The sequence below is a fragment of the Microcaecilia unicolor genome, chromosome 13 (assembly GCF_901765095.1).
Source record: "Microcaecilia unicolor chromosome 13, aMicUni1.1, whole genome shotgun sequence".
Taxonomy (NCBI): Eukaryota; Metazoa; Chordata; class Amphibia; order Gymnophiona; family Siphonopidae; genus Microcaecilia; species Microcaecilia unicolor.
Window position 1 is genome coordinate 96,006,331 of NC_044043.1, and position 288,358 is coordinate 96,294,688.

General features: G+C 45.8%; 1 protein-coding gene across 1 annotated transcript; it reads right to left on the bottom strand.

The window, feature by feature from the left end:
* Window positions 1–26,101: 26,101 nt before the first annotated feature.
* LOC115482471 (ephrin type-A receptor 8-like) lies at window positions 26,102–220,732 on the bottom strand. The gene is made up of 17 exons (XM_030222244.1): window positions 220,657–220,732; window positions 189,060–189,124; window positions 137,448–138,111; window positions 62,585–62,740; window positions 61,036–61,371; window positions 60,394–60,518; window positions 59,082–59,244; window positions 54,936–55,032; window positions 52,001–52,068; window positions 48,249–48,374; window positions 45,340–45,525; window positions 43,709–43,770; window positions 40,842–41,051; window positions 36,648–36,797; window positions 32,912–33,102; window positions 26,315–26,470; window positions 26,102–26,216 (listed from the first exon to the last, which is right to left on the bottom strand). Exons 1-17 carry the CDS (start codon window positions 220,715–220,717, stop codon window positions 26,102–26,104), a joined length of 2,931 nt encoding a protein of 976 aa, XP_030078104.1. The 5' UTR covers window positions 220,718–220,732.
* Between the last annotated feature and the right edge of the window lie 67,626 nt (window positions 220,733–288,358).

Genomic DNA, 288,358 nt, shown 5'->3' on the forward strand with positions numbered 1-288,358 from the left:
CCCCCCCCCCCACTGCTGCCACCACCACCAACTTTGACCCCCTCCCCCCCGCCGATGACCCTCTCGACCCCCCCTCCCGCCGCCAACCCTTTCCCGCCGTCGCCATCGCCTACCTTTGCTGGCGGGGGACCCCAACCCTGCCAGCCGAGGTCCTCTTCTTCCTTCCTTCTGTTTCTGAGTCGGACGTCCTGCAGCTGGGGTAGTGGAGATTCAGGAATGTACGTGCTGACCTTTTTGTGTTCCTGGTTGGTAAGTCTATGAGGTCTGACATGTAGACATGGTTTAGATCCACTGATAATGGAGACTGTGAGCTGTTCTGACGTAAGGGGTTATACGTTTGATATACAGCCTTCCTGTGGTACAATCAAAGCTGTTTCTATATTACATACAGGTACCTTCTCTGTCCCTGGTGGGCTCACAATCTAAGTTTTGATCTGCCATAGTGAAAGCATAAAGTGTGCTCTGCCTTTCCTATGCCAGGAATTGGTCGCACACAGAGCTTAATAAAAATTTCCAAGGTTTGATTAATTTTGTTGTATGTGGCCAGGCTACTCTGGCCTGTTGTATCCCTGACAGATGTAATAAAGTTTGTGCCTTTTTCATTTCTAACTCTTGCAGCTGGCTTTCTTCCAAGGTTATTCCCAAACAGATAATATCTCTGCTTTATAATACATTGCTCTCTGATACAATATACAGCATTTCTGCTGTTCAGGTGCTACTGCTGTCTAGTTGGGGAATAGTACCAGTCTAGAATTATCCTTTTCAAGTTGAACTTTGAAGTGTAGAAAGTTTTTGCTGTCATCCCTTTTCATGGTAAAATATTTTTCACCAATCCAGTTGTGTCTCTCAGCACTAGCTCCCAAGTTGCCCTATGTGATTCAACCAGAACTGGGTTCAGCCCATTGCATTTGTAGACTCGTAGACCTTGCTTAAGCACATAAGCATGCCATACTGGGAAAAGACCAAGGGTCCATCAAGCCCAGCATCCTGTCTCTGACAGCAGCCAATCCAGGCTTCGAGAACCTGGTAAAAATCTCCCCCCCCCCCCCCCCAAAAAAAAAAATTTTTTTTCAATAAACTTCAATGGACTTTTCCTTCAGGAATCTGTCCAAACCCCCCCTTAAACTCCTTAAGGCCACCTGCTGCCACCACATTCTCCGACAACAAGTTCCAGAGTCCAACTACACGTTGCAAAGGGAAAATCAGAACTACAGCTTCCAGCATGCACTGGGGTAAACCCAGACTTGGGTCTGCCTTGATGGGTGAATCGGGAGGCAGTTAGTACCCTTCCCTACTCCACTACAATATTCCATTTGCCCCATTCTACTGTCAGCATCTGGGGGCAGGACTGGTGCTGAATGTCTTCTGTTTGTTATCAAGGTTCATCCACCCATCACAGCTCCTGGGAGACTCAGTTCTTCCGTGAGGTCCTACTAGATGTTCAGAAACATCTCGACTTGTCTAATGTCGGACGGTAAGTGTTTGATTAAAAGGCTCATTAGCATGGTAGTTAGGATGTTCTATTTAGAAACAAATTTTGTAGTTCATAGTCTTCATTTTTTAACTAGGCATGTGACTCGTTTAGAATTTGGCACGAATATTATCTAGGAAAACTGTGTAAATAGTTTCTCCTTTTTTTCTTTAAACAATAAATGTCCATTGAGGATTTTGAGAAACAAATACAGAACAAGACTGTATAATTCATAGTAATATACCAACACCAAAAATACATCCCCAGTCAGCACAACAATCCTCACATTCCCCTATACCCAAAGCTCCCACCACAATCCAACTCCCCTCCCCCAGAACCAGTAAAAAGACACAATAAACCTCTAAGCACTCAATGGACTGTTCAGAGTGCCCAGCCAACAACGACCCCCCCCCCCCCCCCAAACCACCAAAAATCATGTCTTCCCCAGCAACTGTTAAGAAGCGTTAACTAGGAGATCAAGGTGAACCCATTCATCTTTAGGAGCATAGCGCCCAAGCCTATGTCCATGAGCTTGTCCAATTCCCCAATGGGCTGAAGATAGGACCCGAAGTGGTGAACTGGATTAGGAACTGGTTGACGGACAGACTCCAGAAGGTGGTGGTTAATGGAATTCGCTCAGAGGAGGGAAAGGTCAGTAGTGGAGTGCCTCAAGGATCGGTGCTGGGGCCGATTCTGTTCAATATATTTGTGAGTGGCATTGCAGAAGGGTTAGAAGGTAAAGTTTGCCTATTTGCGGATGATACTAAGATCTGTAACAGAGTGGACACCCCGGAAGGAGTGGAAAACATGAAAAAGGATCTGAGGAAGCTAGAAGAATGGTCTAAGGTTTGGCAATTAAAATTCAATGTGAAGAAATGCAAAGTGATGCACTTAGGGAATAGAAATCCACAGGAGACGTATGTGTTAGGCGGTGAGAGTCTGATAGGTATGGACGGGGAGAAGGATCTTGGGGTGATAGTATCTGAGGACCTGAAGGCGACGAAACAGTGTGACAAGGTGGTGGCTGTAGCTAGAAGGTTGTTAGGCTGTACAGAGAGAGGTGTGACCAGCAGAAGAAAGGGGGTGTTGATGCCCCTGTATAAGTCGTTGGTGAGGCCCCACCTAGAGTATTGTGTTCAGTTTTGGAGGCCGTATCTTGCGAAGGATGTAAAAAGAATTGAAGCGATGCAAAGAAAAGATACGAGAATGGTATGGGATTTGCGTTACAAGACGTATGAGGAGATACTTGCTGACCTGAACATGTATACTCTGGAGGAAAGGAGAAACAGGGGTGATATGATACAGACGTTCAAATATTTGAAAGGTATTAATCCGCAAACAAACCTTTTCCGGAGATGGGAAGGTGGTAGAACTAGAGGGCATGAAATGAGATTGAAGGGGGGCAGACTCAAGAAAAATGTCAGGAAGTATTTTTTCATGGAAAGAGTGGTGGATGCTTGGAATGCCCTCCCGCGGGAGGTGGTGGAGATGAAAACGGTAACGGAATTCAAACATGCGTGGGATAAACATAAAGGAATCCTATTCAGAAGGAATGGATCCTCAGGAGCTTAGCCGAGATTGGGTGGCAGAGCCGGTGGTGGGAGGCGGGGCTGGTACTTGGGAGGCGGGGATAGCGCTGGGCAGACATACGGTTTGTGCCAGAGGCAGGGCTAGTGGTTGGGAGACGGGGATAGCGCTGGGCAGACTTATACGTTTTGTGCCAGAGCCGGTGGTGGGAGGCGGGGCTGGTGGTGGGAGGCGGGGCTGGTGGTTGGGAGGCGGGGATAGTGCTGGGCAGACTTATACGGTCTGTGTCAGAGCCGGTGGTGGGAGGCGGGGCTGGTGGTTGGGAGGCGGGGATAGTGCCGGGCAGACTTATACGGTCTGTGCCCTGAAAAAGACAGGTACAAATCAAAGTAAGGTATACACAAAAAGTGGCACATATGAGTTTATCTTGTTGGGCAGACTGGATGGACCATGCAGGTCTTTTTCTGCCGTCATCTACTATGTTACTATGTCACTGCATGGAGTTGACTCAGAGTGGTCGTAATTTATCTACACACATGACCAGGTTGCAGAAGTGCTGCTGTTGCTGCATGTGGATCCTGGCCAAGGACTGTCAGGATGGTGACTGGGTCAGTGGGTGGAACTTGTAAAATAGCTAAAAGGTCTCTGGGAAGCTGCGGCAAAGCCTCGGGATGCCAAGCTGGAGTATAGGCTGCTTCCAAATGAGCTGGAAGCCCAAGGAAGCAGGAGAAAACTGCTGCCAACCTTGCCCCAACATCTTCTTTCTATATAGGGATCCTTTGAATTCTGTCACTGTTTTTATCCCTACCACCTTCCTGTGAAAAAGTATTTCCTGATGATGCTGTTAAGTTTACCTCCCGGCAGCTTCATTTCATGTCCTCTAGTTCTACAGCTTCCTTGTCTTTGAAAAAGATGGGTTTGTACATTAATACCTTTCAAGTATTTAAACATTTATTTAAGTCATGTCCCCTGTCTTTCCTTTTCTCTAAGATATATATATTCAAATCTTCCTGCCTCTTCTCAGTGGTACAGACTCTGCACAAGACATATGAAAAGAGATTTGAAGACCTGAATGTGACCCTAGAGAGAGGAGGGACGGCAGTGAAATGATATAAACGTTTAAATGCTTGAAAGACATTAATTACTCCTGCTGGAATTCTGCACCAAAAAAAAAATCAAACTTCTGTGCACAAAACTTGCAAATTCTGCAACTTCATTAGTCATAATTTAACCAGTATTACTGCCCCCCTTCCTGTACACAGAGAGCATCCATATTTTTCCCAGCATTCATGTTTTTTCTAGCCCCCTCCCTGCACACACACATATCATCCACTTTTTTTATAGCCCCTCCCCTCCATAGCAGGCACTTTTTTTACAGCTCTCCCACCCATATAGAATCCACCTATTTTTTCTTACAGCCCCCTCCTTGCCTCCCCACACCCACACACCATCTATTTTTTTCAGCTGCCTCTGCACTCACCTGTGAGATAGGAACAGGATGAGCTGCATGGGAGTGCCTCGTTGGGGCAGGAAAGAACCCCACTCTTTCCCGCTCGCTACTGCTACTCTGGACTGGTGCCGCCGCTTTTTCCAAATGGCCGCTGAGATTTCCTGTCTTGGTGGCCATTTTGAAAAAGTGGCTGCACTGGCCCAGAGCATGGGCAGGAAAGAGTGGAGTTCTTTCCTGCCCCTGACGAGGTCTCTAGACAACCAGGGCATACACAGGTAGGCCCAGGAAGGGCCCACCAAAGCTCGGAGGGGAGGGGGGTGGCAGCGAGAGAGAGCCAGCAAGCCTTTACCGCAGGCTAGAGAGGCCAGCCAATCAATCAATTCCCCTTGGCGTGCAGATTCTGCGCAAAAATGTTGAATTCTGCACGGCTGCAGAATTCTGCGCTCCGCAGTCACACAGAATTCCGGCAGGAGTAATTAATAGTAGCCTAGTGGTTAGTGCAGTGGACTTTGATCCTGGGGAACTGAGTTCAATTCCCACTGCAGCTCCTTGTGACTCTGGGCAAGTCATTTAACCCTCCATTGCCCCTGGTACAAAATAAGTACCTGAATATATGTAAACCGCTTTGGACGTAGTTGCAAAAACCACAGAAAGGCGGTATATCAAGTCCCATTTCCCGTTCCCTAATACACAAATACATTATTTTCAAAGGCGAAGAAACTATAAACTAGAGGACATGAAAGGAAGTTCCAAAGAAGTAAATTAAAAACAACATCAGGAAATACTTTTCCATGGAAAGGGTGGTAGAAGCTTGGAACACCCTCTTGTCAGAAGTAATGGGGATAAAATTCGGCGATGGAATTCAAACAGGCATGGAATAAATACAGAGGATCTCTCTCCAGCACGAGGATGGGATTAGAGAGCTGTACAGGAATGGGGAATCATGGGAATCCTGTGGGGATGGAAGCATTTGCCATGGGATTCCCACGGGAGTATAGTATAGTCAAAATCTCCGACAATGCCAGAATGATGCTCGGAATCCACTGATAGAGGCAATTGGAGTGCTAGAATGAGGCTTGGAACACCCAGAGAGATAGTCGGAATACCAGACTGAGGCTTGGAACACTCATTGGTTGAATAGTGAATCCCACCCAAAAGACTACGGGAGGCTGTTGGGATCAAGAGGAAAAGGAGGGCTGCAAGAGAGTAATACCGTTGACTCCTTGCAGGCATAGGTGGGGATGGAGAAGATTAATCATGAGGATGGAATGGATTTTAGCAGGTACAGATTAGATTCCAGTGGGGACCGGCAGGGAGGGGTGACATTTTTGTTGCCATGGAAACTCTCCAGATAGGATCAGAGGAAAACAAATGACAGACTACTACTACTACTACTTATCATTTCTATAGCGCTACTAGACGTACGCAGCGCTGTACACTTGAACATGAAGAGACAGTCCAGAGTGGTGTAACCTACACCGATACAATCCTAAACAAATATACAGAAGTGGTAACCTTGATGTTCTGCACAGACCAACAGGTAACACTGAAGCATATTTTCAAAGCACTTTGGGAGGCTAAGTGCTTTGAAAATGAGCCTGTAGTAACATAGTAGATGACGGCAGAAAAAGACCTGCACGGTCCATCCAGTCTGCCCAACAAGACAAACATATGTGTAAACCTTACCTTGATTTGTACCTGCCTTATTCAGGGCACAGACCGTATAAGTCTGCCCTCCACTATCCTCACCTCCCAACCACCAACCCCTCTTCCCCCCACCTGCTCCGCCACCCAATTTCGGCTAAGCTTCTGGTCTTTTCCTGCTGTCTTTTGGTATGTTACTGTGTAATTCAGAGCAAGGCAGTTAATAAATCTCAATAAATAAATTAACAAAATAAAGTTCTCTAACATTGTCTAGAACATAGGTTGTAGTCACACGACAGGGTAACTTGTCCATGACCTTTTACCATTGCCTGATACCCGAGGTCATGTATGATATAATTCATAGATTAGGTAAAATCCTCCACTCACACTGAACAAGGCCCAACATTCCTGCAGAGACAGGAGCCTGTGAAGAGGGAACCCTGATCCACGAAACATTCATTAAAACCACCTGCTAAACTGGGACCAGGACAGTTAATCCTGCTCTTCACCACCGGCCAGCAAATAAAACAGACAAGGAGTTTGAAAGGGTTTGCCAACATCAAGATCAAAGAGAACCCAATGATTTGTGTAGGCCAAATGTCAGCGGTTGCCGCTGTCAGCAGGGACGCGGAGGGAGTTATCAAAATTCAGGAAGTTTTCTGCAGACTGGACTGAAAAATCTCATAGTTCCTCCAGCCTCGGGAGGGTCGGAGAGGCGGGGAACACTGACAGGCACTTTGCAGAGACAGAGAGAAAATATTGAAAAAAATATCCACAAGCTTTCCTCAATCAATTTCTCTTCTGGCCTGTTGTGAGCACATGTGATGGGAATACTGAACAGGAGGTGGGAGAAATGTAAGCATACCTATGGTGGCCACTGACACTTCTCCAGGATACAGGATGGCCACTTAGCAAAAACTGGTGTTAAGAACATAAAATAACATAAGAATAGCCATACTGGGTCAGAACAATGGTCCATCTAGCCTAGTATCCTGCCAATCCATGTCACAAGTACCTGGCAGAAACCCAAATAGTAGCAACATTCCATTCTACCAATCCCAGGGCAAGCAGTGGCTTCCCCCATGTCTATCTCAATAGTAGACTATGGACTTTTCCTCCAGGAATTTGAACAAACCTTTTTAAAACCTGGATACACTAACTGCTCTTACCACATCAACCAGTTCCAAAGCTCAACTATTTGTTTTGTGAAAAAAATATTTCCTCCTATTTGCTTTTATAGTATTTCCACGTAATATAATTGAGTGTCCCCTGGTCTTTTACCCATTCTACACCACTAAGGATTTTGCAGACCTCAATCATATCCCCCTTTCCCAGCCACCTCTTTTCCAAGCTGAAGAGCCCTAACCTCATTAGCCTTTCTTCATACGAGAGGATTCCATCCCTTTCATCATCTTAGTCGATCTTCTTTGAACTTTTTCTAATTCTGCTATATCTTTTTTTGAGAGACAAAGACCAGAACTGAATGCAATACTACTATTGCTACTACTACTATTAAACATTTCTATAGCGCTACTAGACTTACGCAGCGCTGTACAAATTAACATGTCGAGTGAAGAGAGCGAAAGCCAGATTGGAGCGGGTCAAGAATAGCTTGAGATGAAAGGAAGTCGAGGCAGCGGCAGTGAACAGCACGTTCAAGTATCTTGGAGAGGAAAGGGAGGAGGGAGATGGGCCGATAGCTAGAGGGGCAGGTAGGGTCCAGTGAAGGTTTTTTTAAGGAGCGGTGTGACTACAGCATGTTTTGAAGGCATCAGGAACAATCGCAGTGGAAAGCGAAAGATTGAGGATATGACGGATAAAAGGGATACGCAATACTCAAGGTGAGGCCACACCGTAGAGTGATACAGAGGCGTTATAGTATTCTTGGTCTTATTTACCATCTCTTTCCTAATAATTTCTAAGATGCTGTTTGCTTTTTTTGGCTGTCGCCACACGCTATGGAAAAGATTTCAGCCTATAGTCTACGATGACACACAGATCTTCTCCTGAGTGTTGACTCCTAAAGTGGACTCCAGTATCTCTGAAGACATACTTCTTCAACAAAGCCTACAATGAGAACCAATAACCTCAATAATCCACCTCACCAACCCACTCAGTTATTTTATTTATTTATTTTTGTTACATTTGTACCCTGCGCTTTCCCACTCATGGCAGGCTCAATGTAGCAGGCAATGGAGGGTTAAGTGACTTGCCCAGAGTCACAAAAAGCTGCCTCTGCTGGGAATCGACCTCAGTTCCTCAGGACCAAAGTCCACCACCCTAACCACTAGGCCACTCCACTTATGAAAGCCCACCTTCTATAACTACCCTAACCACTCCCTCCTCCTTCTCTCTTCCCTACTTAATCTCTGCACAATACTAACTGTATCTGATATCCTGGAATGACAATGTGCTGCTGCGGCTAGGAAAGCGAATAGAATGTTGGGTGTTATTAGGAAGGGTATGGAGTCCAGGTGTGCGGATGTTATAATGCCGTTGTATCGCTCCATGGTGCGACCGCACCTGGAGTATTGTGTTCAGTACTGGTCTCCGTATCTCAAAAAAGATATAGTAGAATTGGAAAAGGTACAGCGAAGGGCGACGAAAATGATAGTGGGGATGGACGACTTTCCTATGAAGAGAGGCTGAGAAGGCTAGGGCTTTTCAGCTTGGAGAAGAGACGGCTGAGGGGAGATATGATAGAAGTGTATAAAATAATGAGTGGAATGGATCGGGTGGATGTGAAGCGACTGTTCACGCTATTCAAAAATACTAGGACTAGAGGGCATGAGTTGAAGCTACAGTGTGGTAAATTTAAAACGAATCGGAGAAAATTTTTCTTCACCCAACGTGTAATTAGACTCTGGAATTCGTTGCCGGAGAACGTGGTACGGGCGGTTAGCTTGACGGAGTTTAAAAAGGGGTTAGATAGATTCCTAAAGGACAAGTCCATAGACCGCTATTAAATGGACTTGGAAAAATTCCGCATTTTTAGGTATAACTTGTCTGGAATGTTTTTACGTTTGGGGAGCGTGCCAGGTGCCCTTGACCTGGATTGGCCACTGTCGGTGACAGGATGCTGGGCTAGATGGACCTTTGGTCTTTCCCAGTATGGCACTACTTATGTACTTATGTACTAATGTTAACAAAACTATGTAAGCCACATTGAGCCTGCAAATAGGTGGGGAAAATGCGGGATACAAATGCAATAAATAAATAAACAAAAGTATCAGGTAACTATGATTCAGATTATTCTTCCCAAAGTGCATCACTTTGCATTTGTCTACATTAATTTCATCTGCCATTCGGATGCCCAGTCTTCCAGTTTCCTATGGTCTTTTTGCAATTTTTCACAGTCTGCACGTGTTTGGACAACGTTGAGTAGTTTTGTGTCATCTGCAAATTTAATCACCTCACTTATCGTTCCCGTTTTTCAGACCATTTATACATTTGTTAAATAGCACCTGTCCCAGTACAGATCCCTGCGGCACTCCACTGTTCCACCTCTTCTGTTGAGAGAAGAGACCATTTAACCCCACCCTCTATTTTCTGCCCAATAACCAATTCCTAATCCACAGAAGGAAATTGTCTCCTAGCCTATGACTCTAATTATTCTCAGGAGTCTCTCATGAGGAACTTTATCAAAAGCTTTCTGAAAATCTAGATAAACTACATGAACGGGCTCACCTTTCTCCACATGTGAATTCACACCTTCAAAGCAATGAAGCAAATTGGTGAGGCAAGACTTCCCTTGGCTGAACCCCATGTTTATCTATGTCTGTGTTAAATGGTACCATTATTATTAGGATTTATTTACCGCCTTTTTGAAGGAATTCACTCAAGGCGGTGTACAGTAAGAATAGATCAAACATGAGCAGGAGGAAAATTAGAGCAGTAAAAATATTCGAACAACAATACAAAGTATGGCATGGTATAGTAGCAATGTCAACACAATACGTAATAGAACATTATAATTGGTAGTGAAGGGTAAGGCAAAGTTGTAACATATAGATGGGTAAGAAAGTAGGAAGAGTTAGAAAGTAAGGTGATTAATTTGAAGAACGTTGCACATGAGGTCAGAGAGATGGTTAAATATTATCTCAGCTAGGGTAGGAGTGGATAAACATGTCCCGCTGCAGTATGTGCAGCCCAAGTCAATCCTTGTGTGTGTGAGTGAGACAAACAAGTTAGTTACTTCTTCCGTTAAAGGCTTGGTTGAAGAGCCAAGCTTTCACCCGCTTCCTGAAGAAGAGGTAGTCTTGTGTTAAGCGGAGCCTTTCAGGCAATGCATTCCAGAGGGTGGGGGCCACTCCGGAGAAGGTCGACCATGACTAAAAGGTGGACCTTCCTTGAACTCCCTGGTAGTGGCAGTCAGCTCAGTGATTCAGAGAGGGCAGGCCAATAGCTTAGAAACATGCACGTGTGCAAGGCAGTCTCTGTAGAGACTGGGTAAAAGCTGGATGCTCTGGATCCTGCATATTCCACCTTAAATTTGGGCAGTGTATCGGTGGATCCAGAGAATGTGCCAGATCCACCCACTGGAAAGTATAGGATTTCAAGGATCCTGCTCCCTTTTCTTGTGTGCACTGATGAAGCCACACTGGAGCTGCACCGGATCCTCTGACTGGGAATCCAATAAAAATGCAACAATTAAAATCTTATTTGTAGGGCTGTGGGTACAAAGTCCTGCATTTTAAATATTGCTCTCCCAAATGAGAGGTAAGTTTGGTGGGGATGGGGGGGGGGGGGGGGGGGGGGGGGGGGGGGGGGGAACAGTTTGAGCATTTCTTTTCATTAAAAGCTGTTCTGTTGACTGGTTATAGAACAGACAAGCTCTGTAGTAACAAAATATTTTCTGGCAAAATAGAAGGCAGTAGAGTCCCTAATTCAATGTGACTTCTAATCAAAGATGGGATGAAATATTCTAATGTCCCATCACATCTGTAAATCCTGCCCATTCTCTGCGCATTAATGGGATAGTCTGCATTTTCATGATCACGAACTAGTGTTGAATTATGATGTGCTATAATTCCTCTGAATGCCAGAAAGTCTCCAGGTTTTAAGGATTAGAGAAAACAGGAAGGTCCAGGTTTCTGGGTCCAAAAGCCACAAATATGCAAAGATAAAAAAAAAAAAAAAAAATCCCATCCCTACTGAGAGTTCTTGTCTACCCCTTGGGTTCATCCTGGAAAGCTAGTCTGGATAAGACACCAAACATAAGTGGAGGAGTGGCCTAGTGGTTAGGGTGGTGGACTTTGGTCCTGAGGAACTGAGTTGGGTTCCCACCTCAGGCACAGGCAGCTCCTTGTGACTCTGGGCAAGTCACTTAACCCTCCATTGGCCCACGTAAGCCGCATTGAGCCTGCCATGAGTGGGAAAGCGCGGGGTACAAATGTCACAAAAAATATATATATATATTAACATAGTAGATGACGGCAGATAAAGACCTGTACGGTCCATCAAGTCTGCCCCATACAAGATAAACTCCTAGCATAAGTTGTGATGTGATACTACAAATGCATACCTGTTCTTGGATTCGTCCCTGCCATTTTCAGGGCACAGACCGTAGAAGTCTTGCCCAGCACCAGCCCCACCTCCCACCACCGGCTCTGCCACCCAACGTCAGTTAAGCTTCTGAGGATCCTTTCCTTCTCAACAGGATTCCTTTATTTTTATCCCATGCATGTTTGAATTCTGTTACCTTTTTCATCTCCACACACAAAAAAGCAACACTAGGCCTTCAAGAGAGAGATAACAGCCGTCCTTTATTATTACAAAGACCAGACACGGGCCATGTTTCGGCGCACAAGCGCCTGCCTCTGGGGTCAGCTAAGGTCTTCGTATTGTATAAGAAGCAGTAATCAGACAAATGTATGAAGCCGTCTGGTTCCAAATAGAGTAGTTAGCTCATGCCAGACGTGCATTCAATCAAACTGGACGCTGTCTTGAAAAAAACGCCAAAGGAAAGCCAACAGTGCTGGAGGTGGGTGTAATGTGTGCCATGCTCACCTCCTCTTCCTCTCCCCAAAATTGGCTGCCTTAAGCGGCCTAATGATAAAATTTCTCCCGTGTCATTGGTGTGTATGATGACAGTATTTGATCAATAACCTACCTTCAGTCTATGCCTAATATCTCTGAGACCTGACCTCCTGATACCAGGGGCGTAGCTGCGTGGGGCCACGGTCCCCCACAGATTACGCCCTGGCCCCCTCTACATTTGACATCCCCACCACTGCATCAGGTACCTTGTTTGCTGGCAGGGGTCTCCAATCCCCACCAGCCGAAGTTTTCTTCAGCGCTGGTTGACTCCGGCGCCTTCGTTGTGGGATCATCTGTTTCTGACGCCTTACGTCCTGCACAGGGCTACATGCTGCTGCGGGGGGGGGGGGGGGGTTTGTGATGGCGGCTGCGGTCCAAAGTGGCGGTGGCAGCGGCAGGGGGTCCAAAGTGGCAGCAGCGGGGGGGGGGGGGGGGGGGGGGGGGAGGCGGCTAAACAGTGCACCCCCCACCTCGGGCTCTGCCCCCCCCTCCCCCACTGAAGTCTGGCTACGCCTAGGGACCCCAGGCTATACAATTCTGCACTGAGGACATTTACATCCTTAGTGATTGGAAGGCTGACTAGCCCATTGCCTATAGAGCACAGGCCATAGCTGACTGCAGGTTCCACTCCTTCCTCTCCCCCCCCCACCCCCCCCCCCACTGAGGACTGCCATGACAGGAAAGAATTCATCTCATCTACCTCCTGGTTGTTTCACTTGTTCAATATAGAATAATTATTTTTGCATTCATAAAGCAGTTTAGACCTAATCTCCCAGCAATAAACACTCATCATATCTTTCCACAATGACTGGAAAACTCACCCCTCCCATTCTTTAAAATCTTTTATTCATAATCTTTCCCTGGTGCAGACACTTTCATTTGGTTTATAATAGGTCAAATATATTGTTCCCTGCAATTTTGTTGTTGGTGATTTATACACACTAGAACAACCTGTAAAGTCAAAATGTACAAGAATTGAAAATTTCCAAAGCATTGACCCTTTGTGAGTGGCTCCTGGTTAGGAGGGAAAATGAAGAGCTTTAATTATTTCTCTTTGATAATGGAGGGAGAAAGAAGGGGTGGGGTGGGGTGGGAGATGGGGGCAAGGGAACCTGGTGTGTGCTTGTGGTTGTTGGGAGTGAACCCAGGAGAGCACACTTGAGCTGTTACGTTAATGGTCTGAAGTAGGCATGAATATACCCAAAATTCTTTCCCCAGCTCTGGTTTAATGCCAGTGAGTAAAGGTATTCAGACAATGACAAGGTGAATAGGTGCCCTTGCATTCCCCTCTCCCTCCATACCAAACAAGTCCTACAGTTGTAATGATCCCAGAGAAAATGGGACTCACCTGTTTAGCCTACAAAGCGATAATCCTTCTGGAACTGCTCCCTAGCCAAACTACAGTTAAGGCACTTCTTGGTCCTGTGGTTAACCAGGCAGTGATTCTTCCCCTCCCCCCCCCCCCCCCCCCCCTTATGCAAACTGCCTCTGTCTGTCCACTGTTGACATCTGGAATAAGGTTGTTAAGGACCAGATTTCCTTCTTTTTTGCCCCATGTAAAGCACCCTGAACAGTGTGAACAGGCAACATTAATAATGGAGGGCCTTGGTCACCTGTGATTCTACAAGGGAAAGGCTGCAAATCATGATCCTTGCTGTGGAACTGTCCGATCCGGGTGGCAATCCGTAAGGCATCAAGGGAAACCATAAGGGGTGGTGACTGGTCAGTAATGCGAAGAGCAAACCTGTTCTGGAGTAGCCTAGTGGTTTGTGCAGCGGACTTTGATCCTGGGGAACTGGGTTCAATTCCCACTGCAGCTCCTTGTGACTCTGGGCAAGTCACTTAACCCTCCATTGCCCCTGGTACAAAATAAGTACCTGAATATATGAAACTGCTTTGGACGTAGTTGCAAAAACCTCAGAAAGGCGGTATATCAAGTCCCATTTCCCTTCTCTGCAGGCACAGGACCGCTTCATGCCAGTATAGCCTCTTGCTGTGCCCGATCAGTGCATCAAAGTGCATGGCTAATCCAGGAGTCCAGCCCAGGCAACAGTGGAAGGAAAATAAGGACATGAAGCACTCCCCTCCTCTTCCGTGCTGGTTGGCCCAATTGGGGGGGGGGGGGGGGGGAGTGGGGACACTTATCTCTCATCAAACCAGCACACTACTAGGGTTACGCAGCGACAAAGATGTAGTCAACATACTGACATAAAAGCAACACAGTAAATGAGGCAGGTAAAGTTCCATCCAGTCTTCTCAGCTGAGATTCATTCTCGTTGGATAAATGCAGTAGGTATGAATTCTACGAAAAGGTCCTCACAGTACAGACAGGCCAAAGAAAGAAGGGGGTGCAGTTGCTCCCAAATACTCAGAGGTGGCCCCTGTCACTTTAAGGGCCTTTCGGGGAAAGGGACACCTTACTCAGACGTTCAAGGTGAATTTCATGCAGGTACACTAAGCCCTCCAGGGACAGGGAGCTAACGGGTCAATATTCAGTGGGCAGCAACAAGTGTTTCTTAAGTTAGAGCTGGCTAGTCCGTATTCAGACTTTTTCAGGCAGCATCAGTTATGTTATGTTAGGCACTGCTTATATTCCGCAAATACCATGAATGGTTCAAGGCGAATCGCAATAAAAACCATAATAATCTAAACACAAATCAGAATACACAATCTAGAATTAAAATCAACTCGTATTAATTCCGTAAATAAAGATGTTTCATGAGCTTTCTTAAAAATATAATAATTGGCAAGATACAAAGTGTAATGTAACGTGTTCCATACAGAAACTTGATAATAAAGAGAAAAATTAAATATCCTAAATTTGGTAACACGTCCAAGAAAAGGGAAAAGCCAATAACATGAAATTTCTAGTTGTAGTAGCTCCAGTTTTCATATGTAGCAACGTAATCCAATCTGTCAAAGAAAGAGGGGCCTCAGTATCTCAACTGTCCATGTGCAAAGTTTGAATTCAGATCCTGTATATATGCACCAGTTCTGAAGCTGAATCAAATCTACTTAACAAAAAAAAAAAACCCAACCAAGCAACTGTATTCTGGACTAACTCTTTATCAAAGGTTTAGTACAACAACTATAAACGATATTACAGTAGTCTAGCTTAGAAACTAGTAAAGCCTGAACCAACAGTCTGAAAGTATTTGGTTCCAAATATTTACGAACTATTCTTAGCTTCCTTAACCTCTATAAGGAGCTCTGAAGCAACGATGTCACATGAATATCTGGGTCTTTGATCACAGCTGGAAGTTACGTGGATACAGCCAATATTTTTTATTTTTATTTGTTACACTTGTATCCCACATTTTCCCCACCTATTTGCAGGCTCAATGTGGCTTACATAGTACCGTGGAGGCGTTCGCCAACTCCGGTGATGAAACAAATACAAAGTGATATTATGGTCGGATAAGATTCACGTGTTACAGACACATTAGGGAATCGTAGAGGAGTTATATTGTTCATTACGGGCTTTGGGTTCGCTGTATTGCCTGATTCGGGCACTTAGGTTGGGTCGGTAGGGTATGCCTTTTTGAACAGGTTGGCCTTTAGTGATTTACGGAACTTGAGGTGGTCGTACGTTGCTTTCACGGCCTTTGGTAGTGCATTCCACGATTGTGTGCTGTACCATACCCATATGACTGACTGTGAAAAGTTAGGACCGCCTTCTGTGCGGTCCTACATGCCCAGTGCCGCATCACTCCCAACTCCGCCCCAGCCTTAACCAGCAAGTGCAGTGGCACTCACACCAGATTTTCAATGACACCGTGCAGTTAACTAGACGGTGATATTCTGGTGGTGCAGGATTTCTAAGCAGTCTTTCACACGGTGGATCATATCATACCAGGGGCGTAGCCAGACCTCGAGGTGGGAGGGGGCCAGAGCCCAAAGTAAGGGGGCACAGTTTGGTCCCCCTCCCTGCCCCCACCGCCGCTGCTGCTACACATACTTTGGCTGGCGGGGATCCCTAACCCCCACCAGCTGAAGCACTGCCATCACCGCACATGCCTTGGCTGGCCGGGGTCCCCACCTTCCGCCAGCTGAAGCGCGTTTTCCAGCGCCACCGCGTTTCTTGCCCTGCTCTCTCTTCCCCTTATGTCAGGGCCAGCATGCTCGTTTTTAATTAATTTCACTAAAACGCGCATGGCGGATGTGAGGGGAAGAGAGCGCAGGGCAGGAAATGTGGCGGTGCCGGAGACCAGTGCTGGAAAAAAAAAAAGCTTCAGCTAGCAGTGGGTTGGGGACCTCCAACAGTCAAACCAGGGGCACAGATTCAGTTTTGGGGGGGCCCAGGCCCCCATGCCCCCACCGTAGATACGCCACTGTAGAATGCTTATACAGCTGGCTGAAACAGGTATCAGCGGCACAAGATTTACACAGTTCAAATCCTATTTGTCACACAGACAATCAGTCCTGTTCAGCAACAGCACATCATTACCTTGGGCACCGAGCTGTGGGGTGCCACACGGATCCATACTGTCTCCCATTTTATTTAATATCTACCTCAAGCCTCTGGCTGAGCGGCTTCGGTCGATGGACACAAAATTCCATATCTATGCTGATGTGCAACTACTTGTATGTACTGAACAAGATCTACCCACAGTCTTGAATAAATTGACTGCCTGTCTGACCAGAGCTCAGGAATAGGCAAAAAAAAAAAGACGACAAACTGTCTGAACCCAAGCAAAACGCAGATTCTTTTTTGGAAGTATGAACTCCATCTACAATCACAAGTCAGGAACCCTGGGATACTGCTAGACTGATCACTCACCTCGATCGCACAAATTCGTACAATCTTTAAAAACTCTTATCACCTGCTGCAACTATAACATTTCTCTCAATCTATAAAAAAATATGAGTCTGATCACACAGGTCCATGCCATGATCATGAAAAAACTGGACTACTGTAATGCCCTGTGCACTGGTCAAACCAAAAAGAGTTTGCACCAGGGGCATAGCCAGACTTTGGCGGGAGGGGGGTCCAGAGCTCGAGGGGGGCACATTTTAGCTCCCCCCGGTGCCGCCGACCCCCTCCCACCATTGCTGACTTTGCCCCCTCCTGCCGCGACCCTCTCGACCCCCCCTCCCGCCGCCAACCTGCCGTCGCCTACCTTTGCTGGCGGGGGACCCCAACCCCCGCCAGCCGAGGTCCTCTTCTTCTCACAAAACGCTTCCTTCTGTTTCAGGACGTCAGAAACAGAAGAAAGCCTTTTGCGAGAAGAAGAGGACCTCGGCTGGCGGGGGTTGGGATCCCCCGCCAGCAAAGGTAGGCGACGGCGGGTTGGCGGTGGGAGGGGGGGGTCAGGCAGGTCATCGGCAGGGGGTCCAGGGCCAGATCTACGGGGGGTCCAGGCCCCCCAAGGCCCCATGTAGCAACGCCACTGGTTTCCACCAGCTTCAACTAATTCAGAATGCGGCAGAACGACTAACAGAAGGATGCAAGCGACATGACCACATCACCCCCTTCCTGCAAAAACTATACTGGCTACCAGGCCCGTGCCAAGGGTCTATGCCGCCCCCCCGCAGACGAACTGTTGGCGCCCCCCCCTCGCAGAAGAACAGTTGGCGCGCGTGCCCCTCTCCCCCCCCCCATGAAGATGATCGCTGCGCGCCCTGGGGGCCTTTAAATCTTTTACTTGCAGTCGCAGCAGCATCTGTGAAAGCAGAGCGCTGCCGACGTCTCCCTTCCCTTCGCGCTCTTGGTTCCCTCAGTGTCCGCCTTCTTCTGACGTCAGAAGAAGGCGGGACACTGAGGGAACCAACGAGTGCAAGGGAAGGGAGACGTCGGCAGCGCTCCGTTTTCACAGACGCTGCTGCGACTGCAAGTAAAAGATTTAAAGGCCTCAGCGGCGCGGGGCGAGGGTAAGCACTGCGGCGGCGCCCTCCAGAGGTGGGCGCCCTCCTGCGGTGCTTACCCCGCTTACCGCATCGGCACGGCCCTGCTGGCTACCCGTACCTTACAGGGCTAAATTTAAAACTCTGCTTGATTTTCAAGGCCCTCAGACAAAGTGGGCCACAGTACTTAAAGAATGTTAGCCCTTTACTCACCTTTGAGGTCATTAAGGTCGTCTCAAGGAGCATCACTATCTGTCCCCTCATCAAAAGAAATTGTACGATGTGATACCCGCCAGCGAGCCTTCTCAGGAGTAGCCCCCACGCTCTGGAATTTACTCCCCGAGGGGCTACGTCTAACTCAAGACTACCCTCTACTTCAGGAAGCAGGTGAAAGCCTGGCTCGTCTCCCAAGCTTTTAATATATTTTACATTTTTGATTTTACTTGACATACCGCTAAATCAAAAATATCTCTAAGCTGTTTACAACTAAAAGATACAAGAAGAAAGGACAGAACATACAGCAGAAACAGGTGGCCCAGGATGCAATGGGAATACTAATTAACAACAATATCATTAATATTAATAGGACAGATTACGAGGGCAGGTAACACAGATAGAAAATACACATAGAACGCAGGGTGCATATCCCAGAATGCAACAAATTAATCTGGGAAAACCGGGCCAAAATAAGTTTTTCAGAGCCAGTGGCTTGGGGGGGGGGGGGGGCGGTGGGGTGGTCCACCTCGGGTGCACACCGCTGGGGGGGGGGGGGGGGGGTGTTGGCTCCCCTGGTTCCCTGCTCCCTCTGCCCCAGAACAGGTTACTTCCTGTTCTGGGGCAGAGAGAGCAGGGAACCAGCGGAGCTGACGCAGCTCCCAGCGACATGCACTCGGGGCGGTTCGGGCCTCCCGCCCATCCCTCACCGCTTTCCCATGTAAGTACGCGCTCCGGGGGGGGGGGGGGGGTTGCACTCTGGAAGGGGGAGGGTGCGCCGTGCTGCACTTAGAGGGGGTGCGCAGCGGCAACCCTCCCCGGGTGTCAGCTGCCCTCACTACGGCACTGTTCAGAGCTGTTCTGAATTTCCTATGGAAAGTCTCAAGATGGATATCCAGAGACAAACTGTTTCAAAGGGTTGGATCTACTACACTAAAACAGGATTCCTACTGCAAAGAAGGCAGAACTGGTGAACAGAGAATAACCAGAGCACGTTGAGAAGAGGGGAGTACGAGTCTCAGTTTGTAGTTTAAGCAAACTAAACAGAAAAAGAGGGCGATCCAGAATAAAGGGCCTGATGAGCATCGGCAAGAATGTTAAACAGAATCCAAAAGGAAAACGGGGACCAATATTCTTGGATCGGAAGGAGAAAAATCTGATCATATTGCCAGATATTCAAGTGATTTAATCAGGCAGGAGAGCTTCCTGCCTGGCTCATTCGCTTCTTCCTGCATATCAGCTGATATTCAGAGATACTTAACCAGACAGTCAGCTGAATATCATCTCTAACTGCCAGGGCCACCGAGAGACTGGACTGGGCCCGGGGCAAGGCCGCCCCTGAGGTCGCCGCACGGCAGTCCCCACCCGCCCACCCCAGCCCCGTCGACAGCCCCTCTCCGTCCGCCACCGGGCCGACTGAAGTTACATTAGATGAGGGCGGGACACAGGGAGGGAAGGCCCAAAGAGAGGCGATCTGCACTGTAGTTTGAATGCAGGGAGCCCGGCCCGGTGGCGGACGGTCGACAGAGCCAAGGGCGGGCGGGTGAGACCGGGGACTGTGGTGCCAGGCCCCCCTTGGAGGCCCGTGGATTTTTGTCCCCCCCGCCCCTCCCTCTCAGCGGCCCTGCTAACTGCCCCTGCAGTGTCCGGTTAGAGCCGGGCCAATCCAGGAGTGGAGCCTGGGCAGAGCCAGTACTTAATCCAGGAGTTTTTAACCCAGTTCTCGGGGGGGAAAACCCAGCCAGTTGGGGATTTCGGGATATCCCCGTCGTCCTAAAAATTTGCACTCACATCTCGCTGTGCGCTATTTTATAAGGCATGGCATCTAACTTCAATCGCAAGTGTCTGAAAAGGGGGCGTGACAGGGGTGTTCCAAAGATTTGGGCACAAATTTACAGAGTTTACCGAAAAGCGCTCCTAAGTTAGGTGCCAGTGATTAAACCTGATTCTAGCAGGCACAACCTACAGCACCCAAAAGTTAGGCGCAGGGTTTTCGCTGACTGCTGTTCTGTAAAGAGCGCGTTCCCTTCGGCGCTGTTTGATGAATTCCCTTCACACTGTACGTATCATCCATCCTAAATTTAGCCGCCCGTCCATTTGTCCCAACAACTTTGTTCTACTCATCCTGGCTCTGTGTCTTTATGTCTCAACTGCTCTTGCCAAGATATTTCACTATATTGTACCAATATCGTACAATATAACAACAACAACAACAACCATTTCTAAAGCGCTACTAGGGTTACGCAGCGCTGTACAATTCAAACATAGAAGGACAGTCCCTGCTCAAAGAGCTTACAATCTAAAAGACAAGAGAACAAATTAAAGACAAGTGAACAATCTAGAGGACGAGTGAGCAGTTAATCTGATAGGGTGGATAGATTGGGGTATTTTATATTTCTCGAGCGGTTAGGCGCCGAAGGCAGCATTGAAGAGGTGAGTTTTAAGCAGAGATTTGAAGATGGGTAGGGAGGGGGCATGGCGTATGGGTAAAGGAAGATTGTTCCAGGCATAGGGTGAGGCAAGGCAGAATGAGCGGAGCCTGGAGTTGGCAGTGGTGGAGAAGGGTACAGAGAGGAGGGATTTGTCTTGAGAGCGGAGGTTACGGGTGGGAACATAGGGGGAGATGAGGGTAGAGAGGTAGTGAGGAGCCGCAGACCGGGTGCATTTGTAGGTAAGGAGTAGAAGCTTGAATTGTACGCGGTATCTGATCGGGAGCCAGTGAAGTGACTTGAGGAGAGGGGTGATATGAGTATATCGGTTCTGGCGGAATATAAGACGTGCGGCAGCGTTCTGAACGGATTGAAGGGGGGATAGATGGCTAAGTGGGAGGCCGGTGAGGAGTAAGTTGCAGTAGTCAAGGCGAGAGGTAATGAGAGCGTGGACGAGAGTTCGTGTGGTGTGCTCAGAAAGGAAAGGGCGAATTTTGCTGATGTTGAAGAGGAAGAAGCGACAGGTCTTAGCAGTCTGTTGGATATGCGCAGAGAAGGAGAGGGAGGAGTCGAAGATGACTCCGAGGTTGCGGGCAGATGGGACGGGGAGGATGAGGGTGTTATCAACTGAGATAGAGAGTGGAGGAAGAGGAGAAGTGGGTTTAGGTGGAAAGACGAGGAGCTCGGTTTTGGACATGTTCAGCTTCAGGTGACGGTTGGACATCCAGGCAGCAATGTCGGATAAGCAGGCCGATACCTTGGCCTGGGTCTCCGCGGTGATGTCTGGTGTGGAGAGATATAGCTGGGTGTCATCAGCATAAAGATGATACTGAAAACCATGAGACGAGACCAGCGAGCCCAGGAAAGAGGTGTAGATTGAGAAGAGATACTGAATGCCCTAATGTGTATCATACCAACATTGTTTTTTTAATCATATTTATTTTCTACAAATGTTCTAATATGCTGCATATTATTGAGTTTCACTTGTATTGTGCTATTTAACGTGTATATTTTAGAATTCAATTTGCCATTTCCAAGTTTACCTCATTGATCGTATTTATATGTGGTCATTTTAGTATTTATTTACCGCCTTTTTGAAAGAATTCACTCAAGGCGGTGTACAGTTAAGAATAAATCAATACTGTTATGCTGTTAACAAAACTGTCCCTGCTGTGAACTGCCTTGGGTGAATCTCTTCATAAAGGCAGTTAGTAAATCCCAATAAATAAATCCATTAATAAACAGAAGCGCAGGTGGCATAAGGTCAAATTAACAGCCCTCTTATGGCAGCTTCGGAAGGGTACCTAAAATGGAAGTTAGCTCAGGAAATCTGGGAATGGATGCATATGGGACCTCCCCCCCACCCCCTTCTTCCCTGGGACCTTTTCAAACAGGACGTAAGGCATCCCTCCACCCTGCAAACATAAGAACGAGCAAGGCAGTGAGGCAACAGTTTATTAAAATGGAAGCAGTCCAAGCAGTGTCCATTTCTACGACAAAACAAAGAGACAGACACAAAATGAGAAATGGAGTGGGGAGGGGAGGGGAGGGGGAGATGTGTAATGGTTCAAATGATTGGAAAAATTACAGCAGACCGACCCTGTGGTGTGGTACCTGAATTAAACTGGGTTCCCATACAACATTACAGTGAATGAATGACAATGTTTGATAAGGTGTGTATGAATGGGGTGGTGGTGGTGGGGACATAGTGATGCAAATTAAGAAATAAAATACGTTATAGCTTACAAAAGGCACTTCCATGGGAAGAAGTAAATGTTCATATACAGAATTTCAGAACTAAAAGTGTGCATAAAATAACAGCAAACTGAGGAGTTCACGGTTGAGCTGAGGCCGAATATTGCTGTCAATAGCCTGGCGTGATCAGACCACTTGTTTCTGCTTACCCTGCTAGGATTTTCCCTGGGGAGGGGGTTACACTGTATTCTACATTGGCGGTGGCAGCTCTGTGTGGGGGGGGGGGGGGGGGGGGGGGGGGGTGTCACATGCCAGGCAATACCACCACCACCCACACCAACCTACTCCATGGAAACTAAAGTTAATTGCTCTGATGTTCCTAACGACTATGGCTATGAATGATTGACCTCTATCGCCTATTTGACAAGACATGTACCATGCTGGCCCCAGTGCAGCGTTATGAGCCACAAAAATCCACTGGAGCAGCCTTCATGCTGGCCTTGGTGGGGGGGGGGGGGGGGGGGCTGTAAGCTATGGCCCCCTATGTCCTGCCCCCAACCCCCACGGCTATGCCACTAAAATTCTACAGACTCATCCCTTAATATTCTTAATTGACTTAATCAAACCTCAGTGTGCTAAATCTAGTAGGATTCTGAATATGAAATTGTAAAATGCATATTTATAAATGTGGAAATAAATATTCAGAATACTTAGTATTATAAATACTAAGGGGCCATTTAGATTTTATAGATTCTATAACGTGGTATTTGCAAAACTAATGTCTACTATGGGGGGGGGGCGGGGGGCATGCCCAGCTTTTTCCTATATAGGTCCCACATTAACATTGGAATTAGCATGCAGTGATCCGGTTGATGTTAGCGTGGACGCACTTATCCCTGGACTCTATGTAAGGCACGGCAAGTTGCACATGTTAAATTGGGAGCACGCCCCATTTGCGCATGCACCTTAATTAACATGCCAATCAGCGCTAATAATCAGCTGATAAACAATTATCAGCACTAATTGGCATTAATTGGAATTTACGCATGCATCTTTTGGGCGTATTCTAAAAGGAGGCGTGTATAAATTCTAACGTACATATCTGAAATGGGAGGCGTGTGGGCATGTCAAGGGCGTTCTTCAAATTTACGCGTGTGGCTATAGAATTCAGGGGGACCGTGCCTAATTTGAGCGTGGGTTATTTATACCAGGTTTTCAGTGGCATAAAAGACTGCGCCTAAACACGGGCGCATTCCCCTGCCCTATGCGCTAGTCTATGGGCCTTATTTTAGGCGTGGTTTATAGAATAGTACTAAGCGCTATTTTTGGACACGCCTATTTTGTAGACGCCATTTACAGAATCTGGCCCTAAGCACCTCCTACTTAGGAGGCCGCAAGTGGTCCCATGTTAACAGTATGCTAGATGATTGGCACACAGTAAGCGCAACACATTAACCCTCCAAAGTTGCGCATAATCTTGAGTTGCGTGTGCAAATAAATTTGTTAATAAGCACCAATAACTCTTCCTCTCTACGATTCCCCAGTGTGTCTGTAATCACATGAACCTTATTCGAACATAACATCACTTTGTATTTGCTTCTCTACCGGAGTTGGCGAACGCCATTACGGTATTATGTAAGTCACATTGAGCCTGCAAATAGGTGGGAAAATGTGGGATACAAATGCAACAAATAAATAATTTTTTTAAGAAAATGTCCTGGTGGAATTTGAATCGGTGGGCAACAGCACTCCTCAATTTGGGAACAGATCCGTAAGAAACAAAAATCATACCCCCAAAAAGTACCAGCAGGGATATGAAAATGCAACCCCCGAAAATACTTCTCCTCCCAAACCCTACACACATCTCTCCTCTGCTACAGGCTGTTACGGCCCAGGTACTGACTTACAGCAGAGGAGGGAATAGTATTAAATGTGCAGAGAGGAGCTAGGATATACATTTTCCAAATTGTCCCACTACACATCACTCTACCCCTCTCTCTGCAACTCTGAGGAGTCACTTTCTCTCCCTGTGCCTCAGTCCCTGACTCTGTGTGTTACCCTGGGGGAATCACTTTACCTCCCTGTCTGACCCTCAGGGAGTCAACTTCTGAGGGAGTCACTGTGTGACCCTGGAAGAATCACTTTCTGTCCCTGTGTCTCACTTACTCTCTATGTGACTCTGGGGGAGTCACTTTCTCTGCCTGTCATTGACTGTGTGTGACCCTGTGGGAGTCACTTGCTGACTTCTCTGTATGACTCTGGGGGAGTCACTTTCTCTCCCCGTGTTTCACTCACTAACTCTGTTTGACCATGAGGGAATCACTTTCTCACCCTGTGCCTCAGTCCCTGACTCTCTGTGTTACCCTGGGGGAATCAATTTACCTCCCTGTCTGACCCCCAGGGAGTCACTTCTGAGGGAGTCACTGTGTGACCCTGGAAGAATCACTCTCCATCCCTGTGTCTCACTTACTCTCTATGTGACTCTGGGGGGAGTCACTTTCTCTGCCTGTCATTGACTGTGTGTGACCCTGTGGGAGTCACTTGCTGACTTCTCTGTATGACTCTGGGGGAGTCACTTTCTCTCCCTGTGTTTCACTCACTCTCTGTTTGACCATGAGGGAACCACTTTCTCACCCTGTGCCTCCATCACAGACTTTGCGTGACCCCGGCCTCAGGAGAGCCCCTTTCTTTTCCGGTGCTACTGCTGACTACATAGTTTTTCTAAAGTGCCTTAGAACTAGATACATTTTGGATGGCCAGGGGAAGTCCAGGGATTGGGTCTACATTTATCAGTCTCTCTCCAGGTAAATGTATCTATTTCAGTGGACCACTACACGGCGGTACTCACTGTGAATGGGTAAATTCACAACTTTAAATCCACAGTTAAGTGGTCCTACCCAAATATACAAGTCCCCGACTATCAGACATAAAGACGAGCAGATTTTAGTAGTGGCAGGGCTGCATTTTGTCCCCAAATAAGAAAATATAAAGAACTCCAGGCTGGCTATATTGGATCGTTTCTGTTCAGAGATCCTGCAATATAGCGTCTCATGTCTACCTTTGTATCATGGCAGCTGCTGTAACTAGACAGGTTGGATCTGTTACGGCCCTGCATCCATCAAAGTTGAGTATGTCCACATCAATGTGCATATCAGAAGGGAACTCACTCTCTTAGTTTAAGTGCTCATTATACTTTTGACTAAGTATCATTCCCCCCCCCCCCCAATTAAAGTCATCGAATCACATTTTCATTTTGAAGCGAGTAATAAAATCGCACCTCTCTATCCCAATGAAGGAAACGAGCGCTGCTAATATTTGTTTGAAGAAATGCTACAACAGGAAAATGAACTGTGATATCCAGAGTTTGTCATTATACAATACTGGTACAGTTTTGGCAGGGACAATCTATCCCTCCCCATGTGATAGAAACTTCAGTGTGTCAATGGTGATGTCAGCTACCGACGTTGTCCCTGCATCACCCATTACAGACTCTAAGACATGGAGCCTCTAGTAGGAAATGGGGGTGGGGGGTGGAAAGGATAGTTTGGGCATCTTGTTCCGAAGCAGCACCTTCAAATCTCATGAGGCAGGTTCTGAAATCTCCGCTTCATCCATCTTTGCCTTCAGGAGTAGAAGTTAAGAGATAAGTCATTCTGTAACCAAACTGTTTCCCGCATTCCCTTGGCAAGCGTTGCTGGTTTTCCGTTGTGTACCCTGTGCAGAGTCATGTGTTCTCCTGCTGCCGCTCTCATGCATTGGGACCTCCTCGGCCCCTGGAGCATCACACAGTTACACATTCATGCGCAGGCTGCCGGTGTGTAAGAGCTGGGCTCTCATCCGTTGGATGCTGTTTAGGATCTTCTTCTGGTGGCCGATGAGGGAGATTCCGAGCCGCTGAATGTCCCTGGCAAGAGAAAAAAAAAAGTCAGCCACTAAATTTCTGGATGCAGCAATGACTTGGCAGTTAAGGTAGGGAGCCCTCTCTCCATCCCATCTACTCACTCAATGTTCATCCGCATGACCATGCCCAGTGAGAAATATCCGCCCAGTGCAAAATGCTCCTGGTAGCGACTCATTTTGATGGATTCCAACCAGTCATCCACCGTAGCACAACTGGTGAAGGAGAAGAACCCTTTGTCCCGGGAAGGGTAGGTAAATCTAACCCAAAGAGAGACGAGATAACAGCTGTATTAAGTAGAGAAGGTGGAACACATGATCAGCATTGGCTTAATTTGGGGAGGGGGATAAGAGGTAGAGAATTTAAACTGGTGAGTGGAGGGGTGTGAACCTCCCCTGCTGTGCCCACCGACTTGCTCCCCCTTCTTACCCAAACTCCAATGCTTTCTCTCTTCGTCCCTCCCTCTCCTCCCAGTCTCAAATCTTCTTCCTCTTCTGCCCACCCCTTGTAATATCTCTCCCTAGGGAAATATCTTGTGTGGTCCTACATACCCAGTTATCCTAAATAGTGCCAATGCCCAAATCACTCTTGGCTCCTCCCAGCATTAACCCCGTTTTGTCTTGCAAGTTCTGCACCATCTCTCCCTCTTCCCCCATACCCTATCTTGCAACATCTCCCCTTCTCTCTCCAGTGGAGTGGCCTAGTGGTTAGGGTGGTGGACTTTGGTCCTGGGGAACTGAGGAACTGAGTTCGATTCCCACTTCAGGCACAGGCAGCTCCTTGTGACTCTGGGCAAGTCACTTAACCCTCCATTGCCCCATGTAAGCCACATTGAGCCTGCCATGAGTGGGAAAGCGCAGGGTACAAATGTAACAAAAATAAAATAGATACTATTGGAGATTCTACATGGAATGTTGCTACTATTGGAGATTCTACATGGAATGTTGCTACTATTGGAGATTCTACATGGAATGTTGCTATTCTTGGAGATTCTACATGGAATGTTGCTATTCTTGGAGATTCTACATGGAATGTTGCTATTATTGGAGATTCTACATGGAATGTTGCTATTCCACTAGCAACATTCCATGTAGAAGGCTGCGCAGGCTTCTGTTTCTGTGAGTCTGACGTCCTGCACGTACGTGCAGGACGTCAGACTCACAGAAGCAGAAGCCTGCGCGGCCACATTGGTGATCTGCAAGGGCCGACTTCTACATGGAATGTTGCTAGTGGAATAGCAACATTCCATGTAGAATCTCAAATAGTAGCAACAGTGGAGGAGTGGCCTAGTGGTTAGGGTGGTGGACTTTGGTCCTGAGGAACTGAGTTGGATTCCCACTTCAGGCACAGGCAGCTCCTTGTGACTCTGGGCAAGTCACTTAACCCTCCATTGCCCCATGTAAGCCGCATTGAGCCTGCCATGAGTGGGAAAGTGCAGGGTACAAATGTAACAAAAATAAAATAGATACTATTGGAGATTCTACATGGAATGTTGCTACTCTTTGAGATTCTACATGGAATGTTGCTATTCCACTAGCAACATTCCATGTAGAAGGCTGCGCAGGCTTCTGTTTCTGTGAGTCTGACGTCCTGCACGTACGTGCAGGACGTCAGACTCACAGAAGCAGAAGCCTGCGCGGCCACATTGGTGATCTGCAAGGGCCGACTTCTACATGGAATGTTGCTAGTGGAATAGCAACATTCCATGTAGAATCTCCAATAGTAGCAACAGTGGAGGAGTGGCCTAGTGGTTAGGGTGGTGGACTTTGGTCCTGGGGAACTGAGTTCAATTCCCACTTCAGGCACAGGCAGCTCCTTGTGACTCTGGGCAAGTCACTTAACCCTCCATTGCCCCATGTAAGCCGCATTGAGCCTGCCATGAGTGGGAAAGCGCGGGGTACAAATGTAACTAAAATAACAAAAATAAAAACCCTCACCCCATGCATATGAGCCAGTTCGGTGGGGGCTTGAGCACCCCCAATATTGGACAAACTCCTTGACTGTAACCAGGAAGGTGTAATTTGCACCTTCAATCGCTTTGAAAAGTTGGCTCCTAAGACCCCCACGCTTTATACAGTCTCCTACCCCTCCCACCACTGCCTGTCACATCTCTCCTCTCTTCTCCCACTTCCCATTCTCCTCAGCACCCTTTCCTCTTCCCACATCCCTGCCCTGAATATCTCCTCCTCTTCCTTCTCACTCTACTTCCCACTCTCTGCCCTATTAGTCCTGCAAAACCTACAGGCTTTGCAGTCCTCCCTCTATCTCATTCCCATGCCCTGCCCAGCAACCCCTGGCACTACACCTCTCTCACACTTCCCTTTTCCCATTCACTTGGTTTAATCAGGACCTCAGTGCAGTGATGCCTCAATGTTCACATTGAAGCAGGAACAAGGACAGATCATTACAGGGCCTGCAAGCTCTCAGTTCCTGTTCCTGCCCCCTCTTGTTATCCAGAAAACCCGTGTAAACGGGTGGCCCCAGCAGGGCCTGTGCAGTCTGCAGGTCCCATGCTGACTTTCAGTGCTTCGTTCCTGTCACCATAGGAGGAGGACCAGGGCTGCCGAGAGCCGGGAACGGGCCCGGGACAAGGCCACCCCCCCCCCACCCGAGGTCGCCGCCCACCTGAAGTCGCCGGGCCCCCCCTCCACCCGCTACCGGGCCTGGAACTAACCTTAAGGCTCCTTCTTTCACTTTGCGCAAGCAGCAGCAGGGCAGACCTCTCCTCCTTCCTTCCGTGCCCCGCTCTCGCGGACGTTACGTCAGGCAAAGGCAGGACACGGAAGGAAGGAGTGGCCTGCCCTGCTGCTGCTTGCGCAAAGTGAAAGAAGGAGGCTTAACTTGCTTAAGGTTAGTTCCGGAGCGAGGCGGGCGGGCCACACTGCAGCGGCGGCGCCGGGCACCTCCGGAGGCCCGGGCACTTTTGTCCCCCCTGTCCCCCCCCTCTCGGCGGCCCTGAGGAGGACATCCGATGCCTCCAGCTTCCTGTATTGCATTTAGGGGGAACAATCTTCAAGAAACACTGCCCAAGGTGATAAGAGAAGCTGTGAGGAGAGGATAAGGGAGAGATGAGATGGAAGAAGAAAAGTTGATGGCAAGAGATGATCCAAAAAAAAGGAGGTGAAAGAGGAGTTGGGAAAAGGAAGAGAAGTAGAAATGGGCAGTGGCGTTCCTAGGGGGGGGGTGGTCCGCCCGGGTGCACGCCACAGGGGGGGGGTGCTGCGCGCGCCTGTCCTCCGTTGGTCCATGCTTCTTCTCTGCCCCGGCGGGGGGGGGGGGGGGGTTTCCTTCACGGGGGTGTCCTTTCGCCAGGAGGGTCCGCGCTGCATCGGGGGGGGGGGGGGGGGCGGGGCGCATCGGTGATGTGCCCCGGGTGCCAGCCCCCCCAGGAACGCCACTGGAAATGGGTTGAGTTTGTGGCTCAGTATAAGGCTCATTTTGGGACTGCTGCCTAAAAGTACATAAGTAGTGCCATACTGGGAAAGACCAAAGGTCCATCTAGCCCAGCATCCTGTCACCGACAGTGGCCAATCCAGGTCAAGGGCACCTGGCACGCTCCCCAAACGTAAAAACATTCCAGACAAGTTATACCTAAAAATGCGGAATTTTTCCAAGTCCATTTAATAGCGGTCTATGGACTTGTCCTTTAGGAATCTATCTAACCCCTTTTTAAACTCCGTCAAGCTAACCGCCCGTACCACGTTCTCCGGCAACGAATTCCAGAGTCTAATTACACGTTGGGTGAAGAAAAATTTTCTCCGATTCGTTTTAAATTTACCACACTGTAGCTTCAACTCATGCCCTCTAGTCCTAGTATTTTTGGATAGCGTGAACAGTCGCTTCACATCCACCCGATCCATTCCACTCATTATTTTTATACACTTCTATCATATCTCCCCTCAGCCGTCTCTTCTCCAAGCTGAAAAGCCCTAGCCTTCTCAGCCTCTCTTCATAGGAAAGTCGTCCCATCCCCACTATCATTTTCGTCGCCCTTCGCTGTACCTTTTCCAATTCTACTATATCTTTTTTGAGATACGGAGACCAGTACTGAACACAATACTCCAGGTGCGGTCGCACCATGGAGCGATACAACGGCATTATAACATCCGCACACCTGGACTCCATACCCTTCCTAATAACACCCAACATTCTATTCGCTTTCCTAGCCGCAGCAGCACACTGAGCAGAAGGTTTCAGCGTATCATCGACGACGACACCCAGATCCCTTTCTTGATCCGTAACTCCTAACGCGGAACCTTGCAAGACGTAGCTATAATTCGGGTTCCTCTTACCCACATGCATCACTTTGCACTTGTCAACATTGAACTTCATCTGCCACTTGCACGCCCATTCTCCCAGTCTCGCAAGGTCCTCCTGTAATCGTTCACATTCCTCCTGCGACTTGACGACCCTGAATAATTTTGTGTCATCGGCGAATTTAATTACCTCACTAGTTATTCCCATCTCTAGGTCATTTATAAATACATTAAAAAGCAACGGACCCAGCACAGACCCCTGCGGGACCCCACTAACTACCCTCCTCCACTGAGAATACTGGCCACGCAATCCTACTCTCTGCTTCCTATCTTTCAACCAGTTCTTAATCCATAATAATACCCTACCTCCGATTCCATGACTCTGCAATTTCTTCAGGAGTCTTTCGTGCGGCACTTTGTCAAACGCCTTCTGAAAATCCAGATATACAATATCAACCGGCTCCCCATTGTCCACATGTTTGCTTACCCCCTCAAAAAAATGCATTAGATTGGTGAGGCAAGACTTCCCTTCACTAAATCCGTGCTGACTTTGTCTCATCAGTCCATCTCTCCTCTCTTCTCCCACTTCCCATTCTCCTCAGCACCCTTTTCTCTTCCCACATCCCTGCCCTGAATATCTCCTCCTCTTCCTTCTCACTCTACTTCCCACTCTCTGCCCTATTAGTCCTGCAAAACCTACAGGCTTTGCAGTGCTCCCTCTATCTCATTCCCATGCCCTGCCCAGCAACCCCTGGCACTGTACCTCTCTCACACTTCCCTTTTCCCATTCACTTGGTTTAATCAGGACCTCAGTGCAGTGATGCCTCAATGTTCACATTGAAGCAGGAACAAGGACAGATCATTACAGGGCCTGCAAGCTCTCAGTTCCTGTTCCTGCCCCCTCTTGTTATCCAGAAAACCCGTGTAAAAGGGTGGCCCCAGCAGGGCCTGTGCAGTCTGCAGGTCCCATGCTGACTTTCAGTGCTTCGTTCCTGTCACCATATGAGGAGGACCAGGGCCCGGGACAAGGCCACCCCCGGCCTCCCCCACCCGAGGTCGCCGCCCACCTGAAGTCGTCGGGCCCCCCCTCCACCCGCTACCGGGCCTGGAACTAACCTTAAGCCTCCTTCTTTCACTTTGCGCAAGCAGCAGCAGGGCAGACCTCTCCTCCTTCTTCCGTGCCCCGCCCTCGCAGACGTTACGTCAGGCAAAGGCAGGACACGGAAGGAAGGAGTGGCCTGCCCTGCTGCTGCTTGAGCAAAGTGAAAGAAGGAGGCTTAACTTGCTTAAGGTTAGTTCCGGAGCGAGGTGGGCGGGCCACACTGCAGCGGCGGCGCCGGGCACCTCCGGAGGCCCGGGCACTTTTGTCCCCCCCCCCTCTCGGCGGCCCTGAGGAGGACATCCGATGCCTCCAGCTTCCAGTATTGCATTTAGGGGGAACAATCTTCAAGAAACACTGCCCAAGTGATAAGAGAGGAGAAGCTGTGAGGAGAGGATAAGGGAGAGATGAGATGGAAGAAGAAAAGTTGATGGTAAGAGATGATCCCAAAAAAAAGGAGGTGAAAGAGGAGTTGGGAAAAGGAAGAGAAGTGGAAATGGGCAGTGGCGTTCCTAGGGGGGGGGGGGGGCGGTCCGCCCCGGGTGCACGCCGCAGGGGGGGGGGGGGTGCTGCGCGCGCCTGTCCTCCGTTGGTCCATGCTTCTTCTCTGCCCCGGAACAGGTTCCTGTTCCGGGGCAGAGAAGAAGCATGGCCCAACGGAGGGCAGGCGCGCACGTGCGCAGCATCCCCCCCCCCCCAGCGGCGTGCACCCGGCGGGGGGGGGGGGGGGTTTCCTTCACGGGGGTGTCCTTTCACCAGGGGGGTCCGCGCTGCATCGGGGGGGGGGGGGGGGGGCGGGGCGCATCGGTGATGTGCCCCGGGTGCCAGCCCCCCCAGGAACACCACTGGAAATGGGTTGAGTTTGTGGTTCAGTATAAGGCTCATTTTGGGACTGCTGCCTAAAAGCACACTCACAATTAAGTGCTCTTTACAGAATGACATCTAGTGGCTGGATAAAGAGCAGCACAGGAAGTAGCTCTGACCCAGCTGCATCCCTTTGTCTTCTAGGTATACATATTCCTTTCATTTAATACGTGTAACATTTTTACGTGCATACATTTGATTTTTCTCTCATAAAATTGATGTATATGTGTGAGGAAATGAAAGAAAAGAATTAACAAAAATGTAAAAAAGTAAAATGAAAGAAAAACATTATAATGACAGAATGTTACTGCTTTTTTTTGGCATAAATATGGCCTACGACTGATGATGTGCTTAGGGATCCTACAGAGGGAGATCAAAGGTAAAGCACTGATGAAAGCCCAAGCTGGAAAGGGTAAGGAGAGGCCTCGCAAGGACCAGTAAAGGGGAAGAAGAAAAACGGTGTTTCTCTTTCAGGTACGCACCGGTGGATGGTCGCCGTCACCTTCAGATTCTCAGGACTGCGGATCAGTTTATCGAGGATGCTGACAATTTGCGAGAAGCGTGGTCTCTCATTACGATTCCTCTGCCAGCAGTCCAACATGAGCTGGTGCAGAGCACTGGGGCAACCCATAGGTGCAGGCAGGCGGTACCCCTCCTCTACAGAATTAATCACCTGAAATGCCAACACAGGTCTATCGCTAAGTGTGCAGGACCACCCAGCATCCTCTCTCTCATCCCCATGTCTTGTGCAACTGAATAACTCAGTATAAGATTCACAGCATTACAAAGGCTATCTACCAGCCCAGGTGGCCATAGGGAAATGAGTTGGTCGTCTCAGTCCAGTTCCAGGGGCCTCGGTGGCTTCTGCCAGATTCTCAGGTACATTTTCAAAAGTCTAGTCCAGTGGATTTTCACCACTGAGTGCATATTGCAGGTGAATTTGGTGGCATGAAGTTATTTATCCTAACTCAGGGGTCCTTTTTTTCTCGGCTGCGGTGGAAGAGGGCCTGCGCTAGCTCCAGCGTGCGTTTTTGATGCGAGGTCCCCTTTTACCGCAGTGGGTAAAAAGCTGACCAATTTTGGGGAAAAGAAATGGCCGTGTGGTATGGCAGCCCTTACTGCCACTCACTGAGATAGCGGTAAGGGATCCCGTGCTAACCCGGTGGTAACTGGGCAGCACCGCCGGTTAAGTTCCAGCACTACAAAAATCTAAAAAATTACTTGTTCCCTCTTGGGAATTTTGTTGCTGTTTGCTTTCAATTTTGTATTTTGCTGCATCTGTTACATTCTTGGTTTTTTTTTTATAATGTCTCTAATTGTTTAATAAAGACTTCTTTAAATTTCAAAAAATTACTGTAGCATTGGAAATGAATGTTAGAAATCTCAAACCTAACGCAGACTATAACCACACCGTATAAGGCTTTATAAGCATGTGTTCTAATGTCCTACTTCTACTTATAAAACTGTTAACAGTTCTTCCACTAATGTTGTAAACCGCACTGCAGAAGCGTAGCCAGACTCGGTATTTTGGATGGGACCAGAGGTAAATTGGATGGGCCCTTCCATGCACACACGCCTCCTCCCCCCCCCCCCCCCCCTCCAACAACACAACACAAATTTCTTCCCGGAGATATTTTTTAAGAACATAAGAGGGGTTTTTTTTCACCTACCCCACATCTTCTCCCTCTCCTCTGCGGCAGGGGCGTATCTGCGTGGGGCCACAGGTGCCTGGGCCCCCGTAGATTTTGGCCTGGACTCCCCTACCGCCGCCAACCCGTCGCTGATCTTTGCTGGCGGGGGACCCCAACCCCCGCCAGCCGAGGTCCTCTCTTCCGTTGCAGCAAGCTGCCTGCAAGCTGCAAAGCTTCCTGTTCTTCTGAGTCTGACGTCCTGCACGTACAACGTGCCGGACGTCAGACTCAGAATTCGAAATTGAGTCTGACGTCCTGCGCGTTATACGTGCAGGACGTCAGACTCAGAAGAACAGGAAGCTTTGCAACTTGCAGCCTGCAACGGAAGCGAGGACCTCGGCTGGTGGGGGGTTGGGGTCCCCCGCCAGCAAAGGTAAGTGACGGCAGCGGGGGAGGGTTGGCGGCGGGAGGGGGGTGGAGAGTGTCGTTGGTGGCAGGGGGGGGGTCTTTCAATGGTGGCGGGGGGGGGGGGGTCGGTGCTGGTGGTGGCAGCAGCGGAGGGGGACTAAAATGTGCCCCCTTCCTCTGGCTCTGGCCCCCCCTACCGCCGGAGTCCAGATACGCCTCTGCTCTTCGGCATCCCGGCATCTGCGCTCCTGTCTCTGAACTCCGTCCCTCCCCTATGTCGGTACAGGCATCCTTGGCGCCTGCAGCAATTCATTCTGACCGCTTGCACGGGCCCCACAGGCTTCCGTCTGCCATGTCCCGCCCTCGCTGACATCATTGCCTGTTTCCTGTCCGGCTGCAGCTGGGTGGGCCTGAGCCAAGATTGGGTGGGCCTGTGCCTACCCAGGCCCACCCATAGCTAAGCCACTGCCGCACTGAACCCTAAACAAGGGACGTTAGCGGAACATAAGGCCCGAAATGAATTGAAAAGGGAACTTGCTTTGAATTTTGTTTAAAAGTATGCTAGTAGCCAGCACTACGCAGAACGTTTGCCATCGTTTTGAAGCAAGTATAGGTAAGCCCTGCTCTTGCAGCCTCTTCAAGCCCAATTTATGCAGGTACCTGGTGTTTGTTGGGTGCGGGCTTAAAAGTACATGTGCAATGCAGCAATTAGGAAAACGACTTTAAATTTTACCCGTCTTTAAAAACCTAATAAATACGTCAAAATGCAAGATTCCTTTGATGTGTGAGGAGGAGGAAGAGTCCTGAGTGGTCCAGATCATCAGGCCGTATTGTAATGTAGAATACTGTGCTATACTTGGATTATTGTTTGAAACTTTTTACTGCCTTGAGAGAATTCCTTCAAAAAGGCGGTAAATAAGTTCTAATAAATAAATAAATTTAAAGTATCAGATTTACTCAGACACTTGGTTATTACTTTCTCTGAGTTAATTTTGTTTATTAGAAGCTAATACTATAATCCCTCTCTGCTTCCATCATGCAAATTAATACCATAATCTTTTGTACTTCTAATATCCTGGAAAATGTTGAATTGTGTGTTCCACACGTGGAAACCCAGGGGCATCAGACAGGAGAGAGACTGTTGGTTTTATACGTCGGTCATCTAGGCTTCTTCTCACTGCTGGCACCACCACTCAGGAGACGGATGAGTGGAGGAGTGGCCTAGTGGTTAGGGTGGTGGAATTTGGTCCTGAGGAACTGAGTTCGATTCCCACTTCAGGCACAGGCAGCTCCTTGTGACTCTGGGCAAGTCACTTAACCCTCCATTGCCCCATGTAAGCCGCATTGAGCCTGCCATGAGTGGGAAAGCGCAGGGTACAAATGTAACAAAAATAAAATAGATACTATTGGAGATTCTACATGGAATGTTGCTACTTTTGGAGATTCTACATGGAATGTTGCTATTCCATGAAGAAGGCTGCGCAGGCTTCTGTTTCTGCGAGTCTGACATCCTGCATATACGTGCAGGATGTCAGACTCACAGAAGCAGAAGCCTGCGCGGCCACATTGGTGATCTGCAAGGGCCGACTTCTACATGGAATGTTGGAATAGCAACATTCCATGTAGAATCTCAAATAGTAGCAACAGTGGAGGAGTGGCCTAGTGGTTAGGGTGGTGGACTTTGGTCCTGGGGAACTGAGTTTGATTCCCACTTCAGGCACAGGCAGCTCCTTGTGACTCTGGGCAAGTCACTTAACCCTCCATTGCCCCATGTAAGCCGCATTGAGCCTGCCATGAGTGGGAAAGCGCGGGGTACAAATGTAACAAAAAAAAATAGATACTATTGGAGATTCTACATGGAATGTTGCTATTCCACTATTCCACGTACGTGCAGGACGTCAGACTCACAGAAGCAGAAGCCTGCGCGGCCACATTGGTGATCTGCAAGGGCCGACTTCTACATGGAATGTTGGAATAGCAACATTCCATGTAGAATCTCAAATAGTAGCAACAGTGGAGGAGTGGCCTAGTGGTTAGGGTGGTGGACTCTGGTCCTGGGGAACTGAGGAACTGAGTTGGATTCCCACTTCAGGCACAGGCAGCTCCTTGTCACTTAACCCTCCATTGCCCCATGTAAGCCGCATTGAGCACAAATGTAACAAAAATAAAATGTACTTACATCTTGATTGGTCATGTTCCAATAAGGTCTCTCCCCATAGGCCAACACCTCCCACATGACCACGCCAAAGCTCCAGACGTCACTGGCGGAAGAGAATTTCCGGAAGGTGATGGCTTCGGGAGCGGTCCATCGGATTGGGATCTTCCCTCCCTGAAAGATAACCATTCCGGTTGTTTAACAATGACAGCGAGCAGCGTGGAAGGAAGGAAATGCAAAAAGCCAGGTTTACTTATTTATGAAATTTTAGCAACTTAAATCCAAGCAATTTCACTTGTACAGAAAAGTGCTTCTAAAGGTAACAAACTCTTACAAAGCAATTCTCAAACAAGGAGAAAGAAAATATAATTACACTCAAGTCCACAATATTGGATCCAAGACTTAATAAAGAGGGAAATATAGGAAAAGAAAATTTAAAGGCATATTATACCTAGATATGTACTTTATGAAGAGCCTAATTGTTCTCCTGATAATCTCTTAGTTGCCAAAAATGCTGACAGGTGAGATGATTCAAAGAAAACATATTTTACACCTTTATATCTAACTAGTAAAAAAAAACCCATTTCTGATGCAAATGAAATGGGGGCTAGCAAGGTTTTCTTCAGAGTGTGCATGTGGGAGTGTGTGTGTCCCTGCCCTCTGCCCTCTCTCCCTTCTCCTGTGCTGTCTGTCCCCTCCCCCTCCTCCCTCCGAGTCTAGTCCTTCAGTGTTAAGTTTCCTGCTGTGCTGTGTTTGTGTTACAGAGAGAGTGAGGGCATCTCTCTCCTCCCCCCTCTGAGTCCTTCACTGTTACAGAGAGAGGGATTTCGTGCTGTGCTGTTTTCCTTCACTCATGGGGAAACCCGATATCTCTGGCGCTTCACACTTCCGGCTGGAGGCTTCAGTGGTGTCTTTTATATATATAGATGATACTTTTACACGGATATCTTAGAAAAAAGGTTCCACCTATTTGTAAAACCCCAGGATTCAACAAAAGAAATTGCTTACGTCTACGCTGGGCAGGGGTGTGCTGGTAAATTTTTAACAACAGGCTCTTTCTCCGGACGTAGCCAGCTCTGCAGTTGGAAGGGCCAGGGGTGGCCGGGGTGGTTGGGGGAGCAACACTTGCCTCTCTCTCCTCCCTCCCTTCGTGGGGGCATACCTTTGCTGGCAGCCAATAAATGGACTGCCACCACTCCCACCATCTCTGAGCAGCATGCTGAAACTTCTCACACATGCTGGAGAAGTCCCAGCCTGCTGCTCAGAGCTGGAAACAAGGAGCGGGGAGCAGCAGCAGTCTACTTACTTGGCTGGCAGGGCTCAGCGTCCCCACCAGCAAAGTAAAAGAGAATTCAGCAGGGGGCCCAAGCCCACATTTTGGGAGCCAGTTGTTAAAGTAGCCATGGAGGGCCCTACTTTAACAACCGGCTCCCAAAAGTCTTAAAAACTTAACAACCGGCTCTTGCGAGCCTGTGAGAGCCTGCTCCAGCACACCACTGACGCTGGGTATCTCTTGATACATCAGGAAAGAATTGAATCTTAAAACCTAGGATTAATTTCTATTTTTAAAGAACATCCTCAATGGCCATTGTTTATCAGGAGGTAGCCACCGCAGCGACACTGATTGCTTCGGTGGCACTATTTCTGAATCCGAAGTTTCTAATATTGCGGAAACATCCATAGGCTCTTGTTGGTGCCCCTCAGTTTTCCTCAGTAGATAATAAACTTGTAAAAAAGCCAGGTTTACTTAAGATGAGACTAAAGGTCCTAGTTTTACTGTTGCGTGAACTGCCGTGTCCGTGTTACGTCCCCGAGTCCAGCCAACCATGGACTGTCCATAGTTCTCCTGTATGTGTCAAATGGATGTCCTGGTGAACTGTAGTCATCCTTAGGTCCGTATTCAAAGGAACCGGTTCAGTGAGCATTTTACAGTTAGCTGAATAAAGTCTAACATTTAAAAATCTCTTCCCTGCCCCCTTACTCACCCCCCCCCCCCCAGATGAACTTTACCTGGCAAATCATTGTTCACAGTACAATTTATCCAGCCAAAAAAGGCAGCACCTGCTCAGGGCATGATTTCACTTTACCAGTCAATGCTGGTGGTCCCAGTTATTTGGTATCTGGTAGCTTTAGACAATGTTCAGCCCAGATATTTAGATAAAGGTAAGTAGACAAAGGCCTCAAATAGTTTTGTTTGTGTCGTTACTGTTTTGGCCTCATTCACTCCCTTTCTCTGTCCGTTATCTCTCCTCCTCAGTATATGAAGGTTAAATGCTTTGGGAGATATATTTAGCTGGAAGTAGTAAACGTTTACTTTAACTGCCGCAGGGCGACACCATATACAGATAGAACTGACTTAACGTAGGCAGTGAAATGCTGAATCTAGGCACTTAACCACATATGTGCCCCATGAATATTGACCCCTTGTAGGTAGGATTTAAGTAACTGCTTTGTATGAAGATACTACTACTACTACTTATCATTTCTATAGCGCTGCCGGACGTACGCAGCGCTTCACACTTGAACATGGAGAGACAGTCCCTGCTCGATAGAGCTTGCAATCTAATTATGACAGACAGACAGGACAAGTAAGGGATAAGGGTTAGGACAGACAGGACATATCAGGGATAGGGGACAGTTGAAGGTTTAGGTTTAGGAGTTAAAAGCAGCATTGAAGAGGTGGGTTTTTAGCTTAGATTTGAAGATGGCCAGAGATGAGGCCTTCAGTAGATAATGTTAACAAGTTAAATAACTGGCCTAAAATTTACGAACGTTGTCTGATTAACTTCAGTCTGCTGTTTAACTGACCAGAATAACCCGGGTAACATCAGCTACCCTCATTGAATATTAAACTTTAAACTGTACCCCAGGACTGTCCTGTGGCCCCTCTTTTAGACTGGCTACATTGGGTGCAGGAAACCATTTGCCCTGATAAAACGGAGCTGGTCAGTAGGGAGTGGGAATTTGGACAGTCTGGGTTGTCCAGCTAATTTCAAAAATGATCTTTCAACATCAATGCCCATGTTGTTTCTATTCCTATGCAGTCTCAGCAGGGTATCCTCCGACTCTAGCTGGTAAAGCAGGAGAGAGAGGTGCAGGGCCTCCCCCCCCCCCCCCAGCCCATCTGGGAATTGCAGTCGCAGAGCTAAAGGACATTTGTCACACCCTTCCCCCCATGATCTAAATGGCGAGTTATTTATGTGTATGCTGTTACTTCATATATCGAGTTATGTATGGCTTAGATCAAATTAGAAATTCTTTTATTTACTAAGCTAAAATAGAAGATTTACAAGTTTGGAGATCATTCCCATAGGACAGACTGGAATTGCGTAGCTGCAGGAGGGCGCCAACCCAGATTTATGCCAGTCTCTGGCAGGACTTTCCAAACCTGTCCTGGAAACCCCATAGGCAGTCAGGTTTTAGGATGTCCACACTGACTAGCTTGAGATAAATGAGAATAAATTGGGTGTGCGACGTTTATGATACTTATCTCAGGCACATTGATTCCTGATATCCAGAAAACCCAACCCAAGACAGCTTTGAAAAGCCCCGGAGTGAGCCCTGCCAGAAACACAAGACATTTATGAATTTGGAAATGATTGTTTCTAGAAGGGACTGTGGGAAGAGTCCAGAGGGACCACCTTTGAGGACTACTACTACTACTACTACTTAACATTTCTAGAGCGCTACTAGGGTTACGCAGCGCTGTACAATTTAACAAAGAGAGACAGTCCCTGCTCAAAGAGCTTACAATCTAATAGACAAGTGAACGGTCGGTCCGATAGGGGCAGTCAAATTGGGGCAGTCTGGATTCACTGAACGGTAAGGGTTAGGTGCCGAACGCAGCATTGAAGAGGTGGGCTTTAAGCAAAGATTTGAAGACGGGCAGGGAGGGGGCTTGGCGTAAGGGCTCAGGAAGGTTGTTCCAAGCATAGGGTGAGGCGAGGCAGAATGAGCGGAGCCTGGAGTTGGCGGTGGTGGAGAAGGGTACTGAGAGGAGGGATTTATCCTGTGAACGGAGGTTACGGGCTCCTTCTGAATGCAGCCGATACCATTTGGGGGACTCGGCAAAATATTTTCTCTTTTTTGACTGTTGCGGTTGGAGGTTTCGGCTCTAATTTGTCCTCAAGAAGAGAAAAATAATTCATTCTGGAAAATCAAGCTATTTTCATGTTTTTGAACAGATAAAATAAACATTCCCTATGATTTCTGACTCACGGTGGTAGTATATGCAGCATCGGGGTCATCCTCCAAGACCCGGGAGAGGCCGAAGTCAGAAACCTTGCAGACCAAATTACTGTTGACAAGGATGTTACGAGCAGCCAGATCCCGGTGTACGTAGCCCAGATCAGCGAGATACCTCATGCCAGAACCAATCCCCCTCAGAATGGCCACCAGCTGAATGATAGTGAACTGTCCGTCATGGCTCTGAGAGAGAGAAATTGGTGATGAGCAATTTGAAGTCTACTACAGAGCACAAACAGGGCCATTCTAACAGGGCCTCTATATTTAGGTTTCCAGAGGGCAGGGCCGGATTAAGGCCAACTGATGCCCTAAGCACAGCCCAGCAACGGTGCCCCTTGACCCTTCCATTGCTTAACTGCAAAGACATTAAGACTCAGTAAATGCTGAGAAACAAAACATCATATATATTTATAATAATTAGAAAAACACTAAAATTCATGTTGGATAATGGGTGTGGCAGATGGCAGTGAAAGAGTTAAGGGAACGTGGTAACAGCAGTTAGTGTATCTGGCTTAAAAAAAAAGGTTTGGACAAGTTCCTAGAGTGGAGGAAAAGTCCACAGGCTGCTATTGAGATAGACGTGGGGAAGCCACTGCTTGTCCCTGGGATTGGTAGAATGGAATGTTGCTGCTCTTAGGGATTCCGGAATGTTGCTGCTCTTAGGGATTCCGGAATGTTGCTGCTCTTAGGGATTCCGGAATGTTGCTGCTCTTAGGGAATCCGGAATGTTGCTGCAGACTGGATGGACCGTACAGGTCTTTATCTGCTGTCATTTACTATGTTACTATGATACTGGGCTAGATGGATCACTGGTCTGATCCAGTATGGCTAGTCTTATGCTCTTATGAATGCCAGGGGAAAAAACTCTGTGGTGCCCTCTTTCCCTTGGTGCCCTAAACATGTGCTTATTTTGCTTATTGGTTAATCCAGGGCTGCCAGAGGGAGGCTATTTGACACAGGAATGGAAGTACCCGCTTTCTTTTATAGATCACTACTGTGACTGAGTTAAACACATGTAGCATTTGGGCATGAGAGCTTATGCCAGACACACAGCCGGTGTGAATGCTGGCATCTAAGTGCCACCCATAAGCGGGAGTTCCGCCCCTTTGTACAGACCCTAGCAAGTGTGCACTACCCAAGATAGGTGGATATTTAGGTGGAATATTAGCAGAAAGTGACAGAGCCTGATTAGGCCAGAACAGGGGGAAAGGAAGCGAGTTGGTTAAAACCAGTTAAAGCAATAGGGACCTTTTTTCTCAAAGGAAGCACCAAGCAAAATCCTGTTACCTTCTGCATCCAAACCCACTTTGCCCAGCATATGAACGTGAAGTAATGCACTTGAACTGTGAAGATCTTTGATAAAATAAGTTTTGTTTATCTCTGTCCTTTGTCATCCTACTTCCATTGCAAACCCTCCCCCCATCTTTCCACATATTCTCCCGGAATAAACTCAAGCTAACATCATCTGAACTATGCCACATTGCTCCTCCCTGACCTTTGAACTCTATGCCCTGCTGTTTGGAGTGGAGGTGTCATCTAAAGGTTGGAGCAGCAGCCTGAAAACCAAGGAAGTCAAAAAAAATCCCGCTCTGGAACCTTCTGATCTTGGACAAGCCACTTAAACCTCCACTGCCTAAGGTACAGACCGAAACCCCCCTGGGGCCAGGAAAATGACCTTGAGTCAAAACGAGAAAACAAGCATGAGCAAAATCCAGAAATCTCTTCCCTTAGTTGCTTTCATGGAAACTATTCTCTTTACACAGAATCTCAGTCTAGTTTCTATCCCATCTCCAACCTCCCATTTGGTTGTAATAGTGAGGAGAGCTCAGCTTAGTGGCAGTGAGTGAGGGATCCATGAGGCTGTGATACTGGGGAGAGTTTAGCTTGGTGGCAGTGAGTGAGGGATCCATGAGTGTGATACTGGGGAGATCTTAGCTTGGTGGTAGTGAGTGGGGGATCCATGAGGTTGTGATACTGGGGAGAGTTCAGCTTGGTGGTAGTGAGTGTGGGATCCATGAGTGTGATACTGGGGAGATCTTAGCTTGGTGGTAGTGAGTGTGGGATCCATGAGTGTGATACTAGGGAGAGTTCAGCTTGGTGGCAGTGAGTGAGGGATCCATGAGTGTGATACTGGGGAGATCTTAGCTTGGTGGTAGTGAGTGGGGGATCCATGAGGTTGTGATACTGGGGAGAGTTCAGCTTGGTGGTAGTGAGTGTGGGATCCATGAGTGTGATACTGGGGAGATCTTAGCTTGGTGGTAGTGAGTGTGGGATCCATGAGTGTGATACTGGGGAGATCTTAGCTTGGTGGCAGTGAGTGAGGGACCCATGAGGCTGTGATACTGGGGAGATCTTAGCTTGCTGGTAGTGAGTGAGGGACCCATGAGGCTGTGATACTGGGGAGATCTTAGCTTGGTGGCAGTGAGTGAGGGACCCATGAGGCTGTGATTCTGGGGAGAGTTCAGCTTGGTGGCAGTTGAGTGTGGAATCCATGACTGTGATACTGAGACGTACAGGACTTCATGGCTGTGCTCTTCCCAATTGCATTGATCAGTAATAAAACTGGCAATAAATCTTCCACTTTGGTGGTCTTGTCAGAGAAGCAAAAGAACAGACAGAGCCCCCCCCCCCCCCCAAGACTGTACTTCTGCCTCCCTCGTACATGGGTCTTTCCCAGGTGTGGGGCAGTGTTGGAAGAAACCTGGCCCCACTTCTTCATGAACAATTCCCTCCCAGGAAGAGACTCAGGACTTCATGTTTCAGTGCCAGCCAGCAGGACCTTTGATGAACACAGAAAACGTTACTGAGATGAAAGAGTTTGAATTACGAACACGCCTTACCCTGAGGAATGAATCCAGGGACCCGTTCTCCATATACTCCGTAACAATCATTACCAGTCTACCTAAACAATATGGAAAAGTGAGTTAATCTGACAGCCTGGAGAAGGTCCGGGTGACGTTCCATCCTGCTTTTAGCAACAGTCTTCGGGAATTTGTTACTTGAAAAAAAAATCTATTTCACTTCTGCTCCCACCTCCACATATTACTTGTGTCATTCCAAGATATCCTCCACCTACAGTCCTGCCAATGGGGGGCGATGTTTCACTATCACATTTTCAATAGTGAGGGACAGGCAAGCTCTGCAGAACTCCAGAGAACCTAGTGATTGAAAACGCAATATTAAAACACCGCCCCCTGCTGGTAGCAATGCAGTTGGAGGACTCCTGCTCAGGCTTTTTTACTAAACCGCGTTAAGTGCTAACTACGCAGGAAAAAAGGCCTACCGCGAAACATATTAAAGCGCTTCATGCAGAAATGTAGCAAGGTTGTGACGCGAGGGGGGGGAGGGAGCGCACGCAGTGCATAGGTGCAACTGACCGCATGAAAAATATTCGCCGGCACCGTCTGAAGTCCATGTGGTGCCCCAGCTACCTACACCACTGGTTTCATGGTACTTTGCCTTTTAACGCGCATGGCGAGAGGGGAACAGCAGCTGCAGGGCAGGCAATGCAGCGGAGAAAAGCGCTGGAGGAAGGCTTCTGTTGGCAGGGCTTGGGGAACACACCCCCCCGACAGCCAAATCAGAGGCCCCAAAGCCCTGTGTCTGCTCCTCCCCCAGCCTGTAAGGGGGGCCTAGCACTGGAGTTCTCTTTCTTCTGCTCCTGTCGGGATGCGATCGCCAGGGTCTCGTCAGGAGCAGAAGAGAGAGAGATCCCAGCGCCGAGCCCCCCCCCTCTCGGTGGCCTTGACAGCAACCTTACCATTAGGCCACCTGTGGCAGAGGCCTCAGGCGTCTCTCTTTTGGAGCGACCTCTACAATGTACTTTCAGTTTCCTCAGAAATGGGGGTGGGACGCAGTAGAGAGAACGGACTGGGCTGGTGGCAGGACAGCATATGGGAACCGCTGCTGCTGACTTTTGAAATTCGGGGAAGGAAGGGGGGAGATGCCATTGTCACACTGGTGTGGGGGGGGGGGGGGGCAGAGCTGAGCCAGGGCAGCAGACCATCCCCTGCCTCACGCGGAAGACTGTCTTGGGCCGTCCCTGGCCACACACGTCCAGTGACACCCCCTCCCCCGCACGAGACAGTGAACTCCGTTTTATTAAATTCTTATCTACCCCTTCTATCAACACAAAGTAGTTTACAAAAATTCACATTCATAAAAGATAATAAACATAGCACTTTGGCAAGGCGCATGGAGCGAGGGCCGGCAGGCAGACATGGGACTTTTCCATTTCTTTTTTTTCAAAACCTTTCCCCTCTTACCTCTTCTGCTTAACACAATGGCATTCCTTTTCTTACTTTTTCTTTTTAACTTATTATTTCATGTAAACTGATTTGTTTTGTTTACAGATACATCAAAGGTGATATAGTTATGGATATCTGTATTTGATGTAACTCCTCAACGCTCACGTAAGACTTACACAAACAAAAATAAAATGACCAGCACTGCAAAGTTATATAACACATACTTCTGGTGACAACACCCTCCAGGTGGATGACGTTGGGGTGGTCAAACTGTGCCATGATGCTGGCCTCGCTCAGGAAGTCCCGCCTCTGCTTCTCTGTGTAACCCGCCTTTAGAGTCTTGATGGCGACAGGGATCTCACGCTTGCTGGGAAGCTTTAAGCGGCCGTAGCAAACCTCCCCAAACTCTCCTGCCAAACAGAGAGGACGTGCACATGTCAGTAACAATTATGCATGCACTCTTCCAAGAGTCCCGGAATAGGACACCCTAACAGGATTCAGCAAGGGTGCAAGACCAGCTGACAGGGCCCCCAGGATAAAAGATCAGCTCACAGAGCACAGGCACTCTGATAAGAACCAAGCATGGCTCAGATTACAGCTCACAGACCGGTGGCACAGCCATGGGGGGCCTTGGTCCCCTCAGATTGGATTCTGGCCCCTCCCCCCTAGGTCTGCTGGTTTGACTGGCAAGGGTTCCCATGCTCCGCCAGCAGAAGTTTTCCTCCAGTGCTGTTTGCCACCATGCTGCCTGCCCGGATCCCCCCCCCCCCTCACATGCATACTCGGTTTTAGTGGAATTAAGCATGGGTGAACAGCGCTGGAGGAAGACCTCTCCTGGCAGGGCTTCAGGACCCCCGCTAGCCCAGGTAAGTGGGGTTGAGGCAGGGGGCAGACAGCAGTGGGGGAAGAGGGGCAAAATGTGCCCCCTTCCTCCACATTGAGGTCTGGCTAGAACCATCCTGATAGAACCCTGGTGGGGAGAGAGAGCACATTTCAGAAAGCAGAGACAACCGTATGTATGATTGGGAGGCTTTTTGTTCATTTTCCTCTATCATCCATCTCCCCCTCCCTGATGGCAGGCACAGTTGACTCCATGAACCCTTTTGCCAGTTTTCTGGACAGCTGCTAACTGGACAGCGAGCTCAGGCTGGGCAGGAAGGGGTTTTGGGTGAGATCAGCACTTCTGCTTCCGATCAAGACTTTGGGCAATGCTGATTTCTTGATGAATGGAAGGGAAGGGTTCAGAGGGGTCGACACAAAAAGCCACTGTGAGCAGAAGCACGAGGTTACCACGAGGTCTACGCACACATTACTGGGTGCCCACTGCATAAAGGAGTCCAGAGCAGATGTCCATTTGTGTGGTACACACGGGAACACAGTATTTCAACATACATGGTAATCAGTCGTTAGGCACTTGCACCACAATGTGAAGTAAAACAAAGAAACATGGGAAAGAGGATGCGATTTAATACACCGCCTTTCTGTGGTTACAGTCAAAGTGGTTTATATATTATATCCAGGTCCTTATTTTGTACCTGGGGCAATGGAGGGTTAAGTGACTTGCTCAGAGTCTCAAGGAGCTGCAGTGGGAAATCAAACCCAGTTCCCCCAATTCTCAGGCCACTGCACTAACCATTAGGCTACTCCTCCACAGTATGCACAACGCAAGAAATGCACCAACAGGTCCGAGGTAGTGCAGAAGGGTTAATTGACAGAATTTAATGCCAGATTTTTCTTTTCTTTTTTTTCCTGCTACCACAGCAACTGTAAAAAGACAGAACAGGAGGTAGCAGCTCGGAGCTCAGGTCCGAAGAAAATTAAAGTACCAGTACACATCTGTGAATGAGCTGCAATGTTCTTCTGCACATAAATATCAACCTTGCAATAAAGTAAGTGCAAGAAATTTCTGTGAGGCTAATATTTATTTACTAGTAAAAGAGGCCCATTTCCAACAGAAAGGAAACGGGCGCTAGCAAGGTTCCAGGGCCCCCTCCCTCCCTCCACCCTCCCTCCGAGTTCCAGGCACACAGGCTCGGGTGGAAGCGGATGGGAGGTCATCGCTCGCTCCCTCGCTGGATAAGGTGTTGAAAGTGGCCCTGCTCTCTATTCAGGGGTCCGCCCGTGCTTGAGAAGGCGTCGCGGTTTCCCCGGCAACACGGTGACGTCACTGGAAGGCTTCAGACATTACGAACCGGGCTTCAACTTCCTGGCAGTCAGCTTCAGAACGTTGGAGGTGCAAATGATTATAGTAGATTGGGATTTATTAGCCGCTTTTATGAAGGGATTCACCCAGGTACAGTTTAACATTAAATCTTACAATTTTGTTAACAGCGTAACAATAGTAAAAAAAACAAGAATAAACAAAAATACAGTACATAAGGTAAATTGAAAACTTTTGCACAGACCACCAACTCCAGTTCAGTTGTAGATGTGTACGGTGGGCTTTCCCCAATTAGCATGCAAGTTCTGTGTGTGCTTTGAATTTAACGCTCATTAGTGAACTGTATCGCCACGGTTTATTTTCTTACAAACTTCACGGTAGAAGCCACACGCTTAGCCATCGGCATTGCAGCTCTATGTTGTGGCTTTCAGCATCGGCCCTAGAGGGAGTGGATTCCATCGTACATGAAATGACACGACCGTAGGAAGCTCCAGAGACACGTGGCTTCTTGTGCTCCCTGAAGAGATCTCCAGAACACAGGACCACACATCGCTCTCTGCCCCCCCCCACCCCGCTTACCAAGCAGAACATGAACAAGAATGGGTTGCAGGTCACTCGTGTCACCCTACAGGAATGCACATCTCTGCTGTACCAAGGGCAGGGTGGTGGAGGCGGTCTGTCCCGGGTACGGGCAGCAAGGGGATCCCGTTCATCAGTCGTGCGGCTGTCAGCTCTGACGGTCCCCTGCCCCCTCCGATGTCAACGTCCTGTTCCAGGGCAGGGGGCCGGCAGATCCGACAGCCTTACTCTTATCTCTCAGTGCACCCCCTTGCTTTGAGGCGGGAGGGCGGGGCATAACTGGAGGAGGAGGTGCTCCGGGTAGCAAGCAAGCTAGGTAGGCCACTGATTCTTAACCAAATTTTACAAGAAATAACAGGAAGTGGCATGGAAAGAAAGACCGGTCTCACTCACCTGATCCAATGACTTTTTCAATCTTAATTCTAGAAGCTTCTATTTCTCGAGCAAAGTCAAGTACAGCCTGGAAGGGGTCTTCATAGGTATGGGGGTCCACGTAAAACTTAGACTCTGGAAACATAACTGTTATTTTGTCATGGGGAGAGAAAAAAAAACACATGGTGCAGAGTTAATGATGGGAGAGAGAATGTATAGCACTTAGACACACGGGGGGGGGGGGGGGGGGGGGGGGGGGAGGGGAGCAGCCAAACAATATGGATGCAAAGCCTCTCTCTCGCTTGGTGCTCACTGCAATGTTGGGTTAATCGCTTGGGGAATAATTTTACAACCATACAGATGTATAATTAATATGTGCAGTTATCCTCGTGTGGCTATAGGCAAGTTTTGTGCACACTTTTGCTTTGAAAATCACCTCAGGAAATTTATGAAAATAACAGCACTCATAACAAATAAATAGCTGGGTGTCCTAATAATGAACTTGGCTCACAAACACACCTATGATAGAGCTATAAAATAATCATGCAAGAAATACGTAGTGTGATAAATATTCTTTGCAAACAATCACATAATACAGGTATTTTGAAACATCTCGTGAACAAAGTGAAAACGATAAATGTGCACACTTTTTAAGACACTTTGAACACAAATCTTTCTGAAGGATTCTGTGAACAGATGCAACAAAGTTTCCAAGTTTATTTCAAATTCGATATACTGTCCATATAGATCTTCTAAAAAGAAGTGGGAAAGGAAAGCCATAATCAATAGAAAAAGTGAAAGCCTCAAAGATACAAGTGAAAAAGAAATTAAAACCACTAAGAATAAACATATTAACATTTATATCTTGTGCTGATTAATCTGGCTCCAACCGATGGGCCTACAAACAATTGGGAGGAAGGGGTGGGGGGGGGGGGGGGGGGGGGAGGAGGCGAACTAAGCTCCAAAATCATCCTGGAAGAAAAAAGGATTTGAGTTGTTTTGGGGGGGGGGGGGGGGGTTGACTCCTCCAACCACAAATAAAGAGGTATTGCATTCCAGAGGAGCGATCCAGCCACGCTAAGGGGCTCATTTACACTTACAAAGTTACATAGAGGTGTATTTTCAAAGCACTTACGGGAAGATGATCAAAAGCAAACACGGACGCAAACGCTATAGGCCAACAGCACCGGAGCAGCGCCTGCGTTTGCTCCTGCCTGACAATCAGAGTTGGAAAGCGTGTGAACAACGTGCTCGCTGGCTCTGAACGCAATGAGCATGCAAATGTATGCTAAACAGGGCATTAACTATTCCTCCCCAATGCTTAGGGGCAGTTTCACCAAACAAGGGCACTGCTCCTGCGGCAAATACTACGGCAGCTCAGAGTTAGGGTCTGCAGAGCATTGGGGAGGAATGGAGAGCCCTGTCCAGCATGCATCTGCATGCTAGCAGGCCTCCCCATCCCACCTCAGGCAGAAGACCTGACTCCCCCCCCCCCCCCCCCCCCCCCCCCCCCCCCCGACAAAGGACCCAACACCCCCCCCCCCCCCCCCCCGGTGATCAAGTGCTTTCCAACTCCCCCTCCCCCCAACAGAGGCAAACCTGATCCCCCCTCCCCAGAAGCAAACCTGATTCCCTCTGGCAGGGATGGCTCGAGGGTCGGAGGTCCAGCCCCCTTGTACCTCAAAACAACAGAGGAGGGAGTATAATGCCAATGCTCAGATTTCAGTAAAGGAGTAATGAGATAATGTTTCCTGGCAGGGCCCCTGAGAGACTGGGCTGGGCAAGGTTGCCGCTCCACTCCTCCACCCCCCCCCCCCCCCCCAAGGTCACCACCACTCCCCCCCCCGAGATCGCCGCAGCCATTGCTCCCCCTCCACCCCCCCCCCCCCCCCGAGGTCGTCGCTGCTCCTCCCCTCCATCCGCCACTGGGCCGGGCCCCCTGCATTGAAATCGCAGTCTCACCTCCGTGAAAGCAGCGCTGCAGGCAGCAGAACGCCTCTCTTCGGCCCTCCTTCCCTTCTTGTGTCCCACCCTCGCGGAAGTTACGTCAGACAAGGGCGGGACACAGGGAGGGAAGGAGGGCCGAAGGGAGGCGTTCTGCTGCCTGCAGCGCTGCTTTCACGGAAGTGTGACTGCGATTTCAATGCAGGGGGCAGATGGTCGACGACGGAGGGCGGGTGGGACTGCGGCGCCGGGCCCCCCCTTGGAAACTCGGGCCTGGGGAATTTTGTGCCCCCCCTCTCGGCGGCTATGTTTCCTGGAATACCAACTTGTCTGGCATTTTGTCGTTGCTTGGAGTGAGTCTGTGGACTGGCCTTCTGACTTTATACCAGATCTTCAACTTGGTCGAAAACATCGGCAGTGCGTACACGCATTGCAGCCAATCACACCTGAGCAACGATTGAAATCACCAGGATTTTGCAAATAAGTTTCCCCAGTCCTCTAGGTGACCGTTGTTTCAGGAAATATTTGAAGAAACTTTTTTTCCCCACTCCATAATGTTTTGTTTACCTCGGAAATTTTATTATCCTGCTAATTCTCTAGTGAAAAACAGGTGTTTTCACAGAATTCCCTTCTCAATGTCTGGGTAAATGTGGCCATGAATGCTGCTTGTGCAGAAATTTCCCTGGACTCAGCAGAGGGGTTTGCATGTATCTGCATTCTTCAGAAAATAAATACCTGTATGCATGAAAATTAACCCCAAGAAATTTGTCTATGCAAAGAGCTAGTGTAAATTATATACCGTGTTTCAAAATAACAAGACCCCTTTTACATTTCTCTCTAATAAATAAACGGCTGAGTGTACAGTAATAAAAAAGGGCTGCGATAGAGCTATACTACGATTGTGCTACAAATATGCAGTGTGATAAATCATCGCAACTCATGATGCAATGAAATTATCTACAGGTGGTGAACAAGGGGTTGTGCAAATAAAACAGACGGACTGAAAGCTCTCTGGAAAACACTCATGAAACCAGCATGCAATTTGTGGTAAAGTGGCCTGGTTTAGGGTAGCGTAACCATGTGTTTCATACTTTCAGGGCAATGACAGATACGCAGTAAGAGCAGATGTACAAAGAATTCTATCACCGCACCTCCTGATGCATTGTGGGACCTGCAAATGAAGAAGCAGGACTACAAATCCCAGCACGCACTGTGACTGCACGTTCAGAATCCCCAACCAATTCGTGAGGACAGCCCTGGCCTGTTTTTCCCATGCTGCAGACACATCTTAAGAGATGGACACTTACAAAAACAAAGAACACCCTTAAATGAAGAAGAGACAAAGGGGAAGCCACTTGAGATTGGTAGCATGGAATCTTGCTGCTCTTTGGGATTCCGGAACCTTGCTGCTCTTTGGGATTCTGTCAGGTACTTGTGACCTGGATTGGTCACTACTGGAAGCAGGATACTAGGCTAGATGGACCATCATTCTGACCCAGTATGGCTATTCTTATGTTCATAAAAAAAATTCTCTGCCTGGGGTAAATGAAATTGGTATAGGAGGGTCCCACAATAGGGAAAGGCCAGCATGACCCTAAAAACAATCCCTAGTTCTTGACCCGTATTGCCAATGAAACTGCAGGCAAAGTTCATTTGTGAGCAAAACATCGACTTTGACCTTAATCTTCCTCCTGTACCAGCTATACTCCAGGGCAGATTTTTGGAAAGGATGGGGGTGTGATGCCTGAGGAAACTGCTCACCAGGGCATGGTGTGGCGTGGTCGTGCCGGGCTTGTGGGAAAGACCATTTGGGTCGTGCCCGCACTCACCCTGTCCGTTCTCGTAGTGCCTCTTCTCCTCGTCGGACTCCTGAAACGCCTTGCTGTAACCGCAGCGCCTATGAGAAGAGAAAATAGGAGGGAAAGACTAGTACAAGTGATCACGGAGAGGCCAATTTTCAAGCAATTTACACCCAAAAACTATCCTTTCTTACAGGCAGATGATCAAAAGCAAACGCCGGCGCTAGAGGCTGTTAGCGCCATACTAGCGCCGGCGTTTGCTACCACCTCATGATCAGAGTCCTCAAGCGTGTGAAACAACGCGCTCGAGGGCTCTTAGCGCAAGTAGCATGCAAATGCATGCTAATCAGCGCTTAACGCATTCATTCCCAATGATCAGCGTCCAGCGCGCCAAAGATTGGGTCGCTTGCCACGACAAACCCTACGCCAGCTCCGAGCTGGCGTTAGGGTTTGTAGATCATTGGGGAGGAATGGTGAGCCCTGTCCAGCAGGCCCCCGTTCCCCCCTACAGCAAACCTGCCAGCGAGGGCAGTTGAGAATGTCCAAAATTTGTACGTTTCTGTGACGGGGCAGTTGAGGAAGTCCAAAATTTGGACGTTTCTGCGATGGGCAGTTAAGGACGTCCAAAATTGGATGTTTGTATCAGAAAGATGTCTTTCTCATAGAAACATCCAATTTTGGATGTCCTTAACTGCCCATCGCAGAAACGTCCAAATTTTGGACGTCCTCAACTGCTCCATCGCTATACCTTCGACACTCCCTTGAAATTTGGCCGTCCCTGCAACAGGGCAGTCGAGGACGTCCATCTTCCGATTTAAAGATGGGCGTCCTTCTCTTTTCATTGGTCTCCAGCCCTGTCAAACAAGTGCGGGAGGATTGTGCTGAGCGCATGCTCAGGCACAATTCTCCCGCACTTCTACCCCATGATCAGAGATAATTGTGCTGCTTAAATTTACATGCATTATCTCTGATCATAGGTCTAATAGCGCCCCGCGCTGTTCCAGCGCTATTTTAGAGCGCTGTTTGGAACGGCACGGGGCTTTTGATCATCTGCCTGTCAGTGTTCCTATATTCTTTAGGTTGTTCCATAGCCACACTGAGAGGAGGTGTTGCTGGGAAGGTATTTAGATTCAAAGAGGAAAAATACAAGTTTTGACTGCACTCTTACATCTTCATGTGCACTACCTAGCAAAATTCTACCTACAGGAAAGGCAGGTGCTGTGTCCTCAAGACAGGTTTCACAGCAAAATACACACATGCCCTGTTGCTTTGACACAAAGCTATGTTCCATTACAGACAGCCTACAAATTACCCTATAAAAGGACTGGCAGTGGAGACCAGTCCTCACCGCATAGCTCTGGCCTCCAATCCTGCTTCTAAACCCACCATGTCACTTAGAGCTGTTAAATCTGCACACGCAGTCCCATATCCCACTGCTGCCACCATGTCTCCGTGTGACCATCAGCAAGTCAATCATTACTTCTGAAACATGCTGGAGGCAAACTCTGTGGTGGTTCCTGCCTGTTGTCACATTGTAAGTAGCTTTATTCTTATTGTTGTCTGTCCTTAAATGATTTATGTCATTTTTATTGAGCTTTTTAAAGCAAATTATGGAGCCGTATAATGTGGAGAGAAATTTTACAAAAGGTTGTCTATGTGTGGAGTTTCCCTGTGCTGTTGTTCTGAGCATTGCACGGAATTGCTAATGAGCTCATTTAATACAAAATGAGCTCATCAGCGTAAGACCTCTGGTCACTGCTTCTGTGCATCAGACTGGCTAAAACCAGTCTAAATCAGGGGCATAGCTACGTGGGGCCACGGGGGCCTGGGTCCCCGTAGGTTTGGCCCTGGACCTCCCTGCCGACGACCCTCTCGACCCCCCCTCCCGCCGCCAACCCGCCATCGCCTACCTTAGCTGGCGGGGCACCCAATCCCCTACGTGCAGGACATCAGACTCAGAAACTAAACGAAGGAAGAAGAGGACCTCGGCTGGTGGGGGTTGGGGTCCCCCGCCAGCAAAGGTAGGTGACGGCGACGGAGGGCTGCGGCGGGAGGGGGGGGGGGGGTCAAAGTTGTTGTTGGTGGTGGCGGTGGGGGGCTAAAATGTGCCCCCTCACCTCGCGCTCTGGACCCCCCTCCCGCCGGTCTGGCTACGCCCCTGGTCTAAATGCAACTTCGAAAGCCCAGTTTGCTTTGAGAATTGGGCCCACGGTTTCCCCGCCTCCCTCTTAATTCCCCCATAATACCTTTCCCATCATTCCTCCACTTACAGTCTCCAGTTACCCTGCACAAGCCTTTCTCCATTCTCACCCTCTCGCCTTGTCGCTCTCCTGCCGCAGTCTCCCCCTGGTCTCTCCTTCCACCCCTGAGGCAGATATTTCAGGAGAAAGAGCCTGTGACTGCAAGGGGGGGGGGGGGGGTTCAACTACCACTGCCAGCTGCTAGTGACTCCAAGCAAGTCACTTAACAGAAAGGCGGTAAATCAAATCCACCCCCTCCCCCTTTCCCCATGTTACAGCCAGGGTTCAACAAAGCTTCCAAACCATTCCAGGCAGCAGGAAGTGTAATGGGTGAGGGGGCTGAAGATCAGGGGAATGGGCACCACCTCCAGGCATGCCATGGAGTGAAACCAAGACTGGCTCTGTTTAACTGTATGCAGTTGCCTGGCTACAAACAGATACAGATTGTCATCATTTCCCAGCAGATGAGACTGTGGGACAGATGCACAGAAAGACCGACTGTCTGGACAGATGTGCAATGCATGGTAAGTTGGTACAGCACAGAGGACTGACCCTGAGGTCCGCATGCTGTATCACCTAGCCAGATGTTTAGTCCTAGCTATGCAATCCTGCCAGATGTGTGGTAACAGATATCTCTATCCTGTGCATGAGTCACTACAGATGTGCCCTGTGTCCTGCCAGCTGTGCTCTACCACATGCCAGTATCTGCAGGGCATTTCACACACCTCTTCCTGCAGAGCAGAGCCAGGAGGAGAATCACCAGCCCTGTGATTAGAGCCAGGCAGATCCAGACGATGGTAATGGTGTCATAGCGCAGAATCCCTGCCGGAGAGAGAGACAGAGTGAGAGCAGAAAGCGGCTGCATCAGACTGCAGTGCACAGTGGGGGAAGAGCGCAGCCAGTGCATGCTTTGACTGGCAAGAGAGATGAGCCTCAGCAGCACTGGCAGTGACAGCTCAGACAAAGAAACCTGGAAGTGCATATGGTGACTAGAGAGACTTAAATGAGACATGTGCAGTCAGTGACATGCGAAACAGAGAGAAGCATGCAGTCACAAGAGAGACTGCCAGGGAGGAGTACACACAGTGATGTCTGAGACAGACGGAAGCCTGGTAAGCACAAGGAGTGACATGTGAAATGGGAGAGAGTGACAGGAGCAGTCACAAGCTAGACTGTCAGGGAGGAGTACACAGTGACATTTGAGATAGACGGAAGCCCAGTAAGCACAAGCAGTGACATGTGAAATGGGAGAGAGTGACAGGAGCAGTCACGAGTGAGACTGTCAGGGAGGAGTACACACAGTGACATCTGAGACAGACGGAAGCCCAGTAAGCACAAGCAGTGACATGTGAAATGGGAGAGAGTGACAGGAGCAGTCACGAGTGAGACTGTCAGGGAGGAGTACACACAGTGATGTCTGAGACAGACGGAAGCCCAGTAAGCATAAGCAGTGACGTGTAAAATGGGAGAGAGTGACAGGAGCAGTCACAAGAGAGACTGCCAGGGAAGAGTACACACAGTGACGTCTGAGACAGACGGAAGCCCAGTAAGCACAAGCAGTGACGTGTGAAATGGGAGAGAGTGACAGGAGCAGTCACAAGAGAGACTGCCAGGGAAGAGTACACACAGTGACGTCTGAGACAGACAGAAGCCCAGTAAGCACAAGCAGTGACGTGTGAAATGGGAGAGAGTGACAGGAGCAGTCACAAGAGAGACTGCCAGGGAAGAGTACACACAGTGACGTCTGAGACAGACGGAAGCCCAGTAAGCACAAGCAGTGACGTGTGAAATGGGAGAGAGTGACAGGAGCAGTCACAAGAGAGACTGCCAGGGAAGAGTACACACAGTGACGTCTGAGACAGACGGAAGCCCAGTAAGCACAAGCAGTGACATGTGAAATGCGCGAGAGTGTCAGGAGCAGTCACAAGCGAGTGTCAGGGAGGAGTACACAGTGACATTTGAGATAGACGGAAGCCCAGCAAACACAGGCAGTGATAAATGAAATGGGGGGCATGGGGAGGAATACACAGAGTGACAAATGACACAGACAGAAGCAGTCACAAATGAGACTGCCAGGATTCCAGGGAGGCGTCCACGGTAAAATATGAGACAAGACAGTGAGCATAAGAAGGGACAGGAGAGGAATACACAGTGACAGTTGAGACAGGAAGGAGCAGTCACAAGCGAGTGTCAGAAATACAGGGAGGAGTGCACAGTGACACATGAGACAAACAAGAGAGTGGTCTGGTCAAGCTCTGATAAACCAACAGACTGGACCACAGCAGTTGATGTTTCTTGATGAAGTGATGTCACACACTTGTCCAAAGGAAACCAGGCGTCTCCCACTGGCCCTCATTCAGCAAAGAACAAGGCACAGTGTCTTCTAGTGTTTGGCTCTGCGCTCCCTGTGATGAAACCACTCACCTCCTATTATCTGTGACACGTGGCATTCAGATCCTTCTACAATAATTCATATTTGTTCACTGTCTTTGTGCCTAAGAACTGAGCATAAACTGGGGGGAGGCTAAGGTGGGGGGGGGGGGGGGGGAATAGTCACACACTTTTCACTATTAAAATAGGTTTTTACCGTAAGTCCATGGGGTTAAATCTCCCCACCAGTCTGCCACTGCTGTCCAGCTCAATTTTGTGTGGATAACTCCATACACAAAAATGCTTATCCTAAATGTGGTGGATTTAACCAGATATTTGGCCTGCAACTCCAGCAAATGCTGTGTTTTGCAGCCCCTGAACGACAACCCCTCAGTATCACACAGTGATCAACGGAGAGGGAAATGATACTGGGGTCTCCAGTTTACCCAGTTCTGTGCTGGAAGTGAAGCTCTGTAACTGTTACACAACTACCCCCTGCAGATGGCAGGATTGGAGGCTATGGGAAAGTAAGGCCTTAGCAATGCCATACCGGTCCCAGCAGCTCCCTGAGGATGGCAGTCACAGAAATGAGATATCCCCAAAGTACTAGTGAAGAGCTGGACTATCTATTTGCACTGCACCTAGTCAGATGTCAGAGGAGGTTGGAGAATCTGGAATCTGCAGGGGCTCACTGGATCTAGAATAGGCGCTCAGCTCTTCCAGCCTGTCATTCCAAGCCTCTGCCCTGTGTCTCAAGCCTTCTCTAGCCAATCAGGATGATATCAGAATGAGCTCTGCAGAATAGGTTGAACCATGCTGCTACGCAGAGTAGCTCGGGGGGGGGGGGGGGGGGGGGCTCCCGATTCCCATGAGAGTCCCAGGCAAATTCACTGTCAGCACTGGAGCTGTCATGGCCACATCCTCAGGGACAGACACCTTCTAGTGCTCCACACTGAATCACCATAGCCCTCAACCTTATCCTTTGTATGAATGGTGGGAATTTTTCTATGTTCTCATGATCCTAGTACAGAATTCCCAAAATTTCCACATGCTGCTTTCCTGTGGCTCCTCACTTCCCCACATTTTCCACATACTGCTTTCTCGTGGCCTCTCACTTCCCCACATTTTCCACATACTGCTTTCTCATGGCCTCTCACTTTCCCACATTTTCCTCATACTGCTTTCTCGTGGCCTCTTCAATTTCCACGTACTGCTTTCCCGTGACCCATCACTTCCCCAAAATTTCCACATGCTGCTTTCCTGTGGCCCCTCACTTCCCCACATTTTCCACATACTGCTTTCCCGTGGCCTCTCACTTTCCCACATTTTCCACATGCTGCTTTCCCGTGGCCCCTCACTTCCCCACATTTTCCACATACTGCTTTCCCGTGGCCTCTCACTTCCCCACATTTTCCTCATACTGCTTTCCCATGGCCTCTCACTTCCCCACATTTTCCTCATACTGCTTTCCCATGGCCTCTCACTTCCCCACATTTTCCTCATACTGCTTTCCCATGGCCCCTCACTTCCCCACATTTTCCACATACTGCTTTCTCGTGGCCTCTCACTTTCCTACATTTTCCACATGCTGCTTTCCCGTGGCCCCTCACTTCCCCACATTTTCCACATACTGCTTTCTCGTGGTCTCTCACTTCCCCACATTTTCCTCATACTGCTTTCTTGTGGCCTCTTCAATTTCCACGTACTGCTTTCCCGTGACTCCTCACTTCCCCAAAATTTCCACATGCTGCTTTCCTGTGGCCCCTCACTTCCCCACATTTTCCACATACTGCTTTCTCGTGGCCTCTCACTTTCCCACATTTTCCTCATACTGCTTTCTCGTGGCCTCTTCAATTTCCACATACTGCTTTCCCGTGGCCCCTCACTTCCCCACATTTTCCACATGCTGCTTTCCTGTGGCCCCTCACTTCCCCACATTTTCCACATACTGCTTTCTCATGGCCTCTCACTGTCCCACATTTTCCTCATACTGCTTTCTCGTGGCCTCTTCAATTTCCACGTACTGCTTTCCCGTGACCCCTCACTTCCCCAAAATTTCCACATGCTGCTTTCCTGTGGCCCCTCACTTCCCCACATTTTCCACATACTGCTTTCTCGTGGCCTCTCACTTTCCCATATTTTCCTCATACTGCTTTCTCGTGGCCTATTCAATTTCCACATACTGCTTTCCCGTGGCCTCTCACTTCCTCAAAATTTCCACATGCTACTTTCCTGTGGCCCCTCACATCCCCACATTTTCCACATACTGCTTTCCCGTGGCCTTTTTACTTCTCTGCAATTTCCACATATTGCTTTCCTGTAGCACCTCACGTCCCTGCAATTTTCACATTCTGCTTTCCCGTGGCCCCTCTTCCCCATAATTTCCACATTCTGCTTTCCTGTGGCCCCTCAATTCCCCACAATCGCCATATACTGTTTTCCTGTGGCCCTTCAATTCCCCACAATCGCCATATACTGTTTTCCTGTGGCCCTTCACTTACTCACTGTCCCTGTTTCCACCTCCAGGATCTGGCTGAAGCGGCCACAGCCGGCAGAGGTGCGGGCACGCACCTGGAAGAGATAGCGGGTGGAAGGCTTGAGGCCAGACACAGTGGCACTGGTGGCCTTGGATTTCAGGGTGGAGTAACTCTGCATTTCTTTGTCCTGCAGGGACACAACACAGCAAGGTCAGCAGGGGACCCCAGAAATAACCAGGACTGGGGCAAAAACACCCATCTCCTGGGATTATAACACAGCACAGACAATAGGGAAGCCCTGAAATTCCTGAGCACGACATAACACGAACGTTAACGCACTGTCACCTTATTTCTCACGCCGGAAATGAACTGATTATCTAACTTACTCTATAATTAACCCTATCATTTATGAACTTTAACGCAATACCACTTTGTATTTCTCATTCCGGAAATGGCGATCGCCATTACGGCATAATGTAAGCCACATTGAGCCTGCAAAAAGGTGGGAAAATGTGGGATACAAATGCAACAAATAAATAACAGTACTCTCCTTTCTCTTACACTGGTTAAAGATTGTCTTCAGAAAAGGAATGTACTTGTAACAGACATTACTATTCTAGGAAAAAAAAAAAAACGAGCCCGGAGAGTGGATATTGTTACGGACTTCACATTTCAAGACAGGAATTCTCTCTGGCACATCAGTGTTACAGAACTGCCTAAGCTTTGGCAGTAACAGATTGAACTCAGGTTCTCCCACCCCATAGAGGGGGCTGTGTAGTAAAAATGAGAAAGAAGCTGGCAATTTGTTCAGGTATGAGCTTCTGAGGATTAAGAGTCCGCTTCCTTGTGCAGTGATCACTAGAGCAGATGAATGCTCCCATATCAAACCCTCTTTTAAACAAACACTGTCACGGGTTCCTTGTGCAAGCATTATACAGAAGGAGGCTGTCATGCGATTTCATTGGCACCGCTTGGGGGCTGAGGGCTTTAAGCTGGCCTCTTCCCCGAGAGGAAACTACATATCTGCTGTTGTGAAAAGAGGGGCAAAACTCACAATTAGGGTTACCATATGGCTCCAGAAAAAGGAGGCCACATTGATCCAGTCTGGGTTTTGCTTCCATTGAAAGCAATGGAAGCAAAATCCAGACTGGCTCAATCTGTCCTTTTTCTGGAGCCGTATGGTAACCCTACTCACAATTAATATGTAGTGAACAGTCCATGTGCTGCTCAAACCAATCCAGCAGTGTGTGCAGACAATAACAAGCTAGAATGCACTGCGCTGCCACCTAGAGATCGAAGCTAACACTTACATGTCAGAATGAGGAACAGCTGTTACCTTTTCAAAGTACTTGACCTCATACTCCAGGATGATGCCATTGGGCTGGTCTGGCTCATGCCACAGCAGTGACACACTGTTTTGTCCTGTGCCCTTCTGACGAATAAGCGTCACCTGTGACGGAGCTGCAGAAAGAATAAGAAATGAATTTTAGCAACTTGTATCGTGGAAGGTGTTTACCATCTAGCTCCAGACTGACGTCACAGGGTTGATTCAGTCTTGGTTTCACCCCACTAAATGCAGGGATTTGTTGCTCTGATTTCCTGGTTCCATTCCCTCCACCCTAAAATGTTAAACTATGTCCATTTGTGGAGGAGTAGCCTAATGATTAGTGCAATGACATGAGAACCAGGGGAACAGGGTTCAATTCCCACTGCAGCTCCCTGTGACTGTGGGCAAGTCACTGAACCCCCTCCCCCCCCCTCCCCCCACTGCATTAGGTGCAAAATAGATACCCGTATATAATATGTCAACCGCAGAAAGGTGGTATATCGAACCTCACCCTTCCCTTTTCCCCCATGCATGCAACGGAGCACAGCCAAGACTGGATTAACCGGTTAGTGAACACAGAGGCTTTTATACAATAGTGGGGTGTACTGCAGTTAACTTCATTAGAGGGGGCTGTAAATATTTGGAGCCTACCTGCCTGGTTCGTGGTAATGTTCACGGTGGCAGATCTGCGTGGCTCCAGGCTGAGGTCTGACACACCGTTGACGGCCTCGATCCAGAAGGTGTAGTTCATGTGAGCCAGAAGATTCGTCACAGTGACGGAGGACTGCCAGAGGCCCATCTGCTGTGGGACGAAGCGGACCCCGGCGCCACAGGCCTCGCACTGCCCCAGATCCCACGCACAACGCCTGCAGATCACGTCGTACAAGGTATCACTACGCTCACCCTTGTCCAGGGGAGAAGACCACTCTATCGCCACTGAAGTGCCATTCACGCTGGAGACCAGGCTGACCGGAGCCGATGGGGGACCTTGTAACAGAAGAGAGATGTAAAGAGAGGCAGTGAAGACCCCAGCCAATCACACAATACACTGTAAAAATGGACCAGTAGTATCGCGATCTCATTTCTGCGGGCTCTCATCAGATCATCACCACGCCTGGCCTCTTTCCTAATGACAGGGTCTTTATGCTTAGCCTTTTATTCTTAGGAATTGTCATATGTGAAACTCTTTCCTTTCCTTGTGACTGTTTCCCAAGAGATACTCATCTGACACCTTCATTTCTTCACATCATATGCTCATTAGAAGAGCAGTAGGCTCACGTTTTACAAAAATCATGTTCAGTGAGAGAACCAGGACTGTCATAAGTACATAAGTGTTGCCATACTGGGAAAGCCGAAGGACCATCAAGCCCAGTATCCTGTTTCCAACAGTGGCCAATCCAGGTCACAAGTACCTGGCAAGATCCCAAAAAAACGTATTGATTCTGGCAAGATCAATACATTTTATGCTGCTTATCCCAGAAATAAGCAGTGGAGTTTCCCCAAGTCCATTTTAGTAATGGCTTATGGACTTTTCTTTTAGGAAGCTAGCCAAACCTTTTTAAAACCCTGCTAAGCTTACTGATTTTACCACATTCTCTGGCGATGAATTCCAGAGTTTAATTACATGCTGAGTAAAGAAATATTTTCGCCAACTCATTTTAATTTACTACTTTGTAGCTTCATTGGAAAAAGACCTGGACAAGGGGCAGTCCCCCCAGACCCTCATCTGCCCCCAACATACTCCACATGATTATGTCTCTTTCACACTGTCCCCAAATCTCATCTCCTCCTACACACTGTTCTGCTAAATTTATTCAAGGCCCTTCCTTTTATCATTTTGTCTTCCTCACGCTATCTCCCCTTCATCCCACCAAGCAGACTGTCCCTCCCAGTCAATTAACCCGCACCACTGTCTTCCAAGCCTTATGATGAAGACAAGCCGAACAGTATCCATCTCGTATTTTCATTTATTCATCTCATCCCTATCCACATTTAGGTGGAGGATTGTCACCAGGGCGGTGGAGGATTGTCACCAGGGCAGTGATGGCCGTAGGAGTTGGCAAGCGTGGCAACCAACCCTGGCCCTGTCCTCACACCACTCCCATGCTCAGACACTCCAGGCAATGCATGGCTGCTGTACAGTGGTATCTCACAGTACGGAAGCAGCTTAGTCTCTCGTTGGGTCGTGTTGAATACTTACGAGTACAGGAGGCAGAAGGGGAGTCCAGGGCAGCCCGATAGTAATTGGCATCACAATGGCAAACTTGAGCAGCTCGTACCTCCGAGTGACTATGTGACGGACACTGTGTGCATAGCTGATCGCCAGGAGCAGACTTGTAAAAACCAAGTTTACAGGCTGCGGGAAATACGAGAAGCAAAACACTTTTCGTTAGTGACATTTAGTGAGGCACAGTGAGCAATCAAGGAAAGTCATCCCATCTAGTGAATGCCACTGGGACTTCAGGGCTTCTTAAAACATCTCCCACTGCAGTTTTTGAAGATTTCCTTAGTGCCTTTACTCCAGTTATTAATTCAAATGTGATCATGTTATCATTGTTGTTGTCCAGCAGAGCCAACACCAGTACCTCCTTGCCCAGTTCAGGGCCGCCGAGAACAAAATTCCCCGGGCCTCCAAGGGGGGGCCCGGCGCCGCAGTCCCCTCCACCCGTCCACCACTGGGCCGGGCCCCCCTGAATTCAAATCATAGCATCTCACCTCAACCTCGCTCCGTGTGAAAGAGGCGCAGCAGCGGCAGTCTGCAGATCATCTCCCTTCGGGCCTTCCCTCCCTGTGTCCCGCCCTCGAGGGAGGCGATCTGCGGACTGCCGCTGCTGCGCTTCTTTCACACAGAGCGAGGTCGAGGTGAGGCGCTATGATTTGAATTCAGGAGGGCCCAGCCCGGTGGTGGACGGAGGGGGCGGCGGCGACGACAATGACCTCGGGGGGGCAGTGGTGGCCCAGGCCCGGCCCAGTCTCTTGGCAGCCCTGGCCAAGTCCTGCATTCCACTAAGGACTAGATCTAAACCCAGCTGCTCCATGAAGCAGTCATTTATTTACCTAGGAAATTTATGGGCCGACGATCAGAAGCAAACTCGGGGGCTAGAGGATTATTTGCGCCACACTAGTGCCTGCGTTTGCTTCCGTCCCATAATCAGAGCCCCCGAGAATGTGAAACAACGCACTCATGGGCTCTGACCACAAGCAGCCATACAAATGCATGCTAATCAGGTTATTTTACTTTTCCTCCCCAATGATCAACTGGCAGCGCGGCAAACCCTACGCCAGCTCGGAGCTGGCGTTAGGGTTTTCAGAACATTGGGGAGGAAATCCCTCCACGCAGGAGCCCCCCCTAAAGGAACCCTGATCCCCCAACCCCAAGCCAGCAACATAGGGGCTGGAGGACCTCCAGTTCCCCCCGACCCCCCTGACACAAGTTCACAGGGGGCTGGAGATCCAGTGGATCTCCAGACCCCCTAACCCCACTCCCACCCCAATAAAAAAAGCTCTGGTGACCCAGTGGGCTGCAAACACAAGCCCCTCAACCTGGTGGTCTAGCGGCTCCATTCCCTGCCCCTCCTGTACTTGAGTGGTGGAGGGAGTACTATACTCCCTCCTCTTCCAGCGCCGCCTTGAAAATGGTGGCACTCAGCCTATCCAGTGCATCGTGGGATGTGCTGGGTGGGGCTTCACCACCATATAAGGACTGGGGGGGTTGGGGGACTGCTCCTGTATTGCTGGCTTGGGGTTGGGGTGTGGGGAGGCACTAGGCCACCAGCATTTTGCATTGCAGGGGGGTCTTGGGGCAGTGGCATTCCTAGGGGGGCTGACACCTGGGGCGGATCGCAATGTGCTCCGCCCCCTGGAACAGCGCGATGCCCCCCCCCCCCCCAGCAAAAGAACCCCCCGATCTCCCGGTGAAAGAACCCCCCCCACGGGTGCACGCCGCTGGGGGGGGGGGGGTGCCGCGCGCCTGCCGGCTCTTCGTTTTCATGCTCCCTCTGCCCCGGAACAGGAAGTAACCTGTTCCGGGGCAAAGGGAGCCTGAAAACGAAGAGCCGACAGGTGTGCGGCACCCCCCCAGCGGCGTGCACCCGGTGCGGACCGCCCCCACCTTGGTACGCCACTGTCTTGGGGTCCCACAGACTTCCAGCCCCTTTGTTTGTCAAGCAAGTGTGGGAGGAGTGTGCTTAAATTTGTAGGCTATTATCTCTGATTGGATTACGCTGTTACATATGAAAACTGGAGTTAGAAGTAGGAACCTAATGTCATTAGCTTTTCTTTCTGTTAGACGTGCTATTAAACATAGTATATCTAATTCCTCTCTCCATTATCAAGTTGCTTCTATATGGAATACATTGCCATTACAACTTCGGACCTTGCCCAATTATTTATTTATTTATTAGGATTTATTTACCGCCTTTTTGAAGGAATTCACTCAAGGCGGTGTACAGTAAGAACAGATCAAACATGAGCAGGAGGCAATTAAAGCAGTAAAAATATTCCAATACAAAGTATGGGATAATATAATACATAACTCAAAAATAAAAAAAAGCAAAAATGCTCTAACAAATAATATATATTATATATACAACATATATTGTATAAACAATACATATTTATATATATTTTTCTGCTGTGCACATGTTTTTCAATTGCTATCCGAGCGTTCCAGTGATCTATTTTAAGAGATTTGTTATTGACTTAGGACTTCACTATTGAGTTAAAAATCTTCCTCTGTTTTTTTGGCTACAGTGGTTTTTTCTCCATTAGTTGTTTTACACTGCAGTTGTTTTCAGAGGTTAAATTGAAACCCAATGATGTGAGTCTGTTAAAGGGAAGACCATCTCTGTAGGCAGTGGCGTAGGAAGGGGGGGCGGTCCGCCCCGGGTGCACGCCGCTGGGGGGTGTCGGCTCCGTGCTGGTGCACTGGCCTCTCTGTCCCGGAACAGGTTACTTCCTGTTCCGGGACAGAGAGAGCAGTGAACCAGTGCGGAACCGACACAGCCCAGCAACTTGCAGTCGGGGCGGATCGGCCCTCCCCGGGTGTCAGCTCCCTTCGCTACAGCTCTGTCTGTAGGCACCCTGGACTCCAGAGGTTTCCTTTATTTAAATTTATTATATGTTTGAAACCCTGAGTCAGTAACTTATTTATTAGAGACATTTTTGAGGTATAGTATACTACTTACAATGTCAACACAATACGTAGTAGAACATTTTCATCAATAGGGAAGGGTAAAGCAAAGATGGAACATATAGATAGGTAAGAGAGTAAGAGGAGTTAGAAAATAAGGGGACTAATTTAAAGAAAGGCGCACATGAGGTCAGAGAGATGGTTAAATATTATCTCAGCTAGGGTAGGAGTGGATAAACATGTCCTGCTGCAGTACGTGTAGCCCGTGTTGGTGTACCTCAGGGATCTGTCCTGGGACCTCTTCTTTTCTCCATCTATACTTCTTCCCTTGGTACTCTGATCTCATCCCATGGTTTTCAGTATCGTCTTTACGCTGATGACTCCCAGTTCTATCTCTCCACACCAGAAATTACAGCAGGAGTCCAGGCCAAAGTATCAGCCTGCCTGTCTGACATTGCTGCCTGGATGTCTTACCACCATCTAAAACTAAACATGACCAAGATTGAGCTTCTTATCTTTCCCTCTAAACCAACCTCTCCTCTTCCTCTTCTCTATTTCTGTGGATAACACTCTCATCCTCCCTGTCTCATCAGCTCGTACCTTGGGGTCATCTTCGACTCCTCCCTCTCCTTCTCTGCACATATTCAACAGACTGCTAAAACCTGTCGTTTCTTTCTCTATAATATCAGCAAAATTCACCCTTTCCTTTCTGAGCACACTACTAGAACCCTCATCCACGCTCTTATCACCTCTCGCTTAGACTATTGCAACTTGCTTCTCAGAGGTCTCCCACTTAGCCATCTCTCTCCTCTTCAGTCTGTTCAAAATTCTGCCGCACAACTTATATTCTGCCAGTGTCGTTATGCTCATATTAGCCCTCTCCTCAACTCACTTCACTGGCTCCCTATCTGCATACAGTTCAAACTCCTCTTATTGACTTATAAGTGCATTCGACTACATCAGCCACATGGACACCTGAATGCGGAGTTCCACAGGGATCCCCCCTCTCACCAACCTTATTCAACTTAATGATGATACTCTTGGCCAAACTACTATCAAACCAAAACCTCAACCCATACATATACACAGATGATGTAACGATCTACATCCCATTTAAACAAGATTTAAAGGAAATCTCCAATGACATCAACCGAAGTCTACATATCATGCATTCATGGGCGGATGCATTTCAGTTGAAACTCAATGCAGAAAAAATCCATGCCTAATACTTGCCTCTCAACACAACACAAACAAATTCACCACCATTAACACACCAACATTGAGTCTCCCAATTTCAGACACCCTAAAAATTCTTGGAGTCACCATTGATTAGCACCTGACACTTGAGAGCCACGCGAAAAATACAACCAAGAAGATGTTCCACTCAATGTGGAAATTAAAAAGAGTAAGACCGTTCTTCCCTAGAAATGTCTTCCGTAATTTGGTACAATCAATGGTACTCAGTCACTTAGACTACTGCAACGCAATCTATGCTGGCTGCAAAGAACAAATTGTCAAGAAACTTCAGACAGCCCAGAACACGGCAGCCAGACTCATATTCGGCAAATCAAAATATGAAAGTGCTAAACCCCTATGAGAAAAGCTACATTGGCTCCCTCTAAAAGAACGTATCATGTTCAAAATATGCACCCTAGTTCACAAAATCATTCACGGAGACGCTCCAGCATACATGTCAGACCTGATGGACTTACCACCCAGGAATGCTAAAAAATCATCCCGCACATTCCTTGATCTTCATTTTCCCAACTGCAAAGGTATAAAATACAAACTAACGCACGCATCAACCTTTTTCTACTTGAGTACACAATTCTGGAACACATTACCGCGCAACCTAAGAACAATCTATGAACTAACCAACATCCGCAAACTACTGAAGACCCATCTCTTCAATAAGGTATACCGCACAGACCAACAAATGGGAATCCTTCAATAAGGCATAACGCACAGACCAACAAATGGGAATCCTTCAATAAGGCATAACGCACAGACCAACAATTGTGAATCCTCTATATAGATCCAGAATTATCGGTTATTTGCTTGTTATTCTAATATAATGCTTTTTCATTATCATGTTACCAAGAGCCTTCTGTAATTACTAAAAGCTATTTCTTGTATACCTCCACTACTCATGATAATTGTAAGCCACATTGAGCCTGCAAAGAGATGGGAAAATGTGGGATACAAATGCAATAAATAAATAAATAAAAATTCACTCTGCAGCTCCTCAGTACCTCTCCACTCTCATCTCTCCCTACATTCCTCCCCGGGAACTCTGTTCACTGGGTAAATCTCTCTTATCTGCAACCTTCTCCTCCACTGCTAACTCCAGACTCCGTTCCTTTTATCTTGCTGCACCATATGCCTGGAATAGACTTCCTGAGCCACTACGTCAAGCTCCATCTCTGGCCATCTTCAAATCTAAGCTAAAAGCCCACATTTTTGATGCTGCTTTTAACTCCTAATCCTTATTCACTTGTTCAGAACCCTTATTTTATCATCCTCACTTTAATATTCCCTTATCTCTTGTTTGTCCTGTTTGTCTGTCCTAATTAGATTGTAAGCTCTGTCGAGCAGGGACTGTCTCTTCATGTTCAAGTGTACAGCACTGTGTTGCTGCGTACGTCTAGTAGCGCTTTAGAAATGATAAGTAGTAGTAGTGTTGCTCCTTGTGTGTGTGTGTGTGTGTGTGTGTGTGTGTGTGTGTGTGTGTGTGTGTGAATGAGACTAACAATTTAGTTCTTTCTTCTATTAAAGGCCTGGTTAAAGAGTCGAGTTTCATCTGCTTCCTAAAATAAAAATAGTGTTGTGTTAAGCGAAACCTTTCAGGCAGTGCATTCCAGAGTATGGGGGCTACTCCGGAGAAGGCTCGCTTGCGGGTATCACATCATGTAATTATGTGCACATGGTATGTTTTTAGGGAAGCTCTTAAGACATTTTTACTTATGGAATTCATCTCAGATGATTGTTAAGTTAGTTGATTTGTATTAGGACCTACATTGGTTCTTGTAATTCTGATTCGCAATGAACCATCCGTGGTATTTGAGGAATAAAAGCAGTGCATAACATGGCATCTTATATAGCAACTTTGGGGCAAACGCTTATACCAGCTCCATGGCTGGTGTGAGTGGTTGTTCCTACTTTCCTTTACACACTAGATAAAACTACTCTCCTTGTGCCCATAGTAATTGTCGCTCTGTATCAAGCAAAACTGGTGCTGGGTAGACTTCTACGGTCTGTGTCCTGAAAAAGGCAAGGACAAATCAAACTCATGTATAAAGTATCACATACCACGTAAAATGAGTTTATCTTGTTGGGCAGACTGGATGGACCGTACAGGTCTTTATCTGCCGTCATTTACTATGTTATATCATTGTAAGTACCATGCTATGCCAAACTTTGTATTGTTACTTGAATATTTTTACTGCTGTAATTGCCTGTTGCTCAGTTTGATCTATTCTTCCTGTTTCTTCTTGCCTTGAGTGAATTCTTTCAAAAAGGCGTTAAATAAATCCTAATAAATAAATCAAGCGGACAGGCCGTACCAGGCCTGTTTTCACTCCATTGCATCTACAGATTTATGACTCCAGTTCTTCTAGGAAAACAGAAACAGCCTCGCCCTGTCCAGCTGACCTAATGCCTGTCTGTAACCCTGATTTATGGCTCTCAGGAGATTCCTAGGGAACCTACAGCAGCTCATGTCGGAGGCCCATTGTGATGTCACTAAGATCCTCGCCAGCTCCTGCCATCCTGCAGCTCAGGGCTGGCCAGGTCACTTGCTTAAGAGCCTGGCTTTACTTTTCACCATGATGTCACACAGGTGAGGTTATTACAAGCTAGAATAAGACAGGTCATGTCAGTGGGGCCACTGAGAGTAGGGCCAAGTGAGACCATTTCCACTTTTTAACCCATCTGTTCAAAGCCAGTGGAGGAAATGCTGAGAAGAAGCCAAAGGCTCTTGCGTCTTCGACAGAGAGAGAGGGAGGTAACGAGTATCATCTCGCTCTCTGTACCATCTTTAGGCAGGTATGGGAGTTTGAAATCTCAGCTCCTCTCACTTTTAACAGCAGAGAGCTCTATAAACAGCCACTAGGTGTCATAGACGCCGACTCCGTGGGTGCTGTGGGTGCTCAAGCACCCCCAATAACTGAGGCAGTGGCGCATGGGCATAAAGTGCCTGTCCCTCCCGCTCCCTGCACCATCCCACTCCCTGCCCTGTACTGCTGTCCGCACTCCGCTGTCCTTCAATGTATCCGGCCCACCGCGCCGTCAGTGACTCAGGGCCAGATGCACTAAACACACTGCCTTCGGCGGTCTGGAAGCTTTCCCTCTGTTACAGCTTCCTGTCCCCCACTGGCGGGATGCTGCGGAGGAGGAGAGCGGGGGAGTGGGGAAGGAGGGGGAGGAGGAGAAGGGGGGAGAGGAGGAGGAGAAAGGGGAGAGGAGGAGGAGAAGGGGGGAGAGGAGGAGGAGAGGAGGGGGGAGGAGGAGGGGGAAATGCTTCTCTGGTATTTATTCTTAGGTTTCCTCGCTTTTTTATGGGAATGGTAGTGGCATTAGATATCCTGATTTTCCTAGCTCTCAGCCCACTGCTGTAACACCCAGGCTAGCATTGAGCAAAACAAGTCTGAGTCTAGGACGTTTAATGACAGGAGATGGCATGAGCCTATCTGGCCCAATATGTGGGCTGAAGCCAGTAGGTGGAGTTTTTCATCCTACCAATTTCATTGTTTTGGGTGTACCAAGATAACGGCAGCTGCACTGGGGAGAATTACTACTACTAAACATTTCTAGAGCGCTACTAGGGTTACGCAGCGCTGTACAAGTTAACAAAGAAGGACGGTCCCTGCTCAAAGGAGCTTACAATCTAAAGAACGAAATGTCAAGTTGGGGCAGTCTAGATTTCCTGAGTAGAGGTCTAGTGGTTAGAATTAAAATATGGTTGGGTGGAGACCGGCTTCAGCCTTGTGACATCATGCTGTCTCCTGTCATCAAACCTGCTTGGGCTGACCGCCTGCCAATCCTTTTACAACCTCACCTCAACTGTTTTCTTTTTCTAAATAACTCCAGTTTGGACAGACTTTCAGCACCTTTGAGGCTTGTCTACCAGCTCTGCCCTTCTTTGTACGTCTCTGAATACGCAATTGTCTGTTCATCACATGGACTTACATTACAAATCGCCTCTGTTATTTTCCAGAACTTCAGGAATCAGAAGCTTCAGAACGAAAGACAATGCTATGGACTCCGAACAGCAAAAGCAGTCGAACCGTGGTAAAATTTTATATTTAAATTCTTTTTTTATTGACAGAAATAAAACAAAATATAGAAAAGAAAATAAGATACCTTTTTATTTTAATTGGACTAACTGGATTAGCTTTTGAAGGGCAGAGGAGTGGCCTAGTGGTTAGGGTGGTGGACTTTGGTCCTGAGGAACTGAGTTTGATTCCCACTTCAGGCACAGGCAGCTCCTTGTGACTCTGGGCAAGTCACTTAACCCTCCATTGCCCCATGTAAGCCGCATTGAGCCTGCCATGAGTGGGAAAGCGCAGGGTACAAATGTAACAAAAATAAAATAGATACTATTGGAGATTCTACATGGAATGTTGCTATTCCACTAGCAACATTCCATGTAGAAGGCTGCGCAGGCTTCTGTTTCTGTGAGTCTGCGTCAGACTCACAGAAGCAGAAGCCTGCGCGGCTACATTGGTGATCTGCAAGGGCCGACTTCTACATGGAATGTTGCTACTGTTGGAGATTCTACACGGAATGTTGCTATTCCACTAACAACATTCCATGTCGAAGGCTACGCAGGCTTCTGTTTCTGTGAGTCTGACGTCCTGCACGTATGTGTAGGACGTCAGACTCACAGAAGCAGAAGCCTGCGCAGCCACATTGGTGATCTGCAAGGGCTGACTTCTACATGGAATGTTGCTAGTGGAATAGCAACATTCCATGTAGAATCTCAAATAGTAGCAACAGTGGAGGAGTGGCCTAGTGGTTAGGGTGGTGGACTTTGGTCCTGAGGAACTGAGTTCGATTCCCACTTCAGGCACAGGCAGCTCTTTGTGACTCTGGGCAAGTCACTTAACCCTCCATTGCCCCATGTAAGCTGCATTGAGCCTGCCATGAGTGGGAAAGCACAGGGTACAAATGTAACAAAAAAAAAAAAAAAGGTAACTCTTCTTTTTCAGATCAGAAATAAGCAAATGTTGGCAAACACCAGTCAGTCTCTCTCTCTCTCTCTCTCTCTATATATATATACTAGTAAAAGAGGCCTGTTTCTGGAGCAAATGAAAAGGGCACTAGCAAGGTTTTCCTCCCCAACACTCCCCCTTCTCCCTCCCTCCCTATCTACCTACCGACCCCTTCGTCGTTCTGACGCCATCGCTCCGCCCTCGGTGTGTGACGCCACTGCTCCGCCCTCGACGTCATCACGTTTGACGCGAGGGCGGGGCCCGGCGACTTGGCGATTTCGGTGGCTTCACCACCACGAACCCTTCGAACCCTGAAGGAAGTGACGGAAGTGATGTCAGTGTCTTCAGAACGTTGAGGGTGAGTTTTATTATACAAGATAAGTACTTATCTTAAAAGCTACGAGAATGGTAAGGGATTTGCGTTACAAGACGTATGAGGAGAGACTTGATGACCTGAACATGTATACTCTGGAGGAAAGGAGAAACAGGGGTGATATGATACAGACGTTCAAATATTTGAAAAGTATTAATCCACAAACGAACCTTTTCCGGAGATGCGAAGGAGGTAGAACGAGAGGACATGAAATGAGATTGAAGGGGGGCAGACTCAAGAAAAATGTCAGGAAGTATTTTTTCACAGAGAGAGTAGTGGATGCTTGGAATGCCCTCCTGCGGGAGGTGGTGGAGATGAAAATGGTAACGGAATTCAAACATGCGTAGGATAAGCATAAAGGAATCCTGTTCAGAAGGAATAGATCCTAAGGAGCTTAGCCGAGATTGGGTGGCAGAGCCGGTGGCAGGAGGCGGGGCTAGTGCTGGGCAGACTTACACGGTCTGTGTCCTGAAAATGGCAGATACAAATCAAGGTCAGGTATACACAAAAAGTAGCACATATGAGTTTATCTTGTTGGGCAGACTGGATGGACCATGCAGGTCTTTTTCTGCCGTCATCTACTATGTTACTATGTTATTTTTGCCATCATTTGCTTATTTCTGAGCTGAAGAAGGGTTACTTTTGAAAACTAACCAAAAACTGTATTACGTTAGTCCAATAAAAAAGGTATATCATCATCTTATTTTTTTTCTCTGATTTATTTTATTTCTATTGATTACCTTGAAAAGTGGACGAACACAGCTACCACATCACTTTATTGAAGGTAAAAACACAGAGTAACATAGTAGATGGGACACTAACAATACAAGCAAGAGCTCAAATAACAACAAATATGAATCAAATCAAACATATAAACGGCGAGTGACCGTACTCACTCGCAAATGCGCAGTAGAGACTTCCCTCTCTGCCCCGCCCCCGCTTCAATACGTGATGATGGGGGTGGGACAGAGAGGGAAGTCTCTACTGGCATGCTGCAGACGTCGCAACCGCTCCCCCTCCCCCGGAGCCGCCCCTCCATCTGGCCCGAGCACTGTGAACTTACATCAGCACGCAGCAGCAGGCACATCAGCAAAGCTGCCGTCGGGCTTCCTTCTCTGCCTTTGTCCCGCCCTCGCCGATGTTACGTCACACGAGGGCGGGACACAGGCAGAGAAGGAAGCCCGCCCCGACGGCAGCTTTGCTGATGTGCCTGCTGCTGCGTGGTGATGTAAGTTCACAGTGTTGCTCGGGCCGGGTGGAGGGGCGGCGGCAGCGACTCCGGGGGGGGGGCTCGGAACCCCCCCCCATTCCAAAAGTAGCCCGTTTTCACGCGCTCAACGGCTAGTAGCATCAGAAAACATACACACATGGTACCAACCAATAACATAGGTATCCTAGATTTCCACAATTTCTCCCCTACTCCCGCATCCAACCCCAAACCTTAATCTAACGTCCCATACGCGATGGCAACTAACACGTGAACTCCACCCACCTAACCCCACTGTACCACTACCAAGCCCAATGTATCCCTCAAAAACAATGCACAGAGAGACACATATCCCCACTATAATGAGACATAATTATACCAGAAATTGGGTGAAATTAATAGGCCACCATCCCGTGTACACAAATATTTTTTTTAAAAAATGCTAAATCGCAGATTAAGAGATCCAGACCAACTAATATTACTTGTAAGTGCCCCCCCCCCCAAAAAAAAACCAACAACTCCTCAAAGAAGTAGCTAAGTACCCACACTGGCTAGGAGAATTTGAATAAAAGTTTTTGCTGCCTCCACAGATGTTAAAAAAAAGAAAAAATATGTATTTGACCATCATACAAGTCTTAAATTTCATTCATCATTCTAAACTGCTGACGGTCTTACTCTTCATAGATACAGAGAAAGCTTTCGACCGGGTCTCTTGGCCATATACATTTCAAGTCTTGAAGTGATATGGACTGGACCCCCAGTGGATACAATGGATCAAGGAAACATCATGTAGCTGCTGCAATTTCGCATCCAAGGCAACTTCCATCGCAGCCTATACCTCTGTCACGATCTCCAAAGTCCAAACAGAGCTTACCGAAGGGCTCAGTGGAGGAGTGGCCTAGTGGTTAGGGTGGTGGACTTTGGTCCTGAGGAACTGAGTTTGATTCCCACTTCAGGCACAGGCAGCTCCTTGTGAATCTGGGCAAGTCACTTAACCCTCCATTGCCCCATGTAAGCTGCATTCAGCCTGCCATGAGTGGGAAAGCACGGGGTACAAATGTAACAAAAATAAAATAGATACTATTGGAGATTCTACATGGAATGTTGCTATTCCACTAGCAACATTCCATGTAGAAGTCGGCCCTTGCAGATCACCAATGTAGCCACGCAGGCTTCTGCTTCTGTGAGTCTGACGTCCTGCACGTACATGCAGGACGTCAGACTCACAGAAACAGAAGCCTGCGCAGCCTTCTACATGGAATGTTGGTAGTGGAATAGCAACATTCCATGTAGAATCTCCAATAGTATCTATTTTATTTTTGTTATATTTGTACCCTGCGCTTTCCCACTCATGGCAGGCTCAATGCAGCTTACATGGGGCAATGGAGGGTTAAGTGACTTGCCCAGATTCACAAAGAGCTGCCTGTGCCTGAAGTGGGAATTGAACTCAGTTCCTCAGGACCAAAGTCCACCACCCTAACCACTAGGCCACTCCTCCATTCAGCATTTGTGTCTTTATCCATGAGTGTTTGATAAGGTGCTATGGCATACATCGCGTGAAAGTTATTTATGTGGAGTTTTTTTTAAGACTTATGATTAATGAGGTGCCCTCTCTAACTAAAAAGTGTGTCTTTTAAAAAGAGGTGTTGCCGGTTATACTGAGGTCTTTCTTTCTCCACGATTTTTCACGTTTGAGACTCCATATTCACCTTTGAACACTTTAACAATTGTAGAATTTTTGAATTTAGTGGGGATTATATTCTACATATTCCAACTTTCACGGTAATTGAAATCACCCATTATTATAGTGTTGCCCAATTTGTCAGCTTTTCCTAATCTCTGACCACAAAATATTTTAAGCAGTAGTAATTTTGATTTTGGGATGATAAACTGCTTTCTCTCCTTGCCCCAAACGGTGCTGCTTCCAGGCCCTGAATATACTAATTAAGTGACAGCCTAACAAGGACTGTACTTTCGGACAGTGGTCAATAGACCAGGGCTGTGGAGTCGGTAAAAATATACCAGCCTGAAAATATTTTTTCTTTTTTAATAAATCTTGTTTATTGATGTGCATAACAGGATACAAAGGAAAGGACTTCACAGCATCAGTCAGAAAAAAAACAGTATCCATACAGACATAATAAACCGCTAATATAGACGTTGATTTTTATCCCAAGAATCCTTCTATCAGTTATCTGTTGGGAGCAGATTGGTGAAAAGGCGCGTCGTTTCATGGTGAGAGCAGCAGAGTAATCTTGAAATATCTTAATCGAATGTCCTTCAAATTGTATATCTTCAGGCTTTTTTTTATACAGGCGCAAAATTTGAGCTTTTTGTGAGTAACAGTGAAATTTCGCTATGACCACCCTGGGCCTGTCGTCTGAAATACGAGTAGGCCCCAAGCGATGTACTCGATCCAGATGAATGACACCTTTATCCCACACCAACGGGAATTTTTCCAGCAACCAAGACTCTAATGCAGTAGATGAGGAGGATTCTTGAAGTGATTCCGGGAACCCAACAAATCTCAGGTTTTCATGGCGGGCTCTGTTCTCCAAATCCTCAATTTTCGCCTGTTGGGCGCGGGTTAGAGTCTCCAAGCGTTCTATATCTGCGTTGTGAGACTGAAGTGTATGTTCCACTTCAGAAACCCGACGCTCCAGCTCGCCGGTCCGTCATGTTAGATCCGAGGCAGTCTGGCCAATCCTTGCAATTTGTTCCGAAAGTTGCATGAACTTAGAATCCGGCGCTTTAACGACCGCTTCGGTTAGTTCTGGTATGAATTCTGATGCGTGAGACGTCGATGGGGGAGACGACGCCATCTTGTCCTCTATTGGGTGGGTCCGATCCTGGCCTGGCCTCTCCGTGATGATTTCAATGACGTAGAGAGCGTTGTTCTATTTATAAATTTGTCCACAGGCTCCCAGATTAATAAGTATAATGGATATATTTTTTAAAACGCCACGCGTTTTGTAAAAGGAGTCGAAGGAAGAGGGTCCCTGAGCAGCCAGTTTAGTGTACGTCCACCGCTGCTCACAGCATCACGTGACCTCCTGCTTAAAAATAATTTAAAAAATTATAATATATGGTACGTTTATTATTTCATACTTATATGCTTTGTCCTGGATCTAAAGTTATATTTACCAGTACTTTAGATCCAGAACACAAAATTTAAATCCTAATATCAGTAGGAGTCTGAGTGGGACAGTAGAAAAATAGAGTCAGAATCAGAATCAAAGGTTTGGTGTACTGACTCCACAGCCCTGCAATATACAAAGACTACACCTCTACAGAGTTACTCACGTGCCTTCCAGGACTGTAATGGAAAACTGGAGAGGCAACATGTTAACCACAAAGAAACAGCAGACAAGTGACGTGGGTTCAGAATCCAAAAAAGATAAAGTCACTTATACACCCTCCTGTGATTTTGTTCTCAGAATGCTGTCGATATCCCACCGTAAATCATATTGCCCGAGAATTATCAGTGCACCATCTGACATCATATCCCAGACAGCTGTAGATGCACCTCCTAAGATGTATCGATGTACCACCCAACAAGGGGGTATTCTCAGAGCATTATTGTATCAAAAGACAGTAAAGATAACTTGATCTCTGACTGCCAGAACCTGTTTCTCATCTTGTTCTCTAATTTGTTTACCCCAGGAATGTTCATGGCCTTCCTCGTGACCATCACTCTGGTGAGCCTGTATCTTCTGGACACCCTCGGTCTAATGACAAGGTATCTGCAGAGTCGTAACATCATCCTTTTTTGCTAGGCTTCCTATGAGGAAATCTCTTAAGGTGGTAAGACATCCAGGGCACATTCAGAGGTTTGCAGCAGGTCAAAGCATTAGGAAAAGGGCTCCCCAAATATTCTGGAAGAGATTTTGGTGACTCGTTTTTCATACAATTGGTTTTTATTTTTTTTGGGGGGGGGAGGGAGGACTGTGATTAATTATCCTTCCATATCCCTCATTCTCCTCCCCATCCATTAGTAGTTAGCCACACCCACCTATACCACCCCACCACTCAGTTTGCCCATTACCCCTTTCCATGCTTTCAGACCATTCCCCTGTGCCATGTTCCTGCTATTTGTCAATATTCTTGTGATCTGCTTTCCTTAAGCACCAGTATAAAAAAAGCACCAGAAGTTCTGTGAAATGCAGGATCTGGAGATCAGAACTGAAATCCAAAGGGTTTGCCCAGCTATTAGTTACCAACAGCAGCTGCAAAACATAGAGATTTTGTGTATCGGCTGCCAGGATTTTAACTGTTTGATCGGTTTTGCTTGTATAGAAGACGCTTTTCTCCAGCTGCACTGGTTTCCTTTGCTATGAGATTCTGCCTTGTTTACTGCAGCTGTAACTGCAGAGCTGCCATCTCTTAGCGGGAGATATTTGACCCATCCTGGTTTGTGAGCTGGCATCCCAATGTTTTGTGGGAGGTGTAGTCCTGCATCTTCTGGCATCAGCACAAAAAAAAAAAAGCACTAGGAGAAGGGTGCGAACTGTGAAGAAACCAGGGTTGGTCTAAAGTCTCCCTCCAGAAACTGGGTGATTTGGCAGCTCTGTACGCGAGACCCTACAGAGAAAAGCCCTAGTACATTTAGGGGTCCTTTTACTAAGGTGCGCCGAAAAATGGCCTGCGCTGGTGTCGACGCATGTATTGGGCACTCGCAGGTCCATTTTTCAGCGCGCCTGCAAAAAAGGCCTCTTTTTCTGGGGGGGGGGGGGGGGAGGGAGCGAAAACAGATGTGCGGCAAAATGAAAATTGGCGTGCGTCCATTTTGGGCCTGAGACCTTACTGTCACCCACTGACCTAGCGGTAAGGTCTCACGCGTTAACTGGGTGGTAATCGTCGGCGAGCATACAATGTCGATTACTGACCGGTTAGCAATGTGTGCCAGATAATTTAAAAAATATTTTCCGGTGAACATAACATGAAATTACCACTCGGGCCACGCGGTAGCCAGGCGGTAATTCAAAATTGACACACGAACGAGGCTTAGTAAAAGGGCCCCTTAAATACTTTTATTACATAGTTCCATTCTTGGTTGGGCTGAAGGAAATGCTGATGTACTTGGAGTTCACCCTTCTGATTACCAACACTCCGCATAATCAGCTAGGCTGACTTCCTTGTTTGCTCGGAATGAGAAGCTGGCCTCAGGAATTTGAACACCCACTGCTTCCAAGTGCCTACAAACCAGATGGGCCTGGGAAGGCTACCACGTTTTATTGAAGAAAAGCTAATTCAGTCCTGGCTTTGATCTGATGGTATGGATTTACTTGTGGCTCAAAAGACCAAAATATAATAAATCCATGGTTCCCAACCCTACCCTGATCGACCCACAGAATTGATCCCTCATTTGAAATTGAAATTTATTATTTCTAGTCCATGCAAAGGAGGGAGACAAATTTAAAAGTAACAACATACACAAACATTACAAAAATGAGCAAGAACATTTGAGGTTTATTCAAGTACTAGTAAAAAAGCCCCGTTTCTGATGCAAATGAAACGGGGGCTAGCAATGTTTTCTTCTGTGTGCATGTGGTGGGAGTGTGTGTGTCCCTGCCCTCTCTCCCCTCACTGTTACAGAGCCAGGGATTTGATTTCGTGCTTTGCTGTTTTCCTTCACTGACTGTGTTACAGAGAGGGCGGGGCAGACACTCATAGGGAAACCGGATATCTCGCCCCCTTCACACTTCCGGCTGGAGGCTTCATAGAACGTTGGTGTTGCTTTTTATATAGAGAGATATTTCATTGCTGTTCAGCACCATAGTCTGGACAGTTCCCAAAAAATAAAACTATACTGATACCAGTAACATTTTGCGAAATTTTTAGAAGACATTTAGCCCTGGATTCTATAAATGGTGCCCAAATATCCACACTCAGATTTGAGTGTGATCCAGAGATGTGCACACAACCTAACTGATTAACGAGCCAACAATAAGAACATAAGAACCACCATACTGGGAAAAGACCAAGGGTCCATCAAGCCCAGCATCCTGTCTCCGACAGTGGCTGATCCAGGCCTCAAGAACCCGGCAAAAACCCAAAAACAAAACAAAAATGTAAATTAATAATGTTCAATGGACTTTTCCTTCAGGAATCTCTCCAAACCCCCCCTTAAACTCCATAAGGCCAGCTGCTGTCACCACGTTCTCCGGCAACGAGTTCCAGAGTCCAACTACACGCTGAGTAAAGAAAACCTTTCTCCTATTTGTTTTAAATCTACCATATTCTAGCTTCATCTTGTGTCCCCTGGTTCTATTATTGTTAGAAAATGTAAACAAACGCTTCACATCTATCCGCTCCATTCCACTCATTATCTTGTAGACAATGGACAACAATTATTGCTGTTAATTGGCAGCAATTAGGTGTTGTGCGTGCATCTGGCTGCATACTATTCTGTACGCCTGAGTGCCCAAATTCTATAGCACACAGCTCATAAGGGGGCATAGTCATAGGAGGGCATGGGCAGGTTGGAGGGCGTTCTCAAAGGATGCGGTGTTATAGAATTCCGGGGATCTGTGCTCAACTTGCGCGTCAGGATTTACACCAGGTACCAGCTGGCATAAGTCCTTGATCCAAAGTGGGGTGTGGGAATGCCCCGCTAGGTGCTATTCTATAAAGGATGCTCATTCCAGAGTGCCCTTTAAAGAATAGCGCTGAGTGCCAATTTTTCAGTGCCAGTTACTGAATGCGGCCTAAGTTTCCAATATTGTCTCAGTCTCACACATACAACCTTGGGCAAGTTGAAGTATACAAGATTTCAGAGAGACCGATCAGTTATAAATACCACCGAGCACACATCTGCTTACGGTGTCACGAAAATGATTCCTTTCCCTTCCTACTTTTCACAGACAGATTAACAAGATTCACAGTAGCACTATTCATCCTGGGAATTAGTCTTTTCGGTAGGTATTTGTACAGAAGAACGGAATGGGAGCTAATTCTGCTCTCCTCTGCCGTATAGAAGCTTTTGGCTCTCAATGACACCACGTCATCTTAAACTTCCTTTTCACCAATACGTTGTGCCAAATCATAAAATATGGGTGACGCAGCCCTGACTTTACAGCTTGTGTTTCAAAATAACATTATGATTTTCTCAATTAAATAAAACAGTTGGAAACAGAAGTTGGGAAGCCAGACTAAGATGTCATGGCCAGACTAGTGGAACCATGCCTGTTTCCTCAACAATGACATGGGCCCTAGGAAGGCTGTCATGTAAGCTTTTTTTTTCCTCTCTCCCCTGTCCTCCCCTCCATGTCCAGCGATTCTCCTCTTCCCTGCCCTCCCATCCGTGTCCCGCGATTCACTCCTCTACTGTCCTTCCATCCCATCCATGTCCATCAATTCTTCTCTGCTCTTACCTCCCCTCGATGTCCTGCGATTCTCTCCTCCCCTTGATTTGTACTTGAACGTTCTCTGGCTGGCTGGCGCTGGCTTCCGTTCCGTTCGTAACATCCCTCCTGACATCAGCTCGCCTCCAGCGTTCCCTTCTCTCTCACTGTTTCGCTCTCTGACGTCATTACATATTGATGCGAGGGCGGGACAGTGAGGGGGAATGGAACGCTGGAGGCTGGCTGACGTCAGGAGATGTTACGAACCCAGGCAGCCTGACATGGAACGTTGGAGGTGCAAATTATTATATAGGATTTTCACTGTATTCTGGTCTTTATCATCCCGCCAATGGTCCCTGCTCAATAAATCCAAGCCAACAAAGACACGTCTTGCTACGTCTTGCAAGGTTCCGCGTTAGGAGTTACGGATCAAGAAAGGGATCTGGGTGTCGTCGTCGATGATACGCTGAAACCTTCTGCTCAGTGTGCTGCTGCGGCTAGGAAAGCGAATAGAATGTTGGGTGTTATTAAGAAGGGTATGGAGTCCAGGTGTGCGGATGTTATAATGCCGTTGTATCGCTCCATGGTGCGACCGCACCTGGAGTATTGTGTTCAGTACTGGTCTCCGTATCTCAAAAAAGATATAGTAGAATTGGAAAAGGTACAGCGAAGGGCGACGAAAATGATAGTGGGGATGGGACGACTTTCCTATGAAGAGAGGCTGAGAAGGCTAGGGCTTTTCAGCTTGGAGAAGAGACGGCTGAGGGGAGATATGATAGAAGTGTATAAAATAATGAGTGGAATGGATCGGGTGGATGTGAAGCGACTGTTCACGCTATCCAAAAATACTAGGACTAGAGGGCATGAGTTGAAGCTACAGTGTGGTAAATTTAAAACGAATCGGAGAAAATTTTTCTTCACCCAACGTGTAATTAGACTCTGGAATTCATTGCCGGAGAACGTGGTACGGGCGGTTAGCTTGACGGAGTTTAAAAAGGGGTTAGATAGATTCCTAAAGGACAAGTCCATAGACCGCTATTAAATGGACTGGAAAAATTCCTCATTTTTAGGTATAACTTGTCTGGAATGTTTTTACGTTTGGGGAGCGTGCCAGGTGCCCTTGACCTGGATTGGCCACTGTCGGTGACAGGATGCTGGGCTAGATGGACCTTTGGTCTTTCCCAGTATGGCACTACTTATGTACTTATGTACTTATGATTTGTGGTCCTGCTTTGGTCAACACCACAGAAACGGAACATGAAAACAGATAAGGACTGTATGTCCCATTCAGCGTCAAACTCACTTCCTTTAATGATATCGGACTAACGTCTTTGTGGCTTTCCCCTCACTTAAGCTTAACCAAGGCTTTCTTAAATTCTGCTGCTGTTTTAGACTGCAGCATCTCCGTTCACCACACTTTCCATGAAATAATATATTGTATTTTGCCAATGACCTAGGCAGATCATAGTTACACATACAGTCACAATTCTAAAACCACTTAAAACACAAATTAGCATGTACAGTGTGTCTGGAAAAAAAAGGTACCCCCTTGCATAGTTTCAAAAAAACTTTGCAATCATTTAACATTTAGTATTACCTTTGAAACCACATTAGTATTTTTTTTTTTTTACTTTGTCAATTCATAATTTGTGCTCAAAGTGTCCTCCTTCAACCTTGACACATTCACGAAGTCTTAAACACCACTAAGCTGTTGGTTGAATGAATTGGGGTTTCATTAATTAAGAGCTCGGCTGTTTTGTTAGCTCAATGTGCTGGGGCTCCATTCTGTTGAAAAATAACGTACTCAGAAGTGGCTCGAATTTCAGGCAGATGTTTCTGCTGCAGTCGGATGTTTTGGGGTTATTTGGAAAAATGTTGGGGGGTCCCGTTTTTTCTGAACACCGTGTACATGTACATACGCAATACAACCGCATCTAGGAGGATTTATTACTACTACTACTATTTAGCATTTCTATAGCGCTACAAGGCGTACGCAGCACTGCACAAACATAGAAGAAAGACAGTCCCTGCTCAAAGAGCTTACAATCTAATAGACAAAAAATAAATAAAGTAAGCAAATCAAATCAATTAATGTGAACGGGAAGGAAGAGAGGAGGGTAGGTGTAGGCGAGTGGTTACAAGCGGTTACGAGTCAAAAGCAATGTTAAAGAGGTGGCCTTTCAGTCTAGATTTAAAGGTGGCCAAGGATGGGGCAAGACGTAGGGGCTCAGGAAGTTTATTCCAGGCGTAGGGTGCAGCGAGACAGAAGGCACCAAGTCTGGAGTTGGCAGTAGTGGAGAAGGGAACAGATAAGAAGGATTTATCCATGGAGCGGAGTGCACGGGAAGGGGTGTAGGGAAGGACGAGTGTGGAGAGATACTGGGGAGCAGCAGAGTGAGTACATTTATAGGTTAGTAGAAGAAGTTTGAACAGGATGCGAAAACGGATAGGGAGCCAGTGAAGGGTCTTGAGGAGAGGGGTAGTATGAGTAAAACGACCCTGGTGGAAGACGAGACGGGCAGCAGAGTTTTGAACCGATTGGAGAGGGGAGAGTACAACAGTTCTAATGTTGCTACTGGATCTTACACTCTTGAGCTCTCATTACCAGTCTGCTTATAGATGGGAGTTAAAATCCACACGTGGTCTAGTGGGGGCAGGACCAACTCCCACTTGCTCCTGTCCCTAGTGGCAGAAAAGATAGCTAATATGGTAAAATTGGGGGACAGGATCTTTTTCAGATATGTAAGTGACAAGAGGAAGTGCCATAATAGCATTGTGAGTCTCAAAGCTGAGGGAGAGAAACATGTGGAAGATGATAATGATAAAGCTGAACTGCTTAACAATTATTTTAGCTCTGTGTTCACGAATGAAAGTCCGGGGGTAGGGCTGCAGAAAACAAAGGCTAAAGGGGATGGATGTATGGTAGCCCAAGACCAATTTACGGAGGACTGTGTTCGTGAGGAGCTTGCCAAACTAAAAGTAGACAGAGCGATGGGGCCAGATGGGATACAGCCGAGGATGCTTAAGGAACTCGGAAACGTTCTGTCGGCTCCGCTGACGGACCTCTTCAATGCTTCCTTAGAAACTGGAGTGGTACCGGTGGACTGGAGAAGGGCGGATGTGGTTCCTTTGCACAAGAGTGGAAATGTAACCACTCGCCTCCACCTACCCCCTCCTCTCTTCCTTCCCGTTCACATTAATTGATTTGATTTGCTTACTTTATTTATTTTTTGTCTATTAGATTGTAAGCTCTTTGAGCAGGGACTGTCTTTCTTCTATGTTTGTACAGCGCTGCGTATGCCTTGTAGCGCTATAGAAATGCTAAATAGTAGTAGTAGTAGTAGTAGTCTGACCTCGGTGGTGAGTAAGCTAATGGAAACGCTTCTAAAGAGGAGGATTGTGAGATTTCTTGAACTAAATGGAATGCAGGATCCGAGGCAGCATGGCTTCACTAGTGGCAGGTCGTGTCAGACGAATCTGACTGTCTTCTTCGACTGGGTGACCAAACAGTTGGATGTGGGAGGGGCGCTTAATGTGGTTTACTTGGATTTCAGCAAAGCCTTTGACACGGTTCCGCACAGGGGACTGATAAATAAATTGAGTGCCCTCGGTATGGGACCTAGAGTAACTTGATTGGGTTGAAAATTGGTTGAATGGTAGGAGACAGAGGGTGGTGAGGATATGCAGATGAGCTGCAAGTCCTCCACGGCATCTGAAAGGCAGCCGGTGGGAGAGCTGGGCACCTCTCAGCCAAGGAAAGGCTTACCAGGGGTTAGGCCGAAGCCAGCATTCCTCCCCCCTGAGGGTCATATGTAACTAAGCAACAGTCCTCTCCAAATGATAATATAACAATCATTAAATTCAAAATCAAAAGAACCACGAAGTGGAGTGAGCTTTTGTTCCACAAGCCCTGATGAAGGTTGCGAAACTTTGGCCATGGTTGGCCATGGAATAGAGTTACTCGATTGAAGAGTCAGCACATCTTTAAGAGTCGAAAGTTAAGTAAAAAGCTCTCTTGAACAGATGAATAAAACTATTTGGGGGAGGTTTTTCAGCCAATGATGACTATATGAACTCCCAGAAATGTTTGGCATGTAGCCTTTGAGGAGTCAGTTGAGGCTTTTCCTCCCATTTTTATGAAAAATTCTAAAAATTATAGAAATAAGAAAATATAAAAATCGAAACATTATATGAATGTAATGATTGTTATATACTCATTTGGAGAGGATTACTGCTTAGTCTCCATGGGTATTCCCAGCCCTGTGCTTTCTCCCCCTTCCCCCCCTCCCTGGCTGAACCACGGCTTTCTGGCTGAGCTTCCTAGGCCTTTAAAGTAGCCCTGTGAGGGAGTGTGCTTAAGGGTGGACCAGTATCTTCCTATACCTTCTGTCAAGAGTCCAGTTGAATAGCAGATGACGTGTTAAGAGGCTTCTGGGACCAGCTTATCACTCACAAATAATGCAAGCTATGAAGGCTCTTAGCAAACAAAATCAATATCTTGACATCATTACATCAAACTTGTGAGGTATTTGCAATAAATGTCTTTAGCACTCTGCATTTCATCTACAGAAAATGCCCCTTTTCCACCGAGTTAGTTTAGCCAAAAAGGGAAGATCCTAACTTTTACAGTAAAGAAAATAGTTTCACTATTGCTTTAAAGAACTTAAAGATGCAATCTTGGTCAGGGTCCAAGACCAAGTTCACAATCAATGTTTGGGGGGGGGGGGGGGGGGGGGAAGAGCCAGAAATTCAGCAGCGTTCACCAATAAAAAAAAATTAAAAAAAGATAACTCCCAACTATGAAAAGGTTGTTGAGAAGACCCAGCTGAACTTGACCTGACGCCTCCTTCTTCAAAGTGCGAAGACAGAAAAGACTGTGGCAGAATTTTTAATGTTTCGAGTAAATATTTTTAAATTATGCCTTAGGGCGAAAATTGCCTTTTCTGTCAAACTAATTTTCGCCCTAAGGCATAATTTAAAATATTTACTCAAAACACTAAAAATTATGACAAAATGCACTCCTGAGGTTCCACTGTATTCTCAATATTTTCCAGTTTAAGAGACATACGACCATGAGCTAAGAAAGAGTGAACAACCTTCAGATTCCCAGTTTTGACTTCCAGCTTTTCTAGCCACCCCCCCAACATTCCAGATTCAGTTTACCAGACGTCTCATATAACTGACCCAAAATTCGGTCAACTTGGCCAGAGAGATATCTGCCAAGTCACTGAATTCCTTTCTGTAATTAACCTATTTCTCAAACCTTTCCAGGGTGGCCAGGTCCACAGAGGCTACAATGTGCCCTTAAATCCTACCAATACCTTGCTATCTTACATAGTAAATGACGGCAGATAAAGACCCGTACGGTCCATCCAGTCTGCTCAACAAGATAAACTCATTGTATATGGTATTTGATACTTTATATGTATACCCGGCTGAGTTTGATTTGTCCTTGCCTTTCTCAGGGCACAGACCATAGAAGTCTACCCAGCACTGTTCTTGTACTAAGTTCTGAAGCTAACGTCGAAGCCCCTTCAAATTTACACTCCAGCCCATCCCTATCTATTCAGTCACGATCAGGGCGCAGACTGTGGAAGTCTGCCTAGCTCCCATTTCGTTTCCCCAATTACCAGCGTCACCACCCAATCTCCGCTATGATTCCATGGAACCATTCCTTCTAAACCGGATTCCTTTGTGTTCATCCCACGTATGTTTGAATTAAGATAATTCCATTATCTTTTTCATCTGCTCTTCCTTCTCCTTTCCTATTGTTCCCACTGAATATAAATGTTATTTCTTCTAAATTATAAACCAAGGGGCTAACCAGATCAAATCTCGGAGGCGACTGAAGATTCCTTACCCTGGTGCAGTTTACACTCTCCAAGTGAACTCCTCTGAACCAGGACCTAGTTCTCTCATTGCTATGGGAAGAACCGGATTATCACCAGCTTCTTCTCCTGAAGAGTCTTTCGTTACAGCCATGCTTGCGTTGCTCTGTTTCTAGCAGTACCCTCTCCTTTCAAGGTTTCCTCAACATCATTGGTAGGGGAGTTCACCTTAACACATCATGCAGAGCTACTCACAGCTGGGTTTGACAGCCAAATTTCTTAATCTACACTTCCCCAGCTGTAAAAGACTAAAACACAAGCTGATACATGCAACTACCTTTTCGTACATGAGCACGCAGTTGTGGAATGCTCTACTTACTGCCTTGAAAACAATTGATGAAATAACCAACTTTCGCAAATCTCTGAAGACATATCTATTCAACAAGGCCTACAAAGAGAACCCATAGCCCAATAAATCACTTCGCCAACCCACCCCTGTAGGAAAGTCTTCCATCTATCCTCATCCACCCCAATCTTTTCTTTTTCCCATACTTAACCTTTCTGTATCACCAATTGTATCTGATATCCTGGAATGACAAATGCCATAACAGGATTCTGTAAGCCACATTGAGCCTGCAAATAGGTGGGAAAATGTGGGATACAAATGCAATAAATAAATAATAAAATCTCCCATCTCAGAAAATGTTGCTGGCATAGCGTTGGTGGTACAATGAATTACTGCCCCCCCCCCTCTCTTCACCCCACCGTGGCATCATCCACATACACTGTGCAATGAACAAATGAATCCATGAAACTAGCGGAGAGCTGAGGTGCACAAGATAAACCAGCTTTGAAACTGCAGATAATATACATTCCATGTGGAAACTTAAAAGAGTAAAAAACCTTTCTTCCCGAGATCCATTTTTCGCAACCTGGTACAGTCAATGGTACTAAGCCACCTGGACTACTGTAACGCACTTTACGCCGTCTGTACAGAACAGAACGTCAAGAAACTTCAAACAGCCCAAAATACCGCAGCCAGACTCATATTTGGAAAGACAAAATATGAAAGTGCAAAACCCCTAAGAAAAAAACTACATTGGCTTCCACTTAAAGAACGGACCACATTCAAGATCTGCACGATTGTCCACAAAATCATTTGTGGAGATGCTCCAACTTACATGTCAGACCTCGTGGACTTACCTCCCAGAAGTGCTAAAAGATCCTCCCGCACACTCCTCAACCTACACTTCCCGAGCTGCAAAGGATTAAAATACAGACAAACACACGCTACCAGCTTCTCTTACATGAGCACGAAGGTGTGGAATGCACTGCCAACAAATCTGAAAACAATTAACGAAATCACTAACTTTCGCAAATCTCTGAAAACCTTTCTCTTCAACAAAGCCTATCACGAGAATCAATAGAGTAACTATAACACCTCATCACTCCACCACACTCTGAACAACGCCCTTCTATAACTGTATGTGTAGCTCTTCTATATCAACCTCGACCTCATTGTATTACCAAATGTATCTTTTTATCCTGGAACGGCAATGACATTACAGGTCTTTGTAAACCACATTGAGCCTGCAAATAGGTGGGAAAATGTGGGATACAAGTGCAATAAATAAATAAATACATACATACATAAACCTCTTTGGTTGTACCCACAGAAAGGCAGTATATCAAACCCATGACCCTTTGACCCCTTTGTGAGATGTGTGTGCAGTATATATTACGCAAAGAGGAAACAGAAAAGAAAAACATAGAATCAAAAGGCTCAATGTGCAGAAAGCTCCTTGTAAACCACCACTTTGGACCATTACCAAGAGATCACCGTCTTGTTTTTCCACCCACAAAACTATTTATGCTTCAAAGAACTGACTTGATCACTGCAGCTCACACACAAAGAACTGGGCTCACTCATCAGAATCTTTCGCCAGAATCCACCAATTCGGCTCTTGTCACCACAGCACGTCACTCGTTCATCAAGCTCTCCCTGCAATGCATTTATCTGCCAGCTCCCACCTCTCTATGCTTCCTGGAAACTGTTGCTCCCAGCTTTGTTTCTCATAGACCTTGAAGGGTGCTCTGCAGGGGTGTAGCCAGACACCCAGTTTTGGGTGGGCCTGGGCCCAAGATGGGTGGGCAGAACTTTGCCTTGTCCCACAAGTGATTTGGTCTCTCCCTCTCTCGCCTGCATGCCCTATGGTCTCTCAAACATCCCCCTCCCCCGCATACCTTTTAAATAGCTGATTTTCACTGGCAGCGAGCAGCAACTAATACACGCTGCTCATGTTGGCCCCACAGCCTTCCCTCTGATGCAACTTCCTGTTTCTGCATAGGCGGGAATACATCAGAGGGAAGGCTGTGGGGTCGGTGCGAGCAGTACGTATCAGTCACTGCTCGCTGCAGGCGAAGATCTACTATTTACAAAGTATACAGAAGGGACAGTTGGGAGTTTTTGGCTGGTGGGGCTTGGTGATCCCTGCCAGTCACATCATAGGTGTGCTGCTACTGGGTGGGCCTGGGCCCATCCGGGCCCACCCTTGGCTACGCCACTGGTGCTCTGCAAACAGATACATCTTAGTAATCTTCTAATTTTCAAAATTTCCTTCCTTAAGGCAAAAGAACAGTGAGATTGACCAACACATCCAACAAATTGTGCCCCTGAAAGAGAAGCTGGCCTTGCTACTGACAGAGCTGCAGGCAGAGGTTAGAGCCCTGAAAGAAACCGTAAGAGAAACAGCCCAAAAAGCAATAAGCGAAAATATGGATAAAGATTGGGCTGCAGGAGCAGTCAGTAGGCAGGTAAGTACATAAGTAATGCCACACTGCGAAAAGACCAAGGGTCCATCGAGCCCAGCATCTTGTCCACGACAGCGGCCAATCCAGGCCAGGCCAAGAGAGACATCACCCTGTAGGCCTCAGATCCCTCCATCCCAGCAGCCTCTACTGCATAGTGGTCTACCAGCCATGACCCCTAACAGCTCTATTAAGACGTCTCAACCAACCCTACTATTCCAATGCTAAGGACCTCTCCAGCCAATGCCTTTCAACTCACATCCTGCCGCACCCTTCCTATTCCAGAACAGAGACCACCCCCTCTCACCCCACACACAGCTATGACAATATACCTCAGTCCTGTCCCACAGCATGTCCTTCTATTGCAAAAACCTCCCCCCCCATACACACAGTTAGAGCTCTGCTAATGCACTTCATCCCTACCTTGCAGCACCCCTGCTCTTCCAGGATGGAGACACCCATACAAGATCAGCCAGTGCACGGACTCCTGCCCTTGCTATCCCAGTACCGAGCCCCAGTCCTCTCCCCCCTCCCCGTTACTAGACTTGCTTTGTTTCCTCATGTTTGTGTTTTCCTTGAATGACTTCTCGCGGGTTTCTTTTTTTCCACAGAAAGTTCTTGAGACCTTGAAGGATGCTTTGCAACAGATACAGGAGGACCACGTGCAAGTGGCCGACTATGCCTTAAAATCTTTAGGTGCGTAGAACCAGCTATTAAACTTGATCTTGAATAGGGGGCTACATTCCGTAAATGCCTAAAGGTAGGCACTGAAATGATATATGCCAAGCTACTTTTCTATAAAGGGAAAGGGAAATGGGACTTGATATATTGTCTTTCTGAGGTTTTTTGCAACTACATTCAAAGCAGTTTACATATATTCAGGCACTTATTTTGTACCAGGGGCAATGGAGGGTTAAGTGACTTGCCCAGTCACAAGGAGCTGCTGTGGGAATTGAACCCAGTGCCCCAGAATCAGAGTCCACTGCGCTAACCACTAGGCTACTCCTCCACTAGCAACATTCCATGTAGAAGCCTGCCCTTGCAGATTAGCAATGCGGCCGCGCAGGCTTCTGTTTCTGTGAGTCTGACATCCTGCACATCCTGAGGTGCGGCGACCAGAGATCAACCCAAACTTCTAGGACTGTACAACTCATGCTTACAGACAGCTGAGTCGCAGTGGGGAAGCAGAATCCCGCTGTAAGCATCACTATAATTGCTAAGCTTTGAGGGCCAGAAAAAAGCACTTGGTGGGCCTGCAGGGTTAAACATGGGTATACATGGGTTAAACACACAGGGCTAGATTCTATATATCACGCCTCGATTTCCAAGCGGAAAATCAAAGCATATTCTATAAAGTACACTTTAATTTAGGCATATGTTATAAAATACGCCGAGTGTTTCTCTGCGTGACTAAATTTAGTCACTGTCAATTACGCCAACTAAAACTTGGTGTAAATCCAAACGCCCAAATTAGGCGCGGAGTGAGTGTATTCTATAACAACACGCATAGATTTTAGAAACACCCACGACCCGCCCATTCCACTCACGTATCCACGCCCACTTTTCAACTGTGTGACTTAGAATTTACGCGCACCACATTACAGAATATGCACAGTAGTGGGCACAAATTCTAATTAATGTCAATTAGTGCTAATTGCTCGTTAACTAATTAAGTTATGCACATTTTTATGGACTATGTTCCGATTTCTGCATGGAAATCAAGGCGCGATATATAGAATCCCAGGGATATTGCTGACATTTAGGCGTACACATTTACATCAGCCTTGTATATACCCGGTTAAGCTAATCTAATAATTCGCACCTCCAACGTTCTGAAGCTGACTCCGTGCCAGCGTAGCAGTGAAGCCGTATAGTGTTCGTAGGGTTCGTAATCGCCCCGCCCTCGAGGGAACTCTGTATAGTTGCCAGGGAAACAAACGCGATGTCAGAAGGAGAAGGGACCAACCACCACAAGCAATCACACTCACTCTCATTGCCCCACCCTTGGAGGGAAGGGAAGGCTACATATAATATTCACCCACCGGAAGTTCGTTCCCTCCCTCCGAGTTCCAGGGTCATCGTCCGTCCCCCCCCCTCCCAATTCCAGAGTCCCCCCTCCCTCCCAGTTCCAGGGTCGTTGTCCCTCCCTCCGAATTTTAAAAGTCATCCTGACTTACCTCATGCGGTAAAAAGCGTGCAGACTCGGCACTTACTTCAGTTTTCCCTTCTCTGTCTCTCAGCTCTGGTCCCGCCCTCATTTCCTGTTTCCGCAAGGGTGGGACCAGAGCTGAGAGACAGAGAAGGGAAAACTGAAGTGCCGAGCCTGCACGCTTTTTACCGCGTGAGGTAAGTCAGGAGGACTTTTAAAATTCGGAGGGAGGGGGCCTGGAACTAGGAGGGAGGGACGACGACCCTGGTACTGGGAGGGAGGGGGGACCCTGGAACTTGGAGGGAGGGACGATGACCCTGAAACTGGGAGGGAGGGGGGACCCTGGAACTGGGAAGAAGGGAGGACCCTGGAACTGGGAGGGAGGGGGGACGCTGGAATTTCCCTTAAAAACATTAATGGCAGGTGATTACCTTGCTAGCGCCCGTTTCATTTCAATGAGAAACGGGCTTTTTCTACTAGTATTCTATAATGGACAGTAGGTATTCTAATTTCCTTTTCAGAATAGGCTCCTACCAGATGTACCCTTGTAGACTGAGTACGCTGTAGATTAGGCTTGTCCAACCTATGGCCTGCAGGCCCACCAAGTGCTTTTTTTCTGGCCCTCAAAGCTTAGCAACTATAGTGATGCTTACAGCGGGATTCTGCTTCCCCACTGCGACTCGGCTGTGTTGTACAGTCCCAGAAGTTCGGGTTGATCTCGCAGTTTCAAGTCTCACAAGAATTGTGACTTTATTGCTGAAAGAGTTAATGTTAATTTCAGAGGAGAGGAGACATGCTACTTTCTCACAGGTGCTATGTTACTGATGAAAATTATTCCCCTAGAAAGGGAGGGAAGTAAGTAAGGTACCCATGAAAAGATTCATGCCAAAGCCTCAGCATTTCTTAAATACCGATGTCATTTCCACCACTTTAGCGATAAGGCGAGTCTGGCTCATAGACAGCCAAGGATGGACTGGAGTCTTCCAGCAGAATTCTATTCAGCTTTACCAGCCCCCGTGATGGGCCTTTTTCAATAAAACATTTAGTCTTAGAAAAGAGAATGGGAAAAAGTAATTTTAGAATAAGGTTTCAGGTTCATTAAAGGCTTGTTATCTCACACATAAAAAAAAAAACATAAAATAGGGAGGAGATAGAAAAAGAAATGTATGAGAGGTGTCTCTTTTGCTGCTTGATGTCCTTATGGGAATTTCAGGTGCGCGGATCGTACAAAAAACAAACAGCAAGATGAGCTGGAGAGATACCATTAGTCACTTCTTCCATATCTTCTCCGAAAGGACTTCTGAGCCCCAGCCAGATGTCATTCTGCAGGTAGGACTCTAACAGACAGCATGATGAAACCCAACACTCCATGTGAAGGAACATCAGCCAATAGTGATATGTGAACAATAGATACTCTGCAAGGGGCGGGGGGGGGGGGGGATCTGGCTTGTATAGCTGACAGATGCAAGATATCCTTAATAGAGCGGGTGGCAATAAGGGAAGGAAGGGAAATGGGACTTGATATACCGCCTTTCTGCAACTACATTCAAAGCAGTTTCATATATTCAGGTACTTATTTTGCACCGGGGCAACGGAGGGTTAAGTGACTTGCCCAGAGTCACAAGGAGCTGCAGTGGGAATCGAACTCAGTTCCCCAGGATCAAAGTCCACTGCACTAACCACTAGGCTACTCCTCCACTCATTCCACCAATAAGAGCCAACCTCATCAGTGATGTCACAATGGCTTGATTGCCCGATACTTGGCTCACTTCTGATATTGTGATGTCATAAGGGAAAGGGAAATGGGACTTGACATACCGCCTTTCTGAGGTTTTTGCAACTACATTCAAAGCGGTTTACATATATTCAGGTACTTATTTTGTACCTAGGGCAACGGAGGGTTAAGTGACTTGCCCAACGTCACAAGGAGCTGCATTGGGAATTGAACCCAGTTCCCCAGGATCAAAGTCCACTGCACTAACCACTAGGCCACTCCTCCACTAGCAACATTGCATGTAGAAGCCTGCCCTTGCAGATCAGCAATGCGGCTGCGCAGGCTTCTGTTTCTGCGAGTCTGACGTCCTGCACATATGTTTTGACAACTACTCCTTAATAGTAATTATATAATCCTGTGAACCTCCCTTTAAGGTCTCTGAACGTAAATTTAAATGTTGATTTTGCCTTATATTGTGCCTTGTCTCTCCTCCAATATTGTGGATTAATACAAGATGACTAAAGCCTGTTTTCAAAAGTATTAACAATGTTCTTCGCTACAATATTGCGAATATAATCCTCTTATTTCTGTACAAGATATGTTCTTGGAATTGTCAAAAGAAATATAAATAAAGAATTTTAAAAAAAGATTTAATCGAAGTAAAAAAAGTTTGAACTTGAGATTGTTGAATTTTCCTCAGATTTTAACAAGATTTACTTTGTTCCTGTTTCGTCCAAAAAGCTCACTCACTGGCTGTTCGTAAAAACTTGGACAAGCTAATATTTCTTCAGAGAATTTTATTTAACTAACATTTTTGTAGACATCTGTAAAGGAAGTGATTTTCTGCAGGACAAGGAAGCGTAGTTCTGACTTTTCTTTAGACTTAAGGACTGTAATTATTTGGGTTGGAAAATGTCTATTTTTCCAGATGTCTCTCATTGGACTCAGACACACAGGAGTAATTTTTTGTCTTATCATTCTAAAGTATTGGAACTTGGTGCAACTTTTCAGCTGTATTATCCAAGTAAATGCACGATTTCCTTAAATAATGTGAAATACAGTTCTTTCTTGAGGGAAAAGGTGCAATGACTTCTTGACCTCAAGAGTGAGCTACATCTTTATAGCGGTTATTTCGTATATATCTATATCCTCCTAGGTATTACTTTCTTGGTGTCCCTCATATGTGGACTTTAATTATAAAATATTTAACGGCTATGTTGAATGGTTTTCCTTGTTAAGGATGTGATATTCTGTGTTTATTCTTTGCAAAGTTTTTCTTTGTTTAATTATATTGGATATGAATTTTTTTTTTAATTGTGCGTATAAATGAAAAGTCCGTCCAGATCCACTCCACAGATGTGTGTACTGTACATGAGTAAATGTGCAAATTTTAGGGCTCATGGGTCTACTTTTTTTTTTTTAATAAGTTTTGACTCATAACAGTGATTAAAGAAAAATCAGCAAAATAGTAATAAATGTATTTATTTATTAATTGCATTTGTATCCCACATTTTCCCACCTATTTGCGGGCTCAGTGTGGCTTACAATACATTGTTTGTCCACATATGTTTGTCCACAAAAAAGGAGAGACAAGTATAGAAATAAACCAAAGGAAATTAAGATGACAACAATTAGAAAGTACAATCCTACAGCCAGCATTTAGCCTTAAGGTTGGGAAGATAAGCCAAGAGCCATAACAGCCTCACGTTGAGCCAAAAAACCCCAACTCATCACATAATTCATGTGCCTACCTGTTCCCACATATCTGCTTTACCTGTGGGGAAAGCCCGTTAATATTATCCTCCTTACACTTGGCCTTGTTTCATGTGGTTCTGCCAAAGTCACTTCATCTGTGGGCACGGTGAAAACTAATCACTTTTAAATAGATCAGTGTAATTCACGAGCAGGCAGACTCAAAAGAGAAAAATCAATCATTCCAAATGTAGTTTGGGCAGGGAACTTTGCCCATGTATTACTCTTAAGCTAAGTGGGTTTTATTTTCTGGTCCCCTGCTTTTCATCACAGCTTGGCTTTTATGCTTTTCTTTATTCTGTGTACACTCTAACAGCATCCACATCTCATGCCAAATTATATGGTGAAGCTGCACTTTCAGGGGAAGAAGCATTCTGACTTATCACATGTCTTTTGCTCCCATTCCAGCCAAACATCCATCCTGGAAACTGCTGGGCCTTCCCGGGATCCCAGGGTCACGTGGTGATCAAGCTTCCTCTCAAAATCCGTCCAGCTGCGGTCACCCTGGAGCACATACCCACGGTCTTATCACCCACAGGGAATATCAGCCAAGCTCCAAGACACTTCTCCGTCTATGTGAGTAATGGGAGGAAGTACTCAATCATGTCCGCTCCTTTCCACGTACTGGTTTGCCTAAATTCAACACTCATCCATTCACTGTGTTTTCTGTACGCAGTAGACATCTATCTGAGACCATCCACTCTTGCTCCAATGCAGGGGTGGACTGACGATTGGGATAACAGGGCAGTTCCCAAGTGCTCACAACATATCCTCTATCAAATGTAATCATTTTTCACAAGTGGTTAGGGGCTCAACAACCCTTATTGCATGGGGACCCGGATCACTTCAATGCAGTGGCTTAGCCACAGGTGGGCCTTGGTGGGCCGGGGCCCACCCACTTAGGGCTCAGGCCCACCCAACAGTAGCACATGTTTAGCAGTAGCTGATGGGGATTCCAAGCTCTACCAGCTGAAGACTTCCCCCTGATGGTAATGAAAATGGTCTGCTCCACGTTAATGGCACCTGTGAATGCTGAGTTTTCAGCGCATGCCTGCTGCAGACTGCCAAGGTGGAGAGAAACATTTTCCCACCAGCATAGATATTTTTTGGGAGGGAGGGGGAGAACACTTGGTGCCCACCCACTTCTTGCCTAGGCCCACCCAAAATCTGCTGTCTGGCTACGCCCCTGCTTCATTCTGCCTCTGTTCTACTCACATATCTGTGGTTATCGTTTATTTATTTACTATACTGTTATTTATTGCATTTGCAAAAACAAAACAGTTTACACTTTATAAATTATATATATATATATATATATATATATATCCACACTAACACACATACATTAGAAATCCATTATTCAATAGTAAAGCACAGCAAACAATCATCCATACTAGAAAGGTAACAGTTACCATGCTCACTCATACTGCTATTAATCTGTACTACATATCAAATGTAGTATATTTAATTCATCTAAAATTCATTACCATATATTATTTCCAAATGTATCATTAAAAAATATGTTTTTAAAAGTTTTCAAAAGTTGGTAAAAGATTCTTCTAATCTAATGTTTTTTTGGAAGACAGTTCCAAAGTGTTGGAACCAAATAAAAGAAAGCGGATACTCACGTAGATTCCCATCTTGCCCTCCTTAACGGTGCTAGAAGTTTATTTTAAAATATTTCTATACCACCTATAACTCGGTGGTTTTCAAAAGAACGTTCACATCATTCATATCACAAAACATAAAAAAACAGACCACAATAATAATTCCATCTTCAGAATTAAGAAACAAAACACCGAGACATTCGTTCCACTGTCCATCGCACACTTTGTCTTAGGGTTCCTCACACGGAAACCCCTTGTCCCACCCATTCTGCATTGACCATCAAGTTTTGAGATATGCATTTTGTCCTTGGCATTGGGCATTTAGTTGAACCATGTCATGTGCAGATTGCAAATAATTTTATTGTATTTATTTATTTAGATTTTGCTCACACTTCTTTCATTAGTAGCTCAAGGTGAGTTACATTCAGGTACTCTGGATATTTCTCTCACAATCTAAGTTTGTACCTGAGGCAATGGAGGGTTAAGTGACTTGCCCAAGATCACAAGGAACAGCAGTGGGATTTGAACCGGCCACCTCTGGATTGAAAGACCAGTGCTCTAACCACTAGGCCACTCCTCCACTGGCAACATTCCATCTAGAATCTCAAATAGTAACTCCATGTACAATCTCGGACAACAGCAACATTCCATGTAGAATCTCAAATAGTAGCAACATTCCATGTGGAATCTCAAGCAATAGCAACAGAATCTCATATAGTAGCAACATTCCATGTAGAATCTCAAATAGTAGCAACATTCCATGTGGAATCTCAAGCAGTAGCAACAGAATCTCATATAGTAGCAACATTCCATGTAGAATCTCAAATAGTAGCAACATTCCATGTGGAATCTCAAGCAGTAGCAACAGAATCTCATATAATAGCAACATTCCATGTAGAATCTCAAATAGTAGCAACATTCCATATATTTAATTTATTTAGATTTTGCTCACACCTTTTTCAGCAGTAGCTCAAGGTGAGTTACATTCAGGTACACTGGGTATTTCCCTCTCCCTGGAGGGCTCACAATCTAAGGGGCCCTTTAGGCGCACCTACACGTGCCCAACGTGCGCCAAATTGGAGTTACCACCTGGTTACTGCGTGGCTCTTGCGGTAATTTCAATTTTGACACGTCGGCTACGTGAATCTGAAATATTTTTTATTTTCTGACGCACACAGACTATTACCGCCTGGTTACCGTGTGAGATCTTACCGCTAGGTCAATGGCTTGCGGTAAGGTCTCACACCTAAAATGGATGCGCGGCAATTTTCATTTTGCCGCACATCCATTTTCAGCAAAAATTTTAAGAAAGGCATTTTTTGTAGGTGCGCTAAAAAATAATTCTGCACATGCCCAAAACACACATCTACACTACCATAGGCCAATTTTTCAGCGCACCTTAGTAAAAGGACCCCTAACGTTGTACCTGAGGCAATGGAGGGTTAAGTGACTTCCCAAGATCACAAGAATCCCACTTTTATATCTTCTGGACATATTCCAATCATGCTTCTGTTGCTGTAGGGACTGAAGGAAGAAGATGATGCCAACGGCACCTTATTAGGAACCTTCACTTATGATGCGGAAGCCGACCCAGTCCAAACATTCCAGCTGAAGGTACGTTCGAGGACTGGCTGAACAGGCAGTTGAAGAATTTTTAAGGGCAGGTTGAGAGTTACTGTAATCGGTGAGGGCTACAGGTTGGGAGGTTGGAGATTTTGTGGTGGAAGGACTGGAGAATCAAGCAGCTAAAAGTGATGGGCAAGATAGGGTTAGGAGGGCATGGATAGTGATCGCAAGTCACAGGAAAGGACAGTTATATAAAAGGCTGCCTACTTGAAGTCTATTCTGTAAAGAAAAGTAGGCATAACACGCCCCAAAATACACCCTTATTCTGAGAGCTGGTGTCAGTGATCATGTCTAGATCGCTACAGAACACGCACGGATGATAGGATTCTATGATCTATGCATGTCAATGAACACTACACCCAAACTCCACCTGTGTGAATGTCTACCTGTGAAGTATGGGATAGTGGATTTAGTCGGCATTATACAGAATAGCTCAATACCGGAATATTGGCATTTAAGTGAATATGTGCACATATAAACATGAGCAAAACAGCGAAAATGACCAAAAAAAATGAAAAAAATAAAAAATAAATAGTAAAACTAAAAAAAAACAATAAAAAAATATAATAAAGACAACACTTCTAATTTAAAATCTTTATATTTCAAAAGAGGGTAGATAGAGAAATAACGGAAAATGTTAAAACTGCATGTGGAATATGTAAGTTGGTCTCTGTAAAGAGCATGGAATCGTGTATTATTGCCTTCTTCTTTCAATAAAAATGATTTAAATTAAAATATTTATATTTATTAACCATAAAAAGTAATCCAAAAATAGGTAGAAAACTCGACACTGCTGTGTGAACAACTCTCCGGTTGTCTCTTCTAGGATCTTGTGGTGCTAAAATTGGTTCACACCGACGGTTTAAAAACATTTCATTCATAAGATTATCTACATACCAATACAAAAATCATCTGAGACTCTATATGGTGAGAAGACTCCTGACGCAGGACTGTACGGCTGAAACACAGCTGTGTCGAGTCCTTTTCTACCTATTTTTGGATTACTTTTTATGGTTAATAAATATTTTTAAGGTTTTAAATTAGAAGTGTCGTCTTTATTATATTTTTGTATTGTTTTTTTTATTTTTACTATTTATTTATTTTTTCTTTTTTTCAGTCATTTTCTCTGTTTTGCTCATTGTTGTTTTTTTTTTTTTTTTTTTTGCGAAGACTGGTTTCTTTTGTTTTTTTGTATCACATATAAACATGTAAATGCAAAAGTTTATGTTACTTATGCAGGTCTTGTGGTCCTCACAGAATTACTGCCAGAAGGCTGGGCTATAAACACAATTTAACCCGCTGTTTGCTTGGCCTGCTCTCAGTTTAATTCACATTCCTGTACTCCCAGGGCTGGTAGACCTCCCAGGGCTGGTAGACCATGCCTGTGGCACAGAAGGCATGCATATAAATTGGGGGGGGGGGGGGCCACAGCTGTAGCTTATGGCCAGCTGATCTCTGAAGGATAGCTGCAAAGTTTGGGCTATTTCAACTGGCATTTCATGTCCCAGAATCTCAGCCTGGCCAGTGTGAGTCATGGCATTTCAGATGGCAGGACAAGAGCAAGAGGGGCGGGTTGGTTACTCTGAGGCAGTTAGAATGATGAAATGCTCATATGCATATTAAGTATTTACATAAACCATTTAAAAATATAAAGTGGATTTTGCAGGACAGTATGTGATGTTTATTTTAATTTACTGAACAAGTGTCTTAGGTACAATGTGTTATGTACCTGTTTGAGGATAGACTGTAGAGTGGTGTGGTAGCTGTGTTAGTCCACTCTTAAGGTTATCAATAGAAATCAAACAAAATAAAACATGGAAAAGAAAATAAGATGATACCTTTTTTATTGGACATAACTTAATACATTTCTTGATTAGCTTTCGAAGGTTGCCCTTCTTCGTCAGATCGGAAATAAGCAAATGTGGTAGATGACAGTGTATATAAGTAAAACATCCAAGCATTTCATTGATAATCTAACAGGGTGGGGGGTGGGTAGGAGGTATGCATGAGAACATCAAAGCATTTCAGAAATAGTCTGGGGGGGGGGCGTGGATAGGTGAGAGGAGGGTGATAAACATAGCAATACAACTTTATGGTTTATAATGGGCTAGAAAACCCAGATCCTTGTTAAGTCCTGTCTGTTGGGTGTCAAAATATTCAATCATTCTGACTTCAAAGGTCTTACGTTCTTGTATTGTTTTAAAGTTACCTTTCAGGATTCTTACTATGAAGTCACTGGTACAGTGATCTGGTTTTGTAAAGTGCTGGCCCACAGGGGTGGGAACCCGGCTAGCACGAGTATTGTTCATGTGATGTCTATGTAAATTAAATCTTGTCTTTTGATGCTAAAGACAAGATTTAATCAAGAAATGTATTATGTCCAATAAAAAAGGTATCAGGATAGACTGTGTAATTTGTGCTTGCTGTTTTATACAATGGCATAGTCAAGCTGTGTGAATTTTACTGCACGGTAATGGGATAAAATGCATGATGGTTGTAAATGGCTGCAAGCTTGTATGTAGCAGCAATTGATAAAATGCTCAAATAATAAGCCAGGTGTTGGGGTTAAAATTCCAATCATGCAGCTGGCAAAAATCTCCCGGTAGAAGCAAGTTATTGCTGCTCAGAAAGATGGCCCTGCTGTCTGATTAAGTGTAAACTCACTTGGAGAAAAATAAATTGAATAATGAAACAGACAATACAAGAGGGCTGGGCCAGTGACACACGACTGGGTCTGATTACAAGGGCCTCAAGAGTCAGCTTCTCCGTTTCTCCTTTCCAGGGGGAGGCGGAAACTTCGTATCGGTTCATCAAACTCAGAGTGCTCAGTAACTGGGGGGACAAGGCCAGGACCTGCCTGTACCGCTTCCGCGTGCACAAGGAATTACCACCTGCGCTAAAGTCCTGGAAGTGAGCGGCAGGCCGGGCCCTGCAGGGGGCGCACCGCCTGTTGGAAGTCTGAGGAGTCCACGATGACCACGTGTGGCCCTTTACTTGAGGCAGTGCCACGTGACCTGATCAGTTCCCAGGGGGCATGGGAAGCAGAGAGGGAAGTCTTAAGAATAAATAAATCTATTAAGCAGAATTGTACCCAGAGGTTTGCTGCTTTCTTATTGATATAAAGGGTTTCGACTAAGGCTGGAGCTGTGTCACTGCAAAGTGATTGTGGATTTTTAAATTTTTTTTTTTGTGCTTTATGCAGCCACCGATAACAGGTCTCCACGATCATACACAGCAGCAGCAGCTACTACTACTACTAATATTTAGCATTTCTATAGCGCTACAAGGCATACGCAGCGCTGCACAAACATAGAAGAAAGACAGTCCCTGCTCAAAGAGCTATGTAATAAAAGTGAGCCAAGTATAGGACAATCAAGCCATTGTGACATCACTGATGAGGTTGGCTCTTATTGGTGGCCTGAGGCATTATGACATCACAATATCACCTCTGATTACAAGAGACTACTACTACTACTATTTAGCATTTCTATAGCGCTACAAGGCGTACACAGCGCTGCACAAACATAGAAGAAAGACAGTCCCTGCTCAAAGAGCTTACAATCTAATAGACAAAAAATAAATAAAGTAAGCAAATCAAATCAATTAATGTGAACGGGAAGGAAGAGAGGAGGGTAGGTGTAGGCGAGTGGTTACAAGTGGTTACGAGTCAAAAGCAATGTTAAAGAGGTGGGGTTTCAGTCTAGATTTAAAGGTGGCCAAGGATGGGGCAAGACGTAGGGGCTCAGGAAGTTTATTCCAGGCGTAGAGTGCAGCGAGACAGAAGGCGCGAAGTCTGGAGTTGGCAGTAGTGGAGAAGGGAACAGATAAGAAGGATTTATCCATGGAGCGGAGTGCACGGGAAGGGGTGTAGGGAAGGACGAGTGTGGAGAGATACTGGGGAGCAGCAGAGTGAATACATTTATAGGTTAGTAGAAGAAGTTTGAACAGGATGCGAAAACGGATAGGGAGCCAGTGAAGGGTCTTGAGGAGAGGGGTAGTATGAGTAAAGCGACCCTGGCGGAAGATGAGACGGGCAGCAGCTGATGAAAGACAGTCTGGGTGAGGTCTCTGTAACCAGTAGAGAATTTTCTCTATCTTCTCCTCCTCTTTATACCCATTTTCCAACCCCCCAGAACTACCAGAACCGTCTGCCAGTTCACTCTAACTTTTCTGGAATCCCCTTGCTTTTGCCATGACTCCATACCAAGTCCTTAGTTTTAGTCAGTGGCGTACCAAAGGGGGGGGGGGGCGGTGGGGGCGGTCCGCCCCGGGTGCACGCCGCTGGGGGGGGGGGGGGTGCCGCGCGCCTGTCGGCTCTTCGTTTTCATGCTCCCTGTGCCCCGGAACAGGTTACTTCCTGTTCCGGGGCAGAGGGAGCATGGAAACGAAGAGCTGACAGGTGCGCGGCACCCCCCCCCCCCAGCGGTGTGCACCTGGGGGGGGGGGGTTCTTTCCCCGGGGGGGGGGTCACGCTGCACACGGGGGGTTATTTCGCCAGGGGGGGGTCGCGCTGTTGGGGGGGGGTGCTGCACCCGGGGGGCGGGGCGCATCAGAGATCTGCCCCGGGTGTCAGCGCCCCTAGGAACGCCACTGGTTTTAGTCGTCCCACTGTGCACTGTAGATTTCAGATATTTCCCTGCTAGTGGCCAGGCTTTAGGCAGAAACTTTTTTGCCTGCCAACTGATATCAAAAAGATAAGGGTCACACAGAAAGAGGATAATTGTAAACAGAAGGCGGCAGCATAGCGTCAACGATTTCTTGAATTGAAACCTCATCAACTTGCAGTGGGAGCTTTTTTTTTTTTTTTAGTTTCCTTGCAAGTATTTGATTACTTTTCAGTGGCGTAGCTACAGGTGGGCACAAGCCCACCCATTTTTGGCTCAGGTCCACCCAGTGGTGGGGCCTAACTCCTCTCTTCCTCTGCTAGCTCATATCTGAATCCCTCCAGTCCGTCACAGGCGTCTCAGCAGCCACAGTGATTCGTCTTCGCTGCCTGCGCCGGACACTGCAGGCTTCCCTCCTGCTGTATTCCACCAATGAGGAAACAGGAAGTGACATCAGTGAGGGCAGAACACAGCAGAGGGAAGCCTGTGGGGGCAGCAAAGATGAAATTCTGTGGCCACCAGGATACCTGTGAGGTACACCAGGGAGGGATTGAGAAGGGGCAGATGCCGGTGTCTGGGGGCAGGGTGATTGGGAAGGATAGACAAAACGCTGAGGTAAGGGGGGGGGGGGGGGGATCGGGAAGGATCCACCCAAGTTAACTGCGGGCCCATCTAAAATAGTAGGTTTGGTTATGCCACTGCTACATTTGGATTTATTTACCGCCTTTTTGAAGGAATTCACTCAAGGCGGTGTACAGTAAGAATAAATCAAACATAAGCAATTGACATTGCAATAAAAATATTCAAATACAAAATATGGCATAATATACTACATGAAAACTCTAACTGCTATAGGAGAATACAAACTCTATAGAAAATATATACCAACCTACCAAAAGGAGTTTGATTAATATATATGAAGATAGTTTGGAGGTGTCCCTTTAAATTGGTGAAAAACAGATTCTTTCACCCCATATACAGCATTAAATCTTAACAAATGGAACCTCAAACCTCCTGCTATATATTTTGGTAGGATAGGATAGAGAAGGTCTCTTTAAATATCTATTTGAGGCTTTATGTTATCTTTATTTGAACTTCAGGCTTTTCTCCTCCCAGGGGGGCTTCTTTAGGTAGTCTTTTACTGGCTGGGGTCAGTTTTGGGTAGTTTGGTTTTTTTTGGTGTCCGTTTAATTTATAATTTATACATATTTTTAAGAGGGAAAGAGAGTTTTTTTATCCCACATGGTTTTCTCATGTAGCATGAGTTTTTGCGTTGGGGTTTTTTTCTCTTTTTCTCCCTTAAATAGAACCTATGATAGTAACTTACTCCTGTTTATACAAGGGATTGGTAATACTCTGGTATTGTTCCTTGTTAGGAGGTTTGAGGTTCCATTTGTTGAGATTTAATGCTGTATATGGGGTGAAAGAATCTGTTTTTCACCAATTTAAAGGAACACCTCCAAACTATCTTCATATATATTAATCAAACTCCTTTTGGTAGGTTGGTATACTACATACAATGTCAACACAACATGTAATAGAACATTTTAATAGACAATTATATCTTTCGATCCTGGCCAATTGGAAAATGACCTATTGTAGACCATAGGTAAGGGTTAGTAACTCAGAGATATCTAAAGATGCAGCAGTGCTGATATAAGTGGGCTTGAGACTTGTTTTTTCTGTTTTCCTTTGCAATGATTTTTCTTTTACTTATGTATAATTTCATTGCTTTTTTTTTTTTTTTTTAAAAAGACGTTAAAACGAAAAGAAGGCAGTAGAATTTTATGTGGCAAATAGAATTCTCCTTCAAGACTTTGTAATTCTATTCACTATGTAAGCCACATTGAACCTGCTATGTGTGGGAAAGCGCGGGGTACAAATGTAATTAATAATAATAATAATACCAGCATAAACATATGTAAATGCCATAAATCTCACTCTACACTCTTCTGTAAATACACACATACCTTATATACACATTATTCAAAGCATTGCAAGACTGACTGGACACCCAAATGTCCTGTAATTTCTCCTTCTGCCAGCGCTCACTTTATGCGAATGCAGCAGCTGTGTGGGCTCAGTTAGATACACTTCCCTCCTACTCTCTCCAGGAGTGATGGCCTTGGTAACCAGAGACCCTCTTCCTTTTAGTGGATGTTTTCACTAGGGAGGACAGAACCAATCCTCTTCCCCTTGCAGTAGTGATATAGCGGTTAGGGGGCTGAAGACAAGGGCTACTGCAACTGGCCTTAGTATTGATATCAGCACAAAAGGGCCTCCAGAACCGGAACAATGGTACAATCTTTAATGGATTGGACCAGACACAGGCCATGTTATTGGCGCTCGACTGCGCCTGCCTCGGGGGGTCAAAACAGGTATGCTTAAAGGTTAGAAAAAAACAAAATGTCCTTGTCTAGGAATTTTCAAGTGTCCAGTAGATTGTACCAGACCCTTCCAACCGCTGTAGTAAGGGTCTGAAAAAGAAAGGGTTTTTTTGGCGTTTTTTTCAGACCCTTACTACAGCGGTTGGAAGGGTCTGGTACAATCTACTGGACACTTGAAAATTCCTAGACAAGGACATTTTGGTTTTTTTCTAACCTTTAAGAATACCTGTTTTGACTCCCGAGGCAGGTGCTGTTGAGCGCTGAAACACGGCCCATGTCGGGTCCAATCCATTAAAGATTGTACCATCGTTCTAGTTCTGGAGGCCCTTCTGTGCTGCCTTGTTCTGTGTACTTTTGGACCCTCTTTTTGCTCTCGTAGTATTGATATCAACATGGCTTCCCTCGAAAGTGGACCTCCTCATAGTAGGAAATGTCAATCTGCCGTAGAAGAACCGTCCTCTGTTCTAGAAGCTGCGAGTATTCCAAGTCGAAAGGTCACATAGCTATTTCTGGTGGAGACACTAGAGGACTCTGCTGAGCAATTGTTATCCTGGAAAAGGGAGCTGTGTTTGTGGAGTAATTTTTAGAAGCAGAACCCGAGTACCCCCCTGTTAATCAGTTAGGCTGTATGTGCAATTTGGACATGCAGCCAAATTATCGCACACAACTTAAGGCGCCATTTATAGAATTTGGGTGTAACTGAACATTTAGAACTTTCCATAAGTATCAAAGTTCACTTAAGCTGCACTTGAGGCCTGCCAACACCCATCTAACCAGCAGACCTGCTCCAAAGATCTTGCTGTTTGAACCACACAAACGTGGTTGTTCCAGCAAAATTACAGGGCACCACATGATTCAAACAGATATAAGTGAGCCTTCTCCAGAGTAGCTCCCACACTCTGGAATGCACTGTCTGAAAGGCTCCGCTTAACACAAGACTACCTCTACTTCAGGAAGCAGGTGAAAGCTTGGCTCTTCAACCAGGCCTTTAATGGAAGAAGTAACTAACTTGTTAGTCTCACTCACACACACAAGGAGTGACACCGGCTACACATACTGCAGCGGGACATGTTTATCCACTCCTACCCTAGCTGAGATCAGGGGTGTAGCTACGTGGGGCCACGGGGGCATGGGCCCCCACAGATTATGCCCTGGCCCCCTCTACATTGACCGCCCCCGCCCCACCGCCGCATCAGGTACCTTGTTTACTGGCGGGGGTCCCCAATCTCCGCCAGCCAAAGAGTCTTCTTCAGCGCCGGTCGAGCCCCGTACAGGACGTAAGGCATCAGAAACAGATGATCACACAACGAAGGCGCCAGAGTCGACCGGCGCTGAAGAAGACTCTTCGGCTGGCGGGGATTGGGAACCGCCGCCAGCAAACAAGGTACCTGATGCGGTGGTGGGGGGGGGGGGGGGGGTTGTGGTTGCGGCGGAGAAAGTGAAAGTGCCTTGGTGCTTTGTAGCTTTTACTATATGAGACGTGGGGTAAGGAATAATATATTGTAGAGGAATATATTCGAGTTATTCCCCAAGTTTTCCACGTCATCACTGTGACCCCTGACGCAGGTGCTAGTCACCGAAACACGGCCCGTGTCGGGTCTTTTTGTCAAGGCTCATTCATTAAAGAACTGTGTTCCATTTTTAAAGGCCCGTGGTGCTGGGTTTTTTTTTGTTTTTTTTTTTTGAGATAACATTTAACCATTTCTCTGACCTCAAGTGCAACTTTCTTTAAATCAGTCATCTTACTTTCTAACTCTTCCTACTTTCTTACCTATATGTTACATCTTTGCTTTACCCTTCGCTATCAGTTATAATGTTCTATTACGTATTGTGTTGACATTGTAAATAGTATACCATGTCATACTTTGTATTATTTTTGAATATTTTTACTGCTCACGTTTGATCTATTCTTACTGTACACCGCCTTGAGTGAATTCCTTCAAAACGGCGGTAAATAAATCCTAATAAATGAATAAATAAATAAATAAATAAATAAATGTGAGCCTGAGCAGCTTAGCACGAACTCTGCAACTGGCTGTGATTTTATTAAATATGGATTTTCTGGTTACTAATGACAAAATATTCCGAGATAAGCTTTTATTTATTGCATTTTACAACTTTTAGCCAATAAGATCAAGGTGAGAGCCACACACAAAGTACAAAAATTAACCTATCCCCCCACAACGGTTCTACATGAGATGCCAAAGCCTCTACCTAACAATCAGAAGATGAGTCAAAGCACAAGCTTTTCATTTTTCTTCCTACACAAGATAATTGAATTCCTGTAGAGGTTCCAATGGGAGAGATTTCTATAAAAGCTGGCACAAAACAAGCAGATGCATAATTCTGTAGAACAGTCAATATAACTCGATCTAATCCCAGCAATTTTAACACCTGCTGGAAGGGAACAGAGCACTTTAACAAGGACTGTGGGGCTTACATTCTGCAAAGCGTTATAAACGTAAATACTTAACAGCAAACATTACGGCACAGTAAAGACAAGGGCTGTGCAGTAAACACTGGGGGGGGGGGGGGGGGGGAGCTTGCCCAGCATGTCCTCTGCAGTTACCCACAGAAACGTGCTTTACTGCATATTAAGCCTATTTGTAGTTAGCAGAGAAGCACTTAGGGGGGGTGGCCCAACACAATAGCCACCCCTGCTCCTCCTCTGCCGCCCCCACCCCTTCCTACTACTACTACTTAACATTTCTAGAGCTCTACTAGGGTTACGCAGCGCTGTACAGTTTAACAAAAGGACGGTCCCTGCTCAAAAGAGCTTACAATCTAATAGGCGAAATGTCAAGTGGGGGCAGTCTAGATTTCCTGAATAGAGGTATGGTGGTTAGGTGCCGAAGGCGACATTGAAGAGATGGGCTTTGAGCAAGGCTTTGAAGATGGGCAGGGAGGGGGCCCTTCTTCAAATTTACCTTTTTTTTTTTTAAAAGGCAGCAGTGACAGTGGCAGCGATTCCCAGAGGCTGCCCTGCCACTACTTCTGGCCCCTTCTCTCTACTGCAACTTCCTGTTTCCTCCAAGGCGGGCCATAGTAGAAAGAAGGGTCCGGGCTGGCGGCAGGGCAACCTATGGGAATCGCTGCTGCCACTGTTGCCAATCACCTTTTAAAAAACAAAAAAAAGAAAAGGTAAGTTCAAGGAAGGGGGTCGGGGAAGGAACGGAAGGGAGGGGGAGATGATAGGCCCCTGCCTCAAGAGGCCTAAGGGCTGCCACTGGGAGATTCTATAAGTTACGCTGGAAAAGACCAGCACTAAGGTTATTCCTATAAAGGGCGTGTGCCTTTTATATAATAGCACTCAGCATCAGTTTCCCAACTCTGGGCGCCAGACTTCTACCTAATGAAACCTGGTGTAAATTACAGCACCCACATTGGCCACGGACACCCCTCATTCTATAATACCGTGCGCAAGTTTCTGGAACACTCTGCCCTTGCCCCTCTCATGGCCATGCCCCCTTCTGAATTGCTCTAGAAACGAGTGCAGCCAGACGTGCGTGCAAATCCTAATTGGTGCCAAGGAACATCAGTTGTTGTTAGCATCCAATTTTGACAATTGAGGGCTCGTTAAGTAATTACGTGGCACAAGCATCTTAGCAGTGTGCACACAGTTGTAAGCGTTACATATAGAATCCAGGGGTTAATGGATAATTCTATAACTGGTCACCTGGTAGGAGCCTATTCTGCAAAGGAACGAAGACGCCTACATTGCTTCAACGAATACTAACGTAACAGTGAAAATACACGTCTATAAGTTAGGTGCAAGCACTTACGCCAGCCACTCAGTAGGTGTGTGCGCAACTAAGTTCCATTAATATGGTCATAACATATAGTATTCTATAAGTTACATGCATAAGGGTGAGTCCTAGAGACAAAGGCCATATGCCCCATCCGGTCTGCCCATTCATATCATCCACTTTCACTTACTCCCCCAAGAGATCCCACATGCCTATCCCATGCTTTCTTGAATTCTGATAAAGTCCTTGTCTCCGCGCCCTACACTGGGAGGTCGTTCCACACATCCACCACCCTTTCCATAAAGGAATATTTCCTTACATTACTTTTGGGTCGATCCCCCTTCAACTTCATGTTATGCTCTCTCATTCCAAGGCTTCCTTTCAGTTCAAAGAGACCTGCCTCCTGTGCATTAATGCTGTGGAGATATGATTGACACACTTAAATATCTCCTCTCTCTTCCCTTTCTTCCAAGGCATACATGTTGAGGTCTATGAGTGTCTCTGTATGCTTCAGGATGAAGACCACAGACCATTTTGAAGGTCTCCAGAACTGCACATAATACTCTAAATAGGGCCTCAGAGTCTTATACAGGGGCACCATCATCTTCTTTTTCCTGCTGGCCATACCTCTTCCTATATAACCACGCATCCTTCTGGCTTTGGTCATCACCCTTTCTACCTGTTTGGCCACCTTAAGATCATCAGAAATGATCACCCTCAAGTTTCACGCTTCTTTCGAGCACAGAAGTACCCCCCCCCCCCCCCCCTCTCCACCACAAATGGTACTGCTCCCTTGGGTTTCTGACCCTGAATTATTTAGCATGTTCCACCCAGACTGTGTAGGTCTAGCTGTAAATTAGGTAGAATTTTGGCATGTAACATAGTAACGGCAGATAAAGACCTCAATGGTGCATCCAGTCTGCCCAACAATCACATTCATTACCGATTCAAGATTAAATCAACAGTACACTTGATATTACATACTTGAACATGGTCTTTCTTTGGCGTTTCTGGGACATAGACTGTAGGAGTCTGCCCATATCTGTCCTTATGTTCTTACTACTGGAGTTGCTGTCAAAGCCCATCCAAGCCTATCCGAATCTGTCTTGTGGGACACAGTCCATACAAGTCCGCCTGGCAAATTACTGGAGTTTCCGTCAAAGCTCTCTTCAGCCCATCCTACAACCGGATTGCTATATGAGGGACTCGGACCGTATAAGCCAGCCCAGCACTAGAAAGAATATGCATGAATATTTGTGCATATATACCATTATTCTAATGAGTTACTCGTGCAATTAGTGCATACTGTACACACATTCTTTACAGAACTGTCCTCTATGGTGGAATGTGCACCTGCACTAATTACACGTTACAAAGCACAATACTTCCTGCAGTGTGCAGTCCCCACCCATAACTCACCCGGTTCCTGCCCCTAAGCCAGTACGCAATTAATGTGCAAATTAGCACAGGAGCACAGTAACTGTTACCGCAGTTGCAATAACAGCATGTACTAATTTGCACATACAGTAACTGCTTGCGTACTTTAATACCTGGCCCAAAAGCAGCTTAAAATGTAACCGAAATGCCAACAGCAGCAAATGAAGACTTCTTAAAAAAAAAAAAGGAGTCACACAATCTGCCTTTTTCTAAAACCCAATTAAAAAATAAATAAATAAAATAGAGGTAGGCAGCTGTATTTTGTAATAATTGAAGTCAAACCTCTTTGGAAGACCGACACAAAATCCATTACAATAATCAATGCGGTTAGTGATAACGGCAAGTACAAGAACGGCCAGATCTTTCTGCTTCAAAAAGGCCTCACTCATCACACTAAACAGAATTGCGAAAGATGAATGTTTGATTTTCCATCGTCTGATTACTATCGAGCAAGACTCCTGGGCTATGAACAGCTGTTTTGTGTTTTAACCCAGTCTCACAAATAGTTGAAACATAACTGCGTCTTTAGACAACTTCTGCCACAGAGTTTCAGATTTCCCAGTGTTCAATAACGAGTTATTCTTGCGAAGCCATACGCACGCGCTATTGGACGCCAAGCGCAGAACGGGGTTGAGAGTGTGGGTTTAACGTGTGCAGAAGACACAGCCGAACATTCCATTAAAATGTACGGTAATGAGCGCATTTAAGTATTTAGGTATAACGCAGAAGAGGAAGCAGTGGCTTCGGATGCACACGTAACGAGAGAAGTTTTTCACCAGGTCTGAGGCTGCATAGAAGTGTTAGCAGAGAGGATTTCATGCCAGGTTTTGAGGTTTTACTGCCAGTTTTGTCTCCTTTTCTAACCAGAAGGGCCTGAAAGTTCCAAAAGCAGACGGGATTAAGCAACGTGTGTGTGTATTTGAACAAAACTGAAAGTGAAATCACATTGGTGAGCAAGTGTTCTTTTGCACCTACATATGAACCTTGTAATAATTTCTTGCCCATACGTTTTCACAACACTCGTATTTGTATATAGAAAACAGAAGCCAATAATACTGCTCGCACTTCTGGTTTTGTCCACACATGCGCATGAAAACTGCGCTTACCACAAAACCTTTTGTGTGCATGTGTCTGCTGCCCCCTCTCAATAAGCTACAGGTTTTCTGCGCATGAAATCTACATATATTTAGCTTTCTGCATGGCACAGTATTACACCCGCAGTTGAAGTCATATGCTCAGACATTTGCGTATGACCCTACCGCGAGCCTTTCTGTCATCAGCCCCTCTAGGGGTAATTCTATACAGCTTTAATGCATGCAAAGCTTCTTTTATACACAGAAAAGGTTTGTTTGGTTTTTTTTTTAAATACCATCTTTATTGAAGCTCAAAGTAACAACAGAACAACAAGTTTACCAATACCCAACCCAGAATACCCCCTACCCCTATCCCCTCCCACTCCTTTGTACAATTGAAACCAGACCCAGTGTTCTCTTATCCAGGTCTGGAATACTTGAAAAAAAAAAAAAATGACGAGTGTACTGAATGATGAACAATTTAAAACCCAACTCCTCATTCTATGCTGCATAACAGTCCAAAATTGTTGCCAGATAGTTGAAAATCATCTCCAATGACCAGGATGGTTCCAGCCTGACTTGTGAACGCTCCAAGATCATAAAAACATATACCAAGTTCAACCATTGGGTCACACATCAGTTGGTGCAACTTGTAACCAATGTAGAAGGGTAACATGACGGGTTACCATAAATAAATAAATAGTGTAACAGTGTTTCTTTTTGTTGGGTTTGATAGCGAGGCCAGTGCAATCATCAAATATACTTGTGGTCGTAAAGGCTAAATAAACTGGAATATACCCTGCACCCGTGATTGTACTGCTGTCTAAAACTGTATAATTGACCTGCATGACCAAAACATATGTCCCAGGGTGGCTTCCGGTTCTGAAAGTTTAGGGTATGGATTATGGTGCGCAATAAGAACATAACATAAGAATAGCCATACTGAGTCAGACCAATGGTCCATCTAGACCAGTATCCTGTTTCCAAGTGGCCAATCCAGGTCACAAGTACCTGGAAGAAACCCAAAGAGTAGCAAGGTTCTAGAATTCTAAAGAATAACAAGATTCCATTCAGAATGTAGCAACATTCCATGTAGAACCCCAAAGAGTAGCAAGATTCCACTCAGAATCCCAAGTACATAAGTGTTGCCACACTGGGACAGACCAAAGGTCCATCAAGCCCAGCATCCTGTTTCCAACAGTGGCCAATCCAGGTCTTTGGGCAGAAACCCAAAGAGTAGCCCCATTCCATGATACCAATCTCAGGGAAGGCATTGGCTTCCCCCATGTCCATCTCAATAACAGACACTTCTACTACTACTTAACATTTCTAAAGCGCTACTAGGGTTACGCAGCGCTGTACAATTTAACATATAAGGACAATGTTAAGTAGTCTTCGTACTTTTGAAAGAGTAAACATTGATTCGCTTCTACTCGTTCTACACCACTCAGGATTCTGTAGACCTCAATCATAACTTCTTTCCAAGCCACAGAACCCCAAGTTCTCCAGCCCCTCCTCATGTGAGAGAAGTTCCATCCCCTTTATCACCCATCCGAAAAGCTTTAGGTGAAATATACTCCTGGAACAAAAATTTATATCGCTGTTCTTGATGCACCATAGAAGCAAGATAAACTAAATGTTTGCATACCAGTTTTTTCAAATCCTCCTCCTTAGTCTCAACACCCAAGTCTGTTGTCCACGCAGCCACCCCTCTTTGAAAATCCAGCGGGGGCAGCCTAGCCTCAATACTTTGTAATTAAAAAGCAGCACACACAGAAAAGGTTTTTCTAAAACTGCACAGCCAGATACGCATGAAAAGAGCACATGCATGGCTTACTTTTATGCAATCTGTGAGTAGGCGTTTCTGGAAACAGTCTAGACACAGCTGCAATGCCTACATGTAGTTTACAAAACATGTAAACACAGAGTAATTACAGGTAATCAATAAAAATAAAACAAAACACGGAAAAGAAAATAAGATGATACCTTTATTGGACATAGCTTAATACATTTCTTGATTAGCTTTCGAAGGTTGCCCTTCTTCGTCAGATCGGAAATAAGCAAATGTGGTACATGACAGTATATATAAGTGAAACATCAAAGCATTTCAGTGACAGTCTAACAGGGTGGGGGTGGATAGGTGACTACTTGTTAGACTATCACTGAAATGCTGTGATGTTCCCATGCATATCTCCTACCCACCCCCACCCTGTTAGACTGTCACTGAAATGCTTTGATATTTCACTTATATACACTGTCAGCTAGCACATTTGCTTATTTCTGATCTGAGGAAGAAGGGCGACCTTCGAAAGCTCATCAAGAAATGTATTAAGTTATGTCCAATAAAAAAGGTATCATCTTATTTTCTTTTCCATGTTTTATTTTGTTTGATTTCTATAGATTCTACATGGAATGTTGTTATTCCACTAGCAACATTCCATGTAGAAGTTGGCCCTTGTAGATCAGCAATGTGGCCGCGCAGGCTTCTGCTTCTGCGAGTCTGACGTCCTGCACGTACGTGCAGGACGTCAGACTCACAGAAACAGAAGCCTGCGCAGCCTTCTACATGGAATGTTGCTAGTGGAATAGCAACATTCCATGTAGAATCTCCAATAGTAGCAACATTCCATGTAGAATCTCCAATAGTATCTATTTTACTGTCATAGTAATGCTTGAATGTTTTCACTTATATACACTGTCTGCTAGCACATTTGCTTATTTCCAATCTGAGGAAGAAGGGCGACCTTCGAAAGCTCATCAAGAAATGTATTAAGTTATGTCCAATAAAAAAGGTATCATCTTATTTTCTTTTCCATGTTTTATTTTGTTTGATTTCTAGATTCTACATGGAATGTTGCTATTCCACTAGCAACATTCCATGTAGAAGTCGGCCCTTGTAGATCACCAATGTGGCCACGCAGGCTTCTGCTTCTGTGAGTCTGACATCCTGCACGTACGTGCAGGACGTCAGACTCACAGAAACAGAAGCCTGCGCAGCCTTCTACATGGAATGTTGCTAGTGGAATAGCAACATTCCATGTAGAATCTCCAATAGTAGCAACATTCCATGTAGAATCTCCAATAGTATCTATTTTACTGTCATAGTAATGCTTGAATGTTTTCACTTATATACACTGTCAGCTAGTACATTTGCTTATTTCCGATCTGAGGAAGAAGGGCAACCTTCGAAAGCTAATCAAGAAATATATTAAGTTATGTCCAATAAAAAAGGTATCATCTTATTTTCTTTTCCATGTTTTATTTTGTTTTACTTCTATAGATTCTACATGGAATGTTGCTATTCCACTAGCAACATTCCATGTAGAAGTCGGCCCTTGTAGATCACCAATGTGGCCGCGCAGGCTTCTGCTTCTGTGAGTCTGTTGTCCTGCACGTACGTGCAGGACGTCAGACTCACAGAAACAGAAGCCTGCGCAGGAATGTTGCTAGTGGAATAGCAACATTCCATGTAGAATGTCCAATAGTATCTATTTTACTGTCATAGTAATGCTTGAATGTTTTCACTTATATACACTGTCAGCTAGCACATTTGCTTATTTCCGATCTGAGGAAGAAGGGCAACCTTGGAAAGCTAATCAAGAAATGTATTAAGTTATGTCCAATAAAAAAGGTATCATCTTATTTTCTTTTCCATGTTTTATTTTGTTTGATTTCTATAGATTCTACATGGAATGTTGCTATTCCACTAGCAACATTCCATGTAAAAGTCGGCCCTTGCGGATCACCAATGTGGCCGCGCAGGCTTCTGCTTCTGTGAGTCTGATGTCCTGCACGTACGTGCAGGACGTCAGACTCACAGAAACAGAAGCCTGCGCAGCCTTCTACATGGAATGTTGCTAGTGGAATAGCAACATTCCATGTAGAATCTCCAATAGTAGCAACATTCCATGTAGAATCTCCAATAGTATCTATTTTACTGTCATAGTAATGCTTGAATGTTTTCACTTATATACACTATCATCTACCAACATTTGCTTATTTCCGATCTGAGGAAGAAGGGCGACCTTCGAAAGCTAATCAAGAAATGTATTAAGTTATGTCCAATAAAAAAAGGTATCATCTTATTTTCTTTTCCATGTTTTATTTTGTTTTACTTCTATTGCTTACCTTTAATAGTGGACTAACACGGCTACCACACCTCTCTACTCAAGAGTAATTACAGAAATTCCCTCCTTTCTCAGAGCAGGTTTAAGTTTACACACTGCTCTTGGATCCTATTTTTTATTATTATTATTATTATATTTATTTATTTCTTTCATCATTTTTCATTAGGAAATACAGGCATATAGATTATTCATTCATACGTTTAAGAACAATTATTAAAGCCCTCTTTAGACCACAAAATTGGAGGGGGGAGTGACATATTCAGGACAGAACCTAAAAAAGAAAATCAATGTATATAGCATAACACACATAGACCTGACCCATTTTACATACTCAATCTTGCTTAAGACTGGAATCAAGTTGTCCCATCTTTTTATGGTTAATGAAAACGCCTAGTTGTTCAGGTTGGAGAAAGATATTTAAGCCCCAGATGTTTTATGACACATTTGCAGGGATAATTTATATAGAAAGACGCACTCAATGCCAGAGCCGTCTTTCTTTAGGGCTAAAAAAGTTTGCTTCCTTTCCTGAGTTGTTTTAGTAACGTCCGGGTACATCCATATCTTCTTTTTCCCATAAAATAAGGTTTGTGAGTTTCTGAAGAACAGACATAGTAACATAGTAGATGACGGCAGAAAAAGACCTGCACGGTCCACCCAGTCTGCCCAACAAGATAACTCATATGTGCTACTTTTTGTGTATACCCTACTTTGATTTGTACCTGTGCTCTTCAGGGCACAGATCGTATAAGTCTGCCCAGCACTATCCCCGCCTCCCAACCACCAGCCCCGCCTCTGGCACAGACCGTACAAGTCTGTCCAGCATTATCCCCGCCTCCCAACCACCATCCCCGGCACAGACTGTATAAGTCTGCCCAGCACTATCCCCACCTCCCAACCACCGGCTCTGGCACAGACCGTACAAGTCTGCCCAGCACTATCCCCGCCTCCCAACCACCGGCTCTGGCACAGACTGTATAAGTCTGCCCAGCACTATCCCCGCCTCCCAACCACCATCCCCGGCACAGACTGTATAAGTCTGCCCAGCACTATCCCCACCTCCCAACCACCGGCTCTGGCACAGACCGTACAAGTCTGCCCAGCACTATCCCCGCCTCCCAACCACCAGCTCTGGCACAGACTGTATAAGTCTGCCCAGCACTATCCCCGCCTCCCAACCACCAGCCCCTCCTCTGGCACAGACCGTACAAGTCTGTCCAGCATTATCCCCGCCTCCCAACCACCATCCCCGGCACAGACTGTATAAGTCTGCCCAGCACTATCCCCACCTCCCAACCACCGGCTCTGGCACAGACCGTACAAGTCTGCCCAGCACTATCCCCGCCTCCCAACCACCAGCTCTGGCACAGACTGTATAAGTCTGCCCAGCACTATCCCCGCCTCCCAACCACCAGCCCCTCCTCTGGCACAGACCGTACAAGTCTGTCCAGCATTATCCCCGCCTCCCAACCACCATCCCCGGCACAGACTGTATAAGTCTGCCCAGCACTATCCCCACCTCCCAACCACCAGCTCTGGCACAGACCGTATAAGTCTGCCCAGCACTATCCCCGCCTCCCAACCACCAGCTCTGGCACAGACTGTATAAGTCTGCCCAGCACTATCCCCGCCTCCCAACCACCCACCCGCCTCCCACCACCAGCTCTGGCACAGACCGTATAAGTCTGCCCAGCACTATCCCCGCCCCCCAACCACCCACCCGCCTCCCACCACCAGCTCTGGCACAGACCGTATAAGTCTGCCCCGCACTATCCCCGCCTCCCAACCTCCAGCCCTGCCTCCCACCACCGGCTAAGCTTCTGGGGATCCCTTCCTTCTGAGGAGGATTCCTTTATGTTTATCCCATGCATGTTTGAACTCAGTTACCGTTTTCCTTTCCACCACCTCCCGGGGGGGAAGGCATTCCAACCATCCACCACTCTCCATGAAAAAATACGTTGTTTTACTGCTTCTAGGTCTTGTTCAAACACAAAAGAGACTAATAATGTCATTCTTTCAGAATTTTCCGATTAAATGGGGGTATAAGATCCAAGGAACAATTCAGAATTTCTATTAAATGTTTTTTTAAGGCTTCTAAAGGACTAACCCCCTGGGTTTGAGGAAAATTCAGGAAGCGAAGGTTCAGTCTGCGATTGTAGTTTTCAATCTGTTCAATTTTCCAATCTTGGATCCTATTTTAGAAAGGCAAATAGGCATCCAGTTATAAAATCAAGTCATCGATGCACAAACCTTGGTCTATAGAAGGACAGAATGAATACTGATATACCTTGCACACCATATTCCAGCTAAGAAGGCTTTGAATATATATTAGAAAGCAAGGGGATAAGGGTAGAGCCCTGGGGAACAGCAATACACACAGGGCCGGTTTTAGTCATGGTGGGGCCCAGGGCAGAAATTAAGGAGGGGGGCCCTGATCCCCCTCTCCCCCTGATCTCCCCACCTGCATTGTTACTACGTGGTCCGGGCATCTTTTCCCCTTCTCCCCACCAAAGTCCGTCTCCCTCCCTTCCCCTCACCTTGCGGTCGTCTTTAAAATGATTTCCCTTCTCAGAGGGGCCCCGATGCAGCAGCCACCCTCATAAGCTGCCTCTGGCTGTCCCGAAGCTTTCCCTCTCTGTCACGATCTGCCCAGGTGGAAACAGGAAATTGCGTCAGAGGAGGGTGGATCAGGGCAGAGAGGGAAAGCTTGTGAGAGTGGCTGTCACGCCGGGCTCCTCTGAAAAGGGAAATAAATTTTTAAAGAAGACTGGGAAGGGAGGAGGAGGCTGACTGTGGTGGGGAGAGGGGGAAAGAGATGCCCAGAGCTGTGAGGCCCAGGGAAGCTGCCCTGTTTGCCCCCTCTCCTAACGCCAGTCCTGCACCGACGGTCTGACGCCGAACACGTGGGCACAGGGGCATGCTGTTAACACTTACAATCTACAAGGTCTGCTTCATCTGGAAGAAATCCCAGCTATTCCCTGATTTCAGTCAGTGTGAAACATGCTGATAATACAATCTCAGAGTTTAATGTGCCTTACATGTTCTTTCTGGATAACTTTAAATGAAAACAGTTAAAAGCAGATCGGCATCACTGCCATAGCAGATCTGTACAATAGTTTCTCATGGTTTATTGATTTTAATATACTGCCTTTCGTAAGTAACGGCAAGGTGCTTTATAATAAAAACAAATTTAGTAGTAGGAAAGGAACTACAAAATTTAAGATAGGAAAGATAAAGGCAGAAGAGATAAGACGTAAGTAACTAGGAAAGACAGACGGAGGTGGAGATGCTGCTAATTCAGAGAACACAGAGGTAAGATGGACGATGGAATTTGGACTCAAATGCATTTTGAAAACAGGTGTGTGTTTTCAAACCATCTTTGAATTTTGGAAGAGACATTTCTAAGCGGAGGTTAATTCCAAAGGGAAGGTACGAGACGATAAAAATGCAGACTCCAAATGAGCGGAAGAAAGAGGGAGAGAATGAAAGTGCCACGATTCCCGTGACAATGCAAGAAATGCCTCCTGCTGATTGGGGAGATTAGGGGCCAAAACCGTACAAGGACTAGGGGACACTCAATGAAGTTACATGGAAATACTTCTAAAACAAAGAGGAGGAAATATTTTTTTCACTCAACGAATAGTTAAACTCTGGAACTCTTTGCCAGAGGAATGTAATAACAGCGGTTAGCATGTCTGGGTTCAAAAAAGGATTGGACAAGTTCTTGGAGAAAAAGTCAATTTCCTGCTTAGAATGGAGGTCCCCAGTACTGAGCCTGGGTTAGTATCAATGCAGTTAAAAACATTCCTTCCAAGGTGTCTCACTGCAGAAGCTCGTATATACCTGGAAGTGATACGGTCCACCAGTACCATAGAGGGTGGAATTAAAGAGACATGTATGGAGGGTTTTGCCTTCTTCTGGCTTTTTAAAAGATATACCTATTGTACAATTAGAAAAAAAAAAAGATTGAAAGTTCTAGCCTCCTTGATCTTCTTTTGGTTTAACTGTATGTCCGTCTACTTTTGCAGAATTTGCCAATATAAGGATGCTGTGCTGTATTAAGTCCCAGCCTGGGACTTTAATATTGCAGAGTGCACTCTCCTTCTGAACTCTTGTCAAATGTGACTAGTGAACCTACTTTATACAATGGACCCTGGACGTTGTGGGGAATGGGACTGGAGATGAAATTTACCCTTACCTGATCATTTCCTGTCCTTGAGTCCTGCTAAACCAATCAAGACAGGTTATGTTGCCTTACCAGCAGATGGAGGCAGAGACTCTGAACTGTTTAAGGGCATTTGTCAATGTAGAGGGTGATGCACCCTGGAACATCAGTATGCTAATGCTGAAGCCAACAAAACGGCAGTCAGATGACAGAGTTATATGCAGACAAGGTTCCTGTCAAAGAAAACACTGAAACGGGGGAGCTGTAGAACCAAATTCTATTTCAGATAAAACATCAAAACAAATCGGTAACAATTTATTACTGACCCTGCCATGGAGTCCTGAGTGATACATTGATTGTATAGCAGATTTATTATCACTGAACACCTTTAAAACGTGCAATTATTTGGCACACACACTTTCCCCCAGATTTGGGCGTACTCCCGAGATGCATATACAACTTAATTGGCTAACAAGCTCAACCATCAAATGGCTGTTAACCAATTAGACATTAATTGATGCTGAATAAGATTTTCACATGCATCTGGCTATGCAGTATTATATAATGCTGGGCCCCTACATCCCATAGCATGTATCACAAAAGAGGACACGGCGATGGGAGGGGTATGAGCATTCCACAAAGCTGAATGCGTTGTTTCCGAGGAATGGGTCAGAACGTCCAACTTGGGCACCGGGTTTCAGCAGGTGTAAATCTGGTGCCAAGCACGATTTTATAAAGGATGTGAAACTTTTATAAAATCAAACTTTTATAAAATCAAACCTAGCGTCAATCTTTTCCGAGTGCCATTTATAGAATCTGGCCCTTTCCCCCAGATTCTATATAGTGCGTGTAAAGCCAGACATATTTAACCATGCACATAGATTGTTTTAGCAAGCTGTTAAGCATTGTCAACAGCTCTTAACAAGCAATAATGAGCACTAATTGGCAAAAATTAGAATTAATATGCGTACGTTGCTAAGCGTATTCTGTAATGTACTGCGCCTAAATTCTAATGCGCACAGGCAAAAAGAGGCGTGGTTAAGGGCATCTCGTGGGCATTCCAAAATCTAGTGTGTGTAAATCTATACGCAGGGATTTATACCAGCTTTTCATTGGCGTAAATGGATGCAAATAGCTTCAGTTACATAAACTACACCTATGCATATTCTAAATACCGTACATAGATTTACACACAGTATTTAACAAAATAACACATGGAAAAGAAAATAAGATGATACCTTTTTTATTGGACATAACTTAGAATACGCTTTGGTGTGATTGCCTACCACGTGTTAATTTTAGGAACCATATATAGAATCGGTCCCTTTATGTCTATATACCTATGTTGAGAAGTTATAGGATGTGAAAAGAGAACTGAAATAAAAGCCCTAAGACATGTGTGTGTGGGGGGGGGGGGGGGGGGGGGGGGTCCTTTCATCATTCTAGCTCTATAGACTGCTATTGAAGCGAGTTGTTCTTCTACTGATATATCATAAGTATTGTCATACTGGGACAGACCAAAGGTCCACCAAGCCCAGCATCCTGTTTCCAACAGTGGCCAATCCAGGTCACAAGTACCTGGCAGAAAACCCAAATAGTAGCAACATTCCATGTAGGACCCCAAAGAATAGCAAGATTCTAGAATCCTAAGAGTAACAAGATTCTATGTAGAGCTCCAAAGAGTAGCAACATTCCATTCAGAATCCCAAGTACATAAGTACAGAAGTATTGCCATAATGGGAAAGACGAAAGGTCCATCAAGCCCAGTATCCTGTTTCCAACAGTGGCCAATCCAGGTCACAAGTACCTGGCAAGATCCCCAAAATGTACAATACATTTTATGCTGCTTATCCTAGAAATATATCCCTAACACAAACGTTATATAACTTTATAAATGACTAGTAAAAAAGGCCCGTTTCTGACACAAATGAAACGGGCGCTAGCAAGGTTTTCCTCGGAGTGTGTATGTTTGGGAGAGTGTATGTGAGAGTGACTGTTTGAGAGTCAGAGTGAAAGTGTGAGTGTGTGTGAGAGAGAGTGAGTCTGGGTGTGGGTGTGTTTGTGAGAGAGTGTGTGTGTGAGAATGAGAGTGTGTGCAAGTGTGTATGTGAGACACAGTGTGAGAGAGAGTGTGTGTGTGTGGGCGAGAGAGAGAGTGTGTGTGAGACACAGATTCTCTGTTTGAGTGAGTGTATGAGACCAAGCGAGTGTGTGAGTGACTGTGTGGCACATAGAGAGTGAATGTGATACAGTGTGAGACAGAGTGTGTGAGAGTGAGAGTCAGAAAGACATTGTATATCAGAGAGAGAGTGTGAGCCGTGCCCTCCCAATCCATGGCCATCTGTCCCCTGGCCCCTCCATTCATCCTTTTCCAGCAATTCCCCTCTCTCCCTGAGCCCTGCCCTCCCAATCAATGCCCATCCATGCTCCTCTGTCCCCTGCCCCCTCCATTCATCCCTTTCCAGCAATTCCCCTCTCTCCCTGAGCCCTGCCCTCCCAATCCATGGCCATCCATGTTTCTCTGTCACCTGCCCCCTCCATTCATCCCTATCCAGCATTTTCCCTCTCTGCCTGAGGCCTGCCCTGCAATCCATATCCATCCATGCCCATCTGTTCCCTCCATTCATCCCTATCCAGCATTTCCCCTCTCCCTGAGTCCTGCCCTTCCAATCCATGCCCATCCATGCTCCTTTGTCACCTGGCCCCTCCATTCATCCCTATCCAGCAATTGCCCTCTCTCCCTGAGGCCTGCCCTGCAATCCATATCCATCCATGCCCATCTGTCTCCTCTATTCATCCCTAGCCAGCAATTTCCCTCTCTCCCTGAGTCCTGCCCTCCCAATCCATGCTCCTGTCCCCTGCCCCCTCCATTCATCCATTTCCAGCAATTCCCCTCTCTCCCTGAGCCCTACCCTCGCAATCCATGCCCATCCATGCTCCTCTGTCCCCTGCCGCCTCCATTCATCCTTTTCCAGCAAGTCCCCTCTCTCCCTTCCATGACCCCCCCCCCTCGCATCCATGCTCCTCTCTATCCCATGTCCCAGCCTGGCCCGCCCTCTTCTCCTCCCCCCCTTCGCATCCATGCATCGTTTTGGTTTTTTTTTTCTTCTTTTTCAATTTACCTCCGTGGCGTTTCCGGCAGCGAAGCGTCAGGGAAGGAGGCGGCGCTCCCGACGTGTAGCTTTCCCTTCGCTGTGTTCCGCCTTATTTTGAAGGCGGAACACAGCGAAGGGAAGGCTAGACGTCGGGAGCGCCGCCTCCTTCCCTGACGTTTCGCTTCCGGATTTGTTTGTTTTGTAGCGAGGGCGGGGCAGAGACGGCTGGCTGGCTGGCTTGAAGGGAGGCTTCACACCACGAATCCACGAACCCTACAGCTTCAGTGACGTCAGATGGCTTCAGGGCTTCAGGGCTTCACAGAACGTTGTCCTCATTAGAACGTTCACGGTGCGTTTTATTATATTAGATGTTTTTTTCTGTGTGTAACACTTGCTCTGCTTTTCTTCAGCATTTATATTTTTTTGAGGTATGCCACATGTTGTGTTTTTTTTTTTAATGAAGTGAAACTTTTTTTTTTTTTTTAGGTCATCAGATTGGTTTCTCTCTTCCAGTAAGGGGAGGTTTTTTGTTTTTGTGTAGAGAACTAGAAAGGCAGCCTGAATCCAGGTGTGCTCTGAACTGGTCTAGCAAGTCTCAAGGAAAGGAAATCATCAAGTAAGATTAAACTTTACCTTCCTTATCATCCTGCTAGACTGGCCCAAGACTGAGAGGATGTACCAAAGCTTTATCCCTCATGATGGGAGGAAGACAAGGCCCCTCGCAAGACCTGCTCTGCCAAAGGCATTATGGCCCCTGGCTTGGACATAACCTTGGAACACTTTACAAAAGAAAGCACAGACAACTATGTCACCGCTCTGCAGATATCTTCTAGGCGGACTGCCTGACCTTCTGTCCAGGAAGTTGTTTGAGCTCTAGTCGAATGACCTTGCAAACCTACTGGAATCTGCTGGCTGAGAATATAACCTGCTTCTACCTGCAACTTAATCCAAAGGGCAAAGGCTTCGTGGCCGCTTCCCCTTTGCACAGCACAAAACCAAAACAGGATTATAATAATTTATCTCTTGCCACATAAATCCTGTGCAATGCTCAAAGCCAATTTGTTAAGACGAAAAGGTCTTTAAATGATAGTGTGAATAGGAGGAACCCTCTTTATCAGATTAAGCCATAAATGCAGCCTTTAAATGACATTGCCTGCTTAGGCTAGACTTCTTGTCCTTCGATTATCATCGCAGGGAAAACCTCCATTCATTAATATGCAAAAGCGCAATTGTGCTACAGTGAATATTTCAAGTCACTCATATAAAAATACAGTCTACAAAAGCCTGTCTGACTTTCAAAAGGAATTCACCCTCTTCAAGTACCATAAGAGAATTCTGCTCAAAGAGAGGATTGGCTAAGGCTTGAGGAGCAACCCCCCCTTGCAACAGGGGCCAAATCTGCTTAACCACCCAGTGGAGGAGTAGCCTAGTGGTTAGTGCAGCAGACTCTGATCCTGGAGAACTGGATTCGATTCCCACTGCAGCTCCTTGTGACTCTGGGCAAGTTACTTAACTCTCCATTGCCCCTGGTACAAAATAAGTACCTGAATATAATATGTAAAGCGTTTTGAATGTAGTTGGAGAAACCACAGAAAGGCGGTATATAAGTCCCATTCCCTTTCTCCCTTTCCCTAACAATCGACTCATCTGCTTGCACAGTCAAAGAGAGATTGTTAATTGTATTGTGAAGCATGAAAGGGCCACCAGTTGAACTTTCGGGAAATTAAATGCTATGCCCTGATCAAGACCATGCTGTAAAGAGGCCAGAATCGAGGACAGGTCTGTGCACTAATCATTTAATGGTCCGCCAGTTGTGGACATATGCCAAGGAAGCTGAAGGCAGGCGTACATGAAGCAACGCTGCAATAATGGAGATGGACTAGCTTCTCTTGTTTCAAGGGCTGCCTCTCAAGGGCCAAGTAGAAAGCCAAAAGGGATCGACATTTTCCATCAGCAAGGGCCACTTGGAAGCGGAACTGAGGACCCCATCAACAATTAATTGAGGTTCACGTGCTATGGACACCAGAGACCATTTGGAGCTGCCAGGATCACCAGAAAGAGATGTTTTGCCACTTTCCAAAGGGCCAGCATGATCAAGGACCACAGAGGGAAAGCATACAGAGGTTCCATCTCCAGACAGGGCATCAATACCCATTGAACTACATTTCCTTCTGTGACTGGAAACGCTGCAGGCACTTTGCATTCCGGCTGAAAGTCTTAGATCAAACAGAGAGAGCCCCCAACAGTCCAGCAGCATTTGAAGGGCTTAGAGGTTCCACTCCACTTTCTCCTGGATGTAGACAGCATACCCTGAAAATAATAAAAGCCTGATGCATATTGTTTGCCCCTGCAATGGTCTTCATTGACATTGTTCTACTGAAAAAAGCATGTTTCTGAACACAATGTGCCAATGCCCACTTATACGTGACTAGAATGAAGGGTATCTTGAACAAACCCCTGTACCTTATATTGTATGGAAATCCATAGCTCTTAAAGAAATAACACCACAATCATAAAATGTTCATTTAATCTGCTTATGATAATCATGAAAAACAGGAATAACTATAGAAAGCTTGTTGACCCCCCTGTTATTAAGCTGCAGGTACGAAAAGGCATTGTAAGTGACAGCAGATAAAGACCTCAATGGTCCAGCCATTCATTATCAATTCAAAATAAAACCAACAATGAACGTGAAATTATATACTTGATCAAGGTCTGGTTTTGGTGTTTCTGGTGTTTCTTTTTTCACTTGTACATTTTGGCTGCATCTAGCTGAATGTGTTTTTGGACTCCTCGTCCTGAGACTTGTGCTTCGCTAGCACTCCAAGTTCAGCAGAGGACTCGTTTATCGAGCCCTGAAGAAGGCTTTTTCTGCCGAAACACGGACCGTGTAGGGTCCCAATAAACTCTGTTTGGAGCTCTTACTTCTGTGTTTGGGCTGGTCACTTGGACTTGGTTCTCTTCCACCCTGTGTTTGTTTTGCTTGCGTTATTGTGGAAGGAGTGGACCCCCTTTTTCTTATTTGCTTCCTTTGGAGATTCTCGGACATAGCCATAGAAGTTCGATCGGTTCTGTCCTTATGTTTCAACTACTGGAGTTGCCGTCGAAGCCCACTCCAACCTATCCAAATCTGTGTTGCCCTGAAGGCGGAAGAGGTCACTAGACCAGGGCAGTAGTAAGTTAGGGGTTGGAGAGGCTAGCAATCTGCCCGTTTGTCCAGAAATCCGGACAAACGGGCAGATTGGCAAAACCCGCCCGGTTATGTTCTCAAAAAGAGGACATGTCCGGGTAAATCCGGACATATGGTAACCCTAGTTACCACTCCCTCACTACCAGCTATCCCCTTACCTGTACAGGGGTCATTCAGTGTCTAACCCAGTCTGACGCACAGGCCTTCACATTCATTGTAGTAATCCTGAAAATTCAAACGGCCAGGTGGAGCAGCTCTGCCCTAGAACCCACATTTCTCATTGTCTGTTAGGCTTCTGCTATTCCATTAAGCCTCATGGTCTTCCAGGGACACTCAGCAGTGTAACTTCTTGTCCCCTGACAATTCAAGTTTACAGTTGGTTTCCTACCTCTTCTTATTCAGCATCTTTTGGTCTTTGTATGCTTAGGAAAATCCACTTCTTTTTCTTGGGATGAAATCCATTGCACTCTTTTGGTATCCTGCCAGGCTCTTGTGGCCTGGATTGGCCACTGTTGGAAACAGGATACTGGGCTTGATAGCAAAAATGCTTTTGTACTTGTACGCATCTTTTGTTGAAAAGCAAGATTAAGGGGGATTAAAATACCTCAGGATGAGAGTCAGGAAACCAGAACAGGTCTATAATATCCAGTTGGTTTAGCAAGCGTGCCTCAGGCTTCGCGAGTACAGCTAAGAGCCTAATTTACTCAAGGGGTTTCCCCATTTTGGGTCTATGGGAAAAAGCTTAGGACATCAGGCCCTAATCCTAGCTTGCATCAAATGGGTAACATTTTAATTAAATCAATTCAGATTTTATTTCATGAACTCCCTTTGGGATCTTTTTACTAAATCCCAAGCTTACTTATAACTTGTTTCTCACCCTATTAATGATCCCATTTTAATTAACAGTAACTAAATATGCCCATTCCAAGAAATGTAAGGTTTCTTTTGGGGATTCGTAAGAGAGAAAGCTGTTAATTCGCTCAGAGTTCGCGACAATTACCAATGTACTACAGTACAGAGGCCCAAGTCACCTGTATTAGATAAGCAACAAAATAATTCAAAATACCACTGCAAGACCGAATCTCAAAAAGGCAGGGAAATATTCCGATGCTTTGCCTCTTGTGATTCAGGGTTTATGTCCCAACAAATAAGACAGACACTAGAAGAATAGATCAGATGTATAGAATGTTTGTACGTTTGGGAAGCTTGCCAGGTGCCCTTGGCCTGGATTGGCTGCTGTCGTGGACAGGACGCTGGGCTCGATGGACCCTTGGTCTTTTCCCAGTGTGGCATTACTTATGTCCTCTACTTGGCTCACTTTTATTACATAGAGCAGTGATTTAACCTATTGTGATGTCATAGTGGCTCATTCCACCAATAAGAGCCAACCTCATTAGTGATGTCACAATGGCTTGATTGTATAGAATATTTGTACGTTTGGGAAGCTCGCCAGGTGCCCTTGGCCTGGATTGGCCGCTGTCGTGGACAGGATGCTGGGCTCGATGGACCCTTGGTCTTTTCCCAGTATGGCATTACTTATGTACTTATGGAAGGGTCACTGATATCATCTGATTGGATATGGCTCATCAAATATCTCCATTATTAGAATTCTTTGGCTACTATGGTGGTAAAATTTGTTTACGAGTCCAACAGAGATAAGGTGCTGAGATGGTACTTTTTAACACAGGCAAGCTCTGCTCTACGATTCTCATTTCTGTTTCCTGATGTAGCAAGTGTCTTCCAAAAAAGGAAGACGTGATTCCTTATTATGTAGCTCAGGGTTCAGGGTGTCCTTTTTTTTAAATCCCTACAAATGTTTGGTTCCATACAGGAATGTGAAATCTACATTTTTTTTGTCCCCCTCAATTAGCTTTCTTCTTTAATGATAAATGCCCTCGTCTCCCACAGAACTTTTGCCCTGCTACTTCTAGCGGTGCTTCAATGTAAACTGACGTCTTTCAATGTTGTATGATGTACATACTAAACATTTTCCTTGTATATTTACACAGTTGTACAGCTGGGTTTTTCTTTTTTTTTTACTTATGTGCCCCCTCACACTGTGAACTTCAGTTACAAATCTTTTCTCTCTTTTATTGTACCAGGGCTAAATACTAACATCCATCTTTTTGGACATACACGTCCTTCCTTCACATGTCCTTCCTTCTTAAATCAGAGTTGGATATCCATACTTTGATCCCTCCCTAGCCTGTCCACACATCCCCAGACCACACTGCCCTTGCCCTAAGGACATACTGAAGTTTTACATGTCCATATCCCAAGTTTATAACATCGGATTTGGATGGCCATGCAATATGGATCTCTAAATGCTATGCTCATATTAGCCCTCTCCTCAAGTCACTTCACTGGCTCCCTATCCGTTTCTGCATGCAATTCAAACTCCTCTTATTGACTTACAAGTGCATTCACTCTGCAGCTCCTCAGTACCTCTCCACTCTTATCTCTCCCTACAATCCTTCCCCGCCCCCCCCCGAACTCCGTTCATTGGGTATATCTCTCTTTTCTGTACCCTTCTCCTCCACTGCTAACTCCAGACTCCATTCCTGTACCGTACGCTTGGAACAGACTTCCTGAATCAGTATGTCAAGCTCCAGCTCTGGCCGTCTTTAAATCAACAAAATCCTGAGTGGTGTGGAACAGGTGGAGGTGGATCAACTTTTCAATCATTCAAAAAGTACAAAGACCAGGAGACACTCAATAAAATTGCATGGAAATACTTTTAAAACAAAGAGGAGGAAATATTTCTTCACTCAATGAAGAGCTAAGCTCAACACCCTTGCAAAGACAATATCTCATGCGCAACTCTCTGCCATAAATATTAACCCTTTCATCTTTACTGAAAACATAATTAGGCCAGAGAGAGTGATATATACCTTTTCATCTGAATGGCAGAAAATGAAAAATTGCCAGCATAGCCGAAGCTGGAATGCTATTCTGTCTATTTGGCAATTAAAATTGCTCATTTTCAATTCCAGCTGATTTCTGAATGATGACACTCAATGGGAAGACAAGTTTCATGGTGAAAAATGACTTCTCCGTACGAATTAAGGCATGAAATTCTGTGTGTAATTACTTCTGAACACTTCTTGTAGTGCGTGAAATGATATACAATGTAAAGTACGGAAACATCTGTGTGCAGTAAGACAGGGATATAACACCACATGGAGACAGATGTGTTGCAGGTCAAATATTTTCCCATGTTGTTAGTGCGAAAACCCCATTTTGTTTGTTTTTTTGAAAATTTCTCTCATTTCTGGGGCAATTTCCCCAGTAACACTGTTAAGTGACAGAACACGCTATTGACGACACGGTGCAAGAAACAAAATGTCAAGTTTCTTCTTTTTTTCAGGCTAGAAACGACAGGAAACAACATGGGAAGTGTTATTTCAAATGAATGCACCAAACATTAGAGCTTTGTACAGAGTCAGATGCGTCTATAAAATTAACTTGGTTCAGATATATACATTGTAAGAAAAGTTTGTGAAACCTCCAGAACGGTGTGTTTTTAACACAATTTGAACTCATAACATGGTTAGATCCTAATGTAACAGCAAAACGAAGAGTAGGATAATCTGGGTCCTTCAATAACCCAGGGAGACGTATGAAGTCTTTATTATTGGTCAGCAAATGACTCGACACAGCAACCGTGTTTCGGAGCCTGTGCGCCTGCTTCAGGAAGGAGCCAGATTATCCTACTCTTCGTTTTGCTGTACTACTGTAACGTAGGTTTTGAGGGTTCCTCCACCTTCGGCGGTCACTCCTCATCATAGATCCTAACGTAAATCTTGAAAAGAAAGAAAGATTAGTCAACTGAAATAAACTACTCAAGACGAAAAGGATATTTTTGATGACCTATTCAACAATAAATTACATAGCTATTCTTCTGTGAAAAAGTAAGTGAACCCAGATTGTAAGCTCCTTTGAGCAGGGACTGTCCTCTGTGTTAAATTGTACAGCGCTGCGTAACCCTGGTAGCGCTTTAGAAATGTTAAGTAGTAGTAGTTTCCTTAGCAGATTGTCTAATTAGAATCGGGTGATTAAATAATTGGGTAACATAGTAAATGACGGCAGATAAAGACCTGAATGGTCCATCCAGTCTGGCCAACAGTCACACTTATTATCAAGTCATGATTAAACCAATAATGAATGCGATATAAAATACTTGATCATTGTCTCTTGGGCATTTCTGGGACATAGACCATTGAAGTCCGCCTGGCCCTCTCCTTAGTTTCCAACTACTGAAGTTGCTGATGAAGCCCAATCCAGCTCATCTGAATCCGTCTCGTCAATTCTGAGACACAGACTGTTTCGTGAGAAACTACGCTGGCTTCCAGTAAAGTAACGAATTACTTTTAAAATTTGCACCCTGGTCCATAAAATTCTTTATGGTGAAGCCCCAGGTTACATGGATACCCTTATCAATCTGCCATCTAGGAATTCTTGCAGACCATCCCGTTCATATTTAAACCTCCATCATCCTACCTGGCCGGTTAAATAGCGCTGAAGCGCCTAACCACGGCCATTCAGAGGGAGATAACTGGCTATCTCCCACTGAATATCCTGGTACTGGCTATATCATGCGATATAGCCAATTAGGGGCAGAAAATTCAGCGCCAAACCAGCTATGCTGAGCGATCAAAATAAGCCACTTAAAAAGCAGGCTTATCTTTGACCGCTGTTGAAGCTGAATATCGGCATAGCCGGTTAAGTTTTTAGCGGCCAAAATTAACCCGGATATTCAATGCCGGTGGCTAGAAACTGCCCAGCATTAAACATCCAGGTTTAACACCAGCGGTGGACAGCAAACGCATTGCCCAATGCCAGCTGAATATCAGGGGACTAGACCAGGGCTGCCGAGAGAGGGGGGGGGGGCAGGGGGGACAATTCCCTGGGCCCGGGCCTCCAAGGGGGGGGGCCAGCGCTGCAGTTCCCGATCTCACCCGCCCTCGGCTCCGTCGACCGTCCGCCACCGGGCCGGGCCCCCCGCATTAAAATCATCACAGCGCCCCCACCTGTCACCTCCATGACTGAAAGCACAGCAGCGGCAGATCGGATTCGCCTCCCTTCGGGCCTTCCCTCCCTGTGTCCCGCCCTCGTCTGATGTAACTTCCGCGAGGGCGGGACACAGGGAGGGAAGGCCCGAAGGGATGTGAATCCGATCTGTCGCTGCTGCGCTTTCAGTCACGGAGCGAGGTGACAGGCGAGGCGCTGTGATGATTTCAATGCAGGGGGCCCGGCCTGGTTGCGGACAGGGGGGGGGACAGGTGGGGACTGTGGCGCGGCAATGACCTCGGGGGGGGGGGGGGCGTGGGGCGGCCTTGCCCCGGGCCCAGCCCAGTCTTTTGGCTGCCCTGGACTAGACTGCCACTAGGCTATCACTCCTTCATTCTCCACAACTCTGTCTGGGTCATAACCCCAAGATTTTTCTGGTAAAAAGCCATGTTTTGGTGTTTGCACAGTTTCCAGTGGATTGTCTCTCTCTTTACACTGACCTTTTGACATCAGCACATGACACCCAGTGCTTTGTAACTGCTTCCAGTTCAGTCCTACAGAATCTGCGGCTGTGCTACAGTTGTCACCCTCTCATCTTAAGTTCACGTCACGTTCACCATTCCTGCATCAGGTCTGATCCACGTGTGGTTTCTGAAATAACCTCTCTATGTCCCACTATACTTGTGTTATTTCTTGTTTACTGGTCTCAAGTTTTATAGTTTTTTTTTCTCTTGATTTGCAAACTATTTTGATTCTTTTCCTACGTGTGCTGGTCCAAGTTTAATGACTCTGGCTGTTTACTTTCATACTTTGGGTTTTAAATCTATCGATGTTGCCAAGTACGTCTGGAAGACTATGATTATAGCTCTGTGCCGGTTAACTTCATCATTTTTATAAGACCTATACCATCAACACAAATACATACACAGTTTTATACAGACCACCTGGCCAGTCAGGATATCCACAATGAATAAACATGAGAGAGATTTGCATACCAAGAAGGCAGTGCATGCAACTCTCTCATGATAATCATTGCGGCTATCCTGAAAATTCAACAGGCCAGGTGATCTCCGACAACTGGGTTGAAAACCATTGTTATAGACTACCTGGTTGGCATGGAGGAGTTTTCTTGTTGATTACATTCAAAGTTTTTAAGGGACCAATCTATAATTCCAAAGCTGCTTTAGAATATGGGGATTGCAGACATCAGTCAAACAAATGTGTATTTTTTGATCCGGCTCAGTTAACAGCATTTCTTACCTCAAGGCAAAATAGGGGTTCTTAGAACATCTTTGCCCTTTAATTGAAATTGTAACACTGTATAATGCTGGCTGTTATCATTTGTTGCTCTATCTTTGATAATTTTAGTTATATTACACATTCCATTTCTTATCATTTTGTTCCTAACATGTGGACTTGAGCAAGAAATTTCAGTATTTCTCCTGATTTGTATTTTCCTTAAATAAAAGTTGAAATGTATTGCTTTTCAAACAAGCGTTTGCTTGATATAAATTTATTTATTTATTTTATTGCATTTGTATCCCACATTCCCCCACCTATTTGCAGGCTCAATGTGGCTTACATAGATTTGTTGACATTGTCATATCAGGATATTAGATACAGTTAGTCATGTGTAGCGATCAATGAAGGGAAGAGGGAAGAAGGGCGGGAGCGATTATGATAGTTATAGAAGGTGGGATTTCATATTTGAGTAGGTTGGTGAAGTGACTTGGTGAAGTTATCAGTTCTCATTGTAGGCCTTGTTGAAGAAGAATGTTTTCAGAGATTTTCGAAAGATAGTTGTTTCGTTGATTGCTTTCAAGTCTGTGGGTAATGCAAAATCTTAAAAATAAAAATAATAAAAAAAGAATATGGGGAGTGCAAGTTGATTTATGACTTGTGTTATATTACTCTGTGCTACTGAAGCAGTTTTCAATATCAGTGTTGGTCTTCTATAGTTTTCTTTGCCGATCTTTTCTCAGTACTTTGTGCTGACGTCTTGTATTTTCTGCTCATTTGCTCATGTTTTTATCCTACAGAATTGAGTCAGAAAGATATCAGTTTTGCTTAGTTTTCCCGTTAAGAAAGTTGCTTTGACACATTTGTCTCAGCCAAAAGTCATCCCAATATCATTTGAAAAACCCTTCTGTACTCAAATTTGTTCTAGTCACAAATGCAGTAAGGTTTCAAATCATCTACAGTTAAAAGATGAAATATTATTTGGGGGTTAATATAGTTAAATCTATAACCAATGAGGAGTTATATGCATTTGGTGCAGACAAAAAAAGGATTGATAACAAGGAATTTCTCTATAACTGCATAGCAATCAAGTCTACTGGAACGGGTCCTGGGCATACAGCAGTGGTACATTATCCAAAATCCCTAGTCCTGGTCCTGGGGAAAAGGTACAGACATAAGTAGGTTGTATCGTCATACGCATCCCGTAAGCGAGGCTGGTTGAAAGCAACGCTCCCGTCCTTCAGTTATCAATGGCTGTATATCTGCTTTATTCCCGAGTCCCCACATTTTCCTCCTTCTCCGAGTGACGTAGGAGGTACTTGTATTTAGCCTCGCTTTCCCTCCTTCACCCACTGGCACTGATCACCAGTCTTACTGTGCTGGGACTACTTGTCTACAGTTTGGAAGCCAGGAGGTAGACCCGAGAGAAAAAGAAAACCAAGGACGCCCCGTTCACTGCTCCAAAATGCTATTTAGCAAACAGGAGCAAGCAGCGCGACAATACTGTACTTTTTGTGATAGCCCGTGCCATGGCATAAGAACATAAGTATTGCCACACTGGGAAAGACCAAAGGTCCATCGAGCCCAGTATCCTGTTTCCAACAATGGCCAATCCAGGTCACAAACACCTGGCAAGATCCCAAAAAAGTACAAAATATTTTATACTGCTTATCCCAGAAATAGTGGATTTCCCCCAAGTCCATTTAATAACGGTCTATGGACTTTTCCTTTAGGAAGCCGTCCCAACCTTTTTTAAACTTCGCTAAGCTAACCGTCTTTACCACACTCTCTGGCAACGAATTCCAGAGTTTAATTACACGTTGAGTGAAGAAAAGTTTTCTCCGATTCGTTTTAAATTTACTACATTGTAGCTTCATCGCATGCCCCCTAGTCCTAGTTATTTTTGGAAGGCGTGAACAGACGCTTCACATCAGTATATCAAATTTTAAATAAATAGTAAATGCAAACTGCATTACAGCTTGTGTTTTAGAAGCATAGGAGACAATTTTCAAACTTGACTGATGCTAAGTCAACAAGTGCTGATCTTTGGACCAGTTTTCAAAGTGAAAATGTGCATGTACTTCCAGTTAAGAGAGTGGCACAGGTACAAAGTACCCTTGGATACTTGCACCTGCTTTTTCCACGGGTATGTTCTCCATGGATAAATGCAATCTGCATGTATTATTGTGCTCCCCTGACTGAAACACATTCCTGGAACACCTCCTTCTCCGTATGACACAAGGGCATGTGTTGAGGAACAGCATATGGTTAAGCGTGAGCAATTTTCAGAGAACCCTTGTATCCAGGTTCATCAGTATTTTCCTGGGTAAATGGCTTCGACAATTGCATCCACTGAGAATTACTCACCGAGTTATGTTAGCACACCACTAGAAACCTCAGCAAGTGCAAACTAAAACATTTTTAGCATGACATGTTAGTACAAATGCCCATAACATTATTGGGTAAGGTAATACAACTCAGACTATCAACCAAAGCCTCAGAGAAGAAGAGAGGGATATAATAGGTCTTCTCAAAACACCCAGAGACACAGGGTGCCAATGCCACTCCTAGACCCTGTATAAAATGAAAAGTATTTCCGACTTCAGGTCCAAGCTTCTGTGAAAGAGCTGTCACGGAGAAACAAGGGCAAATGCCCACAGAGCTGTGAAGGGAGGCCAGCTTTATCTTCATCCTTGGTCTTCGCTCCCAGTCCTTGAGGGCTGCCAATAGGTCAGGTTTGTCAGGATATACCTAATGAATATCCACGAAAGATTTGCATGCAAATCTCTCTCATGGATATTACTAAAAAACACTGTAGACCAAAGCTTCCTAAAATTAAATCCCATACAGTTTCCCCCAGCTGCTAATAACATCTACACTCATAAACATACCATCAAACAATCACATAAACTCTCTTCTATGACTAAAATAATCTTTCGCTCAATTGGGTTTGATGCCAGTTTTCACCGATGAACAAGTTGGGTTTGATGTCGGCTTTAATTGATAAACGAAAACCGACAAGAGTGCTGTAAGGTTGTATCAACACAATAAGAACACGATTTGGTGGACTTAAGAGTTTACCACTCGACCACCGAAAGAAATAAGGAGTACTAGACTTTGTGGTGGACCAAATATTTAACAAAAATTGGGGTTTGGATGAGCCAGTTACTCATTTGGATAAGTTAATTATTTTGTGGATATGCATTCGATTGGTCGTCACGCATAATGAATAGAGGTTTTATATTTATTAGGATCTATTTACCGCCTTTTTGAAGGAATTCACTCAAGGCGATGTATTTTGCTGTTTACATCTGAGCAATAGAAAGATACGGTGTGAAATTGTAAGAATTATTTTGTTTATTGGAGGATCAGCATTTGCATCTAACTTGTTCCTTCAGAAGAAAGACCAAGTGAGAAATCATTTTAGTAATAGAAAAGAGTTATTAGCGGCTGGGGGAAGCTGTATGGGATTTATGTTTAGGAAAGCTTTTGTCTTTTAGTAAATAAAATTGACTTGAGAATAGTGTTTATAGTTACTTTTTGGGAGAGACAAATATTTGTAAGTCGAGTGAAATTAAGTCACTCATTAAGAAGGGAAGATGGACATTTATTAGAGATATCTTGAAAAACCGGACTGGAAATGAGGGCCAGGGTTCTACATAGAAGCAGCTTTGCCTCCCCTCACGTTCCCTAAGTTACAGCAGGACAGGGCTGTGTGTATCCTAAACCTCCTCTGTGAGGCACCTGTTCAAACTCAGTGCACCCCGTCCAGAATACATCCCAAAAGCAACTGTGGTCACTGCCTGACTCATGCCAAAGTGACTTCTGCAGCTGCTGGAATGGTCAGGTGATGACAGACACACTCCCAGCAGCAGACCCCAGCAAGGACAATGTACAACAGAGGTTCAGATATGTGTCCATCCTCTGGGATCCCTGGAGATTAAAACCCCTCTCTAGGCTTCCTTTCTACACCCCTCCTGGCTACCTTGAACTGAGTTATCAAGAGCATCTGACCGGGATGACCCAAAGAAAACCTACAATTTCCTCAAACTCTCTCCCCTAAAGTTTGGGTGTGTTTTCATTTCACTCAGAGGCTGACAAGTAGCCTAGTGGTTAGTGCAGTGGACTTTGATCCTGGGGAACTGGGTTTGATTCCCACTGCAGCTCCTTGTGACTCTGGGCAAGTCACTTAACCCTCCATTGCCCCTGGTACAAAATTACCTGAATATATGTAAATCGCTTTGAATGTAGTTGCAAAAATCTCAGAAAGGCGGTATATCAAGTCCCATTTCCCTTATGACATCACAATATCAGAAGTGAGCCAAGTATCAGGCAATCAAGCCATTGTGACATCACTGATGAGGTTGGCTCTGATTGGTGGAATGAGTGGAGGAGTAGCCTAGTGGTTAGTGCAGTGGACTTTGATCCTGGGGAACTGAGTTCGATTCCCACTGCAGCTCCTTGTGACTCTGGGCAAGTCACTTAACCCTCCGTTGCCCCTGGTACAAAATAAGTACCTGAATATATATATATATATATTTTTGTTACATTTGTACCCCGCACTTTCCCACTCATGGCAGGCTCAATGCGGCTTACATATTGTATACAGGTACTTATTTGTACCTGGGGCAATGGAGGGTTAAGTGACTTGCCCAGAGTCACAAGGAGCTGCCTGTACCTGAAGTGGGAATCGACTCAGTTCCTCAGTTCCCCAGGACCAAAGTCCACCACCCTAACCACTAGGCCACTCCTCCACACTCCTCCATATATGTAAACCACTTTGAACGTAGTTGCAAAAACCTCAGAAAGGCAGTATATCAAGTCCCATTTCCCTTCCCTGACATGCCAGGCTACCTGCACCTGCCTATTCTAAGGCTTCCAATTTCTATAAGCTTAGTTTAGTGCTTAGAATACTTTTTCTGCAACCATTTACTGACAGAGGGATTGAACTTTCTGGAACAGGCACTGGCCAATTCCCATCCTCCTATTCACACTGTGTGGCTGGCTATACATCAGAGACAGAAATTGCTTGATCTCCTTTTGCTTACTCATCTATCCTTAGTCTTTCTCTTCCCCTCCCCCCTCCCCCAAAAAACGGAGCAACAAGCTGGTAAATAAAATGTGGTTTCACTTCCATCCCAGTAATAGCCTAGTGGTAAAATGATTCAGGCCTCTCCTATAAGCCACAAACAACAAAGAAAACACCCAGGGGAAGGCAGGGTACAGGAAGGTTTGGGACTCACCTATGCAGGCGTCCCTCTGCTGCTCGTAGCCTGCACTGCACACGCATTTTCCGATGGGGACAAGCCACTCCCCTTCAGAGCTACAGTACATTTTGGGGGTGTCTCTTTCCTCAGAGTGCGCCACACATTGTCCCTGCACCTCCACCAGGGAGGAAGAGTCGGCACCAGTCACGGCTTCCGAGAAGGCTGCTAAGTTCCTCACCAAAGCAGGACACTTCTTATAGTAGATCCTGACAGAGATTATAGCGATGCAAGCCCCTACGTCCTGGAAGGCAAGGTAGAAGCCCCGCTTGGCCAGAGGCCCGACTCCCCGCACTTCTGTGTTCAGTCTGAGGCGACGGACCCCCAAGTCTACACCAGTGAAACTCTCGTCTGCGGCGATGGTGTCGATCTTTAGGAACTGGCTCTCTCGGATGCTGCTGCCAAGGTCCCGGTCGGACTCCAGGTAATAGAGGTTGAAGGTCTCCTTGCACGTACCCAGCACACCGGGCATGCTGTTACAGTCCCGCAGTGTGAATTTGATCTCAGCGTACACCCGCCACGCCCCCTCCCTTTGCACCCAGTTTGTCCGCAGCCAGTTGTTCTGGTTAGGAGTCAGGACGTTACACACCTGGTAGGTGTGGATGGGAATGAAACGCTCGTCCATCTCACTGATGGAATCCCACTGCAGAGAAAGAACAGGGAGAGACGGAATGGGAAGAGGAAGGAAGGAATGAAGAACGGACAGAAATGAAAAGGGGGAAAAAAACGCAGGAAGGAAGGAAGAGGAGAAAGAGGAAAAAACAAAAGCAAAAAAAAAAAGGAAAATGGAGATAGAAAGATTACAGGAGAGAAGTAAATATAGGATGTAACAAGGAGAGACAGAGAAGGGAGATGCAGGGAGAGACAGAAAACAAGTTAAAAACGAGAAACTTGATAGCTACAGACCTGAGAACAATTATGCAAAGTTAGGCTCAAAGAAGCCAGCAGATCAATATAACATCAGAAAGATTTTATTGAAAATACCGCATGTAAACAAATTGCCCGACACAGGCCGTGTTTCGCCCACCAAGGGCTGCGTCAGGGGCTAATTTGAAACCTTCTGAAAGGAGCAACTCTAAAAACTACTACTACTATTTAGCATTTCTATAGCGCTACAAAGCGTACGCAGCGCTGCACAAACATAGAAGAAAGACAGTCCCTGCTCAAAGAGCTTACAATCTAATAGACAAAAAATAAAGTAATCAAATCAATTAATGTGAACGGGAAGGAAGGGAGGAGGGTAGGTGGAGGCGAGTGGTTACAAGTGGTTACGAGTCAAAAGCAATGTTAAAGAGGTGGGCTTTCAGTCTAGATTTAAAGGTGGCCAAGGATGGGGCAAGACGTAGGGGCTCAGGAAGTTTATTCCAGGCGTAGGGTACAGCGAGACAGAAGGCGCAAAGTCTACTACTATTGGAGATTCTAGATGGAATGTTGCTACTACTACTATTTAGCATTTCTATAGCGCTACAAGGCATACGCAGCGCTGCACAAACATAGAAGAAAGACAGTCCCTGCTCAAAGAGCTTACAATCTAATAGACAAAAAATAAGTAAAGTAAGCAAATCAAATCAATTAATGTGAACGGGAAGGAAGAGAGGAGGGTAGGTGGAGGCGAGTGGTTACGAGTCAAAAGCAATGTTAAAGAGGTGGGCTTTCAGTCTAGATTTAAAGGTGGCCAAGGATGGGGCAAGACGGAAAACTTGTGGTGTATAATAGATTGGAAAAAACCAGCGCATACAGCAGATGCCTAAAATGATGTGACTCTTAACACAACGCAAGCAGATGCACTGCTGTATGCGCTGGTTTTTTCCAATCTATTATACACCGTTTTTAGAGTTGCTCTTTTCAGAAGGTTTCAAATTAGCCCCTGACGCAGCCCTTGGTGGGCGAAACACGGCCTGTGTCGGGCAAATTTGTTTACATGCGGTATCTTCAATAAAATCTTTCTGATGTTATATTGATCTGCTGGCTTCTTTTTCCACATTGGATTTTGCAGATCGCTTGCCTTGTTGTTTTTTAAGTTAGGCTCAAAGAACCGTTTTGGGGGTTTGTAGAGAGACTGGGAGCTTTTGGGCCTTACAGCTGGCAAATCTCACTCATATCAAGACTATTAATTTGTACCTGAAGCAGGAGAATGTTCTCCCCCCCCCCCCCCCCCCCAAGATATTTCAGTAGCAATAACATTAGAGAACTGCACACAAGACTGCCCCCGTTAACTGTTAACTGAGCTATCAAGAGTGTCTTGGCAAAGAATCTACCAGGACTTTCACTTGCAGAGGATGAAAAGGCTGGACTGGACAGAATTAGTCCTATTACTGGTTCAAATGAAAGAGACAAAAGGCAAAATCTTCATCAAATGGGGGAATTTTAACAATACTGATACAGTAGAGGAACAGACATGGACCAGCTGGCACTAGCCTCTCTGCCCAGTGGTTCACATCTCTACTGCTCCAGCAAGGGATACTTCTCAGCTGTTAGCCAGACAGGCTTGTCACCTTTACCCAGGACTCCCTGGTCCTTTCCCACTGAAGAAGACAATCATACGTTCCTATATTAAAGAAATGGAATTTAAGAAATACATAGAAATACTTCATCAAGGCAACACTCCAACCGGGAAACCCAGGAGGACACATTCTGTTAGGCCTTTAGATTTTCTTGCAATTACCTTAGTGCAGTGATGGGCAACCTTTTGAGCTTGGTGTGTCAAAATTCGCCAAAAAAAATGAGCATAACTCGGGAGGTGTGTCACTTCGAGAAAAATCACTGCTACTAGGACCGCCCCCGGGCCCCCCCCCTACCCGAGATCGCTGCCCACCCGAGGTCGCTGGGCCCCCCCTCCACCCGCTACCGGGCCCAGAACTAACCTTAAAGCCTCCTTTCACGTCGCAGCAAGCAGCAGCAGGGCAGACCTCTCGTCCTTCCTTCTGTGCTCCGCCCTCGCGGACGTTACGTCAGGCGAGGGCGGGACACGGAAATAAGGAGTGGCGTGCCCTGCTGCTGCTTGCTGCGACGTGAAAAGAGGCTTTAAGGTTAGTTTCCGGGAGCGAGAAGGGAGGGCGGACCACACTGCGGCGCCGCCGCGTGTCAGTGCTGACACGCGTGTCATAGGTTCGCCATCAGGGGTCTAGTGGAATGATACATTGTAACTGCTTTATATTTTTGCCTTGCTGGGTGCTGTGTATGGGGCAAAGCATAAATACAGGAACACAGGAAATGACAGCAGATAAAGACCAGTACAGTGGCTCGACTTGTACCTGCCGCTCCGTGCGGGTTACGGCCCCTCTTCGCCTTGCTCAGGTAGTAAAGTTTTGTAAAGAATGGGCATATTACTGTTAGCCACAAGAAAAAGATATCATCCATAGCCAATCAGACATTGGGGGGGGGGGGGGGGGGGGACAGCAGGACTTTAAATTTAACATATTTATACCTACCCTTCAGAAAACTGCTGAAGACTTACCTCTTCAAACAAGCCTACCCAAATGACCAATCCTAAACCCGACCCAAATTCACACCACTAGCATCACCCACACTACAATTCTCTCCCCACACCTATTACTTTTGTCCAGTGGCGTTCCTAGGGGCGCTGACAGATCCGCCCCGCCCCCCGGGTGCAGTGCCCCCCCGGCGAAATAACCCCCCAGGTGCAGCGCGACCCTCCGGCGAAAGAACCCCCCCCCCCCCGGGTGCACGCCGCGGGGGGGGGGGGGGGGGGGTTCCGCGCGCCTGTCGGCTCTTCGTTTCCATGCTCCCTCTGCCCCGGAACAGGAAGTAACCTGTTCCGGGGCAGAGAGAAAATGAAAACGAAGAGCTGACAGGCGCGCGGCACCCCCCCCCCCCCCCCCCCAGCAGCGTGCACCCGGGGCGGACCGCCCCTACCTTGGTACGCCACTGCTTTTGTCCTACTCTATGTAACGTTGTCATCTATGCGATACTTTGTACCATACTTTGTAAGCCCGCACTGAACCTGCTATCGAGCGGGAAAGAGCGGGGTATAAATGCCACAAATAAATAAATAAATAAACAAACATTTATAGAAGAAAAATGATTGCAGAATTGTGAAATCTCAGTACTGCTTGCATTTCCAGTTCCAAATATCAGGTAACACAACTCTTATACGTGATAGGTCACAAAACGCATTTGCAAACTCTAATTTTAAAGCAACTGTTTCTGTGGAAACGTTCCTCCTCGGGCCTGTCGGTATAGTCAGCAGTGGATCAGTTTGTGAGAGGCCTGGGTGGAGACCACCTCCTTATGGAATTCCCTTTATCTTCAGAAAGGACTTCTGGCCCTCACCTCCCTTCTCCTTAGGAACGGATCCTACTGCAGTTCAAAACCAACAAGCAGGCCGATTACAGACTTAAGAACATAAAGCCCATCTTGATCCAGCGTGTCTCCTCTCTCATAACAGCGGGCAAGGATGCTCAAGGGAACAATTCAGGATACGAGGAACATACCGAGTTGTCTATCTCCAGTCAGACCCTTCCGGTTTCTTGCAGTCATGATTTACTTGTGCGATTCATCTTTCTAGATGTTAGTGGTGAAGATGACCTTCCATTTATTTTCATCTCTGGCAGTCTGTCAAGAGCTTGGGTTGGCAGCTCAGCCAACACATTTAGTTACTAATGTTATTCTTACATTTATGTCCATCTTCCCTTGTTCATTACTACAAGATTTTCTTCTCTAACGAGATTTTTCACCGTTTTTCTAGTGGGGGACAGTTTGTGAAATAAACTTCAATGTGAGAAAAAAAAAGATTAACCTCAGACAATGCATCAGACACCCTGTCAACCTCTACCCCCACCCCCTTCAAGTTGATTCTTCTCCCCCTATACTTTCGCTAGAGGACTGTTTTAGTCCAGCATCGCATGGCGCGCAGTAAATTGGGGGCTCCACCTGTCTTGGGAGAATGGAGTGGTATTTTGGGCAGCCCACAGCTCAAACTCAATGAGAGGTTAATGGTACAGGTATTAAACACAGACCCCCCTCTCGCCCCCCCCAGATATTTAGCGCTATTTAACTGGCCTGGTTAAATAGTGCTTAACTGGCTATCAACAAATACTCAGAGGGAGATGGCTGGTCATCTCCTGCTGAATGTTTCTGGTCAGTGCTTAGAGGCTAACCGGTTATATTCAGTGCACTGCCGGCTAAGTTTGGAGGCCAAACTGGGGCCGCTAAAATAGCAGGGCCTATCTTTGGCTGGTTCAAACGTAACCAGCCAGTGCAGAATATTGGCTTGGTCAGTTATGTTTGAACCGGCCACAAATAAATCGGATGATGTTCAATGCTGGTCACCGGAAACCTTGAATATCAGGTCTCTCACCTCTGTCCGCGGGCGTTAGCTGGACTGGTTCCTATGGTCTGAATATCAGCCTCGATAACTTTTATGGCGGTATTCCAGCAGCCAGAGTGAAGGAAAGGTGGAGATTGTGTATTGGGGAAAGAGTCAGAGGGCAACACACAGGGTTGACGGAGGCCACCACTGGCCCTCGGGCCTTGCAATGAAGAACACAGCTCTAATGTATCCTGAAAACTGACCTATTATTAAATTACTTTCGAGAACTTCTTGAATTCTTCTGTCTAAGATATTCTCAGCATCCTACTAATATTGCACTCCTCCGCTATATTTAGTCTACCTTGCAAAGCTTTCCTAACTCCACCTATACTGAATTAACCAAAAACTTTGCATTTCAGCACACGTATTTTAGTCACCGCATACAGTTCAAGCTTCTCCTACTAACCTACAAATGCACTCAATCTGCAGCCCCTCACTACCTCTCTACCCTCATCTCCCCTTACGCTCCTACCCATAACCTCCGCTCAAGACAAATCCCTCCTCTTAGTACCCTTCTCCACTACCGCCAACTCCAGACTCCGCCCTTTTTGCCTCGCCTCACCCTATGCTTGGAATAAACTTCCTGAGCCCCTACGCCAAGCCCCCTCCCTACCCATCTTCAAATCCTTGCTCAAAGCCCACCTCTTCAATGTCACTTTCGGCATCTAACCATTGTGCCTCTATCCAGGAAATCTAGACTGCCTCAATCTTGATAGACTGCACTTTTTGTCCTTTAGATTGTAAGCTCCTTTGAGCAGGGACTGTCCTTCTTTGTTAATTGTACAGTGCTGCAGAAATGTTAAATAGTAGTAGTAGTTATTAGATAAAGACTTAGATGGTTCAGCCAGTTTGCTCAGATGTTTAGACTCTATATGTTAGATCTTCTTGTAGGTTGGGTGGTTGCCCTCCATCGGTGATGCTGAATTGGGGGGGGGGGGGATCATTGTTACGCCCTATATTGAAGGATGTTAGGGAATCGGTGGGAACGGCCACAAATTACAGGCCAATCGCATCGATACCTTTGTTTCTGAAATTAATGGAAGCTTTGATCGCATCTCCATTGTCACACTTTCTGGAACAGAATGGAATTCTTCATTTTTCATAACTGGGGTTTCGATCAAATTTTAGTACCGAGACTGTAGTGGGTCCTCTATCGGATACAGTCACGCTGGGGTCAGTGAAGGGGGGAAAAGCACTGATCTTCCAATCTGATTGATTGCACACATTTGAATTGGTTGATTTTGATATCAATCAGGATTACAGGTGTAATTATATCCTGGCTCTGGGGTTTTTTTTCTCAGTAGGAAAGTATAGAGTTAGTATGTCTGCGGGACTTGTCAGGTTGTTGGAGCAATGTACGTGGGGTTCCACAAGGTTCTCTACTATCCCTCTTGTTATTTAATTTATACATACATTCTTTGGGTTTTGTATTGGAGAAATTACGGGTTGTATTTATTTATTTATTAATTATGCTGATGAAATAACTGTCCTTCTCCCAGTGCAGGTGGAGGTTTCACCTGAGTTGCCTATTTTGCATATGGTTTTTGGTGCTGTAGAACACTAGATGACAGTTCATAGATTAAAACTGAACACCGAAAAAACAAAGCTATTATTAATTACTGGTTCTGGGGGGGGGGGGGGGGGGGGGGGGAACAGAACCTAACATTGTGATTCATCGACATGTTTATTCTTTTTTCCTCCTCTGTGAGAGCTTTGGGAGTTTTTCCTGGACTCAACAGGCTCATTGGAGCTTCAAGTAAATAAGGTGGTTGAGAAAGCTTTTTTCCTTATGGGCAAATTACGTCGTATTCAAAAATATTTTAGAAAACATCAGTTTTGGTTGCTGGTTCAGGCTTTATTGCTTAGTTCTTTGGACTACTGCAACGTTGCCTATCTGAATTGTTCTCAGTTATTGTTGAGGACGTTACAGACGGTTCAGAACACAACACCGAGGCTGACCTCTCTGAAACAATCTGATCGGCTCTCGGCATATTATGCCAAAGTTCATTGGTTGCCAGTATGTTCTAGAATTTTTATTTCAATTTTCATGTATAAGATTTCTTATGGTCTGGCACCTTTTTTATTCAATGCAATGTTTTTGTTTCGTTGAACTTAGCATGGTCTACTCAATTTGTAAATTTGTCTTCTTTTCCAACTACGAAAGGGTAAAGCAAGGAACAAATGTACCGATTCTATATTTTCTTATCAGGCAGCTAAGGGGTCCTTTTACAAAGCCACGGTAAAATGTGGCCTGCGGTAGCATGGGTGCGTCTTTTGGGCACGTGCCGGGCCACTTTTTACTGTGGCTGGAGAAAAGGCCATTTCTTTTTAACGGGCTGGGAAATGGGAGCGCGCAAAAATTAAAACTAGCGAGCGCCTGTTTATGGACCGAGTCCTTACTGCCAGCCATCGATTTAGCAGTAAGGGCTCACGCGCTACCTGTGCGGTAACCATGCAGAGCGTGCCAACGTGATTGCGCTGCCGATTACCACAATGCCTCCCCCCCCCCCACGGGATTCAGCACATTCCACACTCAGAATTACCACCAGGTACACATGCCACCCTGGTGGTAGTGTCAATTTGGCGCATGCTACCCACTCGTTAGCCGTCCCGCGGCTTTGAAAAAGGGCCCCTAAGTTAGGTAAAGACATTTCTTCATTGATAACAGAAGCATCAGATTACGTAAGTTGTAGACGGTCGCTTAAAACAAACGGGTTTCAAAAATGCGATAGGAATTGATTGTATTAGTTTATCTCTGATTGTGTTTAAAATTGTAAGTCCTGGCTTGTCCGGCTTCTTTGCATAGAACCCACATCGAACTGCAAAATATTGAAGACTATAAAAATAAAGGCCCCCCCCCCCCCCCCCCCCGTTTACAAAGGCATTGAAGTACTTTGAATGGACTGTTTCAGCAATGTTGCCTGGCTTTGTAAACAGAGGGAAAAGTGTTGCGTTATGCAGGGGCGTAGCCAGACTTCGGTGGGAGGGGGTCCAGAGCCCGAGGTGAGGGGGCACATTTTAGCCCCCCCCCCACCACCAAGTTTGACCCCCCCCCCCCCCCCCCCCCCCCCGCCGATGACCCTCTCGACCCCCCCTCCTGCAGCCAACCCTCCCCCGCCAGCCAAGGTCCTCTCCTTCTGGCGCAAGGCTTCGTTCTGTTTCTGAGTCTGACGCTGGCCACCGTCGGCTCAGGGCGGCAAGTGGAGGACCGCATAGCGGAGGGCAGCATCCAGTGAACACCGTTCGATTTAAGATAAGTAAGATAAATCGGATAGTGTGTTCAAATCACGGTGTATTATGCACGGATAACAGTTTGTTTTTGTGTATCAAAAAAATAGAAAAATTTTGAAAAAATTACCACAGGCATTTAAAGTTTCTAGATCTGTGGAATCGGGGTTTTTGCCTATGATGAAGACAGAACAGTTTAGTCCATTTTAGCTCCGTCAGATCAAGTTTATGTCTGGGAGCTCTTTGAGGCTTTTCCCCTGAATAATGAGCCATTTTGGATTCTGTGGAATTTGTTGTTTCTCTTTGATTTACTACACTTAGTATGAGTTGGAGTCTGGGACAGACAGCAGAAAAAAAAATAGAGTCAGAATAGAAGGATTCAAGTAACAACTCAACAGCCCTGACTAGAACAACCTTTTGTCTGTCCTATGTTATCCGGATGGCAGACCCAATATGGAGTGGAGGAGTGGCCTAGTGGTTAGGGTGGTGGACTTTGGTCCTGGGGAACTGAGGAACTGAGTTCGATTCCCACTTCAGGCACAGGCAGCTCCTTGTGACTCTGGGCAAGTCAATTAACCCTCCATTGCCCCATGTAAGCCGCATTGAGCCTGCCATGAGTGGGAAAGCGCAGGGTACAAATGTAACAAAAATAAAATAGATACTATTGGAGATTCTACATGGAATGTTGCTATTCCACTAGCAACATTCCATGTAGAAGGCTGCGCAGGCTTCTGTTTCTGTGAGTCTGACGTCCTGCACATACGTGCAGGACGTCAGACTCACAGAAGCAGAAGCCTGTGCGGCCACATTGGTGATCTGCAAGGGCCGACTTCTACATGGAATGTTGCTAGTGGAATAGCAACATTCCATGTAGAATCTCAAATAGTAGCAACAGTGGAGGAGTGGCCTAGTGGTTAGGGTGGTGGACTTTGGTCCTGAGGAACTGAGTTCGATTCCCACTTCAGGCACAGGCAGCTCCTTGTGACTCTGGGCAAGTCAATTAACCCTCCATTGCCCCATGTAAGCCGCATTGAGCCTGCCATGAGTGGGAAAGCGCAGGGTACAAATGTAACAAAAATAAAATAGATACTATTGGAGATTCTACATGGAATGTTGCTATTCCACTAGCAACATTCCATGTAGAAGGCTGCGCAGGCTTCTGTTTCTGTGAGTCTGACGTCCTGCACATACGTGCAGGACGTCAGACTCACAGAAGCAGAAGCCTGTGCGGCCACATTGGTGATCTGCAAGGGCCGACTTCTACATGGAATGTTGCTAGTGGAATAGCAACATTCCATGTAGAATCTCAAATAGTAGCAACAGTGGAGGAGTGGCCTAGTGGTTAGGGTGGTGGACTTTGGTCCTGAGGAACTGAGTTCGATTCCCACTTCAGGCACAGGCAGCTCCTTGTGACTCTGGGCAACTCACTTAACCCTCCATTGCCCCATGTAAGCCGCATTGAGCCTGCCATGAGTGGGAAAGCGCGGGGTACAAATGTAACAAAAATAAAATAAATAAATATTGCCACTCTTCGAATACGTGGCGGAACTTCCCTGGCTCCGCTCATGCTCGGTCCCACTCCTGCCTCTGAAAATTCTGGTGAGCAGAGGCTGTTATCTGTGAAATCTGTATGTGCGTTGTCTTTTTGTACTGCTTTCCTATCACAAATGGATTTCAGAGTATGTTTTACTTACTGTTTTAATATTATTTTAATGTTATTTTATATGGTAAACCGTTCTGATTTACTTTTGTAATAAGTGATGGTCTAGTAAATGAATAAACGATAAACGATAATTGCTTTTGAATATTGGCCTGTATATACTTTTTCCCTGCCAGACGGCTTAACAATGAAAGTAGATATAAATTTGCTTTTCTTGGGTTTAAATTTTTTTTTTATTCAGTTTCGTTTATTGTACGATCAGTATTATGTGACTGTGATGTACTTCGCTTTGATCTTGTGTGTAGAAAGACAAATTTTTGAAAACTCACTGACTGCTGTGCGTAATATAAGGGGCAGAGAGGTCTCCCTGCGGAAGCGACAGATGTTTCCAGCCTCCTCAGGAAATGCTTTGAAGTTCAAGCAGCCCCTGACGGTTTCTGCTATTACTTGGTGAGATTCTATTTGGTAGGAAGTGACCCAGAGATTTCTCCCTCTTTCCTTCTCCAGGCTAGAAAGGAATTATTTTTACCTGTATGCCACAATTGGATTAATTATCACAAGGATTTCTTTTTTGCTTTGGCTGCCTCTACTTCACCACAAGAGAGGACAGTTTGACAAAGGATGGACGCTATCATAGGAGCCGGTTCTGTGGGGGCTTGAGCACCCCCCCCAATATTGAGAAGATTTTGTGTGTCCAAGAAGGGGTAATTTCCATTGGGCTTAGCACCCCCAATAATTTTGAAACGTTGGCTCTTAAGGACACTATCGCCTCAATCTCACTCACAATTTTGGGCCTGTACATCCCAGACACCTCTTTCAACCATTAATACATGCATGTTACATGTACCGAGAGGCAGTTCTGTGCAGACTCTCTTTACATAGTAACATAGTAGATGACAGCAGAGAAAGACCTTCACGGTCCATCCAGTCTGCCCAACAAGATAAACTCACATGTGCTACTTTTTGTGTATACCTGACCTTGATTTGCATCTGCCATTTTCAGGGCACAGACCATAGAAGTCTGCCCAGCACTAGCCCCGCCTCCCAACCACTAGCCTCACCTCCCACCATCGGCTCTGCCACCCAATCTCCACTAAGCTTCTGAGGATCTGAAAAATAATTTTTTTTTTTCTGGCCTGCATCAACTACGCACGCAAGTCATTACCACCTGGTTAACGCATGAGACCTTACCACTAAGTCGATGGCTAGCGGTAAGGTCTCAGACCCAAAATGGATGTATGCTGATTTTTATTTTGCCGCATGTCCATTTTTGGCAAAAATTTTTAAAAAGGCATTTTTTTGCAGGTGCGCTGAAAAAATGAATCTGCGTGCCACTAAAACACGCGCCAGCATGAGGGCAGTTTAGTAAAAGGACCCCATTAGTATCATTGTTTATTGGGTAGTAACGAAACACTGGAAGTGGAGTGGAGGAGTGGCCTAGTGGTTAGGGTGGTGGACTTTGGTCCTGGGGAACTGAGGAACTGAGTTCGATTCCCACTTCAGGCACAGGCAGCTCCTTGTGACTCTGGGCAAGTCACTTAACCCTCCATTGCCCCATGTAAGCCACATTGAGCCTGCCATGAGTGGGAAAGCGCAGGGTACAAATGTAACAAAAATAAAATAGACACTATTGGAGATTCTACATGGAATGTTGCTATTCCACTAGCAACATTCCATGTAGAAGGCTGCGCAGGCTTCTGTTTCTGTGAGTCTGACGTCCTGCACATACGTGCAGGACGTCAGACTCACAGAAGCAGAAGCCTGCGCGGCCACATTGGTGATCTGCAAGGGCCGACTTCTAGTGGAATAGCAACATTCCATGTAGAATCTCAAATAGTAGCAACAGTGGAGGAGTGGCCTAGTGGTTAGGGTGGTGGACTTTGGTCCTAGGGAACTGAGTTCGATTCCCACTTCAGGCACAGGCAGCTCCTTGTGACTCTGCGCAAGTCACATAACCCTCCATTGCCCCATGTAAGTTGCATTGAGCCTGCCATGAGTGGGAAAGTGCGGGGTACAAATGTAAAAAAAAAAAGATGTGGATTAGCTGCATCTCAGATCATGTGATCCTCAGTCTTGTAAAATGCCATTGGGAGGTTTCTACTCCATTATTCATTCCAGGACGGATAATCACAAAAATATAACTGTACTGTCCCTCCCTTTGTTCAGTGACCGACTCGTTTAACACAGTGAACAGATAAACAACTAGAATTTTATTCTACTATAATTCATACCATGCAAGTATGAGATTTGTTCTCCCTTCTGCTTAAATTAGCATTGTTTTGGCTTGAAGGCAGATTTGCACGTGGCTTTTGCATAGGTTGCCGAAAGTTGAGTTCACAATTTCGGGCACAAGCGCTAATTGGCCGTTGTCGGTAGTTGCGTGCGGATCTGCCCTATAACCTATCACTCACAACGCCAAAGGGGGCATTGCCAGGGGAGAGGCATGGGTGGCTCGGGGACATTCCCAGCATTTAGATTTGCAGTTATAGAACACTTGCATTTCTGCACCTAATTGACAATACTTGGGCGGGAAAGGAAGTCCCTCATGCCCAAAGTTAAACACGAAATTGCGTGCTAAGCTTGTATTTTGTAAACATGTATACCCTGGAGGAAAGGAGAAACAGGGGTGATATGGTACAGGCGTTCAAATATTTGAAAGGTATTAATCCGCAAACGAACCTTTTCCGTAGATGGGAAGGCGGTAGAACTAGAGGACATGAATTGAGGTTGAAGGGGGGCAGACTCAAGAAAAATGTCAGGAAGTATTTTTTCACAGAGAGAGTGGTGGATACTTAAAATGCCCTCCCGCAGGAGGTGGTGGGAGATGAAAAAGGTAACGGAGTTCAAAAATACGTGGGATAAACATAAAGGAATCTTTGGTGTGGGTCGCTTTGATAGTGTAACACCTATTCTTAATAAACTCCACTGGTTACCAGTATGTCGACGTATTAAATTTAAGATATGATGCTTAGTTTTCAAATCACTTTTTGGATTAAATGCAGAGGGGTCGGTGGATTAGTCGTCTATTCCCTCTTTGAGGAGAAACCTTTATTTCCACAGGATTTTAACAATAGGTTACCCTACAGTGAAATGTGTCAAGATTAAAATCGATTATGGAGAACTCTTTCCATTTTCAGGGGGGAACGTATCTGGAACACATTTCCTGTTAATATGAAAACTCTCTTATTTAGTTTTTAGGAAGATGTTAAAGACTTATTTATTTGATGATTAGCTATGAGTTTGTATTCATAGGCTGCATTATACTGGCTTTGAAACTTTTGTTATTCTCTCTATGTTGCACACTCTTTGCAAAAAGAACCCACAATTTAAAAAAAAAAAAAAACTTAAAAAAAGTACATGCTATTTCCAAAAGAACTCACGCTAATGACATTGCTCTCATAATGAAAAGATGCCCAAAACTTCTTGGACAAAATGAACATTCCCATAAATGACATGGGAAATGAGCAGAAATGGTTCTGGCCATACACCCCTGAGGAATATAGGAAAAGTAACAGTGAACAGCTCTAACGGACAACGCTCAGCATTACATGTAAACCAACAGAATGAACAAAAGGGTATTTTGGGGCCTGCCTAGTGGCAGAGCTGTGAACTGCCACATGGAGGTAACTGGTTTGATTCCCAAGATGGGTCTTTGTCACAGCCAGGGGGGCAGAACCATAGTCATCCTCATTAAAAAGTAACACCTAGGGCAGTGGGTCCCAAACCTGGTCCTAGAGGCAGCCCAGCAAGTCAGGTTTTCAGGATATCCACAATGACTATTCATGAGATTTGAAAAAGCCCCCAATCCAATATGCTCGCTGTGAGATGGAAGGCTCTGGGACCCTTCTTGCAGACGGCTTTTTCATCTTCACAGGCAGCTGCTTCGGCATGCCAAGCACCATACAGACCAAAGGGTTTGCATCTGTGAATATTGTGCCCGCGCCTTCAGGAGCTCCCATAACCTTGCTATGCATAGAATGATTCATACAGGCGAGAAACCTCTACAGTGCGAGATCTGTGGTTTCACCTGCCGTCAGAAGGCCTCTCTGAACTGCCATATGAACTGCCTCTGGTGACCACTACCACTCTTCAGGCCGCATACTGCTGTTTCTTCTGCTCTTCGTCTGCGCTTACTGGGTATTGCTACAGTTCCCAATTGTGGATCGCCTTGCCGAGAACTGTTCGTACCACTCTGGTCCATCTCAGCATCTGGATTACCACCGTCCATCTTGGTCTCTCTTCCCTTTCCCTTCTCCCCTATCTAATGTAATTGTAATTGATTCACCTGTGCATTGTAAGCCACTTTGAGTCTGCTTCATGTGGAAAAAAGTGGGGTATAAATGTTCATAAATAAATAAATACCGTATTTTTCGGACTATAAGACGCACTTTTTTCCCCCCAAATTTGGGAGGAAAATGGGGGGTGCGTCTTATAGTCCGAAGGTAGACTTCTCCCTACTCACGCGATCTTCCCTGGTGGTCTAGTGACGTCGGGGCAGGAAAGAGCCTCCTCTTTCCTGCCCAGCGCGCTGCTCTCCATCTTCCTGTATACAGCCTGACGGTCTCGGCGAGATTCAAAATGGCCGCCGAGACTTCAATTCTCGGTGGCCATTTTGAATCTCGCCGAGACCGTCAGGCTGCATACAGGAGGATGGAGAGCAGCGCGCTGGGCAGGAAAGAGGGGGCTCTTTCCTGCCCCGACGTCACTAGACCACCAGGGAAGATCGCGTGAGTAGGGAGAAGTGGTGACAGGGCCGGGGAGAGGGCGGCATTTGGACAAGACGCACCGGAGCACCTAGGTTTTAGAGTTGGGAAAAAGGAAAAAAAATTTGTTCCTATTTCCCTCCTCTAAAACCTAGGTGCGTCTTATGGTCCGGTGCGTCTTATAGTCCGAAAAATACGGTACATACAGTGGAGGAAGTGCATTGCCAATCTCTCTCATGACTATTCATTGTGGATCTCCTGAAAACCTGACTGGCTGGGCTGCCTCCAGGACCAGGTTTGGGAACCACAGACCTAGGGGTAGATTCAATAAATGACATGCAAAGTTAGGTGCTAGCATTCTGTAAACGCCACTCTGCATGCAATGACCTTTATAGAATACTAGTTTAGCATGTATTTCGCGCCTAACTTTGGCCGTGAGCATTTACGCCGGACACACGCCAACTAAGATGTTCTGTAACACCTGGCCTAAATTCTAGGAAGGCTCCCGACCAGCCCATGCCCCCTCGAGTTGTGTGCTATGAAATTTAGGTGTGCATTTTCTAGAACAGGACACAGGGCAGATCTGAATCTAATTCCTAATCACTGCCAATTAAGTGCTCAGAGTGATGCATTTGGGGTGCAGAAACCCAAAAGAGAGATACCGGATAGGAGGGGAGAGTTTAGTAAGCTCGACTCAGGAGAGAGACTTTGGGATGTTGATGTCCGAGGATCTGAAGGTGAAGAAACAATGTAACAAGGCGACGGTCGTGGCCAGAAGGATGCTGGGTTGCATATAGAGGGGTATAACTAGCAGAAGAAAGGAGGTGTTGATGCCCCTCTACAAGTCGTTGGTGAGGCCCCACTTGAAGTATTGTGTTCAGTTTTGGAGGCCGTATCTTGCTAAAGATGTAAAAAGACCGGAAGAGGTGCAAAGAAAAGCTACAAAAATGGTATGGGATTTGCGTTGCAAACCGTACGAGGAGACCTGAACATGTATACCTTGGAAGAAAGGAGAAACAGGGGTGACATGATACAGACGGACAAATATTGGAAAGGTATTAATCCGCAAATGAACCTTTCCGGAGACGGGAAGGTGGTAGAACTAGAGGACATGAATTGATGTTGAAGGGGGGCAGGAAATATTTTTTTCACGGAAAGGGTGGTGGATACATGGAATGCTCTCCTGCGGGAGGTGGTGGAGATGAAAACCGTAATGAAATTCAAACATGCGTGGGATAAGCACAAAGGAATCCTGTTTAGAAGGAATGGATCCACGGAATCTTAGCGGAGATTGGGTGGTGACGCCGGTAATTGGGAAACTAAATGAGTGCTGGGCAGACTTCTACAGTCTATGCCCTGATCGTTAACTGAATAGATATGGATGCGCTGGAGTGTAAATTTTAAGGGGCTTCAATATTAGCTTCAGAACTTTTAGTACAAGAACAGTGCTGGGCAGACTTCTACGGTCTGTGCCCTGAGAGAGGCAGGGACAAATCAAACTCTGGTATATATATAAAGTATTACATACCAAGTAAAAAGAGTTTATCTTGTTGGGCAGACTGGATGGACTGTTCAGGTCTTTATCTGCCGTCATTTACTATGTCACTTTAGCCAATGACTTTGCACTTGGATCTTTAATCTGTACCCAAAATTGAACCACCTATACAGAATCTGGGAGCTAGTGGCTAGATCTAGGCATGACTACAGGAGCCCCCCCCCCCCCCCTCCCAGTGGAGCCTCTGGCCCAGGATCACCCACTGCATTGTCCAGACTAGATACACTGAGGGCATAGAAAATAGAGGAAATATACCCAGGTAGACACAAGTGAAGAATCACGTGAATCCCAGCCCTGGTTCTTATGGAGGTGGCAGTCCAAACAAAACAAAAAAAAACCCAACAGGCATTACGCTGAGCTGATACAATTTAATCTGTGGCTTATATACTGCATCCATCCCAGCTGGAGGAGGAGGTTTACATCCAGTGCATATTTCCTAGTAACAAAAAAGGTGCCAGTACTCAAATGCTAGGCCACTCTTCAGGGGCGGGGTAATCACTGAGGGACCCATCCCACAATAGCCAGACCCCTTGCAACCAGTCACAGAACCTATGACAAGGCAGAATTGGTGTGTAGGACCTGAGCTCTTTCATTAAAACTTAGGGTCCATGGGTCAATTTTAGCAGACAATGGAAAAGGTGCCGGTACTCAAATGCTAGGCCGCCCTTCAGGGATGGGGTGATCACTGAGGGACCCACCCCACAACGACCAGGCCCTCTGCAACCAGTCACAGAACCTATGACAAGGCAGAATTGGTGTGTAGAGCCTGAGCTCTTTCATTAAAACTTGGGGTCCATGGGTCAATTTTAGCAGACAATGGAAAAGGTGCCAGTACTCAGTACCCCCTCAAAAAAAGCCCTGTTACATCATAAGAGCTGCACGAAGGCAAGAGAAATAGGAGGAACCAAAGTGATGCTACAGAAGAAGGGGAACAGAGATTTCAATTTGCGTGATTAAGATCTCCAGGAGGGAGACTGATTAGTGGAGGTGGAGCTCAAGAACAGAGAACCGGAGCCTGGCGAGGGCAGTTTCTGTTCATCAGATACTAATGGTGGAGAAATAGTGACCAACTCTGACCGGTCTCCAATTCACCAATGAGAAACCTCTACAGAGAGCATCTTTCTACAGGATTCTCAGCACCAAGGTTCCTCCGGGACCTTTCAACCCAGTCACACAAAATTTGGATCCCCCTGTGTAACAATGTAATTAACTACAAAAATGAAGGATCAGTGGACTTACCCCCCCCCCAAGCACATAGAAATCCACTATATATTATCTACTCTATATGGCTGGATATAAATAAATATTCTTTACTGTCTTGTTAAATATACACAGGGTAGGAAAAAGCCTCAGAATGGTAGACAATCCTTCTTGGGGGGGTTTTTTCCTGGGACAATTGAGATCCAGAAAAAAACCGAGAAGGGCTATTCACAATTCTGAGGCTTTTTCCTACTGTGTTGTATGTATATTTAACAAGACAGTAAAGAATATATATATTCAGTCATATAAAGCAGATAATATACATAGAGGCCATTTTCAGGACATAAGACTGTAGAAGCCTACCTGGCAATATCCTTACATTCCAACTACTGGACTCACCCTCAAAGTCCACTCCAGCCTGTCCTGATCTGATCTGCCATATATGGGACACAGACCGCAGAAGTCCGTCTAGCACTGACTTTAGTTCCTCACAGCCTGCAAATTTAGATATTCTTTTTATTAGAAATACCCTCCTAATGGAGAGAAGATACACCCTGCTTTACACATTTCCAAGTGGCAATCAAGACATGTGATCATTTAATACCTTCTCCAGAAGATACCAGACATCTGTCACAGCTCAAGCTGCCAAGCTTAAATAACTCCGAAGCTGTTTTACATGTCTGTACTAAGAAGGGACGATTGTGCACTGCACAGAGAAAATCGTGACAAGTTTATTTCTGCCCAAATTGCACTGTCCTAGTTTTCTGGCAGCCCTTTAATTATAGGATCTCAATAAGATTTCCACTTCCTGATGGAGGATTTTGAATTTATGTAAATTCTCTATGTACCAGACTAAGCGGTTCTCTTGGCTGTGCAGAGGAATCAGACAGGGATCAGCTTGATATCTCCACAGTGTAGACCGAGGCTTTCCAGCCCCACATTCAATCTGCAATTCCCTCTCCGTCATGTTTAAAGCGGGTTTTAATAAATGATGCAAAGATCCTTCTTCATCTCGATAGAATCCCCAGAGACAGAAAGAAACGCTCTAAAATTAACACAAATGGACAATTTACTAAGCTTTTATCCCCATACAGATAATGGGAAGAAAGAAACAATCTGGCCCCGTGTGTTTATGGGGTGGGAAAAAGGAGAGAGGAAAATAAGGGAGGATGTGGTGCAGTCTGCTTTCAATTAATTTGTATGACAGCTCCCCCCCCCCCCCCCAAAAAAAAAAAATCTCCGATTGCAAGACTTCTTGATTTAAGTTTGGTCCCACCATCACCCCTGGGCAGGGCTGTCTTTGGGGAAGGAGGGCTACTGTAGTAACTCTGACCACCTTTACATAATATTACCACCAAGTCCAGAGATTTACAAACACATAACTGATACAGCAGTTCCTGCTCTAGAGAGCTTACTGTCTGTTCAAGACAGCCCAGACAAGAAACACATAAGAAGCTTCGAGTTAAACAGTAAGGTGTTTGTCCTGCAGACAGGACCACTTACGCTGATTAATAAAGTAGCATGAAATCAGAGCTCTGCCTCAAAAATAAACAGGGGTCATGCATTTGATAAAGGAGTATAAATGGTGCAGGAAGGCTACTCAATGCAGCTTTGTGAAAGGACCCTAGTCAGAAAGGTGCATGAAAATGATCTCGGCTAGGAGTGAATAAGTGTATCATCCCATGGTGCGACCGCACCTCGAATACCGTGTGCAATTCCGGTCACCTCATCTCAAGAAAGATATTGCGGAACTAGAAAAGGTACAGAGAAAGACAACGAAAATGATAAAAGGGGATGAGATGATTTCTCTATGAGGAAAGACTAGGGCTAGGGCTCTTCAGCTTGGGGAGATATGATAGAGGTATATAAAATACTGAGTGGGGTGGAAAAGATAGATGTGAATCGCTTGTTTATGCCTTCCAAAAATACTAGGACTAGGGGGCACGCAATTAAGCTACTAAGCGGAGGAGTGGCCTAGTGGTTAGAATACCGGTCTTGCAATCCAGAGGTGGCCGCTTCAAATCCCACTGCTGCTCCTTGTGATCTTGGCCAAGTCACTTAACCCTCCATTGCCTCAGGTGCAAACTTAGATTGTGAGCCCTCCTGGGACACAGAAATATCCAGAGTACCTGAATGTAACTCACCTTGAGCTACTACTGAAAAAGATGAGCAAAATCTAAATAAATAAAGATTCTAGAATTCTAAAGAATAACAAGATTCCATGCAGAATTTCAAAGTGTAGCAACATTCCATGTAGAACTCCAAAGAGTAACAAGATTCTTTGGGGTGGAGGCCTAGTGGTTAGAGCACTGGTCTTGCAATCCAGAGGTGGCCGGTTCAAATCCCACTGCTGCTCCTTGTGATCTTGGGCAAGTCACTTAACCCTCCATTGCCTCAGGTACAAACTTAGATTGTGAGCCCTCCTGGGACAGAGAAATAGCCAGAGTACCTGAATGTAACTCACCTTGAGCTACTACTGAAAAAGGTCTGAGCAAAATCTAAATAAATAAATAAATTTAACACAAACCAGAGAAAATATTTCTTCACTCAATATGTAATTAAACTCTGGAATTTGTTGCCAAAGAATGAGGTAAAGACAGTTAGCTTAGCAGAGTTTAAAAAAAAGGTTTAGATAACCTCCTAAAAGAAAAATCCATAAGCCATTGCGCTGCTTATTTCTAGGATAAGCAGCATCAAATTTGTTTTACTGTTCTGGGATCTTGCCAAGCACTTGTGACCTGGACTGGCCACTGCTGGAAAACAGGATACTGGGTTTGATGGATCTTTGGTCTTTTCCAGTATGACAACAACACTTATATTCTTCTGTCCTGCTGTGGTAAGTGCAGCTGCTGTTCGTGCTCATGTGCATCCAGGTTCCTGAAGTATTTGAATGAAAGAAGCTGTATAAAATTCAAAAATTTCCTATTGGAACTTTTTAATATCATTGGCAAGAGAAATGTGTTTGTGCACGCCAGTGTTTCCTTTTCAAAGTCCCCAAACTCGCTGAAATGTAAACACACGCTCTTTGCTGCTAGTCTCCAGCCATGTGCAGATGGGAAAAGCAAATTAAGGAAACAATAAACCATTAAACATTTTTTAATAGTGATGAAGCCCATGAAATTAGCCATCGACACATTTAATAAGCGATTTGCCAGACAGTTAGCTAACCTTGACTGCGCTTCAGGTCATTAATGACCAGTACTGCCCAGACGCTGGAGAGCTATTATTTAACTCTGGATGTTCCGGGGCAGCTGTAGGAATTAGGCATGAATTTCTCCGTTAGGTATAATTCAGCCGTTGCAGTTAGGCTTTGGCTCGGTGCACAACACTGTTCTCAGGACGATTTCTGTGCTTACGGCCTTAGTGGCAGCTTAGGGGACAAGTCAACAAGCTGCATTAACTGCCTCTTAATGGGACGTAAAGGGCTGTAACATGGCTTGACTTGTTCGTCGTGGTCAAATTTAGGTCACCACGAGTTAAACAGTAATGAGATACAAGACATGTAAAGCAGCTCATTACTATGTAAAAACCAGAATGAAACTTGCAGATCTGCACCAGGTGCACGTTCTGGGCTTAGAATGATGGTAAAATAACCCCAGCCAAAAGAGGTTTGGGGTCCTTTGGGGCCGGGGGAAATTGGGCCCCAATCCTTGTGAATTTTGTAAGAACAAAGCTCACAGAATCATTGTCACATTGAGATAAATTGGAAATTCCTGTCCGAACGACTGAACCTCTTCTATCATGAGGAAAATACAAATAGGGTAAAAAGCTGTCTATTGCCCACCCTCAATATGGCTAAAATCCCAGAAAACATATAGGCAGGCTTTCAGAAGGCTATATTTACTTTACTTTATATTCCACAATGACCCGCAGCTAAGAACTCAGTTCTACGTGGCTTACATAAAATCATGCAGATATACAAATATAGGTCAGGAATGCAAGTTAAAAACAAGAACAGGGAGAACCTAGAAAAGGGTAGACAGCTCCTTGGAATAAGCTAACAGAACTAGGGTACATAAGTATTGCCATACTGGGACAGAGCGAAGGTCCATCAAGCCCAGCATCCTGTTTCCAACAGTGGCCAATCCAGGTCACAAGTACCTGGCAGAAACCTAAAGAGCAGCAACATTCTATGTAGAACCCCAAAGAGTAGCAAGATTCTAGAATTCTAAAGAATAACAAAATTCCATTCAGAATTTCAAAGTGTAGCAACATTCCATGTAGAACCCCAAAGAGTAGCAAGATTCCATTCAGAATCCCAATGACATAAGTACATAAGTGTTGCCACACTGGGACAGACCGAAGGTCCATCAAGCCCAGCATCCTGTTTCCAACAGTGGCCAATCCAGGTCACAAGTACCTGGCAAGATCCCAAAACAGTACAATTATGTTGCTTATCCTAGAAATAAGCAGTGGATTTTCCCCAAGTCCATTTTAATAATGATCTATGAACTTTTCCTTTAGGAAGCCATCCAAACCTTTTTTTTTAAACCCCAACAAGCTAACTGCTTTTACTACATTCTCTGGCAACGAATTCCAGAGTTTAATAATACGTTGAGTAAAGAAATATTTTCTCCATTCCGTTTTAAATTTACTACTTAGTAGCTTCATTGCGTGCCTCCTAATCCTAGTATTTTTGGAAAGAGTAAACAAGCAATTCACGTCCACCCGTTCCACTCCACTTCTTAGTTTATAGATCTCTATCAGCCGTCTTTTCTCCAAGCTGAAGAGCCCTAGGAGAAGAAGTGTCTTGGAGCACAGATTTAAGTCACATCTATCTGCAGGAATTTCTCGTACAAAAATGTTTTTAGTCTTTTATGAAAACTTTTGTAGGAGGTTTCTGTCGTATGTCTTCGGTCAATGAGTGTCACCGTTTGGCCGTGTAATATGTAAAGCTGACGGTATGGGCCAATTTGTAGACCACCCCTTTGCAGCTGGGGAAGTGACCCAATTAGGGGGTCTCTCAGCTTCTCCATGGTCAGGAAAGAAAACGTATGGATTTGAACTGCATTTTCAAGTTTTCACAGGGACTGTTCTGTGCACTCTCAAAAGCCTAAGTACACCCATATTTTTGCTTTGAGAGCTAGTGCAAAGTTCATAGCTAAAACGTACTTGTAATCTATCATTTGGGGGAGGGCTCATTTAAAAAAAAAAAAAACTTTTGGTGCAAGTGTGCAGAAAAGAGCTTTTATAAACCTATGTGACTGTGTACGTATGTAAAAAAAAGTAGGCTGAGGCCAGACAAATTTACTCTCTTTATTTTTGGAGCAGGTGTAAAACTTTTTTGAACAGGAACTCGTGCACTATTGGGGCTGGTTCCAGGGACCTCTTTTACATAAGGCACCGAAGCACCTACAGTGCTGTTATACAAGCTCTCATATACATACTTGTCCCAATATGGATATTTTGAAATCTGTACCTACTATGATGCTAAAATTAAAGAAAAACTGCCTGGCATCGTTCTGTCCCCACAGTTGTGTAAGCCAGTGGCGTAGGAAGGGCGGGGCGCTGGAGGCGGTCCGCCCCGGGTGCACGCTGCTGGAGGGTGCAGAGAGCAGCCGCTCGCCTGTTGGCTCCGCTGGTTCCCTGCTCCTTCTGCCCCAGAACAGGTTACTTTCTGTACACGTAAGTTACCTGTGAAGGAGCAGCGCAATGGTTAGAGCATCCTACCGAGAACCAGCACAGATCCAAAGGTTGCTGGTTTAAGTCCCATTGCAGTTTTTGAAGTCTGCTATAGAGATATAAATGGAGAGAGCCATTGCTGACCCTGGGATCGGTAGCATGGAATCTTGATACTCTTTGGGGGTACTTGTGACCTAGATTGTCCACTGCTGGAAGCACAGGAAACTGGGCTAGATGGATCACCATCTGCCCCAGTATGGCTATTTGTAATAAACAGTTGGAAATCGGGAAAAATAAGTCTTCCTTTTGGATGTTGAGCCGATTTCGCTAGCTGTTTAATGGATGCTAATTTCCTTATTTGCCATCAGTTTTTGATGAAAGTGTGGATAAGTGGTTTGATTTTTTTTTTTTTTTTTTTTTGGGGGGGGGGGGGGGGGGGGGAAGGCAACAAATAAGTTACTGGAAGTCCAGGATGTTAAATGTAATTTTGTAGCTAGAAATAAATGTCATCCTCGTTTGTTTTTGTTGAGATTCCAGTTGCATCAATTGGAAAGGAAGTGGTGAAAAGAAAACTTCTCAATAATTAAAAATGAAATGTAGGGAGATGAGTAAATTTGATTACGCTGAAGTTACATGTAGTAAGAAGGATTATACCAAGAAGAAGCTAGATGCTGCCGACAATAATCCACATCAACTTTTCAAGATTGGACACTATGTCTAGGCATAGTCCAATTTCTTGTATTGATAGTTTTGACACTGGGTTTTTCAGCCTTTTTTTTTTTAATAACAGAAAGGTAGCTGATTTGGCTGCTGATAATCCTTAATGTGGAAGAGTCTCTTAGTCCGATTGATATGTTGCATCAAGATGTTTATGTTAAGTCACCTAGAGAGTTTTAATCAGAATTTTCACTTGAACCCGATACGGCTGTAGTCAGACATCTTTATAGCTTCATTCCTTAGCTGTGGCTTTAGACAGGATCCTTTGTTCAGGGTTGCCACAATGGAGTAATGCTTTTTTGCCATTATATTTGGAAAAACGAGATTCGAAAGTGCCAAACCCCTCCGAGAAAAACTGCACTGGCTCCTAATCAAAGAACGTATTGCTTTCAAAATCTGCACCCTGGTCCATAAAATTATCTATGGCGAAGCCCCGGGATACATGACTGATCTCATAGACCTACCAACCAGAAACACAGTCGGATCAACATGAACATACTTCAATCTCCACTACCCAATCTGTAAAGACTCAAATACAAATCAACTTATGCATCCAGCTTCTCCTACATAAGCACACAACTGTGGAATGCATTACCAAAAGCCTTGAAAACTACGAACGACCACCTAAACTTCCGGAAATCACTAAAGACCAACCTGTTCGAAAAGGCATACCCTACCGACCCAACCTAAGTGCCTGAACCCTGCAACATAACGAAACCAAAGCTCAAAACGAACACTACACAACTCTTCTTCTCTCCGATTCCCCAATGTGCCTGTAACATATGAACCCTATTCGACTATAACATCACTTTGTATTTGTTTACACCGGAGTATGCCTCTCTGGTACTATGTAAGCCACATTGAGCCTGCAAATAGGTGGGAAAATGTGGGATACAAATGTAACAAAATTAATTCATTAATTGCGTATTTAGTTAACTATTCTCTTTGTTTGGATAAGGTTCCTGATAAATTCAAAGAGGCAGTTATTACTCCTGTTCTGAAGGAGGGGGGAAAAAAGCAGCGGATGGGTATTCTCGCTTTCGACCTATTTCTAATTTGTTTTTATTGACTAAAGGTGCTTGACAGGATAGTCCTTGAACTGAGTGATTTTTTTTTAATAATAAAAAAAAAAACTATTGCATAAAAACCAGTCAGGTTATAGGCATCATGCCAGTTCTGAGTCCCTTTTGTGCTCGATAGTGGATAATGTGTGAGCGATGGGGAAATCAAGGTTATGATATCTTGTGGCTTCAGCTTGATTTGAGCGCTGCATTTGATACCATTTGCCATATAAAATTTCTCATTTTGATGTATTAAGATTTGATGCACTATATTGAAGTGGTTTGAGTCATATTTTAATAACCGATCTCAGGTGCTTTGCTGGAATCAGACGTTATCACCCCCTAAGGGACTGAAGGGAGATGTTCCTCAGGGTTCCTTGCTTTGACCTCTACTTTTCAATTTATATCTTGGTGGGACCATTGCAATTATAAAATTTCATTTTTTTTGCAGCTATTTACCTATCTTTGTACAAGTTAATCAGTTTCAAGTGATGTCTGAATTAAATTGTAAATTGGCAATGTTGGGAAAATTGGATGAGAGACCATGAGTTGATAAATGTTGATAAATCTGTTGCTACCTTGGAAATCTAAACCACTTGTTACTCGACCCAATGATGCAGAGTAAATTTATTCCCTTCAAAGATGAAATTATTACTCTGAGATTTCATTGCGATAGTGCTCTGAAGTTCGATAGACATATTAGTAGTGCTGTAAGCTCATGCTAATTCCAATTACGGCCGATTCATCAGTCTTTTCTGACTCAGTCCAGTCTGGTCAAAATTGTTCATGCACTTGTAACTCACAGACTCGATTACTGCAATTCATTGTTTCACGGTTTGACAAAAAATAAGTCCCAACAGACTGCAGTCAATTCAGAATACGGGTGCATGATTGATAGTTACTGGCAAGAAATTTGACATTACTCCTCTACTGAAAGAACTGTACTGGGTTCCAGTCTCTGCTGGGATAGCTTTGTAACCTTTATGCCTGGTTTTTAAGTCTTTTCATATGGGTGTACCACAATATCTTTCTGAAAAATTGGTTCCTCTTGAACGTTCAAGATATTTACGATCTTCACAGCATTGTTTGTTGCAACTTCCATCTTTAAAGACAATCAAATCGTCATCGACTATGAACCAGGTCATTAGTTATGTGGGCCCATCCTTATGAAATTTTCTGTCTGATGTGGTTAGCAGTTGAAGTGGCTACTTTAGTTTTCAAAAAGCCTTGAAAACGGGTGATTTTTAAATTGCATCCTCTTACGAGGTTCTATTATGACTATTGATGGGTGGAATTTAATTTAATTTGTCTTATCTGTTTATTGTATTATGATTTTTTTTCAATTGTATACCACTTTAAAACCTGTGTATAAGAACTTACCTCAACCTACATTAACCCAATTGCAAAGGTCTCAAATACAAAACCTATTATGGATCCAACTTCTCCTTCCTCGGCAGCCAACTCTGGAATGCCCTCCCCAGACCTATCCGATCAATCAGTGACCATCTGCCCTTCTGGAAATCACTAAAAACCCATCTGTTCAGGCAAGCCTACCCAAATGTCCCAGATTAATTCCTATGAACCCATCTATCCATCACATATCCAGGAGACAATGACCTAGACTACATCTCCTGCCAAATTTTCCCCTGCTTATCCCTTGTTCTATCCCCTTTCGCCTCATCGACCCCTCCCCCAATGCTCACCTACCCTTGCGTATACCTCTCCTACTCCCTTCACTCTTGCCCATCCCCTTTCGCCCCATCTACCCCTCCCCCAATGCTCACCTACACTTACGTATACCTCTCCTACTCCCTTCACTCTTGCCCATTCCCCTCCGCCTCATCTACCCTCCAGTTACTCACTTACCCTTGCTCATACTTCTCCTGCTCCCCTCATCCCTGCATTTCTACATTCCTATTTCTTTTATTATTCCGATAATACTCAACTTATTTCTCTTCATCAATACTTTGTAATCCCAATTACTATGCAAGCTGCATTGAACCTCCTTTGAGTGGGAAAGCACGGGGTACAAATGTAATAAATAAAAATAAATATATCAAATTATTAAATCAAATAAATACACGGAACATGCATTAGGGAGTGGAAGAGCAGCCTAGTGGTTAGGGCAGTGGGGAGCTTGGTTCAAATCCCTCTGCAGCTCTATCATCTTGGGCAAAACACTTAACCCTCCTTTGCCCCAGGTACAAAACTCAGATTGTGAGCCCTCCAGGGCCAGAAAAATACTTACTGTACTTAAATGTATAGCATTTTGATAGCTTTCAGGTTTGTATGTAAGAAATAAATAAATAAAATAAATTATGAGAGCGCAGACATTTGTCTTCTGATTACTACTAATGCTTGTAATTCATTTAGAATGTTAAGACAGGCTGACATAAGTAAATAACATGAAATGAAAAATGAAGGCAGAGGTAGATGAGATTCCTCGGCAAAATGTGACCATGAGTTTAATTCCTAAATCAGTGCCGATAAAGAGCACTTTACCTATACGTGCTGAGGTTCCCAACTGATGCAGGTCAATTCAAAGCCCTCGTTTTGCATATATGAAGATGTGGGACTTTTGATCTTCCCAGGAAAAGCAGGGCTGGATCAGATAGGCAGCCTGAAGGAACCTCAGCAGCTACATGTCAAGAAAGATCTGATCCACACATGCAAGGGTAAGAAAATGCTTATCTGTGCCCGAAAAGACGCCATGGAATCTGCTGCCATTATCTTTTTGTGCTCCGTCTGCCCTCACATACTCTCTTCTCCTGATCCTTTCCTGCTTCCCTCCTCTTCCTCCTCACTTTGCCTTCCTACCTCTTCTTTAATACCCTTTTTCAGACTCCCCCTCCCCCAATTACCACTGTTCTCCTCTTTCAAACACCATCTGTACAGTCCCCCTAGTCTTGACTCAATTTTCTCTTGTACTCCCACCTACCCCTCGCCCCAGTTTACACCAGCCCACAATTTCCTTCCATTATAAGCATTTCCCTCTGCTTTTCAAACGACAGGTTACTGAGTAGATTTATTTCTTGCTTGTAAATCTTCCATTCTGAGTTACTAGTGGTACCATCGAATAAAGATCTATGTTCCAGTATGCAGGGCTCATTCTGGGGGATGGAGGGCGAGCAGGGCAAATGAACTGGTGTGGTCCTCACCCTTGCAACCAGTTGGAAGAAAGCAGCTCTTACCTATATGACTGCATAAGTACCTAAGTATTGCCATACTGGGAAAGACCAAAGGTCCATCGAGCTCAGCATCCTGTTTCCAACAGTGGTCAATACCTTTCTGTGGCATTTTGTAAGTACATTCAAAGCGGTTTATATATATACGGGTACTTATTTTGTACCTGGGGCAATGGAGGGTTAAGTGAGTTGCCCAGAGTCACAAGGAGCTGCAGTGGGAATCGAACCCAGTTCCCCAGGATCAAAGTCCACTGCACTAACCACTAGGCTACTCCTCCACTAGCAACATTCCATGTAGAAGCCTGCCCTTGCAGATCAGCAATGCAGCCGCGCAGGCTTCTGTTTCTGTGAGTCCGACGTCCTATCTAAAGGAAAAGTCCATAGACCGTTATTAAATGGACTTGGGGAAAATCCACTATTTCTGGGGTAAGCAGTGTAAAATGTTTTGTACTTTTTGGGGATCTTGCCAGGTATTTGGGACCTGGATTGGCCACCGTTGGAAACAGGATGTTGGGCTCGATGGACCTTTGGTCTTTCCCAGTATGGCAATACTTATGTAGCTCTCACCACTACTCTATTTACAGCACGCAAAAAGAGTTCATGTGTCCAATTTGCTTTGTCAGGATTTGAATAAACCTCAACTTTATCGTTTGCTTGACCATTTAACAAACTTGCTAGCTACAGCATCCTCATCCATGTTGACAGCAGATGATTTCGCTACTGGTTTCTATGACAAAGTTACCTTACTCAGACAGTCTCCACCACCAATCCACCCATCACTGTATCACCAGATTCTTTTTCATCTACACTTACTATCCCCTATAGCCTCCCTTATCTCTTTTAATCTTCCAACTATGACTCTTCTTAAAGATCATATGCCAGCTTTCTTTTTTACAGAGATTCTTTCTACCCCCTTCTCCTAGTTCTTCTTTCGATGGTTAATACTAGCCTCACTATGGGTGTACCTTCCTTCTTCTTGGAAACAGGCAACTGTTACGCCTCTCCTTAAGGGTCCTAAATGAAGATATCAGAGAGTGAGCGGGTCATTGCGCCAGTTGTCAAGGGAGCTGGAGTGGTCGGACAAAGGAGCGGATTTCAACTCAATTTTCACCATGCAAAGTCAACTTGGTCTGTCCGGACGGTTTACATCTCTTCCAGCCAATCGGTTCAACCTACTCCAAGGATTCATATAACCTGATGTCCTTCCTAACAACATTTCCTGGGACCATTTTAGACTCTCTTACCCTTTCCCAATTTTCTTCTTACCCTGTTTCTTCTATCCCATCTAATTTATTTTATTTTTATTACATTTGTACCCCGCGCTTTCCCACTCATGGCAGGCTCAATGCGGCTTACATGGGGCAATGGAGGGTTAAGTGACTTTCCCAGAGTCACAAGGAGCTGCCTGTGCCTGAAGTGGGAATCAAACTCAGTTCCCCAGGACCAAAGTCCACCACCCTAACCACTAGGCCACTCCTCCACTGTTGCTACTATTTGAGATTCTACATGGAATGTTGCTATTCCACTAGCAACATTCCATGTAGAAGTCGGCCCTTGCAGATCACCAACGTGGCCGCGCAGGCTTCTGCTTCTGTGAGTCTGACGTCCTGCAGGTACATGCAGGACGTCAGACTCACAGAAACAGAAGCCTGCGCAGCCTTCTACATGGAATGTTGCTAGTGGAATAGCAACATTCCATGTAGAATCTCCAATAGTAGCAACATTCCATGTAGATCTCCAATAGTAGCAACATTCCATGTAGAATCTCCAATAGTATCTATTTTATTTTTGTTACATTTGTACCCTGCGCTTTCCCACTCATGGCAGGCTCAATGTGGCTTACATGGGGCAATGGAGGGTTAAGTGACTTGCCCAGAGTCACAAGGAGCTGCCTGTGCCTGAAGTGGGAATCAAACTCAGTTCCTCAGGACCAAAGTCCACCACCCTAACCACTAGGCCACTCCTCCACTGTTGCTACTATTTGAGATTCTACATGGAATGTTGCTATTCCACTAGCAACATTCCATGTAGAAGTCGGCCCTTGCAGAATGTGGCCGCGCAGGCTTCTACATGGAATGTTGCTAGTGGAATAGCAACATTCCATGTAGAATCTCCAATAGTAGCAAAATTCCATGTACAATCTCAAAGAGTATCTATTTTATTTTTGTTACATTTGTACCCTGATCTTTCCCACTCATGGCAGGCTCAATGCACGGCTTACATGGGGCAATGGAGGGTTAAGTGACTTTCCCAGAGTCACAAGGAGCTGCCTGTGCCTGAAGTGGGAATCAAACTCAGTTCCCCAGGACCAAAGTCCACCACCCTAACCACTAGGCCACTCCTCCACTGTTGCTACTATTTGAGATTCTACATGGAATGTTGCTATTCCACTAGCAACATTCCATGTAGAAGTCGGCCCTTGCAGATCACCAACGTGGCCGCGCAGGCTTCTGCTTCTGTGAGTCTGACGTCCTGCAGGTACATGCAGGACGTCAGACTCACAGAAACAGAAGCCTGCGCAGCCTTCTACATGGAATGTTGCTAGTGGAATAGCAACATTCCATGTAGAATCTCCAATAGTAGCAACATTCCATGTAGAATCTCCAATAGCAGCAACATTCCATGTAGAATCTCCAATAGCAACAACATTCCATGTAGAATCTCCAATAGTATCTATTTTATTTTTGTTACAGTTGTACCTTGCGCTTTCCCACTCATGGCAGGCTCAATGCGGCTTACATGGGGCAATGGAGGGTTAAGTGACTTGCCCAGAGTCACAAGGAGCTGCCTGTGCCTGAAGTGGGAATCGGACTCAGTTCCTCAGTTCCCCAGGACCAAAGTCCACCACTCTAACCACTAGGCCACTCCTCCACTCCATTTAAGCACTGGTCTGGCGATAGCCTAATCAGTACACTGTAAGCCACTTTGAGCCTGCTAACATGTGGGAAAAATGTTGGGTATAAATGTGCAAAATAAAATAATAAATAAATCAGATACTTCTGCTATAAACAACTATAGACCTATCTCCAATCTTCCACTTGAATTTAAGATAGTTTAAAACCCTGCATCCCTCCAACCTTCTGATTTTCTCAACCACACCAATGCTCTTCATCACCGTCAAACAGGCTTATTTCACACCCACCACCTCAAGGGTAAAGGCTGAGGCAGAGAAGTTTGTATTCTGGAAATACACGCATGGTCGCATGGATGCTATCAACCAGACAGTGCAAATAAACTCAAGGAATCTTCACCATTTATATCCCTGGATGCAGCCATTTGGTTTTGTTTTTTTTAGTGTCCTGTCTTCACAATTTCGATCCCTGCTATTTACAACCTTACGAATTGAAATATTTAATTCTTCTGTAGTTAACATTGTTATACATATTTCTTATGGTTTGGAATAGCTGATCATCAGCTTTTTGGATTATCCCCTCCTGATTTTCCCATTTAGAAAGCTTTTGATATCCAGTTTTTAAAAAAGATCCTCCTTGGTTTTTACTTTATACGTGTTATGAAGATGAACTCCACCTCCTAAAGCTTCTCTAGAGTCCAGACTTGTACTACATTCACAGATATCAGACTCCCTGGCTATAGCATTCCCAGAGGCTACGTGTGCTCTGACAACTGAAGAGCTTGTAAATTTGTCCAGAAAGGGACTTGGCCAGTCTTTCTATAGTTATCGACATGGAGGTTCTCGAAAAAGCTAGCAATGTCTTGGAAATACATTTCCTGAAGAACGCTGTTTGGTCCTCTTTCTCCTTCCCTAGGCAGCTCTCCGGCAGGTGTCTTAGACTGAAGCTATGGCCACTCTCACAACAGAGTGTGACCCGGCTCCCCCTCATCATTCAAACGTGACTGCTCTGGTAGCTCCCTGCTCATTCTCCCCCTCCTGCAGTGAGGGTGGTTCCCCTATCATCAGGGTTCATTTTCTGTCAAAACTTCACAGTGGCACCACTGCTCGGGGCATCTCTGGTCCCTGCTGAACAAATTGATCAATGGGACTTGTAGAAGAAGATGATGATTTGGGGGCCACTGAAAGGACCCAAACGTTCCTCTTAATTTTTGTAGGAAAAATGCAAGCACCCAAAAGAAATTCAACCTAGAAGTGTGTGAGCACCTTTTCTCCACCCTGACAATCCTTTTCATGACACTGCAAACTCCAGATAACGCATTCTGATGGATTCCTGCGATGAGTACAGAGAACCAGTTATAAACGTCTGTAACAAGGCAGAAGGGCCCAATGATTACAACGAGGTCAGGCTGAGCAAGGAAGGAGCTGGGGAACTGCTCCCTTCACTCAGTGTTAAGAGGCCTGGTACAGAGCCAGGGGCTGCAGGGTAGGATTTGAATAGCCGGCTCCTTATTTATTTATCACATTTGTATCCCCCCTTTTCCCACTGATTGCAGGCTCAAAGTGGCTTACAATAATACTGTGGTATAGTTACAATGCAAGAAGTACAATTTTTTGCGAATTGGGAACAGGATAGAAATAACAGTTAACAGCGATAGTAAGATATAATTAACAATTAATCAGTAGTAAATAAGAAAATAATAAGGTGTAATTAGAGTCCATTAGATCTTATAATAGTAAGGGATAATTCTGATTATGTTGAACTTGAGGAATAAGCCTTCTTAAGATACGTCTTCATTTCACTGGAACATTTGTGTTTAGGCTAAATGATGCTTTAAGTTAATTTTCTTACTTCCAAGCTGGAGTGGGCTGATGATAGGATTTGTTTTGTTGGTTTAGTGACCTTTTTCATATCATTTTGTTGTTTTTTTTTAAAAATAAAATTACTAGTTTGAATCAGGCATTTGTGTTTTTTAAAATTTTATTGAGTCAAGATTACATTTTAAACTATTTCATAAGTCTAACGCATCTGTCTTGTCTTTTTTTGTGTGTGTATAATCGTATTTTATTTTTTATTTTTTTGTAAATGTTTCTTCCCCTTTATTACAAACTTTGTAACTGCTATGATTTTAACTAGAATGATGTAAACGTGAACCTATTTGAATTTAACTCACATCTTTCTCATAGCTTACAATCTATGTTTGCCCTGAAGGCGGGTGACTTGCCCAAGATCACAAGGAGCAGAAGTGGGATTTGAACCTGGCCCTCCTGGTCCTCAATCTCTTGCTCTAACCATTAGGCTGCGTCTCCAATACTAGTTAAAAACACGCACGTACACATCGATCTTTTTACAAATCACCTCCTTAGAGATACTTCTTACAAACTGACCTGAGCATCCAATGTCAATTCCCACGGAAGGTTGTGAAGCCAAAACTGTGATGAATTCAAGAATATGTGGGATAAACACAGAGGATCCCTATACAGAAAAGGGACAGAATCCAATTAAAGTCAAACTTAAATGACCTCCTAGCTGGAGTGAGCTTTGACGGCACCTTCAGAGGTTGAGAAGTAAGACTAATACTGGGAAGACTTCTATGGTCTGAGTCCCGTAAAATGGCAAAAATAGTTCAGGATCAAGACAGGAGAGGGCTTCCACCGCCAACTCTAGTAGTTGGGAAGTAGAACTGGTGCCAGAAAGACTTCTACGGTCTGCGCCCCAAAATTGGCAGGGAGAGATTGAGATTAATTATACCAGTATTTAATCATCAAGTGGAACCTCTGCAGAGTCAGTGGAGACTGACTCAATGATTTCCAAGCAAGGAGTCTTTATTACTTCCTGATGGAAGTCATCGGAATCAGTCTCCACTTCCTCTGTTGGTGTTTGGATATTCCAGGGGTCTTTTCCTGTTCCTTTTGTGTTGACCTCTGCAGAGCGCATCTTGCAGGGCAAAATGGATAGACCCCGTATAAGATCTTTATCTGCTGACATTTACAGTGTTACTATGTTACTAGAATTGGCCATAAAAAACACTCATTCCTCTGGAGGGTATAAAGAACTGCAACCGGGATTAATTACTTGCATTTGTCTTAGTCACATCAATTTTGTTCTTTACCATAGATCTGTTCAACTTGTCACTTAAAACAGGAGAGGTTCCAAGAGAATGAGGAAAAGCACACACATTGCTGCTCCACAAGGATAGGAGCAAGGAGGCCATGAAAAACAGATCTATTAGTTTCTTCCAGTGGTAGGGCAAGGTTACGGATGCAGTACTGAAGGACAAAATGGTAACATCTTGAAGCCAGGATCAAAGGCCACATGGCTTCACAAGTGGAAAATCTCCTTGATGAAGAGACCAGAACAGCAGATCAGGGGAACTGCAGTAGATGTGGCCAATCTGGATTTTGGTAGAACCTCGGACAGTCTTCTACTTCTACACAGCAAGAGGAAAGAGGTCTTCAAGCTATCTGCCAATAGTAGCTGAACACGTATTCATCTTTTTTTTTATTTTTTTAAAGACAAGAACAAAAAACTTGTACAGAAAAGCTATCCAGATATTTCTAATCAAAAGTAAATAAAGAGGGGTATTTTTGAAAGAAACGTCTTTATCGTAACAGGATGTCTTTGTAAAACATCCAAATCCGGGGGCGGGGAAAATGTATTTTCGAAAAAAGATGGACGTCCATCTTTCCTTTCGAAAATACCGTCAAAGATGTCTAAATCCAAGGACGTCCTTAGATTTGGACATCTTTGACTTTCGGTGATTTTCGAAACCAAAGACCTCCAAGTCAAAAACGTCCAAACGCAAGCCATTTCGACGTGGGAGGAGCCAGCATTTGTAGTCCACTGGTCCCCATGACATGCCAGGACAGCAACTGGGCACACTAGGGGGCACTGCAGTGGACTTCATAAAATGCTTCCAGGTACATAGCTCCCTTACCTTGTGTGCTGAGCCCTCCAACCCTCCCCCCCCCCCCAAAACCCACTACTGTACACCACTACCATAGCCCTTATGGGTGAAGGGGGGCACCTATATGTATATGTGGGTACAGTGGGTTTGTGGTGGGTTTTGGAGGGCTCGCTGTTTCCTCCACAAATGTAACAGGTAGGGGGGTATGGGCCTGGGTCTGCCTGTCTGAAGTGCACTGCATTACCCACTAAAACTGCTCCAGGGACCTGCATGCACTGTCATGGACCAGAGTATGACATCTGAGGCTGGCACAGAGGCTGGCACGAAATATTTTTAAAGATGGTTTTTTGAGGGTGGGGTCATCCGGTCATTTCGGGCACCTTTTTGTGCCTTATTCGTTAAAAAAAAAAAAACAACACATCCAGGTGAAAACGTTCAAGTTTTACTTTAGGACATCTGTGCTTTTTTCGATTATGGCTCAAAGATGGACTGCAGTTGGAGATGTCCAAAATCGGGTTTCGATTATACCGATTTGGACATCCCTGGGAGATGGACGTCCATGTTTCGATTTATGTCGAAAGATGGACGCCCATCTCTTTTGAAAATGAGTCTGATAGTGTAAGAAAAACGATTATCTGAAAGTGAGCTAAAGTCCACTATAATTGAGAGCCAAGGATATACGAGGGTAAAATAAGAAAAGTAAACTATATTCAGATATTAATCACTGACAATCTCAAACATGGAGGGGAAAACATTTATTATTCAGATGATGCTGGACCCTTGGACAAAGCAACAGGAGCAAATACTATCCCCAGAGTTGCCAAAAAGGCCATTAACAGCTAGATTCTATATATGGCGCCTGAGAAACCCGAGCGGAAAAAAATTACACCTAGACATATTCTCTAAAATACACCTATAGTTTATAGAATAGACTTAAATTTCTGCACGGTATATAGAATACGCCGAGTGGCTCACCATGCGACCAAATTTGGTCACGTCCATACCCTGCCCATGGCCACACCCTCTTTCAACTATGCGACTTAGAATTTAGGCGCACCACATTATAGCAGGGGCGTAGCTACATGGGGCCACGGGGGCCTGGGCCCCCGTAGATTTGGTCCTGGACCCCCCCCCACCGCCGACAACCCTCTCGACCCATAACCCCCGCCAGCCGAGGTCCTCTTCTTCCTTCGTTCTGTTTCTGAGTCTGACGTCCTGCATGTACAACGTGCAGGACGTCAGACTCAGTAACAGAACGAAGGAAGAAGAGGACCTCGGCTGGCGGGGGTTGGGGGCCCCCGTCAGCAAAGGTAGGCGATGGCAGGGGAGTGTTGGCGGCAGGAGGGGGGGGAGACAGGGTCGTTGGCAGGGGGGGGGGTCAAAGTTATTGGTGGTGATGGTGGCAGCGACGCCGCCGGGTGGGGGCTAAAATGTGCCCCATCACCTTGGGCTCTGGACCCCCTTCCCGTCGAAGTCTGGCTATGCCCCTGCATTATAGAATACACTTAGCGAGTTGCGCGCGAAAATCAATTAATACCCATTTAGCACTGATAATTAACATCCAATTAATAGCACTGATCAGCTAACCAATTAAGTTATGCGTATTGTTATAGAATACTCTTCAGTTTCTGTGCAGATTTTCAGGCGCCATACATAGAATCCGGGGTAAATTGATAGGTTAAAAAAATATATATCAGATTGGAAAATTAACAATACATTTGCAAGGAAACAAAAAGACAATACAAAAACAACAAAAAAACCTAGTACTCGAGTTATAAAACTGCAGGGCACATCAGCAAAAACTATTTCCTCTTCCTGTGTGTGTCTCAACACATCAGGAATCTTTAAAATCATAAACAACTTCTGATTCTTGACATACAATTTACGGAGCCATTCTCTACCTGAACACAAAGCCACCGTCACCACCTTTTCTCATTTTTAGTTCCCGTCTATCTTGGTCATCACTGAGAAAAAGTACACTCTTGAAAACACTACAATTAGGTTATTGTGTCATGCTCATCGTTCAGACACCACTGGCTACCCGAACAACATATAATCTTCAAGAGAGCTACCCTCACATTTAAGGCTCTATGAATCGGCCTTCCCCGCTTTACGATCCCTTACTCTCTTGCTCGGACTCTCCATTCCCTGAACCACCACTGCCTTGTTCCTTCCTAGTCCCAAAGTAGAACATTACGAATCAACTAGACAGTGCTTTCTTCCTTGCCCCCCCCCCCCCTCCTTATATGGAACAACCTTCCCCTCTCCCTTCGCTCTGAACCTTCCTTTAAATACTTAAGGTTAATTTAAAGGCTTGGATTTTAAGTCAGGCCTTCAGAGGGTCGGATTGATCAGATGTTTTGTTTTGGGTTCTTCAGCAAAGGCCTTTTTCTCCATTTTCTTTCTTGTCTTGTCTAGGAAGTTGAAATTAACTACAAACAATCAAAGTTTCCGAGCAAATTCTATTTCAGCATCCGAGGTCACCGATAATGCTGTTACATTCAAACTATCCATTTCAGTCATTTGAGTCCCTTATTCTCGTATTTGTGGATTCTGTTTTTTGAATGGCAAATAATAAAACCAACGGTGGTAAATTTGCCAAAGAAACTTGCAGTACTTCAGCCAAACCCTTATTAAATTTATCTTTTGCTGATAAGTTATAAGTTACAGCTTCTAACACTTTTGATCTCAGTGTGGGTAGATTCTATTCTAGTCTATTTGTGTCTTATATAATCGCAGAATATTCCAATAAGAATTCTCAGCCATTTACAGTTCGAGCCTCTCAACTACACTTCTTTGAAGGGGTGAACAAACATGTGGATAAAGGTGAGCCGGTTGATATTGTGTATCGGGATTTTCAGAAGGCGTTTGACAAAGTACCTCATGAAAGACTGCAGAGGAAATTGGGGAGTCATGGGATAGGAGGTAGTGTTCTATTGTGGATTAAAAACTGGTTAAAAGATAGGAAATAGAGAGTAGGGTTAAATGGTCAGTATTCTCAATGGAGAAGGGTAGTTAGTGGGGTTCCCCAGGGGTCTGTGCTGGGATCGCTGCTTTTTAACATATTTATAAATGACCTAGAGATGGAAGTAACTAGTGAGGTAATTCAATTTGCTGACATAAAGTTATTCAAAGTCATTAAATCAATGGATTGTGAAAAATTACAAGAGGACCTTACGAGACTGGGCGTCTAAATGGCAGATGACATTTAATGTGAGCAAGTGCAAAGTGATGCATGTGGAAAAGAGGAACCTGAATTATAGCTACGTCATGCAAGGTTCCATGTTAGGAGTCACCGACCAAGACAGGGACTTAGGTGTCGTCGTTGATGATACGTTGAAACCTTCTGCTCAGTGTGCTACGGCAGCTAAGAAAGCAAATAGAATGTTAGGTATTAGGAAAGGAATGGAAAACAAAAATGAGGATGTTATAATGCCTTTGTATCGCTCCATGGTGTGACCGCACCTCGAATACTGTGTTCAATTCTGGTCGCCACATCTCAAAAAAGATATAGTGGAATTAGAAAAGCTGCAGAGAAGGGCGATGAAAATGATAAAGGGGATGGGACGACTTCTCTATGAGGAAAGGCTAAAGCGGCTAGGGCTCTTCAGCTTGGAGAAAAGGCGGCTGAGGGGAGATATGATAGAGGTCTATAAATTAATGATTGGAGTTGAACGGGTAGGTGTGAAGTGTCTGTTTATGCTTTCCAAAAATACTAGGACTAGGGGACATGCAATGAAGCTACAATGTAGTAAATTTAAAATGAATCAGAGAAAACCTTTCTTCACTCAACGTGTAATTAAACTCTGGAATTCGTTGCCAGAGAATGTGGTAAAGACGGTTAGCTTAGCGGAGTTTTTTTAAAGGTTTGGACGGCTTCCTAAAGGAAAAGTCCATAGACCATTATTAAATGGACTTGGGGAAAATCCACTATTTCTGGGATAAGCAGTATAAAATGTTTTGTAATTTTTGGGGCTCTTGCCAGGTATTTGTGACCTGGATTGGCCACTGTTGGAAACAGGATGCTGGGCTTGATGGACCTTTGGTCTTTCCCAGTATGGCAATACTTATGGACTTATGATATATATTTTATTAATTATATAGTCTCAAGTCCTGAATACCCAGTTAACTGTCAAAAAAAAAGTCTTTAACGATTTTCAAAAAAGCAAAGACAATGGTGTGTGTTTCATTTTTACAGGTAGCATATTCCAAAGCCTCACCCCTTGAAATAGAAAAGAGCCTTCATAAAGAGATTTTAATCACATTTTTAAAGATAGGATAAGTTGCAGAGTTCTGGAAAAATCGGAAATTTCCCTCCTGAGAAGATATTACAAGTAGTTCTCCTACACTATCTGAATTTGAGACTACAGTAGCTGGCATGTCTTTGGTGGAGGCTGTGGATCGCTCAACATTTTCAACTCTAAATTTTACACCGAGCCACCTCCTGGGAGTTTTGAACACCTGTCTCTTCTACTGTTTTAACTTTCCGAGATAACTAAGCTTCTGTTCCTGCATGTCAATGAGCTAATTCAGAGACAGCTTCCCATATTACTGCTAAACACACCACAGACGGGCGGGATAATAGAAGATCTGAACAGTCAAACAGTTCTGTTTCCCGTTTATTCTTTATTTATCTTATACATCGTTTTGATTTGTTTCAATGAGGAATGGTAGATCAAATTCTAATTAATGATAAAGGTATCTTGGCAAACGCAAAGCCGAAGGTGCAGACTCCTCTGACACCTGACCTGGAAGATCCAATCTCTGTCCTTCATATCTCTGGTCTCTTCAGACCTCAGAGTTGAACCTCACACCACAAACATTTCCACGGGTTCAGATGCAAGGGAAACTGCCAACTGAGAGGACAGAGCCTTGCAACATCCCTTGCATTTTCCCATCAAGGTAATCAAGAGAGGAAAAAGGACCAGCCATCTTGGTTCTCTCTGACTCGGACGTATTCATCTTAACCCTCAAACCCCCCATCAGCGGGAGAGTAGGTCCAACTGAGCTGCACTATAAGCTGTATAGAGAGAGACTGAAGGGGCGAAAGAGATCAGGGACAATAATCAACAGGACTCATCTGAACAGGATGAGTTCCTACTTGGATTGGTCCCATTGACCAGGTCATTCAGAAGAACTTACCCGGATAGTGCTACTGAATATCTGCTTAGACTGCCTTCGAGTAATACTGTGGCAGTCTGGGGCTGGAATCTGGAAACTTCCCAATGTACCGGCGATACTCAGACCGGGATGGTCACCTAATATCCGGATATTGAGTGCCGGTATCCAGGTGTGGCCTGACACTGAATATTTGGGCATAAAAAGCCCATGGTGGCTGGTATTTTAAAAAGAATTTTGACCACCACTGGCTGAATTTTGACCTGGTAGCAAGGAGGTAAAATGTTTGGGCCCAATATTCATACAACGCTGAGCTCCTAAATTTAAGCTCCTAAGTTAAGACTCCCAAATTTGTGTCCTATTTTCAGCCAAACTTAGGAATGTTAAGTTTTCAGCTGCAAATTCAGCTTAATTTATGAGCTCTAAAAATTATGCTCAAAAGGCTGCCATTCATTTGTCTAATTTATGAGCCTAGGTGCTGAAAATCACTGCTAAACACCCACCTTCTTTTCTCTACCCTAAATCTACCCCGTTACCTTTTTAAGCTCCTAAATTTAGGAGTTGAGACATTTCGAGTAAATGTTTATGAGCTCAGCCCTAATAGATTTCCAAAGAGACCAATTTATAAGCATAACTTTCAAAGTTAGAAGCACAAACCCTTTGAATATCAGGCCCTTTAAATGTTATGCAAGTCGTTATTACATGCACCATCCTTCGACAAAGTCAACGGAGTTATTTAAAATAGAACATTATAAAGAAACATCCTATATAATAATTCTCACCACCAACGTTCTAATGTGGGACTGCCTGTGTCCATGACTCCTGGAGTTGCTGAGCTAGACTCCGTAGCCAGGATGATGTCACTAACAGCTGATTCCCAGGCAGCGCGTGTTTCCCTACTCCTCCCCCTGCCTGGGCATCAGCTGTCAGTGCACCGCTCCCTACCACTTCGGAGCAAGTGGCAGGGAGCAGCGCATCAAAAAACTACAAGCGCGGCACCACAAAACCCCCCACCTCGGCGCATCACCCAATCCCCCACCCAAAGCACATCAATACCCCCCCCCCCCCCGGCGCATCAAACCCCATCGCCACCCGCAGATGCCAGTAGTAACGCTGTTCGGCCGCTGCTGCTTCTCCTGTTGAGCAGCAGCAGCCACTACAAAAGGAAAAGAAGCGATAAATGTTTTTAAACCCATCCCAAATCATTCACAAATGCCCAAGTCTTACAACGCAGTCTCTGCAGCCGCTCCTCCTCTCGCCTCCACGTCACTGCCCCTGGAGAAGACCCCGGAGGAGCGCAGTGCCGTGACGGGCGAGAGGAGGAACGGCTGCAGAGACTGTGTTTTAAGACTCGGGCATTTGCGAATGATTTGGGCTGGGTTTAAAAACATTTATCGCTTCTTTTCTTTTTGTAGCGGCCGCTGCTGCTCAACAGGGGAAGCAGCAGCGGCCAGACAGCGTTACCACTGGCAGCTGCGGGTGGCGAGGGGGGGGGTTTGATGCGCCAGGGGGGGAGGGGAGGGTCGCTGGACATGGATGTCTGGAGGCGGGGCAGGGGAGAGGGAGGTAGGGAGGGGGTCCTGAGACCAGAGAGGCGGAGGTGGGGAGGGGGTCCCTGGGAGAGGGGGGTGGGGGCTCACACTCACTGTCTCTCAAATACAATCTCTCTGACACACTCCCTATCACACTCTCTCTCTGTCAGACACACACAGTCTCACACAGACACTCTCTCTCATACACACACACACACGCTGTCTCTGTCTCTCTCTTGTTCTCTCTCTGACACACACACTCCATCTCTCACACACACACTCTCTCTCTCTCAAACATACACACTCCGAGGAAAACCTTGCAAGCGCCCATTTCATGTGTGTCAGAAACAGGCCTTTTTTACTAGTAATACAATAATCTTAAAATAAATAATTGAGAAGTTCATGAACTGCTCTATGTCAACCACCTAAAATGTTTCAGTATAGTAGCAGAAAGTCGTATTTTCCAACTAATGAAAGAACAAGAGGTTATAATATCAGCAGAAAGGAACATGAGCTACATATTTCACCTGCTCCAAGTACCACCCAGCTCTACTCCATACGGGGTGTTCTCATGAAATAATTTAAAAAGGAAGCTCCCTCCAGCACATCACTGGATAGCTGCCGATTCTGGGCCCAGGGGCAGAGGGAGAGTCTGTGCTTTTGATGTGATGTCAGGGGTGGAACAGAGATTGAAGACGTAGATCAGAATGGCAGGGGAAAAAAAAAAAAAAGGTTACTGCCCACCGTCGTCGCACACCTGACAGCCGGATAGAAATCTCTCCTTGTTCCACTGTGTAAATCAAAGCAGAAGATGCAGTAATGATTAATCAGATGTTGACTCATCTCATCAGCATTTTAATTAGCTGTGGAGAGGCAATTTGCAAAGGGAGGGCAAGGGGGGGATTACATTTTCTCTAATCTGCTGCATCGCATGTGGGGATTAATTCTCTCATAATCAAGTTGTCTCAAAAAGTTTCTAAGGCAGGCAGGGGTGGGAGCAGGGGATGTCAATGAACCTGGGTGGATGGGGAATGGGCAGCTCAGAGAGATGAAAGAGGCAAAGCAAGGGATGGAACTGACCCGGGGGCGCTGCCTGCAGTAGGAAAGGGAAAGCTGTGAGGGAGGTGAAGATAAGGGCACAAGGCAGAGACAACCCTGAATGTGTTGTGGAAAGATATAGGTAATTCAAGGTAAGGATGGGACTGTATGTTGAAACGGGAGGGGGGGGAGAAGGGCTGTTGCTGCTATGAGAGAGGCTGTTGAATTCTGAGGAACATGAAAATGAGGGCCACAGCTGGACTTAAGCCTATCACTGCCGTGGAACACTTGGAGCTGACACAGCTGTGGGAGAGGAAAGAAAGCTCAGGGGAAATGTTAAAATGAGGTGGAGGGGGGCAGGATGGCACACGCTGGGCATGGAGAGCTCCAAGAAGTGAAGCTGGGGGCAAAGAGTGGTCCTAGTGCCGATATGGATGGATCTACAGTGTTCACGGGAAGCTCTAATGCAATAATAATTAGAAAAAAAATGAGACCCTGATGCTCCCAAAATTGCAATCTCCTGGTAAATCTCACTGGAGACCTCTGATGAGAGCATGTGGGAAGGCTGTGCTGTCCCAGGTGCTGAATCCAGCCGGGTGGGATAGAAAGAGGCAATACATACTTTGGCCACAATGATTAGCATCCATTAGTCCATCCAGTACTTTCCCAAGCAACAGCAGCAAAGTCAGGTGAAATAAAGGCAGCTTTTTGCATCAAGCAACTCTTTGGTCATCACTTCCGAACAGTATTAGAGCTCTGCCTAGTTTTGACTATTTTAAGAAGGTGATCAAATATGGTTTGGATGCTGTTAATTAATCAGTATACCTCCTGCAGAATATTGATGTACAATCCTGGATTTATGCGCTAGTTCTCTTTACTGTAATCCACTGAGAACTATGTTTGGTAATAGCGGAATATAAAAATGGTAACTGAATACTGCCCCTCAACTCATGTGTTCTTGCCCTCTTCATCCCTCTACCCCAGCTCACTCACCTTCTTCACCCCACCTTCAATAATACAAGTATCCCCAGATCACTTGTCTTACCGTCCCACGAGATGTTGATAATGAATACAGGTCTTAACCCTCTCCAGACACCCCCACATCTGAAGCCTAAATAAATTTAAGTAACACGAAAACTCCAGCGAATCTTACCACCACTGCAAGGCTCTTTCTGCCGAGATCTTTCATGACAGAGACCTATTCCTACCTTGAGTGGTGTACAACGGGTAAATGTGAATTGTTTATTCTTTCAAAAAGTACCAAGATTAGGGGACACTAAATGAAGTTACAAGGAAATTGGAGGGAATACTGTTTTTTACTTAACAAGTAGTTAAGCTTTTGGAACTCATTTGCAGAGGATGTTTGGCAGACTGGATGGATCACGCGGGTATCTGCTGTCATTTACTGTGCTAATGGGTATGTGTTAACCGTGGTTAGCATATCTGGGTTTACAAAAAGGTTTGTACAAGTTCTCGGAGGAAAAATCCATAGGTCTGCTATTGAGATAGAAACGGGGGTAGCCACTGCTGTCCCTCGGATTAGTAGCATGGAATCATGCTACTCTTTGGGTTTCTGCCAGGTACTTGTGACCTGAATTGGCCACTGTTGGAGACACTGGACTAGATGGACCACTGATCTGCCCCAGTACGACTATTCTTTTAAAAACATAAGAAGTGAAAGTGTCTTGAGGTCCTATGAGCTCAACCTACAGCAGGCACCGAGTGCCCCCAAAAGGAACTGTCAATGCCTTACACTTCTAGTCCAGTAGTTCAACTCCTGCTTAGGTCAGAAGGGATTTCAGAAGGCAAGTCTGTATGAAATGAGGCTGGTGACAACATTCTGTTTCCCGGTAGCTGAAGCAGAATCGTTCACACTGTGACCTCTGATAGATTTCTACATATCTGTGAATCTTGCAGCACAGCTCTCTTTCCCATATTAGCAATCACACTTCTACCCCTCGTCTCATTCATTTCAATGCTTTCCTGATCATTTTATTTATTTTATTTCCATTTTGCTCACACCTTTTTCAGTAGTAGTTCAAGGTGAGTTACATTCAGGTACACTGGGTATATCCCTGTCCATGGTGGGCTCACAATCTAAGTTTGTACATGAGGCAATTGAAGGTTAAGTGACTTGCCCAAGATCACAAGGAGCAGCAGTGGGATTTGAACCGGCCACCTCTGGATTGCAAGACCGGTGCTCTAACCACTAGGCCTCTCCTCCACTCCACTCCACTCATAATTAGAAAGTGTCTATATCTGAACTGGGATAGAATTCCAAAGCCTACTAGACTGGAATGTCTAAGCATCTCATAATACTCTCTGCGTTACATGTGTAAGGTAATGCCATGTCCATGGCCACACCCACACATACACTCCCTTTGCACTTTCCGCTTATGTGCTACCTTATAAAATAGTGCCTTTGAGGCATGTAAGCGGCAGGAATTGACGTACTTATGTGCAAGGCATACGTAACTGCTCGCACTCAGGTGTACAAACTTCCTTTTATAAGTGCAGTGTTTGGTTACATAAATCATCAGTGCAATTTTCAGACTGCCCATCTTGCCAGCTACTTTTTTTTTTTTTTTTTTTAACTGCGATCTCTGCACCTGTTTTCAAAGTGAAGCTGTACACAGATTTTCAGTGGAGACATTTGCATCTACCTTTCCAGCTAATACAACGTATGCCATTTTGAAAATGCAGAACTATGAAAGTAGCAGCCATTCCTGCCTTAGCCCCGCCCCAGGATCACCTCTGCTGAATGCGGGTAAAAATCACCACACATACCTTCACTCGCACATCTGAGGCTCATGCAGAAAAAAGTCTGCACTCTTATCGCGAAATTTGCACCACAAAAATGCTGCAGCGTGCTATAATCAACGACCACACGCAAATTACTGCTGCATTAAATCCCTACAGAAATCCACGGCTCATTGCTAAATGTCAACTTCCCTGTCAGTGCCTGAGTGGTGATTGGATCAGACACTGACAGGAAGGACAGACATTTAAAAAAAAAAAAAAATTAAAAAAAACACAAGCATGCTGCAGCCCCTCACTCCCGCTCAATGCCCTGACAAACATTCCCCCCAACCCGACATCTCTACCTGCGCCCCCCCCCCCCAAAAAAAAAAAAACATATATCCGGTATTTAGCAGCACCCAACCTGCCCCTATATGACCAACCCCCTTCTTCCGCTCCAACCCCCAGAAAAATATCCCCTGGTAGTGTAGTGGCCCCCCTTCCAAATTCCCTAGTAGTCTGGTAGCCCCCTCCTTATCCCCCCATTCCAAAAACAATCCCTTGGTATTCTAGTGGGACCCCCACCTACCCACTCCATGATCCCAAGCTCATGTTCCCAGACCCCACACCTCAAAGCAAAGCAGGAGCTGATGAACACTTGCTCCAGCTTCCAGCGCCGTCAGTTGCAAAGCGGCTCTGCCCTGTCCCGTGTGATGCATTTTAATACAGCCTTTAATAATTGTTTCTGCACGAGTGAACACCCGGACTGAAATCATTTCTACATTGCTCGGCCAGTAAAACCTGCAGTAAAACCAGGTAAAAAGCCACAGAAATGTTTTCTACGTAAGGCCCTCAGCGCATGACCCGGCTCAGTCCGGAGCACCAGCCTCAAGCACGGCAGGCAAAAGCTTACGAGGTCCCTTGTGTTTTTCTGGTTTTGTTTGTAAGTCACGAAAGGCAGTACACGATCAAAGCAAATACATTTAATACGCTGCCAGGAATTCAGGGAAACAGAGGAAACTTACAAAACAATTTCAAGAAGCACAACCAACACAAAGATGCCATTCAAATGATACACAGGAAGCCTCTTCGTGCTCATGACGGGACAAAGACCGCAGCTGATTTTTACTCAGGGGCTTTGTACCCAATTTTCAAACAGGGTAGATTTGTGCTAGAAAAATGCAAGCGGGGGATCTGAAAAGTGCCACTGAAGGGGTCATTTATAAAGGGGGTTTTTTTTACATATGGAAAAGTCCCACAAAAGTATATATGCCAAGAAGCAGCAGCAAAATTACAAATATAGGCATTTGCAAGGATGCAGTTTGGATGGAACAGGCCAAAACTGGAAAGTAGCCGCCTATTTCATTAAGGGGCCCTTTAACTAAGCTGCGTTGGGCTTTAACGCACGTTTAATGTGAAGTATTCCATGTTAGTTTTGCCATCTGCTGGTGCAAAACGTGCGGTAATTATTTTTTCTAATTTTTTTGGAGGGAGGGGGTGTGTCGGGGTGGAGACTAGGCTTGGACGCACTCTTCAGCTAGCATGCAGACATTATCGCTTGCAAACTGAATAATACACACTTTAATGTGGGAGCCTGTACCGCCTTGGTAAACGCTCCTGTGTTAATTGGTATTTTAATTATCGCTCACTAATGCCAGCATTTACGCATGGCCATAAAGAACAAAATAGAAAAAAAAGCCTATTTAATGTCTACGCTAGAAATGGGCTTGGCGTGGTAGAAAGACCGGAGTTTAAAGGTGCGCCAAGCTCATGCTTAGTAATGGGTCCCAGAGACAGCAGACAAAACACAGTTGTACCTGTTTCCGGGCACACGTTACCGTGTGTATCAGTGTCTATATAATAATTGGTCAATCTGCGTCCCTGAATGGCTGGCTGGGTTCGTAACCGTATGCTAATGAGCTTACGTCCGTTCGCCTTCAGCGTTCCCTTCCCTCTCAGTGTCCTGCCCTCGCAGAAAGACGAAATGACGTCAGGGGAGGGAAGGCTGGAGGTGACAGGATGGGAGTGCAGAGGAGGGGAGGGGAGAAGAGAATCGCTCGACATGGAGGGGAGGGGAGAGAGATGAGAAAACGCTTGGATGACAGCCTTCCAAGGGCCTGTTTCATTTGTTCCGAAACGGACGTTTTTGCTTGTTTGTACTATATTAGGGCTACTCTTGATAAGTGGAGAATTTTTTTAATGGCCTGTGATCACTTACTTTCAACCTTTATAAGGTTTAGCTGTGGTTGCGAAACTTTTGACCAAGGTCCTTTTTTCTCCACTTATTTTTTTGAAAAACTATTTCTGGAACTTTAAAGATTTTTTTGCATTTTTTAAAAATTAATTTTCAATACAATTTAAAACAGGAAAACACTAGCATTGAGTCAATACTTACAAGTTTGAAGTAGCAAATTCCACCACTCTTGGTAAGTAGCTTGATATAAGGACTTCCAATGCAAGAAAATTACTTTTAAAGCTACTTCAAACATATAAAATGCCACGTCCGTAAGTTTATTTCATGCATTTCATATACTCTTTGGTCTGTGCATAGCATATACTCTGTCGCATACAGTGTTTTCCTGTTTTAAATTGTATTGTATTGAAATTTTTTTTTTTAAATGTACTTGTTTTGAGCAGTTGGAATTTTGCTTTGCTAATTTTGGAACCCCAGAGTGGAATTTATCAAAGTGTAGGAATCGCCAACTTGGCTCCATCCCAATTCCGCAGGTTGCCGACTCCCGTGGCGTACGAATGACGCTGCCTGTGAGCCACCTTGCACGCAGCATTATTCCATGGGCCCAGGAGCATCAGGCCACCAAGTCACTGCCCGATGCTCCAAGGTTGGAACATCTAGACAACAGCGGTGGCCAGAACGCCCCCAACCCCCTCCCAGGCAGAATGCCCCTCTTGAGCTTCTCCCCCAATCGAGGTCTTCCCTTGTGGCATTCCAACCAGCTTCCCAACCCCCATAGGACCCCCCTAGTGGCCAACCTTTTCCTAGTGGTGCAGGCATTCTCTCCTGCCCTCTCGAACACCTTCATCCGAAATGGCAGCAGCAAATCCTAGCAGGAGTCTGATGGAAACATGACCACCAATAGAGATTGCTGGTACCGTTTGGGGTGAAGGTGTCAGTGAGGGTGGGTGGGAGTGACTGGGGATTGCTCCTTCCCACACTTTCTTTTAAGGGGGATGGGATTTTGATATACCACCTTTCTGTATTTACAATCAAAGTGGTTTACGTATTATATACAGGTATTTTTTTCTGTCCTTACTGGGCTCACAATCTAATTTTTATGTACCTGGGACAATGGAGGGTTAAGTGACTCGCCCAGGGTCACAAGGAGTTGCAGTGGGAATTGAACCCAGGTCCCCTGGCTCTCAGGCCACTGCACTAATCATTAACAAACACCAGGGATTTTGAATAAGGAAGGCCCAGGGGAGGTCACTGACTGGGGACTCTGGTCACTACCATTGCCGATGGGTCCTGGCACGATGCTTTTAGTTAGGGTTATTTGTGGTTTCTGATGTACGAAGGAGCTGCATTACAACGGAAATACTGCAGTATTTAAAATGTGTTCATATCAGTTCCAGGACAGCGGTTTAAGCCAGGGGTTCTCAGCCCAGCCCTCGGGACACATCTAGCCAGTCAGGTTTTCAGGATATCCCCAATGAATATGCATGAATGCAAATGCATTCATTGCCTTCCCTGTATGCAAATCTGGGGTATCCTGAAAACCTAACTGGCTAGGTGTGTCCCAAGGGCTGGGTTGCAAACCCTTGGTTTAAGGGTTGATGTTTTGGTGGAAGACCCCCTTCCTTCAGATAGGGACAAATCTTTTAAAAAGTGACTTTTCACATTATAATGGAGTGGAGGAGTGGCCTAGTGGTTAGGGTGGTGGACTTTGGTCCTGAGGAACTGAGTTTGATTCCCACTTCAGGCACAGGCAGCTCCTTGTGACTCTGAGCAAGTCACTTAACCCTCCATTGCCCCATGTAAGCCGCATTGAGCCTGCCATGAGTGGGAAAGCGCAGGGTACAAATGTAACAAAAATAAAATAGATACTATTGGAGATTCTACATGGAATGTTGCTACTATTGGAGATTCTACATGGAATGTTGCTATTCCACTAGCAACATTCCATGTAGAAGGCTGCGCAGGCTTCTGTTTCTGTGAGTCTGACGTCCTGCACGTATGTGCAGGACGTCAGACTCACAGAAGCAGAAGGCTGCGCGGCCACATTGGTGATCTGCAAGGGCAGACTTCTACATGGAATGTTGCTAGTGGAATAGCAACATTCCATGTAGAATCTCAAATAGTAGCAACAGTAGAGGAGTGGCCTAGTGGTTAGGGTGGTGGCCTTTGGTCCTGAGGAACTGAGTTCAAATCCCACTTCAGGCACAGGCAGCTCCTTGTGACTCTGGGCAAGTCACTTAACCCTCCATTGCCCCATGTAAGCCGCATTGAGCCTGCCGTGAGTGGGAAAGTGCTGGGTACAAATGTAACAAAAATAAAATAGATACTATTGGAGATTCTACATGGAATGTTGCTACTATTGGAGATTCTACATGGAATGTTGCTACCATTGGAGATTCTACATGGAATGCTGCTATTCCACTAGCAACATTCCATGTAGAAGGCTGCGCAGGCTTCTGTTTCTGTGAGTCTGACACAGAAGCAGAAGCCTGCGCGGCCACATTGGTGATCTGCAAGGGCCGACTTCTACATGGAATGTTGCTAGTGGAATAGCAACATTCCATGTAGAATCTCAAATAGTAGCAACAGTGGAGGAGTGGCCTAGTGGTTAGGGTGGTGGACTTTGGTCCTGAGGAACTGAGTTTGATTCCCACTTCAGGCACAGGCAGCTCCTTGTGACTCTGGGCAAGTCACTTAACCCTCCATTGCCCCATGTAAGCCGCATTGAGCCTGCCGTGAGTGGGAAAGTGCTGGGTACAAATGTAACAAAAATAAAATAGATACTATTGGAGATTCTACATGGAATGTTGCTACCATTGGAGATTCTACATGGAATGCTGCTATTCCACTAGCAACATTCCATGTAGAAGGCTGCGCAGGCTTCTGTTTCTGTGAGTCTGACAGAAGCAGAAGCCTGCGCGGCCACATTGGTGATCTGCAAGGGCCGACTTCTACATGGAATGTTGCTAGTGGAATAGCAACATTCCATGTAGAATCTCAAATAGTAGCAACAGTGGAGGAGTGGCCTAGTGGTTAGGGTGGTGGACTTTGGTCCTGAGGAACTGAGTTTGATTCCCACTTCAGGCACAGGCAGCTCCTTGTGACTCTGGGCAAGTCACTTAACCCTCCATTGCCCCATGTAAGCCGCATTGAGCCTGCCATGAGTGGGAAAGCACGGGGTACAAATGTAACAAAAAAAATAAATAAATAATGAGCAGAGAGAGAGAGAGAGAGACAATTCTTTTCCACAGGAAGAGGACCTGACAGGAGTTGAAAGCGTCAAAGGAAGAGCCGGACAGCAAAATATTTTGCCCAAAACTTACCGACTCTTGCAATTTCAGCACGTGAAGACCGCTAAATTACACAGCCGAGCCCCTCGGATAGGCATATTTCTCTGTGCTGGGTAATAAAGGACAGCCTGCCATGTGCCTTCTCTCCCCACACACCCCTGTGCTGCAGTCCTGCCAGGATAATTATCCCATACAAACATGCAGCAGAGCCTCACCTTCTGCAGCTGCAGAAGCTGTAAGAAGGATAAATTACACAGCCGAGCCCCTCGGATAGGCATATTTCTCTGTGCTGGGTAATAAAGGACAGCCTGCCATGTGCCTTCTCTCCCCACACACCCCTGTGCTGCAGTCCTGCCAGGATAATTATCCCATACAAACATGCAGCAGGGCCTCACCTTCTGCAGCTGCAGAAGCTGTAAGAAGGATAAATTACCAGCCGAGGCTGGACAGAAGCAGCTTGTGCTGGCTGCCAAACATGAGTCTCATCCCCATTTATCATATCTACTACTTTCGGCCCCTCTCTCGCTCTCTACCTTTCCTGCCTCTCTCATTTATCTACCCCATTCTCTCTCTCTTGCTCTCCTAAGCCAAGTACCCAGGATCCCCAAACTGAAAAAAAAAACATCCATGTATTTAAAAAAAAGGTGTCTTTACTCACCCCATGTGGTGGATAGGTTATCCATCCCCAGTCCCCTGCGATTGCTCTTGTGTCTAACAAATTCACTGGAAAAGAGAGAAAAAAGCTTTTCAACAAAATGTGTTTGCATTCAACAGCTGCAACGTTTTCACGTGTGGCAGGGGATGATCTCCCAGAGGGGAAGTCGTCTGCCAATGCAGAGCAGATCTTGGAGGACAAATCCAGGGAGCTGGTACGAGGGACGTGCATTCATTTCAGACAAACATTTTGCACGTCGCCGGCAAATGAAAAGGAGAACACAAAAAAAATTAGCAGTTTTATTTGCTGTCATAAGCACATAAGTATTGCCATACTGGGAAAGACCAAAGGTCCATCAAGCCCAGCATCCTGTTTCCAACAGTGGCCAATCCAGGTCACAAATACCCGGCAAGATCCCAAAAAAGTACAAAAACATTTTATACTGCTTCTCCCAGAAATAGTGGATTTTCCCCAAGTCCATTTAATAACGGTCTATGGACTTTTCCTTTAGAAAGCCATCCAAACCTTTTTTAAACTCCGCTAAGCTAACCGCCTTTACCACTATAACTGTATAAAGAACTTGCCTTGAGTTTAGCCACCCATCTATTTATCCCAACTGACTCTGGTACACACAAGATATAGAGAACAGCGACCGAAGTACTTGACCGGACACAGAAGTCACAGCGCTGTAGAGAATTAATTCAGGCTCCCGACGTCTACAACGTCCACAATCATCAAAATGGCGTTTCGGTTTCAACCACCTGCTTCTGGGGTAAGATCGCTGCAGAGATTTCAACAGCAAGGCGCCATCATTGTAGACGCTAAGGTTGTTAAAACCAAAATACCATTTTGATGTTTGCGGGCTTCGGGAGCATAAATTCATTCTCTACAGCGTAGTGACTTCTGTGTTCAGTTAAGTACTTTGGTCGCTGTTCTCTACATCTGGTGTTTGTTTGGTTTCATTTACAATTAAGTGTTTGCGAAATTAAAAAAAAAATGTAATGGTTATTTAAGGCAGATGATTAATTCAATTTGGTGAGCCCTGGATCTGGAATAGCTGTTTGCCATAGGAGATCCAGTAGCCTTTTACCTTTGTATGATGCCTCTTTGCCATAGGAATTGAAAACTACAGTGCAAAAAGGGATTTTTTTTTCCCAGTCTTTTCAAGTTGTCACGTATCTTGCACGCCTATATTTTTTATTCTTTTGGATGAGAAATCCAAATAGTAGCAAGATTCCATGCTACCAAGCAGTGGATTCCCCATGTCTATTCTCAATAGCAGACTACAGACTTTTCCTCCAAGAACTTGTCCAAACCTTTGTTAAACCCAGATAGGCTAACCGTATTTCTATGTAACTTAACTGAGTGTCCCTTAGTCTTTGTACTTTTTGAAACAGTAAAACAATTTGATTCACTTTTACCTGTTCTACACCACTCAGGATGTTATAGACCTCTATCATATCCCCCCCTTATAGACCTCTATCATATCCCCCCCAGCCATCTCTTTTCAAGTTTATTAAACGTTTCGTTTCCCACCCTACAGTAAAACCATCAGAGCGGTGTACAATCTAAAAATAGAGGGGGGGGGGGGAGGGAATATTGGACATTGACTGATCATATATAAAATCCTCTCCTATAAATGCAGGCTAAAGCATATAGTATTTGAACCAATAGTAAACTTTTAGCTACAGAGTACGATTAACACTGGAGGGAAAAGTCTCAGAACTCCACCTTCACCTTGTTTTAGTGATAGGATTTACAGGGTGATCACTGGCATCTCTCACTCACTACATATTAGAAAGTACAAGGGGTAGAACTTCAATCTCGATAGGAAAGAGGGTTGGGGGAAAACAGTAGGGTACCATACTCAGGACCCAAGGCCCTGCGATAGGAAGTCACAGCCCCTATAGGTAGGTGAACTATTGGAATGGAGGTTAGGAATAAGCGTCACAAGACAAGCTTTTAAGTTCGGTTTTGAATTGCTCTATGGAAGACGGCTGGCGTACACCGAGTGGGAGAGAATTCCAGAGTTCAGGTCCCTGGACTGAGAACATGGAGAGCCCGGAGCAGTGTTCATGAATTTCTCTATATGTGTGTACGTTCTAGCGTTGCTGGTGCTGATCCGAGAGCCTGAGTGGGGTAGTAAGGAATGATGTATCTGGAAGGACAAAGCTGGTTCGTCAAAGGTATGAAGTTTGAATACTAATAACAGTGTTTTATAAGTGATTCAATGTGAGATTGGGAGCCAATGCACCTCTTTTAAATATGGTGCAACATGTTCAAAATTTTTAAGATGACGGATTTATTTATTATATTTGTATCCCACATTTTCCCACCTATTTGCAGGCTCAATGTGGCTTACATAGTACCGTAAAAGGCGTTCGCCCATTCCGGTATGAACAAAGACAAAGTGATAATGTGGTAGAATAACGTTCGTGTGTAACAGACACATTAGGGAATTGTGGAGAGGAAGAGTTAAGTTATGTCCAGTACGAGCTTTGGTTTCGTTGTGTTGCAGGGTTCAGACATTTAAGTTGGGTCGGTAGGGTATGCCTCTTTGAACAGGTTAGTTTTTAGTGAGTTCCAGAAGTTTAGGTGGTCATACGTTGTTTTCACGGCTTTTGGTAGTGCGTTCCATAGGTGTGTGCTGGATGCATAAGTTGATTTGTATTTGAGTGATGAAAAACCAGGACCAGCTCAACCTACTTGAGGTGGCCTGGAGTTACTTTATAATTCCAAGTTAATGAAGCACCCACAGTGCAACAAATCGAGGTGAGCTACATGAGACTCCGCCCCTTCTGCCTCGCATCACCTTATGCCTGGAACAGACTTCCTGAGCCCATACGCCATGCGCCCTCCCTGCCCATTTTCAAGTCCTTACTCAAAGCCCATCTCTTCTCCCTTGCTTTTGGCGCCTAACCACCTTCCCCATTCATGATACCTACACTGACTACATAGTTTGTTACCTTTAGATTGTAAGCTCTCTTGAGCAGGGACTGTCCTTCCCCATGTTTAAACTTGTACAGCGCTGCGTAACCCTGGCAGTGCTACAGAAATGCTAAGTAGTAGTAGTAGTAGTAGTAGAACAGGTACTTGTGGGGGAGGAGGGGGCAGCTCTACCAGCAGAGTAAGAAAGGTTAAGTCTTAGGAAAAACAGAAATAAACCAATGAAAACAGAGAAACAAAAAAAGCTGTATGGTGTTATGGCCCTCTTTCTTCATCAAAGTCATCCATTGGCAGAGAAGGCCCTTCGGACTTCCTTCATCTCACTGTCTGTCAGCTTAATGAGCTTAATCACTGTATTTTGAATTATCTGTAGCATTTGGCATTTTTTTGATCCCAAGTCTTAAATATAAAGAACCACAGTAGTAGTTGACCGATTATTAACGAATGTATAAGTACGTTTAGGACAGAGGGGTATTGTAAGGGTTGAATGGATCTAATGAGGTGAAGTGTAAAAAAAGATCGTTACACTATCTGGCTAAGTTGATTGTGGAGAGTAAGCTCGGAATCTAAGACGACACCAAGGAGATGACTGGAGTATACCTGAGAAACAGGGGCGCCGTTAAGTAAAATAGGGGATGGCAAAGCCTGCTGGTCTTGACTGGAAAAATAGTAGCATAGTAGATGACGGCAGATAAAGACCTGTACGGTCCATCCAGTCTGCCCAACAAGATAAACTCAAAGCATAAGGGATGATGCGATACTTCATATGTATACCTGACCTTGATTTGTCCTTGCCATTTTCAGGGCAAAGGTAGTCTGCCTGGCAGTGTCCTTGTTCTAAAACTTCTGAAGTTGTCATTGAAGTCCCACTCCAGCCCATCCAAATCTGTCCAAAGACAATCAAGGTTGACCCATCCTCTGAACGGAGACGGGGTGATCTGTTTTGCCCCCACATTTTTCCTAATAATTCCTGGTACCCCGTTTGCTTTTTCTTGGCCACCGCACACTGGGCAGAAGATTTCAGCGTATTGTCTACAATGACACCTAGATCTTTTTCTTGGGTGCTGACTCCCAAGGTGAACCCTTAGCATCAGGTAACTATAATTCGGATTATTTATTTATTTATTGCATTTGTATCCCACATTTTCCCACATTTTTGCGGGTTCAGTGTGGCTTACAATATGAGATGAATGATGGAAATACAATTGTTACAAATTGGTTATGGATTACATTTTGCAGAGTTATGCGAGACAAACGAAGTGTCGTTAAGGAAAGTAACAATGGAACACAAACATTGAAACGATGGAAGGAGACAATGGGAGCTTAAAGGGCGATCATAGGCATAAAGACATATGGTATACATATTTCTGTGAGTAAAGGTGTGAGTGATGTGAGATTACGGGGGATGAGAGTTCAGAAGTGGATGTATGATGCATTAATGAACAGTAAATGTGGACTTTATGTGTTTTGGCTCTTTCCGTAAATTTTTTCAAACAGATGGGTCTTCAATAATCTGCGGAAGGAAGCTTGCTCGTGGATTGTTCTTAAGTTGCGCGGCAGTATATTCCAAAACTGCGTGCTCATGTGAGAAAAGGTTGACGCGTGTAGCGTCTTGTATTTCAAGCCCTTGCAATTGGGGAAGTGGAGGTTGAGGAAGGTTCGGGATGATCTTTTGGCGTTTCTGGGTGGTAAGTCTATTAACTCGGACATGTAGGCTGGGGCTTCGCCGTGAATGATTTTGTGGACTAATGTGCATACTTTAAAAGTGACGCGTTCTTTGAGTGGAAGACAGTGCAGTTTCTCTCGTAGTGGTTTTGCACTTTCATATTTTGGCTTTCCAAAGATGAGTCTGGCTGCCGTGTTTTGGGCTGTTTGAAGTTTCCTCTCAATCTACATCACTTTGATCACATTAAATTTCATCTGCCTACTCCTTGGAGCTGTCCCCCCCCCCCCACCCCCCCCTTCATGAGCCTGCTTGCCACTTTAACTACCCTTAATTCTATTCTTCCTGCCACCCACTCTTTCATTTCAACTGTAGTTCTGTTTTCTCCCCCTCCGTCTTACTATTCTTATCCCCTCTTTTTCTTTTCTCTCACCTCATTTTCTTTCTGTTCTTTCGATTTGCAAGCCACTCATATTTTACATATTAAGCAGTAAATAAACTTGGAAACTTGCCCAGTCTTCAAATTTTCTATGGCTTCCCTGCAATTTTTCACAATCTGCATGTGTTTTAACAACCTTGAATAGTTTTGCATCATCTGCAAATTTAATCACCTCACTTTCATTCTGATTTCCAGTTCATTTATAAATGTTAAATAGCACCGGCCCCAGTACAGATTCCTGCGGCGCTCCACTGTTCACCCTCCTCCATTGAGAGAAATGACCATCTAACCCTATCCTTTGTTTTCTGTCCAATAACCAATTCCTAATCCACACCAGAACACTGCCTCCTATCCCATGACTCTAATTTTTTCAGAAGTCTCTTATGAGGGACTTTGTCAAAAGCTTTCTGAAAATCTAGATACACTACATCAACCGGCTTCACCTTTCTCCGCATGTTTATTCATGCCTTCAATGAAATGATGCAAGTTGGTGAGGCAAGACTTCCCTTGGCTGAACCCATGCTGACTCTGTCCCATTAAACCACGTTTATCTAAGTGTTCCGTAATTTTACGCTTTATAATGGTTCCCACTATTTTGTCGGACACTGACATCAGTATTACCGGTCTGTAATTTTCTGGATCATCCCAGAACCCTTTTTAAAAAAAAATCTGCATTACATTGGCCACCCTCCAATCTTCAGGTACTATATGGATGATTTTAATGACAGGTTACACATAACAGCAGATCAGCAATTCCATGTTTGAGTTCTTTCAGTACCCTAGGGTGCATGCCATCTGATTCAGGTGATTTACTATTCTTTAATTCATCGATTTGGTTCAGTACGTTTTCCAGGTTCATCGAGATTTCTTTCAGTTCTTCATCACTAACAGCAGACCAGCAAATCCATGTTTGAGTTCTTTCAGTATTCTAGGTTGCATGCCATCCAGTCAAGGTGATTTACTACTCTTTAATTCATCGATTTGGCTCAGTATGTTTCCCAGGTTCACCGAGATTTCTTTCAGTTCCTCTGCATCATCACCCTCGAAAACCATTTCTGGTACAGGTAGATCTCGTACATCTTCTTCCATAAAGACCAAAGCAAAGAATTCATTCAGTCTCTCTGCTATGGCCTCGTCCTCCCCGAGGGCCTTTTTGCTCCTTCATGATCTAATGATCCCACGGATTCCCTCACAGGCTTTCTGCTTCTGATGTATGCCTATTTTTAACCGTGTTTTATTTTCTCCATCCTTTTAAAAATGTTTTATTGTAAACCGCTTTGACTAGTGATGACAAGCAGTATATATCAACATGTTTTAAACTATTAAACTAAGTTGTTACTGTGAGTTTTTGTCCCTGTGACAAGTTTTCTTCATATTCTCTTTTAGCCTTCTTCATCAGAGCTTTGCATCTAACTTGCCAGTGCCTATGTTGCTCAGGGAGATTGCCAGACAGCCAATGTTGGGAAGGCCCGCGCTCAAACTGGATAGGCGCCAAATTTACTGTCAGCCTCCACCCTCCCCTTCACTCTCCACCCCTTCCCTGGCACCTCCCAACTCAAAATATAAATATTTTAGTTAATGAGGATCCCCAAGGTCTGTCAGCTAAAGACTTCCTTCAAAAGGTGGCCAGAACTTCCTTTTACCAAGCTTGGCAGAGAGAAGATATATTCACGAGCCACCGATGCCATCAGTTAACGCATGCTTAGTCGACGACTCAAGGATGCTACTGCCAACTGCAGAGCTTGGTTGAAGAGAGTTCTGGCTGTCTGTGGAGGAGGACCTCACTTAGCGATGCGTGGGGTTCTCCACCAGCTACAGCAAGGGTCAGGGCCGGTGTTAGACATGCTAGGGCCCAGGTCAGAAAATAAAGGAGAGGGTCCCAGATTCTCTCTCCTCTCTGCCTCCCAGTACTATCCAATCGACGTATTTTATTTTGTTACATTTGTACCCTGTGCTTTCCCACTCATAGCAGGTTCAATGCAGCTTACATATTATATACAGGTACTTATTTGTACCTGGGGCAATGGAGGGTTAAGTGACTTGCCCAGAGTCACAAGGAGCTGCCTGTGCCTTCAGTGGGAATCGAACCCAGTTCCCCAGGACCAAAATCCACCACATTAACCACTAGGCCACTCCTCCACTCACCAAATACAGAACAAAGGATAACAAATTAGAAATAAAGATACACAGACAAAAATTGAACTGGGAACCCCAAGAATTTAAACAACGTGTACTATAATGCTGGAGAAATAAAATGGGAAATGCATTTTCTTTTCTAGTGAACACAGTACAAAGACATCTGCTATGTACATTTCCCAAAGCTAACATATTTCAGTTAATAAATTAAAAATAAAATGTTTTGTCCACCTTTGTGGTCTGGACATCTTATTTTTCCAGCATATTGGTTCCAGTTTCTCTTTTCTGCTTTTCTGTCTGTCCTCTGCTAATTCTCCTTCAAGTAGTTAACGTCCATTTGTCTTTTTTCCTCTCTCCTGTCTTGTTCCATTCCCAAACTACACCTGCCTCAGACGTACTGGTCTTTCCTTTTTAGCTCTTTCCTCTCTTTTTCTTTACTGCCTGTTCATTTGCTCTCAATCGTCTTTATATTTTCCAGCTACCCATCAAATTCTCTCTCTTACTCTCAGCAATTAGCTCCCCCAATCCCCATCTCACTCCTTCCCCAGCCTTCCACTCCCTTTCATCTATAATCTACTCCACATTAACGTATTTCTACCTCCTATAATCACTATCCTCCTCTCTTTCATTCCCCCAGCCTCTCCCACATGGTTCCACCATTCCCAGCATCTTTCTCCATCCACCCTTCTAAATCAGCATTTTCTCCTCTCCAAACCCTCAGCATCTTCCTGTCCCTTTTCCCTTCTCTCCTGCCCCCTCTTTCTCCTATGGTCCAGGATTTCTCCCTCTTGTCCCTCCTTCCCATTGTCTAGCATCTCTCCTTCAATATCTTCTACCCCTGGAACCAACATTTCGCTCTTTCTCCCCTCCCCATGCATCTCTCACATTGTCTACCCTCTCTCTCTCTCTTGCACCATGGATATAACATTTTTCTCCCACTACCCCCATGCAGCATCACTCTCTTTGCACCCTCCACTGCCAAGTGCAGCATAACTTTCCCTCTCTGGCCCCTCCCCCCCCCCCCCCCCGTGCAGCATAACTTTCCCTCCCTGGCCCCTCTCCCCCCCCCCCCCCAGTGCAGCATAACTTTCCCTCTCTGGCCCCTCTCCCCCCCCCCTGTGCAGCATAACTTCCCTCTCTGGCCCCTCTCCCCCCCCTCCCTGTGCAGCATAACATTCCCTCTCTGGCCCCTCTCCCCCCCCCCCCTCCCTGTGCAGCATAACTTTCCCCTCTCTGGCCAGCATAACTTTCCCTCTCTGGCCCCTCTCTCCCCCCCCCCCTCCCTGTGCAGCATAACTTTTCCTCTCTGGCCCCTCTCCCCCCCCCCCTCCCTGTGCAGCATAACTTTCCCTCTCTGGCCCCTCCCCCTCCCCCGGTGCAGCATAACTTTCCCTCCCTGGCCCTCTCCCCCCCCCCCCCACCCCCAGTGCAGCATAATTTTCCCTCCCTCGCCCCTCTCCCCCCCCACCCCCAGTGCAGCATAACTTTCCCTCTCTGGCCCCTCTCCCCCCCCCCCCCCCCCCCGTGCAGCATAACTTTCCCTCTCTGGCCCCTCTCCCCCCCCCGCCCTGTGCAGCATAACTTTCCCTCTCTGGCCCCTCCCCCCCCCCCCCTCCCTGTGCAGCATAACTTTCCCTCTCTGGCCCCTCTCCCCCCCCCCCCTCCCTGTGCAGCATAACTTTCCCTCTCTGGCCCCTCTCCCCCCCCCACCCCCAGTGCAGCATAACTTTCCCTCTCTGGCCCTTCTCCTCCCCCCCCCCCCCCCCCCCGTGCAGCATAACTTTCCCTCTCTGGTCCTTCTCCTCCCCCCCCCCCCCCCCCCCCCCCAGTGCAGCATAACTTTCCCTCTCTGGCCCTTCTCCTCCCCACCCCCCCCCCCCACCCCCCCCCCCCGTGCAGCATAACTTTCCCTCTCTGGCCCTTCTCCCCCCCCCCCCCCCACCCCCAGTGCAGCATAACTTTCCCTCTCTGGCCCTTCTCCTCCCCCCCCCCCTTGCAGCATAACTTCCAGAAAACGAGCGCAAAATTTTATGTGCCAATTACACATGTCTAGGCCAATATGTCACCAAGTGCTATTCTATAACTCAGGAGTGTAGCCATACTCCCAATTTTAGACGGGCATGAGAACCCCGCCTCCCTGCCCAGCATCTCTCCACCCCTCCCCCCAGGCGATCAGGGATCTCTACCTTCTAAGTCTTTCAGTTCTTTGCTGGCAGTGAGCATCGACTCATACCTGCTGCCCGCACTGGTCCCAACCCTTCACTTCTGATGCAACTTCCTGGTCCCGTGAACAGGAAATTGCGTCAGAGGAAAGGCTCTAGTCCGGCAAGGGAAGCAGGTATGAGTCGCCTCTCTCCGCCGGCGAAAGACTGAAGGACTTAAAAGGTACTGGGGATTGGGGCAGTGCAGTTAAAAGACCCCTACCAATTGTGTTGGGGAGGGCAGGGAGAGGTGCCAGGAGTCTCCAGCTGGCAAGGCTTGGGGAATCCCTCCCAGCCACATCACAGCTGTGCCCTCGAGTTCAAAGGGAGTGGGCCTATGCCCACCCATGACTATGCCACTGCTGTAACTATACGCATATGATCTTCCATACTGCACAGTCTGCAGGTGGGTGTACACAGGGGCGGGGTCCGAGTGGACTATCGTTGAGGCGCACATGTACATAAGTATTGCCATACTGTTTCCAACAGTGGCCAATCCAGGTCACAAATACCCGGCAAGATCCCAAAAATGTACAAAACATTTTATACTGCTTATCCCAGAAATAGTGGATGTAACATAGTAACTTAGCAGATGACGGCAGAAAAAGACCTGCACGGTCCATCCAGTCTGCCCAACAAGATAAACTCATATGTACTACTTTATGTGTATACCTGACCTTGATTTGTATCTGCCATTTTCAGGGCACAGACCGTAGAAGTCTTGCCCAGCACTAGCCCCACCTCCCAACCACCAGCCCCGCCTCCCACCACCGGCTCTGCCACCCAATCTCTGCTAAGCTTCTGAGGATCCATTCCTTCTGAAAAGGATTCCTTTATGTTTATCCCACGCATTTTTGAATTCCGTTACCATTTTCATCTCCACCTCCTCCTATGTATCACAACTTAGGAATCATACATGCCATTAACATAAGTGCTTGAGACTAAGTTATAGGCACTTTTTGCTGTTATGCCACTATTCTATACAGGAAAGCAGGCGGGTTCATTCCTTTACAACAGTCTCCTACCAGGTGCCCTCTGGGTGCCCTTTATAACCACACAGTTATACTGCCATGGTTTCCACTGCATGCCCTCACGCTCTAATCACTGATCACAGGAGTTCTCCTGGCTGCGCATCTGTAACTCCTGGAGAGCATAAAAGCAAGGTTTAAAAGGGAATAATATTAAAAATTGTTCAGCGTGAAGCACAGGGAGAGACCGTGACTCCCCCAGAGTCACACAGAGTCAGAGAGTGAGACATGGAGAGAAAGTGACTTCCCCAGGTCGTACAGAGTGAGTCAGCGACAGACACAGGGAGAGACAGTGACTTCCTCTGGGTCAGTGACATCTAAGGGTATCTCAGAACAAAGTATTAGTTGCAAGTAACAGAGGCTCTTCCGCACAGCCACGGTCTCCTCCTGCCCAAACCCCTTAGTAAAGCCCTATGTGGTATGGTGGAACTTTTCCTGGATGTGCCAATTTCCTTTAACCTACTTTAGTGGAACAGGGAGTGTCACAGCATTCAGAAACAAGAAGTAGGTGGTAGAAATTATTCCACTCAAAACATCATTTTATTCTCAAACGTCCCCATCTGTTCTGGCCTCTGATTACTGAAGTGTAAAAACACAAGGATTCCCTACTGATTAGAAAGAGCTGCAAGATGCAGGCACGTGGGCACGCTGTATGCGAATGCCAGAAGCCACAGGCAAAAAGTATCATACGGACTTCCCTAAACCATCCCGGGCTTCTGTGTCACCGTACAGTTTTTAATTTAGAAGACAGATTCCCTGCATAACCGACAGCCGATATGGAAAACAAAATAGTTCAGTAAACCTCAGGGAGAAGAAATACAGAGTACGGTTCGACACAACGGTGTTAACCATAAGGTTAAATACGCACAACGATTTTTACGTTAGGAATCAATGGTCCATCTATCCCACTATCCTGTTTCCAACAGTGTCAAAAGTACCCGGCAGAAACTCAAATAGAGGCGACAGGTTGCCAGAGAAGAGCCGAACCTGTGCGGGAATTTGTCAGCTAGAATTTGAAAATAACACAACTCAGTCATTCCAAGGGACTGAGGGGGGGCGGGGGCACAGCAGCTTTCAGGGCAAGAAAGCACACTAAATTGTATTATAATTTACAGTAATCTGCCTATTTCCACGTTTACCTCGTTGTCAATTGTGTAAAATGATGAAATTTGCTCTTTTTATGGAAGTTAAGCCATTACAACGATGTAAGATCATTATGTCTAGCTACACAAGCTGTATGACACCTAAACAAGCTGAAAGAAACCAATCTACTTAACTTGGAGGAAAAGACCTCAAAGGTCCCAGCTTGACAGCAAGTATAACGTCTTCAGTGTCAGCTCATTGTTGTACTCCGTTCTTATCGTCGGTCACAAAACCCTCCAAAGAAATTTTTCTTAAATAAGAGGTTTTTGTGACCGACGATAAGAACGGAGTGCAACAACGAGCTGACATTGAAGACGTTATACTTGCTGTCAAGCTGGGACTTCTGAGGTCTTTTCCTCCAAGCTAAGTAGATTGGTATCTCATTAATATACAAGACATTAAGAAAATTATTTCAGCTTGTTTAGGTGTCACACACGTTGGGGGTTGCTGAAATTAAGTCTATGTTGAGTTTTCAACCATAGCTACACAAGCTGTCCACCACTTCATAAAGGTGGTTAATAAATCTTCATAAAATGGTACAGTAAGAGGGGATAGAAAAATAAAAAGAGCAGGTGGGAGTACAGGAGAGACAAACACAAAGGAATCCTGTTTAGAAGGATCGAGTCCAAAGAAGCTTAAGGGAGATTAGGCAGACTTTTACGGCCTGTGCCCTGATCGTGGCTGAACAGATTTGGAAGGGCTGGAGAGGAGCTTTTCCGGGGCTTTGACAATAACTACATAAATTTTAGAATAAGGACAGTGCCGGGCAGACCTCTATGGTCTATGCCCTAAAAATGGGAAGAATAGATCATGATCAGGTATATATATGATGTATCACTTCATACCATATGCAAATGAGCTCATCTTGTTGGACAGACTGGATGGGCCATACAGGTCTTACCTGTCGCCATCTACCATGTTATAACGAAAGCTACACAGGAGCAGTCACATACCGGGTGGCGAAAGGAATGAGGAGCTGCAGGAAGACCGTGCTATAGGAAGGGGTCTACCACACACTATGGCAGTTTAATTTTTGTGTAACGTCTGTAAATCTGATCGCGCTTCTCCATTGGCTGCCAATCAACTATGTATTATGTTTAAATCTTGTGTTTAAGTCATACAGCACATCATTTGGGTTCTCCTCTATACTACTGTCTCTCACACCCCCTAACTGTGCCCTTAGGTTTACTGACTCTAATTGACTTGTATGAGGATTAGGAAGACATAAAGGTAGGCGAGAGCTTAGGGGAAGCAACAGAAAGAGTTAGGCTCTTCAGTAATGAGAGAATGCTTGACGAAAGAGTCCCAGTAGTGTGACTTAACAAAGGATAGGGCCAGGTTTAAGATTACAGAGGCGGAGGACCAGATTTGGAGACAGGCAGGTGGTGACGCCAGGCAAGTCCCTGTGCTGCCGATGTCGTAATCTGGTCCTGCTGAAGAAGAGCATACAGTACTGACGATCACTTCGGCCTACATTTTTCACTCGTGCAGATTTCTACATTCACTTTAAAAGCATGCAAAAATCTACCTCAATTTTCAAACGCAAGATCAGCGCACAAGTTGACTTTGAAATGTGGGTCGACCCATGCCTAACAAATACAGAACGCTAATTTTCTGTGCATAAATACATAAGTACCCCACACCCCAGTGCATCCTTTTCCTTCAGTACTTTCTGCCTAAAACATATGTATAGATTTAAAAATAATCAAACTAGAAGCATTTTCTCTCCTGAAATAACCCTGCCTTGAAACACCTCCACTGTGGTGTACATCAGAGTACACGTTTATGTTTATTGGAGGCTTGACATACTGCTTTTTACAACAAATCAAAGCGGTGTACAGACAATTTTAAGAAGGAAGAAAATAGGAAAAGAACAACAATATCAGGACAGCAGGGCAAAGAATCAGAGTAAGTAAAAAAAAAAAAAAAGGGAGAAACAGCGAAGGCAGGTAGGGAAACCGAGACAACCAACTGCCTACTGGAACCCGTCACCAAAGAATTGAAACCACAGGGTTAGGGAAACACCTGGGAAAACAGGTGGGCTTTAAGGAGACAGCGAAAACGGGGGGGACGAAAGCTCAGACTTCAGGGAAGGCGGTAAACAGGGGAACGAAAGCTCAGACTTCAGGGAAGGCGGTAAACAGGGGAACGAAAGCTCAGACTTCAGGGAAGGCGATAATGAATTCCAACGGAAAGGGGCCAAACAAGAAAAAAAAAATTGCAGAGGCGTGAGTGGAGCAAAGACGAGCATAGAGAACAGACGGTGAAGTCAGACAGGAATCGAATGCGGAGAGGAGCTCACATGCAGGACAGTAAGGAGTAATCAGATTGGCCAGATACGGCGGTGAACCCAAGCACAATGCCTTAAAAGTGAAGATCAGAATCTTATAAGTAACCTGGTACTTTATGGGAAAGCCAATGGTGTTCTTTGAAGAGTTACATGATGACAGCGACGAGCATGTGACAGAAGGTGGATGGCGGTATTCTGGACTGTCTGAAATTTACGGAGGGAGGCATCAAGGAGGCCGGCATATACAACACTGCAATAGACTAATTTTGAGGCAACCGAAGCATAAAGAAGAGTAGCACAGCTCTCGGAGAGAAACGGACAGAGTGAGCACAGTAGGCGAAGAGAATAAAAATAGCTCTGAAAGATGGCAGAAATGTGCGAAGCGAAAGGAGATATTTCACATTATCAGTCAGATGAACAGAACCCCATCAATGGATAGCACAACAGGGGGTGCGAAGTGATATCTAGAGAGCCAGATAGTTGAAGATTTCTGTTGATTAAGGTGGAGGCAGCGAGAGACAAGCCAAGAAGAAACAGCATCAAGACAGCTTTGCAAGATTTGGGATGACGAGGATCTTGGGTGGAGACTAGAAGGAAATATAGCATCTCACATGGTGCTCCTGGATGAGAGATGCCAGAGGACGTAAGAAAACATTTATTTATTTATTTGAATTTATTTATTGCCATTTTGAAGGAATTCACTCATTAAAGAGCAATGGCGTGGAACTAATGCCCAGACCTTTACCGGAACACAGAATAGGCAATTTTCAGACAGCTGAGCTGTACTGAACATTGCCCTCGTTTGCATATACAAAGGGACCCGATTTCTCGCAGCGCTAAAAATGTCACAAACAAAAAAAAAAAACGAAAAGAGGAAGAATAGCCTAGTGGTTAGAACAGTGTTTCCCAAGTTGGTCCTGGAGGACCCCCCTTGCTAGTTGGGTTTTCGGGATATCCACAATGAATATGCTTGAGATTGATTTGCATACACTGACTCCACTGTATGCAAATCTTTCATGCGTATTCATTGTGACTATCCTGAAAACCTGACTGGCAAGGGGGTACTCCAGGACCGGACTTGGGAAACACAGGACTGACAACCAGGGAAGCCCAGTTCAAATCTCACTGCTGCTCCTTGTGATCTTGGGTAAATCATTTAATCTTCCATTGCTTGAGATACAAAATTAGACTGTAAACTCTCTGGGCACAAGGAAATATCTATCATGCCTGAACATAATTAACTAGCTGCAACTGAAAAAGGTGTGAGTAAAATCCAAAACCCAAATAAACTTGGCTCCCATGAGAAACTAAGTTGAGGTGATCACTGCCTCCTCTTCGCCCTGCTCCCACACATCCCCAAGTGTCTCTCCCTCCGTCCCCTGGATTCTTAGGCTTCACTCATCCTTTTTCAACCCTGGGCCTCTCCCCTGCCTAAGAGCAGGAACACAGCAGTACTTCATAACTGCGGCTGCCTCTTCAGCGGGCTGTCTAATCCGAAGACTGCCCCGTGGTTCCTGGAGACCCGACATCACTGTATGGTTCAAATCACTAGACTGAAGCTGCCACGTGTAAGTTAACACTGCTGGCTAAGAGAAGGGAAGCCTGTGAACCAGCCAGAGGGTGAAATGGGGGTTGTGCTGTGGAAGGGGACACAGGGAGGTTGGCCCTCCTCTGATGGCAGTTTTCAAAGAGTAAGGTGCTTTGGTATTATTCAGTCCGTAGGGCCGGTGCTAGGGGGTGGCAACCAGAGCAACTGCCCTGGGCCCCCCCCCATGCCATAGGGGGTCTCCCCAAGCCTAGCTCAAGGAGGCACAGCATGAAGATTGGGGAGGAGGCCCAAGACCCGTTTCTGCCCTGGACCCCTTCTTGTCTAACAGTCCCACCTGTCACCAGATGGCTTAGCGAAAGGTTTCTCTCTATTCCTTATTGGGCATCGGGGGCATAACTACAGGGGGCCACGGGGGCCTGGGCCCCCGCAAATTTCATCCGGGCCCCTGGTTTGGCTGGTGGGGGTCCCCAATCCCCGCCAGCCGAAGCCTTCTTCAGCGCCGGTCTCTCTGGAGCAGCCACATTCGCTGCCCTGCTCTAAGAGCAGGACAGTGAACATGGCTGCTCCGAGTCCGGAGAGACCGGCGCTGAAGGCGGCTTCGGCTGGCGGGGGTTGGGGATCCCCGCCAGCAAAGGTATTTGTTGGCGAGGTGAAGCCAGGCAGGCAGGCGGGTGGGTGAGGAGGTGGCGGCGGTGGAAGGGGGATGGGTGGCACTCAAAATGTGCACCCAACCTCGGGCTCTGGCCCCCTTCCCACCGTAAGGTCTGGCTACACCCCTGTTGGGCACGCTTAAGTCATAACTAAGGTTTCACACATTTAGCCCTTACAAACCTTTGCTGGATTTACTAGATCTGGACAGCCATAAAAGATTACCAGCAGAAAAGAGATCCAAAACCCGTGATTTTCTGCCATGTCATGCATGCCAGGTCATTAGCTCACTTGCTTTTCCCCACAAAAGGGGTTAGACGGTTTCCTAAAGGACAAGTCCATAAACCACTACTAAATGGACTTGGGAAAAATCCACAATTCCAGGAATAACATGTATAGAATGTTTGTACGTTTGGGAAGCTCGCCAGGTGCCCTTGGCCTGGATTGGCCGCTGTCGGGGACAGGATGTTGGGCTCGATGGACCCTTGGTCTTTTCCCACTGTGGCATTACTTATGTACTGAAACTGCAGGGGAAGGTGGGGGCTTCTTATGGTCCTCACCCGATACCACTGTATTTTGCATTCCTGCCATTCTGAAGGCCGTTTCTACTTTTTACTGACAAGTCTGGCCATCGGAACATTAGTTTCGGAAACACCAGCATAAATGACATTGCACTTCCTTTGTGGGAGGAAAAGGTAGCCAATTAATCTACAATGCTAATACTTATAATTACAGTATCACAAAGGCTTCCAGATTTCCAGGACTGATATTTCCGGGCTCAACGGATTATGGTACTTAACGACTATAAAAGTTGATCTCATAAAATAACTGCTCCATAGAAGAGAAGCCTAAAAACAAATCTATCGACCTCAAAAGTAAGGTCAGAGCACCCAGGAGCTCGTCTACTTTCTAGCTGCGCTGCTGGAAAGAACAGAAGTTATTCCACAGTATTTCCTAACCATTTCACGGCAGGAATCAGGGTACCTGGGGATGGGAAGGTGAAATGAAGGTTACACCGCTGGAGGTGCTCCCAGGGCTGGGGAAACGACTGCACAGATACAGAAAAAAAAATCAACGCAGGAAAAACGATCCGTTTGGGAAGCAAATTGAGTTTGGTTTCTTAGCCCGTCAGCACAACATTTTGAGTTGGGCAAAGCTAAAACCTTTGAGAAAAGAAGAGGCCAAGGAGAAAACACGCCAAGGAAAACCACAGGGGCAGAGAATGGATTTAAGAATGTTAGGAACAGAAGACAGGCCTGCATCTTTGTTCATGATCTGTCTTTTAACTTTCATTCCTTGGCCTCTTGATCTCCTACAAGCTCCCTCTATGCCTCTGGATTTCACTAGATCAGCTCAGCTTATTATCCTTAACTTCTTTCTCCTGATTCTGAATATTGCTTAGTTTTGTACGTCAGTGCTGAATTAGGCATGCAAACAGCATCCTGCTTCTGGCTTTCCTAGGCTGCTCTTTTGTACTGGCTGTTGTTATAAGTGAAACTCAATAAAGGCATAGCTTGAAGGAACAAAGGGAAGAGAGAGGGGGTGGCACAGAAGGAAATTAGGGCAGGGAAAAGGGTGACAAAGGATTCTGGTAAACCTGCAATTCTGCGTTGATGTCATCCCGCAAATCTGGTTCCCTTTGGGAGTAACAGCAGTAAAGGCAGTGCTGGCCCAGAAAGGACAAGACGGATGAGCCTGTGGGCTACTTCCTAGCTTGGCACTCCCTCAGCATCCCTTTTCCCCACAACACCCTCGCTGCTCATCCTACCCTAAAAATCCGGCCCAGGCTGAGAGAGATTTAATTGGTAATAAATTTCAAAACAAATTGGAGAAAAAAATGTATTCACTCAATGTAATTCTGGAATTCGTTGCCAAAGAATGTGGAAAAAGCAGTTAGCTTAGCAGGGTTTTAAAAAAATATAAGATCTGGACAAGTTCTTACAAGAAAATTCCACAAGCCATTATAAAGATGGCCTTGGGAAAATCTACTGCTTATTTCTAGGATACATCATAAAATCTGTTTTACTGTTCTGGGAACTTGCCAGGTACTTCTAACCTGGATTGGCCACTGCTGGAAACAGGATATTGGGCTCGATGTACCTTTGGTCTGTCCTGGTATGGTGATTCTTACAGTCTTATAATTTTATGCCAGGATTCCTATGTACAAAGGCCACGTAGGGGCTATTTCTAGCTTATTTTATAAAGAACGGTGGCGCCTTTGTGTCTTCATAAAGCACTAGGGGGAGGAAACATATCGAGACAGAAGCCGTGGACATTTACCCCTGTTTGAGTATCGGCATAATGTAGGCGTGTGTTTTATTAACGCATGAAAATTGTGACTCCACCCCTGAACATGCCTTTGCATGTGTCACATCACTAGTGTAACTCCTGTGGCCATTTTACAGAAGCCCATTTCACAAGCAAAGACTCCATCACACAATTAAGAGGGGGATTTTCAAAAGGCTTCACAGACAGTGAATGGATATTTCTCCTTGGCAAGTTCCCCTTCAAAAGGTGCCCCAGGCCCTTTGCAGGAAAGCAGGATGGTAGCCAGCTACGCGCAGGTGTTGCGGCCATACAGGGTGCAAAGGAGATGGGGCACCAAAATTCCACCCCTGCCCACTGCCTCCCCTGATTGGCTACAATGCTATATGGGTGGGGCCGAAGTGCAAGGGGGAGTATTGCACAGGGCACATTTTCAACTGCAGGAAAGAGCAGGTACGCTGACAACAGCATGGAAACAAATATCACTGGGGAGAGGCATGGGAGGGGGGGAGAAACAGGCCATCAAAAGTGTGCATTTTGAAATCCCCACATCTGCTTCTTTTTCCTGTTCTCCCCGCCCTCCTCCCCCCCCCCACCACACACCAATACTTTGCATAGCGCTGCCCAAGCTTTCACTGTGGAGACAGCTGTACATAGGGAAAAGGATTTGATTTACCACCTTCCTGTGGTTACAATCAAAGGAGGTTTACATATTACATACAGGTACTTATTTTTGTACCTGGGGCATTGGAAGGTAACTTGCCCAGAATCACAAGGAGCTGCAGTGGGAATCGAACCCAGTACACCAGGTTCTCAGACTACTGATTCAAAAACACCACAAATATTAAGTACTTTGTGACAGGGGCATAGACAGAACTCATGGTGGGAGGGGGCCAGAGCCCAAGGTTGGGGGGCACATTTTGAGTGTCAGCGTGCACAAGAGGAGAAAGAAGAGCAGGGGGCAGGCAGCAAACGCGGCTGCACCGGAGACCGCGCTGAAGAAGGCTTCAGCTGGTGGTGGTTAGGGACCCCCGCCAGCCAAACCAGGGGCCCGGATGAAATTTGCGGGGGCCCAGGCACCCCCGTAGCTGCGCCCCTGCTTTCTGAGCCAGGAGGATATAAAGCAGCGTAAATCTTTAAATTCTGAACAGTAGAAACTACCCATCACAAATGAGCTTGATGCGGCCAGTCTACTGCATGGCGAACTGATAGCGGTCTCAGAGACCACCCAGGGTACCTCAGAAAGAGAATGCAAGTACTTCTGAATGTGGCAGGGCGCTAGGACTTCAGATCAGATAATTTCATGGGGGAAAAAAATCCCATTTGTACTTTTCTAATGAAGTTGGTAAGAAAGTGGGTCAGCCAGGTTTTTTTTTTTTTTGTGCATTAAAAAAAAGCAGATTAGCAGCTGGTGCCTGAGGATGGCTGGCAGAGCTGCTGGATGATCAGGCAGTTCCCTGGCACTGCCAGCTGTTGCCTCCTCTGGAGGCCACCGTTGCAGGTCCAACCTCTTAAGTGCAGGTGGTCTCATTACATACATCTGTGTTTGCTCTCTGCTGCAAAATAAATCCTTTGCTTAACCCTTCTACGGGTGGAGAAGAATAACAAGTTCTGCCCACCCGCAGAAACCGACCCTGAGAACTGTGGATCTCCTGTCTCAGCTTCAAAAAAAGGGTCGGATGGCTTCCTGGAGGAAAAAGCCATGTAGAATGTTATTGAACGGACGAGGGAATAATACAGTATTTCTAGGAGGGGCGGGACAAACTGCTTGTTCTTTTGGCCGCTGTCGGTGACAGGGTGCTGGGCTCGATGGACCCTTGGTCTGTCCCAGCATGGCGATGCTTATGCACTTATGTACTTTGCGTGAATCGAGCAACCACCGTAACCACCTGTCAGCCACCATTGTATTCTCAGGACCTTACAGACATGGGACCTGAAAGGAACATGTAAGGGGGGGGGGGGGGGGGGGGGAGGAGTACCAGACTGAACCCAGGAGACCGAGAGTCCCTACTGCCTGTTTGCTTAATCATATGAAACATTAGAAGGCTGAAAAGGAAGAAGACCAAAGCCAACTATGAAATGCAGAATTATGATGGTAAAAGCTGCAGCAAGACAGATTCTTCAGCGGGGGATCCTGGATGGGCTGCAAATGCTCTAAACGCCAGCCTCTCTGGATCTGTTATCAGTGCTCTCAGCTCTTCTACCGGGCACACATGCCTGCTATGAACAGCTGCCACCACAGAGATGCTGCGTAATGAGAAAGGAAATTCAGCAGGAACATGGACCCCTCCCCCCAGGAAAGGGGGGCAATACGGACACCACAGCTCTCCCATGCACACAAAGCACAAACTGGTGAATTCCTCTCGATACATCTTCAATCCCTCAAAACCTCTGCAAACATACTGGAAAGCTTTCAGTTCACATCATATGACATGACAACTTTCTTGCATAAAATCTTCAAACTACGACTGCACTTCAGAACTCCTTAGAAAATCAAATGGCGCATAGATGTAAATTTGTATGGCCTAATTACAGATACATCATTCAGTCTTACGTTTACAGGCTTGCTTAATATACCACCCACTTCTAAATAAAAGATCGCAGCGGTTCACAAAACAGGTAGACAATAATAAAAATAAAAGAGAAAAAGGAACGCCAAAGGTGTTATTGCTGGAGAAGGACCAGCGGAATAATTTGAGGTCAATGATTAATTTGGAAATCATTTCATTTGTGATTTTTTATGACCCTCCCATTCACCACGTCAGTACCAAAAGATTGCAGCACCTCACCCCAATCAACCCATTTTCTTTTTTCAATACAGTTTTACTGGTGATTTGGATCTATCTTTTTTGCACATAATTATGGAATAAAATTGCAGGAGTCCCGTTCAGACACGAATGACTTTCTTGGGCCCTTCAGAGTCCGCCAAGAGACCTCAGGAATCACAATTCTCAAAGACACTGCTTTAGCCTCAAAATAAAAAAAACTTCCCATAGATTTTATCAAAGTACCTGTTAAAATGGAACTAATACATTTTTAGATTTAAGAGCTTTACTGGAGCACTTTGCTGACTGCCAAAGGCTGGGTAGCACTAGGCTATTAAATAGTTCCAGTACTTAAAACATTAGAATACAGAAAAAAAATTATTAATGCTTTCTATACCGCTATTTAAACCACCAGCAAAGGGGGGGGGGGGGGGGGGGGGGGAAGCAGGGCCGGCTCAAGGGACAGTGGCACCTTCAGCCAACTTGCTTTGGTGACGTCCCACCTCCATCGCATCGCTTCTGGTGCCCCCTCCCTCCTCCGTGGGTTCGGCAACTCTCACCTCCCCCAGATCCAGTCTTTCTCCCTCCTCTGTCCCCATCCCTGCGAATCTGACACTGCTCCCTCACCTCTCTCACTCCCCTGCAATCTTCTATATTGGTCACCAGAAGCAGAAGAATAACAGGCTGCCTTCAGTCAGCCCCTGGGTCTTCCCTCTACCGTATCCCACCGACAGGAAATTGCATCAGAGGAGGCAGGAAACGGCTGAGGGAAGACGCAGGGGCTGACCGAAGGTAGCCTGTCATGCTGCTGCTGCCATCGGTGACCAACATACTGCAGGGGAGCAAGGTGAGGGAGAGACTGGTCTGGGGGGGGGGGTGTGGGGGGAAAGGTTTAACCTGTAGAAAGGCTAGGTATTTTGGCACCCTTAAAAGGGCCACAGCCTCACCTGCTCCAATGGTTAAGATGACCCTTGGGGGGGGGGGGAATGTTATCAACACGAGCTACAGTTAAGACTTAATAATTTGGATCAACAATAAACATTAACTACCTCTTACTGTATAAAATGAGACCTGTGCTAAAACAGCACAAATTAGTGGTAAAATAACACACATTAACGGCAGCCCACATTGATAATTTCCCCCCCTTAGTGTGAAGAGTTTCAGTGATGTCACAATGGCTTGATTGCTCTATACTTGGCTCACTTTTATTACATTATAGAAGTGATTCCCATTTCTAGAGAGATTTCTTTTTTCTTTAATTAAGGAAGGAAGTTGTCAATGCGGGCTACCATTAAGACATGTTATTTTACAGTTAACCCAGTTATTAGTAACTAGGTCTCATTTAATAAAATGGGACCTGTGCTAAAATAGCACAAGTTAGTGGTACAATAACACATCTTAACAGTAGCCCATGTTGATAACTTCCCCCCTTAGTGTGAAGAGTTTCAGTCTCTGGTAACCAGAGCTGATATTGTCATAATGCCTCATTCCACCAATGCCTAAGAGCCAACCTCATCAGTGATGTCACAATGGCTTCACTGTCTACATAGGCTTACTTTTATTACATATAGCAGTGATTTAACCAGAGCTGATATTGTGATGTCATAATGCCTCATTCCACCTATGCCTAAAAGCCAACCTCATCAGTGATGTCACAATGGCTTGACTGTCCTATACTTGGCTCACTTTTATTACATAGAGCAGTGATTTAACCAGAGCTGATATTGTGATGTCATAATGCCTCATTCCACCAATGCCTAAAAGCCAACCTCATCAGTGATGTCACAATGGCTTGACTGTCCTATACTTGGCTCACTTTTATTACATAGAGCAGTGATTTCCATTTTTAGAAACATCTCTTTTTTTCTTTAATTAAGGGGAGAAGTGATCAACATGGGCTACCGTTAAGACATGTTATTTTACTGTTAACCTCAATTATTAGTAACTAGGTCTCATTGCATAAAATGGAACCTGTGTTGAAACAGTACAAATTATTTTTTGTTGTTGCATTTGTATCCCACGTTTTTCCACCTCTTTGCAGGCTCAATGTGGCTTACAATACATCATGAGTAACAGAAATACATGAAAAAGTATACATTTAGTGATAACTGAAGGATTTTGGGTAGCATGATAATGATAAAACATGATAGTGTATTAACAAACAAACATAATAAGAAGTAATTTAAGAAATATATAACAGTTGTATAAAAAAGTATACATTTAGTAGTAGTTACAGGATCTTGGGTATCATGATAGTGAAAAAGCATGGTAGTGTTTTGGCAAGTAGATATTGTAGAGGCAGTTTTGGATGTGCGTATAGGAGTTTATGTTTGTTGATCATTGTTGTATGCCTTGTTAAAGAGATGCGTCCTCAGTAGAACTCGGAAGTTAGCTAATTCGTAGATTGTTTTTAATTTGCGCGGTAGCGCATTCCAGAATTGTGTGCTCAAGTAGGAAAAGGTTGACGCATGCGTTAGTTTGTATTTGAGACCTTTGCAATTTGGGAAATGAAGATTGAGGAATGTGCGGGATGATTTTTTAGCATTCCTGGGTGGTAGGTCTATCAGGTCTGACATGTAGGTTGGTGCGTCTCCATGAATAATTTTATGAACTAGGGTGCATACTTTGAACGTAATACGTTCTTTAAGTGGAAGCCAGTGCATCTTTTTCATAGGGGTTTAGCACTTTCGTATTTTGCTTTACCGAATTCAAGTCTGGCTGCGGTGTTCTGAGCTGTCTGAAGTTTCTTGATTATTTGTTCTTTGCAACCAGCGTAGAGTGCATTGCAATAATCTAGGTAGCTGAGTACCATTGATTGTATCAGGTTGCGAAAGACGGTTCTTAGGAAGAAAGGTCTTACTCTTTTCAATTAGGGGCTCTTTCCTGCCCCGAAGAGGTCACTAGACCACCAGGGCAGTAGTAAGGTAAGGGGAGGGGGGTGACGGGGTGTGTGACAGGGGGGAGGGGAAAGTGTGACAGGGGGTGGGGCAAAGTGAAAGGGGGCAGGGCATGTGTCCTTTCTGGGGGACAAAATATGGTAACCCTACCTCAGGGACAAATTTAGGGTTAGATTTAGTAAACAGCACAGCCCCCACACAACACACATGCTAACACATGGTGATGTGCGTTATTTACCACAGGTTCCATTTTCTGATAACAGGCATTTACAGCATTGGTACGCACCAACATGGTACAGCCTCCACTAAATCTAGCCTCTAGACCCAGGGGTGCCTAATCTCTGTCCTCGCCAGGGTCAGGTTTTCAGGATTTCCCCAATGAACATGCATGAGATCTATCTGAATACAACGGAGGCAGTTCATGCAAATTAGATCTTCTGCATATTCACTGGGGAAATCCTGAAAACCCGGCTGTAAGTCCTCCTGTGGTCCCTTGTCTTGACCTACTGATGAAAAGGCTTGAACTAAATGTAAACAAAGGATGAACTTCAACAAGGCCCCTGCAACATTTGCAGCATGAAAAAACATTATAGATTTAAGGCCAAGACCTCCCATCCTGTCCTAGGGACACAGTCACACATATCTTCAGGATGTGCACCACAAACACATATGAGAGATAAGTACATAAGTAATGCCACACTGGGAAAAGACCAAGGGTCCATCGAGCCCAGCATCCTGTCCATGACAGCGGCCAATCCAGGTCAAGGGCACCTGGCAAGATTCCCATATACTGGACACCCAGAGTTTACTAATTTCTCTCTGGCATATTATAGATATCCAGAAAACCCATACAAGGGTGGGATCACTAGAATAAAACCTGGAAGCCCTGATCTAAACTGATTTTTTTTTTGTTACATTTGTACCCCGCGCTTTCCCACTCATGGCAGGCTCAATGCGGCTTACATGGGGCAATGGAGGGTTAAGTGACTTGCCCAGAGTCACAAGGAGCTGCCTGTGCCTGAAGTGGGAATCAAACTCAGTTCCTCAGTTCTCCAGGACCAAAGTCCACCACCCTAACCACTAGGCCACTCCTCCACTGTTGCTACTATTTGAGATTCTACATGGAATGTTGCTATTCCACTAGCAACATTCCATGTAGAAGTTGGCCCTTGCAGATCATCAATGTGGCTGCGCAGGCTTCTGCTTCTGTGAGTCTGACGTCCTGCACATACGTGCAGGACGTCAGACTCACAGAAACAGAAGCCTGCGCAGCCTTCTACATGGAATGTTGCTAGTGGAATAGCAACATTCCATGTAGAATCTCCAATAGTAGCAACATTCCATGTAGAATCTCCAATAGTATCTATTTTATTTTTGTTACATTTGTACCCTGCGCTTTCCCACTCATGGCAGGCTCAATGCGGCTTACATGGGGCAATGGAGGGTTAAGTGACTTGCCCAGAGTCACAAGGAGCTGCCTGTGCCTGAAGTGGGAATTGAACTCAGTTCCTCAGTTCCCCAGGACCAAAGTCCACCACCCTAACCACTAGGTCACTCCTCCACTCCATGCAAAGTGATCTATGGTATCACTTTGCATAAAGTGTTTTACTAATGAACGAACAAAAACACAGAAAATAATTAAATACTTCTATTCCGAATTCACCTATACGGTTCTATGCGGATCACAAAATCACAAGAAATAGAACATATCTAAGACATAATATCAAAATACCATACCAATAACAGGAGATAAAATATACAACCTTAGCAAAAGAGAAAACAAAATTAGATTCTAGTTAACTCAAATTTACAAAATAAGTTTTCAATGCTTTCCAAAACCGAAAAAGAATTCCTCAATCATACTGACAAAGGCAGAGCTGTCCAAACGAAAGCCATGTCACACCTCACTGTCGTTGCTCTGACTCACTAAAGGACAGCAGGGCCGCTGAGGGGGGGGGGGGGCAGGGGGGACAAAATTCCCCTGGCCTCCAAGGGGGGCCCGGCGCCAGGGTGTCTCTCCTTCTCCTGCTCCCAGGCCGCTGGCGCTGCAGTCCCCGGTCTCACCTGCCTGCTTCGGCTCCGTCGACAGCCCCCCTCCGTCCACCACCGGGCCCCCTGCATTCAAATCGGCAGCGCCTCACCTCTGTTTGAAAGTGGCAGGATCGCCTCCCTTCGAGCCCTTCCTCACTGTGCCCCGCCCTCACGGAAACAGGACGTTACATCAGACGAGAGTGGGACACAGTGAGGGAGGGCCTGAGGGAGGAGATCCTGCCGCTTTCACATAGAGGTGAGGCGCTGCCGATCTGAATGCAGGGGGCCCGGTGGCGGACAGAGGGGGGCTGTCGACGGAGCCGAGGGCAGGCAGGTGAGACCGGGGAATGCAGTGCCGCGGGTGGGGGGGGGGGGTGGCCTTGTCCCGGGCCCGGCTCTCCACGGCCCTGAAGGACAGAAATGCAAAAACTGGTCTGACAGCTCTGTGGTTGTGACCCAGGTACAATTCACAGGTTAAATGCGGTCATGGTGACATTCTGAGATCGATGGGAGTATTGGTCATCACACAATAGTGACATCTGGTGGCCAGACTTAAAAGTGCAGTCTGTGGCCCCTGACCTAAGACTATTAATGCAGAGTCAGGTAGATGAGGGTTAAAAAGGAGGGAAATCCCAGGTAATTATTCATGGCACTGTAGTCCCACAGACACTAGTTCAGGCTCAGCTAGAGACCCAAAGTAGCAGGAGAAAACTGTGAGAAACCTGGGGGAACAACCCCTTAAAAAAAGAAATTACAGCATGGAGGTATTAGATCACAGAATTCAGAGCTGTGAATACGAAAGGGGGATAATGTATTGTGAACAGCACAGAGCTGGCCAGTACTTTTAAAGTTGGGACGAGACATAGAAACCCATTGCTTTTGATCAAGCCTGTATCCAGTGTCTCTCATAACACTCACACTCTTTTGTCCTTCTGCAATGGGAAATGGTCTCTTCCTATCCCCCTACCCCGTCTCAGACCAGAGAAAAGCTCTCTCATGGCTCAGTGGCTTTCCCACTGGGTTCCAGAATTGGCAGTTGATTTTCTGAGTTTCTGCTCCTCTCTCCACATAGTAACTACCATTCTGGGATGTCACACACATACATACACAATTAGGCAAACACCCCGCAGAGGCTGCAGGGAGACAAGTCCTGAATGTGATATTGCGGCTTTTTGCCTGGTGTGAAACTAAAGCCACAGTTCTATAGGGATTTGTCTACAAAACCCCGAGTGGTTTAGAACAAGTAGAAGTGAATCGCTTTTTATTCATTCCAAAAGGGTTCGTTCGCAACCGCATCGAGTCATTGCACCTGGACTTGCCTTGATCCTCTGTTTTCCGTGCCGAATGTCCCTCTCGCTGCTCCCTTACCTCTTCACTTTGTCTCCTCCTAATTGCCTCCCCGTGCATTAGCTGCAAGTTTTGGGGTTGTCAAAGGCTCTTGCCTTGGATCTAGCCCTCCTCTCGCTTTCCTTGGCTGTGCCCTGTTGTCCTTTTCACCTCCGAAAGGACAACAGGGGACACTCAACGAAGTTACATGGAAATACTTTTGAAACAAACAGGAGGAAATATTTTTTCACTCAAGAAATAAGCTCTGGAACTCTTTGCCGGAGGATTTAGTTACAGCAGTTAGCGTATCTGGGCTTTAAAACAAGGTTTGGACAAATTCCTGGAGGAAAAGTCCATAGTCTGCTATTGAGACAGATATGGGGAAGCCACTGCTTGTCCTGGAATTGGTAGCATGGAATGCTTCCATGAAGTACTTGTGACCTGGCTTGGCCACTGTTGGAAACAGGATACTGGGCTAGATGGACCACTGGTCTGACGCAGTATGGCCAGTCTTATGTTGCCATGTTTGCACAGAAACGCCCCACACTCGGCAACAATAATGTGCACCTGGTAAGTTGTTTTGAGTTGTGCCAACGTAAGTGTTCATGTGTGTGTAACATGGCATGGCTGTATGTATTTCTGATGGAGTGGAGGAGTGGCCTAATGGTTAGTGTAGCGGGTTGTAGAACCTGGGGAACTGGGTTCGATTCCCACTGCTGCCTGATGGTCGCCAGTGGGTTGATATGTTCAATTCGCTCTGCAGCTCTGGTGATCCTGGGCAAGTTACTTAACCCTCCGTTGCCCCAGGTACAACAGTAGTAAAATGTACCGTGAGCCCACTACGGACAGACCCTGTACCTGTAAAGTGAAGCTCTAAGCAGTATATAAATACTCAAATGAATAAATGATAACCCATAAGTGTGCAAGGGTGTGAGGCAATGCGTTTCTCTCTGTCTGTGGGAGGTAGAGAAAGTTCTGCCGCTCTCCCAGCACGGGACATTTGCCTCATCTCTCTCTCCCTGGGGAACCCCTTAAAAATACAGCAGTCTGGCAGACAGAGGCATTTGTCATCAGACTCATGAAAAATGGACAAGCAGCCAGAGACAGACAGATGGCATTTTAGCAGCCCTGTGACTGAAGGCAGAAATACAGGACTGAAAGGCATAAGAGTATTTGAAAGTAAATACAATGTACAGCTACATGGCAGCTTAATATATTAATCAATGATTCTATCTGCCTTGCACAACCTCAGTTCTCTGTGGATTTCCTCCCTCCCCCAAATTATAAGTAGTCTGTCTCTCTTCCCCGTCCCCTCAACACTGGTTCTTAATGGGACCCCCCCCCCAACAGCTATTTGGGACAGTATCCTATAAAGTCATCTGTGCAGGGCAGTCTCCATCTTGCACTCATATCTGCACACTGAGTGCACTCCTCTGACACCTTGTGCAACTCATAAATACATAAGTAATTCCATACTGGGAAAAGACCAAAGGTCCATCGAGCCCAGCATCCTGTCCCCAACAGCGGCCAATCCAGGTCAAGGGCACCTGGCAAGCTACCCAAACGCACAAACATTTTATACAAGTTATTCCCGAAATTGTGGATTTTTCCCAAGTCCATTTAGTAGCGGTCTATGGACTTGTCCTTTAGGAAACCGTCCAACCCCTTTTTAAACTCTGCCAAGCTAACCGCCTTCACTACGTTCTTCGGCAACAAATTCCAGAGTTTAATTATGCGTTGGGTGAAGAAACATTTTCTCCGATTCGTTTTAAATTTACTACACTGCAGTTTCATCGCATGCCCCCTAGTCCTAGTATTTTTGGAAAGCGTGAACAGACGCTTCACATCCACCTGTTCCACTCCACTCACCCACCCTGCACCTGCCAATAAAAGGAGATGGTTGGCTGGGAGCAATTTTTGTGCCCCTCTATATTTGCACCTTGTGAGACTACACCTTTGATTCAGTCCTTGGCACTGCACTACCCTCCCCCGATACGTTAATTTCTGTTGCTGATTGCGTTTGTATGATACCCTTACCGAACACCTCCATAATCCTGGAATCGTCTTCTTTGCACTTCTAATTTAATATTGCTGTTGCAATTGTTCTTCCTTCTCTTATTTTAAAATCACATTGGGCATTATTTTGGCAAACGTGCACAAACTACCATGACAAACAGAGATCCTGGAATCTTATGCAGGCCGGTTTATCAAAGCATTATTGACATTCTGCAGGACAAGTCAAAGGTAAGAAATAATAAAACAACAAAAACAGACTAGGAATTTCATTAATTTGGATTTAGCTCACACCTTTTTCAGTAGTAGCTCAAGGTGAGTTACATTCAGGTGAAGTAGGTATTTCCCTGTCCCTGGAGGGCTCACAATCTAATCCTGAACCCAAGATCACAAGTACCAGCAGAGTTTGAACTGGGCACTTCTGGATGTCATATATAAAGTCAAATGTTAGGTCTAAATTTACTAAAGTACACTACGGCATTGAATGCCGTTCATGTGTGTTGCTTATAACTAAGTCCCACTGCTTAAAATGGGACCCGAGGTAAACAAAGCTTCATAATATGTATTAGTGCAAAGTAGTGGAATAGTCATTGAGCAGCAGGTGAGAACCAGGGTTCAAATCGCACTGATGCTCCTTGTGATCATGGGCAAGTCACTTAACCCTCCATTGGCTCAGGCACAGACTAAAGCCCTCCAGGGACAGGAAAATACCTACTTCACCTGAATGTAACTCACCTTGAGCTACTATTGAAAAAAGAAATCCATTTCCCCTCTCATAAAAAAAAAAAGAATCAGAAAAAAACCTAACCAATTGGCGTATGGATGTATAAAGAGATCTTGAGTATTACTAAAGTGAATCAAATTATCAACTGATCACAAGCGCAGGGGTAAAGCACTGCAGTGATGTTACGGAGTAGAGTTTCCTGAATCAATTCTGTGCATGCATCTGAATGAAGGCACCTGAAAATACTCTGGTCAGATAAGCGCAGGGAGTGCAAAGGTACATAAGAAGCTGCTAAATCTATCAATGGAAGAGGTGCAGTCCCTTTTGATGCCTTAAAGACCTACCAAATTACTGAGAACCAGAGCTAGGAAAGATATTGTGCCAAGTCTATCTTCCACATCCAGTAATTAAAAGTGCTGGAAGGTCTTAAAATAACATCTGTCCAGTGTCCACTGGAAGATCTACTGCAGGTGGAAGTGTTTGCAATTGGCTGAAGGCTATGCTGTGGTATCCTCACATAGGCACCCAGCTCCTGAGGGCAAAGGTTATATTTAAGCGACATGGAACTAGGTGACAAGGAATAGGACCCAAGCCATAAGGCAGTGACAAGAAGGGCACTGCCTAAAGCAGGAGAGGGTGAGTAGAGGGGCACAGCTGTGCCTAGGTGCACGGACAGCAAGTCCAGTTGAGAACAAAAGTCCATTTCCAAAAGAGATCCATTGCTCAAACCTGGAACAAGGGCACAGTGCAAAGAGGTGAAGAGGACAACAGGGGCACAGCCAAGAGAAGGGAGAGGAGGGCTAGATCCGAGGCAAAAGCCCGTGACAACCCTGAAACTTGCAGCTAATGCACGGGAAGACCGGGGAGGCAATTAGGAAGAGACAAGTGAAGAGGCAAGGGAGCAGCGATAAGACATTCGGCACAGAGAACAGAGGATTAAAGCAAGTCCAGGTGCAATGACTTGATGCGGTTGCAAACGAGACAAGGTGAAGAGGCAAGGGAACAGCGAGAGAGACATTCAGCACGGAGAACAGAGGATTAAGGCAAGTCCAGGTGCAATGACTTGATGCGGTTGCAAATGAACCCCAAACCCCATCGGATTTGAGACAAGGTGAAGAGGCAAGGGAACAGCGCACGGAGAACAGAGGATTAAGGCAAGTCCAGGTGCAATGACTTGATGCGGTTGCAAATGAACCCCAAATCCCATCGGATTTGAGGCAAGGGAACAGCGAGAGAGACATTCAGCACGGAGAACAGAGGATTAAGGCAAGTCCAGGTGCAATGACTGCAAATGAACCCCAAATCCCATCGGATCTGTGAAGTTCCCGCTGACCTACAAATTCCGGGTTCAGCTCTGAACCTTGAGACAAGGGTACCGGGAGCTCACCGTTATCCGGACCCCCCCCCCCCCCCCCGGACACTCAGCTGCCGCACGTGCCGGGGCATCACCTGGCGGAAACTTTCCTGACCATTTGCACGCTCGTTGGGGGGGGGGGGGGGGGGAGCACAGGTGAAAACAGGAGCCTCCGCTCTTACCTTCCGTGCTGGCCGCGCACACGCACAGCGTCACCGACAGCAGCGCGTGCGCCCAGCCCATGGTACCGACGGACAAACCCGGGCCGCCTCGCGCTCCAGTCCAGCGCCGGCTGCAGCAGCAGAGCCGAGTGCGCTGTCCGCGCGCGCACTGGAGCAGCCTGCCCACGGGGGGAGGAGACTGAGCGGCCGTCACAGCGGCTCGGCCAATGAGGCATGGGGGCCGGGCTGTGCGCTGCTGGACCCCGCCCACGGACACACCCACAGCTCTCCGCGCGGCGCAGCAGGTGTATGGTACGTGTGTCCGAGCCCAGTATACGTACAAATGGGGAACGTAGAAGTCGGATCTGAGGATGCTGCGCGTGCAAAACCCACATACTGCGCACCTTATTCAGGGAGGGACAATTTGTATTGCTTTTGGACCCGCTAATCATTCTGAAATGTTGTACCTTATGAATTCAAACACATAACACACAGAACGTATAAATCCAAACTTACACTTTCATGCATACAGAAAGACATTACACATATACAATACGCACACCGGGTTCAATTCTATAATTAGATGTGACCATTTAGACGCCCTGATGCCATATGCTGAGCGTCTATAACAACATCTGGGCACCCTAGGCATCTGTGGGTAGTGACTGTGAACCGCTTTGATTGCATTGTTTGAAAGGCAGCATACCAATGTGCTAATAAAAAATAAATATAAGCATAAACATTTGATTATAGGATATCGGCATATCATAAGTGCAGTTGCATAAATTCTGCAAGGATGCTAGAACTTATTCTGCCAGTTATGCATGGAAGTGGTAGCTCCGCCCCCGCTCATGCTTTGCCCATGAAAATGCTCCCCTTGCTTTTATATGCTATGCAGTTCTCATGCATCCTTACAGAATAGTGCTTAGGTGTCCTGGCACTTAACGTAGGAAAGTGTACCCTTATTTGTATAAAACACAGCATGTGTGCTATAGATATAACAAATACAGTATAAAAATGCAAATATGTACATCACACATGTATTATATACATAAGCACAGTACACCTATTAATGCAATCATGTACATCCATGGAGACACAGACACATAAAACACACACATATATATATACACACACAGCTCCACACAGCAAAACACATACAAATTCAAATATGTACATCCATGCACACACACAGTCATTACACACACACACTGCTTCTATGAAGGGGATCAGGGAGTGTTACTGCTGTCACTGGAGGGATTGGGGAGTCAGTGATATACATTTTGGGGCCATTCCTGCTGGTTCACTGAGCGTCAGCGTGCACAGGAGGAGCAAGAAGAAAGAAGAGCAGGGGGCAGGGAACGAACGTGGCTGCGCCGGACATCACGCTGAGGAAGGCTTCAGCTTGCGGGGGTTGGGGACCCTCGCCAACAAAGGTATTTGTTTGTGAGGGGGGCGAGGTGGTGGGGGGGCGAGGAGGCAATGCAAGGTGTGGGTGTGGCAGTGGGGGGGCGATGGAGCGGTACTCAAAATGTGCCCCCAACCTCGGGCTCTGGCCCCCTCCTACCGTGAGGTCTGGCTACGCCCCTGCCCTCACCAGGAGCCAGAAAAGGGGTAAGAAAGAGCTTCACGGCCAATCCCTTTCCAAAAAACATGCCCAGATGGAGGATCGTAGGGCTGTGCTTTGATTTTCGGATGAATGAGACCATTTTTGGTTTATAGAGCTGTAAACCAGGGGTTCTCAACCCAATCCTCGGGACACACCTAGCTAGTCAGATTTCCAGGAAACCCACAATGAATACACATACGATACATTTGCATACATGCCAGTGTATTTCATGCGTATTCATTGTGGGTGTCCTGAAAACCCGGTTGGTTAGGTGCGTCCCGAGGACTGGGTTGAGAACCCCCGCTCTAAACAAACCAAATAGGTTCAGGTCCCAAATGCATGACTTAGTTCTGATTTCCTTAAGAAAATCAGAAGTACATGATGGTGCAGGCAATGAGAGAAAACCAGGACTGGTCCAACCTGTCCCCGTAACCCTAAGCAGAGGGGTACAAATAGGGTTACCCCTTCACCCAGGTCAACCTGGAGAGCTGATCCACTCCTGCTTTGCCCCTTTGCAAGCTTGGAGATGTAGTTCTGGCCCTGAAATCTCCTATGCAGAAGCAAGAAGTAGGAAAGGCAGGCTCTTCTAAAAACTGGAGGAGAGGTCTATAAAGAAACAATTCTTTATTGCAAGCGAAGTGACAACGACTCAACATAGCTGTGTTTCGGCACTAGCTCGCGCCTTCTTCAGGAGTCTTATGGTGTATAGCTGATTGCTACATTACGGTGCTCTTTTCTGTTCTGGAGGAAAGGAGAAACAGGGGTGATATGATACAGACGTTCAAATATTTGAAAAGTATTAATCCGCAAACGAACCTTTTCCGGAGATACGAAGGCGGTAGAACGAGAGGACATGAAATGAGATTGAAGGGGGCAGACTCAAGAAAAATGTCAGGAAGTATTTTTTCATGGAGAGAGTGGTGGATACGTGGAATGCCCTCCCGCAGGAGGTGGTGGAGATGAAAACGGTAACGGAATTCAAACACGCGTGGGATAAACATAAAGGAATCCTGTTCAGAAGGAATGGATCCTAAGGAGCTTAGCCGAGATTGGGTGGCAGAGCCAGCCGGTGGTGGGAGGCGAGGATAGTGCTGGGCAGACTTACACGGTCTGTGCCCTGAAGAGCACAGGTACAAATCAAAGTAGGGTATACACAAAAAGTAGCACATATGAGTTGTCTTGTTGGGCAGACTGGATGGACCGTGCAGGTCTTTTTCTGCCGTCATCTACTATGTTACTATGATAGTGGAAGTTTATACCTTATATGAAAGTTTTTTTGTAACAAACTATCAACTTTACATAATCAGCTATACACCATAAGACACCAGAAGAAGGCGCGAGCTAGCGCCGAAACACAGCTGTGTTGAGTCGTCACTTCGCTTGCGATAAAGAATTGTTTCTTTATAGATGTCTCCTCTGGTTTTTAGAAGAGCCTACCTTTCCTACTTCTTGCTTCTGCATCCTTTTACGTAGGAACCAGTGTACCTCCACCCGTTTGGGGTGGTTTTTCTTTGCCTGAAATCTCCTATTCCAGTTCCTCCTGCTGACTTAGGTAAGGTGAGCACCCTCGATCCCCTTCCTTCCCAATGTCTTGGTCTTCTATTTTGGAAACGCAATAACCTCATAGCCAGGACCAGACTGTGACTTAGGGAGTCTGTCTGTTCACGGAGGTAACAGTTCTCAGCTGATGAAAGAATGTAAAACATTAGTGATTAACAGTTCAATGTTAATCATAAAGGGTAAGATGGCCTTTTGTACACTTTCCAACTAGTGACTGAGCACAGACAGTCCAGTTTTCTTTCAATATATTAATTAGTATAAAATGCATTGTGTCCTTAGGGGAGGGAAGAAGTCGGGTTATTTTTATTGACTCTATTTTCCCAGTCTGAAAAGCATAACAGTATTTGAATGTAAATTCCATTTATGGCTATAGGCTCAGAGCCCAGGCAACTCAATATATTAATTCATGATAGTATTCACACTGTACAGCCTTGATTCTCCCTCTCTTCCACGTTTCCCTCTTCTCCTTCCCCCAGTCTCACATCTTTTGTGCTCTGTCTCCTTTCTCCTCTATTTTTCCATAGGGTCCCTTCCCAAAGCCTCTCCCTGTCTTCTCCCTTCATATTTTCTTATTTCCTCCTTCCCCAGTTCCCTGTGAGTCTAGCCGTCTCTCCTCATCTTCTCCTCCCATCATCTCACAGTCCCTTCTCCTCCTTCACCATTCCCTGTTAGTCTAGCAGTCTCTCCCCATCTTCTCCTCCCATTGCACAGTTTCTTCTCTTCAACTCTTTCCATTTTTCCCAGGAGTCCAGCAGTCCCTCCCTGTCTTCTCCTCCCTTCCTCTGTCTCACTGTCTCTTCTACTTCTTCCTCATTTCCCCATGAGTCTAGCAGTCTCTCCCTGACTTCTCCTCCCTTCCTTCATCTCACAGTCTCTTCTCTTCTCCTTCCACATTTCCCTGTGAGTCTAGCAGTCTCTCCCTATCGTCCCCTCCCTTCATCTGTCTCACAGTCTCTTCTTCTCCTTCCATGTTTCCATGTGCATATATCCATATCTTTCCCTCCTTTCCTCTGTCTCACAGTCTCTTCTTCTTACACATTTCCCTATGAGTCTAGCAGTCTCTTCCCATCCCTTCCTGCTTCTTCTCTTTCTTCTAGGTCTCATCTCCTCCTTCCATGTTCCCTGTGAATCTAGCAGTCTCTCCCCATCCCTTCCTGCTTCTTCTCTTTCTTCTATATCTCTTCTCTTCCTTCCATGTTCCTTGTGAATCTCAGTCTCTTCACTGTCCAGTCTCTTCTTCTCCTTCTGTGTTTCCCTGTGAGTCTAGCAGTCTCTCCATGACTTCTCCTCCCTTCCTCTTCTCTGTCTCTTCTTCTCTTTCAATGTTTCCCTGTGAGTCTAGCAGTCTCTCCTCAACTTCTCCTCCCTTTGTGTGTCTTCTCCTCCTTCCACATTCCCTGTGAATCTAGCAGTCTCTCCACTGTCTTCTCCTCCTTTCCTCCATCTCCCAATCTCTTCTCCTCCTTTCATGTTCCCTGTGAATCTAGCAGTCTCTTCCTGTTTTCTCCTCCCTTCCTCTGTCTCACAGTCTCTTCTCCTCATCCATATTCCCCATCAGACTAGCAGCTTCTCCCTGTTTTTCTCCCTTGCTCTGTCTCTCAGTCCCTTCTTCTCCTTCCACATTTCCCTGTGAGTCTAGCAGTCTCTTCATGTCTTCTCCTTCCTTCCTCTGCTCTTAGTTTCTTATCTTTTCCTCCTTCCATGTTTCTCACCTTTCTCTATCTTGTAGGTTTTCTCCTCATTTCTTCTTGTAGACTTTCCTCTCTTCCTTTCCTTCTGCAGTTTCTTTTTCCTCTCTTCCACTTTCTTACCTTCCCATTCATTCTCTCTACCTCCTTTCCTATCTTCTCCCCCCCCCCAATTCTGTCATCCTCCCTTCCCTTCTCTAGAAATTGACTCACAGACTTTCCTTAGTGACCCCACAACCTGTTTGGGTTTTCAGAATATGCTCAGTGAACATGGATGAGACAATATTACATGTATGATGTTTTCAACTCAAGCAAATTTTTTCTCATGCATATTCATTGCGGAAATTCTGAAACCCCAACGAGCTCTGGACAGGTTTTGGAAACTTCTTTCTACAGGCCATCTTCTCCCCTGTAGTCTTTAACCACACTTCCACTGACAATAACATTCCTGGTTATTTCTTGTGATGGTTTGAGGAGGACGGTAATATAGTAATTAACAAGTCTGAAAAAAGACAGATCCTCTGAAATCCCCCATACTCATTTCCCCAGGATAAGTTCAGTCATTCAGTCTATCATATTTTTTCCCAGGAGTCTTAGTTCAGTCTCTTTATTAACAAACAAATCAAACAATACAACCCCCCGACAACCTGGAGTTATACAAACACATTACATTATCCCATATTACAAATAAACTGAGATTTTATTCAATATCACACCTTAGCATTTCGATAATACAAATCTAAAAGAGCCCAAACTTTTTAAAACATAGTTTTATACTAGCATGCTTTCTAATGTAAGTGCTCAGAGTGAAGAGCTCATTCTTACAAACCCCAGGTGACCAGCTCCTCCTGCTGCCGCTGAAGGATACATTCTTAGTAACATAGAGGCTTATTTTCAAAGCACTTAGCCTCCCAAAGTTCCATAGAAACATATGGAACTTAGCCTTCCAAAGTGCTTTGAAAATATGAGTAACATAGTAGATGACGGCAGAAAAAGACCTGCACGGTCCATCCAGTCTGCCCAAGAAGATAAATTCATATGTGCTACTTTTTTTATTTGTACTGTCCTCTTCAGGGCACAGACCATATAAGTCTGGCCAGCCCTATCCCCACCTCCCAACCATCAACCCCGCCTCCCAACCACCAGCTCTGGCACAGACCGTATAAGTCTGCCCAGCACTATCCCTGCCACCCACCACCGGCTCTGGCACAGACCGTATAAGTCTGCCCAGCACTATACCCGCCTCCCAACCACCAGCCCCGCCTCCCAACCACCGGCTCTGGCACAGACCGTATAAGTCTGCCCAGCACTATCCCCGCCGCCCAACCACCAGCCCCGGCACAGACCGTATAAGTCTGCCCACACTAGCCCCACCTCCCAACTCACCTTGAGCCTCTGCTGAAAAAAAAGTGTGAACTAAATCCCCCCCCTACACAAACTAATGTCTCCATTTATTTACAAATTAAGTGGATCAGAAATTCAAACCACATAATTACTAAAAATCACAAATCAGAAACTCAAATATACATCATTCATTTACACTGCACATAAAAATAAAAGTATAAAGCAAAATACAAAAGTAACAGCCGAAATGCCATGCTGTGCCGTCCTCTGCCAGCTGCAGCTTTCAATACCACTAGTAGTTTTAACACCACTATCAGAGATAATATGATCTCACCGATGTCCTCAGCTGCAACAAATTGTAAGAACACCCAGTGGCCTAAAGGTTCTGTGGAAAGATTTGCTGGAAGGTGTTTCTTCAGTCCAGCAGTATCCAATGAACAGAAGCCCGAGATCAGTGCAAAGTCTATTCCATTCAGAAGGGCCAGCAATCGAGTTTCAGGAAAATGTATTTTAGTTAATGAAGGAATAGACCGTCGCCGCAATCCTTCAGATCATAGAACTCTGCAGTAGAAAGATAATACGAGGCATCAGGGCTGCAATGCCTTGCGCATCAAAAGGAGGATTTGGAACTTAATGCAAAATTATACAGGCAGCCAGCGCAAGGCTTAAAAATGGGACGTAGTATCACGATGCAGAGCTGTAAAGTTATCCAGTTCCAGGAGGGAGACCTTTTGGCCAGACCTGCTTTTAAATTTACATCCTGAGTAGAGAGGTGTGGTAGCTGTGTTAGTCCACTTTTAAAGGTAATCAATAGAAATAAAACAAAATAAAACATGGAAGATAAAATAAAATGATACCTTTTTTATTGGACATAACTTAATATATTTCTTGATTAACTTTTGAAGGTTGCCCTTCTTCCTCAGATCGGAAATAAGCAAATGTTGGTAGATGACAGTATATATAAGTGAAAACATTCAAGCATTACTATGACAGTAAAATAGATACTATTGGACATTCTACATGGAATGTTGCTACTATTGGAGATTCTACATGGAATGTTGCTATTCCAGTAGCAACATTCCATGTAGAAGGCCGCGCAGGCTTCTGTTTCTGTGAGTCTGACGTCCTGCACGTACGTGCAGGACGTCAGACTCACAGAAGCAGAAGCCTGCGCGGCCACATTGCTGATCTACAAGGGCCGACTTCTACATGGAATGTTGCTAGTGGAATAGCAACATTCCATGTAGAATCTATAGAAATCAAACAAAATAAAACATGGAAAAGAAAATAAGATGATACCTTTTTTATTGGACATAACTTAATACATTTCTTGATTAGCTTTCGAAGGTTGCCCTTCTTCCTCAGATCGGAAATAAGCAAATGTGCTAGCTGACAGTGTATATAAGTGAAAACATTCAAGCATTACTATGACAGTAAAATAGATAATATTGGAGATTCTACATGAAATGTTGCTACTATTGGAGATTCTACATGGAATGTTGCTATTCCACTAGCAACATTCCATGTAGAAGGCTGCGCAGGCTTCTGTTTCTGTGAGTCTGACGTCCTGCACTTACGTGCAGGACGTCAGACTCACAGAAGCAGAAGCCTGCGCGGCCACATTGCTGATCTACAAGGGCCGACTTCTACATGGAATGTTGCTAGTGGAATAGCAACATTCCATGTAGAATCTATAGAAATCAAACAAAATAAAACATGGAAAAGAAAATAAGATGATACCTTTTTTATTGGACATAACTTAATACATTTCTTGATTAGCTTTCGAAGGTTGCCCTTCTTCCTCAGATCGGAAATAAGCAAATGTGCTAGCTGACAGTGTATATAAGTGAAAACATTCAAGCATTACTATGACAGTAAAATAGATAATATTGGAGATTCTACATGAAATGTTGCTACTATTGGAGATTCTACATGGAATGTTGCTATTCCACTAGCAACATTCCATGTAGAAGGCCGCGCAGGCTTCTGTTTCTGTGAGTCTGACGTCCTGCACGTACGTGCAGGACGTCAGACTCACAGAAGCAGAAGCCTGCGCGGCCACATTGCTGATCTACAAGGGCCGACTTCTACATGGAATGTTGCTAGTGGAATAGCAACATTCCATGTAGAATCTATAGAAATCAAACAAAATAAAACATGGAAAAGAAAATAAGATGATACCTTTTTTATTGGACATAACTTAATACATTTCTTGATTAGCTTTCGAAGGTTGCCCTTCTTCCTCAGATCGGAAATAAGCAAATGTGCTAGCTGACAGTGTATATAAGTGAAAACATTCAAGCATTACTATGACAGTAAAATAGATAATATTGGAGATTCTACATGAAATGTTGCTACTATTGGAGATTCTACATGGAATGTTGCTATTCCACTAGCAACATTCCATGTAGAAGGCTGCGCAGGCTTCTGTTTCTGTGAGTCTGACGTCCTGCACGTAAGTGCAGGACGTCAGACTCACAGAAGCAGAAGCCTGCGCGGCCACATTGCTGATCTACAAGGGCCGACTTCTACATGGAATGTTGCTAGTGGAATAGCAACATTCCATGTAGAATCTATAGAAATCAAACAAAATAAAACATGGAAAAGAAAATAAGATGATACCTTTTTTATTGGACATAACTTAATACATTTCTTGATTAACTTTTGAAGGTTGCCCTTCTTCCTCAGATCGGAAATAAGCAAATGTTGGTAGATGACAGTATATATAAGTGAGACAGTCACAAAAGAGAGGGAGCACAGCATACAAATACAACAAGGCAAACAAAAACAAAAAAACACTGGGCCTTCAGGATTGAGAAAAATGTAGTCCTTTAATATCACAAATACCCGACACGGGCCGTGTTTCGGCGTACAACCGCCTGCATCAGGGGTCAATAAACTCCTATCGGTCAACTTGCAAACTGTGGCGCAAGAGGAAAGTGAAACAATCGGGGTAAAACTCCAAAGTAGCCGCGTGTGTCTGCTGCTTAGAACTGACAGGCAGCATCAACTGCAGGGTGCTTGCCCTATGGTCAGGGCTCCGCAGAGGAATGGAATTAGGCAGCAGAGGTTGTGATGTACAGCTGAACCCTGGACAGTTTGCCACCAGGCAAGAGGAAGACACTTGCCAGGGCCTTGTGGTACTACTGGTGACTTTTCTACAAGTGTCCACCCCACCCAACCCCAACACAGCCATCTGTATTCCTTCCTCCACTCTCCATCTTACTCAGATCCAATGCTCTTATTCCTTTTCCATAGTAACATAGTCAATGCCAGCAGATAAAAATCCCTGTGGTCTGTCTAGTCTGCCCCCTCCCCTGCCATCCATTCAGTTCTCTTCAACTAACTCCTCTCTACTCAGTTTTCCTCCCCCCATCATTCATTCACTCACTTCTCTTTCACCCATCTCTGTCTGCTCAAATGTACTGTCCCCTCTCCACCATCCACTCACTTCTCTCCTACCCACCCATCTCTACTTAATTTTGCTGTCCCCCCCAACACCCACTCACTTGAGTTCCATCTATCCCTCTCTACTCAGTTTTGCTGTCCCCCACCATCCACTCATTCCTCTTCCACCCACCCCTCTCTACTCAGTTTTGCTGACCACCCTCCCCCATCATCCACACTCCTCTTCCACCCACCCCTCTCTACTCAGTTTTGCTGTCCCCCCACCATCCACTCATTCCTCTTCCACCCACCCCTCTCTACTCAGTTTTGCTGACCACCCTCCCCCATCATCCACTCACTCCTCTTCCACCCACCCCTCTCTACTCAGTTTTGCTGACCACCCTCCCCATCATCCACTCACTCCTCTTCCACCCACCCCTCTCTACTCAGTTTTGCTGTCCCCCACCATCCACTCATTCCTCTTCCACCCACCCCTCTCTACTCAGTTTTGCTGACCACCCTCCCCATCATCCACTCACTCCTCTTCCACCCACCCCTCTCTACTCAGTTTTGCTGACCACCCTCCCCCATCATCCACTCACTCCTCTTCCACCCACCCCTCTCTACTCAGTTTTGCTGACCACCCTCCCCCACCCTCTGCTCATTCCTCTTCCACCCACCCCTCTCTACTCAGTTTTGCTGACCACCCTCCCCCATCATCCACTCACTCCTCTTCCACCCACCCCTCTCTACTCAGTTTTGCTGTCCCCCACCATCCACTCATTCCTCTTCCACCCACCCCTCTCTACTCAGTTTTGCTGACCACCCTCCCCCATCATCCACTCACTCCTCTTCCACGCACCCCTCTCTACTCAGTTTTGCTGACCACCCTCCCCCACCCTCTGCTCATTTCTCTTCCACCCACCCCTCTTTACTCAATTTTCCTCCACCTCCTAAGCCCTCCCACTGTCCTCCTAATTTTTATGCAGTTCTGGATGGTTAGATTGCTTCACCCCTAATTAGAGGCTAATGCCCTGAGACAGGTCATTCTCTCTCTCTCAGGATGACTCATTTTGATTATTGTAATGGCCTTTTTGTTGGCTGACCTTCTAGGTTAACCAGGCAACTGGAAATTTTACAGAATACCGCAGCCTGTTTGACTTTGGGCAAGTCTCGCATAAATCATTTGATTTATTGTCTTCATTCCTCCCTTCACAATCTGCTTCAGAGTGGATTACAAGAAGCACCTAAAATAGCAAAGAACCACATGTAAATAAACTATATGTTTTAATAAATAAAATTGCAATAGAAATACAATCATCGGTCTGCATAAATCAAGCTTTTCCTCAAATGCACACAGCTTGTTTCCCCAAGATGGATTCTGTGATGGGATGCACCGATGCAGCCTTCCAGGCTCTAAAACTCCCTTTTGCCTGTAATTCCACAGTGCCATTTTTGGGATACTCCCACCAATAACTTCATTCCACAAATGCAAATTAGTCACCATGATCTTGGCATTTGTTTCTCAGTTGTAAAGTGTCAATTAGCCACCGCATTCTACAAAATCCTCCCTTGTATATTTGCACCTCTGATCTCTTCCCAATCAGTTCTAAAGGATCCATGTCACAGCTGGGCAACCTAGTCCCTAGAACTGGGTATCCAAGGTAATGCTCCAGGGGCCAATCTCCTGGGGATCCCTCTTCCCTCGGGATCCTTTTCAACACAGACCTCACAAATATTTTCTAAATCACTTTTCCTTCCTCCTGCAGTTAATTGGGTTAATTGTACACATGCTCAAATTTCCTGGTAATGCTTATCTTAGGTTGGAGGAGTAGCCTAGTGGTTAGTGCAGTGGATTTTGATCCTGGGGTAACTAGGTTTGATTCCCACTACAGCTGCTTGTGACTCTGGGCAAGTCACTTAACCCTCCCATTTCCCCAGGTACAAAATAAGCACCTGTATATAATATGTAAACCACTTTGATTGTAACCACAGGAAGGTGGTATATCAAGTCCTTTTTCCCCTTAGCACCTGCATAGTGCCAAACAGCATCTCCTCCTGGCATTCATGAGGTATAATATGAACAGGCAACATACCAAGATGTCAAGTGAAAAGTAAAACCAAGACTTTTACAAGTAAGAATAATTTATTACCATACAAATATGATAAAACCCATAAAACTCAATTCAAACTCAACATGGCTATTGTTTCACCCATAAGTTGCATCACAGGTTTCCAGGTCCCTCTCCTCTTTGTTGGCGAGATTACCTTGCTCAGAGTATGATCGGCCACATTTGGTGGTTGTGTCCCAAGGCACAGCCTTATTGGAGGCCGATTTGTGCTCATTTGCAGGGGTGGTTGGGCCACCCTGTGCAATGGCACCCTGCGGAGTTTCTTTTTGGTAAAAAACACAGGACCGTACTTGCTGCCAGTCTTGGTTCGTACAATATGCTTGTCACGCTGCCCGCCTTAACTTGGCGAGACTGGAAACCCAGGGTGGTTCCTCCATTGGTGCAGCGGATTAACAAACCATGGTTGGGTAATCAATAGACATAAAACATGGAAAAGAAAATAAGATGATACTTTTTTTATTGGACATAACTTAATACATTTCTTGATTAGCTTTCGAAGGTTGCCCTTCTTCGTCAGATCGGAAATACACAAACGTTGGTAGATGACAGTATATATAAGTGCAACATCAAAGCATTTCAGTGACAGTCTAACACAATGGGGGTGGGTAGGTGAGAGACAGGGAGATATGCATGGAGACAGGAGGGTGTCAAAGCAGTACAATTTTATGGTTTATAATGGGCTAGAAAACCCAGATCTTTGTTAAGCCCTGTCTGGTGGGTGTCAAAATATTTAATCATTCTGACTTCAAAGGTCTTACGTTCCTGTATTGTTTTAAAGTTCCCTTTTAAGATTCTTACCATGAAATCACTGGTACAGTGTTCTGGTTTTGTGAAGTGCTGCCCCACAGACATGACATCTTTATTGGTACTGGCATTTTTCATATGGTGTCTATGTAAATTAAATCTCTTTAGCACCTGACTTGTTTCTCCAATGTAGCAGCCTTCGTTGCCTTTTTTGCACTGAATGATATATACCACATTGGAAGATGAGCACGTGAAAGACTGAATATTTTTCCTTTGTGAATGACTGTGGGGTCCTGTGAAATGTTTTGGCATAGTTTGCAGCTGGATATATTGCAAGGATGTGTGCCATTCTTTTCTTTTTGAGTCTGTGTTGGGAGCTTACTTCTAATTAGTTTGTGTTTTAAGTTGGGTGGCTGTTGGAAAGCCAGCACTGGTGGGGATGCCAATATCTCTTTCAGTAATTCATCCTCCTGGAGTAGAGGCTGCAGATCTTTTATGATTTTTCTGAAATTTTCCAGCTCTGGGTTGTATGTCACTATAAGGGGGGATTCTGTCTGTGGCATTTTTTCTTTGTACTGTAGCAGATTTTCCCTGGGTGTTTTGAGGGTGGAGGCAATATTCTTGGAGATGATTTTGGGGTTGTAGCCTATCAAAGGATGCAGTCAGGATTTCAAGGTGTCTGTCTCTTCCCTTGGTCAGAGCAGATACGGTGGTATCTTGTGACTTGGCTGTAAATAATATGTGAAGGGTGGAAGCTGGAGTTGTGGAGGTAGCTGCATTTGTCTGTGGGTTTCTTGTATTTTTTTTTATTTATTTTTGTTACATTTGTACCCCATGCTTTCCCACTCGGCTTACATGGGGCAATGGAGGGTTAAGTGACTTGCCCAGAATCACTCAGTTCCTCAGGACCAAAGTCCACTACCCTAACCACCAGGCCACTCCTCCACTGTTGCTACTATTTGAGATTCTACATGGAATGTTGCTATTCCACTAGCAACATTCCATGTAGAAGGCTGCGCAGGCTTCTGCTTCTGTGAGTCTGACATCCTGCACGTACGTGCAGGACGTCAGACTCACAGAAACAAAAGCCTGCGCAGCCTTCTACATGGAATGTTGCTAGTGGAATAGCAACATTCCATGTAGAATCTCCAATAGTAGCAACATTCCATCTAGAATCACCAATAGTAGCAACATTCCATGTAGAATCACCAATAGTAGCAACATTCCATGTAGAATCTCCAATAGTAGCAACATTCCGTGTAGAATCTCCAATAGTATCTATTTTATTTTTGTTACATTTGTACCCTGCGCTTTCCCACTCATGGCAGGCTCAATGCGGCTTACATGGGGCAATGGGTGCCTGAAGTGGGAATTGAACTCAGTTCCTCAGTTCCCCAGGACCAAAGTCCACCACCCTAACCACTAGGCCACTCCTCCACTGTTGCTACTATTTGAGATTCTACATGGAATGTTGCTATTCCACTAGCAACATTCCATGTAGAAGTCGGCCCTTGCAGATCACCAATGTGGCTGCGCAGGCTTCTGCTTCTGTGAGTCTGACGTATGTGCAGGACGTCAGACTCACAGAAACAGAAGCCTGCGCAGCCTTCTACATGGAATGTTGCTAGTGGAATAGCAACATTCCATGTAGAATCTCCAATAGTAGCAACATTCCATCTAGAATCACCAATAGTAGCAACATTCCATGTAGAATCTCCAATAGTAGCAACATTCCATGTAGAATCTCCAATAGTATCTATTTTATTTTTGTTACATTTGTATCCTGCGCTTTCCCACTCATGGCAGGCTCAATGCGGCTTACATGGGGCAATGGACTCCTTGTGACTTGCCCAGAGTCACAAGGAGCTGGTCGTCAGACTCACAGAAACAGAAGCCTGCGCAGCCTTCTACATGGAATGTTGCTAGTGGAATAGCAACATTAACATTCCATGTAGAATCTCAAATAGTAGCAACATTCCATGTAGAATCTCCAATAGTAGCAACATTCCATGTAGAATCTCCAACAGTAGCAACATTCCGTGTAGAATCTCCAATAGTATCTATTTTATTTTAGTTACATTTGTACCCCACGCTTTCCCACTCATGGCAGGCTCAATGCGGCTTACAATGGAGGGTTAAGTGACTTGCCCAGAGTCACAAGGAGCTGCCTGTGCCTGAAGTGGGAATCGAACTCAGTTCCTCAGTTCCCCAGGACCAAAGTCCACCACCCTAACCAGGAGGCCACTCCTGCACTCTGTATCTCTCTGCCATATTTTTGTGCTCTCCGATTGTCTTTGTTGGTACCTGATGCTCTTCTCTTTCTTCACATGTACTTCAGAATAGTCACTTCTATTAGTCATGCTGGGTTTCTCCTTTCTCCATTATCACAGTGTCTGATTTTCTTGCACAGAGGTTTGTAGCTATGGGAATAAAAAGATATCATCTGATCACTGGTTCTTTATTCTTCTCAGTTCTATCAGGGTCACGATCCCGTTGTTTTTCTGTTACAGTGTTTACGTAGCGTCCAGTGGATGGGATGTGCCACTGTATTGTGCCTTTCTGCATACAGGAATTCTGACATCAGCCCATCAAACCCAGCAATAACATAACATAGTAACATAGTAGACGACGGCAGAAAAAGACCTGCACGGTCCATCCAGTCTGCCCAACAAGATAAACTCAGGTGCAAGTGTTTCCAGTTCAGTGTTTTAGTTATTTTACCAGACTTTTCACACTGGCTGTGAGCCGGTTCCTCTTTTCTGTATTCCTGTATCCTACGTTGCAAGTGTCACTCTCTCATCTTTAGGTTTAATAATTCACCTCTCCTTAATCATTTTTATATCAGGTTTTGATCCGCTCGTGCTTTATCTGGCTGTTTTTCCTGGCTTGCCGGTCTAATTCTTTATTTTAAACTCGGTTTATTGAACCATTATTCCAATATTACACCAGTGCACGCAGTGAAATTCAGCATTTCAATTCATGTAGTATAGGCTTATAACTTATTCTATTTTCACTTCCTTCCCCTTCTACTACTACTACTACTTATCATTTCTAAAGCGCTACTAGACGTACGCAGCGCTGTACACTTGAACATGAAGAGACAGTCCCTGCTGGACAGAGCTTACAATCTAGTTAGGACAGACAAACAGGACAAATAAGGGATAAGGACAAAGAGTAGCAAGATTCCGGAATCCCAAAGAGTAGCAGGATTCCGTGCAGAATTCCAGAGAGTAGCAAGATTCTGGAATCCGAAACACTACTACTACTACTTATCATTTCTATAGCGCTACTAGACGTACGCGGCGCTGTACACTTGAACATGAAGAGACAGTCCCTGCTCGACAGAGCTTACAATCGAATTAGCACAGACAAACAGGACAAACAAGAGATAAGGGAATATTAAAGTGAGGATGATAAAATAAGGGTTCTGAACGAGTGAATAAGGGTTAGGAGTTAAAAGCAGCATCAAAAAGGTGGGCTTGCAAGGGCAGGCTTCTGTGCAGGACGTCAGACTCACAGAAACAAAAGCCTGCCCTTGCAGATCAGCAACGCAGCCGTGCCGGAGAACAGAACTTTAGCATATCCACAATAACTATTCATGAGATAGGTTTACTACTATCATTTCAATAGCGCTACTAGACGTACACAGCGCTGTACACTTGAACATGAAGAGACAGTCCCTGCTCGATAGAGCTTACAATCGAATTAGGACAGACAAACAGGACAAACAAGAGATAAGGGAATATTAAAGTGAGGATGATAAAATAAGGGTTCTGAACAAGTTCTATTCCAATATTACTCCTCTGCTCATTACTTTATTTCTAAGGAGTGCCAGACACAACGCAAAAAGGTTCTCTCAGGGTTATAACACTTCGTCCACACCCTTGCCCTCCAAGCCCATTTTGAATGTATGTATGGTCTTTGTGGTGTTTGAAATTATATTTCCCTCAACTGCACACACTTTATTCATTCATTGCTTCGGGACACCCCTGTTTGGACGTTCTCTTTGGTGGTGGAGATGAAAACAGTAATGGAATCCAAACATTCGTGGGATAAACACCAAGGAATCCTGTTTAGAAGGAATGGATCCATGAAATCTTAGCGAAGATTAGGTGGGAACACCAGTAATTGGGAAGCAAAACCAGTGCTGGGCAGACTTCTACGGTCTGTGCCCTGAGAAAGGCAGGGACAAATCAAACTCGGGTATAAAGTATCACATACCATATAAAATGAGTTTATTTTGTTGGGCAGACTGGATGGACCATACAGGTCTTTATCTGATGTCATTTACTATGTTACTAAGTTACTCTTTGGGGTTCTTTATGGAATGTTGCTACTAATTGAGATTCCGGAATCTTGTAACTCTTTAGGATTCCAGAACCTTCAGAACTTTTAGTGCAAGAAGAGTGCTGTGCCCTGAGAATGGCAAGGACAAATCGTATACATATAAAGTATCACATACCATGTAAAATGAGTTTATTTTGTTGGGCAGACTGGATGGACCGTACAGGTCTTTATATGCCGTCATTTACTATGCTACTATGTTACTCTGATGGTCAAGAAATTGGGGCATTGAAATTTTTTGTCTGCCATGTGTTTAAAGAGAGAAGAAATCCTCTGTAGTGTATTGCTATTAATCTCTTACCATCTCCTCCATCAGCCATTCCTTATCAAATTCTGTAGGCCTCGGATCTTCCTTTATGTCCTACGCGCAAAATATACCATGTCTGCAAATAAGGGAACCTATCACCGTATAATCCTCCTTTAGGCTATCATCAGACTTTATTCTAAAAGGAGTTTCACAAATTGTATTCCTTCTCGCACCCATTTGATAAATTGAACTTTCCATTCCTGGAGAAAATTCTTTATTCCCTTGCATTGGTAAATGCTTTGAACATGCCAGAGATACGTTAAAGCATTTGCACATGATCCCATGGGCCCATTGTACCAATTTATGCAAAAAATTACTTTTCTCCTCCGGAGGAAGCATTTCTACTTTAGCTTGCATTACACAAGGGAAGCTACCTGCACCTAAATGAATGTGCGTTCCCCCGAATTCTAGAACAACGTACATAAATTTGATTGATGCCCCCAACATGCCTACTGTCCTCCCAAGGCTGTGCCCCAATTGGCTATTGGGCAATTATCATTACTAATTGGGCCATTACTCGAGTAGCATGCGTAAATTGGTCGCCCGCACAATTTAACGCATATGACTCACTGCGCCTTAAATAGAATCCAGCCTATTATGCATATGTTTATGATCGTTCTCTCGTACAGTAAAGAGAGGGCGCAAAGTACAAACAAAATTCCAAAGAATGGACCAATTCAAAGATATGTTCCTCTAAACACACGATTAAACGTTTTTTCCCCCTTTTTTGAGGGCTCTATGATCATTCTCTCCTCATACTTTTTGAGAGGAATTTGACTAGTGAATTGAGTATTTCTTGCTGCAGTACTGATTCGTTGTTCCCTCATTATAGTTCACATATATATGCCACAATTATTCTTGTGTGGAAGGTTTTCAAGCCATTCAGTTTTAAGCTATTTTCCAGCAGAATTTTTGTTGTGATTTATTTCAAAATTGTCCATCCTCCCGCGGCTGATGGATCTTTCGAGTTTGTGTGGATGTCAAAATGTGATATTTTTCCTTTGACTGCAGCTGCTCTCTGCCACCCTCCGAAACCAGCTGCCCCAGGCAGAAACCTATTTTGCCTAATGGTTAAGACGGCGCTAAATGAGCTTGGGACCCATGAAGCGGTGGTACAGACGAGCAGTCAGCCTGAAGCAGTGATTTATAGACAAACAATTTCAAATCGCTGCCTCTGCTTTCTGAATGCAATAATTTTGGTTTTTGCATTTTCTAGTAAATCCTTTACAAGCAGAAGAATCTGTCCACATGCAAAAACTAATCACATAAGCCCTTTCTCTATTTCTCTTCCATCTGGTGCAGTATATTTCCTGTCACATAGTAACAGTCGTCCCCGTTTCATGTGTCCTAGCAGCCCAGCTCAGTGTGCTACTGCAGCTCGGAAAGTGAATAGAATGTTGGGTACTATTAGGAAAGGTATGGAGAACAGGTGTGAGGATGTTATAATGCCGTTGTATCGCTCCATGGTGCGACCGCACCTTGAGTATTGTGTTCAATTCTGGTCGCCGCATCTCAAGAAAGATATAGTAGAATTGGAAAAGGTGCAGCGAAGGGCGACTAAAATGATAGCGGGGATGGGACGACTTCCCTATGAAGAAAGACTAAGGAGGCTAGGGCTATACAGCTTGGAGAAGAGACGGCTGAGGGGAGACATGATAGAGGTATATAAAATAATGAGTGGAGTGGAACAGGTGGATGTGAAGCTTCTGTTCACGCTTTCCAAAAATACTAGGACTAGGGGGCATGTGATGAAACTACAGTGTAGTAAATTTAAAACAAATCGGAGAAACCTTTTCTTCACCCAACGTATAATTAAACTCTGGAATTCGTTGCCGGAGAAAGTGGTGAAGGCGGTTAGTTTCCATGCAGAATCTCAAAGAGTAGCAACATTCCATGTAGAACCCCAGAGAGTAGTAAGATTCCGAAATCCCAAATAGTAGCAACATCCCAGAATCCCAGAGAGTAGCACCATTCCATGTTACCAATCCCAGGGCAAGCAGTTGCTTCCCCATGTCTGTCTCAATAGCAGACTATGGACCTTTCCTCCTGGAAGTTGTCCAAACCTTTTTTAAACCCAGGTACGTTAACCGCTGTTACCACATCCTCCGGCCAAGAGTTCCAGAGTTCATGCATTTTGCGTATGAATTGGATTAGTGCCTTGTGTGCCGTATTTGCGTTACTATTGATGCAAATTTCAACATACCAGTGTTTCTGTATGTTTACTAAGACAATGTTGGTACAGCCTCCTGAGAAAGCAAGGCATGGGAACAGTCAGTCAGACCAGAGACGCTGGAAAAGGGTAATAAACTTTAATAAATGATGACTCAACAAGGTACCGTGTTTCGGCGCACAGGTTGCCTTCCTCAGGAGTCTTGGTTTATGTTTCAAAATTTTTTCTATAGCTTCACAGCGGCATACAGAAGCAGCAACATTCACCATGACTCCCAAAGTTATTTTTAAAGATCACCTCTTCTCAGATTTTACCTTTTGAAGACTCAGTTTTTTGAAACATAAACCAAGACTCCTGAAGAAGGCACCCTGTGTGCCTAAACACGGTACCTTGTTGAGTCATCATTTATTAAAGTCTGTTATCCTTTTCCAGCGTCTCAGGTCTGTTCTGAAGAGACTGACTCTGTTCCCACTCCTTGCTTTCTCTGTGTTAACTCCTCGTGGGATATCAGTGTTCTTTCCACTCCTGTGGTTTTTCATTGGTACAGACTCCTGATGCAGGCCTAATGGCCGAAACACAATTCATGTTCAGTCTTTGATACCCACCAATAAGGTTTTTGCACCACCCCATTTATTTTGGGTCTCCTTGTCACCTTTACTGTTGTTGCTTCTTTTGAAAAAGTTTTCTTTTTCCAACTTTAACGCAGGTAGCCTTTTATGTATTTATTTATTGTATTATTACATTTATATCCCACATTTTCCCACTGTTCGCAGGCTCAAAGTGGCTTACAAAGTCTGTAGTGCAAGCTACAGTAAAAGAAAAACAATTATACAAATTGAGAATAAGACATAAAATAACAATTAAACATCAAAAGGCAAGAGATAATAACAGTTCGTTATTGTCCTTGGATCTGAATTTATAGTAATAGTTAATTCAGTTAAGTTAAACCTGAAGAATAAGCTCTCTTAAACAATACTGATTTCAACAATTTTTGGAAGTTAAGGTAGTTCTGGGTAGATTTTACTTGTTTGGGTAGAGCATTCCGTAATTGAGTGCCTATGTATGTAAAGTTGGTGGGGTAAATTGATTTGTATTTATGAAATTACTACCCACTGGCTCTGTATAGCACTGCATATATCTGAGCTGATCTGTACATATGTTAAATGGCCTGTCTGTTGGTGACCAGTGGAGTGGGTTTGGACTTCAATTTCAATTACTTGTCTTTCCCAATTAAAGCTCCAAGTTAAATTTCATTTAGATAACAGTAGCTATTTCTTTACCCAAATGGATCTGTAATCTAAGTTTGTATCTCAGGTAATCAGAGCTGCCAGGGAGCCCAATCTCGGAGTGGGAGATTTTAAAACATGGCCCCAGCCCTGTACCACTTCACCCAGCCCTACCCAGCCAGAACCCAGCCATGCCCACTCCACCTCCTGGCTCTACCCCCTGACAGACCTCAATGCCATGCCAGTAACATAGTAACATAGTAGATGACGGCAGAAAAAGACCTGCATGGTCCATCTAGTCTGCCCAAGATAAACTCATATGTGTATACCTTACCTTGAATTTGTACCTGTCTTTTTCAGGGCACAGACCGTATAAGTCTGCCCAGCAGTATTTCCCGCCTCCCAACCACCAGTCCCGCCTCCCATCACCGGCTCTGGTACAGACCGTATAAGTCTGCCCTCCTCTATCCTAGCCTCCCAACCACCAACCCCTCTTCCCCCCCACCTGCTCCGCCACCCAATTTCAGCTAAGCTTCTGAGGATCCATTCCTTCTGCACAGGATTCCTTTATGCATATCCCACGCATGTTTGAATTCCGTTACCGTTTTCATCTCCACCACCTCCCGCGGGAGGGCATTCCAAGCAACAAGCCTCCTCCCCCTGGGGCAGCAGGAGACACCTTAATAAAATGTCATCTCCTGTCACCTCTGGACCAGTCTTACGATAAGATCTGTGAGATTTTGCAGCTCCGTCCTATCACAAGACAGCAGGACATTACATCTTATGAACACATAGTGCTGGGCAGACTTCTACAGTCTGTGCCAGAGCCGGTGGTGGGAGGCAAGGCTGGTGGTTGGGAGGCGGGGATAGTGCTGGGCAGACTTATACGGTCTGTGCCAGAGCCGGTGGTGGGAGGCGGAGCTGGTGGTTGGGAGGCGGGGATAATGCTGGGCAGACTTATACGGTCTGTGCCAGAGCTGGTGGTTGGGAGGCGGGGATAGTGCTGGGCAGACTTATACGGTCTGTGCCCTGAAGAGGACATGTACAAATCAAGGTAGGGTATACACAAAAAGTAGCACATATGAGTTTATCTTGTTGGGTAGACTGGATGGACCGTGCAGGTCGTTTTCTGCCGTCATCTACTATGTTACTATATGTTACATCTCCTGCTGCTGATGGAGGGGAAGGATGTTGAGCAGCAGTTTCTTGGCTCCCAGTAGGCGTGCGGGAGATGACCCATGAAAGCAGGAGTCTCTCAGTGAATGCGGGAGACTTGGCAGGTCTAGGTAATGGAGCTCTAAGTGACTTGCCCAAACTCACGTGAATGGAAGAAGCAGGATTTGAAATATGGTTTCCTTGGGCTGCAGCTGCTCTAATCACTAGACTAGTGCTCCACCCTACTAAGGAGGGTCCCTACCTGGACCCTGAGCCACTGCACTAATGCACAATGCCAGTAGCCGGGCAGGCTTAAAGGAGGTTCTTGAGTTGGAATACAATGGCCCATGTGGCTGCATATCCTGGTATCCCTCAGCACAGCGGGGGCTGACAGGGAACGTTTTCACCAGGACACAGCTAGTAATGATAATTATTATAATAAAAAAAAACTGAAAAACGAGGGGAAAGTTTTCTTATACTGTTCGCATCCATCATTACCCTGTCCCTCTGATAGGGCAAAACCAGAATCGCATCTTTCCTCGTTGTGGCTACCTTGTGACTTCCAGTCCCATATCTGCTTAGTTTTACAGACTTTCTCAGGATAGTGATCGTAGAACAGGTAAGTCGGGCTGCTGTGTTTTGTGTGCATCTCGTGTCCTCACCAAGTTCATTGCAGCTTTCATAGGTGTTTCCAGGAAAAGAAAATCAGGCTATTTATTTGATAAAACACACAAGCTCCAACCCATCCTATTACCATGGATGCCGAAAAGCAGAAAAGTGCGGCAGGACATGTCCTCAGCCCCTCTTTCATGCTGCTGTCAGAGACAGGTTGCCGGGTTCCCTGGACTAATCCAGGATTGGCAGTCCTTATGCATTTGGATATTATCAACCCCCGTGCCGCAGATTTGAAACGCTTATAATGGAGCAGATGAGGTTTAATAATGGCATCCATCGGCCCTCCCTCATTGTTCTCTGTTTGCTTGATTAGGTACTGGACGGCTGTCAGATCCAGCTGTGAGCGCTCACGACGTGACAGCAATTAAGCAGCGTCGCCTTCAGATCTCATCTGTGACATAAAAAAAAAAAGTGAGCAAATCTTCACAGCCAAATTCATAGCAGCAGAAAAGATAGGTGTTCAAGAGACACACTGCCGAGGCGGATGCTAAATTCATGCAAAATTCATTTTTCTGGTTTGCATCTGCCTTTCTGATGGTTTTGACTGGGCACCACTGTCTTTGCCTGCTCTTCCTGTCCATCCTCACTTCTGACCTTCCACCGCCTCTATTCCTGGGGATACTCCCGGTCCCCCAGTTCAATGTGCAAGCCCTTTCTCTCCCTCAGCTGGTCACCTTCAGCTAAGGTACACTATAATCCCTTCCTTCCCCCCTCTGACAGCAGCCTCCTTAGCTTGTCTTTTTCGCTTTCATTTCTACAACTCTTTAGAGATCAGGGGCAATGGAGCATCTTGTTGGACAGAGGGTCTAAACATACCAATCTCTCGTCCTGCCTCCAAGCTCTCCAGTTGCTGATATTGTGTTGGGCAAGATGTTCATCAGGGCCAGACCACCAGTGGTCCACCCCACTTCACTACATAAGTATCGCCACACTGGGACAGACCAAAGGTCCATCAAGCCCAGCATCCTTCCAACAGTGGCCAATCCAGGTCACAAGTACCTGGCAGAAACCCAAAGAGTTGCCACATTCTATGTAGGACCTTAAATAATAGCAAGATTCTAGAATTCTAAAGAATAACAAGTTCCATGCAGAATTTCAAAGTGTAGCAACATTCCATGTAGAACCCCAAAGAGTAGCAAGATTCCATTCAGAATCCCAAGTACATAAGTATCACCACACTGGGACAGACCAAAGGTCCATCAAGCCCAGCATCCTGTTTCTAACAGTGGCCAATCCAGGTCACAAGTACCCGGCAAGATCCCGAAAAAGTTCAATACATTTTATGCTGCTTATCCCAGAAATAAGCGGTTGATTTTCCCGCAAGTCAATTTAATCATGGTCTATGGACTTTTCCTTTAGGAAGCCGTCCAGACCTTTTTTAAACCCTGCTAAGCTAACCGCCTTTACCGCATTCTGTGGCAACAAATTCCAGAGTTTAATTACATGTTGAGTGAAGAAAAAGTTTCTCCGGTTCGTATTAAATTTACTGCTTTGTAGCTTCATCACATGCCCCCTAGTCCTATGTCAGAGATTGTAGGAGTTGGCTAGCCAAGAACTGAAAAAGCTTGCTTCATCAGAAGCTGATGTATAAAGTTTCTTAGGGCCTGATATTCAAAGAATTTATGTTCCTAACATTGCCAATCCAGTACCAGACTTTTCATAGATCCGTTTTTTTTCTGATTTGTTTCTTATCTTTTTTTTTTTAATCTCTTTACCAATTTCAGATTCTCCAAAGGTACACAGTGGGTCACTTATCTTAACAAAAGTAGTTCAGACAGCTTCCCGCCATGACGTCCAAGTTTCCAAGTTTATTCATGGCTTTTACCCCACCCATCAAACATGTTATCTAGATGGCTTACATAGTGCGGGCAATGGGGGACGTCAAGGAGGCAGATAGAAAATTGTAAGACAGAGCAGAGAGGGGAAGGAGATAGAAATACAAGGATTGACAGTAAAGTGGGGGAGGGACATACAGGAAAGGGGGAAGTGCAGTTCAAGTCTGCTACCAATGCATCCACTCAAGAAAGCTTTGGCCATTGACTTCAGAAAAGACAATGTTTTGCCACCCTACATCAGGGAAAAGGCTCCTGCAAAATTCATAGAAGTCAGAATCCAACCATCTAAAAAATCTTCAGCATTTTTCTTGGCACACTGAGACAATTTTACCTTAGATAGACCCTCATTTGATAACAACTAATACACTCATGATCTGCTTCCAATATGGTGATGGCATTCTATCAACATTTACATAAAGGTCAGCTGATCAGTTACGACCAATCCCTTAAATCAACGTCATCCATTCAAATCCCTCATTTAGCCCCTTTGGCGATATACTATCCAATAGAAATACCCAATGCTGTTCCTTATAATTCAAACGGCGGTTCCAGATCACCATCCTCCACACCCAGCTGATACTGTGTCAAGTACTCTCCATCGTATGTCCGAGGGATGATGCTGTTTCTGCCACCAATGACAGACTGGCCATTTGAATTCTAAGGAGGGTTCGAGGGTGGAGGAGAGGAGGTACCATTCATTTTGAAACGCCGAGAGCTGGACTCACAGGATACAGGGCAGCTGGCAGCAGCGCTCCGGGCAGGAAAGAGGGGGCTCTTCCCTGCCCCGAAGAGGGGAGGGGAGGTGACGGGGGGGGGGGGAGTGGAGATGACAGGGGGGAGGGAAGGTGATGGGGGAGGAGGGGGTGACCGGGTTCCCTGGACTAATCCAGGATTGCATCAGGGGCGGGGTGAGGACGTGAAAGGGGTGGGGCAGGGGTGTGAAAGGGGCGTGGCAAGTGTCCTCTTTTTATGAGGACAAAAAATGGTAACCCTAGTTGGAGGACACTTGCTCAGCTTAAAGGGAACAGCTTAGGAGATGTGGCTTGAGACTGAATATCCAGATATAAAAATCCGAGACACCCTATGTTGTAAAAATAACGCTGAGTACAGTGGGCTGAATAGCAGTGGGGAGAGGTCTGATTTTCCCACTTGCCCTGTGTCAGTTTAGGTCAGGTTTCGGTCAGCACTGCATGGTCTCCTCTTCATCACAACTTAGGAACCCTGGTATTAATATCCTTTCTATCAGATATTAATAATAACAACAACATCGTTATCATAATTTGGCCTCTGTGCAAGGAAGTGGCTTTGAAATTTGAATCCATGCCCATCCCAGAAGCTGGGAGGCGCAGGTAGCCCTGATCGACCAGAGTTTATAAGTCTGGCTGTGGTACTATCTCTCCCTGCCCTTATCTAGGAAGATATGACAGGTATTGAAATGTTAAACAGCTCTTTAGCCACTATCTCGGGGTTTTATTAAACTGGGAATGAGCAAGGGAAAGGCAGCTGTACACATTTGCTCTTTGTTGGATATTAACAGTTATTACGTAGCCATGATAACCCTCAGGACTGATTCAGCTTGGGGTCCTTCCATCACCTCTCAGGCAGCAGAGACGATGCTCACACAGAGACGAGGACCTCGGGATCCTGTTGTACAGTTAACAGAATGACCTAAGACACTTGTCCAGGCTGTCAGGGGAAGCTCTTGAGGAAGCCTCACCTCCTGATGTGAGAGTGAAGGACCACAAGATTGACCGCAGAAAAGAGGGTCCTTTTAAGAGTTAATGAGGGAAGCATCTTAATCCGCAGCTGGAGAGTGCTCATGTACCCAGGAAACGTAATCCTTCTTCTCTCAGGGGAGAATAATATTATGTTTAATTTCAAAATGTTATTCAAAATTGAGTCAGTGTGAATGCATATGTAACATGGTGCAGAAAAAGAAACAGATACAAACTTTCTATTTTGATTTGTATAACATTATTAACTTAGATTGTGAGCCCTCCTGGGACAGAGAAATATCCAGAGTACCTGAATGTAACTCACCTTGAGCTACTACTGAAAAAGGTGTGAACAAAATCTACGCCCATGTGTACACAGAAGGGTGACGAAAATGATAAAGTGGATGGGACAACTTCCCTATGAGGAAAGGCTGAAGTGGCTAGGGCTCTTCAGCTTGGAGGAAAGACAGCTGAGGGGCAATATGATAGCGGTCTATAAAATAATGAGTGGAGTGGAACAGGTAGATGTGAATCGTTTGTTTATTCTTTCCAAAAATACTAGGACTAGGGAGCATGCGATGAAGCTACAAAGTAGTAAATTAAAAAAGAATCAAAGAAAATTTTCTTCACTCAACATGTAATTAAACTCTGGAATTCATTGCCAGAGAATGTGGTAAAGGCGGTTAGCTTAGCGGGGGAGGGGGGGGGGTGGGGGTTAAAAAAAGGTCTGGACGGCTTCCTAAAGGAAAAGACCATAGACCATTATTAAAATGACTTGGGGAAAATCCACTGTTTATTTCTGGGATAAGCAGCATAAAATGTATTAAAACATTTTCGGGATCTTGCTAGGTATTTGTGACCTGGATTGGCCACTGTTGCAAACAGGATGCTGGGCTTGATGGACCTTTGGTCTGTCCCAGTGTGGCAACACTTATGTACTTAAAATCCAAATAAATAAATATGAATTCCAGTGATGTTACCAACCCAACTCCTCTCCCCCCCCCCCCCCCCCGGTCTTCCTTTAAATGCCAAGGGGTCCCTTTTACTAAGCCGTGGTAAGCTCTATGCACGTGCAGCATTCGCCCAAATGAGACTACCGCCAGGCCTGCGTGCATTCCTGGCAGTAATTTCAGATTTGGTGTGCGCTCATAAAACGTGGATCAATTATTTATTCATTTATTTCCTCCTATGCGCTTGGTAATCAGCACTTGGTGCAGACCGACCGGTCACCGCATATGTAGCGCCTGAGCCTTTACCGCTAGATCAACAGGTAGCATTATTTATTTATTGCGTTTGTATCCCACATTTTCCCACCTATTTGCAGGCTCAATGTGGCTTACGTGGAGGGGCATAATCAAACGGAAACGCCTATCTCCATGGGCGTTTATCTCCGAGAACGGGTCCGTGAAGGGGCGGACCGAACCGTATTTTAAAAAAAAATAGACGTCCATGTTTATTCGACAATTTGTGAGCTGGGCGTTTTTGTTTTTCAGTGATAATGGAAAATGAAAGCGCCCAGCTCAAAAACGAATAAATCCAAGGCATTTGTTCGTGGGAGGGGCCAGGAGTCGTAGTGCACATGCCAGGACACCAACCGGGCACCCTAGGGGGCACTTTTACAAAAAAAAAAAAGGTAAAAGAGCTCCCAGGTGCATAGCACCCTTCCCTTGGGTGTTGAGCCCCCCAAATCCCCCTCAAAACCCACCGCCCACAAGTCTACACCATTACTATAGCCCTAAGGGGTGAAGGGGGGCACCTACATGTGGGTACAGTGGGTTTGGGGGGCGGTGTGGAGGGCTCCCATTTACCAGCACAAGTGTAACAGGTGGGGGGGGGATGGGCCTGGGTCTACCTGCCTGACATCCACTGCACCCCCTAACAACTGCTCCAGGGACCTGCATACTGCTGCCAGGGAGGTGGGTATGACATTTGAGGGTGAACATAAAAAGTTGTGAAACGGCATATGTTTGTGGTGGGAGGGGGTTTGTGACCACTGGGGGAGTCAGGGGAGGTCATCCCTGACTCCCTCCAGTGGTCATCTGGTCATTTAGGGCACTTTTTGGGGCCCTATTTGTGGAAAAACAGGGTCCAGGAAAAGTGCCCTAAATTCTCGCTAAAAACGCATATTTTTTTTCCATTATCGGCGAAAAGCGCCTATCTCTGATCGGCCGATAACCACGCCCCAGTTCCGCCTTCACCACGCCTTTGACACGCCCCCATCAACTTTGTCCGCATCCGCGACGGAGTGCAGTTGAAAACGTCCAAATTCGGCTTTCGATTATACCGCTTTATTCATTTTTGTGAGATAAACGTCTATCTCCCGATTTGGGTCGCAATATAGGCGTTTTTCTTTTTCAATTATAAGCTGGATAGTATTGTTAACATAGTTATTCCAGTATATCAGGTACAGTTAGTATTGTGTAGAGATAAATTAAGGGAAGAAAGAAGAAGGAAGGGATTTATAAGGGTATTTATAGAAGATGGGCTTTCATAACTGAATGGGTTGGTGAAGTGGAGTGGAGTGGAGAAGTGGCCTAGTGGTCAGGGTGGTGGACTTTGGTCCTGAGGAACTGAGTTCAATTCCCACTTCAGGCACAGGCAGCTCCTTGTGACTCTGGGAAAGTCACTTAACCCTCCATTGCCCCATGTAAGCCGCATTGAGCCTGCCATGAGTGGGAAAGAGCAGGGTACAAATGTAACAAAAATAAAATAGATACTATTGGAGATTCTACATGGAATGTTGCTACTATTGAGATTCTGTTGCTACTATTGGAGATTCTACATGGAATGTTGCTATTCCACTAGCAACATTCCATGTAGAATCTCAAATAGTAGCAACAGTGGAGGAGTGGCCTAGTGGTTAGGGTGGTGGACTTTGGTCCTGAGGAACTGAGTTCAATTCCCACTTCAGGCACAGGCAGCTCCTTGTGACTCTGGGCAAGTCACTTAACCCTCCATTGCCCCATGTAAGCTGCATTGAGCCTGCCATGAGTGGGAAAGCGTGGGGTACAAATGTAATAAAAATAAAATAAGTGGATTAGTGAGGCTATAGGTTCTCATTGTAGGCCTTGTTGAAGAAATATGTCTTCAGAGATTTGCCCAGAGGCACAAGAAGCTGCATTAATAAAATAAATAGATAACATACCTTTAATCATATGATTAATCACGATTACAAATTTTAATGAATATGTAGCAAAAAGTAATGAAATGCTAAAAAAATGCAAAATACAAATTAAAAAAAATCTAAAAGAACATGCAGAATTGATATTGTGCCACCTAAGGGGTCACAGGAGTGGCCACAAGGTGAAAGGAGAGTGGGGTCAACCCAGCCATAACCTAGGGATAAGGATTCCTGTCTGGGACAGCAGCAAGGGAACGCTCGTGTAATCGGAAAAAGCAGTATGTCGGTGGTCAATGGGGGAGGGGCGAAAAGGCTTCCTGAACCCCAGTAGCTAGAGCGGGGAGCAGGGTTAGGTCTTCTGGGAATTGTAGTCTAGCCCTAAGAAAGTAAAAGGGCCAATGATGGCACCTCCCTGGGAAAGGAGAAAGACAGGGTTCTAGAAGCACCTGGCTGCAGTGGCGTTCCTAGGGGGGCTGACCGGGGCGGATTGCCGATGCGCCATGCCCCCGGGGTGCAGTGCCCCCCCCCGGTGCAGCGCAACCCTCCCCGGTGAAAGGACACCCCCCACCCCGGCGAAAGAACCCCCTCCCCCGGGTGCACGTCGCCGGGGGGGGGGGGGGGCGCGCGCCGATTAGCTTCGTTCGTTTCCATGCTCCCTCTGCCCCGGAACAGGTTACTTCCTGTCCGGGGCAGAGGGAGCATGGAAACGAACGAAGCTGACCGGCGCGCAGCACCCCCCCTCAGCGGCGTGCACCCGGGGCGGACCGCCCCCCCCCCTTGATACGCCACTGCCTGGCTGTCCTCAGCCCTAGAAAAGGGTTTTCCAGACAGACAGGAGAAGAGGAAGGATGGATCTTCCTAAGAGCCGGCCAATGAGAGAGGAAGCGGGCTACCTAACCCGGGGTAGCGAGGACCCCAAAGTACAAGCAGGACCAGAGAGAAGTATTCCCTAGAAGGCAGGTGAAAAGCTAGGAATGTGGCTAAGCCTATCCTGATGGAAAGTGTGGGGAGAGACCCAGCCTGTCACGGAGTGGCCTGGGTATGACCACATGAAGGTATTGTCCAAGAACGTTTGCCCTGAAACGTTTTGGGACACTTGATTGTTGGGAAAGATGAACTAAGGGTGGGAGTTGTGCTCAAGGTTAATTTTGGACTGTGTGTTTCAAAAACAAGGGCAAGCAGAATCCTGTGTTTGTTTGCTGCTTAACGAAGGGAGAAGGGTTCCCGAGAGAGCAAAGGGAATTAGGCAGGAGTCTTGCAAAGGCCCCACAGGAGGAGAAGTTGGCATGAGGCATGGCAGCCCTTGAGAGAAGGGAAACATGACTTGGGGGGGGGGGGGGGGGGAGGAAGCTGTTCCAGATGCTGGTGAATGTAATGTCCATAAAGAGAAGGGGATTGCCTGCTGTAGAAATGAATATACTACCTTGGATACTGCTGGACTAAGTCTGTGTTCTATTTTAGGAAAAAGTCAAAAATATAAACGGCAAGTGACCGTACTCACTTGCAAATGCGCAGTACAGACAGACTTCCCTCTCTGTCCCGCCCTCGCATCAAGACGTCATGATGTCAGAGGGTGGAAAAGAGAGAGAAACGGAGTCGAATTGTTGGAAGACGACGCTGCCGCCTGGAAAGGAACATCGCACAAAACAACCTCCACCCTCCCCCCCCACATCCCCGCCGCCGCTCCCACCCCCCTCCATATCGGGCCCCCTGCACTGACCTGACAGCACCTCTCACCTCCGTGTGGAAGCACTGCAGGCAGCAGCAGAGCGATCTGCTGCTGCCTGCAGCGCTTTCACATGGTGAGAGGCGCTGTCAGGTCAGTGCAGGGGGCCTGGCACGGAGGGGGGAGGGAGCGGCGGCGATGAGGGTAGCTGGACATGGGGGGAGGGCAGGGGGGAGAGGCCATGGTTCCTGGACTTGGGGTGACAGCAGGGCACAGAGGAGGGTCGCTGGACATGGGGGAGGGAGGAGGCCAAGGGAAAGAGGAGGGTCGCTGGATATGGGGGGAGGGGTGAGGCCAGGGGAGAGAGGAGGGCTGCAATACTCGCAGGTTTTTACGGGCTAAACGGCTAGTATAATATAATTGGTGTTGATTGATGCTGAAACAGATGTTTCTGTGAACTTGTGTCCGAGGCAAAGAGATAATCAGCACCATAGCCAGCTATAAACAGCCTTAGCTAAATATTTGTCTGATTGAAATAGTATAAATGGATTCAGTAAAGTTTAACTAACCACCTATATTTATAAAAACTTTTAATCTTTCTTAGGTAACGCAATAATTTATTTCACAGATCAGGGCCACAAGCCTACAATAGATCACTTTCAAGTTGTAGACTTTCGGCAAACCAAATTTAAAGGAATTATTAATCTAATTCCTTGTCGAGCACAGTGGAATTGTATCACAAAGATAAGACAGGGCTAGACCAAACAGAATTTTGAAAACAAACATTAATAACTTAAAATGTATTCTAGTTTTTATCGGAAGCCAATGTAACTTAACTAGGAACGGAGTAGCACGATCAGTGGATTTTCCCCCCCCAAGATCATTTTGGCTGCCGCATCCTGCGCTATCTGTAATCTTTGAATTAATGAGTCCGGCAAACTTAACAGAAGAATATTGCAGTAATCTAGTTGACTTATAGTCACTGCTAACAAAACTGTTTGTAATTGAGAAGGCTGTAAAAATGGTTTGATTCGGCATAACAATTTGAGTTTAGTAAATACTTTCCTGACTGTTTCATTCCCATGTTTGAACGTACTGAGTGCAGAATCTAATGTCGCTCTGAGAATTTTAGCTATAGAAAATTTTATTTTAATCTGCGGTGCTGCCACATCTCTACCTCCTATCTGGATTTATCTTCAAGTCATGGGCCTGGTCAGATGGGAAGTTCCCTGGCGTGAAGTTCAAAGATGATTAAACATTGGTTGATGAACCCTCTGCAAGTCTGGGGGTGGCCCATCGTACCTAGGAGGAGGCTCCGGGCGTATGCTGGAGGAAACAAGAGCGCTTACAGGAATGATAGGCTCTGATATATTTCTGGTCACTCCTGGCACTGGTGCTACTCACTGAAGCCTGTCCATATGGGAGGATACACTCTGGACCAGGGGCGTAGCTACAGGGGGGCCTGGGGCCCTGCAAATTTCATCCGGGCCCCTGGTTTGGCTGGCGGGGGTCCCCAACCCCTGCCAGCTGAAGCCATCTTCAGCGCGGTCTCCGGCACAGCCGCGTTCGCAGCCTGTCCCTTGCTCTTCTTGCTCCTCCGGTGCACACTGACGCTCAGCATCAGTGTGCACAAGAGGAGCAAGATGAAGAGCAGGGGGAACGCGGCTGCGCCGGAGACCGCGCTGAAGAAGGCTTCAGCTGGCGGAGGTTGGGGACCCTTGCCAGCAAAGGTATTTGCTTGTGAGGGGGTGAGGCGAGGTGGTGGGGTGAGGAGGCAAGATGTGGCGGTGTGTGGGGGGGAGGCGCTCAAAATGTGCCCCCAACCTCGGGCTCTGGCCCCCTCCCATCGTGAGGTCTGGCTATGCCCCTGCTCCGGACAGAGCCAGACAACTGCTGAAGCTGCAAAGCAAGCTGCTGTAATGGCCGCAGGGCGGGTGACTTGTCCGAGCTCATGACTTTGCAGACTGTTTGATGAGCTCTTGGGTCACAGTTGGATTGATGCCGCCCCACCAACCTAAAGGTCATAAAGACCCCAATTGGCGGTAGGAGAGTCAACCAAGCAAGGCCGGACAGGTCTGGAGAATGGAGGAGGTGTCCAACCTGGAAAAGGAGAGCAAGGATCATATGGCTGGAGCTAGAAGCTGATCGCTGGACACAGGGTACTGGAAGCTGAAGCTGGAAACTGGAGCTGGATGTTGGAAGCTAAAGCTGGACTCTGGATGCTGAAAGTTGAAGCCAGTACTGTAAACAGAAAATTGGAACTGAAAGCCAAAGCTGGAATCCAGAACTCGAGGCTGACTTGCTGCAAAGCAAGCAGGAAGTGACAGTGGTCCATTGAAATAAGTTCTGTCTGATATCACTGTGAGGAGCTACCGGAGTGTCACCAGCGGTGAGCAGAAGAGTGGCCCCGTACATGCCTGAAAGAGGCAGCAGACAGAAGGCCCAGAGACCCCCACAAGTGGACCCCGAACACCAAGGACACCCACACCAGCAAGACAAGGTGAGGCAGTGATTATGCGGAGGCCCAGGGGAATGTCACAGAACCTGACCCCTGTGTCCAGCGACTGAAGCAGGTGAGCTGCGATGCATGGAGGGCACGGTGGGGCTGTGACAGAATCCCCCTTTTTCCATTTCCTCCCCCTTCCTTGCTGCAGTCAAGGAAGGGAAGAAGTCAATGCAAAATTATAACAGACATTAAATTAATTGTACAGCATTCAATCACAGTTACAATTGCCTAAACCCAAAATATTCCATTTATTTTATAGTAAGATGGCGATCAAAGGGCTTCCTTAACTCTGCTTCAGATGGGAGGGCAGCGTAAAACATTCCCTCACAGCACAGGAAAGGCAGATTTAAAACTGGGGAAAGACTATAGATTAACAATACTATAACAATTAAAATGATATGACATTGGTTCTTCCAATCAGCAAGTAAATTTTATTTTTTGTTACATTTGTACCCCGCGCTTTCCCACTCATGGCAGGCTCAATGCAGCTTACATGGGCAATGGAGGGTTAAGTGACTTGCCCAGAGTCACAAGGAGCTTGCCTGTGCCTGAAGTGGGAATTGAACTCAGTTCCCCAGGACCAAGGTCCACCACCCTAACAACTAGGCCACTCCTCCACTGTTGCTACTATTTGAGATTCTACATGGAATGTTGCTATTCCACTAGCAACATTCCATGTACAAGTCGGCCCTTGCAGATCACCAATGTGGCCGCGCAGGCTTCTATTTCTGTGAGTCTGACGTCCTGCACGTACGTGCAGGACGTCAGACTCACAGAAACAGAAGCCTGCGCAGCCTTCTACATGGAATGTTGCTAGTGGAAATAGTAGCAACATTCCATGTAGAATCTCCAATAGTAGCAACATTCCATGTAGAATCTAGTGGAATAGCAACATTCCATGTAGAATCTCCAATAGTGGCAACATTCCATGTAGAATCTCCAATAGTATCTATTTTATTTTTGTTACATTTGTACCCTGCGCTTTCCCACTCATGGCAGGCTCAATGCGGCTTACATGGGGCAATGGAGGGTTAAGTGACTTGCCCAGAGTCCCAAGGAGCTCCCTGTGCCTGACGTGGGAATCAAACTCAGTTCCTCAGTTCCCCAGGACCAAAGTCTAATCGAACTCAGTTCCTCAGTTCCCCAGGACCAAAGTCCACCACCCTAACCACTAGGCCACTCCTCCACTGTTGCTACCATTTGAGATTCTACATGGAATGTTGCTATTCCACTAGCAACATTCCATGTAGAAGTCGGCCCTTGCAGATCACCAATGTGGCCGCGCAGGCTTCTGCTTCTGTGAGTCTGACGTCCTGCACGTACGTGCAGGACGTCAGACTCACAGAAGCAGAAGCCTGCGCAGCCTTCTACATGGAATGTTGCTAGTGGAATAGCAACATTCCATGTAGAATGTCCAATAGTATCTATTTTATTTTTGTTACATTTGTACCCCACGCTTTCCCACTCATGGCAGGCTCAATGCGGCTTACATGGGGCAATGGAGGGTTAAGTGACTTGCCCAGAGTCACAAGGAGCTGCCTGTGCCTGAAGTGGGAATCAAACTCAGTTCCTCAGGACCAAAGTCCACCACCCTAACCACTAGGCCACTCCTCCACTGTTGCTACTATTTGAGATTCTACATGGAATGTTGCTATTCCACTAGCAACATTCCATGTAGAAGTCGGCCCTTGCAGATCACCAATTTGGCAGCGCAGGCTTCTGCTTCTGTGAGTCTGACGTCCTGCACGACTCACAGAAACAGAAGCCTGCGCAGCCTTCTACATGGAATGTTGCTAGTGGAATAGCAACATTAACATTCCATGTAGAATCTCCAATAGTAGCAACATTCCATGTAGAATCTCCAATAGTATCTATTTTATTTTTGTTACATTTGTACCCTGCGCTTTCCCACTCATGGCAGGCTCAATGCGGCTTACATGGGGCAATGGAGGGTTAAGTGACTTGCCCAGAGTCACAAGGAGCTGCCTGTGCCGGGAATTGAACTCAGTTCCTCAGAACCAAAGTCCACCACCTTAACCACTAGGCCACTCCTCCACTCCAATTGCATAATCCCAATTATTGAGGCTTAAACGTCAAGAGAGATAGAATATACCTTTTTTTCCCCCAAGTAATTTCCTGTTAGAGCAATCTCTGCAATTTTACTAACTCCTCTATAGTTCCTATAAGCCTCAAAAACCAGACAAAAGACCCTGCTTGTCCAAGACAAATTAGAAATAGAGAAGGCAGCTACATTTCCCAGAAATTTAGGAAGCTAACATTAATCACAGCAGGAGAAACCTCAACCCTGTAACACATTCCTTTAACAGGCAGATTCTATAAAAATATACACTTTTGTAACTCCAGTTACCATACACACACAACCACACAGAAATACAATACAGTGATACCTCGGTTTTCGTCGATAATCCGTCCGAAAACAATCCGCGAAAACCGAGGCAATTATTTCCATATGGAATTGTTTGGCTAGATGCGCGGGGTGATGCTCACACAACGAGAAACAACGCCACACTGAGCAGGAGAACGCGTGGGCCGCCCTTTGTTTTCGCAAAATTAGCAGCGAGGTCACGTGGGCACGCCGACGAAATCCAAGACAAATTTTTTGCGGAAAAGAAAAATCGACAAAAACCGAAACCAACGATAAACGAAAACCGAGGTATTACTGTATTCTAATTTATGAAGTTCTGGGATGGAATCCTGAAAATTTTAAACTAGAAAGTTTCATGTCTAACAGCCCATGACTACCAACACTGACGTACAAACTTTAAATGCAGTTTGAGGCAAGTAACAAAAAGCACCTTCCATAACATCCTTATCCTGAATTATTCTTCTGAATTATTATGTCTGTTTTCAAAGAACTCAGGGTGGGGGAAGAAGGCGTGTTGGAATCTCTAAATTTCACCAAATGTTTAGAAACTTTAGTATGAGAGCAACTCTCCTTGTAACCCTAAACTCCGAACAGGATAAAATAAGGATATTGATATATTATTTTTCTAAGAAAAGTGAAAATGTTTGTGGGCAAAGTAACCATAGTTTTCCTAATGTCACCAGAGCCACTCAGTTAATGAGAAAAGAGTTTCTGGAAAATAAATCACATGTACTAGCTCTAGGTGGACTGTTCTTCCTTAGATTTCCTTCTAGAAGTTTCTTTACATGTAACATAACGTGGTAACATAGTAGATGACGGCAGAAAACGACCTGCACGGTCCATCCAGTCTGCCCAACAAGATAAACTCATATGTGCTACTTTTTGTGTATACCCTACTTTGATTTGTACCTGTCCTTTTCAGGGCACAGACCGTGTAAGTCTGCCCAGCACTATCCCCGCCTCCCAACCATGAGAAAAAGTATGTTTTGATCCATCTCAAAGGGAAAAACAAAAAGCTGGTATTCAGGCCTAGAGATTATTGAATCTGTAAATGGAATAGATTATCCTGATTTCTTGAATGATTTTCCTTCAATTATCTCTCTGTATCCCCATTAATGTGGACTATTTTATTTCATGTTTTGTTTTGTGAATCTTGCATTGGAAAATAATAAAATTATGGGGGAAAAAAACCCCTTATCCTGGACCAGTGGTTCCCAAACCTGATTCTGGAGGCACCCCAGTCAATCGAGCTTTCAGGATATCCACAAGGAATATTCATGAGAGAGATTTGCATGCACTGCCTTCAGTGCATGCAAATCTCTCTCATGAATATTCATAGTGGATATCCTGAAAACCTGACAATACTGGTCTGGAGATGAGTAAGTTGTGTGTTTTTTGGGCTGGCTAAGGGTCCTCGTGTTGATTTAAGGGCAGATGATCAAAAGCCCTGCGCTGTTCAAAATAGCACTGGAACAGCGCAGGGTGTTATTGGACCTATGATCAGAGATAATTAAATGCAAATTTAAGCACGCAATTCTCTCTGATCATGGGGTAGAAGTGCGGGATGATTGTGCCTGAGCATGCGCTCAGTCACAATCCTCCTGCACTTGTTTGACAGGTCTGGGCTGTCAAAAGCCCAGACCTGTCAAACACAGGGGCTGGAGATCCATGGGACCACCAGACCCCAACTACCCCTGCCCCGAGGGCTTGCTTCATTGGGAGGAATGGGGGCTGCTAGCATTCAAATGCATGCTGGACAGGGCTCACCATTCCTCCCCTAATGGTCTGCAAACCCTAACGCCAGCTCCAAGCTGACATAGGGTTTGCCATGGCCAGCAAGCCAATCTTTGGCTCGCTGATCGCTGATCATTGGGGATGAATAGGTTTAGCATGCATGCTATTTGGTATGGGATTTGCGTTACAAGACGTATGAGGAGAGACTTGCTGACCTGAACATGTATACTCTGGAGGAAAGGAGAAACAGGGGTGATATGATATAGACGTTCAAATATTTGAAAGGTATTAATCTGCAAATGAACCTTTTCCAGATATGCGAAGGCGGTAGAATGAGAGGACATGAAATGAGATTGAAGGGGGGCAGACTCAAGAAAAATGTCAGGAAGTATTTTTTCATGGAGAGAATGATGGATGCTTGGAATGTGCCCTCCCATGGGAGGTGGTGGAAACGAAAACAGTAACAGAATTCAAACATGCGTGGGATAAACATAAAGGAATCCTGTTCAGAAGGAATGGATCCTAAGGAGCTTAGCCGAGATTGGGTGGCAGAGCCGGTGGCGGGAGGCGGAGATGGTGCTGGGCAGACTTATACGGTCTGTGCCCTGAAAAGGACAGGTACAAATCAAGGTCAGGTATACACAAAAAGTAGCACATGTGAGTTTATCTTGTTGGGCAGACTGGATGTACCGTGCAGGTCTTTTTCTGCCGTCATCTACTATGTTACTATTTGTGCTAAGCGCCCTGTTTTGCATGCATTTGCATGCTAGTTGCGTTCAGAGCCTGCGAGCGCATTGTTTCACACACTCGGAGGCTGTGATCATGGGGCGGTAGCGAATGCAGGCGCTAGTATGGCGCTAACAGCCTCTAGCGCCTGTGTTTGCTTCTGATCATCAGCCCATCAGGGCTGGAGAAGGGACAAGAAGTCTGTCAAAGAGGTTTGGAAATGGTTATAATCTGTATTTGAAAGCTGTTTACAAATTGAGACACAGATACTGTACTTTTATCCAAAAGCACTTTAGAAACACTGAGACAGACACACAGCACTTTGGCCTCATAATTCTCCGACACCGAGGACGATGGCAGATGAGGTACAAACCTCAGGGTCTGACTGCTGTATCCTAAACACACTGTGTTGTTCAGTGAAGCGTTAGGTTTTTGGAGAATGTCACGTCCCCTGGTGTATATGTGTCTTTGTAACAGGAGTGTCCCTGAACTCCACCAGTGACAGGCTAATTCCAGTATTGCCATATGATGTGAAGGTGGAGGCAGGCCAGGCTGATGTGCAGTTTACATCTACAAAGCACTTAAAAAGCAATTATCCCGACGTGGGAGCTCTGGCGAGTTAACGCACCTCATGTATTTTAATGTGCAGCTGAAAGAGATGATGAAAATTCGTACAGGGAAAGGCAGCTTCCAGCACTGGCTGAATAATCAGACCCCAACCAGGCTGCAGACAGACACTCTGAGGTATCCAGAAAGACTCTGGTCCAGTACGAGGGAAGGGACAGAGCAGACACACCAGGAGTAAAAGATCTGGGGCTGGGGGCTCTTACTGGATCACAGACCTTCTGCTTCTGTAACACCTCCAGCTCTATTCAGTTTTTGTGGTGCTGAGGGGGAACATAAGAATAGCGATACTGGGTCAGACCAATGGCCACTGCTTGCCCTGGGATTGGTAGCACGGAATCGTGCCACTATTTGGGTTTCTGTCGGGTACTTGTGACCTGGATTGGCCACTGCTACTACTACTACTACTATTTAGCATTTCTATAGCGCTACAAGGCATACGCAGCGCTGCACAAACATAGAAGAAAGACAGTCCCTGCTCAAAGAGCTATGTAATAAAAGTGAGCCAAGTATAGGACAATCAAGCCATTGTGACATCACTGATGAGGTTGGCTCTTATTGGTGGCCTGAGGCATTATGACATCACAACATTAGCTCTGGTTACAAGAGACTACTAACCTACTATTTATCACTTCTATAGCGCTACAAGGCATACGCAGCGCTGTACACCATACATGAAAAGACAGTCCCTGCTCAAAGAGCTTACAATCTATTAGACAAAAAATAAATAAAGTAAGCAAATCAAATCAATTAATGTGAACGGGAAGGAAGAGAGGAGGGTAGGTGGAGGCGAGTGGTTACAAGTGGTTACGAGTCAAAAGCAATGTTAAAGAGGTGGGCTTTCAGTCTAGATTTAAAGGTGGCCAAGGATGGGGCAAGACGTAGGGGCTCAGGAAGTTTATTCCAGGCGTAAGGTGCAGCGAGACAGAAGGCGCGAAGTCTGGAGTTGGCAGTAGTGGAGAAGGGAACAGATAAGAAGGATTTATCCATGGAGCGGAGTGCACGGGAAGGGGTGTAGGGAAGGACGAGTGTGGAGAGATACTGGGGAGCAGCAGAGTGAGAAGCAGGATACTGGGCTAGATGGACCCTTGGTCTGACCCAGTATGGCTGTTCTTATGTTCAGTTCTTATGTCCATCTAGCCCAATATCCTGCTTCCAACGGTGGCCAATCCAGGTTGGAAGCCGATTGAAATTCGGTTTCGGTTTCACTTCTGGTGCCGAAACCGACTCAAAAAGCTGTTTTGGCAAGTTTCTGTTTCTGCAGAAAAGCTTTCTGCAGGGTTTCGGTTATAGCTGAAACTGGTCCCTTGTTTTACAGCGATTGCCAAAACCCCGTCCCATCCCCTGGCCCCGGAACAGGAGCTCACCTCCGGCAGCAAAAACAAAATATGTTCTAACTGCTGCTGCTGCTATGGGCAAGACACTGACGTTCAGTCCGTGGCGGACCTAAGTTGGCTAAGACCGGGGTGGGTTGCAGCTACCCCCTCCAGTGCATTAACCCCCATCTCGGTGCATCACCCACCTCCCTCCCCCTCCTCCGATGTGCATCAGCCTCATTACCTGGGGTCGCACAGAGCAGGAACAGGAAGTAACGTCAGAGGAAGGCAGGGGACCGGTGGAGCTGACAGCTCCGCCACTGCTCCGTACACCCCCTTGCTGCCTGCACCCGGGACGAACTGCCCCGCCCTTGGTACGCTAGAGCTGAGAGTGTAATCAGTGTATCAGAATAATACCACACAGAACCAAGATCCAAAGAGATTCAGATTCAATACGTTTACTAACAAAACGCGAACAACTTAACGCTCTGAGACTGCGTTGAAATAATATAAGTTCCCTTCAAGCAGCCTATTTACCTTAGCGCAGTCTCTTCTACGCATTCCAGCTTCAAGCCAGTGGCGTAGCCACAGGTGGGCCTGGGTGGACCACAGCCCACCCACTTAGGAGGAGATCCCAAGGTCCACCAGCTGAACACTTCCCCCTGATGGTAACGAAAACACTACTCTCCATGATACTGGCACCTGCGCATTCTGGCCGAAATCAAGCACCTAGTTTTGGCTGCAAATTGGCAAACAGTTTCGGTGGCAGTTTCAGTTGTGGCTGAAACTGAAAAAAAAAAACAGTTTTGGTCGGGTTCTAATCCAGGTCACAAGTACCTGGCAGAATCCCAAAGAGTAGTACCATTCCATGCTACCAGTCCCAGGGCAAGCTGTGGCTTCCCCCATATCCATCTTAATAACAGACTTTTCCTCAGGAACTTGTCCAAACCGTTTTTAAACCCTGATACGCTAACCGCTGTTACCGCATCCACCGGCAGTGAGTTTCAGAGTGTAACTACTCTTTGAGTGAAAAAATATTTCCTCCTGTGTGTTTTAACAATATTTTCATGTAATTTCATTGCGTGTCCCCTGGGCTTTGTACTTTTTGAAAGAGTGAAAAATCGACTCACTTTTACCCGTTCTACACCACTCAGGATTTTGTAGAATTTAAGTGGTCCATCTTCTAGAGACATAAAGGGGTGTTATCCAGCCTCAGCAGTCAATGTTTTAAAAATGTCTACCACTGCAGTTAAAATAACACTGGATATCCAGCCAGTATCTGGGTACCGGGTCAGTGCTGAGTATTTGGTTTCAGATGACTGGTTCTGTTTTCCAGTTAGTGGCGATATTCAGACTGCTAACTGGATAGTGAACCAGATAAAGTTAGTTCCGCCTTTTTGCTGTCCTAGCTTTATCCAGGCCGTTACCCATTTACTCCCGGATTCTATATAGCACCCCTAGAGACCTGCGCCAAAATCCAAGCACATTCTATAACAACGTGCATAACTTAATTGGCTTAACAATCAATAATGAGCAATAATTGGCAATAATTAGAATTACATGCACAACTCGCCAAGCGCATTCTGTAATGCAGTGTGCCTAACCTCTAATATACACAGGCAAAAAGGGGTGTGTTACTGGGCGGGGAAATGGGTGTTTCATGGGCATTCTGAAGTTGGAATGTTGTCGAGCCCAGCTGTGACTGTTCCAACTTCAGTACAAGCACTGAGACCCTGAAGCAGCAGCGCGAAACGCTGGCCACCTTCGGCTCGGGGCATGAAGACAAAAACAGCGCAGCATCGCACTTGTTTTGGCAATGCAGTCCATGATTGACGTACCACCTTTAAAGATAAGTGCTGGTACTCAGATTGAGTGCGATTTTAATATATGAAAATCACAAGAAGTGTAGCTATTTCTAGACTATACTACACTATTTATGTAGCCGGAAGCTATACACATCTCAAAGGTTTTTTGGCCGATGATGAAGGTAAGATCAATGTGATCTGTTTTAGCTCCCCATTCACCAAGTCTAAACTCACAGTTCATTGAGGGAAAGTGGTTCTGAAACCTCCAAGGAAGAAGATAATTCTTGGATCATAGTTTTATCTTTTCATTTTGCTGGAGCACGTTCCTATTTGCTATTTGTATGTTATGCTTATCCATTTTGTACTATCTTTGCTTAAAAGGGCGGACTTCGAATATTGATATTAAATGAAATTAGCTATCCACAGGACTTTTTTTGAGGGGGTACTTGAGGGTACTGAGTACCGGCACCTTTTCCATTGTCTGCTAAAATTGACCCTTGGACCCCAAGTTTTAATGAAAGAGCTCAGGGTCTACACACCAGTTCTGCCTTGTCATAGATTCTCTGACTGGTTGCAGGGGGCCTGGCCATTGTGGGGTGGTCCCTTGATGGTCACCCCACCCCTGAAGGGTAGCTTGGCATTTGAGTACCAGTACCTTTTTTTTGCTAGAAAAAAAAAACACACTGGCTATCCAGAGCATTTCTCCCATTCTCCATGCTGTAACGGCTGCTGGTTGGCTTGCATGAAATGTTCAATACACTGCAGGAGAATGGCCATGATAGAAATTTATGTGCTAAGGCAATAGGAAAACCATAGTTAATGGTGAGATGACGTCAAATTTTTAGAATACGGCACATTATCATTCTCTGTTTGGGATTCCAGCTCAAACAGGGCTGGCTTCTACTGGGACTTTGACACCAAGAGCCTTCATTCACAGTTACCTGAAGTGGAGGAGTAGCCTAGTGGCTAGTGCAGCAGACTCTGATTCTGGGGAACTGGGTTCAATTCCCACTGCAGCTCCTTATGACTCTGGGCAAGTCACTTAACCCTCCATTGCCCCTGGTACAAAATAAGTACCTGTATATATGTAAACCGCTTTGAATGTAGTTGCAAAAACCTCAGAAAGGCAGTATATCAAGTCCCATTTCCCTTTCCCCATTTCCATTATGACATCACAACTATCAGGCAATCAAGCCATTGTGACATCACTGATGAGGTTGGCTCTTATTGGTGGAATGAGTGGAGGAGTAGCCTAGTGGTTAGTGCAGAGGACTTTGATCCTGGGGAACTGTATTGGGCAGTCAAGCCATTGTGACATCACTGATGAGGTTGGCTCTTATTGGTGGAATGAGTGGAGGAGTAGCCTAGTGGTTAGTGCAGTGGACTTTGATCCTGGGGAACTGAGTTCTCAATTCCCACTGCAGCTCCTTGTGACTCTGGGCAAGTCACTTAACCCTCCATTGCCCCTGGTACAAAATAAGTACCTGTATATATGTAAACCGCTTTGAATGTAGTTGCAAAAACCTCAGAAAGGCAGTATATCAAGTCCCATTTCCCTTTCCCTTATGACATCACAATATCAGAAGTGAGCCAAGTATCGGGCCATCAAGCCATTGTGACATCACTGATGAGGTTGGCTCTTATTGGTGAAATGAGTGGTGGTTAGTGCAGCGGACTTTGATCCTGCAAGAAGTGGGTTCAATTCCCACTGCAGCTCCTTGTGACTCTGGGCAAGTCACTTAACCCTCCATTGCCCCTGGTACAAATAAGTACCTGAATATATGTAAACCACTTTGAATGTAGTTGCAAAAACCTCAGAAAGGCAGTATATCAAGTCCTATTTCCCCTTTTTTTTCTTATTTTTTTGACCCCGGCACAGTGACAGTTATCAGGACAGGGCAGAATTCCTTTCAGATACCAGTCTGGCCAATAGGTGGCACTGTTCTGCAATGTCTCTGCCACACCCCTAACCCCAGCTGGAGCAGGGCCTGGCATGGAACCCAGTTGTCTCTCTCATGGTGGTTGCAACTGAGCAACCCAAAAGAGGAGAAGGAGGAAACCAAGTGATTCCCCCCCCCCCTCCCCGAAAGAGAGATTCTTAGGGGAATACAGGCAGATGTTGCTCTGCTGAGACAAAGGAACCAGGGGATAATTCCATGTGCTGTTAAAAATAGTCCTCTGCCTTTGGCTTATCATCTGTCGGGGGGGGGGGGGGGGGGGGGGGGGGGGGGTCTCTTCAAAGGGGGAAATCCTGATTCGGACTGCTTATCTCTTCCCTTGCCAGTACACAATGACATTTTACCTGCAACAACTGATCTTGTTTTCTGTCCAGAGGAAGCTTCTCTTGGCAGTCTGAAGTGAAGCCGCAGAAGGAGCGTTTGCTGCAAAGCTACAAAGACCTGGACAGTATTTTCTTATAATTAGAGCTGAAGCTAGTGAAGCATGAGCGATCGTGGCAGTGACACATCGAGGCCACTGGAAGAAGCGAGAAAATGAAACGGCCACTGAATGAGGGCTCAGCTGCAGCGTTCAGTGTCAGGCCACGGAGCGCAAGGCCAGGTGGATGGCAGCTTGCAATAACAAGGAACTGTGATAGGGAATGGGAGAAAGTTAAAAAAAAGATGGGCTTGATTCATCCAGATCTGGAGCTCAGAAACAAACAAAAAAAAAACTCTTTGAAATTGGCAAATAAAAATAATGACATTTATCTTAGGAAAAAGTGCTTCTCTGAGTCCCAGTGCAGTAGAATATTCTTATTCTAGTGCACAATGGTTTTGCAATATTTTTCAGGTATGATAAATTCAACATATAAAAGTCTTTCTTTAATCTTCAAGGCTCTGAGAGGTAGGGGTTCTGTATAGTTAAGGGTGTGATTGACTCCGTATAACCCGACATGGCTCCTGAGGAGATTGCAAGGGGTGCTGCTTCCGAACCAGCCCTGATAAAGGTGTGCTTATCAAATAAAAGATGGAAACCCTTCACATAAATTGCTCTTTCCCCATCTCTGCAATACACATTGACTACAGGGTGATGGATATGGCGTTTAAGAAGCTGCTAAAAGCCATGAGAGCAATTTTCAAAATGGTACATGCAGTTAAATTTGGAGTTAATAAATCATTGACTTTCAAGGTTTGGCTGCATAATATTTGGCCTGCGTTGTACTGTCAAGTTATCCATATAGAAAAGGAAGGGCTGGGAGGCGTTTCAGGGTGGGGTTAAGCATTAATCAGATGGCATCACTACTACTACTATTACTACTTATCATTTCTATAGCGCTAGTAGACGTACGCAGCACTGTACACTTGAACACGAAGAGACAGTCCCTGCTCGACAGAGCTTACAATCTAATTAGGACAGACGAACAGGACAAATAAGGGATAAGGACAAAGAGTAGCAAGATTCTAGAATCCCAAAGAGTAGCAAGATTCCGGAATCCCAAAGAATACTACTACTACTACTACTACTTATCATTTCTGTAGCGCTACTAGACATACGCAGTGCTGTACACTGGACATGAAGAGACAGTCCCTGCTTGACAGAGCTTTCAATCTAATTAGGACAGACGAACAGGACAAATAAGGGATAAGGACAAAGAATAGCAAGATTCCGGAATCCCAAAGAGTAGCAGGATTCCGTGCAGAATTCCAAAGAGTAGCAAGATTCTGGAATCCGAAACACTACTACTACTACTTATTTCTATAGCGCTGTACACTTGAACATGAAGAGACAGTCCCTGCTGGACAGAGCTTACAATCTAATTAGGACAGACAAACAGGACAAATAAGGGATAAGGACAAAGAATAGCAAGATTCCGGAATCCCAAAGAGTAGCAGGATTCCGTGCAGAATTCCAAAGGGTAGCAAGATTCCAGAATCCCAAAGAATACTACTAGTACTACTACTTATCATTTCTGTAGCGCTACTAGACATACGCAGTGCTGTACACTGGACATGAAGAGACAGTCCCTGCTTGACAGAGCTTACAATCTAATTAGGACAGACAAATAGGACAAACAAGGGATAAGGTCAAAGAGTAGTAAGATTCCATACAGAATCCAAAAAAGTAGCAAGATTCTGGAATCCCAAAGACTATTATTACCACTACTACTTATCATTTCTATAGTGCTTCTAGATGTACGCAGCGTAGTACACTGGACATAAAGAGATAGTCCCTGTTCGATAGAGCTTTCAATCTAATCAGGACAGACAAACAGGGCAAATAAGGGATAAGGACAAAGAGTAGCAAGATTCCAGAATCCCAAAGACTACTACTACTACTACTTATCATTTCTGTAGTGCTGCTAGACATACGCAGCGCTGTACACTGGACATAAAGAGACAGTCCCTGCTTGACAGAGCTTTAAATTTAATTAGGACAGACAAACAGGACAAATAAGGGAATTACTAAGGTGGGGAATGATAAACATGGGTACTGAACAAGTGAGTAAGGGTTAGGAGTTAAAGCAGCATCAAAAACGTGGGTTTTTAGCCTAGATTTGGTTATCAATAGAAATCAAACAAAATAAAACATGGAAAAGAAAATAAGATGATACCTATTTTATTGGACATAACTTAATACATTTCTTGATTAGCTTTCGAAGGTTGCCCTTCTTCCTCAGATCGGAAATAAGCAAATGTGCTAGCTGACAGTCTATTGATAACCTTAAGAGTGGACTAACACGGGTACCACACTCCTCTAGCCTAGATTTGAAAACAGCAAGAGATGGAGCTTGATGTATTAGCTCAGGAGGTCTAATCCAGGCATATGGTGCAGCAGCACAATAAAAGGAATGGAGTCTGGAGTTAGCAGTGGAGGAGAAGGGTGCAGATAAGAGAGATTTCCCCAGTGAATGGAGCACCGATAATCAGCCACTGTCTGCAGAGTTGCCAAGGGGGCAAAGTTTTTGTGTGTTTTTTTTTCCTGTAGTTTTAGATTGAAAATTATATGAGAAACAAATTTCCAAACGAATGCGCATCCCTGATATTTGGCTAAGTCTATCCGTTTAAGTAGGTCCACATAATTAACTTTCTTAAGGACCTCATATTCAGCAGGCTGACTTTTAAATGCAGAAGCAAACTGAAAATCCACCTAAAGATAATTAGATCATAATCCGGTTAGCTCGAAGTAGATTTTTCATTGCTTCATATTGGCCATGTTTTATTTATTGAGGCATTTAGCTAATGAGATTATTCCGTATGCAGTGCTTCTTTGCTCGTTTGACTGATATTGCTCAGCGAATAAAATGGGTCTAGTCACTTTTTGCAGTAATCAAATGGTTAATTGCCAAAATGAATATGTGGTAACTGCAAAACTTCTGCATTAACTGTTGGGGGTGATACCAGTATTTTTCTCATTCTGTTTAACACTGAGAAAATATTTTTAATCTGCACCAACTACATTGTACATAACACAATGCAGGTAGCGCCCCCTACTGAGGCTGCCTGTTATCTGCTCTGCCTATTCCTTTCTAGTGTTACTGAGGTAGGTATTCACTGGAGAAGCTCCTGCCTGATTAAATAGCACTGGGCCAGTCAGGAGAAGTTATTCTGCAGCACAGTGGCTGTTGAATTTCTGCTCTGACTTCTGCAGACCGGGAACGGAGGCAGGGAAGACCCGGTGCCCACACAAATAACAGTCCTAAGTTGCCTGGATATTATTCAGGCACCAGCAGTGAACACTGGCTGGACTGGACAACTTTCAGCAACCATAAAAATCTCAGATATTCAGGCCTGGGGGACTAAATTTATACTCAAATTTTTACTAAACTGTTAAATTTAGGATCGGCAACAGGAGTGGATTAAAGGGGTATGTGTGTGTGTGTGTGTGTGTGTGGTGGTGGGGGAGGGATGGAGGGAGGGAACTTAGCATCGATTTTTGGCACTAGGCTCATAAATCTAGGCAAATGAATGGCAGGTTTAAATTCATAAGCACAACTTTTAAGATCTTAAGTTAAGATGAATTTACAGCTTAGCTGCTTAAATTTCACTGTAAATAGGACAGAAATTAAGGAGTCTAACTTAGAAGCCTAAATTTAGGCACTTGAAGGGCAGTCCTGTAACTGTGCACATGTAATTACTTGTCTCGAACACATGGCGGAGCCAAGATAATTGGCAGTTTTGCATCACTATGTGCTATTCTATAAAACAGGGCATATCTACTAGGGTGGTCATGTGGGAGGGGCATGGGTGTGCCTGCATCTACTAGGGTGAACATTTGGGAAGAGCATGGGTGTGTCTGCATCTGTTAGGGTGGGCATGGGAGAGGAGCATGGGTGTGTCTACATCTGCTAGGGTGGACATGTGGGAGGAGCATGGGTGTGTCTGCATCTGTTAGGGTGGGCATGTGGGAGGAGCATGGGTGTGTCTGCATCTGCTAGGGTGGACATGTGGGAGGAGCATGGGTGTGTCTGCATCTGTTAGGGTGGGCATGGGGAGGAGCATGGGTGTGTCTACATCTGCTAGGGTGGACATGTGGGAGGAGCATGGGTGTGTCTGCATCTGTTAGGGTGGGCATGGGGGAGAGCATGGGTGTGTCTACATCTGCTAGGGTGGACATGTGGGAGGAGCATGGGTGTGTCTGCATCTGTTAGGGTGGACATATGGGAGGAGCATGGGTGTGTCTGCATCTACTAGGGTGAACATTTGGGAGGAGCATGGGTGTGTCTGCATCTGTTAGGGTGGGCATGGGGGAGGAGCATGGGTGTGTCTACATCTGCTAGGGGGGACATGTGGGAGGAGCATGGGTGTGTCTGCATCTGTAAGGGTGGGCATGGGGGAGGAGCATGGGTGTGTCTACATCTGCTAGGGTGAACATTTGGGAGGAGCATGGGTGTGTCTGCATCTACTAGGGTGAACATTTGGGAGGAGCATGGGTGTGTCTGCATCTGTTAGGGTGGGCATGGGGGAGGAGCATGGGTGTGTCTACATCTGCTAGGGTGGACATGTGGGAGGAGCATGGGTGTGTCTGCATCTGTAAGGGTGGGCATGGGGGAGGAGCATGGGTGTGTCTACATCTGCTAGGGTGAACATTTGGGAGGAGCATGGGTGTGTCTGCATCTGTTAGGGTGGACATGTGGGAGGGGCATGGGTGTGCCTGCATCTACTAGGGTGATCATTTGGGAGGAGCATGGGTGTGTCTACATCTGCTAGGGTGGACATGTGGGAGGAGTGTGGGTGTGTCTACATCTGCTAGGGTGGACATGTGGGAGGAGCATGGGTGTGTCTGCATCTGTTAGGGTGGGCATGGGGGAGGAGCATGGGTGTGTCTGCATCTGTTAGGGTGGGCATGGGGGAGGAGCATGGGTGTGTCTACATCTGCTACGGTGGGCATGGAGGAGGAGCATGGGTGTGTCTACATCTGCTACGGTGGACATGGGGGAGGAGCATAGGTGTGCCTGCATCTACTAGGGTGAACATTTGGGAGGAGTGTGGGTATGTTTACATCATATACGCGTAACTATCACAACACACAAAGGCACAAACATTTATGCCGACCATCAATCTGGCATAATTGTTTGTGCCTATCTTTAGGTGATCAATGCCAGCTTATGGTAATCTCTCTATATAAAAGGCACCACCAACGTTCTAATGAAGCCTCCAGCCGGAAGTGTGAAGCGCCAGAGATATCCGGTTTCCCCATGAGTGAAGGAAAACAGCACAGCACGAAATCCCTCTCTCTGTAACAGTGAAGGACTCAGAGGTGGGAGGGGACAGAGACGTCCTCACTCTCTCTGTAACACAAACACAGCACAGCAGGAAACTTAACACTGAAGGACTGGACTCGGAGGGAGGAGGGAGAGGGGACAGACAGCACAGGAGAAGGGAGAGAGGGCAGAGGGCAGGGACACACACACTCCCACATGCACACTCTGAAGAAAACCTTGCTAGCCCCCATTTCATTTGCATCAGAAACGGGGCTTTTTTTTACTAGTATTCTATAACAGCTCTTTGACACACAAATGCCATGAGAAATTTGGCGCTCAATGCTTGGCATTGTCATGCCTACCTCGAGGTTCGCCAGTTATAGAATTTCCCCCTTAGCTTTTTTGGAATATCGGGTCCTAACTATAAAAGGTGTTCTTTCATTTGAGAACACTGGAACCCATGATTAAATATCTGGGTGGAGTGAGGATTCTCACTGATACCGTATTTTTATGTGTCCGATCCTTACATGCATTTGAAGCATTTGATCGCACTCCATGGGTTTTGGAAATGTGTGATGGTGGTGTTCTTATACTGTTCCAAGCCTCATGTCAAGGCCCCTTTGTTCTGGAATGCCTTTTTAGTAAAATGTTTCCACTTGTCCTCCCTCCACTACCTGTGGTAAAAAAAACAGCTTAGCAGGGTTTAAAAAAGGTTTGGATAATTTCCTAAAAGAAAAGTCCATAAGCCATTATTAAGACAGACTTGGGAAAATCCACTGCATATTTTGGGATAAGCAGCATAAAATCTGTTTTACTGTTCGAGGATCTTGCCAGGTACTTGTGACCTGGACTGACCACTGCTGGAAACAGGATACTGGGCTTGATGGACCTTCGGTCTGTCCCAGTATGGCAATGCTTATGTTGTTATGCTTGTTCTATGTTTCATTCAATTTAGATGTCGTTTTTGTTCTCAGTAGTTGGGGAAAATGTTTCATTCATCTAGCACAATTTCTTTGTAAAATTCTTCTGTAAGTTGCTTCTTCAGTCATATCCATATCTTGTGGGCAGGGTGGTTGATGACTGTTGGCCTCTGGCACCTGGATTGGCCACCGTTGGAAACAAGATGCTGGGCTTGATGGACCTTTGGTCCCAGTGTGGCAACACTTATGTACTTATGTCCTTGGGATTCTGAATGGAATCTTGCTACTCTTTGGGGTTCTACATGGAATGTTGCTACACTTTGAAATTCTGAATGGAATTTTGTTATTCTTTAGAATTCTACAATCTTGCTACTCTTTGGGGTTCTACATGGAATGTTGCTACTATTTGGGTTTCTCCCAGGTACTTGTGACCTGGATTGGCCACTGTTGGAAACAAGATGCTGGGCTTGATGGACCTTCAGTGTGTCCCAGTATGGCAATACTTATGTTCTTATATACTTAAAATGAGCCCCGTATACTTTGTAAAATGACCCCAGTGTCTACTGAGGAAATATCATACTGCACAGAAAGCGAAGGCTCTGACTTTTTCCTTTAATTCTAGGACTTTGAACAAGAAACTCATCCTCTGTTTGCCTGACAGTTTCTGTACCAGTCCAGGCAGTGCACAGCTGAGGCCTCAGGGATCCAGCGCAGCCCAGTAAACTCCCCTCTCCATATCAAGGTCAATATTCCTCAGGTAAAAGTAAACACACTCCAACCGTCCCATCTGAGGACACGTCAGCAGAAACCACTGGCCAGAGGCAGCTGTGGTAGATCAGAAGTACATGGAAGGCAGGAGGCTGAGCTTCCAGATATGGACAGCTCATTAGGACTGGACAGCTGTCACCAAGATTTCACGGAGGATCTCTCACTGACTGCCACCGAGTCCAAAGGCACTTCCTTTTCCTGCTGTCACTACAGGTGGATTTAGCAGCCTGCAGACTCTAATCCCACGCGAAGGATGAGGTGCAAGCAAGCAGCACTGCCAGACAGTTCAGATCTAAAGACTTGGTGATGTGTGCTTAACTCTCAAAAGCAAGTCGCAAATCCATGAGGTTAATCGTATCAAGGCCTGCCCTGCAACTATTTCACTGACCTATAGACAGTTTGTAAAGGTAATAAAGCCAAAAAGCAGAAAATTTGTGAGGGATGAAAACAGACCTGGTTACAAATGGGGAGTGAATGTATTGGTGGTGGTGGTGGGAGGGAAATCAGCCCTCTTGATGATTGGATGTGATGATTTAAGGCAGCCAAACAGGTAGAAAAGGTGATGGTGAAAGCTAGAAGGATGCATAGGGAAAGGAATGGCCAGTAGGAAAAGGGAGGTGATGATACTCCTGTATAAGTCTCTGGTGAGACCTCATTTAGAATGTTGTGTACAATTCTGGAGATGCACCTTCAAAAAGATATAAAGAGGATGGAGTCGGTCCAGAGGGCGGATAGTAAAATGGTCATAAAATGTATGGGAACAGACTTAAGATTGCAATATGTATACTTTGGAAGAAAGGAAGGCGAGGAGAGATATGATAGAGATGTTTAAATCTCTCCATGGCTCTCCAATATCCAGCATCTCCTCTCATCTCTCAATGTCCCCCTGTCTCCAACATCTCCTTATGCCTCCTCAGGTCCAGCATCTCCCATCCATCTCCTTATAGTTTTTCTAGTATCCCCCCTATATCTTCATATACACCCCCAACCCCACATCTTCTCTCTTCCTCCCTATGTTCTCTGATGTTCAGAATCTCCTTTCCATCTCCCAATTCCCACATGTGTCCACCATTTGCAGTCTCTCACCAATCTCTCCCCATGTTTATCATCGCCCCTTTTCTCTATATTCCCTTGTGCCCAACATCTTCTCTCCATTGACTTATGTTCTCATCATATCCAACATCTCTCTTCCATCTCTCAATACAATCCCTCAGATCCAGCATCTTCTCTCCATATAATTATGACTCCCCCATATCCAGCATCTCTTCTGTGTCTTCCATCCATCTCCTTATGTTCTCATCATGTTTAATATTTATCTCACTTTCTGCTCCCTGTAAATCCCAGTCTCTCAGATCCAACATTTGTTCTCCATCTCTCTCTAACTCCTGCCAAACAGTTGACCAGGAGCCATTTCTGGCTGGTTAAATCGCTTTGAACATTGACTCCATAACTTACAGGATACCGAAAACTATGCACCAAGATGCCACGTTCAGTCTTGCGCATTTGTGCCATCTGTAGCCCTGCCGTAAGTGGGCGAGTTTAAATGCACACGCGTTGATGCCGACTTGTGCATGTTTTCTACAGCGGCATCTTGGTGCACTCGGTGGGGCCCTTTTATAAAGCGACGGTATGCCCACAATGAGCTTACCATATGCCAATCTGAAGCTACTAGGGCCACTGAGAGGGGGGGACAGGGGGGACAAAATTCCCTGAGCCCGGACCTCCAAGGAGGGCCCGGCACCGCAGTCCCCTCCACCTGCCCCCCTCTGTCCACCACCGGGCCAGGCCCCCCTGAATTCAAATCATAGTGCCTCAACTCGACCTCGCTCCGTGTGAAAGAAGCGCAGCAACGGCAATCTGCAGGTCGCCTCCCTTCGGGCCTTCCCTCCCTGTGTCCCGCCCTCACGCAAGTTACATCAGACAAGGGTGGGACACAGGGAGGGAAGGCCCGAAGGGAGGCGATCTGCAGACTGCCGCTGCTGCGCTTCTTTCACACGGAGTGAGGTCGAGGTGAGGCGCTATGATTTGAATTCAGGGGGACCCGGCCCGGTGGTGGACGGAGGGGGGCGGCGACGATGACGACCTCAGGGGGGGGGGCAGTGGTGGTGGCAGGGGACCAACCCAGTCTCTCGGCGGCCCTGGAAGCTACTGCCAGCCCAAAGGGGGTACTGGTGGTAGTTCCACCCCCAGCACATGGCATTTCTGCAGGGGGTTACCCAGCGGTAATCAGGCAGTGCCACCTGTTGCCCGCTTACTGGCAGCCCCCCCCCCCCCATGGCCACATCATAATCTTACCACATGGCCATTTCTTTTATCGGCCTTTTACCCGCTGCGGTAAAAAGGGCTTCAGCGTGCGGCAAAACCAGCTGTTGCCTCTACCGCAGGACTCCTTTTTACTGCAGCTTGGTCAAAGGCTCCAGTTAAACAGTTTCCTCCTTGGTGCTTAAATGTTGGCTTCCCCCTTCCTAGAATCACCCTCTCAAGGTCCAGGAGAACGTGGTCCAGCAAACTCCGAGAAAATGATAAAAATATGCGAAGGCGTCGTCGAGCCCTGCTGTAATTCTGCTCTTGTTTCTGTTCTGTGTCAAATCTCATCTCCTCCCACTCTCTCCCCTTCTCCTTGTCAGTCTCCTGCCTCTCCCTACAGACCTCCTGTCTCCTCTCTTCCCCCTCTGTATTTGCTGTGTTCTTGTTTCTTGTCTTTAACTCGTTCGCGTCAGGATATGCTTTTGTTATTATTTCTCTCATTGATGGCCGACTTTCCAAAGGGAAGAGAATTTATGATATCACCGTGTTTCCGTTTGTGTGCGTCTGCGTCTCCTCTCATAACTTTTGTGCTCTGTGTCCTCCATATATTTCCAGAATACTGCAAGTACTGTTTAATCTGATGTATGATGCTGATGCTACACAACCAATACAGGACTGAGGTCAGTAGAAAATAATCCATCCACAATCCATCAAAACACCAACTTACAAACAATAATCAGTGTTGCTGAATGAAGAAAAAAGGCTTAGGGGCCATTTTTATCAGACTGAGGTTACCACAGCTTAAAATGGCGAACTGTGGGATGTGTTTAGGTGACCCCCTGGTACTTGTGACATGCGTGCGTACTACCAGCACGCTCAAGAATACAATTTATTTCTCCCGCAGGGAGCGTGTCTGCACTCAGTGGCGTAGCTAGAATACTTGACACCCGGGGCTGACCTTTTTTTAACACCCCCCCCCCCCAAATATATAAAAAAGGAGATTTTATATATATATATAAAGGACCATAAAATGTGGAGAATGGCATGTCCTGTGTGTGTAAATAAAAACATACTATAATGATGAAAAAACTAGAAATAAAAATAAGTGTGGGAAGGAGAGAAGTAAAAGGGGAGAAAAACAAGGAGAGGGGAAAGAACAAGGAGAGGGGGAAAAAGGGGAGGGAGGAGGAAGAGGGGGGGAGTTGGAAAGGAAGGAAAAGGGGGGAAGGAGGGGGGGAAGGAGGAAAGGAGAGGGAAAGAGAAAATGAAAAAGAAAAGAAAAAAGAGAGAGAGAAGGGGGAAAGGGGGGAAGGGAGGGGGAAAGGAGGAAAAACGATGTCAGTCTTGAATGAAGCTGGTAGATTGTTTAAGGTAAAATAAGGAGGCATCCTCGCCTGGCTGGTTGTGTCATAAGACGATAAATAAATAAATAAAATAAAAGAAACATTTGTTGGAAGCATGAAAGGTAACTGAGTTTTCGTACTGAAAGGGTTACTACTAACCTCAGTAGACGGAGAGCATCTGATGCACAGATGTGAAGGACAGGTTATGAACTGGTCTCGATAAAGCCTGTACTCTGCAACAATATTGGAACAGTAAAAGTGAACCCGTGGTTTATAGAGAATCGTTTTTATGTGATTGGCGCACAAGGTGCCGCAGGGGGAGGAAGACGACGTTTAGTCCAGATGGGCTGGAGCCGGAGGCGGAGCAAACTTCCACGTGGTGGAAGACCGGAAGTGGAAGGTGCGCGCCGGCGCCGAGGAATAAGTGAGGGGAAGGGAACTCAGGAGGCAGGCCCGCCACTCCGAACAAGAACTGACGGCGGGACGAAGTTAGGACACTGCGACACCCCCCTACCGGTTGCACCCGGGGCGGACCGCCCCCACCGCCCCGTCCTTGCTACACCACTATCTGCACTAATTCGTTACTACAGCCACATTGCCACAGGCTAACTGATTGGTGCGCGGGTTTTCAACCCAGTCCTCGAGGCACACCAAGCCAGTTGGGGTTTTCAGGACATCTCCATTAAATTCATTGAGGATTTTTTTGGACTGTGATATAAGTATAATTAGGGTTACCATATGGCTCCAGAAAAAGGAGGACGGATTGAGCCAGCCGGGTTTTACTTCCATACTTTCATTGCTTTCAATGGAAAGCAATGGAATTAAAAACCCGGCTGGCTCAATCCGTCCTGCTTTTTCTGGAGCCATATGGTAACCCTAAGTATAATTAATAATTGGAAGAAATATAGATTGATCTCCTCATTATAAGGACTGAAGTAAAACTTGATGTGTGGATGTGGTTTATGTATGATAATGTCTGGTATGTGTGTGAAAAGATTTTAAATACTTGAACAGCAATAGTGAGTAGGATTTTATTAAGGTAATAAAGGTAAAAAGCAATTTAATAAAGATTAATTATGTTAAAAAATATACAACAGTTGTTTGGAGAATTTATATGTTATACTAATTACAACAAGTATTTATTATTATTTTAGATTTTGCTCAGACCTTTCAGTGGAGCGGAGGAGAGACCTAGTGGTTAGAGCACCGGTCTTGCAATCCAGAGGTGGCTGGTTCAAATCCCACTGCTGCTCCTTGTGATCTTGGGCAAGTCACTTAACCCTCCATTGCCTCTGGTACAAACTTAGATTGTGAGCCCTCCTGGGACAGAGAAATATCCAGAGGACCTGAATGTAACTCACCTTGAGCTACTACTGGTGAGCAAAATCTAAATAAATAAAGATTCCATTCAGAATCTCAAACAATGGCAACATTCCAGGTAGAACCCCAAAGAATATCAAGATTCTGGAATCCTAAAGAGTGACAAGATTCCATGTAGAATCTCAAACAGTAGCAATATTCCATGTAGAACCCTAAAGAATAACAAGCAGAGGAGTGCCCTAGTGGTTAGAGCACTGCAATCCAGAGGTGGCCGGTACAAATCCCACTGCTGTTCTTTGTGATCTTGGGCAAGTCACTTAACCCTCCATTGCATCAGGTACAAAGTTAGATTGTGAGCCCTCCTGGGACAGAGAAATATCCAGAGGACCTGAATGTAACTCACTGTGAGCTACTACTGAAAAAGGTGTGAGCAAAATCCAAATAGTAATAATAACAAGTATTGAAGTTGTACCCTAATAATAACAGTCATTAAATTGATTGGGGATATCCTGAAAACCCTGGCTGGGACTGGGTGTGCCCCAAGGACTGGATTGAAAACCTCTGGATTAGCACATGAGTCCTTACCGCCTACAAAATGGGTGGTGGTAAGAGCAATAGATTGAATCTAAGTAGATGTTTCAAACTTTGCCAGTCAGGCAAAACTGGAAGGAAAAAGCCTCAAAGAGTTCTGACACAGGTGTCTACTGAGCGTGTCTTCATCACCGCCGAAAAAGGCCTTCCATTATTGTTAAGTAATTTTCAAAATAAAGATGGACTGCTTATCTTTTAACATGAAGTCCCTGTTTCTTTAAACTTCAGCCCAAAATGCATACCATCAGTAACAAAGAACATAAGAACAGTCATACTGACCAATCCAGGTCACAAGTACCTGGTAGAAAGCCAAATAGTAGCAACATTCCAAGCTACCAATCCCAAGGCAAGCAGTGGCTTCCCCATGTCTGTCTCAATAGCAGACTATGGACCTTTCCTCATAGGCGTAGACTGGGGGGGGCGAGGGGGGGCAATGCCCCCCCAAACGACGAGGACGTGGACTGGCGCTAGAATGAAAAAAAAAAAAACAAGCAGGCACGCGCTCGTCTCCGTCCGCTTCGCTGCTTCCCTGCCCTCTCTGTCTGCGTCCCGCCCGAAAGGAAATGACAGAGGAAGGTGGGACGCAGACAGAGAGGGCAGGGAAGCAGCGAAGCGGACGGAGACGAGCGTGTCTATCTACCCCCTCTCTTCCTACCCTCCGGCGCAGGCAGCACCAATCTTCTCTAAGCCTTTCTTGTTCCTGGCAGCGGTAGCGACGTACACGCTGCCTTCAGCTCTGCCCCGAAGCCTTCTCTTCAAGTTCCTGTTCCCGCATAGGTGGGAACAGGAACTTGAAGAGAAGGCTTCCGGGGCAGACCGAAGGCAGCGTGTACATCGCTACCGCTGCCAGGAATGCTGGAAAAGACTGCTGCCTGCGCCGGAGGGAGGGAGGAAGAGAGGGGGTAAACGGAGTCACGATCCTGGACCTCGCGGGGGGGGGCAGCAGAGGGAAGATGAATGGGACTGGGAGGGTGGAGAGCAGTGGGAAGGAGCAGGAGATGGATGGGACTGGGAGGGTGGGAAGCAGTGGGAAGGAGCAGGAGATGGATGGGACTGGGAGGGTGGGAAGCAGAGTGAAGGAGCAGGAGATGGATGGGACTGGGAGGGTGGGAAGCAGTGGGAAGGAGCAGGAGATGGATGGGACTGGGAGGGTGGGGAGCAGAGTGAAGGAGCAGGAGATGGATGGGACTGGGAGAGTGGGAAGCAGAGTGGAGGAGCAGGAGATGGATGGGACTGGGAGGGTGGGAAGCAGTGGGAAGGAGCAGGAGATGGATGGGACTGGGAGGGGTGGGAAGCAGAGGGAAGGAGCAAGAGATGGATGGGACTGGGAGGGGGGGGTGGGGAGCAGAGGGAAGGACCAGGAATTGGATTGGACTGGGAAAGGAGGTGAGCAGAGGGAAGGAGCAGGAGATGGATGGGACTGGGAGGGGTGGGTGGGGAGCAGAGGGAAGGACCAGGAATTGGATTGGACTGGGAAAGGAGGTGAGCAGAGGGAAGGAGCAGGAGATGGATGGGACTGGGAGGGGTGGGGAGCAGCGGGAAGGAGCAAGAGATGGTTGGGACTGGGAGGGGTGGGGAGCAGAGGGAAGGAGCAAGAGATGGATGGGACTGCGAGGGGTGGGGAGCAGAGGGATGGACCAGGAGATGGATGGGATTTGGAGAGGTCAGGCACAGCAGAGGGAAGGAGCAAGAGATGGTTGGGACTGGGAGGGGTGGGGAGCAGAGGGAAGCCTACTGGAAAGAAGACACTGCATAAAACAGAAGACACTGGGATCAAAGCGAATAGAAAAACTACATGATCAGACAACAAAGGTAAATAAAAGTATATTTTATTCATAATTTATTAATTGAAATGTGTCAGCTTTTTGAAATGTGCATCTGTGATATTTTGCCTGTAAATTTCATTTCCTTCCTCCATATTAGCATATTCATTTGCATATGTATATATGCAAATGATATGCTAATATGCTCTGCCCATTTTTTGCCCCCCCCAAATGAAACAGTCAAACTACGCCTATGCCTTTCCTCCAGGAACTTGTCCAAACCTTTTTTTTTTAACTCAGATACGCTAAACGCTGTTACTACATCCTATGGCAATGAGTTCCAGAGTTACGTGTGTCAGACTCAGAAACAGAACGAAGCCTTGAGCCGGAAGAAGAGGACCTCAGCTGGCGGGGGCTGGGGTCCCCCGCCAGCAAAGATAGGCAACGGCGGGTTGGTAGCGGGAGGGGGGTCAAGAGGGTCAACGGCGGGGGGGGGGGGTCAAAGTTGGTAGCGGTGCCGGGGGGGGGGGGGCTAAAATGTGCCCCGTCACCTCGGGCTCTGGACCCCCCTTCCGCCAAAGTCTGGCTATGCCCCTGTTGGAAGCATGGTTAAAGTTTAGGGAATCTGGATGTGGCTGGGAGGCCTAGATCAGTGTTTCCCAAGTCCAGCCTTGGAGTACCCCTTTGCCAGTCAGGTTTTCAGGATATCCACAATGAATATGCATGAACTTGATTTTCACACACTGCCTCCATCTATACAAATCTCTTTCATGCATATTCATTGTGGATATCCTGAAAACCTGACTGGCAAGGGGTAGTCCAGGACCGGACTTGGGAAACATTGGCCGAGATAGTCAGTGACTCAGCTGTTTGGGGAGGTTAAAGTAAGGTAGGGCTGGGGCATAGCTACATAAAATCCTTAGGGTGGGTGGGAGGCAACATCTAGGTGAGCAGTAAAGAGTCATTTTAAGGACCTCGTCACTGTGTCTTTGCTGCAGGTGTATCAGTTGCCTCTCCCTAGTACTACCGAGTCAAAGGACCTACGAACATGTCATCTCCATGGCTATCGGAATGCGGAGTGCCACAGGGATCTCCGCTTTCTCCAATACTTCTTAACCTAATGATGATTCCTCTGGCCAGAGCACTAGCCAAACATGGCCTCAATCCCTTCATTTACGCTGACGATGTCACCATATTCATCCCTTTTAAATCAGACCTATCTGAAATCTCCGATCAAATAAACACAGGTATGACCACTTTAACCTCCTGGGCCGATGCTTTCAGGATGAAATTAAATAAAGAGAAAACGCAGTGTTTAGTCCTATCTTCTCAACACTCTCCACTCCTCCCAACTACTCTTAGCACCCCAGAGGTTAAACTTCCCATATCAGACAACTTGAAAATCCTTGGAGTAACGATTGATAGTCATTTATCATTTGAAAACCTTGCTAAAGTCATCAACAAAAAGATGTTTAACATAATGTGGATTTTGAAATGAGTGAAATCATATCTTCCCTTGGACACCTTCCGGAACCTAGCACAATCCACTGTACTCATACACGCAGATTACTGCAACAGTGTTTTTTTAGGTTGTAAGTCCCTAATATTGAAAAAGCTCCAGACTTCCCAAAACAGGGCAGCCAGACATTTTTGGCAAGTCAAGATTTGATAGCGCAACACCTCTTCGAGAGAAGCTTCACTGGCTCCCTATCAGAGAAAGAATTAACTTTAAAGTCCACACAATGATTTACAAGATATTACACGGAGAAGCCCCACCTACATGAATCACCTTATCGACCTCCCAACCAGGAAGAGTTTGACGTCTTCCCATACTTACCTTAATCTGCACCTCCCCAACTGCAAAGGTATTAAGTTACAAATCCTTCTACGCATCCAATTTTTCCTTTTCAGGTAGCCAGCTTTGGAATGCTCTACCAAGACCTATCCGTACCATCAACGGCCTTATGCCCTTCAGAAAAGCACTGAAGACCCATCTCTTCAAGATAGCCTACCCTAACGATTCAACCTAACCAAAGCTTGCCTACATGATTCTTATTGATGATTGTTATACATTAACCATGTTTCCCATTATCCTTATTGCTACCCCATATCCATTCCTCTCCATCTTCCTACGCCTACCTGCCAAAGCTCATTTCCTCCTGCACCCAGTTCCTCCTATATTCTATTTACTTATTCGTGAACTCCATTAATATTGCGTTTACTCAAATTGTATATTCTTCTTACGACTTTGTAATTCTTTATATTGTTACTATGTAAGCCGCATTGAGCCTGCCATGTGTGGGAAAGCGCAGGGTACAAATGTAATAAATACAGCCCAGGTAGAAGCTGTTTTCACATGTACCAGATGCTCTGCTATCCCTGGAGCGAGGTCTCCAACATCAGAACGTTTCTCTTCTGCAAAGCCCCTCTCTCTTCCTTCCCCTTTCTCCCAGTGCTTCGAACCAGAGCTGGGGATGAAGTTGTCACTTGACAGACAGAACTAAAGATGTCAGGGAAAGTGTGAAATCACCAATGACAGCTGTAACAGTCTCTGGTTGGCAAGATTAAAGGCAACTCTCAAAGCCTAGCTGCCCATACACCTGGGGGCAGCTTTCTCCCAGCCAAGCTGGCTGCCAGATCTAACACAGACACGCCACATGGTGCTAATACAATGCGTGTCCCAGGGCAGGAGGGAAGGAGAATAGAGAGGAAGCCATTAGGAAAAGAAGATAGGGAGGGAAGCACTGGGGATTGTCAATGCTCTGCTTCAAGGTACAAGGCTGGATTTTATATCCATTGAAGGATTAGGAACACTGGAATGAAAATTTCAGAAACTGCTGATGCTCTAATTAAACTCGGAAAAAAGCTCATTGAGGTCATGTCCAGAGGTCCAGTTCATTTATACTTTGTTTGGCCATTCCTGATTTTTGGACCTTTCTGACTGACGTTGTACAGTGGTGGAAATAAGTATTTGATCCCTTGCTGATTTTGTAAGTTTGCCCACTGACAAAGACATGAGCAGCCCATAATTGAAGGGTAGGTTATTGGTAACAGTGAGAGATAGCACATCACAAATTAAATCCGGAAAATCACATTGTGGAAAGTATATGAATTTATTTGCATTCTGCAGAGGGAAATAAGTATTTAATCCCTCTGGCAAACAAGACCTAATACTTGGTGGCAAAACCCTTGTTGGCAAGCACAGCGGTCAGACGTCTTCTGTAGTTGATGATGAGGTTTGCACACATGTCAGGAGGAATTTTGGTCCACTCCTCTTTGCAGATCATCTCTAAATCATTAAGAGTTCTGGGCTGTCGCTTGGCAACTCGCAGCTTCAGCTCCCTCCATAAGTTTTCAATGGGATTAAGGTCTGGTGACTGGCTAGGCCACTCCATGACCCTAATGTGCTTCTTCCTGAGCCACTCCTTTGTTGCCTTGGCTGTATGTTTTGGGTCATTGTCGTGCTGGAAGACCCAGCCACGACCCATTTTTAAGGCCCTGGCGGAGGGAAGGAGGTTGTCACTCAGAATTGTACGGTACATGGCCCCATCCATTCTCCCATTGATGCGGTGAAGTAGTCCTGTGCCCTTAGCAGAGAAACACCCCCACAACATAACATTTCCACCTCCATGCTTGACAGTGGGGACGGTGTTCTTTGGGTCATAGGCAGCATTTCTCTTCCTCCAAACACGGCGAGTTGAGTTCATGCCAAAGAGCTCAATTTTTGTCTCATCTGACCACAGCACCTTCTCCCAATCACTCTCGGCATCATCCAGGTGTTCACTGGCAAACTTCAGACGGGCCGTCACATGTGCCTTCCGGAGCAGGGGGACCTTGCGGGCACTGCAGGATTGCAATCCGTTATGTCGTAATGTGTTACCAATGGTTTTCGTGGTGACAGTGGTCCCAGCTGCCTTGAGATCATTGACAAGTTCCCCCCTTGTAGTTGTAGGCTGATTTCTAACCTTCCTCATGATCAAGGATACCCCACGAGGTGAGATTTTGCGTGGAGCCCCAGATCTTTGTCGATTGACAGTCATTTTGTACTTCTTCCATTTTCTTACTATGGCACCAACAGTTGTCTCCTTCTCGCCCAGCGTCTTACTGATGGTTTTGTAGCCCATTCCAGCCTTGTGCAGGTGTATGATCTTGTCCCTGACATCCTTAGACAGCTCCTTGCTCTTGGCCATTTTGTAGAGGTTAGAGTCTGACTGATTCACTGAGTCTGTGGACAGGTGTCTTTCATACAGGTGACCATTGCCGACAGCTGTCTGTCATGCAGGTAACGAGTTGATTTGGAGCATCTACCTGGTCTGTAGGGGCCAGATCTCTTACTGGTTGGTGGGGGATCAAATACTTATTTCCCTCTGCAGAATGCAAATAAATTCATATACTTTCCACAATGTGATTTTCCGGATTTAATTTGTGATGTGCTATCTCTCACTGTTACCAATAACCTACCCTTCAATTATGGGCTGCTCATGTCTTTGTCAGTGGGCAAACTTACAAAATCAGCAAGGGATCAAATACTTATTTCCACCACTGTACGTGCAGGACGTCAGACTCACAGAAACAGAACGAAGCCTTGCGCCGGAAGAGGATCTCGGCTGGCGGGGGTTGGGGTCCCCCCCGAGCAAAGGTAGCCGATGGTGGTAGTGGGGGAGGGTTGGCAGCAGGGGGGGGGGGTCAAAAGGGTCATTGGCAGGGGGGTCCAGGGCCAAATTTACGGGGGCCCAGGCTCCCGTGGCCCCACATAGCTACGCCACTGGCTGATGGCTGGTGTATTTAAGTAAAGAGTTGCGGTTGGTCATTTTTTGAAAGACAGTGACCCCAATACTCTCTCTCCTTGCTCCCCCCCATCAATTAAATCACTTGCAAACTTTTTCTTTTATTAAGCTGTGTTAAAAGGGGGCCTGCACTAGCATCAGCGTGTGTTTTTGATGTGAGCTGAGGTCCAGTTTTACCGCAGCGGGTAAAAGGCTGTCTTTTTTTTCTCAAAATAAATTGGCCGTGCGGTACGTGAACCACTTGCTGCATGACCAATTCAAAGGGGGGGGGGGGGGGCCACAACACACACTTACTGCCACCCATTGAGATGGCAGTAAGGGCTCCCGTGCCAACCCAGCTGTAACCGGGCAGTTGCCTAATTACCGCCAGGTAAGCACCGGCGCTATGAAAGTAGAAAATATTTTTGTAGTGCTGGAAATGGCTGGGGGTGGGAACCATCAGGCGTGTGGCAGCCCTTTAGTAAAAAAAAAAAAGCCGCTTAGTAAAGTGCATTCCCTTAATCTTGCCCTCCCTCCCTTTACACCCAGCTGGGTTCACATGGATTAGGAGATTCCCAGTCGCACCTGCTCCACTGACCTGAGGCTGCTGCCACTTCAGAGGTCCGTCCCACTTAGCAGTATCATATCTCACACCCAGTGATACTTAGGTTTGCTCAGTAGTAGGGAGAAGAGGCCAGTTTTCAAATTGTGTCTCTGGCTCAAATCTTATCTTCTTTCACTACTTGTTCTTTTCCTAGTCTTTCTGCCATTTCCATCCCTCTCTTCATCCCCCTTGTGTTTCTTCCCTCCAACCATAATCCCCCCCTTTTCTCAGAACTCCTTTCTCAGCCACCCTCCTGTTTGTCCCACACAGGTACCTCTCGTTGTGGCCTTGGTCAGATTTGCACCAGTGGCATAGGTAGGTGGGGCCACGGGGTCCTGGGCCCCCTCAAATTACCTCCAGGCCCATGGTTTTGCCTTGTCCAACGCCGCCAAGTTGCCTGCCCTGCTCTCTCTTCCCCCTCACGTCCTGCACCCTCCTTTTAGTGAAATTGAGTGTGCAGGATGTGAGGAGGAAGAAAGGGTAGGGTGGGCAATGCGGCGAGAAGGCTTCAGCTGGCGGGGGTTGAGGACCCCCACCAGACAAGGTACTTTGCTGCAGCAGTGGGTGGGGAGTGGCAGGGCAGCGGGGGGCGAGGTGGCGGGGAGGGCAGCGGCAGGGCAGCAGACAAAAAAATGTGCCCCCCCACCTTGGGCTCTGGCCCCCTCCCACCATGAGCTCTGGCTTTGCCCCTGTTTGCACAACCATGGACAACTAGGTAATAGCAATCATGAGGGTTTCCTTCTCCTCCTGGGCTAAACTGGGTCTATTCTATCCCAGCTAAAGGCCCCCTGGTATTTCTGTCTCCTGCACTGAATAAAGCCTCGCTGCAGGAGAGACAAGACAAGAAATGAAGCTGCCTCTTTTCCTCCATGTCCTTTCTCCCCCTTTTCCTGACCTTTTTCTATTTGCTGTTGTTATTTTTCTCAAAAACCTAGATGCCCTCCCCCAGAATCTTCCTCTTTTTTTCTTCCTCCCATTCGCTTTTTCCAGTAACAAATTTGCAAGGAAGGGCTGAAGACAGCTGGTTCTGACAGACAGGACTAGGCTACCATCCCTCCCTCCTGTCAGAAAGAGCCGCATGCCACACGGCAATTCACAGCCTTTTTGCTGAGACAGCTAAAACTTCTCCGATGATATCTTTGAAGTGCCCTGGCAGGCTATGTGTTGCTGGTAAATTAGTGGCTGCAGGAGACTGCTGCAAGATACTATATTAGTATACCGGAGTGTCAGAGGTGGTTTAATGCAGGCAGACAGGAACATAAGCATTGTCATACTGGGACAGACCGAAGGTCCATCAAGCCCACTATCCTGTTTCCAACGGTGGCCAATCCAGGTCACAAGTACCTGGGAGAAACCCAAATAGTAGCAATATTCCATGTAGAACCCCAAAGAGTAGCAAGATTCTAGAATTCTAAAGAATAACAAGATTCCATGCAGAGTTTCAAAGGGTAGCAACATTCCATGTAGAACCCCAAAGTGTAGCAAGATTCTAGAATTCTAAAGAATAACAAGATTCCATGCAGAGTTTCAAAGGGTAGCAACATTCCGTGTAGAACCCCAAAGTGTAGCAAGATTCCATTCAGAATCCCAAGTACATAAGTGTTGCCATACTGGGACAGACCGAAGGTCCATCAAGCCCACTATCCTGTTTCCAGCGGTGGCCAATCCAGGTCACAAGTACCTGGGAGCATTGGAGCCAACTCTGTGGGTGCTGTGGGTGCTTGAGCACCCCCAATATTGAGAAAATTCCTTGTATGTGTCCACGGAGGGGTCATTTCCATTGGGCTTAGCACCCCCAATAATTTTGAAAAGTTGGCTCCTATGCCTGGGAGAAACCCAAATAGTAGCAATATTCCATGTAGAACCCCAAAGAGTAGCAAGATTCTAGAATTCTAAAGAATAACAAGATTCCATGCAGAGTTTCAAAGTGTAGCAACATTCCATGTAGAACCCCAAAGTGTAGCAAGATTCCATTCAGAATCCCAAGTACATAAGTGTTGCCATACTGGGACAGACTGAAGGTCCATCAAGCCCACTATCCTGTTTCCAACGGTGGCCAATCCAGGTCACAAGTACCTGGGAGAAACCCAAATAGTAGCAATATTCCATGTAGAACCCCAAAGAGTAGCAAGATTCTAGAATTCTAAAGAATAACAAGATTCCATTCAGAATTTCAAAGGGTAGCAACATTCCGTGTAGAACCCCAAAGTGTAGCAAGATTCCATTCAGAATCCCAAGTACATAAGTGTTGCCATACTGGGACAGACTGAAGGTCCATCAAGCCCACTATCCTGTTTCCAACGGTGGCCAATCCAGGTCACAAGTACCTGGCAAAATCCCAAAACAGTAAAACAAGATTTTATACTGCTTATCCTAGAAATAAGCAGTCTATGGACTTTTCCTTTAGGACGCCATCCAAACCTTTTTTAAACCCTGCTAAACTAACCGCTTTTACCACATTCTCTTACAACGAATTCCAGAGTTTAATTACACCATATGCTATAGCCATATCATCATTTAATTCTGGGATCAGGTTTTCTGTATGGTACTCTCCCTTAGAACTTAGATATAGGACTAGATTCTTAAAAGGTGCTAAGAAATCTAAGCACAGAGTGCTATCCTGTAAAGGAACCACGCCTGAGCCAGGTGCCAATTGGGTCTATTCTGTAGCAATGTGTGTAAAATTCTGGGAAACACTCCTGGCCATGTCCCTTCGAATTTGATAGCGGGGATGGGACGACTTCCCTATAAAGAAAGACTAAGGAGGTTAGGGCTTTTCAGCTTGGAGAAGAGACGGCTGAAGGGAGACATGATAGAGGTATATAAAATAATGAGTGGAGTAGAACAGGTGGATGTGAAGCGTCTGTTCACGCTTTCCGAAAATACTAGGACTAGGGGGCATGCGATGAAACTACAGTGTAGTAAATTTAAAACAAATAGGAGAAAATTTTTCTTCACCCAACGCGTAATTAAACTCTGGAATTCGTTGCCGGAGAACGTGGTGAAGGCGGTTATCTTGGCAGAGTTTAAAAAGGGGTTAGACGGTTTCCTAAAGGACAAGTCCATAAACCACTACTAAATGGACTTGGGAAAAATCCACAATTCCAGGAATAACATGTATTTATTTATTTATTGCATTTGTACCCCACATTATCCCACCTTTTTGCAGGCTCAATGTGGCTTACAGGGTGTTAATTTGGTATGATCGTTACATAGTGTATAGAATGTTTGTACGTTTGGGAAGCTTGCCAGGTGCCCTTGACCTGGATTGGCCGCTGTCGGGGACAGGATGCTGGGCTCGATGGACCTTCGGTCTTTTCCCAGTGTGGCATTACTTATGTACTTATTGTTATAGAATAGGATGCGAACCGCCAAAGCCATGCATTAAACCAAGATAATTATTCAACTTGTCATCTTTAAAGGAGAAAGTTCTGTTGCTTCTTAGATGTCACAGCCTAATTGAGAACCTGACGCAGGCGCTGTGTGCCGAAACACAGCCCGTGTCGGGTCACTAAGGAAATATTGATGTTCAAGTCATATGATTAAAGGAACTGTGTCCCGTTCTTGAAGGCTCCTAGGGCTGCTTTTTGCTTATATAGATGAGGATGTGCATTTAAGTCCCAATTAGTGCCAGTAATTGGTTGTCAGCATGTGGAAATTTAGCTGTATATTCATTTGCATGTTTTTGCATGGTCGTGCTAACAGCCCCTCGTTTGTGTTGAAGTTAAAACCTTTTGGCCGAGCTCACTGTGTGCCTGCCAGAGTTTGTTTTACTGACCCCTAAGCCTTGAGATGCCATGGGGCAAAACCAGAAGTGGATCAGCCTATCAGGACCAGCTTAGCAGCGGTGACCACCCTATGTGAGGAAGAAGATGAACTGGGCATCATGGAAAAGCAGGACAATTCCACAGTTCCTAATTAACCCAAGCACACTGGGCAAGACAAAAGCCACAAGGGAAATAGGTAGCCTGTGACAGACATCAA

Bases quoted from the DNA above. Each gene is read 5' to 3' on its own strand.
- LOC115482471 (XM_030222244.1), bottom strand. From the start codon at position 220,717: ATGGGCTGGGCGCACGCGCTGCTGTCGGTGACGCTGTGCGTGTGCGCG. The intron at 138,112-189,059 runs GTGAGTAAAGAC...CTTTCTCTGCAG, and splicing joins TAACCTATCCACCACATGGG to TGGGATTCCATCAGTGAGAT. The intron at 61,372-62,584 runs GTAAGTATTCAA...TTCTGTTACAAG, and splicing joins CCCTTCTGCCTCCTGTACTC to GTCCCCCATCGGCTCCGGTC.